The sequence below is a fragment of the Mixophyes fleayi genome, chromosome 1 (genome assembly GCF_038048845.1).
Source record: "Mixophyes fleayi isolate aMixFle1 chromosome 1, aMixFle1.hap1, whole genome shotgun sequence".
Taxonomy (NCBI): Eukaryota; Metazoa; Chordata; class Amphibia; order Anura; family Limnodynastidae; genus Mixophyes; species Mixophyes fleayi.
Window position 1 is genome coordinate 133,072,989 of NC_134402.1, and position 228,284 is coordinate 133,301,272.

General features: G+C 40.8%; 2 protein-coding genes across 9 annotated transcripts; both read left to right on the plus strand.

Annotated features, from left to right (window-relative positions):
* Positions 1 to 11,315: 11,315 nt before the first annotated feature.
* On the plus strand, positions 11,316 to 32,730 carry LRIT3 (leucine rich repeat, Ig-like and transmembrane domains 3). Its single transcript, XM_075200581.1, has 4 exons — positions 11,316 to 11,489; positions 13,435 to 13,907; positions 28,993 to 29,298; positions 31,540 to 32,730. Exons 1-4 carry the CDS (start codon positions 11,371 to 11,373, stop codon positions 32,616 to 32,618), a joined length of 1,977 nt encoding a protein of 658 aa, XP_075056682.1. The 5' UTR covers positions 11,316 to 11,370; the 3' UTR covers positions 32,619 to 32,730.
* A 23,206-nt stretch (positions 32,731 to 55,936) lies between these two features.
* EGF (epidermal growth factor) lies at positions 55,937 to 206,498 on the plus strand. Of its 8 annotated transcripts, XM_075200601.1 has the most exons (24): positions 55,940 to 56,366; positions 56,506 to 56,602; positions 65,446 to 66,059; positions 92,686 to 92,885; positions 95,698 to 95,879; positions 105,611 to 105,841; positions 111,571 to 111,782; positions 123,959 to 124,081; positions 127,932 to 128,054; positions 130,700 to 130,822; positions 136,303 to 136,428; positions 136,578 to 136,714; positions 140,738 to 140,886; positions 141,997 to 142,101; positions 149,546 to 149,769; positions 163,413 to 163,580; positions 174,013 to 174,180; positions 176,262 to 176,378; positions 179,411 to 179,536; positions 189,894 to 190,016; positions 192,418 to 192,568; positions 194,881 to 195,042; positions 199,266 to 199,342; positions 204,921 to 206,498. In XM_075200601.1, exons 3-23 carry the CDS (start codon positions 65,930 to 65,932, stop codon positions 199,318 to 199,320), a joined length of 3,135 nt encoding a protein of 1,044 aa, XP_075056702.1. In that variant the 5' UTR covers positions 55,940 to 56,366; positions 56,506 to 56,602; positions 65,446 to 65,929; the 3' UTR covers positions 199,321 to 199,342; positions 204,921 to 206,498. The 8 variants fall into 8 exon arrangements, with proteins under 8 accessions (XP_075056687.1, XP_075056693.1, XP_075056702.1 ...); XM_075200586.1 differs by lacking the exon at positions 199,266 to 199,342 and having other exon boundaries at positions 55,937 to 56,366; XM_075200592.1 differs by lacking the exon at positions 199,266 to 199,342 and having other exon boundaries at positions 55,937 to 56,366; positions 56,509 to 56,602.
* The last annotated feature ends 21,786 nt before the right edge of the window (positions 206,499 to 228,284 follow it).

A 228,284-nucleotide genomic window follows, 5' to 3' on the forward strand; every position in this document is an offset into this window, starting at 1 on the left:
CAAGCAATCTGCTCAATTCCTTTGTAGCACCCTCTGACACTCTCTCTTCATTTGATCCCACAAATGAAGAGGAAGTTTCTACTCTCTTCTCATCTTCCTACTCTACCTCCTGTCCTCTTGATCCCATTCCCTCACAAATGGGTATGTCCCTGTCTCCTGTGCTCATTCCCCCTCTAACTAAAATCTGTAATCTATCTCTTTCCACTGGTATTTTTCCATCTATGTTCAAGCATGCAGTGATTACTCCCATTTTAAAAAAACAGAATTCTGACCCTAACTCTCTCATAAATTACCGCCCCATCTCCCAGCTCCCATGCCCCTCCAAGCTTCTCGAGAGAATTGCCTACACACGCCTCACACACTTTCTTACAGCAAACAACCTATTGGATCCTCTTCAGTCAGGCTTTCGCTCTCAACACTCCACAGAGACTGCGCTGACCAAAGTTGTCAATGATTTGATCACAGCAAAAAATAATAACCAATACTCTCTTCTAATTCTCCTGGATCTCTCTGCTGCATTTGACACTGTTGACCACTCTCTCCTCATACAAACGCTGCAATCCCTAGGTCTTGAAGGCACTGTCCTATCCTGGTTCTCATCCTACCTATCTAATCGCTCTTTCAGTGTTAATTTCTCTGGATCCACCTCTGCTCCGCTTCCTTTATCAGTTGGAGTTCCACAAGGCTCAGTCCTAGGTCCTCTGCTATTCTCTATCTACACCACTTCTCTTGGAAAACTAATAAGCTCCTTTGGATTTCAGTATCATCTCTATGCGGATGATACACAAATTTATCTATCCTCTCCTGATCTTTCACCATCTGTGTTGTCTCGCGTTACTGACTGTCTTTCTGCCATTTCATCTTGGATGTCTTCTCGCCAACTCAAACTCAATCTTTCAAAAACTGAATTAATAATATTCCCACCCAAGAACAGAAGCTTCCTGCCTGACATTTCTATTTTTGTCGATAACATGACCATAAATCCCACCCCGCAAGCTTGTTGCCTAGGTGTTATCCTTGATTCACAACTGTCGTTTATTCCCCACATCAACTCTATATCTAAATCATGTTACATACACCTAAAGAACATTTCCAGAATACGCACATGTCTGACACAAGACACCGCAAAAACATTAATTCATGCACTCATCATCTCCCGCATCGACTATTGCAATTCCCTCCTTACTGGTCTTCCCAAAGTCAGACTTGAACCCCTACAATCTATTTTGCACGCAGCGGCTAGACTGATTTTCCTTACAAACCGTTATTCCTCTGCTGAGCCACTCTGTTAGTCTCTACATTGGCTGCCTGTATTTCAACGAATCCAATATAAAATTCTTCTACTAACATACAAGGCCATCAACAAAATTGCACCGACATATATTTCCTCACTTGTCTCGAAATATCTCCCTACTCTACACCTCAGTTCTGCACAAGATCTACGTCTCTCCTCCACTCTCATCACATCCTCCCATTCTCGGTTACAGGATTTTTGCTGCACCCACTTAGTGGAATTCCCTCCCACGCACAGTAAGACTTTCCTCTAGTCTTCAAACCTTCAAGCGTTCACTGAAAACCCACCTCTTCAGACAAGGTTATGATATTCCTCAACCATCATCTTAATTTCCCTACATTACCCTATTGCCATCCTCTACACTGCTAACGCAAGACAACAACCTTCTGACCAACATTACAACACACACAGCCCACTCAGTACTTTTACCTTTGCAGTCTGGCTGGTCCATTGTGCAATATGATGTAGCACATGCCCTTGTGTTTCTAACTCCCATTGTCCTATAGATTGTAAGCTTTCGAGCAGGGTTCTCTTACCTCTCTGTCTGTATGTATTACCCAGTATTGTCTTATTAATGTTTGTTCCCAATTGTAAAGCGCTACGGAATTTGCTGGCGCTATATAAATAAATGTTGTTGATGATGATGATGATGTGTAGTTAACATTTATTTTTTTTTGCATATTGTCGAGGTGTTATATAGATACATACACAGAAATAAAGTGGAAGTTTAAGCTTATAGTTAATATATTTTAGTAGATAGTTCAAGTTTATTGCATAGTGTATTGTTATTGGTGCATATAGTTTTTTTTATAAATTTAATTTAGATTATCTGTTCAGTAGTAGTGTAGATAGAGAGAATACTTTATTCAGAATATTTATATGTTCAAATTTCTATATTTTTTCAGTTAAAAAACTTTACCTAGTCAGGTTCCATTTTTTTCTGGTTATTTTATAATAGTAGATAGAGTAGGCATGTCTAGGGAGTATAGGAATTCACTTTTTTCACAGGAGACAGAAGGCATGTCATCATTTTCGGGGGTTTACAAATTTTTTGCTGGACAGAAGAGGTGCGAGATGAAACTGCCTTTTTGACAGTTTCCATCGCCGGGTTAACATACAATTAAATTGCTCAATTGTGCATTAGCCTATACATTTATATCAGGGTCCAACTCGTAGCGATACGCTTTGATGGACAATTGAATTGCGGGGAGCATTATCGTGCTCCGAAATAGTGTTGGAATTGTTTTACACGGTGATATGCTAACAATTGAATCGGCACCTTATAATGGAAATTTTGCAGTAAATTGCAATTATTACTTTTTTAATGGTCGTTTATATTTATATTTGAGTAATATGCTTTTAATACTTGACTGTTAATTACTATTAGAATGATTGTTATAAATTGCTGTGACAATCACTCAGTGAGGAAGATATTGTTAAACAAATTCTCACACATTCTCAAATGCTAAAATGAAAATTAGTGAGATTTAGTGCAAAGCTTAATGAAAATGTTAAAGACAAAAGGTGGCAAATCAACATTATTACAGAATTTTAATATTTATTTAGTGATGACTCATTGTTCTCTATAAATAAGCCTGACAGTTATGTTTCCAGATTGATGTTCCCATAGTAAACCAAATACAACATATTAGACTAGTGTTTAATATATTTTTCCCCTCCTCCCTTTCCTACATTCTTGGCCAGTAATGTTATAAGTGAAATTACTAGATCTGCTTTTGGGAGCCAGCTGAAGCTATGAAATATGATGTATAGCAGAGATGCTCAAGAGCTACCAACAGCTCATGTTTTCAGGATATATTTAATCATACACAGGTGAGTTAATCTATTTTTCTGGGTCAGTAATTTTCCCACCTGTTTCTACAGCCCGAAATCCTGAAACATGACCTCTGGTGGCACTTGAGGGTAGTGTTTGAGCACCTATGGTGTACAGAATGTATCTAATTTCCATTGTTGTCTGTGCTAGCGTGTATGTTTGTATAATTGTTAGCATGATGAACTTTAGTTAATGTATGTACATTTAATAAATCTGAATTATATTAGTAAGTAATGTTTTTTCTGTTTTGATTATTATTGTTTTATACTTTACTTCCAGCAATTAAAAGGAAATCTAGAATTTAAATAGCATACGGAACATGAATTATAATTAATAAACTCAGTGCAAAATTGTATATACATATTATGATGTAAAGAAGATAAACTATAATAATAAACTTTCAGTATGTCCAATTTCACCTTGTACAAAATTGTCTGTTCCTGTCTTTTTAATGTTTTTCATACTGCATTAACCACTGCTAATATAATATCATATTTCATTAACCCAGTGTTGTTCCAGCGGGGTTGTAAAGTAGTTTTACACATCAGGAAATTATCCGATTTTTCACATACATTGCTTTATCTTCCTGTTTTCATTCTTTGTTTTTTTTGTATTTGGTACAAGTTTCAGAAGGGCAAATCAACAAATTTATTGTTTTTGTCTCAAGGTGGAAAACCTGTAGAACTTGTTTACACTTGGCTTGGAAGCAGTCATTGAAGTTAAAATTTAGAAGTACTGGTATGGCCCCCTGAATGTTTAGGGGTTTTGATAGAGTGAACTTAATTTTAGATGCATTTTAACACTATATAGTATAATATAAAACATTAAATGATGCAAGGCTATCTACCCTGTGTCCCCCACCTCTCCTGTGTCCAATTACCTTTCCTCTGTGTCGCTTCACCTCTCCCTCATGTCTTCTTTGTGTCCTTACATTTTCACTTATGTCCATAATGTTATAATTCAATTTTCCAAAATATCTCCCTTATATCTTCCATGTTACCCTTTATTTTTCCCTTATTGGTTTCCTTTCTCTGTTTCTATGTGCCCCTATCTTCATTGCAGGTATCCCCCACTCTCCCTTCCTACCTGCTCTTCCCTGTGCCTCACATCCTGCTTCTCTCACTCCTCCCTTACGCATTGATCATTACTCCTGCTTCTCTCACTCCTCCCTTACTCATCTATGTATCCATGCTCCTGCTCTATTATTTCCCCTCACTTGTGAATTCACTCGTTTGCCCCTCCATTATCACACTGTGCCACCTCCGTCATCACACTGCTGCTCCTCAGTTCTTTACTTATCTTTCTATAACCTTCCTTTCTGTTGTTTTCTTCTCTTCCTTTCTTTGGTCTTCTGGCACCTGTCTGTGCTGCTCCTCACCGACAGTGTCATGCCCAACAGTCAGTGAAGAGGGTGCCACCACCAAGTTAGTATTTACAGGGCCGGTGGACAAGCAGCAAAAGCATGGAAACCCCTACACACCCTACCCTCACTTGCTCACCTTGTGTTCCACCGGCCCTGGCTGCCTGTAAAGATGTGGGGCAAAGAAGTGCTGCTATGTCATACTGGCACGTACTGTCCCACTTCGATCACTGTTTGGAAGTGCATTTTTTAAGTATTACAGTTACACAGTTACAGCAAATACATTTTGAAATGGGAACTTTGTTGTCTTTTAATGGTCATTTATACCTATAGCTACAATAAGTAAAATATATGGTTACTTAAAGGACAGCTCATTAGGCATGAGTATGCTGCCATGGACACATGTAATCATGTAACTAGATAAACAGACTTGGAAGTGTAAGTATGAATGAGTACCAGTATAGCTTAATGTTCTATGGATTTAGTTCACCATTAAAACAGCAAACAATTGCTTTTCATCTATTCTTTATTTTTTCTTGGATATATGTGGAACAATCTCTTTGCCGATTAACCTGTACAGTTCTTTTGAGTGCGTTACATACTACAGCGGAAGATTAAGGCTATCTGGGGTCCTGCACTGTATATACACCAAGGACCCCTGCTCTACACTCTATCCTTGCACATATGATTCCCACTCTCCATTTGTCACTTATGCCCCCCACATCCCCTTTGTCATTTATGTACACACTCCTCAAGTTAAATATGAACCTAATTGCTCCAAAGTATGCTGGTGTTAGATGAAAATATTATAAATAATACAGAAAATAAACTTGTTCATACATACTGTGACAGGATGGACTTCCTTTGCCAACCTGTCATGTTGCTGGGGACCAGCTGGGCTTGCCTTGCCACCGTCCCCTTTTTTTATCCCAATTGCTCCCCGCTATACTCAATAGTAGGGACTCTGCTGCCATCACTAGCTCCTTCACCGGCGCATAGAACCGCTTTCTTCTGAGTAACTCTCGCTGCTAGTGTACCTTCTTGCTGGTACCCCTGACCTCTTCCCTCCAGATCAGGATTGCTGTGCATGGTTCTCCCTGACCTATCACACTGGCCAGAGCTGCAGGGTAGAGCATTGCTATTAGATACTGGGTCCCAACCTCAGAAGAGCCGAATAATGCATTGGAGTGGTCTAATCTGTAGGTCACAGGAATTACAACAGGTAAGTAGGCGTCAAACCAGGATTTTGAAGCAGTGATGTTTTATTAGCTCAAGTAGTCCTTACAAGGACAGTTACACACTAGTTTGAGGTACTAGTGATCATACAAAACATTGTCAAACCGCTTTTTTTATACAGTTTTGGACACATAATCTGGCAGGAGGAAATCCAGCCTTCTGCCCCTTTAACAAATCCAGGCTGATTCATACAGCCCTGTATGCTGTAGTTAGTGGCAGGGAGAAGTGCATTGCTGTCTTAATGCATGGGCACTCTGAGCATTTACCTGGGGCCCCCTGAGCATAGGGGCCCCATAGGCTTGTCATCTTTTCAGTATATTATTATAAAAATTGCACTTAGGGGGCAGTTATTAACCAGAGCAAATCAAAAGAGAGAGAGTAACTTTGCACCTGGGCAATCATGTTGCAGTGGAGTGGGAGGTACATTTAAAATGTGGGGACATATTTATAGTTGGGATTGGGCATGTCATAGATCAACTTTAAATTTCAGTGTAAAATAAAGCTATGAAGTATTTGTGTGCTACTTGAAAACACAGCCAGTATTTTGCTTATGTGCTAAATAACTAATTTGCATCCCTTGCATTGTAACATAGTTTACTCCTTCATTTGCTTTGTTCTTCTTAGTGACTCAGGCCCAGGGTGTTCATGTGCATGACGGTGACCAACTGTGCAGGAGACCGTTCATTTTCAAGACTGAGGGGTATATTTACTAAACTGCGGGTTTGAAAAAGTGGAGATGTTGCCTATAGCAACCAACCAGATTTTAGCTGTCATTTATTTAGTGCATTCTGCAACATGAAACCTAGGATCTGATTGGTTGCTGTAGGCAACATCTCCACTTTTTCAAACCCGCCGTTTAGTAAATCTAGCCCTGAAACTGATAAAAAGTCAGCTTCACAGCACAATGGAGCAGTGTTTGAACTGGCTTTCACTCATGTGTTTGGAATATGACATCCTGAAGACCATTGACTTCAATTCACTTAGAAAACAATTCTATGCAGAGAAATTTCGCAAATGTTTGTGTTGCCCAAACGTCTCCTGCCTGGCCTTACACTAGCTCCCCTTCCCCTACAGAATTCTTTTCAAACTCCTCACCATCACTTACAAGGCCCTCTCCCACACAACTGTCCCTTATCTCTCAAACCTCCCCTCCATCCACACTCCGTCCCGTTCCTTGTGCTTGACCAATGACCGCCGCCTCTCTCCACCTTGATCATCTTATCCCATTCCGGAATAAAAGATATCTCACTGGAATTATCTCCTACGCTCCATCCGACTGTCCCTTAACTTGTGCTCCTTCAAACGGGTACTCCTTCAAACGGGTACTTAAAACTCACATCCTCTTCAAAGCCATCCAACTAATCCTCTATCCATGCTCTTTCTCTTCACCTCTCTATTACAGGCCTTTACTCGCTCCTCCTGCGCTTGATACCCTCTTCTGACTCCATTTGTGCCTGCTGTCTGTTTGCCCTATCCTTAGCATGTAAACTCTTACGAGCAGGGCCCTCTTTCCTCGTGTCTCTATACCATTCTTCTGCTCCAGCTTCTCTGTAATTGCTATGCCTAGAACTTCTGGAGCCTTGGGTAACTCAGTTTTTGTTCTGTTCTGTATGGACAACCGTTTGTATTGTGTACGATACCGGGGAAACCTTGTGGCGCCTTATAGATAAATGCTAATAATAATAATAATCTCTGCTGTACAGTGTTTTTTAATGTTTAAACACTGATTTTGTTGGAGGTACCAATAAATATAAGCTTAATTTTATTGATAGATTACATTTTTATTCACGTGAGTGGTTGTGCAGGTAGAGCCCCAGTGCACTGCTTTGCCAAGCGGCCTATAATGCTGTTAAGACGGCCATGGGTGGGTGTACTTCCCCCTCCTGTCCACGAGCTGCCAGGGAAAGAGGGGCTCAGACTCCTCTCCTGCCTGGTGCCAGAAAGAATACGGCGGGAGATTTGTCTTTTAAATATCCTGCCTAAATTGCTTCCAGGAACTCTGCATCGGAGTCTGGCTCTTTCCCCTGGCCGAAAATAGTACCAGAGGGAGAGTGACCAGATCCCAGGGCAGCAGTTCCTGGAACTCTTTCAGCTCCGGTATGCAGCGAAGGCTGCTGGGATCCCCAGCTGCTGTGTAATATTTATAATCATTAATTTATTTAAAAACATTTTCTATGCTCCCCGGAGACTAGCACCAGAGTTTAACCCCTTTATTGCTGCAGCGCCGGGTATTACTCTCCCGTCGCTGCAGTGCACATTTCAAAATACACTTCTACTTTTATTAAGTGCATAAAACATTAATTTTAACCTTACGGCGCTGGTAATTTAATCTCTCCGGTGCTGGGTATTATTAACGCCGGAGGATATTTAAAGATGAATATCGCACGTGTGCGGTGGCCAGACCTGGACCCGGCAGCACATAGATAGATACATACATAATTACATTATCTATAGATCACAAAGAAACATTGCCCCCCAGTGGCCAAATTGTCAAAAAAGTATAATAGTGTTTGCCTGCAATAATCAAGCAATATTGTTTTACAATGGAATCTTTCACACAGGAGTGCTGTCATGGTGAACCTTACAGACAGTAGTATTTCTTGTATTTGGTATGATGCTTTGGTAAACACTACCTCAATATGAATGTACAGCTTGAGAATGAAATAACAGTGCAGGAGAGGCTCCTTGAGCATTTTTCCCCACTTTTAAAATTTCAAGAGCACATTCAGGAATGGGAACAGCTAGTACAAATATTTGTGGTATGCTGTAGGTTAAGGGCAAGAATGAATTATAGCAACTACACAAACAGTGAGGATACAGCATGTGAAATGAGGTGTTTACTAAAACCTGGAGAATTGGCACTTCTATGCTAACCCATAGTACATGGTGACTGTCTGTGAAATTGATCAATCACAATGTGACCAGCCAGACTATTTCACATATTCAGGGGAAATCACCCTATAAATCAATGTATGTATCAAGGTAAAATGCAATGAACTCATAGAAAAAATGCTCTAAATGAATCAAGGTAAAATATTTTATGTAACTATTTTGTCTTTGGCAGACGAAGCAAACATTCGGTCAGTTCTTGCTTCGATGCCTACATATATTTAATTATTTCATATTTATACCACATCCACCTGCATACAAATGTGCCTCATCATCTCATTTCTAGAACTCTCACCACTGCCCCCTGCATACTGATATAACTCATCATCTCTGACTGTCAGCTCACATTTAGAAGCTACACCACTGCCACCTACATACTGAAATTACTGGGCATCTCATATCTAAAAATTACCCTAATGCCATCCACATACAAATGAGACTGGTTTACTGACACTAAAAGCTGTGCAACTGACAGCTGCATATCAATGTTACTGGTGAGCTCACATCTTGAAGACTTGAAAATTCAATTGTTTATTTCATATTTATAAGCTATGCCAAATCTGCCTTCATACCAATGTGCATGGTTTTCTTACATAATGAAGCTATACTAATACCAATGTGAATACCAATGTGCTTGGTCATGCCGAATCTAGAAGCTATATCACTGCAATGTACTACAAATGTAATTGGTGACCTCATGCCTTCTGCATGCAAATGTGTCTTGTTATCTCACTGCCATCCACATAAAAATGCAAATGGTCATCAAACATCTATAAGCAATGCTACTGCCATCTGTATACTTATATGGTTTGATATCTTACGCTTAGAAACTATGCAAATGGTTATCTCCTAAACTATCATCTGCATACAAATGTGTCTTGTCATCTTACATCTAAAAAGCTAAACCACTGCCGTACACATGTACATACACCTGTTTGTTTCCCATTTTTAGGCTATGCCACATACACCTGTATACCAATGTGACTGGTCATCTCACATTTAGAAATTTATGCCATTGCCATTCACATAATGCCATGTCTTATATATAGAAATGTCACCATCTACATACAAATGTGACTGGTCATCTCACATTGAAAGGCTATCCCACTGGCACTCCCATACCAATATGAATGAACATCTCTCATCTACAAACTGCAACTTGCATACCAATGTGACTGGTACAAGCTACACAACTGTACAAATGTAACATGTTGCTTCACAGCTAGAACATACATATGTGCACATTTCACCTTTGTAAGCAATGCACATGCACTTGCATATTAATGTGCCTGCTTAGTCATCTCACATGTAGACACTATGCCACTGATACCTGGATACCAATCTGACTGGTCACCTCTAATCTAAAAACTATTGAGCTGGACACTCCAAATTAGTGTGCATGCCGATTTCAGCCATGTAATCTCAATAGTCAAATATTAGCAGAAGAATGGGTAGCTCAGTGACTTTCAATGTGGCATTGTCATAGGATGCCCCCTTTCCAACAAGTCAGTTTGTCAAATTTCTGCCTTGCTACATCTGCCCTGGTCAACTGTCAGTGCTGCAATTGTGAAGTGGAAAGAGGAAACGTCTAGAAGCAACAAGCTCAGCGCACAGCGTTAGGCCACACAAGCTCACATAACAGGACCAGTGAGTGCTGAAAACTGTAATGCGTAAAAAATGTCTGTAATCGGTTGTAACACTCGCTACTGGGTTCCAAACTGCCTCTGGAACAAGCACTAGATTTCAAACCAAAACAGCAGCAATAAATAAACAAGTTTGAGCCATATAACTGTGGTTGTAAATTTATGTTCATTCAGTAATTGTCCTGTGTATGATTAGAAAGTAACGATATGAATGTTATATAGAATTCATATCAATCATGTATGCTAGGTTTTAAAATGTGTAAAACAGTTATAAGTGTAAGGCTGTATAATGATAACATTAAATACACTTATTTGCACAATAATTATCATCAAATAATTAATTGAAAGCACCAATAATAAATGTTCACTGATTATTTAGTCTTTGTCCAAAATATATGTTATTATAATACAAAGCTGGTAATAAATAGGTTGTACTGATATATGTTTAAACTCCAGTATATAATATCTGTATACAATGAGCTTTTTGGGGGCAATTTTTCAGTATTTGTTTGAAAAACTTGTGTATCATAAGGAATAATAAAGGACTGACTGTAAATTTTAAATATATTAGAAGTGATCTCAGAACTCTATGCTTTGTATAAATACACATTCTGGGGTCATGTGCCCACAGTCACAGAATCCATAGGAAACATCAATGAGCAGAAATCACAGCACAGGTTTAGGACCAATGATAATAGTTTGGTGCTGGAAAAAACTAGTAATAATATCAATACTGTCAATACTGTGTATGGGAAGATTGCAATTATATGTGTGGGTGGAGATACTCTTATAAGATTATCCACAGACACAAAGCTATTTAACAAGTCTATTCACAGAACTTAGTTTTAGTTAAACCAAGTATATTTAATAAAATAACACCAGATATTTCTGGGTGTTACGTATATGGTTATATGTGTGGAATACCAGCAGACTGTGACCCTGCAATCCTGTAAAGAACACATTTGAAGGTTAAGTAACTGTAGATCTCTGTTAATCTCATGTAATCTTCTATTACTAAATGAGTGTATACCACTCTAGTCTCAGAATGACACTCTCATGGCTTAAACGATGAAGTCTCAACATCAGTTGACTTCCTCCTAAGCGCCTAAAAACAATGTTTTTGTTTCTTCTTTACTTTTATCTGGTAGTACAGAAGTTTAGTAACATTGAAGCTTTTTGTCCGTCACAATGTACTTGTATTTTCCACGGGAGAAGTGACGGCACTGGGACAAGGTAGGTACTTTTTTGATACTTGAACACCACACATAATCCAGACATAGGTTACACATAAAGGTTTGCTATATGTATGTCATATGACGGTTATTTAGAATGAAAGATGTTCAGTATTATACTAGTTCTTAGGATCAAATTTGTTTTTTGTTAAAGGTCATAATATTTCTGTACAATGCACAAGAGATGCTAATATATATATATATATATATATATATATATATATATATATATATAGTTTTATATGGATTTGATATAGTATCTGTGAGTTCTGCTGTCACACACACACACACACACACACACGTAATAACGTGAATTATTAACTTTAGATGTCACCTTGGTTATCCATGACCTGTATAAAAACACTCTGGCAACTTATTATATGTTTATAAGTTCCAGTAATATACATTATATAAATGCACAGGACTGACATTATAGCAGTAAGGTAGCAATTGATGGAGCTGAAGAATACAGAACACCCCCATACAAAGTAACACACAAGCAAAGCATGAACAAAATAATATAAGTAGTCACATAGTTACCAACTAGGAATGAGTACAATTTTAAAACCTGTTCAGCAGAATATTCAACTTATTTCACAAACTTTGACCCCCAGTGCTCTGTACAGAATTCCCCCAATCTTTTTCCCCCCACTCTGAAATACTATATCATTATTGTTCTGTATGGTCTTTTCTTTTATTATACTCACACTACAGAGCAGAATGGATTGACATTGTCGTCATGTCAGCTCAGTTATAGATTATAAACTCTATGGGAATGTGGAATTTACAAATATATTGCAGAATGCCATTCCATGGTAAGGTGGAAAAAAAGAGAAACCTTTGTGAAATGCCTATTCCACAGCAAAATCCAATTCATGCAAAATTCTACAGCAACTTCGCTTATCTCTTTTGCCACAGTTTTAAAGTAAGCTCCAGGTCCTCTTTGTGGCTGGGGAGGTTCCTTTGAGAGCATCACTAGAGTGCAGCAAATGTTTTGTGACCAGCAAACCCACTTCTAAGGGTCATGCTATAAAAAGATTCTAAATTCGAAACAAAGTTGTGTTTTAAAATGTCATACGTGTTCAACACAATATATCACAAATGTTAAATAGCCCTCTTTGATTGATATTAATGTATTAATTCCAGAGAATAAGAACAATTGTATTCAACATACACAATGAGGAATTGTACTGTGCAATTATGGGAAAATTGGGAATTACCAGGGATGTACGTAGCTGTCAATTGTCCGGAACTTTTCTCTCTCAGCCAAATTTTGACCTGTTCTTCCATTCATAAGGAAAAAACATGACAACATATAAAATATTTTCTGCTTAAAAGAATATTTATGTATACAAAAATCATTATGGTGTGTCTACGAAAAAAAAAACAACCCCCCAAAAATACTATGACTAGAATTATTAGAATTGCTTTTAATAAATAGCAATACATGTTTCATAGCCCATGCTCTGTGGTAGAATCATTTTTCATAATAGAATGAGTGAAAACGAGCATGCAGTACATAAGAAAGCCTAGAAGTACAATGATATGAAATAAGCTATCAAACAAAAACACATACTCTGTTCCTAGCAAATATGGAGAATGACTGGATTCTTTATAGATTCCTAGGGGTAAATGTATCAAACTGATAGTTTTCCGACGGGTTTGAAAAACCAATCAGATTCTAGCTATTATTTATTTAGTACATTCTACAAACTGATAGCTAGAATCTGAATGGTTGCTATAGGCAACATCTCCACTTTTCAAACCCGCCGGAAAACTCTCAGCTTGATACATTTACCCCCTAGACTGCTTTCTAAGGAATACTGGTTCCACCCACAAAATGGCAGCCTCAACTGTGTTTAGGCAACAGGCGCAATATAGCCCCCTCTTCAGTTCTCTTTCAAATCTTATGTACCTAGCAATGATGTATTTGTCTATTACCTCAGGTCTGTTCTGTGCAATGATCCTGACATGTTTGACATTCCTGTCAATGTTCCTGTTGATACTGTGAAGCTTCGAGTAGAAAAGACAGTAACCCGCAGAATTCCCACTGAAGCCTTCTATTACCTGGTCGACCTTAAGTACCTATGGATCACCTACAACAGTATTACTAGCATTGACTCAAGCAGCTTTTATAATCTGAAACAATTACATGAATTACGCCTGGATGGAAACATGATATCGATTTTCCCATGGGAATCTTTGTTAGAGATGCCTCGATTGCGTACCTTGGACCTACATAACAACAAGATAGCAAGTATCCCAGCTGAGGCTGCACGTTACCTCAAAAACATTACATACCTAGATGTGTCCAGCAATAAGCTCACCACTCTGCCTTCAGACCTGTTGGATATCTGGCCTCCATTCTCAGAATCAGTATCCATGAGTACAGATTTACTTTCCCAGCGAGTTATACTAGGTAAGTTCTGCAATATCCCACATAGGTTGCATAAAGATTTTCTAATTTAAAGTTTAGGTTGTTTATTACTTGAAATACCAAGCTGTCAAATTGTATGTTGGCCAAACCGTTTGTGTTATTGTCCCCAATATCTGGACAATGACCAATAGGTATATAATTTTAGTATCAAAATTAATACTATCATTGTTAGGCATATTAGAAAATGTAGTTGGAAGAAGGCCACTATTATCTAGGCATGCAGACTTACGACCGTTGAAATGGGCACCAGTAATGTTGGAAGTGATCTGGCCAAGTTTGGCACAAGCACCAAATTGTCAGATCTTGCCCAATTTATCTAAATAGTTCTCATCTTATTGGCTCTTATTCTGAGGAGCAGGATCGCATGGTATAGCTTTAGACCTTTTTAGAACAGATTACGATAAGGAAATAATATTTATCTTCCTGAAAACACTTATTTGTACTGAACATGAAAGTGTTACCAAATAGATGATATTCCATGTATTAAGAAAGTAAACTTTCGAATGATCAATGAAATTCCATGAACTATGGCAATAAGCATACAAAGTCCTTGCTTAACCTTCTGAAATACTAGTCTATGACTTTCATTGTTTTTCTAAAACAGTAAGATGGATTTTAGTCAAATGCTTCTGCAAGTGTCCTGGTATGCGTTACGCTATAATTGTTAGCACATTATAGTGATATGGCGGGACGTTGGGTGGGTGGATGGTTTATGATTGGAGGTTAAGTCTCTTCTGAATTCAACCCTGACTCATTGACTCGCTGTTCATTATATATTCCACAAAGCAGCACTTTTTTAAGAGTCATCTTCACCTGACAAAATGCTTCAATTCAGTGCTCCAACATGAGTGTTGATTGGATATAATTTTTTTCTGATTTACAAATACAGAATTTTTCACAGGTGCCAGCTTACATGGCAATTCCAAAACAATTTCTTGGAACTTGTTGTCAACATATTAATGTACTTTCCAGAAACTTTTTTGGTAAAGAGCTAATGTGGATGGATCTACTTATAACTTATAAATGTACTTTTGTCTTTGGCACAGCGCGCCTGATGCATATAGTTGTAAATGCAAAAAGCGTTTGAAGCACTGTGTGCAGGGCCTGATTAAGGGTTCTGGCCGCCCTAGGCTAATACGGCCGCAGCGCCCCCCCCCCCTCCTCCTCCGAATATATAGGTGTATAGGAACACTCCTGAATATGAATGTTCAGGTGTATTCTCCAGCATTCAAATTTAGACAGATTGTGCCATTGTCTCTTACCTGTCCTTGCTCTTCTCTCTTGCAACTTTGTTATCCTCTCGCTGGCTTCTGGAAAGTTGGCGTCCTTTTTTGAAAATGCAAAAATGTATTATAATGCAAACCCTGAATGATTAGGCCCTTTAGTTAAAACAAAACACTCCATTATGGCCAGCTAAAAGTATCCCATTGGACAGGCATATATAAGCAATATCTGAATATTTATTGTCAATCAAATACAAACCTCTACCAGCCCCATCTCACTAATATTTAGTATTCTAGTGATTGCTGAGACCACCCATGTGACCACCACACAATCATGAGATTCTGCCCCCCAAAGCTGCTCTATTTTTTAAATACCCCCTGCAGCCATTTTCCTTAAACACAACCCCCCCCACAGCCATTTTACTTAACCCCTGCTGCAGCCATTTTCTTTACCTCCCACCCTGCATCCATCCCCCTTGCAGCTATTTTCCTTACCTCCACTCTGCTAGCTAGCTATCCCCCCCCCGTCACATCAAAACTCCCCCAGTCACATATATCAGCCCCCCTTCTCTGTCCTCCTTCATACATATCAACCTCTCTACCTCCCTATAGATTTTCATGGCAGCCCCCCCCCTCCCACCCTATAGATTTGTATGACAGTCCCCCTCCCCCTCCCTATACATATGCATGACAGTCCCCCCTCTCCCTCCTTATAGATATGCAGGGTAGTCCCCCCCTCCCTATAGATATGCAGGGTAGTTACCCCCCCTCTCTATAGATATGCAGTGTAGTTCCCCCCCTCCCTATAGATATGCAGGGTAGTTCCCCCCCTCCCTATAGATATGCAGGGTAGTTTCCCCCCCCTTCCTATAGATATGCAGGGCAGTTCCCCCTCCCTATAGATATGCAGGGCAGTTCTCCCCCTCCCTATAGATATGCAGGGCAGTTCCCCCCCTCCCTATAGATATGCAGGGCAGTTCCCCCCTCCCTATAGATATGCAGGGCAGTTCTTCCCCCCTCCCTATAGATATGCAGGGCAGTTCCCCCCCCCTCCCTATAGATATGAAGGGCAGTTCCCCCCCTCCCTATAGATATGCAGGGCAGTTCCCCCCCTCCCTATAGATATGCAGGGCAGATCCCCCCCCCTCCCTATAGATATGCAGGGCAGTTCCCCCCCCTCCCTATAGATATGCAGGGCAGTTCCCCCCCCTCCCTATAGATATGCAGGGCAGTTCCTCCCCCCCTCCCTATAGATATGAAGGGCAGTCCCCCCCCCTCCCTATAGATATGGAGGGCAGTTCCCCCCCCCCCTCCCTATAGATATGCAGGGCAGTTCCCCCCCCTCCCTATAGATATGCAGGGCAGTTCCCCCCCCCCTCCCTATAGATATGCAGGGCAGTTCCCCCCCCTCCCTATAGATATGCAGGGCAGTTCCCCCCCCTCCCTATAGATATGCAGGGCAGTTCCCCCCTTCACTTACCTGTAGTTGTGCCAGCATCGCTCCTCTCCTCAGATCAGCAGATAGGAAGTGAAGACGTCCTGCTTCCTGTCTGCTGCACAGCAACAGGCAGCCTGGCGATTGGCTGTGTGTTGCTAACCACTGACCACCAATGCTTTTGATCGTCGAGCCCTCCACCCCTCTGCGGCAACCCCCCCCCCTGCGGCGACCCCCCTCCCCCACCCCGAAAAAAAATATGAATGAAGAAAAAAAAAAATTAAAAATAAAAAAAATAAAAAAAAAATATTGAAAAATAAAATAAAAATACCCACAGTGCCGCGCCCCCAGGGACCCAGCACCCCAGGCTGCAGCCTGGTCAGCCTAGTGGTTGATCAGGCCCTGACTGTGTGACACTTAAACAGGATATCAAATGTAAATTAGCATCTCTCCTGGGCCAGGCTCAAGGCGGGTGGTATCACCTTGACAACCATATTCGTTTGCTAGCAGGGGGTCCTTACCAGGAGTGCATGTCTGTGTGTTAGATATTATTATTATTATTATTATTATTATTATTATTATTATCTTTAATTTATAAGGCGCCACAAAGGGTCCACAGCGCCGTACATGACATACAGAAAACAGTGAGCCATGACACAACATGACACAGAAAGAACAAAAAATTAACAAAAATATATACACAGACAGAGGTAACATGATAATAAAATTGTCCCTATGATGAAACATGCAGATTTGGGAATCACTGGTTACTGCAAATTGTGTTTAAATCTAATTTTAGATAATGCCTTGCTTCCTGTGGCAAGGGCTGCTCCCTGATGCTAATCATTAATATGTGATATATTATGTATTGTAAGCTAAACTGTCTGCAAGAGGAAGGTCTGCCCTCATGATTGATCAGGGGAGAAATGAACAAGGCATGATTGGTTGGCTCAGTGCTCTCTTGCCCCTCTTCCAGATTGGCCACCCTGCAGACTGGCTTTGGCTCTATATGAAGAGCACATTACTGTATTGTGTGTGTACATTCTTGTATTCCATCCGAGTGAATTATCCCTATCACATAGGGATGTGTAACAGCCCTTGTAAGGGCTATGAATGAGCAATAAACATTCTATGGGGAGACGTATGTGGGGTTAGACGTGTGTGATTTCTGCACTAAGTGGGATTTTCTCACAAAGTGGACGAAAATGCACAGTTAGACAACACAGTTGGACAAACATTGGACTACATTTGACTTGATTTAACTCCCAGCAATAAGCAGCATCTGCCACAGCCTATTTCTGCACTACTTGTCTATTTATATGGAAGACTGCTAAGAGGTAATTCTTAAAATACCCTTGCTTTTTGCTTTTACCCCCTTTTTTCACAATGTTTCACAAATTGCTTTTCGTAGTCTCATTTCATGGCATGATCTTTAGGACTGTGTCATCTTTCACCCCTCCACCAACACACAAATTTGTTCATATTGCACCTGCATTACTCCACTCACCTCTATTTAACACCCATGAACTGTTGTCCTATTTATTATCTCTAACAAGTACAGCCTCCACCTGTCGCCAGAAAATAAAAGGCCACACATCTTACAATCCCCTTGCCTATCTTTCGCTCACTCTGCTTCTATTAGCTGGTGATATATCACCTAATCCAGGTCCCCCACACTCCTCACACACACATACATCAGAACACTACCGTTCTATAGCAAACCTCAAACACATCACCTGTCTCCCCTCTCTTCCCAAGTCCTTTAAATGTGCCCTTTGGAATGCACGCTCTGTTTGTAACAAACTTACCTCCGTTCATGATCTCTTCCTCTCAAAAAACCTCAACCTTCTGGCAATAACAGAAACATGGCTTATGCAATCAGACACTGCCTCACCTGCAGCACTTTCACATGGTGGCCTCCATCTCACCCACACCTCCAGACCTGAAGGCAGACAAGGAGGTGGGGTTGGACTACTTCTCTCCCCACAGTGCACATACACAGTTCTACCAAATGTCCCATCACTCACGTTCACATCTTTTGAAGTACATGCTATTCGCATTTTTAATCCATTCTCCCTACGTGTTGCGGTGATCTATCGTCCCCCTGGAGCACACCAACAATTTATTGAGGATTTCTCTGCATGGCTCCCTCACTTCTTATCTTCAGACATCCCCACCATCATCATGGGTGACTTCAACATCCCCATTGATAACCCACCTTCCAAAGCTGCTTCCAAACTACTCTCTCTAACATCCTCACTTGACCTCTCCCAGTGGATTGAATCATCTACTCATAAGGATGGCCACTGCCTTGATCTTGTTTTCTCTAGACTATGCTCAGTTTCTAATTTTATTAATACACCCTTCCCCCTCTCGGATCATCACCTTATCAGCTACACTCTCACCCCCACTGCTCTAACCTCTCTACTGTCTGACTCAACCAAGCCTCCTCATACTCGTAGAAATCTTAATTCTATTAATCTTCAACAATTTTCCACCTCTCTCCAACACCTTCTCTCCCCTATCTCTACATTCTCATCCCCTGAGATGGCAGTACCTCATTTTCACCTAACCTTAGCAACGGCCCTTGATCAAGTGGCTCCAGCGACACTTCATACTACACGTCGACTTCGATGTCAACCGTGGCACACCAAAGCAACGCGAAATCTTCAAAAACTGTCCCGTAAAGCAGAACGTCACTGGCGTAAATCTCGAAGCTCTAATGACTTCTTCACATATACTTCTGTCTACCACTCCTATCGAAATGCTCTGGACACTGCAAAACAAACATACTTTCAATCTCTTATCTATGCTCAGGCTTCTAACCCCAAACGCCTTTTCAATACATTTAATCATCTTCTCAATCCTCCCACCCCGAACCCTCCATCTACTATCAGTGCTCAGGATCTTGCTTCCTACTTCAAGGACAAGATTGACAAGATCAGACTAGAAATGGTATCCTCTTCCTCAACAAGCCATCAGCTCATTTCCTTCCCACTACCCTCTGACACCCTTTCTTCATTTGACCCCACAAATGAAGAGGAAATTTCTACGCTCTTCTTATCTTTCTACTCTACCTCCTGTCCTCTTGATCCTATTCCCTCGCAAATTGGTAGATCCCTGTCTTCTGTGCTCATTTCACCTCTAACTCAAATCTGTAATCTCTCACTCTCTACTGGCATCTTTCCATCACTATACAAGCATGCAGTGATTACTCCTATTCTAAAAAAACAAAACTCCGACCCAAACTCTCTCTCAAATTACCGTCCCATCTCTCAGCTCCCTTGCCCCTCCAAGCTTCTAGAGAGACTTGCCTACACTCGCCTCACACGCTTTCTTTCCGCAAACAACCTGTTGGATCCTCTTCAGTCTGGCTTTCGTTCTCAACACTCCACAGAGACTGCGCTGACCAAGGTTGTTAATGATCTGATCACTGCTAAGACTGAACGCCATTACTCTCTCCTAATTCTCCTTGATCTCTCGGCTGCATTTGACACCGTTGACCACTCTCTTCTCATACAAACACTGCAATCCCTAGGTCTTCAAGACACAGTTCTATCCTGGTTCTCATCTTACCTCTCTAATCGCTCTTTCACTGTTAATTTCTCTGGAGCCACCTCTGCTCCGCTTCCCCTATCAGTTGGAGTACCACAAGGCTCGGTGCTAGGTCCTCTGCTGTTCTCTATCTATACCGCTTCTCTTGGAAATCTAATAAGTTCCTTTGGCTTTCAGTATCATCTCTATGCGGATGATACCCAAATCTATCTATCCTCTCCTGATATCTCGACATCTGTGTTGTCCCGTGTAACTGACTGTCTTTCTGCCATTTCATCTTGGATGGCCTCTCGTCAACTCAAACTTAATCTTTCTAAAACAGAGTTAATAATATTCCCACCCGCCAACAAGAGCATACCTGACATTTCTATCTCTGTTGATAACATGACCATAAATCCCACCCCACAAGCTCGCTGCCTAGGTGTAATCCTTGATTCACGCCTATCCTTTGTTCCCCACATTGACTCTATATCTAAATCATGTTACATACATCTAAAGAACATTTCCAGAATCCGCACATATCTCACACAAGACACTGCTAAAACCTTAATTCATGCACTAATCATCTCCCGCATTGACTATTGCAATTCCCTCCTTACTGGTCTTCCCAAAAACAGACTCAAACCCCTAAAATCTATTTTACATGCTTCGGCAAGACTGATTTTCCTTGCAAATAGCTATTCCTCTGTTGAATCACTCTGTATGTCTCTACACTGGCTGCCTGTCTTCTACCGAATCCAATATAAAATACTTTTACTAACCTACAAGGCCATCAACAAAGCTGCACCAACATACATCTCCTCTCTTGTCTCAAAATATCTCCCAACTCGGCAACTCCGTTCTGCAAAAGATCTGCGTCTCTCATCCACCCTCATTACATCCTCCCATTCCCGGTTACAGGACTTTTTTCGGGCTGCACCCACTCTATGGAACTCTCTCCCTCGCACAATAAGACTCTCCTCTGTTCTACAAACTTTCAAGCGTTCTCTGAAAACCTACCTATTCAGACAAGCTTATAATATTCCTCAACCACCATCTTAACCTCACTACCTTTAGCCTGTTACACAATTTCACACAAGACAACTACCCCCGGAATAACATTGTTGTGTGACAGGATCATTTAGCTTATGAGTCACCCTCCCTTTGCAGTCTGGCTGGGCCAAGATGCAAAATGTATACTTAACCTCATGTGTCAATCTCCCATTGTCCCATAGATGGTAAGCTTGCGAGCAGGGCCTTCTCACCTCTTTGTCTGTTTTACCCAGTTTGTTTATTAGTTTATTACGTTTGTCCCCAATTGTAAAGCGCTACGGAATATGTTGGCGCTATATAAATAAATGATGATGATGATGATGATGATGCTTACAAGATCTTCCATGATTCATATTACCTGCTGTATTCCTGTGACATACAGATAAGAGCTAACCCTCTAAACTGTTCCACAGCTGTCCTGTGTTGAACCCACCATCTTGAGTCTATGGTCTACCTCCAGTCCTGATCCAAAGAAAGTGGTCAGGAAGAACTAGCCATAGTCACCAGCAAAGAGGTGCTGCAGCAGCTATATACAAATACTAGAAGTAAGCAGTTCTAGGTGCCAGTGAAAAACCCTGGTGGTGACTGCAACTACTCTCCTACAGCTAGTGCGTAGTTGGAACAAAATGTGCTTTAACTGCAGACTTTCAGCTTTAATTTGAGGGTATTTACATCCAAATCAGGTGAACGGTGTAGGAATTACAACGGTTTCTATATGTGCCTCCCACTTTTTAAGGGACCGCACTGATTTTTAGACGGTACTTGCTTTTTATTACAGCAACAGCCAAAAACCCAGCTTCACACAGATATGTTGTCGCAAATGGAACGAGGATCCGCTGTGCTTTAGCACTTGGCATCAGATCCTTAAAGGATATCCAAAACTCTTCAATGCTGCTAAATTTTACTTTTAAAGTCCTGTCACTTCTTCTACAGAAAGAAATTCAGATGGAGCCTTAGTACTGAATCGGTCTTGGATTGGTACAAATTTCTCTACATTCTCTGGAAAATATTTTTCAAATCAGTCATTGAGCTTCGTTAGGTGCTGCTCAAAAACTGACTTTTCATGTGTCAAATAAACATCATTGGATGTAACACTGATGCATCTGGGAAAACAGTCATTGTAACTGTCTTCATTTCATTTTCTTTTCCATAGAAGCAGCTTTTTTCTAAGATCTTCAGCAATATATTGGATTCTGCGACTGGTAGCATTGTTGGATAAAGGTACCTTTGTAAGCAGTTTTCCTACTGATTCTCCAACCATAATGTTGAACATCAGTTCTTCTTCATGGTGTGTGGCTTTTTACACTTCACAACTCTATATGCCACCTTGTAGGATGCTAACAAAGCACTGCTTGGTATGGATGCTTGTTTGAAAAAAAATTACCTTTTTGTTCTTTCAATTTTGTCAACTTTCTGGTGAAATAATCGTTTGATTTATTAGGATGATGTCACTGAGTTCGGGTCAGAGGACTGTCCGTACAGCTGGCTCACGTCATATTACCTCCCGAGAGGCGCAGAGTCTACCAGTGAGGGAGGTGTTCCCCAGGGACTCCAGCAAGGTAGTTTGGAGTTAGCAGCTAACAGACCGCAGGTTGCGGCCCTCTTATGGGGTAATGAGCGAGGCTGTATTGAGAACCACGATAATAACTGAAGATGCCACGGATGCGAAGTAGCTCAATGACTGAGAGACTAAGAGGCAATTTCCCAGGGCAACGGTAGAGCCAATGTACTGAGAGTAAGGAACAGCAGGTGAGTATGCAGGTTATACTGGAGACTGGTAGCGATGATATGCGGATAGATGTGCTGGAGATTCAGAGAACAGGTAGCAATAATCTGCAGGTTTTACCTCAGGTTTGTGGTAAGATTGTACGCTCCTTTGAGCAGGGCCTTCTCTCCTCCTGTTTCACCACTTCTAACTCTGCTCTCCAGCTACTTAGCCCTCTTCCTCGAGGACCCTCCACCCCCCATCCCCTCTCGCTCCCTCCTCTCCCCTCTGTGGGTCTCCCTGTCATCCGCACCCTTCCTCTTGGGCTCCGTCGTATGCGGATCTTCCCTCCCCTCCCTCTCTAGCTGTGCTTTGAGCTTACTAAGTTACTGTGCTTACTGTTTACTGTACTGTGCTGTCTTACCTCGTATTGTAATTTGTTTGTCCCTGTACGGCGCTACGGACACCTAGTGGCGCCCTATAAATAAAAATTAATAATAATAATAATAATAAAAGGTTAGTGGAGTAGACACAGAAACTGTGATGATCTGTGGATAGATGTGCTGGAGACTCAAAGAACAGGTAGAAATAATCTGCAGAGCATTACCAAAGGATAGTGGAGTAGTCACATAGGCTGTGATGATCTGCGGATTGTTATGCTGCAGAACTCAGAGAACAGGCAGCAAACAGGAGCCAGAGAACAGTATATCTGAACAGGAGAGTAGACCTGAATATCTGGCAACTTGGTAAAGAAGCAGGTGCTTTAAATAGAAAGAGCTGACAGGTAATTAGGCAATCAAGAGGATGCAGGAAGTATTGAGCAAACCAGGTGTGCGCTAATGTACGCCAGCTTCAACTGGTGTGCATTAACATGTTTTGTTTTTTTTACTTTCGGCTATTCTTAAATACCATTACCGAACGGTCCCCATACACTTTTATGGGGACTGCTCAGTAAAACGAAGACATATGCAAAGCAGCAGATATCTATGGCATCTGCTGCGATGCAGTGATCATAAATCACAATTTTGCGGTTAATCCCCCAAATGTCAGTTTTCGGTGATTTTACAAAGGATTTATAATTTATAAATAGGCCCCTAAGACACATACAAGATACTCACAGTAACAGTCACAGTCGTAGCCACAGTAAAACAGGTACATGTACTATACACCTACAAGATGTTGAGTTTCCTTTTAGTTTAACTTTAATTTATGTAAACTGAACAATTTGTCTTGTAAGTTCTGATTTGTTTTATATCTCATGATAACATCAAATGCCCATTCTGGCTCTATAATCTGAGACATAATTGTAATGGATTACTGAAGGCAATATAGGGTTTCTCAAAGGCTTAATGCTTAAAACTAATGCAGGGATTTTCTAAGAAATGGCTCCACAGCATCATATAAGAATTTTAAGAAAGAAGAAAACCTTACGTTGATTATATAATGTTTACACCAAAAAAGTACAGATTTAAAAATATTTTTAACTACATATAAGCCATTCAGCTCTAGGAAATGTTTTTAGTATTATCAAATTACACGAGCTTCAGATGTTGAAAATGATTCTGCATAAATGATCATTCGTCTATGTGTAATTGTAAAAAATCATAAATTGTTAAACTGTTTCTTAACTTCATTTGCTGTCTAGGAAGAACTTTGTAATGATTTCTTCACTGTATGAAATAAAACATTATTGTTGTTCAGCCATGTGACAGGTGCCTAGTGAGCAAGCAGTCCAGTGTTGCAGAGTTAACTGTGTTATGAGAGGCAGGATTAGCAGGGATTTTCCAATTAGTGGGTTTGTACTCCAGAAATCATTTAATCTCAGTCATGTGTTTAAGGCAGACAGTCATTACTTCACCGCGGAACTTAACGTTCCATCCTTATTTCACCTTCTTTTAAAATCTTTTAATTAATGAATTGTTCCAAATCAACCATTACACAATCCTTCACGTGTACCTGAAAGAACAAATCTGCCAGCATCCCCAAGGTAGCACACTTATTGATATTAACTGTCACTTTGATTTGTTAAGCTGGGTACACACTACAGAATTTTCCACCAACTTTTTATGCCGATCGATTTTACATGCGATCGATGGTCCGACCGCTCGGTCCATGGACTGCATACACACTAGCCTTTTTTTTTAGAAGATAAAGGGAAGAGCGGACTTCCCTTTAGCGACTTTTTACAGCCATGTTGTCGTGAGCAATGATTGCAATTTTGTACACATTCGGAAGTTTATACACATTACACAACGGAAACGAGATTGTAACGAAAATATTAAACGGTACAACCAACCAAATGAGGCGACAATCGACCATTTGGGCAGACTTTCGACCATTGTGTCACTACACACACTGACCCAACTTTTGAACGAGTGGTCGTATGTCGGCTGATTGAGCCGATTATTGGACAAAAACCGTGCAGTGTGTACCCAGCTTAAGTCAGTGCTTATGGATACACATCTAGCATGCTTCTCAAATGGCATCTAAAACCAACATATTCATGTTCACACCTGTTAAAGTGTTCTCTAAACACTGTGGACAAATGACTCATGAGCCATAAAAGTGTTAGTGTGTATTGGAGCAGCCCATTTACTTTAATGATCCCTATTTTAATAACTGTTTAATATCAACAGAACTAAAGTGAAAAATACCAAACAAAAATCATGAGACTGTATAAATACATTGGAATACATTTGTAGAAGCTGAACAGGGTAAATAAATATGTACAGTTATATTTGAAATTATGCCCTAGGTCCTCCATTGTTCTTAACTGACACTTTTCTTTTTCTGACATTAAATTGCTGTAAGGCTCTTTAGGGGCAATTTTCAGAAGACTTTTTTTAAGAAGATAATGTAATAAATAAATAAACCAGTCTTCCCAGACCCACTTGTTGCTGTGTGGTACTAAGATTTAATGAGAGGAGAGTATGGCGCTCTTACTACCTGACCATGGTAGCTAATGCCACCCCAGGCTCATTCCCATTAGCCATGCCTTTAATTAGTAGCAAATTATGTTGGTTATATATTCTGATGTTAGGTATTCAGCAGTTACAACAGTTGCAGCAATCACGCAATACAGATATACAGTACACACTTGTATATATGCTGGTGTGATGCACTCTTATATATATATATATATATATATATAATTCAGGTAGGTTTTAATATATACTGCACAGCAGCGCAGCTTATGTTGAAAAAGACTCCTCTAATATATTAAAGTATACAGTGGGGAGCCTCCGGTCACCATATGAGGCCTTTTTAAGAACTTATATATTATGTGCCACACAGCTTCTATAGCTGCGACTGTCCCCTTCACTATGTGGATGTAAGTGCGTTGTGAAAAGCCGAGCTTGCGGTTTCGGAGGTCTGGACATGCGTAGTAGCGCAAATCAGACATTGGAGTCCTGCCTCACTTCCTATTTCATCCTAGACCACCGGGGAAAGCTACGGTTACCACGGAAACATGACAACACACAGGAGACGGCGCGAAAGTGCTCCTGCACACCAACAAATTATAATAGGGCCCTTGGTGCAGTAGCCCAGCTTTGTAAGGTGGTCCCAGACCTGCATGTATGACCTAGGGAAAAATGTAACAGTTATGTAACGTGTGTAACAATGCGGTAACGTAGGTAATAAAATATGGAGTACTTGCCTTACTGTAGATCAGCGCTGGCTGGCCGGCCGGTGGTGCGGAGTCTAACGAACCCCCTGGTGTTCACCAAGAACCGCCGCAAGGTGGGATGGGCTTCGCTGCGGAGGATCGCAGGTTGCGGTCCACTGGTCTGCCTCTAGACGTAAGGATGTGGGAGGTAGCTCACGATCACACTGTAACCGGAAGAATTCTATGAACCACTCCGTGGTCAGGATAGCCGGATCACAATATGGGAATGCAGAGCGAGACATAGTCAGGAATAGCAGAGGTCTGGTACACTGAAGCAGAGAGATAAACGTGGTCAGCAAGCCTGGGTCTGGTACACTGGAGCGGAGAGATATACGTGGTCAGCAAGCCTGGGTCTGGTACACTGGAGCAGAGAGATAAACGTGGTCAGCAAGCCTGGATCTGGTACACTGGAGCAGAGAGATATACGTGGTCAGCAAGCCTGGGTCTGGTACACTGAAGCAGAGAGATAAACGTGGTCAGCAAGCCTGGGTCTGGTACACTGGAGCAGAGAGATAAACGTGGTCAGCAAGCCTGGGTCTGGTACACTGGAGCAGAGAGTCTGGAAAGTCAGCAGGCAGGTCTGGTACACTGGAATCACACAGAAACGCCAAGTCAGGAACAGGAAAAAGTTGCTCTGACGCTGCCCAGGCGTCAGAGCAGGATTGGTTGCTATAGGCAACACCTCCACTTTTCAAACCCGCAGTTTAGTAAATCTAGCTCTGTTGGTAAAATACATTACAATGTAAGCCATACATTACAAAATAAACTATACATAACTGTGTATCTGTATAAAATGAAGTAATAACAATTGACTAACATGCTAAATATTTTACTGTCTATTTAAAGCAGCAAACCCATGACAACTTATTTTTAATATAAATCACTGTAGCAGGGTATAAGAAAAAGTTTTGGAATTTTCCAATAGTTTATATTTTCAGGCTGCTATTAATTATTTATAATTCTGTAGAGATTCCACAATATCAGGTGTCTACCATGGCAACTGCAGACACATGGCACATGATGTAGTGTACAGTTGGAATGCCTCTCTGAGCTCTGTCTGTTTTGTGCACTTTACAAATCTCCCCCTCCTTCTGCCTGTACATGACATGCTGAGAGCTGTGAGTCTGTGTGTATGTGACTGGTAGTCATACTGTTCTCCACCCCAGATTTTTTTTTAAAAAAAAAGGAGATATTGATTTGCAGAAGAACAGCTAAGAAAGAATAAATGATTAGAAACACTTTCCTGCATGTACGGTGGAGCTGTCCCAGGCTTTGCCCCTACTGGTCCGCTGTCATCTTCTTCATCTCTGCTGTTCTTGGAGTCCCCATTTCTTCTGACTAGAAGCATGTGCTTCTCCTTTTGCCTATCCGTGATCTCTCTTCTCACACCCACAGAGTATTATGAGTGCAGGAACCTGCCAGTTTGCAAGGTGTGGCAAATTTGCCAAATCATCATCATCATCATCATCATCATCATCATCATTTATTTATATAAATGGAACATAGTACTACATAGTAGGGCTCCTCAGTTTCCTTTCAAAAAGTTTGGGCCCCCTGAGCCTCTTACCATAGTCAACCACTGCTCTGGTACTAGAATGGCCTCTGTTCCAAGCACATGCCACCCTTTGCCCCTCTATCTCTTACTTCTCTTCACTCCTTGCGTGAACTTCCCCTTCCTTTTCTCTCTACCCTTCTCTACACTCTATCTTCCTCATGTCCCTCTTACTCACTTCCTATCTTTCCCACTTCCTTCTTTTTTTTTCCCTCCCTTTCTTTACCTTACACATATTAAACTGCGCATCGCTGCTTGAGGTCTCCGGAAAGTCCCTTTGATTTCATGTATGTGCATACCTCATAGTTGCCAACATTTAACGATTGGCCTCCGGGAGCCTCGGTGGTAGAGTTGGGTGTGAGGGGCCTGGGCTCTGTGAATCGTGTCATTTTGGTCCCGCCCCCTGTGACATAATGACGCGTCATTTTAGCATGGGGGACGGGCCAAAATGATACGATTCCCGGAGAATCGATTCATGGAGGCTTTAAATCTGCCCACTTCACTAGGAAGCGGGCAGATGCGGGAGAATTGTCAGTTCTCCCGGGAGTCCGGGAGACCTACCCAGAATTCAGGAGTCTCCCGGGCATTCCGGGAGACTTGGCTAGTATGGCATACCTAGGGCAAGACCGTTGCGGAATCTGTATGAAGTTTTGCATGAAATTACTTGCAATTTGTCTTTTTGCTTATAACCATTTCTGGTCTGTTTTATTATTTCTCTTGTGATGTTACTAATAAACAGTATTTAAAAAAAAAGTACTTAAAATGCTATTTAAATGAACGAACAGTCTATGTGGGATTGCTGGTTTAAAATACATGTGCAATTAAAAACGTTGGATATCATGTAGACAATTCTAATTGCAATAATTTGAATACTTCTTCTACTTTTCTTCCATGCAAGGTTTTCAAGATAACCCTTGGTTTTGTGACTGCCGCATTTCAAAGCTGATTGAGCTTTCAAAGATAGTGGATCCTCATGTGATATTCCTGGACCCTCTGGTGGTCTGCAATGGCCCAGAGTCTCTAACTGGCATTTTTTTCCAAAAAGCTGAACTAGAGCAATGTCTCAAACCCTCGGTGATGACATCAGCCACCAAAATTACATCACCATTGGGCAGCAATGTTCTACTACGATGTGACGCCACTGGTTATCCCACTCCACAGTTATTATGGAGCAGGATTAACAACACAGCTGCAAATTATACAGGTAAAATTCTATATATTTTTTATATCATCACTAAGAAAACAAAAAATTCAAAAGAAAGCGGAAAGAGGGACCTTGGTTATTCAGGATGCTGTTGATTAACTGCTCACAAGTCTATCCACCAATATTTCCTATACTTAGAATTTTACTCTTATCAGTGCTTTTCAGTTATTCAGATTCATTGACCTTAGCATGAGTACATATAATCAAGGTCCCACTTCTTTAAAAGTTATTGCCTGGTTAGGCAAAGCAAATTTGCTACCAATTTGGCCTCTAGTGATTCATCAGAGTTGATAGATGATTCCCTATGCCTTGTGTTATATGACAGTCTCAGCTCCTCCAATAAAGTATATTTACAGAGAGTTTAGATTCCCATATGCCGCTATATTTTTCTCAATATTTCTAAATAAAAAGAAAGAAAAAAGAAACCTTAATTGACACAGGAATATACATTAGCATAGGAATTAGCATAGATGTTTTCAATCATCTAGTCGCAATTAAATGTTTGCCCCAAAACGTGAAATAGGTAATTGCCAATGAAATAATTGATGATAAGAAGCAAACATTTACTCTGGCAGATGACACTTTGTGGAACGTTGTATGCACAAAGCAAAGAAATATGTAGGATTATGCCAAGCTTTTCGAGGAGCACTTTAAGTCTAGACAGAACTTAGTATTATACTGATAGTTTTGAAGAATGGTACGGCACTTTTTTGAAAACAATGATCAATATTTTTAATTAAAAAACAATTCCATTCAAAACTAAAAATGCAGTGTTGTGTGGAGTTGGAGGAGCTAAAATATAAAATGTTTGCATACTTGCTTTGTAGGCCCTATTGATTGATAAAAAAAAGTATGGTGTGGGACCATTACAGCCATTGTGAACCCCAGTGAGTCCATCAAAAGCAAGTATGCTTTCAGGTTTAGTGTTGGATAGAATTTTTTCTTTTAGGTGATTATGTTCAGTGTACAAGAATAAGGGGGGGACAACTTATACTTCATTCCATGGTAATAAAGAATTATGCTCCATAGTTTTTTTTGAAACATTATGTTACTGATTTTAACCACTATCTTCTCATCTGTCTAAAGCATTGGTGCTCAACCTGTAATTAGCTGGGACCGCAAGAGTCAGTGTGCCATTGTTCTAGGACCCAAGTGTCAGCGTGTCATTGTTCTGAGACTCAAAGTGTCAGTGTGCCAGTGTGCTAGGACCCAAATACTTGCCTATTTAGCATGATGTCCTATTTCAATATCCCTCTCGTTCTAAAGCTCTTACAGGAGACTCTTTCAAACTATAAACCTGATTTGTAAACACAGTGCTTATTAAAGTATATTAAACTACTTTCTTTTATCAACAAAAACAGTGGATATACTCTAGGCGGTTCTACCAAGATAAATTCTTTTTTTGAGATGAAAGTGGTTAATTGGGCTCTTGGTGCAATGTTTTTTTGTAGTACAAGAAAGACTCACAAAGTACGATATGACCAGGCAAAAGAGAGGTTTTGGGGGATCCTTAGCAGATAATCACCAGCCCCACAGTTATAGCAGATCCAGGGTTGTATTCCGTGTTCGCACAGTTATGAAATTCAGTATAAAACGGTCTTTTCATAATGTCTTCCTCTCAATGCGAACATCAATGCATGTGGAAGACCAACAAGGTGTTAAATGAAGTTCCTAATAAATGCAATCCAATGGTCACCTGTTCTTAAAGGAGTCTCGGAACAGTTGTATAGATGAAACAGTAAAGCTAATCTTTCAAGGATGTTATCAGTTTCATTAGTGTACAAGATACACATGTGGAAGGAAACCCACACATACATAAACCTGAGGAGACAGACAGCAAAGAGCAACAGAAAATCACCATAATGGAATTCTGGTTGTAATTTAAAGTTACACTTTTGGCATAAAGCTAAATGTTTAGTTTCCACTGTTCTAGCAGCAAGCTATATAACTCAGGACTGCTTTGAGATAACTTACTTTTCCATAACTGCAATATTATGAAGGAAAAGGGGTTGGCTGTTGTAATTGGGACCATTGATCTATCCTAGATTATTTCTGCTTATTAAAACCTATTTTAAAATGTCTCTGAAATAGCCTTATCATTAGAGCAAATTATTTTTTATTAAATTCATTAGTACTGAATATAAAGCATACAATATAATATAAGCAGAGATTAAGAAGCCAACATGTTAGTGAAATAATTTCACTTCCAAATGTGACTTGGTTTCTTTTCTTCATTTACAGTTATTCAGGAGTCTCCAACAGATGGTGTGAGATGGTCAATTCTAAGTATGAATGGCATCTCCTACAAAGATGCAGGAGAATACCGATGCAAGGCTAAAAATTTGGCAGGGATATCAGAAGCATCAATAACAGTCATAGTCGTCGGTGTTGTCACTACAACGGGATCCCCACAACGTTTTGGCCGGAGACCAGGAACAGACCAGATAAGCAATATGCTAACTGAAGAAAAGGAAGAAATAATAAAAATAAGCACAGTCTCATTTCCACTTCAAACAGTGACATCACTACCAACAGAAACAACAGCAGAACCCACTACAATTCCAACTAGTGCTACATCTACCACAGCGAGGGTCCCTGAGAGGAAACCACAGAAAGCCAACAAGGGGCAAACACAGGTTACAATCAAGAAAAACCCAGTAGGCAACAAGGAAGCAGATGTACTTAAAAATGTGGCAGCCAATACAGAACCAAGCTCTGTTGTACGTAACCTGAAAGTCATCAGTGAAACAGAGGATCGGGTCATGCTAACATGGAAAACACTAAATACCACAGACAGCTCATCTCTCACGGTTCTTTATTCAAAATATGGTGAAGAGGAGATGTTGAGGTTGAGCACAGACCCAAGTAAAAATAAAGTAACAATTGATGGCTTACAGCCCAGCACAAAGTACATGGCCTGCGTGTGCCCCAAATCAGCTCGGCCAAAGAAAGATCAATGTATTGTATTTTCCACAGATGCTCTACTTAAAAGCGAGGAGAGCAGCTCCCAGGTGTCTGTCTTAGTAGTGGCCAGCAGTGTTGCTTGTGTTGTCGTTTTGCCTGTCATCTTCTTTTTACTGTATAAAGTTGTGCAATTGCAACGTAAGCCACAGTCTCCTGGTGAAGAGGACCATTTAAAAGAGACTTACATCAAGTTTGAGACGCTGTCCCTTAGGCCACGATCCATAAACCCTGGAGGTGAGCTATGGACACGTAGAGACACAACAGAATCAGAAAGACTTCTTTTGTGCTCAAGGTCAAGTATGGACTCACAGGGGACCAATAAAAGTGAAGGATCAAGGCCTGAATACTACTGCTAATATTCATGCTATACTCTAAAGAGTTGTGTTCTACATTTGTTTTATTTATTTTTATTCTGTTTTTCAATAATAAAATGTAAAACATGTATAGCTTTTTCTTTTTTTTGCTGAAGGTCATGTAACTATTATTTTCAGGCACTACACTCATTTTTTGTTTTTCTGTTATAGTACATGTTTCATATTCTAGTTTGCAAACAGAGCCATAGGGGTAAATGTATCAAGCTGAGAGTTTTCCGGCGGGTTTGAAAAGTGGAGATGTTGCCTATAGCAACCAATCAGATTCTAGCTATCATTTTGTAGCATGTACTAAATAAATGATAGCTAGAATCTGAATGGTTTTTGAAACCCGCCGGAAAACTCTCAGCTTGATACATTTACCCCATAGTATGTATACATGAGTGAATGTAGTGGTAGCTAGTTTGGCAGCTCTATACTCTTGCAAGATAGAAGTGGTTACGGCTAGATACTCTCCTGAAGTTATGTATTGAAACATTGTATATTACGGATCATGTGGGCCAGTGGCATCCACTAAAGCTGCTGTTCTCACCTCTAAGAACACGTTTGGTGTTGGTGGAAGTGACTCTCTTGTCTTTATTATCAGCCCTGTTCTGACATGATGTGTAATTTAGCCTGATCTAATATTATTGTATTATAACGTCTTCATTGCTATTTTGGCACTTTTACACTCATCAACTTCTGACTTCAATATCGGTCATTTTTCTGTGCAGTATCAACGCATGTCATACCTTGTCAAAAGTAAGTATGCAAAAGTATACTACACTATGTGTGTCCACTATGAAAACACGGTGGCCTCCACCTAATAATACCAGAAAAAGTTATACTTATCTGTTAGAAGATGTAGAGTGCTATCGTTGGCCCCTTGTGGTGCTTTGGGAGGTATTGTATTGGAGATGTGCAGTGCCGTTGTTGATGATGAGTTGCCAGGCACAAAATAATCTAAAAGCTAGGAGGGAGAGGTGTAAGTGTGGGTGATGGAAGGATGGTGTGAGTAGTGGTAGGGGCTGGTGGAGTCAGAGTGGCAGCTATGGTGGGTCATAGGTGAAAAAGGCGAAGGTGTAAGGAGAGCAGGAAGAAAGAGGAGAGAGTGAGTGGGGTTTCAGAAGACTTCAGAAAATACTATTGGTTTCTTTATAACCCAAGACTACAATGTACAGTAGTTTGCTGAAAGTGGCGCAATAGTGGAAAATATTACATTTTCGTTTATTTACTAGAAATTTGAAAATAAGTTATTCTTGTATGATACGAAATAACTGCAAGTCTCTCGGTAACAATGATGCCCCTGTTATATGGGTTGACTTTGCAAATTTGTACTTCTGGCATCCTCTATAATAATGTAAGGAAGACATACTATTTAGGAAGCTAAGCAACCCACCACATGAAATGAAAGGTCAATCACCTTGCTATCCCAAGCTTGGAATACACAATTTTTTTGCAGGAGTTAGCACAAAAAAGGAGCATTTTTCGCTTATTTATTATATTACAGTTGGACAAAGTTAAGAAAGAGGATTGTCATTCTTCTCTTAATAGCTTCTATTCTCCCAAGAATGGTACTCCATATGTATTGGTTCACTTATTATAAAGGGGTGGCAGGAGTACACATATGCACCTAATACTTTTATTTACAAAAATAGGCGTTAGTTTGGTGATCACAAGTGATCAAAAGACAATAAATAATATGTGATTCCCTTGTTTAAAATAGGAGACTCCTCTCTTTCAAATGTGGCTGCAGACATGTTTCTAAATGTGCTACTCCTTGTATTCGCATAAGTATCATGTGTTTTTTTTGTTTTGTGACCATCATTGGTCACCAGATGAGAAATAAAAAAGGGCCAATAAAGAGGAGCATGATCATAGCACCCCCCCCCTCCCTCCACGCTTCTAGTTAAAAACATTTTTTTCATTTAACAATATTTAAGGAAACAAAAAAATTGAGGGGTAATCTAACTTAGTTATTGCCTGCTTACCAAACACGATCATCAGGCAATAATTAAACAGCGCCCTTATATGAAGAGAGGACTTTCCCCTTCTGAACAAGAGTGCCCCCAGAGATAGGGAGATTTATGTTCTGAAAGAGCACTTTCACTGCTAGTTCCCTAGAGTATCTCCACTTGCAGCACTACAAAAGAACAGACAAGTATTCCCTAAAATAAATGTTTTATTGTTACTAATAATAATTTACAAGTTTGAAAGAGAACAGATATAAGAATTGTATTTAGCAAGCAGAACAAGTGAAGTTGTACACTACAACTAACTGATCAATATAAAAAAATAGGTGCATTGACCGATGCCAATAAGAGATCAGTATGGCAAGGATAAGTGTTTGATACTGCTATGCATTAACACAGTACTTATACAAGTACAAATAGCAGCGCTATTCCTTAAACATCAGTTAGAGGTGACTTGTCCTTCCTTCACTTACTGTGCTACTGATGGTCTAGTCAGTAAACAAGCTGGTGCTAATGCATGTGTAAGGCAGCAACAGAATACTTCATCATCATCATCATCATCATCAGTTATTTATATAGCGCCACTAATTTCGCAGTGTTGTACAGAGAACTCATTCACATCAGTCCCTGCCCCAATGGAGCTTACAGTGTAAATTCACTAACATACACATGTAAGGATGTCCCCGGAGAAGAGTGCCCCCGCCATCGCTATGCCCCTGGAGGGGCTGAAGATGTGCCTGGTGCCCGTGAAGAGGCCGTTTCCAAAGATTGGCGCAGACGCGAGCCAATCAGCGCTCGCGCCGGCTGATGAGAGTCGGCGGTGGAGGGAGAAGGACGTCGTGGGACGTCCGGAGTTGGAGAAAAAAAGAAGCCGGCGGAGCGGAGATCGTCGACGGGGAGCCCTTGTAAGGGCTGAGAGCGCCCCCGCCTCAGCAGCAGCAGCAGACCCAGCGCCGAAGAGGAGAACAGGCGCCGCCGGCTGGAGGGTCTGGAAGACCCAGAGAAGGAAGGCAGAAGACGGCGTGGCAAGTTGAGATTCCTGCGCAGAGCATGTAAGTAGCCTCATCGTCAAATTTGGGCACTAGGCCCGTGGCCACGGTCGGGCACAATGCCCGTGGGACAGAGAAAATTAGGGGCACAAGGCCCAGGTACTTGGGCACTAGGCCCCTATGAGTTAGTGGGCCAGTAGGCCACAATACTTTTGATAAAGGGGACAAGCCCCTGTTAGTTAGTTAGTCAGGGGGCGTGAGAGCCCCAGGTGCAAGGGCACAAGGCTCTTAGGTAGTTAGTGGCTTAGAGGCCATAGGAAGGCCACAGGGCCTGAGTAGGGGCTGGTAGCCCGTAGGCTATAAAGGGCACAAGGCCCTAGTAGATAGTCAGGGAGGCCACAGGCTAGTGCCCCTAGGTAGCAGGGCACAAGGCCCTAGTTAGTGGGCTCAGAGCCCTGAGTTAGAGAGGGGGCTGAGGCCCATTAATCAGAGCACAAGGCTCTGTGTGCAACTGGGCAAGAGGGCCAGGAAGTGAAGGGCAGACGGCCCTGGTGGTGGTGTGATAGAGGCGTGAGAGCCTCGTGAGTTTAGGCGCGGTCCTGTGTGAGGTGAGCACACGGAGTTAGGAGGTACAGTAGAGCGGAGGCTCCTGTAGGTGCTGTAGCAACCGGCTGGTTGGCTAGCAGCGGTGTGCTCTGGGGAGTAGCGTGCAAAGTACTGTATACTGCATTTATTTTGTCTGTGCGGCGAGTATTGTTTGTATTACTGTATTTTGGGGTGTGCTACATAACTGTGTCCAGGGGCAAGACCTCAGGCCCCCATTAAAGGTAGGCTCTTGTTCCTGTGTTTTTTTCTGTGCTAACCCGTGCTGTGGGGACAAGTGTAGTAACCAGCGTACACATAGTCAGGAAAGAACACACGTAGTTTTCCCGTCCCTTAGGTCTCTGGGGTTGCACTGGTTTCCAGAGTGTCACGGGCACTAGGAGTCTTTACCCAGGTATCACCAGATGATAGACTTACCAGAGCAGTATAGTTGGTAATATGGTACTCTGGTAGCGGGGTGACCACGGAACAGGAGACAGCAGTTGGTAAGAGAATGCTCGAGGAAAGTCTATGACTAGCAGCACTGGTAATAGGTAGATAACTGTACACGAGGAACTGGATTGACAAGGAAACGTGAGGGTAGTCAGTGGTCTGCGTATAGCAAGTTGTACCACTGCTATAGTGAGGAGGAATGTCCAGGAGTAACGAGGAGATGGTGAGAGTCAGCGGTCTGCGTATAGCAAGTTGTACCGCTGTCTAGGTAAAGGAATGGAATCCAGGTGAAGGTATCAGGGGAGTCAGTGGTCTGCGTTAGCAAGTTGTACCACTGCTATGTGAGAGGATACTAGAAACTGGTGTCACAGGAAACAGGAGACAGTGGTCTGCATCTAGCAAGTTGTACCACTGAAATATATATGTGAGGAGGAGCACGAGGAGATGACTGCAATGCAGCGTATACACGGACACACAGAACTTGATCCCACGATGATATGCACAATATAATGATAACTGAGCAGCACTGCACAAATATACAAAGTCACAAGAACTATCCAGGCAAATAGGAAACACAGTCAAATGATAGCAATAGTCTCAGTGGATAGGGAACTCCGGAGGAGAACAACTCAGTCCAGCTAGATATGCAATACACAAGCACAGTCAATGAGAAGTATGCATACCGCGGTTCAGGAGAGCAGGCTGTCAGAGAGACGTGCAGGGATACCTGAACGGCTGGAGGCCGGCAGGAGGAGAGACCACTGGAAGGTGGAATCGGTAACCAAGTAAGTGCAGCGCACGGTAGGTAGACCAGCAAGGATTAGGCAATACTCAGGAAGCAGTAGTATATGGAACTGGACACCTGGAGAATACGGGAGAGATGAGGCGGTCTGATAACCAGTAGCTGAGATGAAAGCAGAGGAACGCTGACCCGATGCAGACAGGCGAGTTGACATAAGCAGGAACACTGTAGAAGCACAGAGACAGCGAACAGGAATCAGCTGGCTGCAGACACGATGAACACTGGAGAGTTGCGGTGAGCAGGACTCTGTAGAAGCACGGAGGCAGCGGATAGGAATCAGCTGGTGCAGTCACGATGAACACGGAAGAGTTGAAGTGAGCAGGATACTGTAGAAGCACGGAGGCAGCGGATAGGAATCAGCTGGTGTAGTCACGATGAACACGGAAGAGTTGAAGTGAGCAGGATACTGTAGAAGCACGGAGGCAGCGGATAGGAATCAGCTGGTGCAGTCACGATGAACACGGGAGAGTTGAAGTGAGCAGGATACTGTAGGAGCACGGAGGCAGCGGATAGGAATCAGCTGGTGCAGTCACGATGAACACGGGAGAGTTGAAGTGAGCAGGATACCGTAGAAGCACAGAGGCAGCGGATAGGAATCAGCTGGTGCAGTCACGATGAACACGGGAGAGTTGAAGTGGTTAGGAAACCACAAACGAACAACAGGAATCAGCAGGAGCTGAATACACGAGGAAACACAGGAACAACTTCAGAGGCTCATGGGGAATGAGACTCCAAGATCAGGCAACGAGGTATTGACCACAGGTGCTTTAAATAGGGAGTGTTGCCTGATCAGCCAATTAACTAAAAGGAACAGGTACTGAAGGTTTGAAAGGGCTGCACATGCGCAGACCCTCAGGATAGTGGACGGCCACGGTTCCTAAAAACACGAGAAGTAGCACTCACAGTCCGGTGAGTGACACAGAGGGGGTGACTGAGTGAGTCAGTGGCAGTACAGCACAGCTCAACGCAGTTCCAGGGGGGCGTCCCGTGGTTCTGGTTGAGAGTCCTAGTCCTCAGTTCCGTGCAGGTTACCTGGCGTTTCTGGAGTGGGACACGTGTTCGATACCTGGGTGCAGGCAGTCGGGCGGTTCAGTTTCGATCGGCTGTTCCGGGCGGCAGTCTGTACGCGGGTTAGCGTGCTGTTACAGTGAGCCTCAGTCGGGCCTCGTGCAGCCGGTCCTTAGGATCCGTGGGTGATCCCATAGCAAGAAGGCAGCTTCTTGGTACGACCTGGGTGAGGGGGTTAGGAATCGCCCTCCGGTTTAATCCGTGAACACCGGCTGGTGTTCCTCGTAGTGGTTAGTGAGCAGTTCCGTTAGTGCACCACACCTAGTTAGTCATAGTTGTTTGACTTAGTTGCGTTGCCGACCATTAGAGCGTTGTTAGGGTCGGGTCGCTGTTGTAGTCAGTTTAGTTTTGTGGGAGCCATCTTAGTCTCACTGAGAGTGCAGAGGGAGGCTGTGTGTTCTTGTCCTCCGCAGGTGTCGGGAAGGTGCAGGAGAACAGGATCGTAAGTGGGAGTGTCCCGGTGAGTATCACGCTCGATTCCCCTTTCGGTTCGGCCCTCACCGGCGGGTGTGCCAGGTACTTGACGCGGGACCAGTCCTGGTCTCAAGTGCCTGTAGTCCCCCGTGCCTTGGCAAGAGCAAAGTGAGGAGGCGGCAAGTGAGCTTGGACTGACCGTGTCCTCGTTCTTTGCCGTATTCTCGGACAGCCCTTACCTGGTAGGCACGGCCGTAATCTCTGTCTCTTTCTTAGAGGGACGTGGTTGGAGGTGACAAGGGTTGCGGCTGCGGATCTGCTGGGAACGGATCGCAGCTGGGATATCGGAGGCGGACTGGAGGTGACCATCGTTTATAAGGTAAGTTCTTTTGTGTTGCGTCTGTCTTGTTTCCCCGCAGGGGGCGCTACACACACACACAGGCAGAGAGACTGGGGTCAATTTTGTGATAGCAGCCAATTAACCTACTAGTATGTTTTTGGAGTGTGGGAGGAAATGGGAGCACCCATAGGAAACCCATGCAAACACAGGGAGAACATACAAACTCCACACAGATAAGGCCACGGTTGGGAATCAAACTCATGACCCCAGTGCTGTGAGGCAGAAGTGCTAACCACTAGGCCACTGCGCTGCCCATACTTGAAATGATGCAAACTTTGTAGGAAAACTGAAGGAGAAATAAGGTATATAGTAGAAATGTACTAAAATGGGGAGGGGGTGATTCGTCACAGACTCAGTGGGGTGGCTCCTATAATACGACAAGCTTCAATGGTCTGGTCCGTAACACATGTCCTCTTGGGAGATGAAGGGCTAGACCCGGATACTCCCCTGTGGTTTAATTCTGATTTCAGAGAGTTGGCAGAGCTAGAGGATACTGTACTGAGGGGAGGGGCAGCAGTAAATACCATTGGTCAAATATATATAGTCAGTTAGGATCATTTAAGCAACTAAAAGCTGCCTTCCAGATTCCTAACACCTGCTTCTTTCGGTATCTGCAGTTGAGACATGCCCTGAGCGCTCAGTTTCCTGGGAATCTACCTCAAATTCTAGATTCACCCAATAAAAATGGGCTGCAATCTGTGGGCTCCTGCAAGACTATATCTGTATTATATGCTTTCTTGTTACCTCAGGTGTCCCTGGGAGGATTTAACCCACTTAGAATTAACTGGGAGGTTGACCTTGGTGTTCTCTCAGACGAGGAGTGGAGCTTGGTGATAGGAGGTACTAGAGATGCCACTTCTTGTCTTAGGTTCCAGAAGGTTCATTTTTATATGGTACATAGTTTATTTAAACCCCAGTAGGCCGCAAAGGATGCGATGATGCACCTCCTCTGAGTGCTCCAGGTGTGGTGACGCCGCAGACACTTTTTGGCATTTATTAAGGACATGCCCAGTTGTTCAATCCTTTTGGGGTGCAATCTGGGGGTGCAATCTCCTCCATTTTGTCTCTCACTCCTCCTTTGTGCCCCAAGGTTTGTCTGTTTGGTATCACACTTGAAAGAAGAAGAGTCTAGATAAGCCACTCTTCAAGTATATATTTACTCTGGCCTCTCTGGCTAAGATTATTCTGGCCAGGGGGTGGATGGCGTCCGAACCACCCAGTGTTCTTCACTGGACCAATCTAGTCACTGAGGTCTGGAAGCATGAGCGGTTCATGTATGAAAGCAGAGAGGCCATGCACAAGTATCACAAGGTGTGGCACCATTGGTATGAGTCTCAATTTGTTGTTCACACTCATCATCATGATTTGGTGGGGATGGGGGGGGCCACCAGTTGGGAAGCCAGTGCTCAGTCCTGCGCAGCTTTATCTAGCTTTATTTTGATAGATCTGACTTGATGTGTAGATCCTTTAAAGCTTAACAGTTCGACACTATCTAGTAAGAAGTAGGTCATTTAGTTGAGTATATTGCTTGATTGATTGATTTCCTATGATCTCCTAATTTTACTGGGTTACATGACTCTCATGACTCTAATGTATGATGCTACTAGCGACAAGTAGTTTAGTTAGATAGGATGTTCTCTATGTTAATGTTATTTTTTGTGATATATGAAAAACCTCAATAAATACACTTTATTTTAAAAAAAAATGGGGGAGTGGGTACAACCTATAATTTCTAGGAAGACGCTTCAGCAAGATGGCCAGTCCAATTTGAGAGAAATTGCAAATTTCCTGGTCATTAATTGTCCCCACACACAACCATAGTGAATTCAGAGACAAAACAAGTAGAGTAGATAGGTAAGTCAGCAGGTTATGCAATATTTCCCAATCTGAAAAACCCAGCCCTACTTTCATCCAGGTTGCCCTGTTTTTGATTAAAATGTATTGATTTTTGACCCATCAATATCACTGCCTTGTTTAAGTTAATGTATTAGCGTTTTACGGTATTTGTTAATTAGTATAGTACACTGTTATAAATAGGATTACCATATTTTGGGAGAAAAAAAGAGGACACATTGCACTAAACAGAGTGTGTTACAGTACAAAATAGGCTATGACCCTTTTAGCTATGCTTATGGTTATGTCACACCACCAACACACTAGTAATTTTGTTATGAATGTAACATAGCTACATATGTATGAAGGCAGAAAAGTAAAAAAACCCCCACTATTAATCAATGTCAATGGAAAGTCATTGAAAATGACATGACATTAAACAGGGACACTATGTTCTCTTCTGTCCCACAATCAATCAATCATCATTCCTTCAATAATAAACATGACACCAAGCAGTGGAGAGAATATGGCTACAGTGCTTATTTAAAGTCTTTAAATAAAAGGTGAGGGGGACAAATTACCCCAAATGGGCCATGATTATCAAAAATCCAAGGGTCATGTTTACAGTGGCCAATCACCTGGCCACCTGACACTCTGTCTTGATGAAAATCCAAAACCAGAGTATAATAATCAAAAAACCATGGACTGAGAATCCCAACAGGGCCACCAAACGGGATTTCCACCAAATATAGCAGTCCCACTTTATCCAGTCATAACTAATATGCCCCTCCCCTTAATCACAACAGAGACTGTGACAAAACATCATCTCTCATACATTGCCATGTATTCCTTCTCTTCTCATTTCTTCTTTTTTTTTTCTCTTAATCTTCATTAGCATATGATCTCATTTTTTCTTTCTTTCTTTTAAGAAATAAATAAATATTTTAATTTGAATTGTGTATACTTATATATAACAGCACAAGTGCCTTGATAATAGGTGAATAGTTTTCTGACAATACTAATGACAGCAGGACTTGTGATAGGCTCCCTGCTGTGGTCATAACCTGCCCGTTGATTCCAAGCAGTCCTGGTGGCAACAAATTACTTGTTGAGAGACTGCACAAAGAAGGGCAACTAAAATGGTACATGGCCTACAGAACAAAACTTACCCGGAAAGACTAAAAGATCTTAATATGTATAGTTTGTAGCAGAGAAGAGAAAGGAGGGCATGAAAGACACTTTCAAATATATCAAGAGTTTTAACAAGTTAAAGGAGGGAAACATTGTTCAAAGGAAGATAAATGTTAGAGCACAAGGACATGCAGTGAAAGTGCAGGGAAGTAGGTTTAGAGGAAATTTGACGAAAAATTGCTTCACAGAAGGGGTACTGGATACTTGGAATAGGCTCCCGTCAGAGGTGGTAGAGGCTAATACAGTAGAGTAATTTAAACATGCTTGGGATCTACTTACAAAGATATACTTACAAAGAACAAAGGATTAAATAGGGGCCTAATGTTTATCTGCTGTCAAATTCTATGTTCCTATGTTTGTTACTGCCTTAATTGTGCAATTAACCATACTGTGGACATACCACTAAACTAAAGGCCACAGTCCCTACACCTGGTCCCTCTACTATAACTTAATTCCTCAACTTGATTTGAGCCCTTGTGTTCCTGCTTAAAAAGTCTATACTATTTATGTCATTTCATGTAGTGTAAGCAATGGGACCCTCAGAATGCACTCTGACTAAAAGTGTCTGATTCGTTGTTAAAACCGCCTCCCTCGTTTGCCCCTGAGCCTCTGCCTTATTTTCTGTCCCAGTTTGAGGTTCAACAACTGCAGGCAAATGTACCTCTGTCGGCTGCATTAATCTACCATCCCCTGTTGTGTAAGCAATGCCCACAGTGCACCTCTCAATGTGTCAGTGCTGCTACCTGATGTGACCCGCAGTCTCTCACCTGCACTGCTTACTATCCCAGCTGGAGGGACTATAGGTCAGTTGACACAGGGCTGCTGCTGTCCCTTCTCTACTTCATCTGTCTCCCAGCATGCTCACTTTATTCCCAGCAGGGTCTGCAGCAGACACTTCTTTTCAACTAGTGCTGGAGTACTAAAGAGAAAAGATAGCCAACAACAACGTGCACATACAACCCCTGTCTTTTTACTACCTCTCTTTTACAAACACACAAACTTACTACCCATGGTCTCTTCTCCAATCTTGAAGTCCACCTGTTAGCTACTGAAGCCTTAATAACCTCAGGGCTCCAATGTGCTGGTGGTCTAACCATTCTTGTCTGCCAGATCTGTAAACCCCTTTGACTTCAACTTTACTCCAGGCACACTCTTTACCTGCCTCCTAGCTAGCAGTTTTGGGCCTTCCGGCCCTTTCCAGTTTCTGGTCCAGATGTGTCACTTGAGCCAGGCACTTTACTTGGTATCGATCACACCCCACTTGCACTACAGGCCTCCTCCACTCTAACATCCCAGGGCTGGTTCATAAGTGCTGCACCCAGTATAGTGGTGTGACAGGCCAAGCAAAATGGTCGCTGAACTCCATTTTATTGTTCTTGTACTTTTATTGTGTGTATTATGAAATGCTGATGTCTATATACATATAACAGCTAGGCGTTGTCCCAGTGCTAACTGCGCATGTACTGGAAAGTCCTTCACTGCTATTGCACCTGCATAGAATAAGTGAAACTGTTTAATGCTCATAGCGGTACCAATAATAAGATTTTAATTATATTTATACTTTATATGTTAGTGATATCCGGTACCCTTAGTTTCCTTTCTAGAAAAACTGGTTTTTCTGCGACACAAGGTGCCTCATCCTGGACCGTCTGTGATGGGACCCTGGATAATTGCTGATTAAACATATTACTAAGTGAACTATTGAAGCTAAGCACCTTGGGCCTGATTCATTAAGGATCTTAACTTGAGAAACTTCTTATTTCAGTCTCCTGGACAAAACCATGTTACACTGCAAGGGGTGCAAATTAGTATTCTGTTTTGCACATAAGTTAAATACTGACTGTTTTTTCATGTATCATACTTGCCATACTTGCCAACTCTCCCGGAATGTTTGGGAGACTCCTGAAATTCGGGTCGGTCTCACGGATCCCGCAATTGTGGGGCTAAAATGATGAGATTCGCGGTGAATCGTGTCATTTGGCGGCACCCTGCCCCCTCCCGCCCTCTGGACACGCCCCTCTCCCGGATACAACTTGCCAAAAGTAGGCAAGTATGATATATGTATATATATATACATCTATATGTATGAATGTGTGTATATGTATATGTGTATATATTGCAATCAAACTCATGACCCTTACGGGCATTATATTACTATGAACAATAATTGTGTTTTGGGTTTTTTCAGCTATCAAATCATGGTATAATACTCATTATGTTTTAAACTGATGTGTGATTGTTTGGCGGACGCTTGCTGGGATCCTTATTGAAAATACAGTATACCTCCTAACACTCCAATTTTTCTGAAGGGGATGTGGATACCTTGTGATGGGGGTGCGGCCTTGACATGCTAGACCTCCTCCAAAGTCCTGGATGTCTGGACAGTGGAACAGTTCTCCAGAATCAGGACTGTCTCGTCTAAATTTGGACAGTTAGGAGGTATGGAGTACACTGCTAAAAAATAAATCTGCTCATACACTTACTACAATAAGTTTGTCATTCAATCTGATCATTGTCTTTTTTTAAAAAAAAATATTCTTCAACTTTCTTACATTGTGCATGCACTGTAATTGCCGTCTGCTCTGTCAGATGAGAACTGAAATGTGTGTGCAGCATTTATCTTTTTCACTTACAAAAACAAATGATTTTATTTAAAATTATTGCATTGTAACATGGTTGCCTTAATTGTATATTTCTGCAATTCTGTGATAAACAAATACAAAGGGTTGTTCAAAAAGAAAACAAATGTTTGCATGTGTGGCCAGCTCTCTGTCTGTTTGTTTTGTCGTTTAAATCAAATATGTGCTTGTTTTTACTTAATCGAAATCAGTTGCAATCACCTGACCTCCCTGCTGGGACTGACTAAGGGCTATGCTAGATGGGTATTTTAGAATGCTGTGATTTTCTGACCAGAAAAGGGTGGATATGCTTAGTCAGCTTAACATAAAAGTAAATGGGGAACTTGGTTCCTCTGCCAAACCAAAGCGATTTTGCTGTCAAAACACATGCAGCACTTTGTGGAATTGCCATGGTGTGAGAGTGGAACCATGTTCCCCTTTTGCTTTCTTGTTATTCTAACTGAGCATATTCTTGATTTAAAGTGTAGAAGTCTCATGGTCAAAAAAAATCACAACATTCTCCTCTGACACTGCCCTAAATAAATAGCACGACAGTAAATGTGCTAATATGTCTTACACATGCGTTACCTATAGAGAACAAAATCAACTCATGTAAGTTAGACACCTAAATGTCCTGTGAGTATGGTCTTTGATGTGGAGCACAGCTTATGAAAAGGTCAGAAGGAGGAATTCTAACCAGTTAAGAGAAATAAAGCTCTGCCCACTTTTTGAGGGAAAGCAAAATGATGGCAGCTACATCAGGAACAACTGCAAATTTCCCGCTTGGTAAAACGTGATACAGAATCACAATATCTTTACACTGCACAGATATATATTATCAGTGGTGGACCCACTACCACTGCAGGGGTTATGACCTTATGAGGCCCCTGCTCTGATGTTCTGACTATGTGTAGGGGGGTGTGTACCCCCACTGTATGTTGTATTACTGCTTGCCCCTGCCCGATCCAGCAATCTACTTCTGAACAGCTAGTCCGAGTCCTCAGGTCCCTGATGGTGCAAAGTTTTGATGTCAAGATATATAATATATGTGTATGTTAGAATAGGCATATGTTAATTATGCAGACACCATTGTAAAGATTCAACAGTGTCATTTCCACTTGTATGAGCTTCTCCCACTTATCTTGAACTATCTTTTCATGCTGATGACCAAGCACCCTTCCTCTCACTGCAGAGAGCCTTGGTGCTCCACTGTCTAACAGCCGTATAAGGACATTGTAGAGGTAGTGGGCAGCGTGTAGATAATGTTGGACCGAGTGAAATAATTAGGCAGTATCTTGGCAGTAATGGCAACAGCCACTCCTGGGATCGACTCCAGATTCCAGTACTCAGACAACTCATCCCTGCACTGTTCTTCCTTCTCCTTGTCAAGTGATGCCCATATAATTAACAAGTACCTTAGTTTATGTATATGTGTCTGGAGAGCATGGTACTATCTGATGGGCCACTGCTGAAGGTGTTTATCACTGCTCTTATTTTAGAATTAATGTTTCTGAGCATGGTTCAGCTATCTGCTCACTTCCTGTCCATAACAAATCCCCTGCATCCTGGAGGTATATAAATCTGGCAGTCCTTGCACAAACTGTCAGATTATTGTACCTATATTTTGTGGACTTGCCAGCTGACAACCTGTGCTCTGATTGCACTGGATAGTATGGAGACACGATTTGGTTTCAACTCATTGGCTACATCCAACCTACTCTCTGGTTACCTTTTACACTTCAGCTACTTGGGTTCATACCTGTCATTTACAGTGACAAAAACAAATTAATGATGTCTTTAATTATGACACTATTCCTGCCTGGCTCTCATCTAGCCTGAATAAGACCAATATTCTGTAGTGCAAAGATGATCAGCTTATTTATCAGCACAGATGTAGCTTGTTTTCTACTCTTTATTATTATTATTATTATTATTAATATTTATTTATAAGGCGCTACAAGGCATCCGCAGCGCCGCACAGAGACGAACAAAATCACAATACAATGGGAGACAGCACAGTACAGTAAACACAGCAACTCAGTACGCTCAATGCACAGCTAGAGAGGGCGGGGAAGGGGGAGGGAGGATCCGAAAACGACGGAGCCCAAGAAGGGGGGCGCGGAAGACAGGGAGACCCCCAGGGGGGAGGAGGGAGCGAAAGTGGACGTGGGGTGGAGGACCTTTGAGGAGGAGGGCTAAGTAGCTGGAGAGCAGAGTTAGAAGTGGTGGAAACAGGAGGAGAGATGGCACTGCTCAGAGGAGCGTACAATCTAAGGGGAGGGGTGGACAGACAGAGAGACGCAGGGGAGAGAGGGAGAGTAGGGGGACAGAGGCAGAAGATAAGGTAGGAAGTTAAGTGGGAGACAGAAAGGCTTTAAGAAAAAGGTGGGTTTTTAGGGCCCGTTTGAAGCTGGACAGATTAGGGGAAGTTCTGATGGAGGGAGCTTGTTCCAGTGGAGGGGGGCAGCGCGGGCGAAGTCTTGGATACGCGCGTGGGAGGAGGTTATAAGGGGGGAAGAAAGGCGACGGTCAGAGGCAGAACGGAGAGGGCGGGATGGAGCATGAATAGAGAGGAGGGTGGAGATGTAGGGCGCAGTGGAGTTGGCGAGGGCCTTGTAGGTGAGTGTGAGGAGCTTAAAGAGGATTCTGAAGGGGAATGGGAGCCAGTGAAGGGCTAGGTAGAGGGGGGAGACAAAAGAGGAGCGGCGAGAGAGGAAAATAAGCCTAGCTGCAGCGTTAAGGACGGATCGAAGGGGATCGAGATGAGAGTGGGGGAGGCCAGTGAGGAGGAGGTTGCAGTAGTCCAGGCGGGAGATGATCAGAGAGTGGATAAGGCATTTGGTGGCATCATGGGAGAGGAAGGGCCGGATGCGAGCGATGTTGCGCAGCTGGAAGCGGCAGGATTTAGCAAGAGAGAGGATGTGGGGGCCAAAGGAGAGAGAGGAGTCTAGGATGACACCAAGGCAGCGAAGTTGGGGGACAGGGGAGATAGATGTGTTGTCGACAGTGATGGAGAGGTCAGAAGGGGATGGGGTATGAGAGGGAGGAAAAACTATGAGCTCAGTTTTGGCAAGGTTAAGTTTGAGGAATCGAGAGGACATCCAGGAGGAGATGGCAGAGAGGCAGGCGGACACCCTAGAGAGGAGGGAGGGAGAGAGATCAGGAGAGGAGAGGTATAGTTGAGTGTCGTCAGCGTAAAGGTGGTAGCTGAAGCCGAAGGAGCTGATGAGTTCACCCAGGGAGGAGGTGTATAGAGAGAAGATTTTTCACTCTTTCCAACTATAGCTTACCATTCACTCTAAGGGGAGATGTATTGGGGTGTAGACATGTTGGGGTATTTCTAAACTGTGTTTTCATCACAAAGAGTTAGGAAATGCACAACTGAACGACACAGTTGAAGAAACTGACAACAAGCCAGTAACAAACTTCATCCGTTGCAGCCTGCCACTGTACTTCTTATTTCACTGTCTGGACTCATGGACATTGTTACTTGGTAATTTAATCTTTGTGCTCTCTCTTTATTTTCCTGAACCTCTCTCACTCCTACCCTTTCATTTGCTACTTCTGCTTTCCACAAACTTTCTCACCACTGCACTCCATCCTCTGTCTCTTCACTGCACTCCTGCCACTAATCCACCACTCCCCACACACACTCACATACTATTTTTCCATTGCCTTTGTATTTACTGCTCTTAACTCTTATCTCTGATATGTGTTGCAACTCATAGGTGAGTGATCAAGGAGAGAGGCCAGCCTCCAGGAAGTCCAGACCAGGGTTCTGGGTCCCCCACACCTCTGAATCTGAAGCCTCACTCAGACTGAGTGAAGGCCTCAGTGTGCAATTAAAAAAAAAAAAAAAAGAAGGTGGCGGCCCACTGGGACCTAGACAGGAGCCTGATCTGGCCTAATTTGCAGGTCAAATATCATCACAGACTACAGTTATGTGGAATTTCCTTTCCTAAATACACATTTCATTCAACGGGACTTCATCAAGGGTATATTCCGCTTCACTAGAAAAGTTTAAAACCCTTCTGGTCCTTAGCACGCATGTGGACATGGGCAATAAAGAACTAGGGGGTGTTTAACACAAAGTCTCTGGAGGACACAGGCGTGGTAAAGTGGTATAGTGCAAAGATATATAAACTAGGGATGAGCGGGCTCAGATTTTAGAAATCCGAACACCCCTGAACAGTGCCGATCCGAGCCTAATCCGAGCACTGTTCGGGTATTCCCACCGATCGCAAAACTCAAAACGAGGCAAAACGTCATAATCCCACCGTCGGATCTCGCGAGATCCGGATTCATATTAGTCCCTGCTTGCCGCCGCCATCTTCACTCAGGCATTGATCAGGGAAGAGGGAGGGTGTGTTAGTGGTGTCCTCTGTCCTGCTCATTCCAGTGGTGCTGTCCTGTGCTCTGTCCTGCTCAGTCCAGTGGTGGTGTCCTGTGCTCTGTCCTGCTCAGTCCAGTGGTGCTGTCCTGCTCAGTCCAGTGGTGCTGTCCTGTACTCTGTCCTGCTCAGTCCAGTGGTGGTGTCCTGTGCTCTGTCCTGCTCAGTCCAGTGGTGCTGTCCTGTGCTCTGTCCTGCTCAGTCCAGTGGTGGTGCTGCCATAATTCCAGTGGTGCTGTCCTGTGTCCAGTGGTACTGCTATATAAGTTCACTGATACTGTAGTATAAGTCCAGTGGTACTGCTATATAACTAAGTTCACTGATCCTGCAGTATAAGTCCAGTGGTACTGCCAGGGCCGGTGCTAGGGTCCTTGGCGCCCTAAGCACACTGTCAAAATCGGCGCCCCCCGCAGGCACACTTAAAAAAATATGCGCCCCCCCCTCCCCGCCACAGGCACACTTTAAAAACCGGCATTCCCCCCACCGTAGGCACACTTTAAAAATCAGCGCCCCCCCTGCCACAGGCACACTTTAAAAATCGGCACCCGGAACACTGTAAAAATCGGCGCCCTCCTCCCTCCTCCTTACCTTGCCTCCATAAAGTTGCTCCTCTCTGCTCCGTCTCCTCCCCTCCATTCACTGACACTGTCGGGCCGTGATGATGATGTCACGCCCAACAGTCAGTGAGTGGAGGGGAGGAGACGGAGCAGAGAGGCGGCTGTGTTGATCCATAGCCCCTTCCCCCCTCCCCCCCTCCCTGTGGATTTATCTGAACGCTACGTGGATGGTATGGTCAGCGGTCGCCGCACAGTTTTAAAGTAATTTTATTTCTGAGGCGCCCCCCAGAGCCCGGCGCCCTAGGCAACTGCCTAACCTTGCCTAATTGGAGCGGCCTGGGTACTGCTATATAACTAAGTTCACTGATCCTGCAGTATAAGTCTAGTGGTACTGCTATATAACTAAGTTCACTGATCCTGCAGTATAAGTCCAGTGGTACTGCTATATAACTAAGTTCACTGATCCTGCAGTATAAGTCCAGTGGTACTGCTATATAACTAAGTTCACTGATCCTGCAGTATAAGTCCAGTGGTACTGCTATATAACTAAGTTCACTGATCCTGCAGTATAAGTCCAGTGGTACTGCTATATAACTAAGTTCATTGATCCTGTAGTATAAGTCCAGTGGTAGTGCTGTCTAACTCCACTGATCCTGCCGTATAAGTCCAGTGGTAGTGCTGTATAACTCCACTGATCCTGCCGTATAATTCCAGTGGCAGTGCTGTCTAACTCCACTGATCCTGCAGTATAAGTCCAGTGGTACTGCTATATAACTCCAGTCCAGTGGTACTGTCCTGTGCCGCATATCATTTTTAAAGCCTTTGCCGAGTGTGTGCGGTTTAGGGGTACTCTCTCTTGTGCTGCATATAATGGAGTACAAAAAGTTGGAGAATAAAGTAGGGAAAGATCAAGAACCACTTCCTCCTAATGCTGAAGCTGCTGCCACTAGTCATGACATAGACGATGAAATGCCATCAACGTCGTCTGCCAAGGACGATGCCCAATGTCATAGTAGAGGGCATGTAAAATCCAAAAAGCCAAAGGTCACTAAAATGATGAAAAAAAAGAAATTAAAATCATCTGAGGAGAAACATAAACTTGCCAATATGCCATTTACGACACGGAGTGGCAAGGAACGTGTTCATGACTAGTGGTTCAGCTTCACACAATGATCTAAGCCCTCCTCCTCCCCCCCCTCTAAAAAATTTAAGAGAGTTAAGCTGTCATCAAAAACACAGCAAACAACTCTGCCTTCTAAAGACATGGCATCACAAATCCCCAAGGAGAGTCCAAGGGTGTTGGTGGTTGCGAAGCCTGACCTTCCCATCACTGTACGGGAAGAGGTGGCTCCTTCCACCATTTGCAGCACGCCCTCTGCATATGCTGGAAGGATCACCCACAGCGCAGATCCAGATTTGGATAATGAAGGTGTCAATGTTGTACACCAGGAGGAGGATATTGATGTAGCTGGCGCTGAGGAGGAACTTGACGAGGAGGATGCTGATGTGGTTTTCTTAAATGAGGCACAAGGGGGGGAAACAGTTGTTGTCCATGGGATGAAAAAGCCCATCGTCATGCCTGGGCAGAAGACCAAAAAATCCACCTCTTCGGTCTGGAATTATTTCTATCCCAATCCGGACAACAAATGTATTGCCATATGTACCTTATGTAAAGCTGCAATAAGCAGGGGTAAGGATCTTGGCCACCTAGGGACATCCTCCCTTATACATCACCTGAAGAACCTTCATAATTCAGTGTTTAGTTCAGGAACTGTGGCTAGGACCGTCAGCAGTCCAGGGACACCTAAATCCCTTGGTGCCGTTGTATCCACACCAGCCTCCTCGTCAATTTCCTCCTCGATCTGGATCGGAGATAGTCCTGCAGGCCATGTCACCGGCATGAGTCCTCTTCAATCCGGGATTCTTACGGAGGATCCTGCTGCGCTACGCCTACTACTGCCGCTGCTGCTGTTGCTGCTGGGAGTCGGTCATCTTCCCAGAGGGGAAGTCGTAAGACCGCTACGTCTTTCACTATACAATTGACCGTACAACAGTCGTTTGCCATGAGCACGAAGTACGACAACAGTCATCCTATAGCAAAGCGGATAACTGCAGCCTTGACAGCTATGTTGGTGTTAGACGTGCGTCCGGTGTCCGCCATCAGTGGAGTGGGATTTAGACGGTTGATGGAGGTATTGTGTCCCTGGTACCAAATGTCGTCTAGATTCCACTTCACTAGGCAGGCGATACCCGGGATGTACAGAGAAGTACGAAAAAGTGTCCTCAGTGCTCTGAAAAATGCGGTTGTACCCGTTGTCCACTTAACCACGGACATGTGGACAAGTGGTTCAGGGCAAACTAAGGACTATATGACTGTGACAGCCCACTGGGTAGATGCATCGCCTTCCGCAGCAACAGCAGCAGCAGCATCAGTAGCAGCATCTCCGAAACGCCTGCTCGTTCCAAGGCAGGCAACGTTGTGTATCACCGGTTTCAGTAAGAGGCACAACGCTGACAACCTCTTAGAGAAACTGAGGGAAATCATTTCGCATTGGCTTACCCCACTTACTCTCTCCTGGGGATTTGTGGTGTTGGACAACGCCAGTAACATTGTGCGGGCATTACATATGGGCAATTTCCAGCATGTGCCATGTTTTGCCCACACAATAAATTTGGTGGTGCAGCATTATCTTAAAAGTGACAGGGGTGTGCAGGATATGCTTGCGGTGGCCCGCAAAATTGCGGGACACTTTCGCCATTCTGCCACTGCCTACCGACGACTGGAGCACCATCAAAAACGCCTGAACCTGCCCTGCCATGAAGGAGCAGCAAAAGGCCATTCAAGCCTACACAGCCACCTATGACATAGGCAAAGGAGTGGGGATGCGCCTGAGTCAAGCGCAGTGGGGACTGATTTCCGTGTTGTGCAAGGTTCTCCAGCTGTTTGAACTTGCCACACGAGAAGTCAGTTCCGACACTGCCAGCTTCAGTCAGGTGATTCCCCTGATCAGGCTGTTGCAGAAGCAGCTGGAGAAAGTGAGGGAGGAGCTGGTAAAGCATTGCGATTCCACAAAGCATGTAGCTCTTGTGGATGAAGCCCTTCGTACGCTTTGCCAGGATCCGAGGGTGGTCAGTCTTTTAAAGTCAGAGGAATACATTCTGGCCACCGTGCTCGATCCTCGGTTTAAAGCGTATGTTGTGTCTCTGTTTCCGGCGGACACAAGTCTACAGTGGTGCAAAGACCTGCTTATCAGGAGATTGTCATCTGAAGAGGACCGTGACATGGCAACAGCTCCTCCTTCATTTTCTTCCACACCTGTGGCTGCGAGGAAACAGCTGAGATTTCCTAAATGACCCGCTGGCGGGGATGCAGAGAACATCTGGTCTGGACTGAAGGACCTGCCAACGATTGCTGACATGTCTACTGTCGCTGCATTGGATGCTGTCACCATTGAAAAAATGGTGGAGGATTACTTTGCTGACACCATCCAAGTAGACATGTCAGACAGTCCTTACTTGTACTGGCTGGAAAAAAGGCAGTTTGGAAGCCCCTGTACAAACTGGCTCTATTTTACCTGAGTTGTCCCCCCTCCAGTGTGTACTCCGAAAGAGTTTTTAGTGCAGCGGGGAACCTGGTCAGTGAGCGGCGAAGGAGGTTGCTTCCGCAAAATGTGGAGAAGATGATGTTCATCAAAATGAATTATCAATTCTTCAATGAAGACTAGCAATGGCCTCCAGAGACTACAGAGGGACCTGTGATTGTGAAGTCCAGCGGGGACAAATGATAATGTGTGAGGATGAGGAAGTACACACTGAAGGGGGCGAGGAATCAGAGGATGAGGATGAGGACGACATCTTGCCTCAGTAGAACCAGTTTACTTTGTACAGGGAGAGATGAATAGCTTTTTTTGTGTGGGGGCCCAAACAAACCAATCATTTCAGCCACAGTAGTTTGGTAGGCCCTGTCACTGAAATGATTGGTTTGTTAAAGTGTGCATGTCCTTTTTCCGCAACATAAGGGTGGGTGGGAGGGCCCAAGGACAATTCCACCTTGCACCTCTTTTTTTTCTTTGCCAGCTCGTTTTGTGGGGGTCCAAATGAACCAATCATTTCAGCCACAGTTTTGTAGGCCCTGTCGCTGAAATGATTGGTTTGTTAAAGTGCGCATGTCCTATTTAACCAACATAAGGGTGGGTGGGAGGGCCCAAGGACAATTCCATCTTGCACCTCTTTTTTTGGCATTATGTGCTCTTTGGGGCCTAGCTTTTGAAACTGCCATCATGTCTGCCACTGCAGTGCCACTCCTAGATGGGCCACGTGTTTGTGCCGCCCACTTGTGTCGCTTAGCTTAGTCATCCAGCTACCTCAGTGCAACCTTTTGGCCTAAAAACAATATTGTGAGGTGTGAGGTGTTCAGAATAGACTGGAAATGAGTGGAAATGAATGTTGAGGTTATTGAGGTTAATAATAGCGTAGGAGTGAAAAAGAAAACAAAAATCTGGATTTTAGCAGGTTTTTATGCTTTTTTAAAAAAAAAATCAGAACCCAAAACCCAAAACCTTGAGGGGGGTGTTTTGGCAAAACACATTAGAACCCAAAACCTGAAGGTAATCAGAACCCAAAACCCGAAAAGTGGCCGGTGCACATCCCTAATATAAACATCGGGCGCCAGACCATCTCTTGTGTAAAATAGAACAATTTTTAATTAGACATCTTCTCTTCCAGCACAAAATCTTAATGGTTGCAACGGAATCAAATGTACACAAATCTCCTTCTCCACGGTTACACTCATAGTTGACGATCTCCAAACTCCTCTAGCACAGTACTTAAGCAGATGTTACATGCTATATTATAATACAGACTCCTCACTCCATCTGCACAGTTTCTTGTTACAGCGTTGATAATGTTGTTCAGGTACATATCATTTGCTTGCTGAGATCAGTAGTTCCACAACTGCTCTCATATCACAGACTCTCCCTCCTATTCACATTTGTTTGCAGGCACACTGCGGGTTTGCTCACAGAGCTCCAGCATCAACCTCCCCCAATATCCAGGGACTCTCCAATGCTCCCCTTTAGTGGCATTAATATAGGCTGCTTCTTAATGCTATTCAATGTCCTGGGACTTTTCTTTCTTATAATAGCCAATAGCCTCACAAGAGAGCTTTCTCTCTCTCAGCTCCTCGGTATAGCCATGCTGCCCTAATGCAGAGACCAATCTCCCTCTGGTATGGGGGCACTTTTCAAGGGGATTCTCCTGATGGGGGTCTTTCTCCTCAGTAGTTTCCACAGTAGCCCCACACAGCGACCCCCCCCCCCCCCCCCACCCTTCCCTCACTATATGGGGCACTTTTGCTTTTTATAACATCAAATATCTATTAGGACATGAAAAGTTTGAACTATGTTAATGGTTAAGATTTAGGTATAGATTAGTACCTGGGTTGATGTTTGGTAAAGTGTGGGGGAGGGTAAGAGTTAAGGTTAAAATGAATGACTCAGGTGAAGAAGTCTGATAATCGACTTTTATAAAAGTGGTTAGTTGTCTTTCTAGGACTTCTGTGGAAGCCCTTCTATATAGGCTCCTTTTACTTTGAAATCTAATTCTGGACCACTGTTCTGGTTGGTTCAGGACAATTCCCATTTTGCCCAGTTACTAAAATGACCTGCTGTGTATTGCATATAGTTACTTTATGTTTCTTCAATTTTTTTTTTTATCTTAAAACATACAAAGTTTCCTCTGCGTCATTTCAAACAAACAGATATAATGAATGTGTTTAGAATGGGAACTGCTTATGAAGCACATACATGCTGACATTGTTCTACTGTACACAATGTGCCCAAGAGCAAGGAGCATCTTAGTTCCTTTTATGTGCTTTCAAGAATCTATGTGACAGTTCACATGATCAAATGCATTCTTGATACTTCACAGCTACTCATTGAGCACAGTTGTAGAACAGAGAAGAGAAGTTCACATTGTACATAACCTTTCCTTGTCCTTCCTTCCCTTTTTCAAGCAGTAGAATCTGCAGCTGTGCCCACTCACAAGGGTGTGTTTGGTAGCTAAGCCTGAATGCCAAACTCTTGGATGTCTGTTACTTCCCACAGTGGCATTTGGGTCACTGACCAGTTCCTTGGCTTACTCTTCAGGCAGCTGGTGATTTGTATGCTGTACTGCTTAGAGTCAGACAATGTGATCAGTCTTGAAAGAGTCACGCTAAACACCTTTTACTAGAAAATCTGTGCATCTTAAATTGGAGTGAGAGGGAACCTCCGTATCCAGCTCAGAATTCTATGGAGCACATGCTGGATTGTAGACACTAGAGAAGAAATGTTGACGATTGCAACACATTCCCCTACTGGTGTCATAATTTAAGCATGTCAGCTAGCTTAGAACTGCAAACACGCCCTAAAGTGTGATCCCTTGCCCAGCTGGCCGATTATGCCTTTCATGCAGGACTACTGTTTTATGGCTTCATACCGCATAGGTAAGCTAAACATTATCTCTCTCTTGAATGTTGGTAGTAATTTAATACAGAACTTTAATAAGTATACAATTACAGCCGCACACTCTGTTCAGTGCAGTGCTTCATAAGCAAGAGCCTGATGCCTTGTTTCTATCTCCAGCAGGATACATATACTTCATTATTTGCCTTTTGAAGATTTGAGTCACATAACAGACAAGGATCATCAAAATCTATTATTTACTAATCAAATGTCTTTGGTGAGTATTTTCCAAACTGCTTTAACGCAAGTATAAAATAAGTGTTGAAATATTATTTCAGGTATCCCATTTGACATACATAATAGCAGAACATTTCTGCTTGTCAAAATATGATTTATTTTCCAAAAAATACAAAATACTCAATATATATATATATATATATATATATTGATCAAGAGGTTAAAGGTACTGTAGCCCTAGACTTCAGTACACGGATTAATCACAGTGCTGACAAAATGTTTGTCCACATCTATATGAGGCGGATTGGCCATTTGTTCTGGCAAATGCAAAATAGGCCCTTGCTGCCATGGGCCATTGGAGGATGCACTGCTAGCTTGCACTACCTGGCACAGGTTGGAGCTGTCAAATAAACAGATTGTTGCTCACTGCTTCCACAATCATTTCTGCGATGCTCATTGAATTCCTCCTAATGGTCACACTAATACGCAAACATGAGAAACAGCACTCTCCATATTAGATTAGAAAAAAATGGTATTTTATTCTGACCTTTTATTCTGTCACTAGACCTTTTTTTCAAGGCCATACAAAGTGTAGCTGTAACAACAACCATTTTATACCCTTATTCCCCATAGGGCTAAAATAGGCAGTACCTGGTGCAAATTAATTACACACCATATAAAGACACAGGAAACATACAAAAGATATTAACATCTATAGTAAAACATGAAAATGGGTAGAGGAGTGAAAACGTATATCTATTATTGTATGTTGTATATATTAGTTAATAGCAAAAAATATCAGCTCCTTCTACAAGATGTATTAACACATTAGTGCAAGGTGTTATTTGATATGTGTTCAGAGATTCATGTATTTGAACTGCATTTGACATTTTGCACTGAAATGGGACAAGAAGAGTCCAAATTAATGATTTGCGATGCAATTTAAATGCATGTAAAACTGAAAATATTATATATATGTACGTTTAGTTGGTAGAATTAATTTTATTTTAACATACATTTGCATGCATTTAAAGTACATTAAAAATAATTTTTAAGTGCATAGTTTTAAACGATATGTAGCCTTAATGCGCAGCGCCTGTTTAATGCATCAATGCCCACTTTAACAGGATGTGTCAATGTTTATTTTAATGGACAGTATCAAAGCTTTTTTAATTAAAGATTTGTACAGAACAAATACACTTGGTCCGATGCTTCATATCATACTGCACCAGCAACGTCCCATCACTGTGCAATGATATTTAGCATGAAGTGTGTGGGCCTGTGTGTTTTCAATACCAAGACTGATAGTCAGTTCCAGTATGTTTCATCCATGGAACGTTTGTGGTTTGGAAGATGTGTCACTGTTTATGACTCTTCGCTGCATAGTACTAATTGTCCTATTCTGTATATGTAGATGTAATTCTTTGTTTCAGTTCTTATTTTTTTATACTTTATATACATTCTGATTTAATGACAGTGGCATTGTGTTATGATTTTCATACATTAGAAATGTCGGATGCTGCAGTATGCTCATAGAATATACAAACGCATTATGTTTATATATAAAACTGCTCAGTTGCAAAGAGTTCCTGGAATTTGTACATGTTGGGAAATATATAATATCATGAAAAACAAGCAAACAATCCAGACTGATAGATGTAGCTATAATTTGTATCTGTAAGAGCATGAATGAACAGGTGGGTTGTATGGAGGACCACAGCTCATTCTCCAAAACAAGCTGCCATTATGCTATAATTTCCTTTATTTTATTTGATCAGGGCTACCGCTCTATAATGATTATATCCTGGATACATGGCCAGACTAGAGCAGACAGGGATAATTATTAATTGCCTCCTATACCTCATGTGGGTCAAGACTGGCTTCTGGAGGAACGTTGGGAGTTAATGAATAATCCCTGGATTCTTATGTAATCAATTATTGACAGTCTTTTATTTGTGTAAAAGCATTAGAGTTGCCTTTTTATTTGAGATTACATATTAATTTGTGCTGATCAGTGTTAACTATTCCCAAAAAAATTAATTTTGAATCAATGATATAGAAGACTAAATTTTTTTTTTTTTTTTTTTTATAGCCGCTGTATATCCCACTTTGAAAGGCAGAAGTAGATGTATCTAAAGTATAATACTGATCCCATTTGGCTAACCAGGTAGGGGGATGTTCGGAGAGAGATTACCGGTAGAACATTGATTATTGATTATTTAGTGACCTTAGTAACATGTTGTCATGTAAAAAGGGAGATATTTTCCTATCTTGCATCACTCTAAAGCAGCATAGTATGAATGACAGGCTTGCTATCTTGCACTCCGTTCAAAGTGAATGCAATATGAAACTTCAATGTTGAAATAAAAAATGCTTCACTATTTACTACCATTGAAGCATCACCCAATACTTGCATTGAATGCTTGTGTGTATTTTCATAAGGTAAAATGATGCTTATATTGAGGTGCGTTTTAATATTTTTTGTTAGTTAAAAGCTTAATTTTTAGAGAAATCATCTGTATGACTGCACAATTTGATTGGATTGAAAACTGTTGAATAACCGGCAAAGTGATGATCGAACCAGTCGCAGATCAATCCCCGAACTGTTTCTATGAACCAATCCAAAAAATGTAAAATTCACAGGAATTTTTGATTAAAAAAATTAGGAATTCAAACAGGTTCGATCATGTTTGAGTCAGTTCCCACATGATGAAGCTGGTTCGCATATGATCAAGCTTAAAATTATAATATTTATTTTGTTTTGGTGGGAGACAGACCAGAACCGCAAACACTGAATGCGAATTTTGAACTCCAAACACAGTAATGTTCTCAGTTTGCATTAAAAATTGTTTAAATATTTCTTATTAATATTATTTAATATTATTAAAAATAATATTTGCATATTGTTTAACTTGAACAATGAACCTCAAACTTGAACCTGCGAACTTCAAACGTGAACAGTGAACCGAGAATGTGAGTTGCCAATTTTGAACTGCAAGTTCAAACTGGGGTCGATAGGTTGTACCACGAACATGTGCAGGAATTTTGAACTAGTAAAATTTGAAGCAGTTCAAAATTTTTGAGCTTGGCTAGCTAGGTTTTGTGAGGTTTTTTAGCCCTTCAGATGAGTATGCCTTCTCTGTTAGATTCATGGCTAGATAGGTTTATTGTATACACATACCACCCAACATGTCTGTCCCTGGCAGTGGGATGGGGGGTTGGCCACTCTGTGAAAGTGCTAGGTTGCCCATTACATTCCTCCCTTTCCCCAACATTCCCACCCACGGGACAAACATGCCCCCGGGCAGGACAGTGGAACAGAGCCCTAAAATCGAGACTGTCCCACTGATATCCGGACAGTTGTAACAAATTCCTGGAAAATAAAATTTAAAGAATCAGAATTTATTTAATAGGTGTTTGTTCATGCAGGCTTACAATGAGTGAGATAGTGATACTGTTTGTTGTATATTGGCTCGCTTGATAACCTTTGACCAAACTTACAGAGTAAGTGCCCATATGATATATTTCTAGACTTATATTTGGAGATTTAAACTTAATAAAACTTCATGAGCCAAGTGCTATTAATGGTACAGTGCATTCTGAAAGAATATTTTCAATTAGCACTGTACAAGTAATGCTGTGATTTACCAAAATAATTTAGCCGGTGTAGCTGAGCCATACTTGCTTGTCCTGGACAAAACGGTAAGAGTTAATTAACCGTTTCACTGGGCCAGTCTCTACAGATTTGGGCTTCCAATTCCACTAATATTTAAAAAGTAAAAAAAAAATAGATAAAATTTATTATAAAATATTTGAAAACCTTTACACATTAATGATATTAATCTGATAATCCTGAGATGCGACAGTCATCCAATCATACTGCGGGCGGGGGTTATTGCTGGCGGTAATCCTTTCATGTATTAAGCAAAATAAAAGATGAACCTTTACCATTGATAACATATGCAGAATTGATGTGAGGGAGCTTTTCTACAACCAGTTGAAGGAGATACTCATGCAATTGCTCCAGTGGCTTAGAATACAACTTGGAAAAAGTCATAGTAGACACAAAAATAGAACAACATAACTCCTAAGAGATCATACACACAGATGTTAGCCAAGGAATTTACAGAGCAGAGTGTTGAGCTGTATATTTGTGAACATAGCCTGCTCTTTCTTCACCTGTTTGAATTAACATTTTAATAAACATAAAGCAGACCCGGGTTCCATCCAAAACAAAGGTAGAAATGCATTGATTGAACATGTGTGCAGGATCCATTTAAGAGTGCTCTGTTTGAATGCCCATGTGCATGTACCATGGTCTTTATAAATGTAATGAAACTGCATATTTTCGTTCACAATCTTGTGAACATGCATAATAAATTGGCTTTACATAATAATTTTGCTTTCTCCAAATGATTCAACTGATTTATATTTGTTATACTAGTCACTTTAATATGGAGTTGGTCCCCCTTTTGCAGCGATAACAGCTTCCACTCTTCTTGGAAAGCTTTCCACAAGATGTTGGGGTGTTTCTGTGGGAATTTCTGCCCATTCATTCTGTAGAGCATTTATGAGGTCAGGCACTGATGTTGGACGAGAAGGCCTGGCTCGTAATCTGTTTCAGTTCATCCCAAAGGTGTTTGATGGGGTTGAGGTCAGGGCTCTATACGAGCCAGTCAAGTTCTTTCACACCAAACTCATCAAATCATGCCTTTGTAGTCCTTGCTTTGTACACTAGGGCACAGTCATGTTGGAATCGAAAAAGGGCGTTCCCCAAACTGTTGCAACAAAGGAAACATAGCATTGTCCAAAATGACTTGGTATGCTGAAGCATCATCATCACAGGAGATAAAGGGCCTAGTCCAAACCCTGAAAAACAGCCCCATACCTATTATCCCTCCTCCACCAAACTTCACAGTTGGCATAATGCAGTCAAGTAGGTAATGTGCTCCAGGCATCCACAAAACCCAGACTCACCCGACTGACTACCAAAGAGAAAAGCGCGATTTATCACTCCGCAAAACACGTTTCCACAGTCCAGTGTCGGTGTGCTTTACACCACTCCATTCAACGCTTAGTCTTGGTGATGTGAGGCTTGCATATAGCTGCTCGGTCATGGAAACCCATTCCACTAAGCTCCAGCCGTTCAATTTTTGTGCTTACATTAATGCCAGTGGAAGTGCGGAACTCTTCAGCTATGGAATCAGCAGAGCATTGGCGACTTTTACTCACAATGCACCGTAGCAGTCATTGACCCTGCTCTGTGATTTTACGTGGTCTTCCACTTTGTGGCTGAGTTGGTGTTATTCCTAAACGCTTCCATTTTCTAATAATATCACTTATAGTTGACCGTGGAATATCCACCAGGGATGAAATTTCATGAGCCGTCTTATTGCAAAGGTGACACCCTAACACAGTACTACGCTTGAAGTCACTGAGCTCTTCAGAACAACCAATTTTGTATCACAAATGTTTGCACATGGAGACTGCATGGCTAGGTGCTTGATTTTATACACCTCTGGGAACGGTTTCTCTGATTAAAACACCTCAACTCAATAATTAAAAGATGTGGCCAAATACTTTTGTCCATATAGTGTAGCTTTAATCCTATGCTAGGAATAAGAGGATTCTTCATCCAGTGCAATGCGCATAACCTCTCATTGTCAGCCAAATATTTCACATAGATGTCTCCCAGCCACACATCTTACAGTGTAACACCCCATAGCCATCCATGCATTGCACATTGATACCCTCATTACTAGTCATATATTGCACAGTAACATCTTAATTGCCATACATACATTGCAGTAGTGATAATCTCACTGCAGGTCATATAGTGCACAGATACCCCCTTTGCCAACCATACAGTGCATAGTAATGCCATCTTTGTCAGTCATATAATTCATACAAACGCCCCCAGCTCCCAACCATATATTGCACAGATACCCCTAACCCCATTCATAATTGCACAGAGACACCCCCCATTGCCAGCTATAAATTGCACAGGGAAACCACCCAACTGCCAGTCATAATTGCACATAGATAGCACCATTTTCTCAGACAGCACCACATTTGGCACGGCAGGGGTGAGGTTCTCACCCCTGCCATGTTCGCTCACCTTCCTTCCAATTCTTCTCTGTCTTCTTATGCTCCTGTCACTGTTCTCGCTCTGCAGTAACTGAAGAAGTGGGTGGCACAATTCACCTCCTCTCCTTTCTGCAATCAGTTTATTGGAGCCATGGTAACATAGCATTGTTAGTGGAGTAGACAGGATAGGGATAATACTTTTGTTCCTCTATTGCCACTACTTCATTCACACAGTTGGTCACTAGAGCCTAATTAAGACCACTGTATTGTTGAGGTCCAACACAGCTTTGGGGGAAACTATTAGTTCATTTGGTCTCCAGTACCACCTCTACACCGATAACACCTAAATCTACCTCTCCTCCCCTGACCTCTCCCCTTTATCATCATCATCATCATTTATTTGTATAGCGCCACTAATTCCACAGCACTGTACAGAGAACTCACCCACATCAGTCCCTGCCCCATTGGAGCTTCCAGTCTAAATTCCCTAACATACACACACACACACACACACACACACACACACACACAGAAACAGAGAAAGAGACTATGGTCATTTTTTTTTTTATAGCAGCCAATTAACCTAGCAGTATGTTTTTGGATTGTGGGAGGAAACCGGAGCACCCGGAGGAAACCCACGCAAACACGGCGAGAACATTCAAACTCCACACAGATAACGCCGTGGTCGGGAATCAAACTCATGACCCCAGTGATGTGAGGCAGAAGTGATAACCACTAAGCCACAGTGCTGCCCACGGAACTTTCTCGTGTGATTGACTATCTCACTGCTATCTCCACATGGCTGTCCCGCTGCTTCCTAAAGCTAAACATGTATAAGACAAAGTTTATCATCTTCCATCCTCTCAGAGTCACCACCTCCAATCAAATCTCCCTCACCACAAATAACACCACAATTTTCCTCAGTCTCCCAAGCCAGCCTCCTTGGTGCCACACTTGACTCTGCCTTCTGCTGCCTCCACCTTTGCCATATTGCCAGAATATGCTCTTTTCTTACGCAAGATGCCACCAAAATTCTTATCCATTTTCTCTTCTCCTGCCTTGACTATTGCAACCTCCTTCTGTCTGGCATTCCCCTCACTCATCTTTACCTGCTTCAGTCCATCCTAAATGCTGCAGCAAGACTGATCTTTCTCTCTTACCATTCTATATCTGCCACACCACTCTGCTTCCTGTGTCCTCCCAAATCCAATTCAAATCACTCACCTACAAAGACCTCCACACCACCACCCCTTCATAAATTTTAAATCTCATTTTGAAATACTCTATCTCTCGCCCTCTGAGATCTAACTCTGACCTGTGCCTCACCTTCTGGTAGCCACCTCTCACACCCACCTACAAAACTCCCCCAGTGGCTCTATCCACCCACTGATCAGACTGGCACCAAAATAACGGCACCTAACTAAACATACAATTGGGTGCAATACTCAATACACCCTTTATGTCCTAGCAGCCTGATTCTCTGATGTAGGTTCCATCTACTCTTCTCTGTCTGCTGTCACACTGGAGTAGGGCTCCTATGTGCCCCGGTTTTCCTAGGACAGTCCCTTTGCTCCCATCAGAAATCTTTAACTTGTAATTCTGGACTAGATTATATGGTCTAAGCAAACTTCAGTTCACATGGGCGTCACATAATTTAAATTGAAAATGATGGGAACCATACATTAGGGGCACCAATGGGGGCTGCTCACTAAAGTCTGACATAGGGGTGGTAAACTAACTAGAGAGGCAGAATTGTGTCATAGTTAGCAATTCAAATCAGATTAAAAGGTTTGTTATTTGTATTACTGGTATTTATTAGTAATTTTAGCATTCGTATTAATAAACAATATAATTGACATTATCTATATTGATATGCATTTCTGTTTCAATAGTATAATGTATTTCACTTATAATACTAATATAAATGACATTATCTATATTGGTATAAATTTCTGATCTTATATTATAACATATTTCACTGAGAACTGTTAAAATTATTGATATGCAATCTGCTAACCAAGTTCTGCTGTCTCATTCTAGTTCACTGCTTATCTAAAGATCCAGACATCTGTTCTATTTACAACTTTCTGAAGGGGGCAGTCTCTGATCTACAGTGTATGTCTTCACTTTTAACTTCAATAGTATTTTTATTATTTTTTTCAACATTTAAAGGGTACAGCAAATAGAGAGGGGAGCGGAGGGAAAGGACAAGAAAAGAAAAAAAAAAGGCAGGGAAAGGGGGGGGGGTACACAGTGGGGAGGAACACAGTACACAATACCATATATGTCTTCACTTTTAATCAACACTAAGGGGCATATTCAATTGTTGGCATTATAGCCAAAAATTTTGTGGCGTGCACACTATTACCGTCACTACGGTAATATTGCGCGTAAATACCAGTATTATGGTACTTTTCTCGCTGGATTTCAGCTCGCAGCTCCCTGAGCCGCAAGCTGAAATCCAGCTTACTATTACCGTTATACCGGTAATAGTTTTAACGCCGCGGGGAAACGAAACAATTGAGTATGCCTCTAATAGTTCATGTATTAAAAAAACTACTGTAAAATGAGTCACCTGTATGGTTTTAATGAATCCTTTATCAAAGAAAACTCAAGTGAATTTCAAACACTTCATTAACCACAATTGTACTCCATACGTAGTATCAAACTTGCTAAAGATTGCCACCTATATCAAATATAAATCCCACTCTACATACCATCCACACCGTATAAGAGAATATAAAAAGAATTGCAAGTAATTGTGTTTGTTCTTAGACTGGGTTTTCTCATTCTCAGCATTGAAAAAACCGAAGACGGGCTCCACTCTGCTGGCACTAGCAAGGAGGGAGGTGTGGCAAGGAAGAGTTTTAGAGGAGGCAGTAATTGGGGAAGACAGAACCTGGCATATAGTACTGTACAACACCAGAGGAGGGTTATCACCAAGCAATTTGCTCTGACACTGCTGAAGAAATTCTCCCAGACTGTAGTTGATGAACGTGTTACATTCGTCACCAGGGTGCCTGGCATTTCATACTTTGCTTCCAAAAGAAAAAAATCAAGAAGCATAACTAATTAGGAGGGTTGTATACAGAGAGAAGTCGTAGTATTGTTGGAGTGAATAAAAAGACAGGCGGAAAACAAAAATCCAGGATTACAAGAAAAAAAAAAAAATGTTGCTGGATATGAAAGACAAGCGACAGGACACCCTTCATTCACAGAGCTACACAGGATGAGACACAAGTGACATGTAGCCTATGGACAGCAATCACAAGAAGAGATTATGTTCCTTATATTAACTGTTTTCTGGACACTACCTTTTTTCACTGGTTTCTGCAGCGCCAGAGGAATAGAACAATGGGTTTGTCAAGAAGGCTATCATCATATAGGCAACAACCGATCTGCTTGTAACGGTGAGTAAACAATTACCAAATATATTTGGATAATAACATAAAAATTAATCCTGCACGTGCATTTCACTGCTTCTGAATAAAGAAAACATTTTGGACTCATTTTGTAATATTGTTATTTTGAGAGTTGACTTTCTTTACAAAGTTCTGCAAAGCATTTATAGTGTAGGCTATACATGGCCTTCAGAGCTTGCAATCTAAGTTCCTGCAGATGATGTGAATTCCCTGATGTCACATGTTGCTGACACATAATGAAACTGGGATCCACTGTTTTTCAATGGAATGACAGGGAATGAATTATATATGTTTGTCTGGGTTCTGAAATTTAAAATACCCCAGATGTATTTTACCTTATTAACACAACTGAATATAGACTAACCTGACTAACAGTTGGAAGATATGTGCTGTATACATTGTATGTGATCAATGATAAATGTATTACTCAATCAGAATATTGCGGTTTAGTAGAAAGTATCTGAAAACTTTTAAATTTGTAAGTGCAAAAAATGGGGGCTCAGCATATCAGTCAGGAGGCTTTGCAAAATATATAACACTCTGTTAAAAATCCAGTAAAGTAACTTGGAACTGAAGCTAACTATTATTAAATGTTTGCTTCCCATAAAAGTCCCTGACAGCAAACACACAATATTTGTTTATAGACCCCTTAGGGATGAGTACACATGGGTTGATAGAGGACACATTCTTTTTCAGGTTGTGAGACAGAAAGGACATGACACATGGCATTGAATGTTAAATTGAAAGGGGGTTAATCCCCTGTGGGCCAGTCCTTTGCCTGGTATTGCTGTGTCAGAGCTGTCTATAAGGAATCACTTAGGCCAGGGAAGGCATTGCTCAGGAAATTAAACTGACATTGTGAGACTCTGCATTGTTTGAATGACAATCTGTATGTGGAACAGTCAGAGTAGATTATTGCAGTGCTCAGGCAGTAGCTCATTTATATTTTCAAACTGATACTGGCAGATGATAATGATATATAAATGTGCACAGAGAAGGAGTACAGAAACATACTGTAATATTCCTTATGGTCTTGCATTGTATATAATAAATATGTGTGCTGGAATGTGCTTTATTTACAATCCACTACATGGAATCTGTGGCAGAAATACTTTATAATAGCGTGGTTTGGAACATAGGTAACAAATAGACTGACATATATCCTTTATTTAGGTATATAATAGAATTATATTGTATATTCTTTGTGTTTCCTGCTTGTTGAATACTGTAATGGCAATTTGTTTTCTAGCTTTCTTTTTAGAATGAAATAATGTGATTTAGTAATGTATCTGTTAAGTAATTTTTGTGCAAGATAGGAATTGGTCACCTTCCTATAACATTACTAATGTTACATTCAGAACTTAAGGTGGGTTCTGCATTTGCAGCATGCAAACAACCATACCTTTTGTGATAGGATGGCAGCTTTATGAACATCAATCACTGACATAGGTCAAGTAAACATTTTGTCTCCAGACGCCACAGATTAACAGGTTAGGAATTAATATTTCCTCTCATGTTGATGTGTGATAGAGGTTACTAGCTAGATGTGTACAGTACCTAGCTGTCTGCAGTCATAGAAAGTGGAACTGTCCAGCACCGATTAATTGTATGGTAGAGCAATGTAGACTAATAATACAATGTAGTCCAGTCAGAGTGTTCATGCTGACCCCTGAAAGCACCTACAATAGGCACGTGAGTGCCAGAACTATACCATGGAGAAATGGAAGAAGTTGGCCTGGTCTGATGAATCACGTTTTATTTTATATCATATGAACGGCTGGGTGCGTCATTTACCTGGGGAAGAGATGGCACCAGGCTCTGGGTGAACATTACCCAGAGCATCACACTGCCTCCGCCGACTTGCCTTCTTCCCATAGTGCATCCTGGTGCCATCTCTTCCCATATTGCATCCTGGTGCCATCTCTTCCCATAGTGGATCCTGATGCCATCTCTGCTGGGAAACTTTGGGTACTGGCATTTGTGTGGATGTTACTTTGACAGCTACCTCCTACCTAAACATTGTTGCAGACCAAGTACAGCCCTTCATGGCAACGGTATTCCCCGATGGCAGTGGTATCTTTCAGCAGGATAATGATCACTGCCACACTGCACAAATTGTTTAGGAATTGTTTGAGGAACATGACAAAGAGTTCAAGGTGTTGACTTGGTCTCCAAATTCCCCAGATCTCAATCTGAATGAGCATCTGTGAGATGTGCTGGAAAAACAAATCTGATCCATGAAGGCCCCACCTGGTAACGTACAGGACTTGCTGTTACTGTCTTGGTGCCAGATACCGCAGGACACCTTCAGAGGTCTTGTGGAGTCCATGCCTCAATGGGTCAGATCTGTATTGGAGGCACGATGGGGAGCTGCACAATATTAGGCAGGTGGTTTTAATGTTGTGGCTGACTGGTGTTTACTCTATACACCAGGGTTTCCCAAACCCAGTCCTCAGGGCTCCCCAACAGTGCAGGTTTTCCATATCTCCTTGCTGGAGCACAGGCGTATTTATTACTGACTGACACATTGTACCAGATCCACAGGTGGTCCTAATTATGTGACATGTGATCCGGAAAACCTGCACTGTTGGGGAGCCCTGAGGACTGGGTTTGGGAAACCCTGCACTACACTAAGGACATATGTACTTCAATTTAGGAAAAACTATTTTTAAATGCTCATTAAATTTAAAGTTGTACAGATGCTAAGAGCACCATCCAGCAAACTTAAATAAGAAAAGATGTACTGTGCACTGGTCCATAAATATATAATAATATATTACATAGTTGTCAACGTTTTACTGTTGCCTTCTGGGAGATTACAGAGGCGGAGTGTGAGGAGACGGGCGAACCGCATCATTTGGGCCACACGCCTGCGTCAAAACTGACATTTTGTTGCAGGGGGGTGGGGCCATAATGAAGCGATTCACAGAAAGTTGCACCATTTAGGCTCCCTATGGGCAGGTTGCAGGAGAATTACCTGCTCTCCCAGGAGTCCTGGAGACCTATCCAGAATTCGGGAGTCTCCTGGACATTTCGGGAGAGTGGGTAAGTATGATATGCTTATTGAGAATTGCATTAGCCATACAGGGGCAAATTTAGGATTTCTAGATGGGGCTTCCAAATGTTTGATTTTGGAACAAAACAATAACAAACTAAACAAACTTGCTGCAATAAACCGACAATAGACACTTTTTTTGTAGTTAAATTGTTTGATTGTAAATAAGAAGTTTGGTTCAGTCACAGAGCATAAGACATAATCTAATAGCAACTGGTGCAGAAGCAGCTACTGAAAGGCATTTGCTCCACTATTTCCACTTGCAGATTATTATTCTCAGTTTTCTGGAAATTTGACCCCGGTAACTCTAATTTATTTTAATATTTCAAGTTTAACTTTAATTTTTTTTAAAGAAACAAAAAAAACAAAAACACCACCAGGCTTCTGAGACTTTTGTCAGTACATAGGCGGAGGAGATTTTCCCAAATGTACAGCATGAAAATGACATAAAGAGAAGTGGTACTGTGCAGTGCCCATATGTATAGCATGAAAATGACATAGAGACGTGGTACTGTGCAGTGTCCATATATACAGCATGAAAATTACATAGAGAAGTGGTACTGTACAATGTCGATATGTAAACTATGAAAATGACATAGAGAAGTGGTACTGTGCAGTTTCCATATGTACAGCATGAAAATTACATTGAGAAGTGCTACTGTGCAGTGTCGATATGTACAGCAGAAGAATTGCATAAAGTGAAGTGGCAATGTGCAGTGTCCATATGTATAGCATAAAAATTGCATAAAGAGAAATTGTACTATGAGTGTCTATATGTACAGCATGAGCATTACATATATTTAAGTGGTACTGTGCAGTGTATATATGTATAGCATGGAAATGACATAAAGAGAAGTGGTACTTTGCAGTGTACATACACTATATGGACAAAAGTATTAGGACGCTTAACTATTAAACCAACAGGGACTGTAATGATATTGTATTCAAATACATATACATTAATATGGAGTTGGTCCCCATTTTGTAGCGATAACAGCTTCCACTCTTCTTGGAAGGCTTTCCACAAGATGTTGGAGTGTTTCTGTGGGAATTTGTGCCCATTCATTCTGTAGAGCATTTATGAGGTCAGGCACTGATGTTGGACGAGAAGGCCTGGCTCGTAATGGCCGTTCCAATTCATCCCAAAGTTGTTCCATGGGATTGACGACAGGGCTCTCTGCGGGCCAGTCAAGTTCTTCCACACCAAACTCATCAAACCCTGTCTTTCTAGTCCTTGCTTTGTGCACTGGGGCACAATCATGTTGGAATAGAAAAGGGTCCTCCCCAAACTGTTGCAACAAAGGAAGCATAGTATTGTCCAAAATGACTTGGTATGCTGAAGCATCATCATCACAGGAGATAAAGGGCCTAGCTAAAACCCTGAAAAACAGCCCAATACCATTATCCCTCCTCCACCAAACTTCACAGTTGGCATAATGCAGTCAAGTAGGTAATGTTCTCCAGGCATCCACAAAACCCAGACTCACCCGACTGACTGCTAAAGAGAGAAGAGCGATTTGTCACTCCATAGAACACGTTTTCACTGCTCCACAGTCCAGTGTCAGTATGCTTTACACCACTCCATCCGACGCTTGGCATTGGTCTTGGTGATGTGAAGCTTGCATGCAGCTGCTCAGACATGAAAACCCATTCCATTAAGCTCCTGCCGCACAGTTTTTGTGCTTACATTAATGCCAGTGGAAGTTTGGAACTCTTCAGCTATGGAATCAGCAGAGCGTTGGTGACTTTTACACATCATGCGCCTTAGCGGTAATTGACTTCACTCTGTGATTTTATGTGATCTTCTGCTTCATGGTTGATTTGTTGTTGTTCCTAAACGCTCCTACTGTCTAATAATATCACTTACAGTTGATGATGGAATATCCAGCAGGGATGAAATTTCTTGCAAAGGTGGCATCCTATCACGGTTCCAAGCTTGAAGTCACTGAGCTCTTCAGAACGACCCATTTTGTATCACAATTGTTTCAAATGGAGACTACATGGCCAGGTTCTTGATTTTATACACCTCTGGCAACGGGACTGATTGAAATACCTCAATTCAATAATTAACAGGTGTGGCCAAATGCTTTTGTCCATATAGTGTATGAATATCATGTAAATGACATAGAGAAATGGCACTGTGCAGTGTGCGTATGTACAGCATAGATATTGCTTAACGAGAAGTGGTAATATGTTCATATATACAGCATGAACATGACATATATAGAAGTGGTACTGTGCAGTATGTATATGTATAGCATGGAAATGACATAAAGAGAAGTGGCACTGTGTAATGTATATATGTATAGCATGGAAATGACATAAAGAGAAGTGGTACTGTGCAGTGTCTATACATTCAGCTTAGCAAAACAATTCAGAATTGCATATAATACAGAAATTAGGCAGTAGTGCTGTATGAAAACTAGAATTAGAACAGTAAATGTACACAAATATAATAAAATGCTACATAAAAAAAGAATGAGACATACAATTAATTAATGTAAACACTGATTTAAATAAATCTGACCATCTAACCAAATCAATATTACTCTACAAAGTAAGATTAAGCTTCTTTCACACCCAATTAAAATAAAAACTATTAAAATTAGTGTTATTGTTACTTACACAGTGCTGCACATCAGACTGCAGATGATAACATGTTTATTACTGTCTGCATTTTCTATGTCACACAAACACTAGAGCACTAGATAGAAAACTGTAAATATAATGCACTAGAGATAAAAGTGATAGCAGCCATTTTGTTGAGGACAATGTTCATGCAACATATGTAGATGCTCATGGAAATGTTTCTTAGAACGCAGACAATGAGTTACAGTTCATTTCATATACATACTAACTGGGAGCTTCCATGATTAGAGAAAGGGGGGTTTCTGGGTAACTGAAACTGTCCCTAAGTGCACCCCTGGCACGCAGGATATGTAGCGTTATGCAATTGGTAACATGCAAATTAATTAAACAGATAATGAAAAGTACACCCACCGTACTGAAAAAGAGAAGTTATGCATTTGCGCATACATGCAGAATAGGAACAAATTATTAACCACTTGTGCATCTGTCCTTATATACCATGCAATAATTTGTTTAGTTTTTTTGTTTGTCTCATTCATTTAAATGTCCGCTTCATATCTTTTAGTTCAATTCAATGTATCCACACAGAAATACTTCTTAAATGCATCTGCTAAATGACTCTCTCCATTTAATACAACAATTTTAATCATCTATATACCTGAACTTTTATTTTGCTCACTCTCTCTTGCTGGGATGTGGAGTGCATTTTAGGTTGCAAGCTCTGGATGGCTATTATATTCACCAGCAAGTGTAGATAGCCAATGGAAAGGAAGTCTCTGGTATTTCAACCAATGAAAATAAAAGACTTCACTCCCCTCAAATCAAACTTGTTTTTAAGTCAATGAACCCACCATAATTTCAAGGAGTAAAGCTGCTTGGTTTTATTTAGCTTCTCAAGCCCTTTACAACTGGGGGTAGTTTACACCTTATTAACCGGAGCAACGTCTACATTAAATACATTGCATCTGTAATAAAGAGAAAATACACAACCAATTTTGCTTAATAGGGTTGGGTAACAGTTATGTGGAAATACCTGACCAGGCCTGAGCAGAATGCTTAAGGCAGAGATAAGTGAAGATGCAACAGAATTTTATATGAACCGGCTGATACACAGAGTCTGGTAATACCACTTTGATTTCCACTTTTTCTTATCCCTTTTACAAAATAGCTGTTCTGCACTCTATTTGTATATTCCATACTTTGTAGAATTTGTCATCTATAAATTTAGCTGGGACGTCTAAATTTATTTTTCTCTGTGGTGTGGTTGGAGTAAAAATTCGGATGGGAATAGGACAGCAAAGCACTGCATAGCTTGAATGCCTAAAAATGATCTTAATTTAGAATACTAGAAGCATTACTTTATTTCTTATTCCTTATTGCCCACTGGCAAACACAGCTATTGATCACAGTGAGAGATTATCTGCCCTGCTGCTCTTGCAGATTGATTTTCACTGATTGTGTTCTAAGCACATAGTACTGACAATGAGTAAATGGTAAATATTAAAACAATTGATCTTATTTGGCATACCAGATGAATTACAGCTGGCTATTCATTTTGTCCATTAGCTAGTACTAACTAGTACTAACACCCAGGGCCTGATCAACCACTAGGCTGACCAGGCTGCAGCCTGGGGCGCTGGGTCCCGGGGGGCGCTGCACTGTGGGTATTTTATTATTTTTTTTTTAAATTTTTTTTTTTCTTCATTCATTTTTTTTTCGGGGTGGGGGAGGGGGGGGTCGCCACTAGGGATCGCCGCGGGGGGGGTGGAGGGCTCGACGATCAAAAGCATTGGTGGTCAGTGGTTAGCAACAGACAGCCAATCGCCAGGCTGCCTGTTGCTGTGCAGCAGACAGGAAGCAGGACGTCTTCACTTCCTATCTGCTGATCTGAGGAGAGGAGCGACGCTGGCACAACTACAGGTAAGTGAAGGGGGGAACTGCCCTGCATATCTATAGGGAGGGGGGGGAACTGCCCTGCATATCTATACGGAGGGGGGGGAACTGCCCTGCATATCTATAGGGAGGGGGGGGGAACTGCCCTGCATATCTATAGGGAGGGGGGGAACTGCCCTGCATATCTATAGGGAGGGGGGGAACTGCCCTGCATATCTATAGGGAGGGGGAACTGCCCTGCATATCTATAGGGAGGGGGGGGGGGAACTGCCCTGCATATCTATAGGGAGGGGGGGAACTGCCCTGCATATCTATAGGGAGGGGGGGAACTGCCCTGCATATCTATAGGGAGGGGGGGAACTGCCCTGCATATCTATAGGGAGGGGTGGGGGACTGCCCTGCATATCTATAGGGAGGGGGGGAACTGCCCTGCATATCTATAAGGAAGGGGGGGAACTGCCCTGCATATCTATAGGGAGGGGGGGGGACTGCCCTGCATATCTATAGGGAGGGGGGGGGGGAAACTGCCCTGCATATCTATAGGGAGGGGGGGGAACTGCCCTGCATATCTATAGGGAGGGGGGGAACTGCCCTGCATATCTTTAGGGAGGGGGGGGAACTGCCCTGCATATCTTTAGGGAGGGGGGGAACTGCCCTGCATATCTATAGGGAGGGGGGGAACTGCCCTGCATATCTATAAGGAGGGGGGGAACTGCCCTGCATATCTATAGGGAGGGGGAGAACTGCCCTGCATATCTATAGGGAGGGGGAACTGCCCTGCATATCTATAGGAAGGGGGGGGAACTACCCTGCATATCTATAGGGAGGGGGGGAACTACCCTGCATATCTATAGGGAGGGGGGGAACTACACTGCATATCTATAGAGAGGGGGGGGGGAACTACCCTGCATATCTATAGGGAGGAAGGGGGGACTACCCTGCATATCTATAGGGAGGGAGAGGGGGGACTGTCATGCATATGTATAGGAAGGGAGAGGGGGACTGTCATACAAATCTATAGGGTGGGGGGGGGCTGCCATGAAAATCTATAGGGAGGTAGAGAGGTTGATATGTATGAAGGAGGGCAGAGGAGGGGGGCTGATATATGTGACTGGGGGAGTTTTGATGTGACGGGGGGGGATAGCTAGCTAGCAGAGTGGAGGTAAGGAAAATAGCTGCAAGGGGGATGGATGCAGGGTGGGAGGTAAAGAAAATGGCTGCAGCAGGGGTTAAGGAAAATGGCTGTGGGGGGGGGGGTTGTGGTTAAGGAAAATGGCTGCAGGGGGTATTTAAAAAATAGAGCAGCTTTGGGGGGCAGAATCTCATGATTGTGTGGTGGTCACATGGGTGGTCTCAGCAATCACTAGAATACTAAATATTAGTGAGATGGGGCTGGTAGAGGTTTGTATTTGATTGACAACAAATATTCAGATATTGCTTATATATGCCTGTCCAATGGGGTACTTTTAGCTGGCCATAATGGAGTGTTTTGTATTAACTAAAGGGCCTAATCATTCAGGGTTTGCATTATAATACATTTTTGCATTTTCAAAAAAGGACGCCAACTTTCCAGAAGCCAGCGAGAGGATAACAAAGTTGCAAGAGAGAAGAGCAAGAACAGGTAAGAGACAATGGCACAATCTGTCTAAATTTGAATGCTGGAGAATACACCTGAACATTCATATTCAGGAGTGTTCCTATACACCTATATATTCGTAGGAGGGGGGGGCGCTGCGGCCGTGTTAGCCTAGGGCGGCCAGAACCCTTAATCAGGCCCTGGTTATTAGCACTGTTTTGTAATTATTGTGTGATTTTTATTGTTTACTGTTTCAGAAAGCTTTTTGTTCTAATAATAATAATAATAATAATAATGAGAAGAAGAAGCAATAAAAGGCATGAAGCTGCTCTATTTTGATTTTTTATTTCATAGAAGAAATATGTCCAGCAATGTTGAGGTAAATAAGTCATACATGTTTTGTGGAAGAAGTTGATGAGTTACGCACCAATGGCATTATAATTTTAAAGAGCAACCCCCTCTCCAATAGCAGCAGAAGAACCTGAAAATCAGTGTGATATAATGCCCTCATTTTGAGTCCCTGTTAACAGAAACTCAGAAGCACCAACACCAGCAGCATTTGGTCAAAAAACAAGAAAGCTCTCGTAGATAATCTACACTTCTCAGTGATTTAATTCACAACACAATTATCCAAGATAAAGATGAAGGGCGAATGCGAAGTTCTGATACTGACAATAATAATGATGTTGAGAAGGAATCAGAGCGAGAAGTGGCAGATATAGTTTACTGACATTTGGATAAAGATTAAGCTAGAGATGGTGAAAATGAGGGCGTTTATGATGATAATGGAGCAGGTACTTTATAGTTTTCTTGCCAGTCATTATCGCCAAGGTTGGCATCTTCCCCTAGCATACAGTGCTTCTGATGTGCAAGACATTTGTTTGCTGGCACACAAAATTTGTTTTCACTTTAATTAATCCTACACAGCCTGGAACATGATATACATACACTTCAGGTTAGGCACAAATTACCATCACATGAGTTGAAAATTTCAGTATGCTTGTACTGCTTTATGAGCAGCAAAAAGTCATCAACATCTATGGCATTGAGAATTCTAAGCTGCTGGATGGGGTCTGATTATATTTTACGGCAAATCATGCTGAATTTATGCTGGCTGTCCACACCTTTTGAGAAAATGCTGATCTCAGCCTTGTGTGCACTGAAAAATGTATGTACTGTGGTCATCAATCATGACCAAAACAGTGATCCATAGGCTTCAGCAATTTGCTCAGGTCAAATAAACCAACTTGTGAAATGAAGGACCCCCCATGACACCCTTTCATTGCTGGGATGTGCTGATCCAGCCTTGCCACAGTCCCCTTTCTTTATCCCAAACGTAACCCCTCTAAATGCTATAGGGGCACTCTGCTGCCACCTCCAGGCTTCTTCACTGGCACCTGGAACTGCTTCCTTCTGGATACACACTTGTTGCTAGTGCACCCCCTTGGTGCCCATGATCTATTCCTTTAGATCAGGGTTGCTGTGGATGGTTCCATCTGGCCTCTCACAATGGCCAGAGTTGCAGGGTAGTGGGGTGAGCGTTATTACTAGATACTGGGTCCAAAACCTCAGCACAGCTAGATATCAAATTAGAGTGGTCTAATCTGTAGTTACAGGAATTACAGCAGATGAATAGGCATCAGAGCAGGATCTTGAAGTAGTAATGTTTATTGCTCAGAAAGGGTCATTATAAGGACAGTTACATACTAATTAAAGGTACTAGTGATCAGCCAGAAGTACAGAGGGCATATATATTTACGTGGATAACAGAGCACTTTTTATACAGTTTAAAGCACATAACCTGGCAGGAGGTAATCCAGAGTCCGGCTCCTTTAACCAGTCCAGGTTGATTCATGCAGCCTACATGTGAATCAGTCAGTAAGGGTTTCACTCTTTTAACATCGTTGCTAATGGCAGGGGCAGTGTACTTCATCTCAGAGCTCCAGTGTGATTTTTGCATGCTGGGTTCCCCAGCATGCCTGGCATCTCATGGATTCATCCTTCATCCTGAGCTGTCGCTTCCTCTACAACAGAGCTACTTGATGCAGCAACTATTGCGAGTGGGGTTGAAGGAGGTAGACAGTTCTCTGCTACAATCCACTGCCATAAATCTTCCTAAACAGTTGGAGTGGCAACTAGGAACCTGGAGGCTACAGTGCTGTTCAAACCAACAGTTAGAACAGCTACTGGGACTGTCGCTGACACTATTCGCTCGGCACACATGCCAACAACATCTCTGCAGATGCCAAAGTCCCTTCTAATCACGCGGCCAGGACTGCCGGTGCATAAACCATAACAGAAAATAAGCTTCCCACTTATTGCCACAGATTGATAAATAGACCCCAATATCTCTAATTCCCATACCTTCCCACTGTAACATTTAGTGTGCTCTTCATGTTTCACCATTATATGACATCATGTGGAACAAAACCAATAAGTGAGGAGTCTAGGCAGATGAAAAAATGATATGGGAATTCTAGGTGGAACAAAAATGAAAGGGGGGGATTCCTCACAGAACACTAAGCATAAATTCTACCAGAGAAACGTGATAAATTCCACATTCAAATGCTAAATGAGGTGAATAGTCTGGAGCAGTTTTGAAAACAGTCCTTGAGACTTCTCCACCATGTCACAAAGATGTTGCAATGCAGACTGAGACTAGCAGACGAAGTTGCAGCAATGCAGCCAGCATGCTCCTTTATGTGTACAGTGATGGTGGGAAAATGAGTGATATCAGGTCACGCTGATCACTTAACTGACTTAACTGTCACTGTGGTGTGGGAGTGGCTCCTGTTACTTTTGTGGCCCAGATGTCTTTCCTCCGCCAGGCTGGTGGGTTTGATAGATGGGAACAGTAGTGCACTGCTACTACAGAAGAGTACTGAAGCTCACTGCTGCCATGATCATCGGCGGGCCCCATGGTGAGTCTGGGCCCCTTACTCCCCCCAGGTCCCCCTGATGGCAGCTGTGAAGATACAGAGTTTTCTGGCCCAATTCTACCCATTTCACTCTGGTTGGCCACCCACGGGTGTCTTCCTAGGCCAGGGAAGCCTACCCAGTACCTTCTAAGGTTCTTATTGGTCACTCAGGGAAATGCAGTTAGAAAAGTACAACAGTCATCTGGCTGCCCAGACTTGATGACTCATGGATCTGTTAATGCATTTCACTGTTAGAGCCACCAGCCACCCTGCAGCTTCCCGCCATCAATTCCCAGAATGAACATCACCTCCACCGTTGGAGTGGCTCCTTATATCTAGGGTCAAATTTCCACAGTGTTTTCCCCTCCCTGGGCCCTGGGTCTCTCCTTGTTAAACATTGTTGAGTCCTGGACTAGGGGGTTGGAGAGGGGAGTGGAGATGAGCTATACTTCCCCAGAAACTTCACTGCTACATTGTAGACCAGCTGACTGGAGTAGTTTTGTGAGAACAATGGATCAATGGATACTAATTAGCCTTCACCCTTACCAGTAATTTGCAACCTGATCCCTACCCATAACCCACCTGGCTTCACTTGAAGGACAATGACTAACAGCTTCTATGCAATATCAACAAGATACAATAAATAATATATATATTTATATTGAGCTACAATGTCCCCTTATCAACATATAATTAGACACTGTAGTTGTAATCTGGGGAGCAAAAGCAAGTAATATAAAAAGTACTTGCTATAATCCATATTATGTGAGAAATGAGGGACAGGCTGGTTAAAGTGTTTTTTGCAGAAAAGTGAATTGTAGATTTTACAGAATATTAGATATCCTCATCATAGTTTATTTGTAAGGTACCACCAAGTTCTGCACCACCGGACAGTAAGAATGACAAATCATAGGAAGCACAGATCACACATAATGCTACATAAGAGGCTGATGAAGGACGTGCACATGTGAGGCTGAGGGTAGAGGTGACCCTGCTTATGAAAGTTTACAGTCTACATATATGTAAGGTTTGCTGTACGCATGTACATAGAATATGAATGTATTAGTTAAAGGCAAAAGTGGAATCATCATTGTGATAAAAAGAAAATTGTGCTTGCCACTGCAAACTACAAGGTAGCCGTGGGGATGCCAGAGATGGGATTTCCTCACCTAACTAACCATTTCACAGGGGGATCTAGCTAGAGAGGTTGTCCATAGTACACCTGTTAGGCCCGGTATTTCAAATCATGGTGCTACCACCACCATGCTTCACACTAGGTATAGTGTTTTGGGGGTGAATAGCTTTGTTGTTTTTGTGCCAAATATATGTTTTAGAATTAAGGCCAAAAATTTCAACCTTGGTGTCGGCAGACCATGAGACATTTTCCTACATGGTTTGGGGCGATTGAATGTAACTTTTGCCAAATTTAGATGGGATTGGATGGTTTTTTTTGTGAGAAATAACTTCCATCTTGTCACCCTACCCCATAGCCCAGATATTTGCATATTATGGGAGATTGTTGTCATATTCAGGGAGTGACCAGTTCCTGCCATAAATTCCTGCAGCTCCTTTAATGTTGTTGTAGGCCTCTTAGTAGCCTACCTGATGAGTGTTCTCCTTGTCCTGTCATCAACATTGGAGGGATCTCATAAACATGTTAATGGGGTGTAGTACCTATTAACGCTACTGACTACCCCGACATGGAATAAGACGACATGAGGATACTTACATTACATGAATGACAGCCGGGTCCCTCCATCGGTGCTTTAAGTGGAGTCGCGTTTTCACATTACGTCATTTTCCACAGTCAGCAACAGATCGGGTCGTCACATGAAGCCATCTGGATCTTGGTAAGTAGTCTTTTTTTCAGGTCGGAGTAGTACTTCTTCGGAATCCTCATGTCGTCTTAGTCCGTGTTGGGGTAGTCAGTATCGTTAAACTGACTACCACCGTGGTAATATCCCTGTTGCCTCAACAATAAAGAAAATAAACTCCTAGGGTTACAGTGTTCAAGACCATGTGTTGAATCAATTCAAAGAATTGGATGACCAACCAAGATAAAAATTTATACACTTAAAAATTTACTTTTATTCCATACCCATAAAAATATATCATTATTCTAAAAAGGGAAATATAGATCCATGAAATACACTGGGGTTGACGTAGGGTAAATACCATCATGTTAGTTGTTAATGCTGATCATATTTTAAGGATCTTATGGGACTGGCAAAGATTCATTCCATCACATTGTATAACTCTTTTCTGGTGACAGTGGCGGATCCAGGGGGGGAGGCGATAAGAGGCTTGCTGCCGACAGCTGCACACTGTGCAGGTCCGTTCAACAGTGACAGTGTGCTGCCCGGCTGCTCTGATTGTGTTTTAAACACAATCAGAGCAGCGGGACAGTACACTGCCACTGCCGAGCGGACCTGCACATACTGTGCAGCCGCCGGCAGCCTTAGAAGTTGGAAAGGGGCGTGACCTAAATCCCCCCCCCCTAAAATCGCAGAACAATTGTTTAGATCCGCCCCTGTCTGGTGATGACTTAATAAGAGTAGCTTTAAATCTCCATTATACTGTAGGCAACATCATGCATAATTTGCATTACTTTGATACTAGAAGAATTCTTTATTTGGGGGTCTAGAAAGTGACGGCGCCGTCTCAACATTCAGTATATCTACAGTGTACCAGGAATTCCATCAATAATGTGTATCGCTATCTCCTACAATTAAAGTAAAATTTATTTCTACACAGATTTCATGTCAGAGTAATAACTCTTTAATATTAATCATGTATTCTTTAGTGATTTACTTTCAGGGTTTGTATACCTTTGCAGTACCCTTAAGTAATTTGACATGCTATTGTTTTCCACAATGGCCTCAAAAGTATAATCCTGTCATTTTGTAGTATTCACATGCACATTTTATTGCCAATATCTTTTTGCATCTGACACCGGTTGTATCTAGTTAAATTACATGTTCTCTTCTCTAAATTTTAGAACCATTGTTTGTGTAATTACCGTCTCCTCAGTACTTATAGTCGGTTACATAATCATATATACTCTATACTTGTATGTATGTACTGTTTACTGTTTTCAATAAATCTGTAAGCTTGTAACTCAATGTTTCCTTGTAGCATATTGCCAAAGGGTCTTATGTGTATGTGTTACTGGTATAACGATTTACCAGATAAATGACTAGGGGCCTGATTCATTAAGGATCTTAACTTAAGAAACTTCTTATTTCAGTCTCCTGGACAAAACCATGTTACAATGCAAGGGGTGCAAATTAGTATTCTGTTTTGCACATAAGTTAAATACTGCCTGTTTTTTCATGTAGCACACAAATACTTGATAGCTTAATTGTACACTGAAATTTAAAGTTGATATTTGTGTGCTACATGAAAAAACAGTCAGTATTTAACTTATGTGCAAAACAGAATACTAATTTGCACCCCTTGCATTGTAACATGGTTTTGTCCAGGAGACTGAAATAAGAAGTTTCTTAAGTTAAGATCCTTAATGAATCAGGCCCTAAGATACTATATGCATCTATGGCTTAAATGTTAAACAGTTTTCTGTCATACCACTTGTATATAACTGCTAATAAATCGCCCAGCTTTATTTAATGTCCGATATGTTGTTCGTGTAGACAGGGATTTCAATGACCACCTGCTGATGAGTAGGCTACTAAGGTAGCACCCAACAATATTAGGGCTAATTATTATCCAAATATGATTATATTGGGGTCCTTACAACACTACTAACATCGAGTGCAGAGGGTTTGTTTCTATATTCCTTTTGAATGTGCCTGTTGTTCCACATGTTCTCCACTTATTAATGATTGTCTTCACAGTGTTCAGTGCGCAGAGAGAGAGAGAGATATTTAGCTGAGGTTCAAGTGGTGGAGATGGCATATATGGGTGATTTACCTTGTTAGCAGGTTGCTGCAGAACCTGTTTCCCTCCCTCTCCTCAGTATGGGCCAGTCGTAAAGACAATCCTGATGTCTCCTAATTCTGATTGCTGAAAGACATACCTATGGCATAAGCAAGTAACATTATAGGTGAAAAATCCAAGTTTCTAAATTAATAGGTTGGTTCCAAACTCGTATAGGCAGGTCTTTGAAGTGACTTTTATCAACCCTTTCCATAATGCGAGTTTACAAGTCAACCTGCAATCCCCCTTAAATAGGGGGGATTCCATTTTTCCAGAGGCAGCTCACAAACGTGGAGCCTAGGAATACCTAACAGAACAAATAATAGAACCATTTGTCCATAAATAAATTCATTACCCATCTTCATTTTAACATTTTTGTAAAGACTTTAGTGAGTTAGTATCTGACCCAAAGGAAATAGACATTTATGTTACCACAATTTCTTCTTGCAAGATGGTAAAACATGGCAAGCCATGGAGACTGACTATAAATACTGCTTCTAAGGAAGATGTATTGCACCCAACTTAAAACTATTCTAAGGTCTTGTTGGCATGGACATTTCTCTCCTGCAGTGCTCCCAAACTAGCTGTGCCTAGAGATTGACAATTACTAAAGCAACACTACCCGCTTTAAACATAAAGAAAATGTCCTAAAAAAACAGAAACCACTGGAAACAGAACAGAGTTTTTACATACTATAGTACATGTTATTGTGCAAAAACATAAGTACAAATATTAGTAGTAATATCACAAAATATATTGGATTATATTAATTGCTTAAAACATGCTTTGCTTGTGTAAGCACATTTTTTCTGCATTAGTCTCTGTCCTTAAACTATAGCTTAACATTCATCTCCGTTCGTCTCTTCCTGCTTGGCATACTAATGTCCTGCTTAGCTTCATCAGGGCCTTTCTCATGCCTTCATATAAGTGCAAAATGTGTGTTTGTCTACAGTACCATTCAGAGCTGCCAAGGATTTGAGATTGTTCATTATCTTCACTTGTTCCTCTAACTTATTATGCGCTAAGGTGACATAAAGGGGCTTTTCATCCCTGTTTCGGGCAGCTCATTCTTCTATTCATAGCAGCCTGGCGCGATGCTGCAAAGTGTCTTTGTATTTTGTTAAGCCATTTTTTTTTCACGGCCTCTATAATACCAGAGTTGCTGGGATACGAGGGCACTAAAATGTCATTGTGCGTCATGCTTAATTTAATGCTACCAAGGGTTTACAGAGTAACTTTTACAATTCTGCTTGATGTTTGATGCCCATTATCCAAAAACTTTTATTTTACAGAAAGTAATCATTAAAATGTTAACATATAAAAAGTAAAAAGGTTTTATTTACTATTCATTTAATTTTTGCTGGTTGCAGTTCTTGATGCTGTATAAACCATCCCATTAGAGATGGTCAGTTTTTTTAATGAAAAGAAATTTAAAGCAGAAGAGAGAGGCACTATAAAGTATGTCTCAGTATCCCGAAATGGCCTGCACCCCAGATACTGCATTTTAGACACCATAGGATGCACTAAACCAAAAGACTTACCTGAATTTCTCAGGAAAAAATATTTCAATCCAAATACACTGGCAACAACACACTGCCATATATTGTTATCTATACCCCACACTGACACACATTAATATACATATAACTTCTGTTTATATGGATGCGTGGTAACATGTTCTCCCTGACAACTACATGGCGATGTCCTTAGGTCAACTGCCCTGCCGTAGCTCAGTGTCTCTCTCTCTTCCATCCAGGGCGTATGGGTCAGTGAGCACAAACGGAGGTTTCAGCACATGCTGGTATGAAACACAGGTGTGGCAGATGAAATGGTGAATAGATATTACTGATGAAAATAATGGTCGCCAGGTATCAATAAAGTTGAAGAGGAACAGTTTACAGTTACTATACACAGACATAGAAACATAGAATTTGACGGCAGATAAGAACCGCTTGGCATATCTAGTGTACCCATTTTTTTGTATTCACAATGCAGCATGAATCATTTATGTATTGCCTACTCTTCCGGAATGTTTGGGAGACTCCTGAATTCCCGGTAGAATAGACCACCCTCCCAGATCCTGCTTTTATTTACCCTCTATGTGATTCGAATCGTAGCCTTACTCCCACTGCGCAATGACGCTAGTTGGGTTGTTGCACAGCAGAGCCATGATGATACAAAGCACGCCAATCAGCCCCCCCACACACACACACTCACTTGTATATTTAATGTCCCTTCCTCTTCCCGTCAGGGCCAAAAAGTAGACTTTTGTATGAGTTTTTATTACATGAAACATATGACACATAATCATCCCAACTAGCACTCATTCATTGTGTGACTGTCACTCTCTAATTTGCTTCTCTCCTCCTGCACTGTAGATTTAATCAGTTAAAATATTAGAAACATTGTTATAATTTCTCAAATTGGTTACAAAGGGGGAATGGTGGGGATCATTTGTGACAAGGGAGTGTGTGGTGTGTTTTTCTTCCCTCTTCTGCTGCTCTACTTGGGAAGGAACTGTGTGCAGAGAGCCAGTGACCCCTACTGATGACATCACCAGGTGCTTTACAGCACCACACGTACCTGCTATTCTGCTCTGTGGACAATTGCTTTGTGAGGCAGATTCCTCCTTCTGCCTCTTTCACTGTCTCTGTACACATAGGAAGCTGGCACCAGCCTCATGTGTGTTAGAGCATGGAGGAGGCGCTAACCAAGTGGAGGGGAGGGAAAGGGGAGGGATGAGCTAAGGGGAAAGGCAAAACACGAGGAGAGGGGAAGGGAGGAAAGGTAAGTAACAGAGTAGAAGGGGAGGGTTGAACCAGCAGGAACATCACCCTGCCCTAACTGGTTGTCAGCCACGACATTGTAATATGGTGGCTGGCACCTGGGGTCTCTGGGTATTGGCCAACCAAAAGGAAGGACCCTAACCCCAGCCCCTTATATATTTTTTTAAAAGTCCAAAGTAATATGTGACGGGTCTCCTAAACTATGAGCCCTAACAGCTGCACTGTCTGCTACTGCACCACCTTTGCACAAATGCATGCACAATACTCTTAAAATAAAATGTGCTCAATAGATCTCTAATATATTACACATATGGAGTTTGTTATAATTAAATAGATGTACTTTTCAAGCAAAAATACACATGCCTTCCGTGGTTAAAGCTCATGCCCTTTTATTAGGTGAGCAGATTCTTGGGCTCATACAGGCAGCTTAGAGTTGTGTGTTGTATGAGCTGCATGAAGTGACCTATACCTGGCAATCAGTCCCTGGGCTTTTTGGCACCTCTGAGGGTTTCAGGAATTATGACCAAAATCACAGAATCACTTAGCTCAGAGACAGAAACAGCAGAAAGTCACCATTGCCCAATTTCATTTGGGCTGAGCAAAACACACTCAGACAGGTGGGCTCTTTGTGGCCCTACATTGCTCCAGATCAGCTTAGGAAGAACAACCTCCTCCATACATTATGTGTCTCTTCAACACACCAGAAGATGCAATAAATAAGGGCTGAATGAGTCTGTGAAACCCTTTGTCACTGGAGTTTAGCACCACTTTTAATCTCAATTTGGCTCCAACTTGTTGAGAACCAAATGATGGAAATGCTGGAAAAGCTCCCCAGCAGCATCAATAGCTGGGGCTTATTGAGCTCTGCTGTGATGGTTGGCTTCCTATGGCTCCAAGGAGACAACACTTCATCTAGGTTCATTAGAATCCTTCTGGAGTGGCTGAGAAGATATATCCCAATGTGTCCTCCTTGGATCACTTCATTGCCCCCCAATAGGCCACTCTGTAAGTACACACAATGGGAGATTATTAAGTTATGTATAGAAGGTGCATTGCTGTAATGAATACATAATTAAACAGAAAAGCTCTGACAAAGCTCTGGAATTAAGGTTGGACAGGACATCTAAAGATTAGATCAAATAGCCCAAACTGAGTGGTGCCAGTGCTGATGGCACAGATAGGCCACTGTAATTCATGTAAACTGTCTAGTCTGACCCACATGGAAAGGCAAGGGGGTTCAGCCTGGATTGCTTAAGGGGGCTGTTAAAAAACAGTATAAAAGGAGGGCTAGTAGTCAACTGTATATTCTATTGGTATGTGTATGAACTCAGAATAACTTTTATAAAAGCTAATTGAACCAATATAACCATTACTATAGAGATCTTACCTGTCGATATAATGCTGTGTTCTTGTGACCAACAGATTAAAGCTAAAACTTTAATCTATGTTCTGGCAGTCCTGCATTGGATTGAGCATCATAAGTCAGAGCTCTGATAGCTACCCTATACTCTTGATCCACCGTAAGCAGTCAGTGTCACACATCGGGGTCTTAGCTGCATTTACCTCATCTGCAGCAGTCATATCACGGCTACCTGGTTCCCTCCTGGTCGCCTGCAGCATTCCTGTCCACATCTCCATTTGTAAACAAACACATACTGTTTGTTCTGCTGCATGGGTGCGGCCATCTTGGATGCAGTCAGGTAATCATTCCAGACCAACCAGATTCAGCAGCTGTGATCACATGAGCTGTGCAGCCAATAGTTGTTTGGGACACCCTTTTTAAACCTGCTGCTGAGATCTGTTCATTGCGAGAACAACACACTTCACTCCTGATGATAGTTCTTGGCTCCAGGTTCCAGTTGTTCCTACACTGTTCCTGATTCCCTGTATTTACAAAGTGATCCTCTTCATTGTACATCCTGCTTTACCAACTACTTATCACTTTGCAAGTATCCTGCATTCTAAACAACATATCATCTTCCAAGTATCCTGCATTAGCTGATGTTCATCATTCTGCAAGTACTTTACACTTTCAAGCTGCTCATCTTCCTGCAATATTCTACATTCAGCAAGAGTGCTCACCTCAGTAAGAACTTTGCACCATCCAGTATCTATTCTGCAGTACCAGTGGGTTTACCGGTATCACCTATTCTGTTCCTACGGCTGGTTCTGAGCCTCTAGGGCTTATTTCCAGTTCCGTGTATCTGTGTGTGGGTTCCGGGTCTGGGCCTGAGTTCGCCATTACGTGTCACGGTTCTGAGTTCCTAGTCCGTGTCTCTAGTTCCAGTTAGCCCTGTTCTGAGTTTTCGTGTGTTTCCTATCTGAGTTCTTATTAGTGGGTTCCAGTCCCGTGTGCCTGGCAACAGGAGCCGGGATTGAGTTCCCACAAACAGTTCCAGTCAGGTATAACACTGGATTCCAGTCCAGTACTCTGGTACAGACCCCGTTCCTTATACTCCTATACTGCTTGTGCTACTCTGAGGACTTTACATGAGCAGAAAGATCATCCAGGCCGCTAGGTTCTGTTTTATTCCTGCTCCAGCTAGGCCCAAGGGTTCCGAATTGAATTGAGAAATACAGACAACAGTGACAGTCAGGAATGATTCAGTCGGAACAACCAGCAATAGAGGTGCTATAGCAGCTACTTCAGTGATGCGTCACTTTATATACTTCAAGGTCAAGGGCCACATGTTTGGCTCTCTACCCTTCAGATGAGCCTGATGGTGGCAGTAATTATCCTCCTACAACTGTAGACACTACGTTGGTGTGCAGGTGACACTCACAGTGGATGATTTGGCCACGTAGTGCCAATTTGAGTAGTCAGTGATGACTAGTTGCTGAAACCAATGAAACCCAAAATAGCACAGTGCGGTGGGGTGGCATAGTAAGCCCATTCTGGCACAAATACTTATAAGCCAAAAAGGAAATATTTGATCTATTTAATACAAGAATACTCTAAATTTTGATTTTACATCCATAGGTTGAAGAAAATAATGACTTTTCCCTCAGGATTTATTATTATTATTATTATTATTATTATTATTATTATTATTATTATTGTTTTATTACTATTGCATGTCTCCTATTATAAAGCATCTCAGAGTCTGTTTTAAAGTTATCAATCATGTAGAGGCTATACACATTACATATACATTTACTACTATGACTTCTTTATGTAACCAGGGCAATTTTGATAACTGCATTTGTCCAGGGGGGCTAGAATTACATTTTCTAGTAATGGAGCCTAGGTAATAAAGGAAGAGCTTCTATTCAGCCCTGTGGTGACCTAGTAGAAGAAGAAGGCACTCATTATTTTTTCAGGATGAGCCGAAGATCTCCTGGATATAACGATAGGTTAAATAAATTATTACCCATACATAGTTGCAGCATTAGCCCAAGGTCTAAATCTGAATTTACCAGCATATTTTAATCCCAGACGGAACATTAATTCAAGCCCTAATATAAATGGCATGGGTACCTGCTATTGTCATGTTTGCCCTTGGCCAACAAATGTCTTAAAGCATTCCTGTGTTTAACACTGTGTGTACCTAGCTTAAATGAGTTTATGGTATATTTAGGGGAATTTATTTAAAAAAATATTTGTTTAGCCTTTTCTGGCTAAAACATGTAATGAAACTGCTTCACTGCAAATTGGTTTCAGTACTTCCAGGATATGAATTTTGTCCTACAAAGTTACTGAACAAACAAACTTTTACACAACTGTGGCAATGGCTACTTTTGTTATACTAACAGGAAAATTCACATAAGAGCCTAATAAGTGTAGACAAGGAGCCATCTAAATTGTTGCCTTTAAATCAGCATCCTGCTAGCAAACATCAGTTTATGAAAGCAGTTTCTGTTCCACTAGTGAATATTTTAGTTCCAGAGTTAAATGTTTTCAAGATCGGCATATATTTGCAGTTTACGTAGACACAATCTGCATTTTTTAAATATTCTCACACTACATTGATCAAGGTAAACAATCCAAAGCAGAAATGCTATTGAATTAGGTAATCCCTCCGTCCACAGCAACTCTTGCATTTTACATGATGAATATACTTCATCTGATGTGTTGTGGAAAGCAAAATTTAACATAGTGATGTCGCTAACAGATATTTCACAAATAGCCTTCATGAAAGAAATATGCATGAAAACGTACTGTGGCACTGGCAAGAGCACACTTCTGGTGAAACAAACGCAAACAACTTTTTGCCTTATTACTTTGTTTTAATGTCAGGATGGTAAAGTACTCGACAACATAAATATTCCATACAGTTCCTTGTAAACCTAAACACTAAATAAACAGAGACCAGCTCTCTAGACATCGGCCAGCTTTTCTAGCATCAGTCACACTGACCAGTGAGACAAACAGGTTTTCATACCTGACACTCCTCCGACAGCCCTACCTTGATGGGCAGGTGACACTCCCACCCTCCATTTAAAAAAGAGTTCTCATCAGCTGCTCTGTCTGCTCTGACTAAAGACACACTCTGTCAGCCTGCTGTGGGAAAATACACTTTCAAACCATGTAAGTTAAATCAGACACTATACTATTATTTTGTCACACATATGTTCTCCACCTGTTTATCTTAACCTAGGTGTAACACTGTTTGCAACCTTTCTCGGCAGGTTGCCAGCTAAATACCTCTCTTTGTTACAGTACATTCAGTTTCGTAACCAAAAATGCTACATATTTTCTTTTAAATGGACATGTGTTATTATAAAAACATGTTGCAATTGTAGGCAGCAATTTTTTTTATTGTAGATTTAGAAAGCGACCCTACAATGAACAGAGTTTAATCACTGTGACTCTCATCAGAGAGGAGTTCTGAGAGATGAAGGTTGAAATGAAAACCATGGGGTGGACCATTTTACTAACTTTCTATGTATAGCTTCCTACTCCTAAAGCCCCAGCCTGGTCGGTTGGGGGGGGCAGGATAACTAAGTACCCTCTCACCAAGTGCTGAGGTGTGCTAGGCCCTATTGTTAGGGCCTCTAGCCCACCCCCACCCCAAAGAGACATGCTCCCAGGCTATTTCTGAGAGCCCTATCCAGACTCCTTGGAGTGCAGAGAGGGGATAAATAGACCAGCCAAGATCACTAATCCCCTCCCTGAAGTAATGGGGCTGGTACAAAAATATGTGTAAATGTTTGAAAAAGGAGGTGCTCCTCTTAAAGTAACCTTGTTACTCTAAATAACTAGCATTGTGTGGTGCAGTTTTTTGCTCATGTGAGCTGTTGCTTACTGCTTATGGGACTGTGTAGTCACAGACCGGTCAGAGTGCCCATGCCTGTCCACTACCGAAAGCATCAGAACTGGACCATGGAGCAATGGAAGAAGGTGGCCTAGTCTGATGAATCAGATGGCCGGGTGCGTGTGCATTGGTTATCTGGGGAAGAGATGGCACCAGGATGCACTATTAAAAGAAGGCATGCTGGCAGAGGTAATGTGATGCTCTGGGCAATGTTCTGCTGGGAAACCTTGGGTCCTGGCATTCATGTTTATTTTACTTTGACACGTACCAACTACCTAAACATTGTTGCAGACCAAGTACACCCCTTCATGCCAACGGTATTCCCTGATGGCTGTGGCCTCTTTCCGCAGGATAATGCGCCCTGCCACACTGCACAAATTGTTCAGGAATGATTTGAGGAACATGACAGACTTCAAGATGGTGAATTGACCTCCAAATTCCTCAGATTTCAAACCGATCGAGCATCTGTGGGATGTGTTGGAAATACAAGTCCATCTTTGCAACTTACAGGACTTAAAGGATATGCTGCTAACGTCTTAGTGCCAGATATCACAAGACACCTTCATAGGTCTTGTGGAGTCCACGCTTCGATGGTTCAGAGTTGCTTTGACGAAAGGAGGGAAACCTACACAATAATAGACAAGTGGTTTTAATGTTGTGACTTATCGGAGTAAGTTTTTCATTAAGATGCTCTCTGTATTCTATGTTGCTAATTAAGATGCTCTCTGTATTGTATGTTGGTTATTAGAATTCTCTATGTATTGTATAGAGATCACTAAAATGCTCTTCATATTGTATATAGGTCATTGGAAAGTTATATGCATTGTATACCGTTTATTAAGATGCTCTCTGCATTGTATATAGGTCACTAGGATGCAATCTGTATTGCAGTGATAGGCAACAGATGGGCCTTTGAGCCTTCACCTGCAGAGATTTGTTTGGCATCGCTTGTAACACTTGTTTAAAGTGCATACTGATATGTTATTACAGACAGGTGTCTCTTTGTTTAAATGTATTGTTTTAACTTATTACTGATATTAAGAGTAATGGGTAACTCTTTTGAACATCAGAGGGCCCCACATGCGGCCCCTGAAGCATATCAGGTTGCTATCAATGCTGTATTGTAAACAGGTCACTAGAATATTTTCTGTATTTTATGGATGTTATTAGAATGCTCTCTGTATTGCATACGTCATTAGAACTCTCCATGTATCGTATACATTCACTAGAATTTTCTTCATTTTGTATAGCGGTCACTACAATGCTCTCTATTGTATATATATCACTTAAATGCTATCTGTATTGCATGAAGGTCACTAGAATGCTTTCTGGATTGTATACAGGTCACAAGAATGTTCTGTGTATTGTATATCAATTACTACTATAGAATGCTGTGACTTTTGCATCATTTGGGTACATTTTTATAATGGAAATGTGTTAATATGTGCTATAAACTACTATAACCTAATTTACATAAAAATCTTAACTGTGCAGATTTAACACTTGCCATTAAGACAGCTTCAATGTCTGATGAGTTACTTGGATATATAATATAGAGGATTGAGGAACTTTCAGAAAAATCGCTGATAAGGATTGTCCAATTAAGACTTCTTATTCGTTTAGGATTTTATCAGATCCAATGTGCACTTATGATATTTTCTAATCAGAGACTACAACACATTAATGTTTGGACTACTAAGAACTTTGATTGGGTTTGTCAGTTATACCCATTTCTATATCTATATGAGTTATTATTCTTTGATTACTTTGATACATATATTTTCCTGCTACATGCAGAGTATATTCCACTACTGTTTATCAGTGCACTGATAATGATTGTTTCTGTTTTTAGATATTCTTTCTTGTGAATACATTTGTTGTCATTTATACTGATTTTTTTTTCTCAAGCTAGTAAACTTGTCATATTTACACAAACATTTTTTGGCACCTTGAGAATTCTTTTGGATTGTATAACAAATTGTAATACAGACTCTAATAAATGCGCCTGGTGGACAAAAAACAAATACAGCTATGACAATACAGAACTTAAATGATAACAGGGAACAATAGCTGTCATTCTTCTGCACAGCAAATGTAATGCTGAACACAAATGAGCCAATCTTGCAGTACAGAATGAGGGGACTGTTTTCAATTTGACCGCATACGTAAGCGTGTATGGACAGATCTGACTGTTCAAGGCTCAGGGCACGCTCAGGGTTACAAGAGTCATCTGCCAACTGGATTTTCAGGCAGCTCCAAAAATTATTTCAACTGCCAACTACAAGCAGGGTTCAAGGACTCCTATGTAAAATGTCACTGCTTGTAGGACATGAATGCAAGACAACAGAATACATGCAGGCTTAGTATGTATGCTTTATAGGGTTTAATGAGTTCAATGAGCCCTGTTTGCAGTATTAGTTAAGCTTAATGAACACAAGTAAGAGTGAGCCCATCTCAGATACAGGGAAATATGTTTATTGTATTTTGGCTGTTGAGCATTCATTGTACTGTTTATTGTTTTAACAGATAATCAGAGAAATTGCCATATAATGCAAGATGATGTATGTCTCAAATGTATAACTACATTGCATGTGTATCTTTTTCAGATCTAGTGCCATTTCTGCTGTTTAACCATGGAACTGACATTCTCAGCATTGACAGCGATGGGACAAATCTCAGGACAATAGTGGCTAGCTCAGGATCTTCAGTCTTGCTGGATTTTGATCATCAGGAACAAAGACTTTACTGGCTTGATCCTAACAGATTTTTTTTTCAAAGAATTTTCTTAAATGGAACTAAACGTGAGGTAAAGTGACTTATCATATCATTACCATAACCCAGCGCACAGGTGTTTGTTTGTGGGATCACATGTGTCATGTTTGACTGTATGAAAAAGTTGGTTTAAGATGATATGGAGCCAGCCCTAGGGTAGCAGTTTTTGTACCCTCTCCTCTGATCACCAGCCCTAATGTTAACCTTTCCATTCATAACATCCATTATTAGACCTTCAATGCCATTCATGATCGTGCCAGCAGTGCCCACTCATTATTATATGCCACCTATGATTATATACCACCCATGATTATATACATTTATACAGCACCTGCCTGCAGGATCCATCAATTACCAGCAGAAGTACCCACATATGGTTATACCTACAAGGCTCATACATGACTATTTACAAAATCAGGTGCAGTGCCCATAGATTATTATATATCATCATTTTGCATATGAATATGCCTCCATTGTTAGATATGATTATATGCAGAGGTATCCATCAGTATGCCCATATATGATTACAACCACAGAGTATTGGCCTTATGAATCAAACACTTTACTTCTGGAAAATTAATAGGGTCTTCTAAATCAGAACTCATCATGCCAGTGCTAACAGTCTGTCTAAACACTTGGATTCTGTACTGAGAAGCTCTAACAAGAATGAAACAGACTGTCTATAGGTGGGATATTGACTCAGACTTGGTCTGTGTCATGCTTTGAATGCCTAGTGGGCAAAATATTGATCAATAAGGCTGGCATGGAAATGGCAAACCCAGAATATGTTTTACGTTTACCAGAATGATGATGTTTTGAATGTGAACGCCCTTAATCATAGCTTGCTAGCATGTCGTACAAATGTAATTTATGAAATTTATAGTAACAGAATACTCAAACAGCAGTGCAGTCAGACACCACCCTTGGAAGGGATTGGCTACAACAATCCACAATTCCATATTGTGCATGTGTACCAAAATGCATCCGCATTTAAACTGAAGCGTATCCTAGACTTGAGGCTTCTTACGCCTTGATAGCAAGAGTGGGTGTAGACAAGCATAAGTTGTTAGACGGCTTGACTTTTGCAGGTACTGGAGACCTAAAGATACATGATTATGATGATTATGATGATGACACTGGCACCACTATCTAGCCGCTTCTAATTGGCTATCTGTGTATTATTCCCTCTATCCTTCATGTATTGTGGCTATATTATGACAAGTTGTGGCCGGCAATTAATACTAACATTGTTAAGCCACATCTTTATGCTATAGTTAGATGTAATTTCACATATGTGATATATGACTCTGTTTTGAGATAGACTTCAGTTTTTGTTACAGAATTCTTGCGCGTACATTTGGGATGCAAAATACGTCAATATGTCAAACTCTAAATCAGGCCCGAATGAACTGAAATGTTCACATTTAAATATGTCCACCATGCTCTGTTCCACCCCTCTGCAGCATGCCATGTTAGGAATTAGGCACTTCTTTACATGAGAGTGTCTGACAGGCTTGTAGACATGATGGGCCTGATCCACCTTCAGGGGCGGGCTGGCCCGGGGGGCTCAGTCAGACCGCTATTAGGGCCGGGGGGTAGGCCGGCCGGCCGCCCCTAGATGCAATGTACCACCTTTTCCCGTTTCATGGGATGCGGCCGCCTGTGTGCCCCCCGGGCTTCCCTCTCCCAGCCCGCGCCTGTCCATCTTCCAATGCAAGTCCATTTGCATGCCATATCTACTGTGATATAAGTCTGAGCACTGTCAGAAATGGACCTTATGCCATTGAACGTAATTGCAGGCAATTCATGTTGAACGCAAATTACACTTATGACTGCCTACAACTTGAAAGGGCAGAACAGGGAGAGGAAAGGGGCAAATGAATGTAAGCAATGTACATTAAGGCCGTGCCGAGATCATGCTAATGCTGATGCAGCCCATTCAAGTCTGGGTTTCTTTTTTTTACCTTTGTTTTTTACCTGTCTCATTAGCACTAGCAACAGGACAGGTGTAATTTCCGACTGATAGGGATGACTGTCACAGCATAGTCTTTTGTTTTCAAAACTACACGTATGTATGCCAGTAGCTAGCACAGAACATGTGTATGCATGGAAGATAGACATTATATTTACAGTAAGCATTAAGATCATCCTAATTTATGTATTTACTATTATACAAAATAAAACTTCTTTGACAGTTATTTTTATTAATAATTATAGTGTTAAGAGTTATTCATTTACTTAATAAAACATTTTTTGGTGCAAGCATTCTGATATGGCGTTATATTGCACATATACATGTCGGTATCATGCACTGTAGTCTCTCTATCTACATATGACAAGTAACATTTGACCAAAGAGTACTTATACCCAGATTGAAATGAAAATGTACTGTATATTGACATCCACTTGATTTGAACATGGTCAGCACTATGCTCAAGTTCCGTGCTGGTCTTTTACAATGCAAATTGTGTGCTGCTTGCATCCAAAGATAAATCAGGCCTACTATGCAGTTTGGTGAATTCAGAATTCATACACATGAGTGGGCCAGATGTCACCAAAGCTTAACTGACATGTTATGCTTTTAAATGACAGCTTTTTGCCTTTTAGTAGATCCATTCAGGACAATGTTCTAAAGATGTGGGTGTGACTTGAGCTTTGTGTAATGGACTAGGGAGGTTATACACTATTAACATTTTACTGATTTATGCTTCATGTATGAAATTTTAAATTTGAGGTTTTGCTGGTATTTTTAATGCTTCCTGTGGTAATGAATATATGATGCCATCTATTCGTTATGACTGTCAATTATATTTCTTACATAACATGCCCATAATATTTTTTTCCAGAGAATGCGTGCTGTAGTTAAAGGAGCAACGCGATTCACTGTGGACTGGAAAAACAAGAGAATTTTCTGGTCTAGGAAGCACAAGGGAACAATAGAGTGGACCGACCTGAGTGGAAAGAAATCTCGAACCCTTTTGAGAGGTTTAGTTCATCCCACCTTCATTTCTGTTGATCCAGTGGAGGGGTATATGCTACTTTAGAACTTAATTTTAATTACTAAAATTTGATATTTATTTTATATTTATGTAAGCAGGACCGAGGAAGTCAGTGATTAGTCTGTTTTATTTCTCTGAATAAAAACAGGCATTCCTTAAATTAATCTATCACAAAGCTATAATTACGTATTAACCTAAAAAAAAAAAAATCATTAATCATCCTAATAATTAAATGTATGTTACACCTTCATAAGCAGTCTATTTGTTAGAATTGTGTGATATGCTAGGTAGACTGAAAGTATACATATTTGTATTAGTCTTCCAAAAACAAGTTTTATATTATTTTTTTGAACTTGGGGGTAGGGAACATTTATGACACCTGTGCTAACATTTTGGAAAAAATATGATTTTATTTTAAGAACTTACCAGCAAAAATGGGGAAAATACACTTCAATGAATCTGCCCATTGATAGTTTTCTGCATTTAGTTAGAGATGCTCAGGCTTGGATCCCCGAGAACCGAACACACCTGAACTTGGCAGATCCGAGTACCAAGCCGAGCCAGCTCGGTACTTTCGCGCGCCCTCGGAATTGAAAACAAGGCAAGACATCATCGTTACGTCGTCGGATCTCGCGAGCTTTGAATTCTATGGGCCATAATCAATTACGATTCCGGTCCATAGGATCGCGCCGGAACGGGCCGCAAACTCAATCCACGGTACCGCAATAACGTGGATTTTCGTTCGCAGCCCATAGGGTTGCCTACGAAAATCAGCGTTATTGCAGTACCGTAATACCGACAATAGTGCGCACTTTCCACAGTAATGCGCGTTACCGCGGACTGGAATCCTAATTGAATATGCTCCTATAAGTATCGCACAGCACGGCGATCCAGCGCCATTTCACAGAGGGACACAGAAGGGGTAACACAGTTCTTGGCAGTCTCTAGTGCAGTTGGGCAGCGTTATAGGTAGAAAAGAAAGAGGAAGGATAGCAGTGTTCTTCAAAGCCTCCAGTGACATTCAGGAAAGCTCCATTGCTAATTGTCATTGCTGAATTTCAAATAATAGGTCTGGCAGGCTTGGTCTTCTAAATCTGCAGTCTTTGTTTGAAAGTGTATGAAAATAATATTGTGAACTGTGAGGTGGTCAAAATTGACTGCAAATTACTTGAAATTAGTGTTATTGAGGTTAATAATAATGTAGGGGGGGAAAAAGCAAGAATATGTGATTTTAGCAAAAAAAAAAAATAGGGATTTTAGAAAAAAAAATAGGGATTTTAGGAAAAAAAAAGGGATCCAAAACCAAAACACGCAAGGGCGGTTTTGCCAAAACCAAAACCAAAACACGAAGTTAATCAAGATCCAAAACCAAACCAGAACACGGGGGTCAGTGAACATCTCTACATTTAGTGCATGCCAAGAAATGTATCACATGTATAAGTGAGTAGGAGACTCACTTATAGGGCACACTCATAAATATATTTTTCACTTTTATTTTATTTTATTTATTTATTTATTGACAAAAAGTGCAAAACGCTTTTCCTTTGTACCTGTGTGGCTGACTGCTCTACTTTGTGCACATCAAGGTGGAAGTCTGCTCTCCACTCTGCAAAGTATGGGTGCTCTAAGTGTGCGCAGTGTTGGACAAATCAGAAGAGGCGTTTCATTAAATAAAACTTTTCAATTTTTTGCAATAAAATGCTGCATATTTACGCTCATTTATGGCTTAGATTATTCATGAGCACGAGGGGATATTGAGACTGTCTTTATTACATGTGTCACTTTTTTGTATTTGTAGCTTTGTTTTACATTGGACATAGTGCAAGTATAGGACGAGTCCCGATCACAGTCAGCTCAGAGCTAGTGCAAAAAAACAACTACTTTTGCAGACTGGAATTAGCCGTGGTCCCATCGCACCTTTCTCACTCCTTCTTCTCATTTCAATCATTCACTTAGTAAACTGATCTTGTTTTTGCACAACTTACAAAACTAAGCACATTGGTATGCCTATCCCAACTCCTCCATAGGCTGGTGCAAAAAATGTCCATATCATTGCTTTTCCTAACAAAGCTGTAAATATTTACTAACCACACATCTATAAATCCCTTTTCCATATGCTGTGCACATAGAAAGCAATGAAAGTCACTGCACAGTATATCTCTTAAGTTAGCCAATGTATCAGAAGGTTTGGAATGGGAAGGGGCGTTGCTACAGCCAGTAGGAACATCATCAGCAAAACAGTAGGTCATTTTGTAAGTAAATACTTTTCAGATATCAATTAAATTACATTTTATCAACATAATAAATAAAATGCTTAACGGCTGATATCTTTACTTCCTTTAACCTCTTAACCTTATTTTAACCATTCTTGAATAAATGACACAACACCTTAGTGTGGCAAAATTAACGGAGTTTATTTTGAAGGTATGGTGGTGGAGAAAAGAGCAGTCAGTTCAACATCCGCCAGGCAGACCAGGATGCCCCAGCATTAACCATGGGACACCCGCAGATGGGGGGACAACCAAATACACCCCGGGCACACATATCTACCTTACATGGGGCATTCACCCCGGTCACACATATCTACCTTATATGGGGCATTCACCCTGGGCACACATATCGACCTTACATGGGGCATTCACCCCGGACACACATATCTACCTTATATGGGGCATTCACCCCGGACACACATATCTACCTTATATGGGGCATTCACCCCGGGCACACATATCTACCTTATATGGGTCATTCACCCCGGGCACACATATCTACCTTATATGGGGCATTCACCCCGGGCACACATATCTACCTTATATGGGGCATTCACCCAGGGCACACATATCTACCTTATATGGGGCATTCACCCCGGGCACACATATCTACCTTACATGGGGCATTCACCCCGGACACACATATCTACCTTATATGGGGCATTCACCCTGGGCACACATATCGACCTTACATGGGGCATTCACCCCGGACACACATATCTACCTTATATGGGGCATTCACCCCGGGCACACATATCTACCTTATATGGGTCATTCACCCCGGGCACACATATCTACCTTATATGGGGCATTCACCCCGGGCACACATATCTACCTTATATGGGTCATTCACCCCGGGCACACATATCTACCTTATATGGGGCATTCACCCCGGGCACACATATCTACCTTATATGGGGCATTCACCCAGGGCACACATATCTACCTTATATGGGGCATTCACCCCGGGCACACATATCTACCTTACATGGGGCATTCACCCCGGGCACTACAGAACCTGCAACCCTTCTAGGCTAACGGAATGTAACCACAAACCAACCCGCATGGGCGGTACTTGGACCAAGACTATAGCCAACTCCATTGAAGAGAGGCGGGTTAAGGGTGCCCGCTACCGTAATGTGCACCCTAAACACTGGCCGTCGACTACACTGCGTTTTCTGGCCATGCCCGGATCCATAGGACCCAAGGCCCGCCACCAACCTACCTTATCGATGCTAAACTCCTGAAAACATTCCCTATACACCAAACCATGCCTTCATCAGACTACTACAGAATTACCTTTCTTTCGGCCTTTGACCTATCCAATTAACCACTACTGACCCCAAAATGAAGATGTGACACTTGCTGCCAAATGCAACGCAGCCCAATGAACGAGCGAGTGACCTAGCACCCAAATATGTCACGGGGTCCATTGGTCTGTAAAGGCAAGAAAGTACAACAAAACATTAGCATAGATAAGCAACGGTAGTCAACTTTGCTAGTACTTGGAAATGGAAAGGAAAAAGAATAAGAGCAATAAAAGGAAGCATTAAGACTCGTTGAGAACAAACATACTCCGCACCCGCAGCAGTACATCCTACCAGAGGCGCACATGGTCACAAAAGCTAAAGAGGGAAACAAAGAGGGGAGCAGAAACACAAGTAAAGGTAAAACCATAAAACCTTGTGGTGCCAAGTGCCAATCAGGCCCACTTTTTAGAGGAAAAAATGGACAAATCCCTTCGCAAAGCAGCGAAAACCCTGTCACCGCATCAGAGAGTCACCGCATCAGAGAGAGTAAGTCAAGGAAGAAGAGAAGGCTGTACATAATGCCCAGCCGCACCATCAACCGTTGCAGATGTGGTGGCCCCGATTCAGAAGGAATGGTTGCCGCAATGCGCACTGTCCAGGCCTAGTGCGACCACAGTATGCCTGTACACCACCAAAATGATTCTTGCTGCTGAGGGAAGAACCATCCCATGCCCCAGTCAAGGGACCGCAGATTCAAGCCTTAGGCAAGTGAATTCCCTCATTATTGCCATCGGCCAACAGTGAAACCATCCTTTGTAACCTTTGTAACCCAGCATCCTCTACCGAGCTGGATCTCCACACTTCACAGCATACAGAAGCAGAGGACAGCACCACATGCTGTGCAGGCATACCTGACAAAGGATCAGAGAAAAGACAATTACCTCGCTCACACGGAAGTACCAAAATGGAACAAGACAACAGCAGCGTCCAATAATGTAATATCATGCACGTCACCTTTGAAAAAGCTTCCATTACTTGTGACAAGAGAGAAATCACTAATGTGCCTCTAATCAGGGGTCCCGGGCGCTCCCCCGCTCAACCCCTCAAAATCCTGGAAATAGCAAAACTTTTGGCTTAATCGGCCTCCCGGTGCAGCCTATCAAAGAATGATATTCCCACCAAAGACCCTGCCATAGTTGCTCAGGACTTACAGGACTAACACTCCGCCACAACAAATACTAGCATGCGCTCGTGCCCACCTTCCCCAGTGTCATGGCCACGACTCTGGAAAAGTGCATCACTCCTGCCAAGTCACACCATGCTTCTTCCGTGTTGCAGGCTCAAGGGATGATTCGGCGCAGATCGTAAATGCTGTTAGCACATTTTGTAGCTATCCAATAACAATTGTCGAATCTCGATTTGTGCTTCCAACGCACAAATATTTATTCTCAAAAAGTAGCAGAATAATTAAAGCAAAATAATAATAAGTACAGCCGTTACTTATCGCAGGCGCTCTGGATCCAGTGAACAGTCATTCAAGTCTGAAGTCTGTGGTCAAGATGACTGAACACTAGATGAAAAGCTCCTGCTTATATGCAGACAGAAATACAGTAAAACAATGCAGATGGTGTGGCTTGCTTCTATTGGTCCAGGCTTCAGGAAGGTCCAGGGGGTTGCAGATCATAGGCTAGTTCAAACTAAAGAATCCAAAGATGGGGGTCATCTCTCCAGGGGATGTGCTCCGATCTTCCCGCCAAGAGTCCAGTTTCAACTAGTCCATTAACAATTTATAGTTAGTATCACATTAAAGGTTTTTTCCCTAACATCAATAACTCGAGTATGCAATGTGCGATCTCTTCGCCGAATGAACCGGACAGCTGCTGATGAATAGGGGATTAAAATAATACCAGACATGACAACTTTCCTTTAACCTGAACCATATGTTTTACTAGCATGCATATAACTTATAATATTACACATAAATACTACTATATTTCGACATAAATAACGATGTGTTGCAACTACAATTAATGTGTACTAATTACAAATGTACGTGTTTGTGCGAATGTATATAAAAAGTGTAAAAACTGTTATTGCCACGTGTTGCGGCCGGATACGCCCTTCTAATCTGTAGCCTGCTCTACGCATATTTTCAGACAAAGACAACCAAGTTTGCTAGATATTAATTGAAATTACTTTATCCAATTTGCGGACTTCGACAATGCACTCCGTTAAAATCTAGTAGGGACAGATCCCAAACTGGGAAATCCTCTCGGATTCACAGTATAAAGTTGGATACCACAGTGAGGAAACTTGCTCCTGGCCATCGCCCGCTTGAACCTTCAACCTTGAAAAGCACCAGTATGGATTGGGTCTGCTTTGAAGGTACTCACTAGCACTCAATCACCACAGCTATCAGAGTCCGCAGCTTCCTCAACTTGCCTAAGGGGAGCTTACAAAGGTCCAAGACCGTGTCTATCTCGAAGCCCATGTACGACCGCCATATTGTCTAACCTTCTGTCTGCTGGCACGTGACTGAGATACCTCATAAATGGAAACAAACCCCAACCTAAAACAAAATTTCTTTGCATACTGGGCCCATACCGGGCCCCTTGCCCAGAAAATCGTTCAAGCAATGTGCAATGCCATGAAAGCCTGTGCCCACACAGCCGCACTGGTGTAGTAAAGGATCTGACACACTCAAAGAAACGCGCAGGAGACTGCATATCCCATAGGTAAGCATTAGTCCCCATAATACCCATTGCCTATCCCCTCCCAACGTAGCGCAGCTTCAATGATTGGTTCACCACACTGCTGAACTACTCAGGGATAGCAACATTTAATGTTGCACCATGTGCCATAACGGGTGCTGTATCCCCCCGAACTTTCCAGCCGCCTGCTTAGGAACTTCCCCTACCATGAAAAACACCAAGCCCCGGTAAATTAGGGATTTGAAAAGGGGCCGCACATATGCACCAACGCAATCTCCCTGCGAAATTTGTCCGCTAAAACCTTGGGAAATAAACTAGCAGATTTCAGGTTTACTACCGCAACCGTCTTGACCAGACCCCTCTGCTACACACTGGAGTGGGCAGCAATCGAGGCATCGTCTCTATCTAACCACATTAACCAGTGATCCTGCCTTCTGCAGGGTCATAGGAGGCCTAAGTACCTGCCCCCCACCTCTGACTGCCTTATCACGAGACTTTGCGGGGCATCCTCCTACCCATATGAGGCAAGTGGGGAAAAACCTGCACGCCACTCCATGTGGGCAACTAGGTCTGATGAAAGGAGAACAACAGCCCACCTTGAGAAAGGAACACCAACCCTAACTCGTCCTGGCTGACGGCGCCACCTTGTGTCCGGGGCACCAACACCCCAGCCAATAATGGGACACCCTCAACCATGCCACCCGGTCCCGATAACCCAGCAGGAGGCTTGCGAAGCCATCGTATTTTTACCCTGAATGCCTCGTCAAACGCTAGCCACGCCGCAGGTGTGATGAAGTGTGCATTTTGTGCACTGGGTGCAAGTATGTCCACATGTCCCACCCCTCCTGCGGACTGGACTCCCAGTAACCGTCGGCAAATAAATACGCATCCGTAAAGCAGTGTATAGGATTTATAGCTAGTTTTGCCCCCCGCCACCTCCAGAAAGTGCCACGAACACCCTCACACTTGTGAAGCTGCCGGCTGCTGCTCCTCTATGTTTATAACCCGCTAGGTTTGTGGCCTTGGGCTGTGATGTAACAGCCTATGCTAGATATAGTCATCCATGAAGTTTATGGTTAGGTGGGCTATATGTAACCAAAATCCTTTGATTAGCCACAACATTAAAACCACCTTGTGTAGGTCCATCTTGTGCCATCAAAACAGCTCTGACCTATCGGGGCATGGACTCCACAAGACCTCTGAAGGTGTCCTGTGGTATCTGGCACCAAGATGTTGGCAGAAGATTCTTTAAGCCCTGTAAATTGCTAAATTGGACTTGTTTTTCCAGCACATCCCACAGATGCTCGATCGGTTTGAAATCTGGGGAATTTGGAGGCCAATTCAACACCTTGAACTCTGTTATGTTCTTCAAACCATTTCTGAACATGTTTTGCAGTGTGACATGGTGCATTATCCTGCTGAAAGAGGCCACTGCCATCAGGGAATACTGTTGCCATGAAGGGGTGTACTTGGTCTGCAACAATGTTTAGGTAGGTGGTACGTGTTGTAACATCCACATGAATGTCAGGACCCAAGGTTTCCCAGCAGAACATTTTCCAAAGCATCACATTGTCCTTGCCTTCTTCCCATAGTGCATCCTGGTTCCATCTCTTCCCCAGGTAAATGACTCACACGCTCCCGGCCATCCACATGATGTAAAAGAAAATGTGATTCATTAGATCAGACCACCTTCTTCCATTGATTCATGGTCCAGTTGTGGCACTCACGTGCCCATTGTAGGTGCTTCCACGGTCAACTTGGGACAGCTTGGGCACTATGTCCTGTCTGCGGTTACGCAACCCCATATGCAGCAAGTTGCGATGCACTGTGTTCTGAAACCTTTTTGTCATAGCCAGCTTTCACTTTTTCAGTAATTTGTGCTACACGCCCATCAATGAGACTTGGGCGCCCATGACCCTGTCGGTAGTTGTCCTTCCTTGGATCACTTTTGGTAGATACTAACCACTGCATACTGGGAACACCCATACGACCTGCCATTTTGGAGATGCTCTGACCCAGTCGTCTAGCCATCACAATTTGGCCCTTGACAAAGTTGCTCAGATCCTTAAGCTTGCCCATTCTTCCTTTGAAGCTGCTGACAGCCCTTTTGCATTTCACATGACTGGCAGCAGAACTTTCAAGCTGAGCACTATTTGACATCTTTGTACGGAAGTACAAGCCCTGCAGAGCTGAGTAGGAAGGAATAGGGAGCATGAGTAGGCAGATATTTGCAAGTTATTGATTGAAAAATGGAATTCCATAGTTGAGGTGTTTAAAAATGAAAGTAAAAGTTTGATCACTAGAGGGGGTCTATTCAATTGGAGTCTATGGAATCTTGGTTGATGAAACGGAATGATCTCCACTGATGTTAATACAGAGCAAAATGTTTCCCTATGTAGAATTATTAATGTCTTTTATGCTTTGTTATTTGTTTTTTCCATTTGTTATATATTAACAGTTAACATAAATGTATATTCATATTTCCCCATAATAAAAAACAATAAGTGTCCCCTTAATATAATGAAAAATAAAATTTGCCTCTATAAGTTAATTATATCAATGAATAAGGATTACCCCCATAATTTATATGTCAATGGTGTTTCCTCTTATGTTGTATGTAAATGGCAATATAGCTCAATCCGCAGACAGTTTGAGTAATCTCGCCTCTCACTACCACCGCTTTTTCCTGGCTGTTTTTCTGGCGGTTTGTCAAACAGCAACTTAGTAAATCTGACTGTTTGTATTTGATCAAATTTAAAATTGGAATGACGATTTGTAAATTGGTGGTTTGTAAAACTGTGGATTTCAGGCTTTTAACTGGTGGTGTGCCTTTAGCAAATCCGGCGGTTTGAAACAAGCGAAAACTGGTGGTTTCATCAAAACGCCTTTTAGTAAATCTAGCCCCAAGAGTCAGATTGTACAGAAATGGGTCTTCCAAGTCCAAGACTCAGACCACAAAATGAAGTTGGATGCTGGAATGCCTCCCACAACCTCCAGATTGACCAATGGCACACACCGACCAGAGTTTGCTGTCATACTGCATCACATCTGACTGGACCAGGCTTTGGTAATTTAGCATGGGTCCACAAAATACTCAATGGTTGGTCAGTTTGTTCAAGAGAGGCAACTGGCCAACCATATCCGCATGTTTGTGATCATCATTTGCGTTACTTTTTTAATCATGTTAATTAGCTATAGAGAATTATAAAGACAAAATAATTGCTGACAGAGCGCAAAGTAGAACCTATAAGGTGTTGCCGGAAAAAAACCGATTTTGTTTGTTCCTTTCGATTTTACTAAGAGCGCTGTGACTCTTTGATAAATGTATCCACTAGTTTGCTTGCTTATTATGGAATACTGAATTTGAAATACAATACAGTTTTAAGCCAATAAGGATTTTAATCTGGCACTGATCAGTGGAACACAACCCAAAAGAGTAATTTAAGACAAATTTCACTGTCTTTAGAGCTTCGAAACTGACACTTCTCATGATATAGTAAGAATAACATGATGTGTTTCTGATTTTCAGATTTCTGTTCTGGACATCTGGCAGTTCAGTGTCTGTTATTCAGAGATCCAGTCTGAATGGGAGCAATGTGATGTCTGTTACTGAAGTAAATGGGGAGCTAAAGACCCTGGTGCTGGATACAACAGACAAAAAGATATATTGGGTCATGTCTAAACAAGAGGATGCAGAATCCAGTATTGGCACATGCACTTACCATGGGGATTCTGCAAGAGTAATCAAGCATCTAGGACAGTAAGTGTTTATACATTATGTATACTGTTTATGTAACAACTGGGGTGTGTGTTACAGGCTTCAGATAAGCGTCTGAAGAATCCATTCACTGTAATAAGTATAATAAGATAACATACAGAAATGAAGATTATCCTTTTGCATCTAGCATATTCTGAATGTTTAACATTCCCATTAGTCAGATACTCATTAACACCATGTAGCTCATTATTTGCAAAGTGCTTATAACAGTCAATAATCACGAATAACAATATGTTAGGTTTAACTCCTAGTTTCCACATTTCAAGTTTTGTACATGTACAATATTTTGCAATGCCGAGAACAAATTGCAGGTAAGCACACCTTCCAACCGTTCCGATTCAGGTAGGGCAGCCCCGATTTGAGGGCTTTGTCCCGCCATCCTGTTCGGGACAGTTTTGACTGACAAAGATTTTCTAGGACAATCTGATTGTCCTGCAGCGTCCTCTACCAAACACTCCACAAACAACAAGTATAAATGTAATATATTGGCATCAACAAAAAAAATAATATAAGAGGTGACTTATTCATTAAAGTATTTTTTGGGATTTTGCTTGCTATTTTCTAGCTGTTACATATGGGCTTATCCAGTTATAAACGCCCATTGTAGATCTGGAAATAATATATTTAACATACAATACAGATCATGAATTAAACATGTTACAAGAGACCATTGAGGGTTTGGAACTGTGCTTTTCTTTCACTGTCAGTCTGAACCTGCCTATTATTACACATCTTCAACTACATATCATGCTAAGTAAAACCACTAATGCAGCGATTAACCCACTCCCCCAGTTGACAGAATCCTCTTCTGAGAAAGTGCCAGAACGCACATACTCAGAAAAGCCTCCATACTGGAGGTAGTTTGGTGTAGGTGGAGTGGTATGGCCTGGCCCTTCCCCAAATTTAGTTTTTGAGTGGTCCATTCCGCAGGGCTTAACACACTGGAGTGTGTTAATAATGTTAGACGACTGCCCCTAAGCCACAGCAGCCATCCAGTCAGTGTTATGAAAACAATGCATTAAGCATTGTACACTGTACATTTAAAATTGGTGTCAACTCCTGTGTTAATCACATGGCCATTATCAGTACTGGCAGGGCTGAGTTTCTCTGGAAACCTGGTACTCCCAGGATTCTGTCACTTGAGGGTATGGGAGTTCATAAATACAATCATTTTAACTGTAGTTCTTTAATTTGTACGCTATTATCCTTTATGACTAGAGCAGTGTTTCCCAAACTCAGTCCTCATGGACCCCTAACAGTGCATGTTTTCTATATCTCCTTGCTGGAGCACAGGTGTACCCATTAATGACTGACACATTTTAATTATACCACCTGTGGATCTGTTACAATGTGTCAGTCAGTAATGATCACACCTGTGCTCCAGCAAAGAGCTATGGAAAACATGCACTGTTAGGGGTCCCTAAGGACTGAGTTTGGGAAACACTGGACTAGAGAGTATTTCAGTAAATATAAATAATGTGGAATAACTTGTTTTTAAAAGCATTTAACAAATTCAGGTCTATGTGTTTTCATTAACATTGTCCAAATGAGAACTATGAACCCATCTGTAACAAAATGAAATGCACAATCCTAGCAGTGTTAAGCTATTGCCACTAGTATTTTTGAATGGTGCATATTCCCATATACCAAAACAGAAGCTGTTGTCAGGTCCTGATTAGTGGAAAGGCCACATAGGCCCAAGCCTAGGAACAGCGTAGGCGCAAGCACAGATCTATGGTAACTTTGCTAGCCTTTATTGGTTTTCTATTTTGTACAAATGTAATACTTGCCTATTTTTGCATTTTAACTTAAGTAGAATTAGTTTTCAATTACTTGCATTAATTTAATATTTATTTATTTATTGTTAAAGATGGGATACTGTAGGGGCTTGAACCATGGTGCACTAAAAAATAGCCAAGGACAGTGGAAAATATAAATCCAGGCCTAGCTGTCACCACCTTGTTTAGTGACACATAGCACTCCATAAGAAATGTTGTTTTCTGTGGCACATGAGAAGTTCAGAGTGCTTCAGCTATGAGAATACTTCAGGCATTACTGCTGAAGCACTCTAAGGGGTATATTTACTAAACTACGGGATTGAAAAAGTGGAGATATTGCCTATAGCAAACAATCAGATTCTAGCTATCATTTTGTAGAATGCACTAAAAGTGGAGATATTGCCTATAGCAACCAATCAGATTCTAGTTATCATTTTGTAGAACGCACTAAATAAATGATAACTAGAATCTGATTGGCTGCTATAGGCAACATCTCCACTTTCTTAAACCCGCAATTTAGTAAATATACCCATAAATCAATCAGCTATGAAAAGGAAAAAGTGTTCACCATTTTACAATTTTATGCTACTTTTTTATATTTTCTAACCCTGTTGGATATGTTCCCATATTTACCTATATTTATTGAGAACTTCTCTTGGGAAAACACCATCTTCTCCTGGTTAGAGTGAGCCAATTTTCAAGGGTTTGCATGGCAGACTGTGTGAAATACCTGGTACACTCCTATTTATTAAATCAGACAGGAGATGCGGAAAACACTTCTGCAGTGCTCTTGGGCTCTTCTGTTGGCACCTGGGAGTGATATAATAACAACTCCCACCATCCATAGGAAGCTGAACATAATAGTTCAATTTAGGAGGAGATATCCATTCAACCTTATTCTGCCTATACAAACACAAACTGTTTGTGATTGGCTGCTGGCAAAGTGGACACCCCAATCCTGCATTGATTTACTAACAGGCAGCGCCAGTGAGGGGATGCTGTTTCTCCATTTGGAATGCGATGGATAAAGACAGAAGAATAGAAGATTTGAATTACCATTTGGACTACACTGTGGACGTTTATTTATTTTTACTGTTTTGCTATTTGGTAGTATAAGAACCAGTGTCCACTGTATTGGGAACATGGTGATGACAAAGTTGCAACTTCAGGTGTCTAAGTCTTGTTCATTACTCCAGTCCTCATAGTCCAGTGAGGCCGAGATGAGAGATCCAGTACTTTTCAGAGCAGAAGTAGTAGTCTCTAAATTGTGGATGGGGCATGCTGTGTTTTGCAACCTGCCCATAGAGGCACCAGCCCAACACTTTTATGCTAGTATAAGCATGGAAACAGGGATAGGTGTGACCCCATACCCACTTCCTACTGCCAGTCGGGAGTGAAGTAAATGTAATTTGATTGCTGCCTGACCTATTCACTTACGTTAACTGTAAATTAACACAAGTGAGTAAATGAAATGTGACCCCCCCCCTCCGTTCTCGAGTGTATGTGATGGTTGAACACAGCATGTCAAACAAGAACATGTTCTGTCGATCATCAATATATTGAAGAATTTTGTGTTCATTACACAGGATAGTGAAGCAGACAGTAATGAGTAGAACATCATTTTAGACCTTTCCCTACATTTTTGGGGGGTGTTTGCCTTTGAAAAAATAACTATTAAAACTTGAAAATTTAGCAGAACCATACTAATGAAAAATGTAAAAAAATTGATTGGAATCACTTTGTCCCAATTGCATACTCTCTAAAGCTGCGATTTTTAGTAGTTTCCATTGAATTAAAAAGGGTGACGTCACCAGTGATGTTCATAGTTTCATTCATTTCAATGGGCCCATTCATTTCAATGTAGTTACTACATGTAGAAACTCCATTAAAAAGATTGGGCTCACTGAAATGCATGTGAAAAGCTCTATCTATGAAGTATTTTCATTACTAGCCAAATGGGCTAGCTATAGAAAAGTCTGACATTTAAACACCATGCTGCAGGCATCAAGGCTATTCCAAAAAGTTCCTGCTTTTTATAGGGGGTGGGTCGTGGTTGGTTTCAATGTTCCTTAATTCCATAGTAGTAGATGTCACGGTAGGACTGCAGGAGGTGTTACCGACGGGTATTGACACAACTAAGGAGGCATGGAGTCTAATGTACCCCGGTACTCACCAGGAAGGAGGTATGGACTTGGCTGCATGAGGTGCGCAGGTCGCGGTTCTCCAAGTTAGTTACCAGTGCGGTAGTGTGGAACAGGAATAGTCGAACAGTCCGGGTCAGAATCAGAACAGGAACAAAGTACCCAAGGATAATGCAAAGAATAGTCAGAGGGAAGCCAGAGGTCAGAAACAAACAGACGAGTACGGTACCAGGGATAACACCTAGTAGTCCGGAGATCAAGCCAAAGGTCAGAGTCAAAACACAATGCTGGAATAGGAACAAAAGGATGGAGCTAGTGAACCAATTCTCTAGCGCTAGATACAGCCAGAAGAAGGTTTAAAAAGAGGGAAGTACACCTTGACTGGCGCTGCGGTTTTCGGCGGTCAGAACGCAACCAACCACTAAGCAGGTAAAGAGAGTCTCTAGTCGCTATGTGATGGAATGCGATGCTCTGCGGATACATGCACAGGATAAGTACGCGGAACCAGGAAGTGTGTCCCGTTGCTAGGCAGCGGGGCGCCATCAGTGAGAACATGTAGGCGTCCATCCCTGACACCTAGGAGAAGTGCGGGGACGGTGCCTGACAGTAGATCTTTAACTGAGTGGTTAATTCAAGTGTTAACAAATTATGCTGAATTTTGAAAGTTCCTACTGTAATTATATGATTTAAATTGTAGCAAGTGTTCACTATTAAGCATAATCAAATTGCTAACAAATCAATTAATCACTGTGGGACATGGCAATGGAAAAAATGCAGGATCATATGGAACTGACCTGAGATCTCCATAAGGGTGTCCAAATATCAGACTAATTCCATAAACAGTTTTCCACTTTCATTTTAATGCGCCCATTCTTTTTAATGGAGTTATTAACACACCTGTGCAAATCTTGAAATTAATGAGCCCATTCATTTCAATGCTTGTACATACATAAAAGGCTGTTTTTTCTATCGACTCGGTTTTGAACTTTTCTCAAGTATCTGAAATAGATGAAAAAAATGTTTCATGATATCCAAGATCGATTCACTAAATTGATCTTTCACAGATTCATCTGCTCTATACACGTCACTGAGAAAGCAGTGACTTCAGTTATTATGTGACATTGGGACATTTTATTACCAAGGTTTGGAAAACTGGTAATTTATAGTTTATCTAGTTTAATGTATTGATTTGCCTTTAATAGATATGGAATTTGACCTGTATATCACAAAAAAAACTGATTTTCCTCACTGTTTCTATAAATTGACCTTTAGGAGATGACCTAGAAAATATGACATTTTGGTTGACAGCATAATATATTTAAATAGTCTCACAATCAATTCTTTGAGTCCTCCATAAACTGCTGCACTACTGCCATTCAGAGTACATTGCAGTTGAACCCCTTTACCTGTATTCCACACTGTACATGGTACTGTACATGGTACTGTACATGGTATAATGGTCCTTGTGCGGGTTATTAGACCAGGCCAGCGATGGATGTCCACCTGTTGGATAACTATGATTCCAAGTTTGCCCTGTCTAACCCTTTCTCCCACTTTGCATAAAGTTAATAAATGATTGGACAGTCAACTTGGTCACAAGTGGGACTGGTCCATTGTGGATTTACCCAGCCACCTGTTGGACCCATCATTGGATTAAGCATACTTTCCATAATCCTGCCATGCACAACTTTACTAGTACAGCAGCCATGTACCCAAGAAAGCAGATATTTGATTAAAGTTTTTATAACATTTAGAATTGATTAATTATACATCTTTTCTCTCAATTTCTTAGTTCTTCAAGAGAAAGCATTTTGGGTCTTTCCCTGTTCTCTGATCATATCTACTATTCAGAAAGGAAATCTGCTTCTATCCGAGGCATAAATAAATACACTGGGAAGGATTCTGTTAAAATTACCTTAAAACCAACCATTGTAGACATCACTGATATAAAAGTAGTCCCTCAAGTGATATACTTCAGTGCATCTAATCACTCTTACAGGTCTGGTAAGTTGACATGCTATGAATTTGAGAAATGTATTTTATTTATTACCGTTGCAACTTGGTGAAGGAGACGGTACCAACTAAATCCCATTTACTAAAAACAGGTGCACAGATAACAACCCAAATGGTACTGTAACCCATAGCAACCAATTAGATATTTGCTTTCTTTTTGACCTTTAATATAAGATCGGTAGCAAAATGATATTTTGCACCTATTTTAAGTTCTTCCAGTGTCAGTGGTCCATGTTACCTTACTATTGGTCTAGTTCGCTAATAGTAATGATTACAAATATCATACTTCACTGCTGAAAAATGTTTATGCTTTGTCGTTTTATAGCCTAGAATTTAATGGATAGAATGCACTAAAGTTTCCGGTATTTCTATCTTCATTTTATCATATATGCACATCCAACCCCCCCAAAAAATGAAAATGTATCCTAGATAAGTATAGAATATGAATTAGAATATGAATTGATTGCAAATTCCTAGCAGCTTGGTTTGAGATAAACACATTAAGATTTAAGAAAGTGCAAAACTGAGATCCCGTAGTGTAAGTAACGCTTACTGACCTCATGCAAACGCACCCAGTTTTATGTGACGAGAACGTAGTGTGCACATTAAAATAGCACTGCCTGCAGGGTACAACATTTTGCCTGGTTTAACAGCAAAAGATAGTAGACATATCAGAGACATTAATAACCAAATGGGGGCTATCTGCTTACAAGAAAATTAGATTTTGTCTTCTGGGACAAGATGTTTAAATGAGATTATAGGGATAAAGGTGGTGCAATTAAAGGGGCATGCCGTGGTTTGTTGCAGAATAACTTCTTCACATTTCCTTTGAGGTGGTGGAATCAAAGCCTCATTTTACCCCATTTGCATTTGATTTCTACATGTAATTCTACCAATGCATTTCTATAATTACTACCTATAGATACAAGTAATCAATATAATACCAAACCCCCATCAATCTAATTGTTAATTTAAGACATATATGATGCTAAACTAAACAGTATTTAATTAGCAGTATAATTCTGGGGTCAGAGACGAACACATTGAACTAGTCTAATAATTGTATAATTCTGGGGTCAGAGGCGAGCACGTTGAACTAGTCTTATGAATTGTATAAATCTGGTGTCAGAAGCGAGCACATTGAACTAGTCTTATGACATGTATAATTCTGGGGTCAGAGGCGAGCACATTGAACTAGTCTTATGAATTGTATAATTCTGGGGTCAGAGGCGAGCACATTGAACTAGTCTTATGAATTGTATAATTCTGGGGTCAGAAGCAAGCACATTGAACTAGTCTTATGAATAGTATATTTCTGGGGTCAGAAACGAGCACATTGAACTAGTCTAATAATTGTATAATTCTGGGGTCAGAGGCGAGCACATTGAACTAGTCTAATAATTGTATAATTCTGGGGTCAGAAGCGAGCACATTGAACTAGTCTAATAATTGTATAATTCTGGGGTCAGAAGCGAGCACATTGAACTAGTCTAATAATTGTATAATTCTGGGGTCAGAGGCAAGCACATTGAACTAGTCTTATGAATTGTATAATTCTGGGGTCAGAGGCGAGCACATTGAACTAGTCTTATGAATAGTATATTTCTGGGGTCAGAAACGAGCACATTGAACTAGTCTAATAATTGTATAATTCTGGGGTCAGAGGCGAGCACATTGAACTAGTCTTATAAATTGTATAATTCTGGGGTCAGAAGCGAGCACATTGAACTAGTCTAATAATTTTATAATTCTGGGGTCAGAGGCGAGCACATTGAACTAGTCTAATAATTGTATAGTTCTGGGGTCAGAAGCGAGCACATTGAACTAGTCTAATAATTGTATAATTCTGGGGTCAGAGGCAAGCACATTGAACTAGTCTTATGAATTGTATAATTCTCGGGTCAGAGGCGAGCACATTAAACTAGTCTTATAAATTGTATAATTCTGGGGTCAGAGGTGAGCACATTGAACTAGTCTTACGAATTGTATAATTCTGGGGTCAGAGGCGAGCACATTGAACTAGTCTTATAAATTGTATAATTCTGGGGTCAGAGGCGAGCACATTGAACTAGTCTAATAATTGTATAATTCTGGGGTCAGAGACGAGCACATTAAACTAGTCTTATAAATTGTATAATTCTGGGGTCAGAGGCGAGCACATTGAACTAGTCTTATAAATTGTATAATTCTGGGGTCAGAGGCGAGCACATTGAACTAGTCTAATAATTGTATAATTCTCGGGTCAGAGGCGAGCACATTAAACTAGTCTTATAAATTGTATAATTCTGGGGTCAGAGGTGAGCACATTGAACTAGTCTTACGAATTGTATAATTCTGGGGTCAGAGGCGAGCACATTGAACTAGTCTTATAAATTGTATAATTCTGGGGTCAGAGGCGAGCACATTGAACTAGTCTAATAATTGTATAATTCTGGGGTCAGAGGCGAGCACATTGAACTAGTCTTATGAATTGTATAATTCTGGGGTCAGAAGCGAGCACATTGAACTAATCTTATGAATTGTATAATTCTGGGGTCAGAAGCGAGCACATTGAACTAGTCTTATGAATTGTATAATTCTGGGGTCAGAAACGAGCACATTGAACTAGTCTTATGAATAGTATATTTCTGGAGTCAGAAACGAGCACATTGAACTAGTCTAATAATTGTATAATTCTGGGGCCAGAGGCGAGCACATTGAACTAGTCTTATAAATTGAATAATTTCGGGGTCAGAGGCGAGCACATTGAACTAGTCTTATAAATTGTATAATTCTGGGGTCAGAGGCGAGCACATTGAACTAGTCTTATAAATTGTATAATTCTGGGGTCAGAGGCGAGCACATTGAACTAGTCTAATAATTGTATAATTCTGGGGTCAGAGGCGAGCACATTGAACTAGTCTAATAATTGTATAATTCTGGGGTCAGAGGGGAGCACATTGAACTAGTCTTATAAATTGTATAATTCTGGGGTCAGAGGCGAGCACATTGAACTAGTCTAATAATTGTATAATTCTGGGGTCAGAAGCGAGCACATTGAACTAGTCTAATAATTGTATAATTCTGGGGTCAGAGGCGAGCACATTGAACTAGTCTTATGAATTGTATAATTCTCGGGTCAGAGGCGAGCACATTGAACTAGTCTTATAAATTGTATAATTCTGGGGTCAGAGGCGAGCACATTGAACTAGTCTAATAATTGTATAATTCTGGGGTCAGAGGCGAGCACATTGAACTAGTCTTATGAATTGCATAATTCTGGGGTCAGAGGCGAGCACATTGAACTAGTCTTATAAATTGTATAATTCTGGGGTCAGAGGTGAGCACATTGAACTAGTCTTACGAATTGTATAATTCTGGGGTCAGAGGCGAGCACATTGAACTAGTCTTATAAATTGTATAATTCTGGGGTCAGAGGCGAGCACATTGAACTAGTCTTATGAATTGTATAATTCTGGGGTCAGAAGCAAGCACATTGAACTAGTCTTATGAATAGTATATTTCTGGGGTCAGAAACGAGCACATTGAACTAGTCTAATAATTGTATAATTCTGGGGTCAGAGGCGAGCACATTGAACTAGTCTAATAATTGTATAATTCTGGGGTCAGAAGCGAGCACATTGAACTAGTCTAATAATTGTATAATTCTGGGGTCAGAAGCGAGCACATTGAACTAGTCTAATAATTGTATAATTCTGGGGTCAGAGGCAAGCACATTGAACTAGTCTTATGAATTGTATAATTCTGGGGTCAGAGGCGAGCACATTGAACTAGTCTTATGAATAGTATATTTCTGGGGTCAGAAACGAGCACATTGAACTAGTCTAATAATTGTATAATTCTGGGGTCAGAGGCGAGCACATTGAACTAGTCTTATAAATTGTATAATTCTGGGGTCAGAAGCGAGCACATTGAACTAGTCTAATAATTTTATAATTCTGGGGTCAGAGGCGAGCACATTGAACTAGTCTAATAATTGTATAGTTCTGGGGTCAGAAGCGAGCACATTGAACTAGTCTAATAATTGTATAATTCTGGGGTCAGAGGCAAGCACATTGAACTAGTCTTATGAATTGTATAATTCTCGGGTCAGAGGCGAGCACATTAAACTAGTCTTATAAATTGTATAATTCTGGGGTCAGAGGTGAGCACATTGAACTAGTCTTACGAATTGTATAATTCTGGGGTCAGAGGCGAGCACATTGAACTAGTCTTATAAATTGTATAATTCTGGGGTCAGAGGCGAGCACATTGAACTAGTCTAATAATTGTATAATTCTGGGGTCAGAGACGAGCACATTAAACTAGTCTTATAAATTGTATAATTCTGGGGTCAGAGGCGAGCACATTGAACTAGTCTTATAAATTGTATAATTCTGGGGTCAGAGGCGAGCACATTGAACTAGTCTAATAATTGTATAATTCTCGGGTCAGAGGCGAGCACATTAAACTAGTCTTATAAATTGTATAATTCTGGGGTCAGAGGTGAGCACATTGAACTAGTCTTACGAATTGTATAATTCTGGGGTCAGAGGCGAGCACATTGAACTAGTCTTATAAATTGTATAATTCTGGGGTCAGAGGCGAGCACATTGAACTAGTCTAATAATTGTATAATTCTGGGGTCAGAGGCGAGCACATTGAACTAGTCTTATGAATTGTATAATTCTGGGGTCAGAAGCGAGCACATTGAACTAATCTTATGAATTGTATAATTCTGGGGTCAGAAGCGAGCACATTGAACTAGTCTTATGAATTGTATAATTCTGGGGTCAGAAACGAGCACATTGAACTAGTCTTATGAATAGTATATTTCTGGAGTCAGAAACGAGCACATTGAACTAGTCTAATAATTGTATAATTCTGGGGCCAGAGGCGAGCACATTGAACTAGTCTTATAAATTGAATAATTTCGGGGTCAGAGGCGAGCACATTGAACTAGTCTTATAAATTGTATAATTCTGGGGTCAGAGGCGAGCACATTGAACTAGTCTTATAAATTGTATAATTCTGGGGTCAGAGGCGAGCACATTGAACTAGTCTAATAATTGTATAATTCTGGGGTCAGAGGCGAGCACATTGAACTAGTCTAATAATTGTATAATTCTGGGGTCAGAGGGGAGCACATTGAACTAGTCTTATAAATTGTATAATTCTGGGGTCAGAGGCGAGCACATTGAACTAGTCTAATAATTGTATAATTCTGGGGTCAGAAGCGAGCACATTGAACTAGTCTAATAATTGTATAATTCTGGGGTCAGAGGCGAGCACATTGAACTAGTCTTATGAATTGTATAATTCTCGGGTCAGAGGCGAGCACATTGAACTAGTCTTATAAATTGTATAATTCTGGGGTCAGAGGCGAGCACATTGAACTAGTCTAATAATTGTATAATTCTGGGGTCAGAGGCGAGCACATTGAACTAGTCTTATGAATTGCATAATTCTGGGGTCAGAGGCGAGCACATTGAACTAGTCTTATAAATTGTATAATTCTGGGGTCAGAGGTGAGCACATTGAACTAGTCTTACGAATTGTATAATTCTGGGGTCAGAGGCGAGCACATTGAACTAGTCTTATAAATTGTATAATTCTGGGGTCAGAGGCGAGCACATTGAACTAGTCTAATAATTGTATAATTCTGGGGTCAGAAGCGAGCACATTGAACTAGTCTTATGAATTGTATAATTCTGGTGTCAGAGGCGAGCACATTGAACTAGTCTTATAAATTGTATAATTCTGGGGTCAGAGGCGAGCACATTGAACTAGTCTAATAATTGTATAATTCTGGGGTCAGAGGCGAGCACATTGAACTAGTCTTATGAATTGTATAATTCTGGGGTTAGAAGTGAGCACATTGAACTAGTCTTATGAATTGTATAATTCTGGGGTCAGAGGCGAGCACATTGAACTAGTCTTATGAATTGTATAATTCTGGGGTCAGAAGCAAGCACATTGAACTAGTCTTATGAATAGTATATTTCTGGGGTCAGAAACGAGCACATTGAACTAGTCTAATAATTGTATAATTCTGGGGTCAGAGGCGAGCACATTGAACTAGTCTTATAAATTGTATAATTCTGGGGTCAGAAGCGAGCACATTGAACTAGTCTAATAATTGTATAATTCTGGGGTCAGAGGCGAGCACATTGAACTAGTCTAATAATTGTATAATTCTGGGGTCAGAAGCGAGCACATTGAACTAGTCTAATAATTGTATAATTCTGGGGTCAGAGGTAAGCACATTGAACTAGTCTTATGAATTGTATAATTCTCGGGTCAGAGGCGAGCACATTGAACTAGTCTTATGAATAGTATATTTCTGGGGTCAGAAACGAGCACATTGAACTAGTCTAATAATTGTATAATTCTGGGGTCAGAGGCGAGCACATTGAACTAGTCTAATAATTGTATAATTCTGGGGTCAGAAGCGAGCACATTGAACTAGTCTAATAATTGTATAATTCTGGGGTCAGAGGCAAGCACATTGAACTAGTCTTATGAATTGTATAATTCTCGGGTCAGAGGCGAGCACATTGAACTAGTCTTATAAATTGTATAATTCTGGGGTCAGAGGTGAGCACATTGAACTAGTCTTACGAATTGTATAATTCTGGGGTCAGAGGCGAGCACATTGAACTAGTCTTATAAATTGTATAATTCTGGGGTCAGAGGCGAGCACATTGAACTAGTCTAATAATTGTATAATTCTGTGGTCAGAGGCGAGCACATTGAACTAGTCTTATAAATTGTATAATTCTGGGGTCAGAGGCGAGCACATTGAACTAGTCTTATAAATTGTATAATTCTGGGGTCAGAGGCGAGCACATTGAACTAGTCTAATAATTGTATAATTCTGGGGTCAGAGGCGAGCACATTGAACTAGTCTAATAATTGTATAATTCTGGGGTCAGAGGGGAGCACATTGAACTAGTCTTATAAATTGTATAATTCTGGGGTCAGAGGCGAGCACATTGAACTAGTCTAATAATTGTATAATTCTGGGGTCAGAGGGGAGCACATTGAACTAGTCTAATAATTGTATAATTCTGGGGTCAGAAGCGAGCACATTGAACTAGTCTAATAATTGTATAATTCTGGGGTCAGAAGCGAGCACATTGAACTAGTCTAATAATTGTATAATTCTGGGGTCAGAGGCGAGCACATTGAACTAGTCTTATGAATTGTATAATTCTCGGGTCAGAGGCGAGCACATTGAACTAGTCTTATAAATTGTATAATTCTGGGGTCAGAGGCGAGCACATTGAACTAGTCTAATAATTGTATAATTCTGGGGTCAGAGGCGAGCACATTGAACTAGTCTTATGAATTGCATAATTCTGGGGTCAGAGGCGAGCACATTGAACTAGTCTTATAAATTGTATAATTCTGGGGTCAGAGGTGAGCACATTGAACTAGTCTTACGAATTGTATAATTCTGGGGTCAGAGGCGAGCACATTGAACTAGTCTTATAAATTGTATAATTCTGGGGTCAGAGGCGAGCACATTGAACTAGTCTAATAATTGTATAATTCTGGGGTCAGAAGCGAGCACATTGAACTAGTCTTATGAATTGTATAATTCTGGGGTCAGAGGTGAGCACATTGAACTAGTCTTACGAATTGTATAATTCTGGTGTCAGAGGCGAGCACATTGAACTAGTCTTATAAATTGTATAATTCTGGGGTCAGAGGCGAGCACATTAAACTAGTCTAATAATTGTATAATTCTGGGGTCAGAGGCGAGCACATTGAACTAGTCTTATGAATTGTATAATTCTGGGGTCAGAAGTGAGCACATTGAACTAGTCTTATGAATTGTATAATTCTGGGGTCAGAAGCGAGCACATTGAACTAGTCTTATGAATTGTATATTTCTGGGGTCAGAAACGAGCACATTGAACTAGTCTAATAATTGTATAATTCTGGGTTTAGAGGCGAGCACATTGAACTAGTCTTATAAATTGAATAATTCCGGGGTCAGAGGCGAGCACATTGAACTAGTCTTATAAATTGTATAATTCTGGGGTCAGAGGCGAGCACATTGAAATAGTCTTATGAATTGTATAATTCTGGGGTCAGAAGCGAGCACATTGAACTAATCTTATGAATTGTATAATTCTGGGGTCAGAAGCGAGCACATTGAACTAGTCTTATGAATTGTATAATTCTGGGGTCAGAAACGAGCACATTGAAGTAGTCTTATGAATAGTATATTTCTGGAGTCAGAAACGAGCACATTGAACTAGTCTAATAATTGTATAATTCTGGGGCCAGAGGCGAGCACATTGAACTAGTCTTATAAATTGAATAATTTCGGGGTCAGAGGCGAGCACATTGGACTAGTCTTATGAATTGTATAATTCTGGGGTCAGAAGCGAGCACATTGAACTAGTCTTATGAATTATATAATTCTGGGGTCAAAAGCGAGCACATTGAACTAGTCTTATGAATTGTATAATTCTGGGGTCAGAAGCGAGCACATTGAACTAGTCTTATGAATTGTATAACTCTGGGGTCAGAAGCGAGCACATTGAACTAGTCTTATGAATTGTGTAATTCTGGGGTCAGAAGCGAGCACATTGAACTAGTCTTATGAATTGTATAATTATGGGGTCAGAAGCGAGCATATTGAACTAGTCTTATGAATTGTATAATTCTGGGGTCAGAAGCGAGCACATTGAACTAGTCTTATGAATTGTATAATTCTGGGGTCAGAAGCGAGCACATTGAACTAGTCTTATGAATTGTATAATTCTGGGGTCAGAAACGAGCACATTGAACTAGTCTTATGAATAGTATATTTCTGGAGTCAGAAACGAGCACATTGAACTAGTCTAATAATTGTATAATTCTGGGGCCAGAGGCGAGCACATTGAACTAGTCTTATAAATTGAATAATTTCGGGGTCAGAGGCGAGCACATTGAACTAGTCTTATAAATTGTATAATTCTGGGGTCAGAGGCGAGCACATTGAACTAGTCTTATAAATTGTATAATTCTGGGGTCAGAGGCGAGCACATTGAACTAGTCTAATAATTGTATAATTCTGGGGTCAGAGGCGAGCACATTGAACTAGTCTAATAATTGTATAATTCTGGGGTCAGAGGGGAGCACATTGAACTAGTCTTATAAATTGTATAATTCTGGGGTCAGAGGCGAGCACATTGAACTAGTCTAATAATTGTATAATTCTGGGGTCAGAAGCGAGCACATTGAACTAGTCTAATAATTGTATAATTCTGGGGTCAGAAGCGAGCACATAGAACTAGTCTAATAATTGTATAATTCTGGGGTCAGAAGCGAGCACATTTAACTAGTCTAATAATTGTATAATTCTGGGGTCAGAGGCGAGCACATTGAACTAGTCTTATGAATTGTATAATTCTCGGGTCAGAGGCGAGCACATTGAACTAGTCTTATAAATTGTATAATTGTGGGGTCAGAGGCGAGCACATTGAACTAGTCTAATAATTGTATAATTCTGGGGTCAGAGGCGAGCACATTGAACTAGTCTTATGAATTGCATAATTCTGGGGTCAGAGGCGAGCACATTGAACTAGTCTTATAAATTGTATAATTCTGGGGTCAGAGGTGAGCACATTGAACTAGTCTTACGAATTGTATAATTCTGGGGTCAGAGGCGAGCACATTGAACTAGTCTTATAAATTGTATAATTCTGGGGTCAGAGGCGAGCACATTGAACTAGTCTAATAATTGTATAATTCTGGGGTCAGAAGCGAGCACATTGAACTAGTCTTATGAATTGTGTAATTCTGGGGTCAGAGGTGAGCACATTGAACTAGTCTTACGAATTGTATAATTCTGGTGTCAGAGGCGAGCACATTGAACTAGTCTTATAAATTGTATAATTCTGGGGTCAGAGGCGAGCACATTGAACTAGTCTTATGAATTGTATAATTCTGGGGTCAGAAGTGAGCACATTGAACTAGTCTTTTGAATTGTATAATTCTGGGGTCAGAAGCGAGCACATTGAACTAGTCTTATGAATTGTTTAATTCTGGGGTCAGAAGCGAGCACATTGAACTAGTCTTATGAATTGTATAATTCTGGGGTCAGAAGCGAGCACATTGAACTAGTCTTATGAATAGTATATTTCTGGGGTCAGAAACGAGCACATTGAACTAGTCTAATAATTGTATAATTCTGGGTTTAGAGGCGAGCACATTGAACTAGTCTTATAAATTGAATAATTCCGGGGTCAGAGGCGAGCACATTGAACTAGTCTTATAAATTGTATAATTCTGGGGTCAGAGGCGAGCACATTGAACTAGTCTTATAAATTGTATAATTCTGGGGTCAGAGGCGAGCACATTGAACTAGTCTAATAATTGTATAATTCTGGGGTCAGAGGCGAGCACATTGAACTAGTCTAATAATTGTATAATTCTGGGGTCAGAGGGGAGCACATTGAACTAGTCTTATAAATTGTATAATTCTGGGGTCAGAGGCGAGCACATTGAACTAGTCTAATAATTGTATAATTCTGGGGTCAGAAGCGAGCACATTGAACTAGTCTAATAATTGTATAATTCTGGGGTCAGAGGCAAGCACATTGAACTAGTCTTATGAATTGTATAATTCTCGGGTCAGAGGCGAGCACATTGAACTAGTCTTATAAATTGTATAATTCTGGGGTCAGAGGCGAGCACATTGAACTAGTCTAATAATTGTATAATTCTGGGGTCAGAGGCGAGCACATTGAACTAGTCTTATGAATTGCATAATTCTGGGGTCAGAGGCGAGCACATTGAACTAGTCTTATAAATTGTATAATTCTGGGGTCAGAGGCGAGCACATTGAACTAGTCTAATAATTGTATAATTCTGGGGTCAGAGGCAAGCACATTGAACTAGTCTAATAATTGTATAATTCTGGGGTCAGAAGCGAGCACATTCAACTAGTCTAATAATTGTATAATTCTGGGGTCAGAAGCGAGCACATTGAACTAGTCTAATAATTGTATAATTCTGGGGTCAGAAGCGAGCACATTGAACTAGTCTAATAATTGTATAATTCTGGGGTCAGAAGCGAGCACATTGAACTAGTCTAATAATTGTATAATTCTGGGGTCAGAAGCGAGCACATTGAACTAGTCTAATAATTGTATAATTCTGGGGTCAGAAGCGAGCACATTGAACTAGTCTAATAATTGTATAATTCTGGGGTCAGAGGCGAGCACATTGAACTAGTCTTATGAATTGTATAATTCTCGGGTCAGAGGCGAGCACATTGAACTAGTCTTATAAATTGTATAATTCTGGGGTCAGAGGCGAGCACATTGAACTAGTCTAATAATTGTATAATTCTGGGGTCAGAGGCGAGCACATTGAACTAGTCTTATGAATTGCATAATTCTGGGGTCAGAGGCGAGCACATTGAACTAGTCTTATAAATTGTATAATTCTGGGGTCAGAGGTGAGCACATTGAACTAGTCTTACGAATTGTATAATTCTGGGGTCAGAGGCGAGCACATTGAACTAGTCTTATGAATTGTATAATTCTAGGGTCAGAAGCGAGCACATTGAACTAGTCTTATGAATTGTATAATTCTCGGGTCAGAAGCGAGCACATTGGACTAGTCTTATGAATTGTATAATTCTGGGGTCAGAAGCGAGCACATTGAACTAGTCTTATGAATTATATAATTCTGGGGTGAAAAGCGAGCACATTGAACTAGTCTTATGAATTGTATAATTCTGGGGTCAGAAGCGAGCACATTGAACTAGTCTTATGAATTGTATAACTCTGGGGTCAGAAGCGAGCACATTGAACTAGTCTTATGAATTGTATAATTCTGGGGTCAGAAGCGAGCACATTGAACTAGTCTTATGAATTGTATAATTATGGGGTCAGAAGCGAGCACATTGAACTAGTCTTATGAATTGTATAATTCTGGGGTCAGAAGCGAGCACATTGAACTAGTCTTATGAATTGTATAATTCTGGGGTCAGAAGCGAGCACATTGAACTAGTCTTATGAATTGTATAATTCTGGGGTCAGAAGCGAGCACATTGAACTAGTCTTTTGAATTGTACAATTCTGGGGTCAGAGGCATGCACATTGAAATCCTGCTATACATTGTCTACTTCCAGGATCAGAGGCTTGGCCATTGAACTACTCCTATGCCTTATATTATTCCAGGGTCAGAGTCGTGTACAGTTGGCAATGACTATTGCACAGGAATGTGTCAGACTGATGCAGTGAGTCAGCAGTGCAGATGTATGGAAGGTTTTCAACTTACTGCTGATGGAAAACACTGTGAAGGTGAGATAGACCTTGTTGATATTAAACATACAGTAGTGTGAGTGCTAAGGCATAATTAATTACATTATATAGAAGGTTCCAAATATTTTGAATGCTTGACGGACTGTGTATATGAGTCTTCACATTGGTGCACGGACATTACATATATTATCAGAATCATAGAGGAAAGACGGGTACAGACATAAGAACAGGCACATTTATATATATATATATATATATATATATATATATATATATATATATAAATATATATTCAGTGGGATGGCTTTAATATGGTCACATTTATCCTTGGTGACTTCTAATATCCCCATAATTAACAGTAGATAGTTATTTAAGTAGGGTACAGTGAACTCTCTACTGTAAATTATAGGGATATTAGAAGTTACAAAGGATTTCTGTGAAAATATAAATGCCTTTATACAGATCACAGAATAATGTGATGAGGTCTAAGATCTGTAATAATTTACAGTAGAAGGTACATTTTTCCATATACTACACAATTTTTTTAGAACGACCTAAATTCATGGCATGAATCAACAAGGTGCTATAAACATTCCTTAGAGTTTCTGTTCCATTGACCTAATAGCATCATGCAGTTAGTGCAGATTTGTCGGCTACACATTACTGCTGCGAATCTCCCTTTCCACCACATCCTAAATGTTCTCTATTGAAGTGAGATCTGGTGACTGTGAATGACATTGGAGTGCACTGAACTCATTGTCATGTTCATGGAACCAGCTTGGGATAATATGTGATTTGTGATATGGCACGTTAGCCTGCTAGAAGTATCTATTAGACGATGGACAGATTGTGGCCATAAAGGAGGGCAGCAATAGTACTCAGGCTATGGCATCTAAACAATGATCAATTGGTATTAAGGGGCCTAATGTGTGCCAAGAAAACATTCCCCACAGCATTACACCACCAGCAGCAGCAGCCTGCACCGTTGACACAAGGCAGGATGGATCCATGGACACATGTTGTTTACGCCACATTCTGACCCATCTGTCTACAGCAAATATCGAGATTCATCTGACCCGGCAACATTTTTCTAATGTTCAACTGGCCAGTTTTGTTGAGCTTCTGCTCACTGTAGCATCAGTTTCCAGGAGTTGAACCAAGTATAGTCTCCTGCTGCTGTAACCCATCCACTTCAAGGTTCGACACGCTTTGCATTCAGAGATGCTCATCTGCATACCACTGTAGTAACATATAGTTATTTGAGCTACAGTCGCCATCCTGTCAACTTGATCCAGTCTGGCCAGTCTCCTATGACCTCTCTCATTAAGGCATTTTCACCTATAGAACTGCTGCTCTCCAAAAATCCTTCTACAGTCAGTCACTTAGATCACATTTCATTCCCAATCTGGTGTTTGGTATAAACAACAGAACCTGTTGACCATGTCTGCATGCTTGTATTCCTTGAGTTGTTGTCACATGATTGTCTGAGTTGACTAGATAATTGCTTTAACAAGTAGGTGTACAGATGTACCTAATACAGTGGCAACTGAGTGTGTGTATATATATATATATATATATATATATATATATATTTATTTGTCAAGGGACCCGCTATACCACTACCAATTGCCGAAAGCTAACATGTGTGGTGGACTCCTCAGGAAGGGAAGCGATGAGTCACAGCCCCAAGCTAGTTTCGATAAACTGTTGCTGACACATGGTAGAAAAGTCAGATATAGGCCGAGATGGGCAGCTCAAGTAGAGGATTTGAATACTGATCTGATATCAGTGGCAGCACAAGTTCATAAATGGATAACCAACCCAAGAATCAGCCAACATGGTTAAAACAAGCCCCGTTGGTACATAGCAGAGAACCGAGGCTCAGATGATTATATATACAAATTATTTTGCTTGGGAAATTTGCAAAGGTGATTTAAATAGAATTCGATTGACGTCATGGGCATGTCCCCAAAATGTACACACATGCAGCTTGCCTAATCAGGAGCAATAATAAAGCAAGTTCCTATTCAGATGCATGTGTCTAAAGAAGATAACTTGCACCCGGGAGCACATAAGCAGCAAGGTTAACGGAGAAGAGTGCCTGAGGTGGCGTGATCATAAAGTGTGGGAAGGTTCTCGAAGTTCTAGAATTAGTTGTAAAATCATTATTATCATTATCTGAAGAAGTCATTCAATATTTCTGGCCTGATGGAAGAGATCCAGATGCCTGTTAACACCTACCCCATTTTTGTTTGTCTTTGTGGCATCATTATTTGCATGGTGTGGGTGAGGTCACTCATTTATTCCACATAATCTATAAATTTACCTTCGGAATGAAGACCAGACTTCATATTGTTGCAGAGATATAAATACAACAAAGGTTAATAAAGCATTACAAGCTCCAACTTGTTTATTTAGTTTGATTTTCCTTTAAATATTTGTGATTAAGCTACAAAAAGATGGCTACAACACAGACATGTAAATGTTGCCACAGTGTACTGTATATACAGGTTTGACTGGAGAGATAGCAGGTCCTATGTCAGCCTTTTAAACATCAAAAGGAAAGAAAATAAGACAAACCACACACAAAGTAAATATATTCAAGATTTACTTTTTGGACATGTTCAACCACTAAGCAGTAAGTAGCATAAAGACTTCTCCCGCGCTGCCCCCCTTCAACGGAATGACCTGCCACACTCCATCCGTCTCTCTCCCACTCTTAGCTCCTTCAAATGGTCACTAAAAACCCACCTTTTCCTCAAAGCCTACCCACCTTCCACCTAACCCTGCCTTCCCTCCTTTATACGCCAACTCACTCCCTCTGTACTTGTGTTTTGTTCACCCTCCCTTAGGATGTCTTGTGTCCTTACCAGCTCTTCTGTTCCATCTCTACCGCATTAGCCTGCTTAGAGCTCCTGAAGTGTCAGTATTTTTTGTATACTGTTCAGTAATGTAATACCCTGTACTGTCTACTGTTTGTGCATTGTACGGCGCTGCGGAACTCTTGTGGCGCCTAACAAATAAAGGATAATAATAATAATAATAATAGGAGTCAACGTTCCAAAATAACTTTGGGTGCTCAAGTTAATACAACCACCCCATACCTCATAGTGATACAACCACAGGCTTTTCTTATTTCATCTCAACAGTTGCAAATCATCCCCATTCAAAAATGAAAAATGAAGCAAAATACCTCAAAAAAAAAAACAAAGCCCAAAAATTTCACATAAAAAAGACCTACCACCAACAGACAGCCAATCACAAGTGTTTTATTATGCTGGACCCTATTGATTGGCTGGCCATGAAGGGGAATCTGATAATTATGTGGCAGTCAGCGCCACCTATAGTCAGGGGGTTCTGGTGGTGGTTTTGAACCTACAGAGCTGGTGCTTATGGCATAAGTACAAACACACAGCATCACATTTGCTTTCTTTAGTCTACAGTACACTAGACCAATTAAATTAATTAAAGCAAACTACAAATGTGTTGCTATTGACTACTGTGCATTTGACCTTTTTTCACCTGTAATAGTGAATGACCTCTGAGTATCATAACTTCAACATTCCAGGAATAAGTGTCTTGGTTCTATAAAGATTGCAATTGAGGTATGTGCAATATTTACAAAAAAGCAAACAATTCCAGCTGTTGAAGTATAAATGTTTACTGAATAAGGTTAAAGGTTGTCCTTTCAACTTTGTAGACTTTCTGATTCAGGTGAACTTAAACAAATTTAGAAGGAAAGAAAAATAGCCAAGACAGATTGTATTGCTTATCTATCCTGAAAGATTCATATGTTCTGTATAATAAAAGTATTCAGTGAACATTCAAACCACTTACACGTACATGTATGTAATCAAAGTTACACAAGTTTAATTTTCCCTGTCATTAGATATTAATGAATGTGCATTGTGGACCCACGGCTGCACTCTTGGCTGTGAAAATACCCCGGGATCTTATTATTGTACCTGCCCCAGAGGTTACGTCCTCCTTCCAGACAACAAGTCATGTCATGGTGAGTAGTGTGCCATGGCTTCAGTGTACACAACCTGCTGTATCCATGTTATGGGTTATGTCTAGGTCAAGGTCTTATGTCTAGGTCATGATCTCTTCTCTGTTTTGGTTTTGTGGCAAATAATAAAATATTGGAAAAAAACAAGAAAAAGAAAAGAGAATATCCTGAAATATTTTGTACTTCTAATGTAATTTACATACCAGACATCTAGAAAGTACAATCTATACAGTAGACATGAGCAAATCTCCCACAGTTCAACAGACCACGGAACAATTTGTGGTACTAACCCATAAATTTCTGGTAAATCGGTTATAAAAACTTTTACCGGTTCAAACAAAACAAATCTTAAAAATAACATTTTAAGGGTGCGAACAATCTTTTATAATGTAAATTTGATTCATTTATTGATGTATTTCAAAACGTCTGAAAAAAAATGTTTTGCTCACAAACAGAATTTTTTAAGTTCCAAAAATAGATTTTTTTTCAGCACAAATGTCACTGATTTATTAAAAATTAGGGGATTTCAAACAAAGAATTGAATTTATTTCTATTGTAAACTATTTAATTGTTATTATTTACACAGCACAACAAATGTTTGATTCTGACATTGTAAAAAAGAGTCTTATTGTAGCTCAGAATATCTGAAGTATTAAATTAGCGAATTATAATAAGTATTGTGTAGTTTTCTCAGTGCTCTAGTTAGCCTACACTTATTACTGTAATTAATTAAACCAGGCCTGTCCAACCTGCGGCCCTCCAGGTGTTGTGAAACTACAAGCCCCAGCATGCTTTGCTGGTAGACAACCAGTTGATTGCTGGAAGGGCATGCTGGGACTTGTAGTTTCACAACATCTGGAGGGCCGCAGGTTGGACAAGCCTGAATTAAACTGTTGATTGCTATCAGCCACCACATAGGAAACTGTCAGTCATGTTACTTTATGAGCACTTTCACTGCAATAAAGCAACTCCTAGCAGCAACATGAATTACATGTTATGCATGTATGACGTGCATTATTCTGGCTTCTAGTTATTTGCTTCCTAAAATAATGAGGACATTAAAAAATATCAACCTAATGTGTAAGATTACAAAATTCCAATAAATGCTGTGTTTATTGTTAGCTAAATCTTCTGGAGTCTATGAATTGCATCTTATTATATGGGCTACTTTTCTGTCTGACTCGGTTTTACAGGCACATTCAGACATCTATAATATGTCTATTACAATGATAATGCTAATTGCAGGAAACATGCAAAGTGGAATTAGCTTGAAGACACATCTAAATATTCATTGCTTTAAAGATGGGTTGTACGGCTATTACATTAACAAACTTGTCATCAATAAATCCAGGACAAAAGGTTAATGACTAAGGAAGCGGCTTCAGTATTATATTAACAGCTGTTTTACAAAGGTGTGCTGCAGTTGTCTCTTCACTTCACAGCTGTAAAATAGTGTAAAAAGCCTTCATCAGCAATTGCCTATACGTGGTCAGACATACCACAGACATCCCTCAGATATGGCATGTTAAATATATCCTACGTACTAATAGGGATTTCTTATTATAATGGTCAATATACAGTAATAATGTGTCTAGATCATGGTATATGGATACATCCACAAACATATTATTGTTTAAAAGTGTCCCCAATAACTAGATGTAATTTACAAAAGTGTAAAATGTAAACGCTAAATGTATGGGCAAAATTATTATCCTTGTGCATGCAAAAGTGGTAATTTGCAAGGTGGGAAGAGATAAAACCATCACTTCAAAGAGGTCCTACTTCATTAAATTAAACTTTAGAATTTTCGAACAGAATACTGCTCATTGCAGGCTCATTTATGTCTTAATGTAATCAGGAGAGTGAGAGGACTGTATTATTGTGTTTCTTATTTGTCACTCTCGTGTGTTTGAATATTTATATCATACTTGCCTACTCTCTCGGAATTTCCGTGAGGTTCCCAGACTACCGGAATAGTAGGCACTCTCCTGGATCACGCCATTAAACCCTGCCCCCTGCTATGCAATGCCGTGGAGTTTTGGAATGTCAGAGCAGGGGGTGGTCCCCTCCTGCAGTGGTCACATTACTTTGCTCCGGGATCTCCCAGAGGAGAGAATTTAAAAGTAGGCAAGTACGATTTATATTACACGGGTAGTGTTTTGCACATTTGTAAAGCACCCTTGTTGTGTTTTGGCTCTTTTGTTCTCCAATAATCCATTCCAATATGTAGAGAAGTGGATAGAGAGAATAGCACATATGTTACCCGAACATGCTGCAAACCAAAGAAAATGCATGCTCAGGGTGTGGAGTCAGGGTCTCTGGAGGGATGAGCAGACCCCCTGCCCATGTGTGCAAAACATTTTTACAATAGGGCCTGGTAACTGCTAGTTACCTTGTAGCAGACCTAAAGGAGAGAGAAGAAAAAAATATGCCATCTTTTTGGATCTGGCTGAAGCATTCAAAAAATGTGAATTAAAAATCCTCACCAGGTGTAATGCTAGTATTAAAGTAATTATATATATATATATATATATATATATATATATATATATATATATATATATGTATATATTACATAAACATCAATTATAACAAGAAAAAAGCAAGAAATGTCTATCTTATCTGATACCTGTATTTCAATCCGCTAGATGTGACCCCCTGCTTGCATCAAAGCAGAAACTGCAGTTATGGCTGTGTACAGACAGTGGGAGGACCTGTCTGCTTCTGTCCTGAAGGATCTGTACTTGCAAGTGATGGGAAAACATGCAGAGGTAAGTTCTATGATATAGACAATCTTAACATCAATCAGGTTTGCCGTAGTTGCTTTTCATTTCTGTGGCTGTATTCTTTGTATACCAATCTTATATAATAATGTGTCATTTGAGATGTTTGCTCATCATCATTTAATTATATGGTTCCAGCAAGTTCTGTAGCGCTTTAAAATTAAGAACAAACATGTTAATAAAACAATACTGGGTAATTCAGACAGACAGAGAGATAAGAGGGCCCTGCTCGCAAGCTTACAGTCTATGGGAATCCCTCCTATCTTCAATGCTGTCAATTCTATTTATCTTCTGTGTCCTCGTCACCATCAATTCACAATTTCTGATCCAATAAGATCTAAAAGTTTCTCTGCTTTTAAAAAAATTTGTCTCCAGCATTTGCAGTTGGCATTTCCTTTATATTGCTAGTGACTTCAGTATGCAAATGAGGTATGAGACAGATTCAGCAGCACTCTGGTAATATAAAAACATAGCTAACCTATGCCACTGGGTTTTTTAGAGTACTTTAACCCGTTAAGGGTTATTTACGAGCTCCCTGAGCTGCGAGCTGAAATCCAGTGAGTAAATTACCGTATTAACGGTAATATTTTTCGAGCTCGGGTATTTCACCCGTCTCGCTAACAATTGACTACCCCCCTTAGAATCCAATCCCAAGCTTTCAAGTTTATTTAACAGTCTGCAAATTGGGACAGTGTCAAAAGCCTTACTGAAATCTAGATAAGCTATATCTACAGCTCCTCCTTCATCTATTACTTTAGTCACCCAGTCAAAAAAATCTCTCACTTGTGCAGCGGGACTATATTTGCTCTTTTCCAGTCCTCTGGAATTACTCCTGTAGTTAGTGACTGATTGAATAATACTGTTAATGGTGTTACCAGCACCCTTTTAAACTATTTTATCCCATTTGGCCCCACTGATTTATCCACTTTCAATTTTGAGAGCTCTGTTAGGACCTTCTCCTCTGGAAATGTACTTGTATCTACCTTATTTTTATGAGTATACTTGCAATTCAACTGTGCGCCCTTCACCGCTCTTTCTGTAGTGAACACTGAGCAAAAATAATTATTAAGATAATCTGCTATTACCTTGTCTCTCTCAACAAGACCCTCACTCTTTGTCTTTAGTCTTTATTATTCCTCCTTTTGATTTTCTCCTTTCAGTTATATACCGAAAAAAAAGTTTTGCCCCCTTTACCTACTGACTGGGCCATATTCTCTTCAGCTTGTGCCTTTGCACATCTGATTACCTCCTTAGCCGCCTCCTGTCTAGCAAGATACACCTATTTGTCTTCATTATTCTGAGTCTGTGTCACTCACCGGACTGTGAGTGCTACTTCTCGTGTGTTTAGGAACCGTGGCCGTCCACCATCCTGAGGGTCTGCGCATGTGCAGCCCTTTCAAACCTTCAGTACCTGTTGCTTTTAGTTAATTGGCTGATCAGGCAACACTCCTTATTTAAAGCACCTGTGGTCAATACCTCGTTGCCTGATCTTGGAGTCTCATTCCCCATGAGCCTCTGAAGGTGTCCCTGTGTTTCCTCGTGTATTCAGCTCCTGCTGATTCCTGTTGTTCGTTTGTGGTTTCCAAACCACTTCAACTTTCCTGTGTTCGTCGTGACTGCACCAGCTGATTCCTATCCGCTGTCTCTGTGCTTCTACGGTATCCTGCTCACTTCAACTCTCCCGTGTTCATCGTGACTGCACCAGCTGATTCCTATCCGCCGCCTCCGTGCTTCTACAGAGTCCTGCTCACTTCAACTCTCCAGTGTTCATCGTGTCTGCAGCCAGCTGATTCCTATCCGCTGCCTCCGTGCTTCTACAGTATCCTGCTCACTTCAACTCTCCCGTGTTCATCGTGACTGCACCAGCTGATTCCTATCCGCCGCCTCCGTGCTTCTACAGTATCCTGCTCACTTCAACTCTCCCGTGTTCATCGTGACTGCACCAGCTGATTCCTATCCGCCGCCTCCGTGCTTCTACAGTATCCTGCTCACTTCAACTCTCCCGTGTTCATCGTGACTGCACCAGCTGATTCCTATCCGCTGCCTCCGTGCTTCTACAGTATCCTGCTCACTTCAACTCTCCCGTGTTCATCGTGACTGCACCAGCTGATTCCTATCCGCTGCCTCCGTGCTTCTACAGTGTTCCTGCTCACCGCAACTCTCCAGTGTTCATCGTGTCTGCAGCCAGCTGATTCCTATCTGCTGTCTCCGTGCTTCTACAGTGTTCCTGCTCATTTCAACTCGCCTGTCTTCATCGGGTCAGCGCTCCGCTGCTTTCATCTCAGCTACTGGTTATCAGACCGCCTCAACTCTCCCGTGTTCTCCAGGTGTCCAGTTCCATATACTACTGCTTCCTGAGTATTGCCTAGTCCTTGCTGGTCTAACTACCGTGCGCTGCACCTACTTGGTTACTGCTTCCACCTTCCAGTGGTCTCTCCTCCTGCCGGCCTCCAGCCGTTCAGGTATCCCTGCACGTCTCTCTGACAGCCTGCTCTCCTGAACCGCGGTATGCATACTTCTCATTGACTGTGCTTGTGTATTGCATATCTAGCTGGACTGAGTTTGTTCTCCTCCGGAGTTCCCTATCCACTGAGACTATTGCTATCATTTGACTGTGTTTCCTATTTGCCTGGATAGTTATTGTGACTTCGTATATTTGTGCAGTGCTGCTCAGTTATCATTATATTGTGCATGTCATCGTGGGATCAAGTTCTATGTGCCCGTGTATACTCTGCATTGCATTCATCTCCTCGTGCTCCTCCTCACATATATATTTCAGTGGTACAACTTGCTAGATGCAGACCACTGTCTCCTGTTTCCTGTGACATCAGTTTCAAGTATCCTCTCACATAGCAGTGGTACAACTTGCTAACGCAGACCACTGACTTCCCGGATACCTTCACCTGGATTCCATTCCTTCACCTAGACAGCGGTACAACTTGCTATACGCAGACCGCTGACTCTCACCACCTCCTCGTTACTCCTGGACATTCCTCCTCACTATAGCAGTGGTAGAACTTGCTATACGCAGACCACTGACTACCCTCACGTTTCCTTGTCCATCCAGCTCCTCGTGTATAGTTATCTACCTATTACCAGTGCTGCTAGTCATAGACTTTTCCCGAGCATTCTCTTACCATCTGCTGTCTCCTGTTCCGTGGTCACCCCGCTACCAGAGTACCATATTACCAACTATACTGCTCTGGTAAGTCCATCATCTGGTGATACCTGGGTAAAGACTCCTAGTGCCCGTGACAGTCTGCTTATATTTCCTAAAGACCATGTTTTTTTTCTTTCACAATACTTGCTACTTCTTTTGCAAACCACACTGGCTTCCTTTTCCTTGTACTTTTCTTAACCTTTTAGATACAAAGGTCTGTTGCTCTAAGTATTGCACTTTTTAATCTTTCCCACCTCTCCTACACTGCTTTCAAGTTTTTCCACTCTGCCAAAGAGTCTCTTACACATTTTTCCATCTCTACAAAGTCAGCCTTCCTAAAATCTAACACCTTTGTTTTTGTTTGGTATGAGTCTGTTTCTGTTTTTCTACTAAACCATACTGCTTGATGGTCACTGGATCCTAGGTTCTCACCCACATTTACATCAGATATTCTGTCACCATTTCTACGTCTTTTGCTTAGTGGGCTCCCTCACCATTTGCTTGAGGGATGCTCCCTGCAAAGAGTTCAGAATGTCCCTACTTCTAGTGGAACTTGCAGAAGACTCCTCCCAGTTTACATCAAGTAAAGTCTCCCATGATTATTACCTCTCCTTTTAATGCCATTTTATTGAGGGTCAATAGATCACCCCAGTACGATGAATAGCCTTGTCCCCCATTTCTATGGTCAGCCAAAGGGCCTCAGCTTTTTCTTCAATACTTTGTATTAAAGTATTATTTATGCTTTTTTTCAAATACATTGCAACCCCTCCTCCGATTCTTCCCGCTCTGTACTTCCTAAATAAACTAGAAATAAACGGTATAGCTATGTCCCAGTCATGATTTTCATTGCACCATGACTTCATAAAAGCCACAATATCCAGATCATCCCTTGTCATGAAAGCAATTAGTTCTGGAATTTTATTTCCTAAGCTTCTAGCATTAGCACACATAGCTCTAACAGTTTTATTTGTGCATTTTCTGTTCCTATCTTCTATGTTTATCTCTCTATCTATGTTTATTTTGTTTTGATCTGCATTGTCTTCTGTTGCTGTGGATATGTTTGCTGTTCTAGTAGCCTGCAGAACCAATACCTCTTGGTTGGGGGAGCAGATTGTTTTATTCCTGTTTAGTTCACTACCCCCCTCTGCTAGTTTAAATAGTTCCTGATGAAGCTTCCAAACTGCTCACTTAGTATTCTGGTTCCCCTTGAAGATGGGTGCAAGCCGTCCCTTTCATATAGATCCCTATCTTGCCAGCTGTCATGACTGTGGTCTATGAATCCAAATCTCTCCTCATAACAACACTACTTTAGCCACACACTGAAGTTTCTGATGCAATGAGTTCTGTCCTCACCCCTATGTACTGGCAATACTGCTGAAAAAGTTGCAGTGGTTGCCACCTTCTTTAGAGCAGTCCCTAACTTTCTAAATTCATCTTTTACTGCCATGACTTGATCATTAGCCAGGTCGTTTGTCCTTAGGTGGACAATGACATCCACCTCCCCATGTTTTCTTGCTGCTTTCACAATTCTTAACATGCGTTCTTATCCCTTGGAGCTGTGGCTCCAGGTAAGCACCTTACTTGTTTCTCTACTTCAGTAGCTCTTCCCAGATGTATGTCTCTTATGATGGAATCCCCCAAGAGAAGTGTAGTCCTTTTTGGAGATTTTATTTTCCTGTTCCTATAGCTAGTAGAAGTCTCCATATCCTCATGTTCCGTGTTACCTATATTATCTGTACATTCCAGCCCTGCAAGAGCAGCATATGAGTTTTGCAATGTCACAGCTTGTGGAATGTTTCTGTGTCCCTCTGGATATTTCCCCCTTTCAGAGCTCACAGTAGTCCAGACAGAATGTCTTCTGGGGGCTTTCTGAGGCAGCGGTGGTCTCAAGGATACATATGTGCTGTAATTGTCTTGCTTTATTTCCTTTTTTCTTGGTGGCTGTGTTGAAAAATACAAATGATTCTGAAATGGGTGGGGGACCTGTCATAAATCCTTTACCAAAGGTGTACGTTGTGTGGCTCTCCTCTCAGTATGATTAATGTATGTGTGCCACCAGTGATAAGAACCACAATACATGCGTTCTTCTGAGGCCCAAGAACAGCTTTGAAACCCTCTGCTCTATATCTGTTCAGATGTCAATCATGGTAATAACTGTTAATAGAACTAGACTACGGTTCTTCTTTAAGAGTTGACCAGTCAATAGAAATAACATTACCATAGTTACTGGTGAAACTATCAAGACATGTGAATGCAGTAAGTGTTGTGGCCACACTAACAGAAGTGCTATACAAATGTTGTTTTCAAGGTTGCTCCACTCCAGACAATGGTGGATGTAGCCAGCTGTGCAGGAAATCCAGTGGGCAAAGCTGGGAATGTGACTGTTATCCTGGGTACACTCTCCAGTCGGATAAGAAACGTTGCCTTGCTTCAGGTCAGTAAAACGTTATAGATTGGTTCATTAATTACATGAGTTGCATGGTGTATATTTTATAATGGTCTATTTCAAAATGATAGACACTTACTGACATGTTTTTCTGTGCAATATTCAACTTTAAAAATGTGTTTGTGCCTCAAGTACAGGTCCTCGGCCATTCTTACTGTTTGCAAATGTACATGACATACGGAGAATAAACTTTGATGGGACACGTTATGAAAGCCTACTTGACTCACAGATGGGGAGAGTCTTTGCACTGGACTATGACCCTGTGGATAATAGGGTAGTGTATACTGTACATAAATTACTGTTTGTTATTCTATAACCTTATTGCGTTAAAGGTGTTTACCCACTTTGTATACTATCAGTTAGAGCAGTGCCTCTACACAGTGTTGCACGTGGCCAGGAAGCTTCACACCTGGAAACCCCAAGGTTACCTGAGCAGAGCCTTTGGATTGCTCTGTTTCAGAGAAATATTACTGGATGCGCAATTCAAGCCAGCAATGGCACTGTCCTCCCAGAATTCCTAAGCGCTATCCAGCTGTTGTTCTCAGGCAGAGATGGAGATCCCAGGAGAGGAACTTTCACTAAAATGCTACAGTGTATGGGGTAGTTATTAGAACTGAGACATTGTTCCAAAGTGTATACATCCTTTAATACACTAAACCTATGGTAAAGCAATGTGGCATGAGTATGTCCTAAATCAAATTGCAAGATGGTAAAACTGTATTATAACCTTGACTTTTCAACTCCCCAGTTCTAATTTTTTATATTATTATTTAGTGATTAGAAAAATATATGACTGTATAACAGTGAGTGAAGTTAATACAAACACCCAGGTATGAGGATCACACAATACAAACAACTTTAATTTGAAATTTGAAACAGTGATCATATAAGTCAGTGATGGGCAGCATGCCAGCCTCTCTAACCTTCAGAAGGACGCACATTACCCATAATCTCAGAAATAAACTGTCCTAAATTTACCTCAACACACCCACATCACTCATCCCAAGATGAAGCCACATGCCCCTCAAACCTTCCACTTGCCAGACCAAGCCCCCACTTGCTACAAAATGCCACCACATTCCCTGAGACCCCATCTTCTCACAAAATGCCCCTACTTACCCTAAAATACCCCACATGCTCTCAGATCCCACATATGGTATTACTATTATTATTACTATCCTTTATTTCATTAAGAATGCCCTCTTGCCTAAAGCCTAAAGACTATTGTTTAGTTCAGTTCAGCCATTTTCGGCAGAGGAAGGAGGGAGACCACCGCTGTGCTGACTGCGTTACACTCCCGCCTCCTCTTTCTCTGATGTGACGAGTGACCTCCCAGCAGGGCTGCCACCAGAAATTGCAGGGCCCAGTATAAATATAACAGGCAGGGCCCCTTATCTTCCTCCCTTGACCCACCCACATTTTTAATATATCCTCTACCTAACATCTGCCATCCCCCTTTTCTCTACAGTAAACTCCTTTCTTTCGTACCCCTGCAGTAGTTCACTTACCTCTCTGCTTCTTCTTTCAGCTCCTCTCCATTGACAGCATTGTGACGTTATTAATTACATGCTGTCATAGATGCAAGGAGCCCCAATGCCTTGTCGTGGCTCTCTGTTTAGGAGCCAGGAAGCTGGGAGGCTGGGACTGGAACAAATAGCGGCAGCCATGGGGCCCTAACCCCTGACATCTTAGGAAACCCACCTTCAAGGGGGCGTGCTGCTGCTGCATCCTTAATCCAATATGAAGGCCTCTCCCTGCCTCTCACATCTCAGGTGCATCTGCTGCCTGGAAATGAAGTCTGTTACCGTCCTTAATTCATTGCAGAGACCCCCTTCCATAATAATTATTTTTTTGCCTCTGGGCTCGTGGGGCCCCATACTGCTGTACTCTCTGTAATGCTGCTGTACTCCCTGTGATGGTGGTCCTGCCTCCCAGTGTTCTACAGGCAAGACCATGTGATGCAGAATTCGGCTACTTCAGTCATGTTAAATCTTAATCTCTGATTTATAATATTAAGCAGAGAATCAGCCAAAGAGGGGACCTAGAGCTGTGAATGAGTCTGGGGCTGCCTGTTACCCGCCACTAATATAAAGACATCTACTGTCACAATAATTTAGATAAGGTAGTACATTTAGAAATGGCATTAGTACTTAATACTGTGTACATATATTTTTATTACATATAAGCAGTGTATGTTTTGAAATTATAAAGAAAGCTATGTTGGAAAATTTTTTTACAGAAATAAAGGGGTAGTAAATGCCTCAGTACATGAACTACAGACAATTCTGTCAGCAATAACATTAAACTCAAAAGACTACGAAATAACTGATTAGTTTGTTATTAGTTTGTTATTTAATCACGTACATGTTTACAGTCTTTACCATCAGTCTGGAATGAATATTATTGTAATATCTACAATACACCACAAGATGGCTCTCTTATCTGCTTTCAAGCTAGCTTCCAGTCAAGCACAAACTGTAGTGACAACAGTAACAGCATCAATTTATTTTAGATGTTATTAATTGTAAACTCAGTGAGCATTTGAGCAATTATCCAGTTAAATTTGCAGAACGCTAAAATAATCCAATATTGATAAGAGGAGTTATAACAAAATATACCAGAGCTAGTTATTGAAGGGCTGTCACGTGTCTAATTTTTCCCAGGACAGTCACAGTTTTGCTACTGGAAATCTGTATCTCAGAAGGCTTATACAAAGATTAACTGTATTAAATGTATTATGATTCTCTAACTCTTTTACTGTATTTGGAAAAGCATGATGTGTTTTGTTTACAAAGCAAATTTACCATTTCTAAAAACAAGGATGTATTTAAATATTATTATACAAAATATCTGTAGTCCTGCATTGATTTCACCTAAATGTTCTTATGGTCAATATAAAGAATGTGATTAATCCCTTAGTGCTAAATGGCATTTAGAACTGTCATGTTAGACCATACTTGCCAACTCTCCCGGAATGTCCGGGAGACTCCCGCATTTTGTGAGAGTCTCCCGGACTCCCGGGCGAGTGTGGCAATCTCCCGAATTCTGCCCACTTCACTAGGAAGTGCCCCACTTCCTAGTGAAGTGGGCAGAATTAGATCCCAAACGCCGCGATTCCCGGTGAATCGCGGCGTTTGGCCCCGCCCCCGCTGTCAAATGACGCAATTTGCGTCATGACGTCACAGGGGGCGGGGCCGAAATGACGCGATTTCGGCCACCCCGCCCCTTCACGCCCCCCTCCACTGGCTGGCTCCCGGAAGGGAGCTGAAGAAAGTAGGTAAGTATGTGTTAGACTGTGCCATAACACAGATTGAGTCTTTTAAAATTTATAATCAATGACATCCGCCTGGTTCAGCAGTGATGTAGCCAGGTACTCTTTAGTGATCATTACCCAATCTACTGGGATGTCTAGGACAGTGTTGGCTAACCTGTGACACTCCAGGTGTTGTGAAACTACAAGTCCCAGCATACCCTTCCAGCAATAAGCTGCTATATCTTGGCAAAGCATGATGGGGCTTGTAGTTTCACAACACCTGGAGTGTTACAGGTTAGCCAACGCTGGTCTAAGACGCTCCTGGTCTTTGAATCACATAACTGTTTAATTATATCAAATTATTTGCTATAAATCCGCAAAGTAGTAAAAAAAAATATTAATTGTCTATTAAGTACATACTTACCAGCTTTTTAAGCCTCCCCTACAGGAGATCCTGGAAGGGAGGAGGGGTATGAGGACGGAAGGGGACGGGGAGGAGAAAATTGCATCATTTTGGCCCTGCCCCTGTGATGTAATGATGCGAAAGCTCCATTTTGATGTGGGGGGTGGGGCGGGGGAACAAAAATGACACGATTCATGGAGGCTCCCATCCTGGTCAGGATGCGGGAGAATGGCCTACTCTCCCGGGAGTCCGGGAGACCTACCCAGAATTCAGGTGTCTCCCGGACATTCTGGGAGATTGGGCAAGTATGCAAAATGTCCTGGGCCTGAATCCCTGATGCCATGTATCTGACTTAGCCCCTTAATAGAGCTGACTATTCGGCATATATATTTTTCTAAAAAAATACTAAATGTAAAATGATTGTGTTGAATAAAATGTTCTTGATACACTATATCATTAGGACATAGATGACAAAGAGATCTCGTGTTAGGTCAAATTAATGTAGCAATACAGGTATTTCTGAGGAATACATTATTATTTTTATACCGATGTGTACATTTTTTAATTCCATTTGTGTAGCTTGCAATAAATTGTGAAACTCCAGTATCATGTTTTATGTATCTACACAATTTTATTCTCAGATTTACTTTGCACACACAGCTCTGAAGTGTATAGAAAGTGCAAAGATGGACGGCAGTGGTCGTGAAAAGGTGATTTCAGAAGCCTTGGACACACCAGAGGGTGTAACTATTGATGCCGTTAACAGAAAACTATACTGGACCGACAGAGGGTACGGATTTTGCAGCACTACAAATACTTAGAGTTACGCTGTAGGTTTCATGTTACAGTGTGGCCTGTCAGGCTATGAGTGCTTGTGGTAGGATCACTTTCTTTCTTTAGTTTTTTTGGGGGACGGGGGGAGGTGAATAATTATTATTATTTTTTTTTTTTTATTTATATATATATATATATATATATATATATATATATATATATATTTATATATATATATATATAAGTTACCCCGTGCATGATACTCATGCATTCTAGTCAAATCAAGCTACTTAAGGTGTTAAAAAGGTTCTTGTCATGCATTTGGGCCATAGCCCAGGCCTCAACCACCAACCACTCCCCACTGTCACCCCCGGCAACCACCAACCACTCCCAACTGTCACTTCTCCTTCAAGAAATATATATATTTTTTTAAAATCTTTATAAACACTTTTAACAATTAACAAATTAAATTAACAAATTAAAAACATCTTAGTATACCAAATTTCAGCCCTTTCTGAATTTTTTTTCCACACACACTAAGAATTTAGTAGGTCAGTGTATAACTCCACCCAGCAGGTGGCGCTGCAGCTTGGTTTTATTTTTTCCACACACACACACAAACAGACAGACTAACACACGCCACTAGACACTTATATTATAGATATATATATATATATATATATATATATATATATATATATATATATAAATATGCCAGTCATCATCATCAAATTGATGAAGTTGCATCTCTACTATGCAGCCAAATCAAAATACTGTAAAAGTGCATTTAAAACCCTATGCTAATTTGCCCGTATAGACATGTACAATGTAAATGTAATTTGACATTTACGTGCACCCGATTCTACATGAGGCTGGTAATGTGTATATTCACATTTTGCAGAATTTATAGTCCATGCACAGGACTGGTTAGATGACAAATCATTTTGCTGTGTGATGTGGCTGCAATAAGACAAATTCTGACAGCTAACGTAAAATTTTAAGGCAAAATGAGAAACAAAGCAAAAATTTCAAGGAACTGTTTTAAAAATGTATTCATTTGTGCTAAACAATAAATTGACATAGATTGCTAATTTTACTTTCATTTTTTTTTTAAAAAACCCCCCAGAAAATCTTGTATCGAAAGAAGTGATTTGAATGGGGGAAACAGGAAAACAATTATCCAGGAAAATGTACATCAGCCAAGAGGAATTTGTGTTCACCCAATGGCAAGGTAATAAGTAATGATGAACATTAACTGTAAAATCAAGGGACATTTATGATTCATTATTGTGTTAATTAGTGTTATCTGGAGAAATGATTCACTTATACAGTTAATAAAAGTATCAGTTTATATTTGCTCATGTTTCATTTTTAGAATAAACTTCTGTTGGGCCATTGACATGTTTAGGGAGGTTTACATTGCAATAATTATGAGTACCAGATAGGAAGTACTTTCATTCAAATTGTGTATTTATTGTATAATGTAGTTTGTAGACTACACTAGTACAGGATTCATATATACCATATACCATCCCTATGTGTATATTATAGGGCTCACTCATTTAGAGATGGAAAAATGGAAAAAAAGACAACCCCAACCTTGTTTTTAGTTCTTCAATTCTGGAACTGAAAGCCCAAACAGGGTGTCAGTACACATATGTCAGAAGAGCAGATTGTGGGCCTGCATAACAGCTGGACTAGCATCCTGGGGAGAGCTGGCAAATTTTAGCCCTGGGGACAAAACCTGTCTTAGCAGCCTATTAGGAACATTTTAAAGGAAGAAAAATGCAGGTGGCCCAGTGACCCAGCTCAAGGGACCGGCATGGGGGCAGGGGGGTTAGATGCCCCCCTGACCCCCCAGCCCAGTCTGCCCCTGCCAGCATCGCCCAGGCCACTTCACCGCCAGACCCCTTAGCCGCTCGGGCTGCTCCATTGATAGTTCCCCCACTGCTAACACACCAATGTCTGAGCACCTGTATTAACTCTGTTCCTCCTGATCTGCCACTCAATTCTCTTCTTCTGGTTGCCGCTCTCACTTCTGCTGCAGGGTTAGCTCTAAGAAACTGCTGGCATATTACTGGTCATTACTGTTACTGCTGGCATGTTACTGGTCATTACTGTTACTGCTGGCATGTTACTGGTCATTACTGTTACTGCTGGCATGTTACTGGTCATTACTGTCACTGCTGGCATGTTACTGGTCATTACTGTTACTGCTGGCATGTTACTGGTCATTACTGTTACTGCTGGCATGTTACTGGTCATTACTGTCACTGCTGGCATGTTACTGGTCATTACTGTCACTGCTGGCATGTTACTGGTCATTACTGTCACTGCTGGCATGTTACTGGTCATTACTGTTACTGCTGGCATGTTACTGGTCATTACTGTTACTGCTGGCATGTTACTGGTCATTACTGTTATTGGTGGTGTATTATTTGGCATTATCACTACAGTTAATATTTTATTGGGTATTAGTTATTAATGAACTTTGGTACAATATCACACAGTGTGTGGCCCCAAGATTACCCAGATGACCAACAATAATTTTATTGAGAGATGACCTTTAGCTGACTGTGTGTGCTGTGAGAAAACCACCCTTAGCTGGGACAGTGATTACCCTCCGTGGGATTCAACTCACTTGGGCAGACCAGAATGTATCCAGAATAAGGCTTTATTATGACAGCACAACACCATAAGACATTCTATGAAAGCACAACACCATAAGACATTCACAAGATACAGGGTAAATGGTAGTAATCAGCACTTCAAAGTAGAGATGGGCGGACTCGGTTCCCCGAGAACCGAATCCTACCAAATTTAGCCTATCCGAGTACCGAGCCGAGCAGGCTCGGTACTCTCCCGCCTATTCGGAATCGAAATCGAGGCAAAACATCATCGTGACGTATTCGTATTTCTGAGCTCGGGTCTCGCGAGATTTGAAAAGCATAAATACCAGCCTCCCCAGCAATCCATCGCCATTTGGCAGAGGGTGAGAGCAGGGTTAGGTCACAGGCTATATTAGCGCAGGGACAGAGCAATAAGTGTATACATACCTGTTTCTATCCTAATCTCTACAATTACAATATTAATAGCATTTGCAATTATTAGAGCAGTAATAGAGAAGGATAGAGGAGGTTTTTTTTTTTCTTTTGTGGGCACTCCAAGTACTTTTGGGGTGTCTCATATTCTGCAGTGTTTTACACTAAATTGTTCTGGCTGTCACCAAAAAATCATTTTTGTCAGCAATATCTATCTAATACATTAGTTTGCACTGCAATTCATTTGGGGTGTGCAATACTCCGTAGTGTTTTAAAACTACTTTTCTGGCTGTCAAAAAAAGTCATCTTTGTCAGCAATATCTATCTAATACATTATTTTGCACTGCAATTCATTTGGGCTCATTAAAATGGATTCAAAGCAGTCCACATATGAGCAGAATCCGCAACCAGGTTCTGTCACCAGTCCTGATGGTAGTGTTCCCAGTACGTCATCTGGGAAAGGCGATGCAAAAGTAGTCTTTTTAAATCTGGTAAAAAACACACACCAAAAAGGAATTTACCATGTTGAAGCAAAAAAGAAGTGTAACTGAGGAAAAGTTAACTGCCGATAAAAAAAAAATTGCCAACATGCCATTCTACACACGCAGTGGCAAAGAAAGAATGAGGTCTTCGCCTTTCTCTATTAGTGGCAGATCCAAAAATGTTACCGAGCCTTCTTCTTGTACTGTCACTCATCGTGACCAAGCAAGACCAAGTAAGATCTGCGTCCAATATCCACAATAAACGCAGCTGGTTTTTCACAGTTAATTGAGGTTTTGTGTCCCCGTTACAGAATTCCATCGCGACACCATTTTTCCCGTAGAGCAATTCCACAACTATACCAAAAAGTGTGTACAAATGTAGAGATTGCGCTGAAAAATGCCATTCTGTCCACTATACACTTAACCACAGATATGTGGACAAGTGGAAGTGGCCAAACCAAAGACTATATGACTGTGACAGCCCACTGGGTTGGTCATTCACCTTCACCAGCAGGAACAGCAGCAGCATGTACACCACTACGTAACATTTGTCACAGGCAGGCAACTCTTTGTATCACCAGCTTCACTAACAGGCATACAGCTGACAATTTGTTACGCAAACTAAGAAATGTGATTGATACATGGCTTATACCACTTGGACTCTCCCCAGGATATGTCATTTCTGATGACGCCAACAATATAGTGCGAGCATTACAGCTGGGTGATTTCCAGCACATTCCCTGTTTTGCTCACACCATCAACTTGGTGGTGCAGAGCTTCCTACGAAATAACCCTGAGGTGCAGGAGATGCTTTTGGTGGCCCGTAAAATTTCAGGCCATTTCAGGCATTCTGCCACAGCATGTAGGAGATTGCCACAGCTCCAAGAGCAGTTTAACTTGACCTGCCACCAACTTAAGCAAGAGGTGGTAACTAGGTGGAATTCCACCCTGTACATGCTTCAGAGGATGGAGGAGCAGCGCAAGCCATCCAAGCGTATTGCACAAGCCATGACATTGGGAAAGGAGGGGGGATGTATTTCAGACTTAAACAGTGGGGAATCCTTTCAGTGCTGTGCAAGGTGCTGAAATCATTTGAAGTTGTGACGTGTGAAGTGAGTGCAGACTCTGCTAGTTTTGAGCCAAGTCATTCCTTTAATTAGACTATTGGAAAAGCAGCTTGAGATACTGAAGGAGGGGATGAAAGCAAGCAATTCAGCAAAGTATGTTGGCCTTGTCGATCAAGTACTTCATTCGTTCACAATGATCCTCGAGTTATTAAGATCTTGAACTCGGATCAGTACGTTTTGGCCACTGTGCTTGATCCAAGGTTTAAGACCTACATTGAGTCTTTACTTGTAAATGAGCGAGATGTGAACTTTTGCAAGGAGCTATGCTTAGCAAGTTGGCCGCTGAACTGGGCCTCGGCTTGACGACGTGTCCTCCATCACTTTCTCAAGCTGCTGCTGCTCGTAAAAAATTTAATTTCCCAAAAAGAAGCAGGGAAGACGCAGGGGGCAGACCAGAACAATTTAACATCTGGGCTGGTTTGAAGGATTTTTCAAAAAAATGTGTCACCTTGCCCATAACTCAATCCAATACGAGTATAAACATGCAAAGGATGGTGGAGGATTATTTTCAAGAGGTAATTGATATGGAAATGTCAGACAGTCCCTTTCCTTACTGGGAGGAAAAGCAGGCCATTTGGAAACCCATGTACAAGCTGCCCACCCTCCAGTGTGATAATGATGTTTATAAAAATGAACTACATGTTCCATGAGGAAGGCCTTCACCGTCAAAGACATCCAAGCACTGATTGTTCTCTAATGGCGGATTCAAGCGGCGATGAATTGATAGTCTGTGATGATGACGTACACACTGATGAGGGTGAGGATGAAACTCCAGATGGTGACGATAACATCTTTTTAAAACTTTCTATTTAAGTCTAGGGTGTAATCTACCCCCAAAAGAGGAGGAAAGAGACTTGGGGCATTTCCATATCACGTACCGTCTTGAAAGGCTGCTGTTTTGGCAATTTCTTATTATGGGTAGGGTGTCATACACAGACTGACCCCAAACTGCCTTTGTCCATTTCAATTAATATTGTACAGTCTATAATGGCTGTTTTTTTTTGTATTTTCTACAAGTGGAGGGGGGCCTATAGAGACAGAAACCAAACTGTCTTTGTCCATTTCTTTACATATTTAAGTATAAGTGTAGGGTGTAATATACACCCAAAGACGATGGCTGCATTGCCAATATGCATAGATGGAGAGGAAAACAATCTCGTTTGTGTGTAGAATTAATGAAGGCCTACCTACCAGGAATTAAATTGTTTTTTTTATAATTTATTAACTTTACAATTACATTACTTATCCAAGAAACAGGTTGAGCACTAAATTTTGTTATTTTATGCCCAAAAACATTGATTTTCCAACAAAATAGCAAAACAAAACCAAACAAAACCAAAACCAAAACCAAAACACGCAATGGCGGTTTTGGAAAACCAAAACACGACGGTAATCCAGATCCAAAAACAAAACCAAAACACGGGGGTCAGTGAGCATCTCTACTTCAAAGTAACAATTTCCGTATGCTTCAGATTCTTATCCTCCTGCAGTATTATCGCTACCATTTAACTAGACAATTTCTATGTCGCCCAGCCTGGGATTATGGTTAACACAGAGCCTGTCCTGGTAGGGTTTCCTTTAGCGGCACCATGATGTCTGGCCCAGAGTCCTCTGTGCTGGTGTTATATACACCAGGATTCTCCAAGATAGAATGGTTCCATTGACATACTGCTCTCCTTATATTCCTGGCTGTTTACACAGGGAGTAGGGTCAAAATGTCTCAATCCTCCCCCTTTCAGCAAGGGCCTATCAGTGGACACTAACATTATTTAACTGTTAGGACTACTGTCTCTGTTACCTTGATTATACAATGGAATGGCTTGACTGAATTGACTATTTGGCTAGATACACTTAGCAAAGTGTTACATATTACATCAGGGAATGACACTTTACCCTTGCGTGAAGCATTAAGACATTTGTCACATTGTATCTGCAGCGTTACACAATCTGAGTCTGTGATACATTTATATTGATACATATTAATCCATTTTCCAATGCTTGTCAGCCAGTATAGTACTGTGGAGACACATTGCACATAATCTGGACGTTCTAATCCAATTACCTCCTAGATTACCTGTTGACCTAGATAACTAACTTGGGTTGCTAGCTAGCTATATTAAGAGTCACTCAGACATTGTTCTGATTACGTAAAGCCTTGATCTAGGTCACATCACATAACAATGGAAATTTGAGACAAATGATAATTACCTTAGCTAACTCAAATACTTCAGCTAACACAACTTTCCATCATGTCATGCAATATGGCTTCTGCTGTCCTGCTATTGCCACACCATATGGAAACAGTCTTTATATTTCTAATACATACAATATTGCAGGTAAAAGCAAGGGAAAAGTGTACCTAATAACAAGAAATAACAATACACATAGTACACCGATGCTCTGCTGTATACTTAGACTGGTCAAATGTTTAAAGAGTACAATAAATTGTGAGAAACGGGCGATGAGTTCATCTTTTAGCCACAGTAACAAGTCCCAACACACAGGTGTTTGGCTAGTGCACTGGATGGCTGGATCGCGTGCAATTTAACTACCTACACGTGTACAGGCTACGTTGGACACTAATCCTACAGTGAGGACCTTGTGCTTAACCTTGACCCATTATCATTGCATAGAACGGAGTTGACGGATTATTGAGTTGTGATCCAACAAGCCATCTTAAAGAAACTTGCTCCACCTGTATAGTTGACAATAAACAATAGGATGGACTTTTTTTAATTGCTTTACATCGTTCCCTGAAGTGAGTGTTTTCACCAGAGAACTGGAGATTAAAACTTTTAGTTTGGTTAAATACTAAAATGTATGTTTTTGTTTTATTATGCTGATATATTTAGTGTCCGTTTCAATATAAATTTTTAATGACAAATAGGGGATATTGGAACTGTTATTACATGTGTTTGAATTTTCTTTTTACATAGATACCTCCAAAATTTAGAATCCCAAAATCAGGACAAATAATCCCCTCCCCGTTCTACCCAAACTCCACCCACAAATTCTAAAATTTTGGTAAAACTCCTCCTACTTTTGTTTAAGCCCCAACCCCTTTACAGGCTGCGAATTGGGATGTCCCGACAAAATGGGGACAGTTGGGAGGTATGCATTGTGATTTGTGTACATAAAATGTGCTTTCTTGCATCCAATGCTACTAAACATGCAAAAGGCATTCAACTGAGAGTTGAGGCCAGGTCCAGCACCTCCAGGGATGTGTAAAAATGGGTAAAGTCTTTTTTGTTGGGAAAAGACACCGTAGCTCCTTGAAGCTCATTTAAATCTGTCACTCGGTCAATCCGAAATCTCATTTTTTGAATATGGACGGAATATGTGGCAAGAGTGCACTTAATTCGCATTCAGCAGAGAAAACAGTTTTAACCAGCATTTCCTCTAAAACTATGTTACCTTTTGCCCTCCCCCCTCCCCTTGATTAGCTGCTATCTTGATGTATCAGTTTATACACTACCAATAATAACAGGCACATGACATCACAAACTAGATTTGCTACGGGAGCTTCAATTTTGCACTTTTGTAAATTACTTTTAGTTTATAGTAAAATACAGCTTTTGTAAAGGACCTAGATATTTACATTTAAGATGAGATATTTTTGCATGATATATAAAATAAAATGTTATTTATCCACATATTATATAATATTATACAACATTCATAGCCGGTTGTGCCCCACCTGATGCCCGCACACAGTTGTGACTTTTGCAAGCAGCAAAGGATATAGAAGTGAGACATACTGTAGGTCAGAGAGCTCAATTAGAGGCAGCTTTAAACTGAAGCCGATACTGCTAAATTCTCAATCTGCTTTTTTTATTATTTTTAACTTTTGTGAGATTTGTGACTGCCTTACGTACTCTCTGGTAAGCATGCTGACAGTTATGTCTTGTCTGTTAAGGCTTTCATTGCAAAGTTAGGAGCTCAGATAAAGCCAAATATCATGTGTTCACAAAGTCATGTTGTTTCAAAGGATTATACTGTTTGACTTGTTCTCTTTCTGTTTTAAGGAGATTATTTTGGACAGATATAGGATCCAGTCCTCAAATCGGAAGCTCCAGCCTAGAGGGAAGTGAAAGGATAGTTGTGGTCAGCACCAACTTGGTGTGGCCAAGTGGTATTACTGTGGATACCGTCACTAATAAGCTGTATTGGTGTGATGCCAAGAGATCTGTCGTTGAATCTTCTGACCTGGATGGCTCGAATCGACACATCATTTCCCAGAATGAAGTAGGTGAGGTTTTGGGGTTATATATTTTTCAACCTTTTTAATATAAAATGTGTCAATTTAGCATTGTACAATTTACAGGACACCAATCAGAAGGTTTGGGAAACAATATAGCTTGACAAACATGGCCCCTTCTACCATTCTCCTCATTCTGGTGGCAGAAAGCAGAGCACATACTGGTGGCAATTGTACAATGCAGAGGCCATTATGATGGCTAGTGTGCAATCCAGATCAGATCTAATCTAATAGCAAATAAAGCAGACGTCCAATCGGCTATCTAGTGTTCAAATTAGACATCTACTTGGTGACTACTGGTTAAAGCATTTATATAAGCAATATTTTGCCTAGTCATTAAATTAGACTTCCAATCTGGTGGCTAGTGGTTAAAGCAGGACTCCACTGTGGTGGCTAGTGTTTAATGCAGGCCGTTAATCTGGTAAAGAGTAGTTAAAGCAGACCTCAAATCTGGTGTCAATGCTTAAGGCATACTTCCTATAGGATGGCTAGTGGTCACAGTAGGTCTCCAAATTGGTGACTGTTTAGAGCAGGCTTGGTGCTTTTTAGAGCAGGACTGCAGAGCTGCAGTTATTGCTATTGTAATTAATAATAATTATAATAGTAATAATAATTATTTATTTATATATCACCTTTGTCTCGGTAGAACTCAAAACACCTTAGACATTTTTTTAATCATCAACATCAGTCTCTGTCCAAGAGGAGCTGACAATATTAATTTTCCATCACATGACACTAGGGTCAACCTAGCCTAACCTACCAGTATATTATGTGGTTTTTGCAACCTGTGTGGGAGAGGCAAAGTGAACTGTAACTGAATACCTGAGATGGAGTGATCTCAAAGACAGGTTAGTTACACCTGCAAACAACAGGAAATGTCATTGGCATTACTACTGTTGAGATCACCCAATAACTGTTCATTGCCATTAAAAAAAATAATTAAAATTAAAGCCTGAACTTTTACTTAACTTCTATAATTCAGAAGGTCCCATGACGGTCTGCACAATAACCCTTGCTGCTCAGCCTGATAGAAACAAGCAGTGTGAACTTCCTACTTAGGGGAATGAGAAGTTCATCAGAAAGGGGAATCGACACTCTCATGGGTTGTTTTTTAAACTGTGGGGTGGATAGTGAGTACAGCGTGGAGCCATTAGACCTATCTGGGACCATTTGGATACAGAGAATGGAGTATACCATATAAGTAAAAGTTACAACACTTTTAAACCACAGAAATGTTTTCTTTTAAGGATACCCTGATTAGTCAGGAAGCTGTCTTATGGACAGAAGTTAAACTCTGTTAGCACAGTTTTCAGATGAACCAGTAACTCAGAAATATGGAATAGAGTGCAGTGCTCCTAGTGTGGATAGAGCTGTCAGAGGAAGGTAGGGAAACCCCTATCCCTAAAGACAATTGTATAGATAAAGGATTCCTCGGCGCTGTGATAATATGGTGTAAAGATGTTTAAGTTTTATTATGTACAATAAACACAGATGGTTCTGGCCAGAACATAAATACAAATACCAATCAGACATAAATCTCAATTATAGGTATATCATATATTAAAAATCTCAAAGTCTGTGACAGCAGGAAAGGTTCCCAATCATGTTCACTGCCACTGTGCTGTCGGCAGCACAGTGGCCTAGTGGTTAGCACGTCTACCTCACAGCACTGGGGTCATGAGTTTGATTCCCGACCATGGCCTTATCTGTGTGGAGTTTGTATGTTCTCCCTGTGTTTGCGTGGGTTTCCTCTGGGTGCTCCGGTTTCCTCCCACACTCCAAAAACATACTTGTAGATTAATTGGCTGCAATAAAAAATTGACCCTAGTCTCTCCCTCTCTGTCTGTCTATGTGTGAGTGTGTGTATATAGTAGGGAATTTAGACTGTGAGCTCCAATGGGGCAGGGACTGATGTGAATGAGTTCTCTGTACAGCGCTGCGGAATTAGTGGCGCTATATAAATAAATGATGATGATGATGATGATGATGATGATGATGATGATGTTCAAGCAAAGTCCTTATAGAAACAACGCAAGTGAGACAAGGACTGTCACAGCTAGACTGTTACAGTTTAATGTTCCAGAAATGTCCAGCAAATCTCAAGGTGGCTAATAGCCTGAAAGGAGTCTATTGGATACTGTGAGTCTGTGAGTTCTCCACTTCTGACATGAGAGTTTGTGCTCGCAGTAAGTTCCATACAACAGTGACCCCTGATCCAGAGAGGGGGTGGGGTAAGGAACCGGACTGTGACCCACTCCTCACAAACATATGACCACCTTCTACCATACATTGTTGGCTGTCTGGACTTCATTAACTTCCCGCTGCCTCAAGCACAAACTCTCATGTCAGAAGTGGAGAACTCACAGACTCACAGCATCCGATAGACTCCTTTCAGGCTATTAGCCACCTTGCTGGACATTTCTGGAACATTAAACTGGCTGTAACAGTCCTTGTCCCACTTTGTCCCGCATTGTTTCTATAAGGACTTTGCTTGAACATGATTGGGAATCTTTCTCGCTGCCACATTGAGATTTATTTCTGATTGGTATTTGTATTTATGTTCTGTTTTTTTTGTTAATAATAAAACGTAAACATAATTATCACAAATGTACCATATTATCACAGCGCCGAGGAAGCCTTTATCTATAGTAAGTAACTCAGAACCTAGTCCTCTGATAATGGCACATCGAAACATTTCTAGTTCCAGTAAATTGGAATAAATTACTTGAGCCTTACTGTACCTGGTGGACTGTAATTCAAGGAACTGATGTGGTGGCAACATACTGTATCTATTGGAGTGGGGATGGGGGCCCAACTCCAATTATCTCTTACTATACCTATATTAGCAGTGGCTACTAGAGAAGGGTGTTTTAGCAAGAGAGACTAGTACTGTAATGTGATAGTTATCCTCAAGGGATGATGAGGTTGAACATTTACTCACATGACAATACTCAAGAGTGATTAGACCAGGACAAAAATTTGCAGAGTGATAAGATTAAGTCAGACACACACAAAATGGGGTATATGTGCACAGACAACCCACATTTCTAAATACATTCTTTAAGAAAAGAAGCAATGCTAGTGCCAGTGGTAATGAAGCAGAGAAAAGAAGTGCTGATGCATTCTCATCCAACTCATTCGATGTAATTGTGTTATAAGCATTTTCAGTGCAATGCAAAGCAATCTGTATTTCATATTCTGGTTACAGAACCTTATAAAATTAAATTTATAATGTAACTGAACATGAAGTCTCTATAATCATCTCATCATCTCACCTATAACCTGTCCCCTCGACCCTATTCCCTCCCAACTTCTCCGCTCTCTCTCCTCAACTGCATGCTCACTTCTTCAACCAGTTTCTCTCCACCAGCACATTTCCATTCTCCTTTAAACATGATAAACTAAAACAATCAGCGCTGAGTGTGATTCGGCAATTCCTCACCAGTAACACATGGATTAATATATAAAAAAATGACATTTAATAAGCATGTAAAAAAAACGGATAACACATTTATCCTAAAATGACCAGCTGCTACAAAAATAACAGTGCTCTAATGAGTCAATAATCGATGATGGTCCAACACAGAGTATTATGAAATTATATATTGGCCAATATATCACTCCTAGAAAGACTCTATATCAAGAGTGTCTCAAATAATCGGACTCGAGCTGATAATGTTCATCAATGGAGCTCTCCTGAAGTCTATGTAGCAAGTGTGCCTGGTAGACCGATAGTGATTCTTTATAAACGGATCAACCAAAAATGTAGACTAGCCAGTGTAATAGTTGGTCTATACAGCTGGCTGAAATAACTCACCAAGATGAAAGTTGGTGATATATGACACACATAGATGTTACTGCAAATTATCCGATGTATAAACTATTAGGATCAGTAGAGTCTCCACTGCATCAAACCCAAACAAAGGGTTCCTGGATAAGCGAATCAGTCGCTATAGATAAAATAGGTTTAACAACTTTATCCGGTATTTAGCAAATAAGCAGTACGATACCGTGTTATAGTGGATCCCCGTAATAGTTCCTATGGGATATGTAAATGCTTCACCATCGGACCATTGGAATTCAGATGTCTCAGTCCAAAACCTCCTTTAAACATGAGCTTATCTCACCAATTCTAAAGAAACCATTTCTCAATTCAGCCTCTTTCTCTAACTATTTGCATGCGGGCGGCAGTTGGAGAAGGCTGCACGTTAGATCAGCTCTGTGTCTTTCCTCCCACACAATTATCTGTCCACAATTATAAAACATCTAAAAACTTGTGAAGACAGTGGGAAATTATTGTGGGGGTACAAAGGAGTGTCATCATCACTCCAAAGACAAGGCCATACCATCTATCCCTGGCTTATCTGCATCAACTGATCTACTGTGTACCGACCCGGCTTGTCAATTAACCCTTCTCCTGCTGAATCCCTGGCTTATCTGCATCAACTGATCTACTGTGTACCGACCCGGCTTGTCAGTTAACCCTTCTCCTGCTGAATCCCTGGCTTATCTGCATCAACTGATCTACTGTGTACCGACCCGGCTTGTCAGTTAACCCTTCTCCTGCTGAATCCCTGGCTTATCTGCATCAACTGATCTACTGTGTACCGACCCGGCTTTTCAGTTAACCCTTCTCCTGCTGAATCCCTGGCTTATCTACATCAACTGATCTACTGTGTACCGACCCGGCTTGTCAATTAACCCTTCTCCTGCTGAGTCCCTGGCTTATCTGTATCAACTGATCTACTGTGTACCGACCCGGCTTGTCAATTAACCCTTCTCCTGCTGAATCCCTGGCTTATCTGCATCAACTGATCTACTGTGTACCGACCCGGCTTGTCAAATAACCCTTCTCCTGCTGAATCCCTGGCTTATCTGCACCAACTGATCTACTGTGTACCGACCCGGCTTGTCAATTAACCCTTCTCCTGCTGAGTCCCTGGCTTATCTGTATCAACTGATCTACTGTGTACCGACCCGGCTTGTCAATTAACCCTTCTCCTGCTGAATCCCTGGCTTATCTGCACCAACTGATCTACTGTGTACCGACCCGGCTTGTCAGTTAACCCTTCTCCTGCTGAATCCCTGGCTTATCTGCATCAACTGATCTACTGTATACCGACCCGGCTTGTCAGTTAACCCTTCTCCTGCTGAATCCCTGGCTTATCTGCATCAACTGATCTACTGTGTACCGACCCGGCTTGTCAATTAACCCTTCTCCTGCTGAATCCCTGGCTTATCTGCATCAACTGATCTACTGTGTACCTACCCGGCTTGTCAATTAACCCTTCTCCTGCTGAATCCCTGGCTTATCTGCATCAACTGATCTACTGTGTACCGACCCGGCTTGTCAGTTAACCCTTCTCCTGCTGAATCCCTGGCTTATCTGCATCAACTGATCTACTGTCTACCGACCCGGCTTGTCAATTAACCCTTCTCCTGCTGAATCCCTGGCTTATCTGCAGCAACTGATCTACTGTGTACCGACCCGGCTTGTCAGTTAACCCTTCTCCTGCTGAATCCCTGGCTTATCTGCATCAACTGATCTACTGTATACCGACCCGGCTTGTCAGTTAACCCTTCTCCTGCTGAATCCCTGGCTTATCTGCATCAACTGATCTACTGTGTACCGACCCGGCTTGTCAATTAACCCTTCTCCTGCTGAATCCCTGGCTTATCTGCATCAACTGATCTACTGTGTACCTACCCGGCTTGTCAATTAACCCTTCTCCTGCTGAATCCCTGGCTTATCTGCATCAACTGATCTACTGTGTACCGACCCGGCTTGTCAGTTAACCCTTCTCCTGCTGAATCCCTGGCTTATCTGCATCAACTGATCTACTGTCTACCGACCCGGCTTGTCAATTAACCCTTCTCCTGCTGAATCCCTGGCTTATCTGCAGCAACTGATCTACTGTGTACCGACCCGGCTTGTCAGTTAACCCTTCTCCTGCTGAATCCCTGGCTTAACTGCATCAACTGCATATAAAACATTATTTTATATGCCATTATTTTGTTTTTCCTAATTGTACATTTACAAGTTTCTACTTTTTACCTGTTAATATTCTACTATTTATATGCCTTTATCTTGTTTTTCCTGATTTTATATTTACCAGCAACTAGTTTTACCTGTTATTATTCTTGCCTATTTCCATTGTCCTTATTACCTCTCCTTCTATTATTCTTTGCCTTCCACGCCCTAATTGGTTATTGTCCTCCATCTTGCTATTGTCTCCCTGCTTATTCTTACCTGTTATCCGCTGTCCTTATTATCTTACTGTTCTGCTATCATTCTTACCTGTCTTCATTGTCCTTATTATCTCACTGTACTGTTGTTCCATGCCCTCCACGCCCTAATTCGTTATTATCTTCCACCTTTTCATTGTCTTCCTGCCTTTGTTCTTACCTGTTTTTCACTGTCCCCACTATCTCACTGTTCTGTTACTCTCTCTCCCTACTATGCCTCCCCGCTCTCACTCCATACCCATACTCTCCCCCCGCCCTACCTCTCCCGTTCCTCCCCGCCATCCCCCGCGCGCTGCTCATCTTGCTAACCTCATCCCCATTTCCCCCCTCTCCTCTCCCCCTTTCTTCTGTGCCCTCTGGAATGCCAGATCCGTCCGCAACAAGCTGACTGCTATCCACGACCTCTTTCTATCCAACTCCTTTAACCTTCTTGCCGTTACTGAAACCTGGCTCTCCGATTCTGATACTACTTCCCCCGCTGCTCTCTCCTATGGTGGCCTCTCCTTCACCCACTCCGCTAGGCCTGGTGCCCGCCCTGGCGGTGGAGTTGGCCTCCTCCTCTCCTCCACCTGTACTTTTCGTGTCATTCCCCCTGAACCCTCCCTCTCCTTCTCCTCTTTTGAAGCTCACTCCATCCGCCTCTTCTACCCCATCCATCTCCGCGTCACTGTCATCTACCGCCCCCCTGGCCCCACCTCCCTCTTCCTTGACAACTTTGCTAGCTGGCTTCCTCACTACCTCTCCTCCGATCTCCCCTCGATCATTCTCAGTGACTTTAATATCCCCATCGACAACCCCACCTACCCTGCTTCCAGCAAACTGCTCACTCTCTCTTCCTCCCTTGGTCTCACCCAATGGACCTCCTCCTCTACCCACTGCCTTGGTCACTCCCTTGATCTTGTCTTCTCCTACCTATGTAATCTCTCCGACTTCTCCATCTCTCCCTTTCCTCTATCCGACTACCATCTCCTCTCCTTCTCTCTCTCCTCTTCTCCTGCTCCCCTCCCCCTGCCCAAACCTACTCTGTCCATACGCAACCTCGATGCTCTTGACCCTGCCTCTCTGTCCTCCTCTCTCGATACCCTCCTTTCTCCCCTTTCCTCCCAGGCCTGCCCCAACCAGGCGGTCTCCCTCTACAATCACACCCTCACCTCCGCTCTGGACGCGGTCGCCCCTGCCCACTCCGTCCACCCCCGCTGCTCCAAACCCCAACCCTGGCACTCCAAATTTACCCGCTTCCTCCAAAAATGCTCCCGTTCCGCCGAACGTCACTGGAGAAAATCCCGCTCCCTGGCTGACTTCCTCCACTTTAAATTCATCCTTTCATCCTACAGCTCTGCCCTCTCACTCGCTAAACAATCTTTCTTTAAATCCCTCATCTCTTCCCAGTCCTCTAACCCCCGCCGCCTCTTTGCCACCTTCAGCACTCTCCTGGCCCCCTCCCCTCCCCCCCACCCCCTCCTCCCTGACTGCCTCTGATTTCGCCTCCTTCTTCTACTCTAAAATCGAGGCCATCCGACTTGAAATCTCCTCCTCCACTCTTTCTTCCACCCATCCCACTCTTCTGTCCTCCCCCCCCAACCACCTTCCCCTCCACTCCTTCCGTCCCACCACCGGCGAGGAAGTCCACTCTCTCATTTTATCCTCCCCCCCCACTACCTGCCCCCTGGATCCCATCCCCTCCCACCTTCTTTGCTCACTTTCCCCCACCACCTGCTCCCACCTCGCTCACCTCTTTAATCTCTCCCTCTCCACTGGCATCTTCCCCTCCTCCTTCAAACATGCTCTCGTATCCCCCATTCTTAAGAAACCTAATCTCGACCCCACTTCTCTCTCGAACTATCGCCCCATATCTCTTCTCCCTTTTGCCTCCAAAATTCTCGAGAGGCTCGTCTGCAGCCGTCTCACCTCCTACCTTTCTGAATACTCCCTCCTTGATCCTCTCCAGTCTGGTTTCCGCCCCCTCCACTCCACTGAAACTGCCCTGGCTAAAGTCACCAATGACCTCCTCTCTGCAAAAGCCAGGGGCCACTTCTCCCTTCTCATCCTCCTTGACCTCTCTGCAGCCTTTGACACCGTTGACCACCCCCTCCTCCTTTACACCCTCCAGTCTTTCGGCCTCTCCGGCCCAGTCCTGTCCTGGTTCACCTCTTACCTTACTCACCGTTCCTTCTCTGTCACCACCTCTGGGTCTCTCTCCCCCCCATCCACCCTTCCAGTCGGGGTCCCTCAGGGCTCTGTTCTGGGACCCTTACTCTTCTCTCTATACACCTCCTCCCTGGGTGAACTCATCAGCTCCTTCGGCTTCAGCTACCACCTTTACGCTGACGACACCCAACTATACCTCTCCTCTCCTGATCTCTCTCCCTCCCTCCTCTCTAGGGTGTCCGCCTGCCTCTCTGCCATCTCCTCCTGGATGTCCTCTCGATTCCTCAAACTTAACCTTGCCAAAACTGAGCTCATAGTTTTTCCTCCCTCTCATACCCCATCCCCTTCTGACCTCTCCATCACTGTCGACAACACCTCTATCTCCCCTGTCCCCCAACTTCGCTGCCTTGGTGTCATCCTCGACTCCTCTCTCTCCTTTGGCCCCCACATCCTCTCTCTTGCTAAATCCTGCCGCTTCCAGCTGCGCAACATCGCTCGCATCCGGCCCTTCCTCTCCCAAGATGCCACCAAATGCCTTATCCACTCTCTGATCATCTCCCGCCTGGACTACTGCAACCTCCTCCTCACTGGCCTCCCCCACTCTCATCTCGATCCCCTTCGATCCGTCCTTAACGCTGCAGCTAGGCTTATTTTCCTCTCTCGCCGCTCCTCTTTTGTCTCCCCCCTCTACCTAGCCCTTCACTGGCTCCCATTCCCCTTCAGAATCCTCTTTAAGCTCCTCACACTCACCTACAAGGCCCTCGCCAACTCCACTGCGCCCTACATCTCCACCCTCCTCTCTATTAATGCTCCATCCCGCCCTCTCCGTTCTGCCTCTGACCGTCGCCTCTCTTCCCCCCTTATAACCTCCTCCCACGCGCGTATCCAAGACTTCGCCCGCGCTGCCCCCCTCCACTGGAACAAGCTCCCTCCCTCCATCAGAACTTCCCCTAATCTGTCCAGCTTCAAACGGGCCCTAAAAACCCACCTTTTTCTTAAAGCCTTTCTGTCTCCCACTTAACTTCCTACCTTATCTTCTGCCTCTGTCCCCCTACTCTCACTCTCTCCCCTGCGTCTCTCTGTCTGTCCACCCCTCCCCTTAGATTGTACGCTCCTCTGAGCAGGGCCATCTCTCCTCCTGTTTCCACCACTTCTAACTCTGCTCTCCAGCTACTTAGCCCTCCTCCTCGAGGGTCCTCCACCCCACGTCCACTCTCGCTCCCTCCTCCCCCCTGGGGGTCTCCCTGTCTTCCGCGCCCTCCTCCCCCTTCCCCGCCCTCTCTAGCTGTGCATTGAGCGTACTGAGTTGCTGTGTTTACTGTACTGTGCTGTCTCCCATTGTATTGTGATTTTGTTTGTCTCTGTACGGCGCTGTGGATGCCTTGTGGCGCCTTATAAATAAATATTAATAATAATAATAATAATAATAATAACTACCGCCTTATTCCTGTAGACTAATCACTCAAGTAGTTTAAAGGCAAATGTCTCTCTCACTTTCTCTCCTCTCAATCCATTCTCAACAGTTTTTCGTCCCCAACATTCCACTGAAACTGCTCTGACAAAAATGATTGATGACCTACTTACTGCAAAGTCTAAGGGTCATTTTTCTATACTCATTCTCCTGGACCTCTCTGCTGCATTTGACACTGTTGAGCACCTTCTTCTCCTATACACCCTTCACTCCATTTGCCTTTCCTGGTTCACTTTCTACCTGTCGCACCGCTTCTTTAGTGTTTCTACCTCTCGAACATCCTCCGCTCCACTCTCACTATCTGTTGGGGTCTCACAAGGCTCTGCTCTTGGCCCTTTACTTTTTTCATTGTACACCTCTTCTCTTGGATCACTAATTCGCTCAGTAAGCCTCCAGTACCACCTCTACGGAGATAACACCCAAATTGATATCTCTCCCCCTGTCCTCTCCCCTTCTGTACTATCTCGTGTAACCAACTGTCTTTCAGCTATCTCCACATGGAGGTCCCAATGCTACCTAAAGCTCAACATATCCAAAACAGAAATTTTTATCTTCCCTGTTGCCAGAGTCACCACCTCCCACCAAATCTCCCTCACTGTCAATAATACCACCATTTCCTCAGTCCCCCAAGCCCGTTGTCTTGATGTCCCACTTGACTCCACCCTCTGCTTTATTCCTCACATCCAGACTCTCACAATCGTGTCATTTCCACCTTAAAAACATTGCCAGAATACACCTATTTCTTACTCAACATGCTACCAAAACTCTTATCCATTCTCTCATCATCTCCTGTCTTGACTACTACAACCTCCTGCTATCTGGCATTTCTGACACCCATATATCCACACTTCAATCCATCCTAAATGGTGCTGTAAGACTGCTCTTCCTCTCTCATCGCCCCACATCTGCTGCACTGCTTTGCAAATCCCTACACTGGCTCCCAGTGTCCTCTAGAATCCAATTCAAATTACTCTCCCTTACCTACAAAGATCTCAACAACACCACCCCTTCATACATCTCAAATGTCATATCAAAATAATCTCCGTCCCGCCCTCTTAGATCCACTTCTGACCTGCGCCTTGTCTCGTCTTTGGTAGCCACCTCTCACTAGCGCCTACAAGACTTCTCCTGTGCTGCTCCCCACTTATGGAACTGCCCATCACGCCCAATCTGACGCCCACAGCCTTCAAATCTTTAGATGTTCTGTAAAAACCCATATATTCCTGATAATACTATTCACACTAATACACCCTCACAGTTGTCCCAATCTCCACTCTGTCACCTCTTGTTTCAGTTGTGCTCTCTGCATTTAGAATGTAAGCTCTCTGATGAGCAGAGTCCTTTGTTTTCATACCTGCATTTATTTTTTCTGCCTTGTATGTCCTTGTTTTATGTATGTACTGTTTTCCTTACTGTATGGCACTGTGTAGCATTGTGGCACATTATGATAATAATAATAATAATAATAATAATAATAATAATAATAATAATAATAATAAACATTTTCAGTACAAAGCAATCTGTATTTTCAATTTCTGGTAAGAGCCGTATAAAATTAAATTATATTACACAACCGACTTTAAGAAACTGCTTGCAAAGCTGTAGCAATCAATGATGATGAAGAGAAAACTCACAATACTAAATGCAGACACATTATAAGTGTTAAAAGAAATGGCTTTCATCAACTACAACCTTATGAACAAGTGGCAAGAAGGTTCCCAATTCAATAAATAAAAGTAATATATTATGCAAAAGGCCAGTTTCTATGGTGAGCTAAATATTGTAGGATTGCAACTTTTTCTTCAGAGTGACAAGGATAACATGGAAATTGTCAAAAGGGTCAATTGAGGTCACCAACAAAACTCAGAATATCATCCCTGATCCAACATATGGAAAGGTGTCATATACCTGACAAACTAGATGGCAGTTCCAAAAATAGAAATGAAGATGGTATTGTACATCTAGGGCTAGATTTACTAAGCTGCGGGTTTGAAAAAGTGGGGATGTTGCCTATAGCAACCAATCAGATTCTAGCTGTCATTTATTTAGTACCTTCTACAAAATGAAAGCTAGAATCTGATTGGTTGCTATAGGCAACATCCCCACTTTTTCAATCCCGCAGCTTAGTAAATCTAGTCCCTAGTGTTGTCCTAGCTGATAATGGTGACAGTGATGTACATGTTAACTATTCTGGGTCTGATCCTTGGCTAAAATGTTTTGCAGCATCAGATTATCTCATTATATGGCAATATAGGACTATATAGAGGACCACATTTGAGTTTTCTATCTCTGAATAGAAAACACACAGCACAGCATTAAGCCCCAACAATAATGTTTAAGTATATTAAGTATATTAATCATGTTTAAGTATATATTATATAAAAAGTTATTTCGAATAGAAATGTTAAAATGAGGCTATTCAATGAAACTATAGTGATGCTTTTATTTGTTCATTTTGTTGATAAAACCTCACAGCAAACGTGCAGATTCTACAGTACCATCAAAATCAACTTAATGATTTTAAAGTATAAGTATTGGATCACAGGGGATGTTATTCATGCAGCGCACTCGATGTGCAGTGCAACATACTTCAGCTTTGCAGATGTACAATTATATGCTCCACTCTCGGGAAACTAGAAGTGCTCCTAGGTGTGCAGAAGGGAGGTGTGCACTGTCCAAAAGAGCAAAAGTCCCACCTCCTACAACTGGAGAAACACCCCATTTATTACATTAAACTTTAATATTAGGCACAGGGCTGTCTTTCCCATTGGCCACAATGGGCAGGTGCCCGGGGGCCCTGCAGCCCAGGGGGCCCGTCGGAGGCAGCAAAAAAAAAAAAAAACCTGAAAAAAAAAAAAAAAGACAATACTTACCTTGCTGTCAGCTGGCGATCCAGCTCCCTCCATGGTCTCCTCCTCCATGCGGCGCTGGCAGTGCATGTCGGGCGTGAGGTCATCATGCCCGCCCGACATCCATTGCGGAGCGCGACGGAGGAGGAGACCAGGGAGGGAGCCGGATCGCCAGCTGACAGCAAGGTTAGTATTGTCTTCTTCTTTTTTTTTCAGGTTTTTTTTTTGTGCTGCCTCCGACGGGCCCCCCTGGGCTGCAGGGTATATATATATATATATATATATATATATATATATATATATATAGCCACTTTTTTTTTTATGTGTATATATAGGGGCCCCGGTGCACTGCTTTGCCCGGGGGCCCAAAAGGTTGTTAAGAGGGCCCTGATTAGGCACTGCCTTTATTATATGTGAAACATTTGTTTGAAGCTTTGTTTCAGACAGGGCAAAGTGCACTTTGAAATGCTTTTTGCCTCTAAAATCCTACTGGGAGGGTCAAACTCTCTCTGCACTCCTTCATCTCTTTTCAGCGACATCGATTAACAAAATGATAGCTCTGTTTTAGCATGGCTCTGCAAAACTAGATGCACCGGAGTGCCTCCTCAGCACCTTGTAAGCAATGCCCCGCCTCCCTCCCGTTGACAGGTGCAAACTTCCACCGTTTGCTCAGGAAACCTTTTTGGCTTTGGGAGAAGTCTAGGCGCACATGGGCAAATCAAAGCAAACGGCATTACCAAATATGAATGTGCCCTATATTTTTGTCATTTTGCTGTCTGTAAATGATACCCATGCTAATTATACTGGACCCAAGATAAATTTCAGTCCCGCAAGGGCTGTAGATATGTATTTTCATTTATATAATTCTATACATTTACTAGTGTATGTGATAAATGACTATAACTGTACATATTTTACAGGCCATCCCTTTGGTATAGCAGTATTTGAAGACCACATATGGTTGTCCGACTGGCTGCAGCCATCAATTATAAGAATGCACAAGAGGAACACACGCAGCTGGGTACGTCTCCGGGGCAGTATGCAGAGGCCTTCAGCACTTGTGGTCGTGCAGCCTTTGGCCAAGTTAGGTAATTTTTATCTATGACTGTACATACAAATAGTTTCATTCTTTCTGTCTATAATTTTCTTTTGTTCACTTGCAATTTTAACTTATTTTAGTGATCTTAGGAAATAAATAAAAGTAAAACATTGAGAACCTTTCTAATATCATTCAATGTTTCCAAAAAAATAATCCCAAAGTATGTGGTTGTAAATTAATCTGTGGTACTGGGCCTTGTCCTGTGTTTACCATTAAACTGCCCCTGAAAGTAGCTCTCTATTGTACTGACTGCAGTCTGGACAATGGACCAGACACAGAATAAGATGCATCTAAGGTCCATCTATTGTTTGCAAGTGCAGTAAGAATAGACAAAATGTTCCTGATAGTGATGAATAGAGTAAACAGTGGGTTTGAGGGTAATTGACTGAACATTTTAAAGTTGCCACCACCCTCTTTGGACCACCCTTACTTTAAAGTCTGATTTGGATTGGGCCCCAAATACAGCCCAATGTCAGCTCCATCCCTCATCCCATTTCTAAAGTCACAGATATTCATCAGTGATCAGGAGGCAGGGCCAACAGAGGGCTCTTTATCCAGCCATCCTTTGTGGGGGTCCCAGAGGAGAGGAGATACCTTTGCCATTTTCTCTCTTTCTATCTCTATCTATTTCCACTTGTGTCTGCCCATCTTTCCTCTGCTCTTTCCCTTCAGGGTGTAGTCGCTAAAGGTGGTAAATGTGTTGGTAAGATGGAGATAAAGGTGGTGTTATTTATTTCTTTACTATCTTTTAAAGAACAATTTTCCTGAAATTTCTGAATTTTACGTGTTTAGAGGATGTTTTTTTATTTCTCCTTATTCTCCTTTTGTCTCCAGACTTACCTGTTATCTCCTTAGGTTTAGGGTTGGGTACGATTTTCCGACGGGGAATCTGCCATCACTTATCCTGTCAACACCAAACTGGTGACGGGGTAAATGTCGGCAGATTCATTTTACCACATGTACAAAATGTAGACACTGTGATAATGCCGACATTAAACGAGCATCGCAGGAGGACCCACCGGCACAAAACAGTTATAGAAAACAATTAAAAACACTAATAATGCTTCAACCCCCCCTCCAACACATGAAAACTTGTGCTGGCAGTTGGGGAATCACAAGTGCCAGAATGCCCTGCCACCCAGCGCCCGCTGCGACCTGTAGTGTCCCAACATACAATTTAAGTTAAACTTTCCCACGTTGTCAGAGGTGGGTCGTGGGATATAAAAGTCCCAGGTTATACACAGGCCTAGTGGCTGTCATGCTGTTTCCTACTGTAGGAGCTGGTATTCCTTGCCTGTAATGGACTCTTTATTTTAACAAGCATGTTCCGTGTACTCTAGAGTCACTATCCCTTAGTTACTGTCTCCATCTGCTTTTGCACAACAGGTGCATTGTCTATCCCTTAACCAGTAAACATCTAGTTCCGATATAGTTATTCGGTCCAACCACAATTATTGTCACCTTTACAAGGACAGGGATTACTTTTTATTTACAGACTAAGACAATGAGCGCATGAATATCTGCTTTGTATTTGGTTGCAGTCAAGGAGGTATACCTTGAATTTCATGCAGCTCTTGCAACCCAGATAGTAACAGAGGATTCTCTTTCTTTTCACTATATTACTATTACTATAGTACCTGCCATTTTCATTCTTGGATGTACAAGAGATGAGGTAGTTTAAATCAGTTTTAAAATACGAGCAGCAATACAGAGTATTTCAGCTTAGCTGACCGCTGCTTGTTTTATGTAAGTTTGAAAGGTGAAGTGCGAGGCCAGCATGTAGACAATCCAAACAAGTTAAGATTAGCAACAGATTAGTAATGTCAGACTTGTGTTACACTGTTGCAGGAACAATGCACCTAGTTGCAGGTAGCCAAGGTGGGAGAAGTGCTGCGGCCATATTGGATCAGTGAGTGTTGCTACGTTCACTCACAGACAGAAAGCTGCTCATATAGTGCTCCCAGCACAGTGATGTTTGGGCATAGTCTTTGTGTACCGTAGAGTAGATGACTCTTCCTGTCCATCCTCTCTGGATCTAACACACTAGAAATACAGCATTCTACACGGGATTCCAATGCACAATTAAACACTTGTAGCTTTCATTAAGATTCCTTTGCCAAAGAACAACAGCTTAGACTAATGCATAATGTGCTATGTCATTCTATTTTTAAACTAGGTTTCAATGTGTGTATGCCATTAACGCTACTTAATGTGAATGTCATTTCTTAAAAACAAAACAAAAACATATAACCTACAAAGGCATTTCAGCTTAACACAACATGCTGTTAACTTGATTATGCTCTCATAGAGGAATTTTAAACCAACCCGAAAAGTGACATTTATGGTCAGATTTGACTCCTGTCTAATGCACTTGAGTGACCAACATCCCAAAAATGCAGTAAATATGAGTACAGTAACAGCTCCACGGGACAGGACAAACAACAGATATAATAGAAGAAAGGAGGGTGACGCAGAAAACTAGTCAGGATGGTGGGAACTGATCATGTGCAACAGACATTAGAAAATGCTAAGTAAACGAAGCAGCAGATAGTGGTTTACACTTTGGGTACACACAAATGTAGTTGTCAATGGAAGATAAACTGCTCTATAAAATTATACGTCTTTTTCATGTTGTGCTAAATAGAATTGACGTTTTCGATGCATTGCATTGCTTGACTATTGTTATAGTGACATCCCTGTTCATTATGTTTTGAGTAATAGTGGATGTCTGTTAATACTCTGTGTTTATGGATTGAGTGCTATTAATGCGTTAATGCATCAAATAGGAGGACATATATGGAAACTGGTGAATAGGATAATGGATTATAATTTATAACAATCGAAGCGATCATTTCTTTTATGCAGTGTATACAATGAAAGCAAACCTCAGGTTGCCAGGGGTTACAGCATTTCTTTCTCTGCACCAGATTTCATATAGGTCCCATATATGTATGTAGCTCTCCTCAATATGAGATGTAAGGTGTATCATCATCATCATCATCAACATTTATTTATATAGCGCCAGCAGATTCCGTAGCGCTTTACAATTGGGAACAAACATTAATAAGACAATACTGGGTAATACATACAGACAGAGAGGTAAGAGAACCCTGCTCGCAAGCTTACAATCTATGGGACAATGGGAGTTTGAAACACAAGGGCATGTGCTACATCATATTGCACAATGGACCAGCATGTCAATTTCTTTATCATTGGATATTAGACAATATGTTCAGGATTTTTTTCTTTACAATAAATCAATGCTTAGCATTTATTACATTTTCTGTATATGGACCCAAGAGACATTAAACCATAAAAAACTTTCCACAATAAGGTGCCAAAGGTCCAAATGCAAAAGAACATCCCTGATGAGTGCATTATTACTTTGTCCTATTGCAAATAATCCCACGAATGGCAGTTTTCTTTAGTAAATTTTTCGGTCTCGGGTTTCTGCATTCCAGACTGCTGTCCTCAACGTTAGACTGTTGTCCTTTACTAACTGTGGAATTACACTCAGACTCTAAGAACAGCTGGGGGAGAGGACGGCACGGCAGAAGCCTCTGTAATCCTCATTGTCATCATGTCATTCATGTTCCCTATTTAAGTAGTAACTAGAGGCAAGAGTGATAACAAAGACAGAAGGCATTATTACAACTAGCCACTAACTTTTTCAGGCCTTTTGGAAAACATGTTGACCCCATAAACATGACATATGACAACATAATTATGCTAGGAGGTTATAACACAGCTTACTATGTCATGACACTGTGTCCTCTTAAATAGTAACTTTAACTAATATAAGTCTACAATACTTGTAAGACTGGTAACACTAAACAAATCAGTGTATTAATAAAAATGAATGCCAGACCAATGTCTATTTTCATAGTGTAGAGTCAGTCTATAAACACTGTGGACAAACCTATTGTGACTGAGCCATGGTGATATATGACCTAAGAGAGCTAGAAATCCCCATTGTGATTATCTATGACATATTTTGGTTGCCTCTGGCAAATCTTTCCTTTCTTCTTTCTGCTAAAAGAAAATATTGAATTTGAAAAGTAGCCAAATTCTATCAGCATTTCACAAGCTCCTTTGAAAACTTCACAAAATAGACCTTATCAAATGCATACTGTGCGAGCTTAGTTGTGTGCCCATGATTAAACTGATATTTGATGTATTAAAGATTTCTGGAAGAAATTACAGGTAAAGTAAGGCAAATGGATGCTTTGTCCTGGGGCCATATAAATAAGTAGCATATGAAATAATGAGTTTGCAGAATAAGACAGATGTTGCTCAGTCTAAACATGATTTATAGGACCAGCAACAGCTCCTTCACTCACACAGTGCCTGTCAGTGCCTTATTTTATCCTTTCTCACATAATATGTTAGCAGGAAATATTTGGCAGCTTTTTGGCTCTTTTTTTGGGTGATGGTTTGTGGGAAAGTTCTTCCATCCCTAGACGGAGACCACTATAAATTTGTATTCCAGACGAAAGTAGGATTTTTGAGCCGTAATATGCGTGGAACTGCAATGCTTTATGTGTGCGAATTTTTTTGCTTGTTCTACTAACGCATTTCATCGGTTCACTCCTACTACACAGGCTTTAGAATAAAACCTGTACACTGGGTGGGTGATAAACCTGAAAAGGCACAGAGTAGGAACAGTACAGACTTTACATAAAGTACAACCTACTCCCACTTTAGGGTTACAACCTCTTTCATTTTAAGTTTTACATTTTTATCCTTAAACATTGTGTGGTTTAGCTTCATTTGTGGCTTAATTATGGGTTGTGGGAGGGCATTGGGACTGTTTACATCATATATCGTACTTGTGTCTCTTTGAATATTTTTATTACACAGGTCAAAATGCATTTGACTTTCCTGCTGAAGTACAAATGAAAGGTGCAAAGTATTTCCCATTATAAATATAATGGCGAGATCTGATCTCCTTTTGCAGCAGAAAAAGGCGGTATGCCCTTCTTCAAAGCTGCAAATGGGCTCCAGCTGCTTTATTTTATTGAAATAATCATGCCCTGTAAAGAGAGAGCTCATTTGTGCTATTCAGTGTCAAAGTAGGTGTCCTAATGTGACTAGTTCACCCTAAGCAAGGAATGGTTCCATCCAGCTCCTCCTTTCAACTGGTGCACACCCTGTATATGCCACCATCTTGGCCTGCAGCTCTATCACCAGCAAAAGTAGGAGCTTAACTTAAAAAAAGAATATTTATCCTGCAGTTTTATAATTTTGCACTTTGTAAATTGCCTTTTTATTTGTAACCTGGAAAGTTTATCAGGGATGGACTCACTAACCCTGATGGATGGCATTAAGTCTACCAATATCTGGATTTGTGTAAGATGGATGCAGCACTGTCCTTCTACGGCAAAGTCCCTTAACTGATGCCTGGTATATATATATATATATATATATATATATATATATATATATATATATAGCTCCAGAATATCCCATAAATATGAAATTGGGTTTAGACCTGGTGACTGAGAAGGCCATGGCATTTGGATACCATTGGGTGACCACATGTGGATAGTGGCATTGTCATCAACAGGAGGTAAAGATAATCAGTACCATTAAGTAATGATTAGCGGTTAGGACTTTTCCTTCTAAGGAAATAACTGCACCCAAATTATGCCAGAGAAATGTGCCCATTACAAGACCTTCCTTGTTGGAAACCAGCACTCGTGGTTGCAGAGTTCTTTTTGTTGGTGTAACATATACACTTGTCTGTTTGTTGGCCGCATGATGATGGTTGATTTATTAGACCAGAACACTTTCAGCTGCTGCTCAGTCATCCACTGTCTGTGCTCTTTACACCACTGAAATTGCAAACATGTATTGCCAGATCTGATGAGCAGTTTCTGAACTGCAACCCAATAATCATATCCTGCTCTATGGAGTTCTCTTCAGAACTGTTCTTGATGGGACTGGTCATGCGTGCTACAGATTGAACATTTTAGTCTATAACCCCTCAGTTAGTCACCTGTTTTTCCTTGCATGTCGAATTGATCAACAGATATCACAATCCTGGAGTATGTGCTTCCTCCCACTGTTGGTGTTTGTTGGTGATGTTATTTTTCTCATGCTAACAATATTAGCAATTTGAGTTGTTTTGATCACCGAAGCTCCTGCCAAACATGCCCCAACTTTCATAGTCACTGAGGTCTTCACTTGCAGCCATGCTAGCCATAATTATATGCAACCAGGGCAGCCCAGTGTTTTCAGACATGACCCTAACGATTTTGGGATATTATTTGTTTAATAATGCATGCGCCAGATCTGTGTGGAAGTTCTTGCTTTCAGTATGCTTGGTGACCCTCATTTACCCAGGTGTTTCCATTTTTGTCCACTACCTGTGTATGTCATAACACCAGATAGATAGGGGACTATTAATACATGTTAAGTTTTGACTTGTAGAATAATAAAGTAGATTCTAAAGCAGCATTAATATGATGAATTTAAAGGAACAGAAATCTGGCCTCAAGTCCAAGGGCCCTGGTCAGCTCATTGAGAAGTATTGTTCCTTGATACTGGGCTGTGAGGTGCTTCATGAGATACCTGTTAATGTGTTTAGAATCTGGAAACATAAGAAGTCCCCACATGGAAGCCTGGTCATCACAAACCATTGCATACACAGTACATTGCAGAAGGCAAGCTGGTGCACTCAAGCCAAGTACCTAAGGCTATCTTTGTACTGTTTATTATACATACTAACATGTACTTTAACTGTCATTTTATAGATTTTTTTTCCTAACAATTTTGAATATTGAATTATCTACAGATGACTTAAGTGCCATAACCCAACCGTAAAAATCTCATTATGACAGTTTAAGACAGGTCTTTTTGTGACTGGGCACTTTATTGTGCTACGTAATGAAAATTAGACTGGATTATTTGAAAATACTCAGGAATTAAGCCCTGTTGTCATGCTATCATCACCTGAACTGACATGGTGTCACAGGAAAGTTAAATTATACTTAATAATTATGATGCATATGTTCTAAATACCACAAATACCATGCACTTGTTATAAATACCTGCCTGGGAGCAAGATCCTGTTAAAAAATGTACTTCAATATTCTGTTGATAGATTCAGGATTTAAAGCAGCTCTTATTTAAAGCGTCCTATAATCAAGGTAACATTTTCTTCTATATATTATTGATTTGTAATCTTTGTGTGGCAGGTCCACTGTGTATCAACAAGAGCCTTGCACAGCTCTCAGGACTCGCTTAGAATGCTGTATTTATTCACTGAGCCTGCAAGATACTTTCTGATCTGTACACTATCAGCTATATCATGATAACAAAGCTACCTGATAATAAAGCTATCAGTTACATCATGATAATAAATCAATTATATTGCAGCAGTATGAAATGTAAAGAAGATATTACAACTGTACCGCTTAAGGTAATTTATTCTAAATAAATTACCTTAAGCGGTACAGTTGTAATTTCTTCTAAAAGATCTTCAATTTAGCAAATATCCCAGCTGTCCTAATTTAGGAGGGACAGTCCTGATTTGAGGGATCTGTCCTGCCATCCCAATCAGGAGAGTTTTAACAGAAAGTTGGGAGGTATGTTCCGTGGAGCTATGTCCTCTGGAGGTATGTATGTGTGCATTAGAAGGGGGCAAGGTCACGTATCACAGGGCTTAGCCACATTCCCCCAAGAGCATGCCCAGCGCTTCTGACCCACTGGGCTACCACCAGTCCCCATTCCTTCCCCTATAAACAACCCTTGAATGCCGCATGTAGCAGTTGCAGTGCCTCAGAAGTGCTGGACACTCTGGCTCTGTGATTTTACGTGGTCTTCAGTTTCGTGACTGAGTTGTTGTTGTTCCTAAACGCTTCTACTTTCTAATAATATCACTTACAGTTGACCGTAGAATATTCAGCAGTGATGAAATATCACAAACCGTCTTATTGCAAAGGTGGCATCCTATCACAGTACCACGCTTGAAGTCACTGAACTCTTTTTTTATTTTGTATCACAACTGATTAAAAAACACCTCAATTCAATAATTAAAAGGTGTGGCCAAATACTTTTGTCCATATAGTGCATGTCTGTTGATGAATACGACCGCTCTGCTCTAACAGACAATACACTGCAGGATACATCCAATGTGGAATATAAAGTTCCAAAAGAACAGGAAAAAAAGCTATTCAATTAATGTCACCTGTTAATAATATAGGGCCTGATTCATTAAGGATCTTAACTTGAGAAACTTCTTATTTCAGTCTCCTGGACAAAACCATGTTATGATACAAGGGGTGCAAATTAGTATTCTGTTTTGCACATAAGTTAAATACTGACTGTTTTTTTCATGTAGCACACAAATATCAACTTTAAATTTCATTGTATCAAGTATTTGTGTGCTACATGAAAAAACAGTCAGTATTTAACTTATGTGCAAAACAGAATGCTAATTTGCACCCCTTGTATTGCAACATGGTTTTGTCCAGGAGACTGAAATAAGAAGTTTCTCAAGTTAAGATCCTTAATGAATCAGGCCCATAGTTATTAATGACAAAACATTAAAAAATGAAAAAAGGAGTTCCTGTCCTGGCTCTCTCCCCCAGTTAGTACCACCCTATTTGTGTCTCCCCTTTCCCTTAGGGATGTAAACTCTCATGAGCAGGGCCCTCTTTCCTTGTGTGCTCCTTCTACTGTTCCTTCGCCCTCTGTACCTTCTTCTCGCTGATTTCTACCATCCCTTTCACTATCTGTCAGATATAATCTGATTTGCTTTACCCTGTCACCTGTGTTTGTATATATTTTTGTATCATGTTGTGTCTTGGTTCTGTTTTCTGTATATGTAATGTACGGCGCTGCGGACCCTTTGTGGTGCCTTTTAAGGCAAAGATAATAATAATAATAATAATAATAATAATAATAATAATTAGGATGCTATGGATGTCTGTTGTACATAAAATGCATTTTTACAGTTGCTCCTGATTGCAAACACATGTTCTAGCATGTATACACGACTGTCATCACTAGCAATCAGCACTTACACCAGACCTGTGCAAGTGATACAACTGAAAATCACATACCTTGGAGATGCCCAATGCTTGAATCAGATGCCGCTGCGCGCGCTTGAGCATGGCATGCCCTTATTTTACATTGACTATGTGCATACACCCCTTCCCCTCTCCGTTCTGTCCATGACATCATAGGCTGTAGTAAGGGTCCTCTGCGCTCATAGAAGAATTGGATATTTCTGTCTTCTCTGGTGTATGGTTTGTTTCTGGCTATGCGCAGAGTGATTTTACGCGAAATACGGCATGTATCAGCATTTACGCACCTTAATGAATCAGGCCCGGGATGTTTACATTTAGAAAGAGAAAACTGGAGCATTTATGAATAGTTTACATGATCCAATAGAGAACTAACACTGCACTATCAATATGTCCTCCCTGAGTATATGTGGAAAACTTCAACCTGACAGCTGACACTGATGAGCTCATTATGGAAGAATACTTTTCCATTCATAAAAAGGTGTTAGAGTGCTGATTTGTGAGAGCAGACTGCAGGCTTATCATTTGCTCAATAAAGTCTTTATGAAACAGAGCCGTGGAAAAACTGCTAATGCCTCTGAAACAACAGCAGGTAGTACGGGATTAACATAATCTTCTCCCAAATATGTTTTTATTTACAGTGTATTTTAAGCACACTCAGGTATATCATTTATGAGAGTTTTGTTTTGTGAGCTTATCATTCATTACACTGTAGGTCCTGTGCACGTTCTCCCTAAATAGACAATAAAGCAGAAGTGAGTCATTGTTTTTCTACAGGCTTGTAACGACATTGCAATCATTATCTTGTATAGTGTTAGGAGGATGGAATTAGAAGAGCCACTTTGTTTTGATACCCTTCATGGATTGAATTGTATTTCTGGCTGAGACATAAAGAATGGAAAAGGGGAAGAGAACTGCTTTAGATGCCTTGATGTAGCATAATGGAAGCTTTACTGTGCTGACTATCTAATCTGAGAATACTTGTGATGTGTCCAGATATCCTGGCTTGGCACCACTGTGTTCTGAGGGAGTGTCCCCGTTCATCTTCTTTAAAGGCACAGGCTTAAGCCCTGGCTGGTGTTCAAAGTGAAATGCGTTTGCTTGTTAGAAGTGTAACACTTTTATTCAGTCTTTAGTTTAAACTTAGTCTGTGCTTATTACAAAACATGCATCAAATTATGGAACAGTCAGCTAAACACCTGACTATAATAAAGCATAATTCTACTTACTGGCTGTCTATATTTACTTACTGATCCCATTATGCTCCTAATTCCCCTTATAATACTCACAATAATAAAGTAGAGAGCCAAGTTGTGCAGCTTAGTAATGTCTGATACAATGAATATGTAATTAGTTTAAGATGAAGTTTGACAGTTTTCTCTGTTGCAGCCATTCCAGACAACACCCCCGAACCTAGAAAAGAGATAGCTGTAAGCAATGAGACAACGAGTTATCAGCCCTTTCTTCATGGCCCGCTAACTGCCAACTTCTATGGGACTAGGGCAAGAGAAGATGCTCATGGCAGTAGTGATTTGGTTGCCGAAATATTGGTGTCAGGTAGGATAAATCCTAAACTACTAGCATACATATATTATAGACCTCTACTATAGTCACATATTGTCTTCATGAATTAGTATCTTTCTAAGATTTTTCATTTTTATATGTTTTGACAGTAGAAATAGTTTTTTTCCCTTTTTACTATATTTTCTCTATATCTTTATTTTTAAATATATTTATGACAAGACTTATTGTAGGTCGCCTTTCTGCCCATTGTCACCTTGTCACCATGTTTGTGTAGGTCTTTGCAACTTCTAGTTGAGGTATCATAAAGTAAAAAAAATATTATGACAGCATCATTTTCCATATATTGTGTGAATGTTGAATATGATATTAATTAAAATGTTTTTCTTTCTAATAATTAAATCCACCTATATGTTATTTTGTATGATGTATTTTGAGGAATTAAACACTTATCCTGATGTAAAATACATTTAATCTCCAAGTGATTGTTATCATGGAATGTAAATTCTGTATGTTCAGTATAGAAGGCAGCTCAGTAGGAGCCTCACCTGCAGTGTAAATAAACCTTGGTTTTATAAAACTAATGAAGTCATTCTTATCATAGACCCCAGGATCCACTTGCTTGAGAAGTATTAAATGCTATAATTGATGCTTTTACACATTTCAGAAGGGAGCGAATGTAAAGGAAATCTTAGATGAGTATTATGTGCTGGTTTCATGGGTGGCACCTTAATGGGCATTTTTACAGATGTTGGAAATATCGAGGGTACCCCACTCCATCAGCATGACTCTTACGGCTCTAAGGTGTGTCCCAATGTATGGAAAGCACAGCTTGGCTGTGTCTAAGACTTGGGATCAATACTGTATGGAGATTATTCCCACAATACACACAAGTATTCCCTCCAACCTAAGCGGACTTATTATTATTATTCAGAGTGGCGTTTCCTTTGAATTAATCGCTTAAGTATACCCTTTGTGGATTGCTCAGCTGAAAGGGAATATTGGTCAAAGAGAACTCTGGATAAACTATGGATGCTGCCTGTGTGCATTATTTTCTTGCATCCATGTCTGTTCAGCAGTTTCTATGGATACATGTGTATATACTGTGTTCTTCATAGGGATCAATGATCCATATTCTTAAGTGCATCTAAGCTCCATATTCCATGCATTGGGGCACGTCTTAGGATCATCTAAAAGGGAGAAATATGACACCAGGACAGGTCATTGGAATATAATATTTTTTACAGCATTTAAATTCCAATATACTGTATTTGAATGGCTGCATAAATAACATTACTTTTTTTTTATAAATATTATCAGGACAGTATAATCAGGATTGTTGTACTGAGTACATTATTTTTGCAACAATGTTAACTTTTTAAATAACTGTTTTGATGGCTAATACATCTTTTAATGTAACATAATGCTAAAACAAACATAAATTTGCAGATGTTAATTGGGGTATTAATGAATTTTGTATTTGTGCATATGCTGTAAAATGGTTAATGGCGATAAAAAGCAGTGCTTTTGATAAATATAATTAACTATATTACCATGTATATTCATTTTCCAGGCTTTTTAGTCAGGCCACAAAAGATGATTCTACATTATAAGCTGTTACGTATGACTTAATATCAGATTGTTTTCAATATTTGTTTTCTTTTTCCAAGAAATATTTATCAGCTATATATAATATTATTACTATCAGTTACATAAATATACAAGCTCCCAATTTTGCTTGTCCTCTTTGACTAATTGTCAGTGAATGACAAGAACTGCACATTACAGAAATGCCCTTCAGATGTGTTTCTGATAGCAGTGGTACCCCTTCAACTTAAGCATATAGAAAGTGCAGTACAGACCTGTCTTGCCTGTTTTATGTACAATGCAGAACTGATCTAGGGATTCATGCTGCTAATCTAGTCAAAGTTTCCCTCGTAGGAAACTATAGACAATAATGTAGTGCAATAACTAGTTGCTATGATTGTATTTTAAGAATTAATCCATATTGAACTAAAAAAAGTCATTTAAAAAGGTCACATAGTGGGTGCACCTGTTATAACGGTAATTCTTTCTTTGGCAGAAATGTGAGGTTGTAAACTTTGTTCTCTAAACAGATGAGAGTGGCTGTATGTACAGGCAGTGCGATATCAATGCCCACTGCGTGCCATCAGTAGATGGACCGAGATGCCAGTGCTTGGAAGGCTATACCGGGAATGGAGAGTCCTGTAATGGTAATGACATTTGGCAAATCCTTACTTATTGCTTTCACTGGTGTATTAAGTGATATAAAGGCACGACAAGCTCTCTTTTTCAGTGCCAAACCACTGTTGTAAAACTCACTGAAATACAGTGTGCATCAGTGAGATATAATTAATGGCATCACTTTCCTTGGCACTGAGAAGTATAGGAAATAACTGAGTGCATACCAGTGGAATCTGCATGAAAGAGCACGGTGCACTTAGATTGATATGTTACACAATTAAGTATTTCATTTGCTTCTACCAAATCACTGGGGCAAGACTTTCCTTTATGTTTTTCGTAATCTTTTGCCCACTGTTGTTATTTATTTTAATAAAGAGTTGTAATATTTTTGCTCATATGAGCAAAATCCACTTCCAGCATATCTACACCCACCAAACCATGCATATGGTATTGCTAATGTTAAGAAGCCAGCTAAAATCTATAGCTGTATAATGTTAAGTTTAGCCAGAACACCAACTAATACTTTCTTCATTAGCATTTTTGTTGTTTGTTTTTTACTTTTACATGCCATACTCTTAATAAAAATATTACTAAATATATAAAAGCAAACATCTTAACAGGAGCTGTAGAAATATATAATGGGGCTATATATATATGGAATAAAAGAAATGTGTGTAGAAAAATGGCCCGGGCTGCTGTCTAAAAGAGACTGCCCAATGTGTCTCTTAAATACCTAAAAAGCCCCCACAAAAAATTAATACCAAATATATGTTGTTTTCTTAATGATTTTATTCAGAATGTTGTAAAAAAAAAATAGATTCAATAGATTTTAGATAACCTAGGGCCTGATTAATTAAGGATCTTAACTTAAGAAACTTCTTATTTCAGTCTCCTGGACAAAACCATGTTACAATGCAAGGGGTGCAAATTAGTATTCTGTTTTACACATAAGTTAAATACTGACTGTTTTTTCATGTAGCACACAAATATCAACTTTAAATTTCAGTGTACAAATAAGCTATCAAGTATTTGTGTGCTACATGAAAAAACAGTCAGTATTTAACTTATGTGCAAAACAGAATACTAATTTGCACCCCTTGCATTGTAACATAGTTTTGTCCAGGAGACTGAAAAAGAAGTTGCTTAAGTTAAGATCCTTAATGAATCAGGCCCCTAGTGTTTATGTAAAGTTGCATACTACTAATAAATTTCAAAAATGTGTCACCTGAAGCGACTATATTATATTATATTTTATTATATTTTATATTTTGACATTTATAACATGGAGAAAGTATGATGTAAAATAAAATATATATGATATTATTTTTAGTGAAAAAATATTTTTTTCCTAGTAAAATTTCTTTTTTTAATTGCAGTTATTTATTTGCAGATTCCACATATGATAACACTAAATTTGATAGCTTAAACAAAGTTATTCAATTGTTAATATTTATATTGTTTATGTGGTTGTTTGTTGTCTTGGTTTTTTAAGTTTCTGGATGCATGTCTTTATGGTTATATTGGTAACTGTTTTCATAATCCAGCACAATTACCACTTAAACCTTGTACACATGGATGTTGAAAATCAACACTAGTTAAAGTGTTAAATAAAAAGTTTTAATTTGTCCTTGCTTTAAAAGAACAGTAGAAGTTGATTTCTTAATGTGTTTTAAAGCCTCCGTGCTGCATAATATACTATGTGCTTAATGAGTGCTCCTGTAGAACACCATTATATTGTACAAGACAGTAGCACACTGGTTAGCATTGCTGTCTCAGCAATGCTGGTGTCATTGGTTGGAACAGGGCCCTATCTGTGTGAAGCTTGTATGTTCTCCCCGTGTTTTACTGGGTTTCCGCTGGGTGCTCCGGTTTCCTCCCACACTCCAAAAGCATACTTCTTGTCAAAAATGGATCTTAGCATATATGTAGGTATTATTACATACAAATATACTGTAGATTGGTATGTATTCTAGGGAGGGAGGGTGAGGTGAATGACTACATACTCTCTATATAGTGCTGCGTAATATGAGTGGCTCTATATAAATAATACTAATATCGGACTGAGTGTAAATACTTCTGAACGATGCAGGGAACATGGAAATTGTCAGACAGTGTGTGTGTTCAGGACCTTTCACTTATATTATTTGTTGGACTATCAGTCAGATTGTGTTAAATAAGCTTTCAGAACATGCATGATAATTGTCTATAAAATACCTCCAGAATGATTGTTTACTGTCCAATAGTCATAATAGTACAGAATAGTCTTAATATTAAATTCCATTTTGGCTTTAATTATAACCTATGTATGTCTTAATATATGCTGAGAAGACATGTTCTATGGCCATATTTTAAATAGTCCATATAAGTTAATATACTACCACATATACATTATTAAATGTGCATATTTAAAATGAGAAAAATACCATATAAAAAAATAAAAAAACACTATTTTTTTTATATATGTTTATTATTCATCAACAATTATTTTCCACATATAAAAGTTCCTATTTGCTAAAAAATAGTTGCATTCTTTACAGTACTACTTCTAAGATCATTGATGTTGTGTGAATATTTGTAAGAAAAAAAATGTTCTTTCCCAATTTTATATCATGCAATACATTAGTGACATTTCTTTTCAAATACAGATCGGATCTCCCATTAATTAAACATACTTTGACTGTGGAATGTAAACACGGAGTAACTTTATTTGTTCCATACATATATTCTTGGCACATGTGAATTTATTGTACATCATGTACCGTTCTGTGCTTACGAATTTAAACGTCAACCCACTCAACCAACTCCCCCCTGAACACCAGCTGCCACACAAACCCTAACACTACTAATATTAAACCAGAAACAAGAGGATGAAAAAGTTGGGACCACATTCCACAACCTTAATTTATATACTTCTGAGCAGTCAGAGGGATTTTAAAGGCATTTGCTAGTGGTGTAGATAAAACAATTTAGTATTTTGAAGGGATTGTGAAAGTAATGCTTCATTCTTTTCTGTAGAATATAAATGTTATAAATTCCTTTTCACTTCATATTTTTCCTTCAGATATTGATGAATGCTTTATACACATTGCTGCCTGTGACCCACACAAAGCAGAATGCATCAATATGGACGGTGGTTATATATGCAAGTGCAGAGATGGTTTTCTGGGAAATGGACTGTTGTGCACTGGTAAGTACAGACTGGAAAGGTCATTGAGTTGACAAAATCCAGGTCCACAGGGCAAATGGCTGTACTGTGATGTCACACCCCTATGTGCCCCGTTATATGGATTAGCATCTGTGTGGGTACAAATATTTTACATTTTTTGATGGGAGAAGCTGGGCAGGTTCAGTTGAGCCTTACTGAATGCATTCATTTTATACTCGCATTCTATAATAAGATTTCCTTTTGTCAGACACAAGGTATTAAAATGAGAGGGATCATATACATGAGTGTGTCCCCCAGAGTCTGCACTTTTGATGGAACATATTTTGCACCTCCCAGATACACTTTTTATATGGGAAGGTCATTTATAGATGCACTGTAATAAAGACATTCCACTTTACAATACTAAGGGGTATATTTACTAAACTGCAGGTTTGAAAAAGTAGAGATGTTGCCTATAGCAACCAATCAGATTCTAGTTATCATATTGTAGGCAACATCTCTACTTTTTCAAACCTGCAGTTTAGTAAATATACCCCATCTTCAGGTATGTTCATCCATGCTGCTACTACTACTACTCTGATCATTATTCTGTGAATTTCATCCCTGCAATCTGTGTTTAAGTATGTTCATCCATGCTGCTACTACTACTACTCTGATCATTATTCTGTGAATTTCATCCCTGCAATCTGTGTTTAAGTATGTTCATCCATGCTGCTACTACTACTACTCTGATCATTATTCTGTGAATTTCATCCCTGCAATCTGTGTTTAAGTATGTTCATCCATGCTGCTACTACTACTACTCTGATCATTATTCTGTGAATTTCATCCCTGCAATCTGTGTTTAAGTATGTTATAGGAAACTGTTATCTGTCTATCTTATAAAGTAGCAGTTCTAGGGCTGTCATTATAGAAATCCATCCAACAGCGCCTATACTGCTACACATATAGACCTAGTTCAAGACATAGTCATCAGCAGTAATCAAGGTTATAAATGAGACTGCACAGACTAAGACAATAATATTAAACCTGCTGCTGAGACTATACATGACCGTGTCTATTATCAGCAACCCTTGATAACATTGAGGATTACTGAATGTTAATTAATATTAAGTTATTTAATAACTAACAAAAATAACTACATAAACAAGATAACATTAACCTACAGGAAGACAAAAGTTATCTAACATCGTATCACTTAAGTATCAAGAAATTAACACAGGAGTCTAATAGACTCATAAGTAGTGACCTATCTGTATATATAAGGATAGATCATTGGAATATTTTATGGTCTACTATATATAAAGTATGACCATTCCTATCTAGGAAAAGGGACACAATAATAGGTCCCTACCCACTAATATATAGCCATCTACCAAGTCAGATTTTAATATTGTTCTCTATCAGCCTTCAACAATTCCCCTAAGACAGCAAGCCAGCGTGGTAGTATATCTACCTCTTAACAGCACAAACACTTTGTTTACAACACATTATATCATTTTTTAATATTTCGCTTTGACTATTTTAATACATACCAATAAAAATTATTGATTTTATATTATAGATGTACATTACAATTTAATTATCTGGTCAAAAGAGTGCTCCGTTAGTACCATTTTCTTTTTCTCTCTTCTTGACAGTTACTATATTACTACTACTCTGATCATTATTCTGTGAATTTCATCCCTGCAATCTGTGTTTAAGTATGTTCATCCATGCTGCTACTACTACTACTCTGATCATTATTCTGTGAATTTCATCCCTGCAATCTGTGTTTAAGTATGTTCATCCATGCTGCTACTACTACTACTCTGATCATTATTCTGTGAATTTCATCCCTGCAATCTGTGTTTAAGTATGTTCATCCATGCTGCTACTACTACTACTCTGATCATTATTCTGTGAATTTCATCCCTGCAATCTGTGTTTAAGTATGTTCATCCATGCTGCTACTACTACTACTCTGATCATTATTCTGTGAATTTCATCCCTGCAATCTGTGTTTAAGTATGTTCATCCATGCTGCTACTACTACTACTCTGATCATTATTCTGTGAATTTCATCCCTGCAATCTGTGTTTAAGTATGTTCATCCATGCTGCTACTACTACTACTCTGATCATTATTCTGTGAATTTCATCCCTGCAATCTGTGTTTAAGTATGTTCATCCATGCTGCTACTACTACTACTCTGATCATTATTCTGTGAATTTCATCCCTGCAATCTGTGTTTAAGTATGTTCATCCATGCTGCTACTACTACTACTCTGATCATTATTCTGTGAATTTCATCCCTGCAATCTGTGTTTAAGTATGTTATAGGAAACTGTTATCTGTTTAAACTTAGGTTGGCACAGTCTTTTATTGCTGCCTAATTTATGATAGGTATCTGGCCTCTATCCTTTCCCACAAATGTTTTCTTTTCCTTTGATTAGCTGACCAATTAGCACATCTGTAGTGTATTCCTAAATTAGACTGACTACATCTTAGCTTCATTCTATGGGGAGACGTATGTGGGGTTAGACGTGTGTGATTTCTACACCAAGTGGGATTTTCTCACAAAGTGGACGAAAATGCACAGTTAGACAAACATTGGACTACATTTGACTTGCTTTTACTCCCAGCAATAAGCAACATCTGCCACAGCCTATTTCTGCACTACTTGTCTATTTATATGGACTACTGCTAAGAGGTAATTCTTAAAATACCCTTGCTTTTTGCTTTTACCCCTTTTATCACAATGATTCACAAATTGCTTTTCTTAGTCTCATTTCATGGCATGATCTTTAGGACTGTGTCATCTTTCACCCCTCCACCAACACACAAATTTGTTCATATTGCACCTGCATTACTCCACTCACCTCTATTTAACACCCATGAACTGTTGTCCTATTTATTATCTCTAACAAGTACAGCCTCCACCTGTCGCCAGAAAATAAAAGGCCACACATCTTACAATCCCCTTGCCTATCTTTCGCTCACTCTGCTTCTATTAGCTGGTGATATATCACCTAATCCAGGTCCCCCACACTCCTCACACACACATACATCAGAACACTACCGTTCTATAGCAAACCTCAAACACATCACCTGTCTACCCTCTCTTCCCAAGTCCTTTAAATGTGCCCTTTGGAATGCACGCTCTGTTTGTAACAAACTTACCTCCGTTCATGATCTCTTCCTCTCAAAAAACCTCAACCTTCTGGCAATAACAGAAACATGGCTCATGCAATCAGACACTGCCTCACCTGCAGCACTTTCACATGGTGGCCTCCATCTCACCCACACCTCCAGACCTGAAGGCAGACAAGGAGGTGGGGTTGGACTACTTCTCTCCCCACAGTGCACATACACAGTTCTACCAAATGTCCCATCACTCACGTTCACATCTTTTGAAGTACATGCTATTCGCATTTTTAATCCATTCTCCCTACGTGTTGCGGTGATCTATCGTCCCCCTGGAGCACACCAACAATTTATTGAGGATTTCTCTGCATGGCTCCCTCACTTCTTATCTTCAGACATCCCCACCATCATCATGGGTGACTTCAACATCCCCATTGATAACCCACCTTCCAAAGCTGCTTCCAAACTACTCTCTCTAACATCCTCACTTGACCTCTCCCAGTGGATTGAATCATCTACTCATAAGGATGGCCACTGCCTTGATCTTGTTTTCTCTAGACTATGCTCAGTTTCTAATTTTATTAATACACCCTTCCCCCTCTCGGATCATCACCTTATCAGCTACACTCTCACCCCCACTGCTCTAACCTCTCTACTGTCTAACTCTACCAAGCCTCCTCATACTCGTAGAAATCTTAATTCTATTAATCTTCAACAATTTTCCACCTCTCTCCAACACCTTCTCTCCCCTATCTCTACATTCTCATCCCCTGAGATGGCAGTACCTCATTTTCACCTAACCTTAGCAACGGCCCTTGATCAAGTGGCTCCAGCGACACTTCATACTACACGTCGACTTCGATGTCAACCGTGGCACACCAAAGCAACACGAAATCTTCAAAAACTGTCCCGTAAAGCAGAACGTCACTGGCGTAAATCTCGAAGCTCTAATGACTTCTTCACATATACTTCTGTCTACCACTCCTATCGAAATGCTCTGGACACTGCAAAACAAACATACTTTCAATCTCTTATCTATGCTCAGGCTTCTAACCCCAAACGCCTTTTCAATACATTTAATCATCTTCTCAATCCTCCCACCCCGAACCCTCCATCTACTATCAGTGCTCAGGATCTTGCTTCCTACTTCAAGGACAAGATTGACAAGATCAGACTAGAAATGGTATCCTCCTCCTCAACAAGCCATCAGCTCATTTCCTTCCCACTACCCTCTGACACCCTTTCTTCATTTGACCCCACAAATGAAGAGGAAATTTCTACGCTCTTCTTATCTTCCTACTCTACCTCCTGTCCTCTTGATCCTATTCCCTCGCAAATTGGTAGATCCCTGTCTTCTGTGCTCATTTCACCTCTAACTCAAATCTGTAATCTCTCACTCTCTACTGGCATCTTTCCATCACTATACAAGCATGCAGTGATTACTCCTATTCTAAAAAAACAAAACTCCGACCCAAACTCTCTCTCAAATTACCGTCCCATCTCTCAGCTCCCTTGCCCCTCCAAGCTTCTAGAGAGACTTGCCTACACTCGCCTCACACGCTTTCTTTCCGCAAACAACCTGTCGGATCCTCTTCAGTCTGGCTTTCGTTCTCAACACTCCACAGAGACTGCGCTGACCAAGGTTGTTAATGATCTGATCACTGCTAAGACTGAACGCCATTACTCTCTCCTAATTCTCCTTGATCTCTCGGCTGCATTTGACACCGTTGACCACTCTCTTCTCATACAAACGCTGCAATCCCTAGGTCTTCAAGACACAGTTCTATCCTGGTTCTCATCTTACCTCTCTAATCGCTCTTTCACTGTTAATTTCTCTGAAGCCACATCTGCTCCGCTTCCCCTATCAGTTGGAGTACCACAAGGCTCGGTGCTAGGTCCTCTGCTGTTCTCTATCTATACCGCTTCTCTTGGAAATCTAATAAGTTCCTTTGGCTTTCAGTATCATCTCTATGCGGATGATACCCAAATCTATCTATCCTCTCCTGATATCTCGACATCTGTGTTGTCCCGTGTAACTGACTGTCTTTCTGCCATTTCATCTTGGATGTCCTCTCGTCAACTCAAACTTAATCTTTCTAAAACAGAGTTAATAATATTCCCACCCGCCAACAAGAGCATACCTGACATTTCTATCTCTGTTGATAACATGACCATAAATCCCACCCCACAAGCTCGCTGCCTAGGTGTAATCCTTGATTCACGCCTATCCTTTGTTCCCCACATTGACTCTATATCTAAATCATGTTACATACATCTAAAGAACATTTCCAGAATCCGCACATATCTCACACAAGACACTGCTAAAACCTTAATTCATGCACTAATCATCTCCCGCATTGACTATTGCAATTCCCTCCTTACTGGTCTTCCCAAAAACAGACTCAAACCCCTAAAATCTATTTTGCATGCTTCGGCAAGACTGATTTTCCTTGCAAATAGCTATTCCTCTGTTGAATCACTCTGTATGTCTCTACACTGGCTGCCTGTCTTCTACCGAATCCAATATAAAATACTTTTACTAACCTACAAGGCCATCAACAAAGCTGCACCAACATACATCTCCTCTCTTGTCTCAAAATATCTCCCAACTCGGCAACTCCGTTCTGCAAAAGATCTGCGTCTCTCATCCACCCTCATTACATCCTCCCATTCCCGGTTACAGGACTTTTTTCGGGCTGCACCCACTCTATGGAACTCTCTCCCTCGCACAATAAGACTCTCCTCTGTTCTACAAACTTTCAAGCGTTCTCTGAAAACCTACCTATTCAGACAAGCTTATAATATTCCTCAACCACCATCTTAACCTCACTACCTTTAGCCTGTTACACAATTTCACACAAGACAACTACCCCCGGACCAACATTGTTGTGTGACGGGATCATTTAGCTTATGAGTCACCCTACCTTTGCAGTCTGGCTGGGCCAAGATGCAAAATGTATACTTAACCTCATGTGTCAATCTCCCATTGTCCCATAGATTGTAAGCTTGCGAGCAGGGCCTTCTCACCTCTTTGTCTGTTTTACCCAGTTTGTTTATTAGTTTATTACGTTTGTCCCCAATTGTAAAGCGCTACGGAATATGTTGGCGCTATATAAATAAATGATGATGATGATGATATTGTAGAATGCACTAATAAATGACAGCTAGAATCTGATTGGTTGCTATAGGCAACACCTCCACTTTTTCAAACCTGCAGTTTAGTAAATATACCCCTAAGACTGTGCCTGTGTTCTTACACTCTCAGAGCAGTATTTTAGGAGAACATTTAAAATTAAAGAACAGGGTTTGTCCTAAAGTGATAGTAGGCAGGAATTTTAAGTGACCAGTTTACTCTTTTCACCAAGTGCTTTTCCATTTGCATTTGCACAGCGATTTTACTGGGGACAGAATGTGAGTGTGCACCTATGTATGAGCTAGGTGGGCAAATGGGTGCATTTGTGCAAAATCAAATATACAGAGTGGCCCCTGATTGAAAACACAGTGAGCCCTGTCTTCACATGTCACTTTCTGTTGCAGTCATCACTTCAATAGTTACTGGGGCCCTTACCACTTCCATGTGTTCATGCATTCATTCTATAAGCAACATCTAATAGTCCCTTCAATCCATCAAGCTAAATATATTCACAACCCAGGTTATTGAAGGCTGCAGTGACTTCACATGTACATGTACAACAGCTGGGCGAGTTCTTATAGCTACATAGATTTAAAAAAATGAATGATGATGTCCATGATGTCCTACCTATTCAAACATGCAGTTTGATTGCCTCCCAAACAGACTTTCTATCACCATTCATCATCAAAGTGAAAAGCTGCTAAGCCAAATTTGCATGGTTGCCCATGATTGGCTGCTTCCTCATCCAGCAATGAGCCAATCATATTTATCATGTTGCTTCATTTGCATGAATGCATCTGGGGACTTTTATGTCTACATCCTTGTGTGAATGTTGATATCGGACACGGTCGCTTTCCTTCTGCTGCGATGTCTGGTGGTGTCATCAATGTCTGGACCTGCCCCAGATCAATGACAAAAGCCTAAGATCTTCAATGCTTATATTTACATTTTTTTCTCCATTTCCTTTACCATCTCTTTAGGAAAAGGACACAAATGGAACAAGTGCATGGATTTATTGGAAATCATTATTATGAATGCAAAGCTCAAATCAACAATGACCTAGTTGTTAAACTCATGAAATAGCTGATTCTGTTGAATAGTCATGAGGGTCATGGAGTTGGCACTTTAAGTCTCACAAACTTAACGCCACTCAGCAAGCAGTAAAATATATATTTTATAAAACAACACAATTCTACAATACAGTGCATTTTGAAGAATACATAATTTACGCTCAAAACCTTCTTGAAAATAGTTGTCATAATACAGAAAAAAAATATTGAAAATGATCAGCTGTCATAGAAAAGGGTTCTAAAATACTTATATATAGATATATAAATATGACTTGTTCTAAACTTTAAGCTTCGTAATGCAGTTTTCCCTTAATATCATATTAGGACTATTTCTAGTTCCTGCAACATATCCTGCCTTAATAAACACATGTTTTACAGCATACTTTTATATATGTATGTTGTTGTGAGCAAATCTTATTTTTCCATTATAATTAACCGACATTATCAGCATAGCAAAGTGCCCCTTCTATAAACTAAGACTATTAAGAAGAAATAGTTTTGTGCAACATTTGTGCTAAACACATTTTATTACCTGATAAAGTGCTATTAATACTTTTTCACCAGTAGTAAATTTTACCTATAAACAGTACATTTCTGAAATAGTAGTATGATAGCTATGGAAATTACAAGATTTCGGTTAAGTGTGTATTTATTTCCCCATATTTGCAGTTTCCCAGCAGAATGTATGCTAAAAAAATTCTATTAAATAAATGAACAACTATTACTACCATAATCAGTAATAAAAATACATGTTAAAATTATAATTATTTTTAAAATGAAATACATAAATCAGGATGTTCTTAATGCGAACTCTACATACAATGCATTTTTATAGGTTTTCTTACTTGCATACACATGTTCTGACAGACATATGTGTCAGGCTTCACTATCAGTCGGCACTTATACCTGCCCTGTAGCTGGTGCAAGTGATACATCTAAAAAACACATACCTTAGAGATGCCCAGAACTTGGTTTGGACAAATGTGCATGCCCTCAACCTCAGCACGTCCTTACTGTACATTACATACATAGGCATTCGGAGGTGTCATTTGCGTTTGGACATGAATTGGATGGAATTGCATTCACTGGCATCGAGTCTGTTTCTGAGCATGAGCTGAGCAATTTCACGCAAGATACAGCACGTAATGGGATTTAGGTCCGATGATGAATCAGGCCCAAAATGTCATTCCTGGTTTAAATGTAGGAGGGGGGCCCTGCCTGTTACATTTGTACTGGGCCCCGTAATTTCTGGTGGCAGCCCTGCTGAAATGTATGGATTCATAACTGTGTCTGTGCAAGCTATATTTGCTCGCTCATGACCATCCATCATCATCATCATAATCACCATTTATTTATATAGCGCCACTAATTCCGTAGCGCTGTACAGAGAACACATTCACATCAGTCCCTGCCCCATTGGGGCTTACAGTTTAAATTCCCTAACACACACACACAGACTAGGGTCAATTTTGTTAGCAGCTAATTAACCTACCAGTATGTTTTTGGAGTGTGGGAGGAAACCGGAGCACCCAGAGGAAACCCATGCAAACACGAGGAGAACATACAAACTCCTCACAGATAAGGCCACATGGTCAGGAGTTGAACTCATGATCCCAGTGCTGTAAGGCAGAAGTGCTAACCACTTAGTCACTGTGCTGTTATTATTAGAGATGCTCAGGCTCGGTTCCCCAATAACCGAACACACCCAAACTTAGCAGATCCGAGCACCGAGCCGAGACAGCTTGGAACTTTCGCGCATCCTCGGAATTGAAAATGAGGCAAAACATCATTGTTACATCGGCGGATCTCGCGAGATTTAAATTCTATAAGTACCGCCCTCCATGGCGACCAGCGCCATTTCACAGAGGGACACAGAAGGGGTAGCACGGTTCTTGGCAGTCTCTAGTGCAGTTGGGCAGCATCATAGGTAGAAAAGAAGGAGGAGGGGGGGCAGTGTTCTTAAAAGCCTCCAGTGACATTAAGGTGAACTCCATTGCTAATTGTCATTGCTGAAATACAAATAATAGGGCTGGCAGGCTTGGTCTTCTAAATCTGCAGTCACATTGTACTTTGTTATATAGGTAAAAGAGGAGAGCTGCATTGCTCCATTGCTAATTGCACCACTTTTCTTTACTGACACTGCTGTGTGGCAATGTTTCCTAGATGTGGTGGGAACGGCCATGTGTTTGAGTCATTGCTCTGTCGCTTAGCATCCAGCCAGGTCGCTGCAGTCTTTGATTGAAGTGTATGAAAATAATGTTGTTACCTGTGAGGTGGTCAAAATTGACTGCAAATGACTTGAAATTAGTGTTATTGAGGTTATGAGGTTAATAATAATGTAGGGAGAACAAAAAAGCAAAAATATGTGATTTTAGCAAAAAAAAAAGGGATTTTATAAAAAATCGGGATCCAAAACCAAAACACGCAAGGGCGGTTTTGCCAAAACTAAAACCAAAACACAAAGTAAATCTAGATCCAAAACCAAATCCAAAACCAGAACACGGGGGTCAGTGAACATCTCTAGTAATTATGCTCAATTGTATTCCTGTTTTTGTTATTATGTATATCTGTTATTAGACTTATTGTATTTGTGCATGTCATATCTGTAAGTTGATTGTCTGGCGCTACAGAATCAATGGCGCGCTAAAAATAAATGTTGATGATGATGATTATTTTCATTTTCAGATAAAAATTCCCACTGATTTCTGCCTGCACACATATTCCATGTGCATGTCTAATTTCCTGGTACCTCTGCCCTATGTACCCTGTGCTATACCCACCTGAGGCTGTCATTAGGATACTGGCTGTAGCTCATTCTGACATAGCTATGAGCTAATACCTTTCCAATGGGGACTCACAATGTAATCTATAAAGTTCCTAACTAAACCCTAGCTAGTACTTTACTATATAACAGGGATTTATTTTTACTGTTTAACCCCCATATTTGTTTTTGCTATGCTGACTGCACATTACTTCTCATTGGTTTGCAATAATATGTGTTCTGGAATCAGATACTATATTCTATTAACTGTAAACCTTTGTCTGGCAGATATCGATGAATGTGCACTAGGAATTCATGGATGTGGAGACCAGTTTCAGTGTACAAATACCCCAGGGAATTTCACCTGTGTGTGCGCTAATGGGCTTCCTGGAACTGCAGCTAACTGTTTAGGTCAGTCGTTTCAGTCAGCATAGACATCTTGGTTAACCAAACAAGGCTCACACTGGAGCCAAAGAATCATTGCATATTTAATAAGCTTTTCATATGTCTCCTGCTGTTATTTTGAAGTTATCCTCCACAGTCTCTCCAGTCATACCTATTTCTTTTGTCTCTTTATTACTGATATAGTTGAGATTTAAGTGTTTAACTCTTCTAAATATTTTGCTACAGTCTAGAATTATATTATTCCTTTTAGTGTTCTATCATCATGTGTGTTATATAACCCTCTTTGCGGCTGTACTTTCACTGTCTCTGACATTGAAAAAGTAGTTTTTTTACCAACTAATTCCTTATACTTTACCGCAACTACTTGTCAATATCGTGCTAACTGGTTTCCAATTTGCAATGCATCCTGTATGTGCTAAGTGCATTTCTATTGGTATTAATTATGTATGTGTTCTTATGTGTTTCCAGTTGCCTAAATGTTTATAAATTTCCCATGAGTGTGTGTAATGCTGTAGTCATCACACACAACGTAGCTTGCCGTATCTTTTCCATTATCAGACTATATGATTTTTTTGTTTTTAAAAAGAGAACCGGGATACCCACGTGACATGGAATTTTAAGTCTTTAATTTAATTATCACACATTGCTTTTTTGTTGCCTGAAAAAGGAAAATAAAAGGGAGATTTTCGGTACCTACAACCAGGACATCCTGGAAAAATCAGAACACTTAGGATCCCTAGATAGGTATTGCTCCAAATCTACTTAAAGAGGTTTTCTACATTGGTGGGTAAGGTGGTAGTCACACAGTCCCGTTTTTCCCAGACTATTACTGTGATCAAGATCTTCCCTGGGAACGTCTGTTACTTGCCAAATTCTTCTGTGCCCTGACTATACTATATCATGTGCAGATTGGATGAACTGTGGGGACAGTTTTGGGTTCCGACTGAAGTTTGAAGGACTATTTCTAACAGTTGAGTGGATCTCAGAGATTCCAGACATATTGATCCCCAACAGGTCCTGAAATGTGATTAATTAAATGGGAAAACAAGAGATTTCTTGTTTCAAAAGAGTTGCCTGGCCAAGATGACCCTAAGGGCTATTAAAGAAAAATAAATTAATTTAACCTATTGTATTACTGTTTCTCCTAATCGTATAGAAGCCTACCTTCAGCCTAAGTCCTATATATGAACTTAAGCCAAGCTTTATGCATATACATACAATTATCCTAATCTAAATAAACAAATACAATAAAATGAATATGTAATAAACCCTTACACAGCATAATTTGTACCAAGGACAATGTAACAAAATCATGTTTCTTTGAGTGTTGACTTTGTGTCACTTGAAACAACTAGATAGACTCTTGTTTACATGGAAAAGTGTTTGTGTTGATTCTCTGGCAGATCAGTCCTGCTGTCTGCTGGCAATCTGCTGTGGATCAACCTCTAATGCACTTCAATGGACATTTAAAAATTTGCATTTAGACAATGATATATTTATCTGCTGTGGTCCAGTGAAATAAAATGATACTTTCACTAGTCACCACTACATGTTTCACATTAAAAAATTAACTCATTTGTAACAAAAATACTCATAGGTAGCTGATGGAGTAAGCAAATGACATTACTTTTTAGTATCTGGAAAGATTGAACATATTGTATGGCAGGAAAAGACGAGCCATTTTGTGAGTTGTGCACATTCAAATTTTTACATTGAATTATGATTTTACAGGTTGATTTTACATTTAATTCTGGGCAAAGCCACCAAGGGACATTTTGTGCCCCGGTACCATAACTTCTCGGGGCCCTTTCCATAGTTGCTGAAGGAGGCTCAGCCACAACAGGTTGGTGGCTCCTCACAGGAAGGCCCAGGCCAGGTACTTTATACCTGCTCTCCACCCCTCTCAGCACTGCTGACTGTGGGTACACTCTAGTGTTATGGGAAAAAATGTCTTAGTTACACTGCAAACTTCTGATGCTAAAATCACTTGAAAAAAAATGCTCCAATCCACTGGTAACCACAAAAGAACATCCATATGAAAGACCCTTATTGTCCACCAATGAGGCCTTTGGTGTAGGCCCACTAGTGTCTCTAAGTGATCCTATGGGCTCTCATCCACCTTTAATGGCTCTGTTGCTCCTGCTTTATATCATGTGCTATACTGAGAGCAAATATACAGTTATATATAAAATGTAGTATGTTGGATTAGGAATGTTTCCCTATAAGTTTAGTACAGATCTGGCTATGCTATTTATGTTATGATAAATGGACATTTAAAACAATTCTTAACATGTTCTAGTAGTAAGCTATATTTGCATTTGTAGAGATTGCTCCACATACTGTATTGCTATTTCCTATCATTATTGAATTTCCGTGGCCAGTAAATATATGGATGTTCATCTTGCAGAGTTGTCCACAATCACCAGCACTTTCAGTACAAGTGTAAATGACTCTTCAGGAAATAAGCATGCACAGGAATGTCCAGCATCCTATGAAGACTTCTGCTTCAATGGAGGTGTGTGCACGTACTTTCCAGATCTGGAAGAATATGGATGCATGTAAGTAGTGCGACATGTTAGGCTTGTATGGAGCTTATATATATATATATATATATATATATATATATATATATATATATATATATATATATATATATACATATATATATACACATATATATATATACATATATATATATATATATATATATATATATATATATATATATATAATATCACACTGCACTCCGACTGCAACGCTCAGCACCATCTTTCACTCAACAGGGGTATGTTCATTTATTTTTTTAAGTAATTCAAAACTCAGCCCTCCGTTCACCGCTGCATGGCAGAGCAGTGGCGAATGGGTACCACAGGGCAATAAAGTGGTTTGGAGGGGAAAAGAAAACTGGGCAGCTAGCTCTTCAAAAGTGCTGGGCACGTCCCTTGGGTGTGACCATGCCCCCTTTGAGGTGTGTTCACACCCCCATCATGGCGTGGCCACACCCCAGCCCCGCTGCTGCCTACCCAAATGTAGGGAGGTATGCCACGAGAGTGTATAGATAGCATAGATGTGTCTGGACAGGGGTAAGTTGTAAATGTTAACATTGCGTTACCCTTTAAAATATATATTTAATATAGCTGCAATGTTAATGATTTAGCCCAGGGGTCGGCACCCCTGGCATGCATGCCAGACGCGGCACAAGGACCAGTGTTGTCTGTCATGCAGGAGCTTCGCAGCTGCTTCACTAAATCAGTCGCAGATGGCTGAAACGGGGCTGTTGTTATGCGCATAATATGAACTGGTGGCATAACTATGAGGCATGATATGAACTGGGGGCACAACTATATGGCATGTTATGAACTGGTGGCATAATATGAACTAGTGGTATAACTATGGGGCATAATATAACATGGGTGCATATGAGGCATAACATGAATGTTTATTTGTTGGTCTCATTACTATTAACATTATCATGATATTAGCAGTAGAGATGTTCACTGACCCCGGTCCTTTGGTTTTGGTTTTGGATCTGGATTAATTTTGTGTTTTGGTTTTGGTTTTGGCAAAACCGCCCTTGTGTGTTTTGGATCCCTATTTTTTACTAAAATCACATAATTTGGCTCTTTTTTTGTTCCTACATTATTATTAACCTCAATAACATTAATTTCCAGTCAATTTTGTCAAGTGACAAGAACACTGCTACCCCTCCTGTTTCTGTATGAGCAATGGCACTGAGCAATGTCACTGGAGACTGGGGAGTGAAAAGAACATTGTTACCCCTGTTTTTGTGTGAGCAATGGCACTGGAGAATGGAGAGTGACAAGAACACTATGACTGCTTGCCCATTCCTTCCTTGCCCCACTTAGCCTTTCTAAGTGTAAGGAGGTGCAATTCAGTGATACACAAAAATATATAAGGACATATGCGTATGCATTTTTTTGTGCGCATGCACAATTATGCATGTCAAACTCTAAATGAGCCCCTTTATGTGTATTTTACGATTTTTCTCTAGTTGGGCCATTTAATTGCATGCTAAATCTAAGTATAGTCAGTAGGTGGCACTGCTGCTCCACTATACAACATATATTGAGCAAGATATAACAGAAGACAATTGTTCAGAGTGTACCTTGGTAAGGAGATGAGGATGACAAGAGATCTATTGTCCAATGCCGCATGGTTCTAGTATTATAGCATAATTGATTTAGGCATTTCTTTAATATTATGATATTGTTCTTTATCATTAACACGCATTTACATGCCTTTAGTTAGAGAGTCAAGTAATGGAAGTCAGCAGAAGATGCAATGTGTAGGCATTTGAAATAAATGACTCACACAAACATTAGGTTCTCTCTAATATCTTAAATAATGTACAATATTGCTACAAGAATGTATAGAAGTAGTATTTCATACATCTAAAATCCGAGACCAAGTGATATGTTGTTTTGCTGTTCGGTGCCTGGCAAAGTTTAATAAAAACCTCACCATTGTGGGCACTATTCTATAGGAGTCTGTGACTGATATTGAGACATTTGTAAAACTGTATTCATTTTATTCCACATGTGGCTGTGAAATTCCACCCTTCGCTGGCGAATTTGGCCGTAAGTGTTCCTAGTCTATTATGCCACGAAACTCGGTTCACGTGAAAATTTTGCACCAACTTTGCTGATCTATAGAGACTAATAAATCAACATGGCACCGTGTACATGTTAAAACATACAAACATGAAAATGAATAATGCTCCCACACAGAATGCCCATGTGTTTATATACTTTACTGGAACATTTGGTATATTTCCTTTAGGAGTTATATATTGCTAATAAATTATGTTTGAAAATGTGCATAGTAAAATAGATGATGCCCTGTATTACAGATGTGTCGCGGGATACATGGGAGAGCGCTGCCAGTTTGATGACCTACAGTGGTGGGAACCACAGACAACGCAGACAAAGATTCGCAATGTTACCATAGGTGTTTCAGTGGTTGTCCTCCTTGTTGCCCTGGGTCTAGGGTCATTTGCATTATATTATTACAGGTAACTGCACTTGAAATTTACGCAACATATGTTGTTGTGTCCAGCTATGATTGTAGTCAGTTAAATACTACTGTATACATGATTTCTTTTCTGTTCTTTACTTTCCCATTTTTACTGTCAGGTGGGCTACGTGGTACTGGTAGTAATCACTATCATCTTGTTCTACACAGCAAAAATGTTTTTCTGGTATTCCATGGGCTTCTGTACACACTAGTTAGTAGCTATTAACTAAGTAGCTATGAAAAAGAGGCTGCAATGCTTATGAGGAAATCTAGAAAAAAAATATTTTTTTTGCCTGAAGTATAAAATCGCCATAATAAGAGTGAAGTCATTGCCCAAATTCTCTTATCTAGTAAATGTGGAATTTATTCTGGCAACTAAGAGAAAAGTGGTGATTTTGAGGGTTTTTTTAATTGGTGATTTTAAAAACTGAGATTTACCACTGTATTAGTGTAGGTATATATGTGTATATTACATACTTGCCAACATTTAATATTTTTGTTCCGGGAGCTGCCAGTAGGAGGTGGGCGTGTACAGGGCGTGGCCACGAAAATTGCGTCATTTTAGCCCCGTGACGTAATGCCGCAAATCACACCATTTTGCAGTGGGGGCGGGGCCAAACGCCGCGATTCCCGGTGAATTCCCGGTGAATTGCGGCGTTTGGACTGTATTCAGGGAGATTGCCACACTCTCCCGGGAGTCCGGGAGACTCTCGCGAAATGCGGGAGTCTCCCGGACGTTCCAGGAGAGTTGGCAAGTATGGTATATTATGTATCATGTATATATTTATATGCCGACCAATATAATGGACCGAGTGCGTAAAACAACATGTACTTTTAATTAAGCTAAAACCTAAACACAAGGTCCTTGATATTATATTGAATTCTGGACCCACATTAATGCCTTTAAGAGTCACTGCTTATTTGTTGACTTTTATACATCAATCTTATTATAGGGGATAATGTATAAAGGAAGAGAGATTAGGAGGTATATTTACTAAGTTGCGGGTTTGAACAAAGTGGAGATGTTGCCTATGCGTGGGTTTCCTCTGGGTCCTCCTGTTTCCTCCCACACTCCAAAAAACATACTAGTAGGTTAATTGGCTGCTATCAAATTGTCCCTATTCTCTCTTAGTCTGTCTGTCTGTGTGCTGTGTATGTTAAAAAATTTAGACTGTAAGCTCCTATGGGGCAGGGACTGATGTGAGTGAGTTCTCTGTACAGTGCTGCGGAATTAGTAGCGCAATGTAAATAGCTGTTGCTGATGATGATGATGATGATAGCAACCAATCAGATTCTAGCTGTCATTTTGTAGAATGTACTAAAAAAAATTATAGCTAGAATCTGATTGGTTGCTATAGGCAACACCTCCATTTTTTTAAACCCGCAGTTTAGTACATTTACCCCTAGGAGTCTCATGGGAAAGGGCACTCAAGCTAGGTTTCTGTACAGGACAGTTTTAGAAGCTCTTAAAGGATCTTGGAAAACTTATTTAAAAGATCTACTAGTAACATGAACATATATTTGTACAAAAGTTTAATGAATTTATCAGATCTGAAGATATCTAAGTTAAGCGCGAGTCCATGGGAAAGTGTTTTTACCTATACAGAGCAGTATTCTGTTTGTAAGCCTATTGAAGGGTACTCTAAAATGGCTGATAAACATGGACACAAGCTTGCACTCTGCATGCTACACAACAAGGGCAGACACAGTTTCACGGTCTGGTCATGGTATGGAAACTTGTACATATTCATTTATAAATTGTAAACACAAAGTAACAGTAGTCTTTATTTCACAGTCTTTGCTATATTGTCATTGATCTTACACCATTATTTATTATGTCAAGCTGATTTACACTATTATACACAAGGCTTGAATAATATTATACTCTCCTTACAAATATTCACTTAAAAATGCTTTGAATAAAATCCTTTGTGGCAATAAGCATACACTATTGGAAGAAAATGGTCACTGATTCCTGCTGACATGTTTTGAGAAAATGTTAAAAATAAACCATCATGATAATCCCTACCTTCCTCCAAACACAAGCTGTCATATGTTAGTAATTTAGCCATCATATCACATTTATCTGAGCTATCTAGAACTGGATGACTGTTGCTGCGGCTTTGCTGAAGGTTTAGCTCAGCCATGAAAACATTACATCTGTATCATATGTAAAAACATCTGGTGAGGAGACCACGACAGCATCACATGTTACAGCACCAACATACCAGTCCAGACTGACATGTTGATTCACTTGATGACATAATACATGTAGTAGTGCTATAAACTGTGTATCTAGGTTTTTAGGTTTAGAAAAATATGTATGTGCGTCCAATGCAGATCTTGTGGTGAAGGTCACCGGCATGGCAGCTTGACTGACACTTTTCATTACCGATCATTTTCTTTTATGGCACTGGAAGCCACAGCTGGTATTCTATGCTGATACAAACCAAGCTGTAGAAGGAGTAATTTATCATCATCATCACCATTTATTTATATAGCGCCACTAATTCCGCAGCACTGTACAGAGAACTCATTCACATCAGTCCCTGCCCCATTGGAGCTTACAGTCTAAATTCCCTAACACACACACACACACCCACAGACACAGACAGGGTCAATTTGTTAGCAGCCAATTAACCTACCAGTATGTTTTTGGAGTGTGGAAGGAAACCGGAGCACCCGGAGGAAACCCGCGCAAACACGGGGAGAACATACAAACTCCTCACAGATAAGGTCATGGTCAGGAATTTAACTCATGACCCCAGTGCTGTGAGGCAGAAGTGCTAACCACTACGCCACTGTGTAGATGTAAATGTATTTATTGCTGTGACTTGATTTTTTGTGCATTAGGGAAGTACACATAATACAGTGGGTGCAACAAACTTTGTGGGAATTAGGGAAAGTTTATGCCAGTTGGGGTGAACAGCAGTGTTTTATGGGCACAAGAGCAGGTACAACCACACTGACAGAGGTGCTTCATCATAAATGTACTCGGTTAGTTGTGCCCTGGAGAGCCCCACACCAATCACCATGTTGGTATACTTACCAACATTTTAAAAATTTAAACAAAAAAAAAAACTCTTTTCAATGACCCTCCCAATCCACGCTCAGTCTGCCCAAGACATGCCAAGATTACCATGGTGCCACACACTCTTTCTGAATCTGAGAATTGGGACAGTCCCATTAAATCACGGCTTTTGCAGGTCTGTGTTGTCGTCTTTATAATTTCTCCTCAAAAACGTAAAGATAAATTTCTCCTTTACTAATATTCCAGTGCAGAAAAGATTTCATTTTCTATTTTACAGTATATTCAGGGTTCTGTGGTTACAGTGTTTCGGGATATCATATGTCACACATGGTTGATCAGCTGTAAAGCTGGGTACACACTACAGGTTTTTCACTCTACTATTGTGCCAATCATACGATAAATGACCATTAGGTTTGATATCACATTAGTGTGTACGGTCCAACGAATTTGTTTCATTATACCAAAGCACATCGTATCGTTTGATTTGATTTTATAACCGGACTAAAAGTCTCTATAGAGGATGGAATGATGTTGGGGCAAATTCTACAGTGTGTATGTACTCACACTCACAACCAGCAGTGTAGGCAGATCTCCATAGAGTTTACAGAGTCGCGATCTTTTCAGCAGATGGTTATGACAGATGAGGAGCACAGATCTGAAGGTAAATCGTGTAGGTGTGTACACATAAATCAGCAAACTGATCGGGACTTTCAGTTGTTTGTAAAATCGTTAAAGATATCACATCGGGAGAAATTTACTGTAGCTTAAGGCTACATAGTAGCTTCAGTACAATATTTTTACTATATTACTTTTCAAAATGCTGCCACAACCACCTTATTTTTTCATTATATGTAATGATATATTTTTTAACAGAATTAGTTTTTATTAGGCTATTTAAATGGTTAGGGAAAAGTGGTACAGAAAAATGGAGGGGAATGGGGAGGGGTACATAGTGGGGAGCAGACATAACATAAAATACAACAAAATATGAAATGACATTAGTGCATGAACTATAATTATTTATTAGGCTATCTGTTTGTATGTTAGGGAATTTAGACTGTAAGCTCCAATGGGGCAGGGACAGATGTGAGTGAGTTCTCTGTACAGCGCTGCAGAATCAGTGGCGCTATATAAATTAATGGTGATGATGATGATGATGATTATCAATCCATTTTTGTCTCCTCTACAAGGCACCAGCTTGTGAAAAGCAGAAACACTGGTGGGCGCCACGTAGAGCCGCATTAGTAGCAAGTGGAAGCCGCCTGAGGTACAGTAACTCTTTATTAATAATGTTGCAGCAAAGGATCAAAGAGCAGTAGGGATAGACTTGAGATTAGCCATGAAATAATTCACATCTTCTATACATTAAGTAGCTGCCAGAGTCCTCTTGTGCTTTGCACTGAACTCCAGTTCATCTTACTTCATTGTTATCCCTCAAAGTTCACAGCTGCCTGGATGTTCTGTAGCTATGAGCCGGTGTTATTGTTAGCCTCGGCACACAACAGTTGGAAAGCTGAATCTAAATTAAGGAAATGACAAAGTGATGACATGGCATATTGGTGTGAGCCACTATCAAATTAGTGTAGGCCCATGTGTTTTCAGAAGCCGACAAGCTTTGTGTACAATGCACACAGATTTTTCTTTTTAGAGTATATTAAGCTAACTTAAATGTGTACATACTTTACTCTGCTTCTCCTTCATACTGTGTCACATGTCCCCCTTCTGCTGGAGATGTTGGATTCATTGTGAAGGATACGTTAGCGTTTTATTGCATGCACATGCCATGGGGACAGCGGAAAGAACATGCCAATTGTCATTTGTATTGTCACCTCTGATATCTAAATTGTAGAAAAAACAGTATTATACTTGGCAATCCTGTGGATTTGTATCTCTCATCCCCCCTGGACTGGCCAAGGACACCAGAGTGTTATACACCTGCATGGTCAAGGTAGATGTATACACTTTTATAAGAAGAATGAATAAAGCAATGTTAACACAGTCATATCCATTCCAGTTCTCCACACCACTGGGATTTATTATCATTATGTATTTGTATAGCACAATCACGTTACGCAGCGCTATACAAATAATATGCTATAATTCACATCAGTAACACACACACACACACACACCCCGGCTTCTGTTATATCATTATGTATTTGTATAGCACAATCACATTGTGTGTGTGTGTGTGTGTGTTATAATTCACATCAGTAACACACACACACACACACACACACACACACACACACACACCCCGGCTTCTGTTACATCATTATGTATTTGTAAAGCACAATCACATTGTGTGTGTGTTATAATTCACATCATTAACACACACACACACACACACACACACACACCCCGGCTTCTGTTACATGGCTAATAAAACTGGTGATATAATATGATAAAGAGGGAACAAAGTAATTTTTCATTCTCTCTATTTGAATAATATATTCCATAATGTATATATAAATAACATGACCTTAAATATAATGGAGCTGCCACATAGTCATCACTAGATAAACATATCTGCATAATTTCTCTACAAACTATACAAGGCAGGAATGTAAATGTCAGCTGGAGAGTATGTTATTCACAGTAGACTGGTGTATGTATTCATTGCTTGACCACTCGTGTCTGTTCCAGAGAGCCAGTCCCTATATTCATTTTATTTACCACACCTTGCTTAATTTGTATTTTGCTTTGGTGCCACATGTATATTTTCTTACCATTAATAAAAACTGCACACAATAGGCATTTTAATCATAATGACATTTAGGGAGGTGTCTCCATGAAATCTATTAATGTAGCTCAAGTTAGTTTTGCTAATGCTTTTAAATTGTGCCAACTTAAGTTTTCTCGGTAAGTTATCACTGCAGCTCTCACTGACTACAACCCACATTGTGACAGTATAAAGTACATTTTTGCAGTAATTTTTTTAATATATAACCATAAGTGTAATTGGCACCCTATAGATATATTGCATATAAGGTAATATCATACTTGCCAACTTTGGCAAGGACTGCTCCGGGAGATCAGGGGTAGGTGGGCATGTTGGGGGCGGGGCCTGCCGGATTGCATAATATCACACCGCCCCCTAAACGGTAATCACATTTTTTGACCAATTGCAGCAGAGAGTCATTACGGGAGAGTAGGCAACTATGGGTAATATTTGTCATACAGCATGGTCCATACTGATAGTAAAACAAAGAAATATAAAACTTCAAAAGCTTATATTAAAGGTGACTTTATTGCTTTACTAATAAAGAGACTGATAGAGTTATAATTATTATTGTTTACTTGCACAGCGCCACCGTATTACTCAGTGCTTTGCAGAGAATATTTAATAATTCACATCGGTCTCTGTTCCATTGGAGCTTACAATCTAACATCTCTACCACACACACACTAAGGTTAATTTTGTCAGCAGCCAATTAACCTACTGGTATGTTTTAGGACATCTACTTACTATGCAAATATAGTAATATGGTTTCAGCATCTGTGCTTCCCTGTGAAAGGGCCAAATGTACATCACTAAGATGCCATAGCAGAAGTGTTTGGTTTCTTGTAAATCATTTTATAAAACCTTATACATGGGTGATTTTTAGAGAGGTCATCCAAGGTTGACAAGCCAACACCAGTTTATAAATCTGATCATCGGAAGTCATGTTTTATACGTAATTAATTAGGATGAGACCCAATTTCATATTGTAAACGAAATTCACCATAATATAATGCTGTTTTATTTGCTGTCCCTTAGCACTAACTTATAATAAACATTTTAATATGTAAACTGCTAAACACATCCGAGGTCTGCAAACATTCTTTTATATTTTACTGCACTTTTTAAATTATTGAGAACATACAGATATATCAAAATAATAACATGAACTGAATAGCCTACTCTCAAAGCACCTGCAGCAGGAGAATCTAGCATCTACTGACTAATATACTAAACCTCCCTACATTTGCTTTATTAGGGTTTATTTAACTAGGTACAGAGCACATTTTTGTTATCATTCTTCATCCCCTGTTTCTTGGTGTTTCCCCAGTGAATGAGATAGAACAACCTCTAGCCAATCAGATTTCTGGAGTGCTCACAGCAGCACATGTTATTTCAGGAGATGCATATGATGATCTATAGGAGGTAGTTCTTTAGTGTGTGAAGCTATTGGTAAATGCAGTCAGAAGGTGACAAATGGCCTGTACTTGTGCTGAGTGCTAGGATCACCCCGTTTGTATCCAGAGTATGTAAGGTCAGGACTGCATGGCATAGGGGTAGGGTTGTGCTTAAAAACTATATCAACAAGGTAAATACAACTAATTTCTACTATTGCATCAAGACAGGTTGCCTCTATATAGCCACAGTCTAGGACAAGGGCAGTGTCACGATGTGGGGAGGGAAGCTATAAGCTACAACACAATTACATAGATAAAAGGTACAGGGTGCTCCAGCAGCACAGAATAGTAATGTGAGGCTCCTATCAAATTGAGTAAGACGATTGTATGATCACTATATGAAACAAAGTTCAGACATCCAGCTTGTTAGCAATTTTCATCTTCTGCTCGTCCATATGTATCCAATTTTGAAGTGTATGGTGATAAACCATGTAGCCAATCAAATCAATACATTGCTCATGGCAACACATAATATTTAAACAGATGAGTGCAATGATTTTCTGGGAGGCAGTGACCTATCCGCTTCTGTGATTATGTAAAACAGAATAGTGCTGGGCAGGTGATAGTAGCAGTATAATGATGTGTAGAGGTAAATTTACCCAAGTGGGAAGACTGAGAACTAAAATGCTATTGTCCACTATATAGGGCAGTTGTGAGGCCCCAGAATGAGCCCAATGCCTGATAATCTGATCAAAACTGATTTGATCATTATTGGTGCTGTTGGTAAAAGCAGTCAATCAAAACCATCATTTATCATCAAATTAACTGCCTAGATGTGGCAAAACTTGAGACTGTTCCTGTTGCTGGGCTTGCAAGGCAGCAACATATTCCGCCCATGTGCATCCAGAGTTAAATAGTGGAAGGAGCAGGATCCCCCAACAGCACAGTATAGTGATATAAGGATCCTGTTACCCAATGATAATTATGGTTATGATGATTGAGTATGTCCTTACCACTAATACAGTCATGGCCAAAAGTTTTGAGAATGACACAAGTATTGGTTTTCACAAAGTTTGCTGCTTCAGTGTTTTTAGACCTTTTTGTCAGATGTTGCTATGGTATACTGAAGTAAAATTACAAGCATTTCATATGTGTCAAAGGCTTTTATTGACAATTACATTAAGTTTATGCAACGAGTCAATATTTACAGAAGACCTCTGCAATTCGCCCTGGCATGCTGTCAATCAACTTCTGGGCCACATACTGACTGATGTCCGCCCGTTCTTGCCTAATCAATGCTTGGAGTTTGTCAGAATGCGTGGGCTCTTGTTTGTCTACCCGCCTCTTGAGGATTAACCACTAGTTGTCAATAGGATTAAGGTCTGGAGAGTTTCCTGGCCATGGACCCAAAATTTCGATGTTTTGATCCCCAATCCACTTAGTTATCACTTTTGCCTTATGGCAAGGTGCTCCATCATGCTGGAAAAGGTATTGTTCATCACCAATCTGTTCTTGGGTGGTTGGGAGAAGTTGCTCTTGGATGATGTTTTGGTACCATTCTTTATTCATGGCTGTTTTCTGAGCCCACTCCCTTGGCTGTGAAGCAACCACACATATGAATGGTCTCAGGATGCTTTACTGTTGGCATGACACAGGACTAGCGGTAGCGCTCACCTTTCCTTCTCCAGACAAGCGTTTTTCCAGATGCCCCAAACTATCTGAAAGGTGATTCATCAGAGAAAATGACTTTACCTCAGTCCTCAGCATTCCAATCCCTGTACCTTTTGCAGAATATCATTTTGTCCCTTTTTTTTTCCTGGAGAGAAGTGGCTTCTTTGCTGGCCTTCTTAACACTAGGCCATCCTCCAAATGTCGTTGCCTCACTGTGGATGCAGACGCACTCACACCTGCTTGCTGCCATTCCTGAGCAAGCTCGGCACTGGTAGTGCCCCGATCCCGCAGCTGAAGCAACTTTAGGAGACGGCGCTTGCTGCACATTCTTGGGCGCCCTGAATCCTTCTTCACAACTATTGAACCTCTCACCTTGAAGTTCTTAATGATCCGATAAATAGTTGATTTAGGTGCAATCTTACTAGCAGCAATGTACTTGCCTTTGAAGACTTTTTTGTGCAAAGCAATGATGACTGCACGTGTTTCCTTGCAGGTAACTATGGTTAACAGAGGAAGAACAATGATTTGAAGCACCACCTTCCTTTTAAAGCTTCCAGTCTGTTATTCTAACTCAATCAGCATGACAGAGTGATCTCCAGCCTTGTTCTCATCAACACTCTCATCTGTGTTAACAAGAGAATTACTGACCTGATGTCAGCTGGTCCTTTTGTGGCAGGGTTGAAATGCAGTGGAAATGTTGTTTTTGGGATAGAGTTCATTGTCATGGCAAAGAGAGACTTTGAAATTAATTTCAATTCATCTGATCGCTCTTCATGACATTCTGGAGTATATGCAAATTGCCATCATAAAAACTGAGGCAGCAGACTTTGTGAAAAATAATATTTGTGTCATTCTCAAAACTTTTGGCCATGCCTGTATATGTTTTCTCCTAAATTTGGTGATTAATGGATTTCTAGGTAATTGTGTAGTAAAACTGGTGTTTCATGTCAGGATCAGCCAACCTCTGTGTGAAAATGTTTCTGCATAAGTGAAATCTTACTAATATTAATTATATATGCTATTGACTTACCTGCATTGTTTTTTTTTTTGTGCAGTGCCCAGCAAGACTGTGAAACTGGAAAATGGACAAGTAATTGTCCTTTGAGGCACGAACCAAGACTTCTATATGTATAAACTGACTGTGAATTGGCTGAGCCTGAAAAAGTTCCAGAGTTTGAAGTGACTACAAAACACAAGAAACGGCTACATAAGCAGCAATGTCTGCAGAAGACCATTGAAACTTTTCTGAACATTAAGATAATATGTAACAAAATACCAATGGAAAATATTTAGATGGGTTTATGAACGATGTTATACTACCAAAGTAAAGAATCCTCCATTATGAAGGGTGACTGTAGTTGGACATTGTCTTTCTAATAAATGGTTTAGAGCAGTCTGTTTTACTAGTGGTTTAGGGTGACTTCCAAGATTACTACTTTATACAGAGAAAAACATTTTGTTTTATTGAATCATTGAGTTATATGCTTGTAACATATGCAGATCACACCCATTGTTCTGCTCTTCATCTTGGACATTTGGTCCCTTGAGCCATACCTTGTTTCTGTGCCTTTATGATGCAATGCTGTGGAAATCAGATGTGTTTGCACCAAGTAGTGTGCATAGAGCTTAGTACAACATTGGGCATAATCTGTATGCTGGTGTCCTTGCGCAATACATAGACTAGAGTGATATTGAGAAAAAACACAAAATGTCAAATACGTTCACAAGAGAGCCTCAATCGCGCGGACATGTAAAGTTGGACAAATCACAAGATGCGTGTAGTTCTGCACCAGTATCATTTACTACATGTTTACATCAGGCATATATTACATATACTTACACCCTATTTTTTAAACATTTTTTAGGTTTTGATAGCTAAATACTCATGCGCTACTAGTTTGAAATAAAATAAAAAACCTTCTTGAATACAACAGCTATGACTACTTTTCCTGTACAAATAAGAAAAAAATATTGTTAAAATATGTTCACAAAATCATATATGTATGATCAATGAAGAAAGCAGCAATTGGCTTCAGAGGTGAATCCGCGATCAGCCAATCAGAGGTGGCTAGCTAGTGCTGGCAGCTGTCATCATCATCCGCGGGTATTTGCACTTGCAATTGGTACGGCTGCTGACAGGCATCTATCTATGCGTCTGTGTGCCGGGATGCATCTATTCGCAACTACACAAACATGTCCTTACTATAGTAGGCTCACATTAAACGTACCCTCCCCCGTCCCGTCTCTCCAGTTACAAGCAGGCGCAAGTCTACGTATGCGCAAGGCTTGTTTTCTGGGCATGCACAGTACAAATGTGAAGATTTCCAAATAAGCATCAGGCGCATAGTGTATATATTACTGTAGTTTATGGTTAAAATTCATAAATATAAATACAATTATGGAAATAGCCTCATTAAAAAAAAGGTTATACAAGGGAAGATTTCTACATATTAAGATGTCTGTTCATTGTACATATAACATGTGACATTTTCCATAGTGCTGGGGTTGCACCAACAATACTTAAACTTCCATATTAAAACAAATGATTGGAAATAGCTATTGTATTTTCATTCTTGAAATGTTACTGTTTATATAAAGCAATTGGCCCTTATTAAAATGATTGTACTTTTATATTGGTAATAAAAATTTAAAGCAATTGCAGAAAAAATATTCTCCTTAAAATCTGCTTATATAATAAAAGGAAGGATATTAAAATGCAGGAACATTTTAGGCTAGTGTCCGATCAGAGCTTTTCAGCTAGAAAATAACTGAATATGAGGTTCAGTGTACAGTATTTGAAAATTTCTAAGCATTTGTCAGCTCTGATCCTAATCCACAAGGTTAAATGTTCGTTCACTTGTTCATTAACTGTCTGTAAAAGCTATTGCAAAGCTATGTGTGACACATAGAGGGAATTCAACTGGGCACATTCCTCTAAATGTAACGCGGCCTTTGCACGATTACCGCCATCACGGTAATAGTGCGCGCGATTACCGCCATCACGGTAATAGTGCGCGCGATTACCGCCATCACGGTAATAGTGCGCGCGATTACCGTCATCACGGTAATAGTGCGCATGATTACCGTCATTACGGTAATTTCAACTTTGGCTTTTGCTCAAGAGCAGAAATCGGTGTTAAAATTACCATATTAATGGTAATAGATTTACCACGGCGGTATACTGGGGGGTATTGAAATCTCCCAATCAAAAGGCATGTACGTGAATTTTAATGTAACAGTACTTATTGACAGTGTTTCCTGTGCTAGCCCCAAATATACTTTTGCGGCACATGGTTTTCATATTACATTACTTTGTATTATTGGTTCATTTAGTGTTTAATTACCAGTGAAGAAAGTGTCTCTCAGTACACCAGCCTGACATGACCCTAAGGTATGAATATCATACAATAATCTTAGCTGCATGTGCAGACAAAGGGCTCAGTGCACAGTTATACACATGGTTCAGCATTGACACATTGGCACGTTGTCTCACACGTTTCCATGAGTTGTAATAACAATATAAAATTTTCAGTCATTTGGGAAAGTATGTGGGGGGGAGGGTCAGTTTACTATAGGAACACAGCCAATATACAAACATGATGTGGCACATGATGGCATGGATCTGGCACATGAAGTAGGCACAAAGGAACTACATGGCAGAAAACTCCAGGAACCTGCTCGGCCCACAGTTCATCAAATGAAGAGATGTGCCGTGCCACACTCAGGGGATAGCTAGTCATTTGTGGCCCTTGTAGTAAAAAATGTTAAGGGACCCCATGTGCCCTCCAACGATGAATAAACGCACATACACATGGGGTGCCTAGGTGTGGGCCACACAGGACTGGTCAGCAGTGGCTATCTTATCACAATTCTGCTATTATAAAAACCCCTCATACATATTCCTGTATATAAAGTCCCTCAGATTTAACAAACTACCCTTTGATTACCAGAGTACTGCAATATTTTTACACAGGTTGTCCACCTATAAATGACTACTTTATTCAATTGTCCATTACCTCTTGTAACTTTTACTAAATAGACAAGAAGAGAAGTATTGGAAAATGAGGACATGCACTGAAACTGGAGGGAAGTAGGTTCAGAGGAAATTTGAGGAAAAAGGACTTCACAGAAGAGTAGTGGGTAAGTGAAATAGCCTCCCATCAGAGGTGGTAGATGCTAATACAGTAGAGCAACTTAAACATGCTTGGGATAGACATAAGGATATCCTTATAAAGAATAAAGGATCAAATAAGGTTTGAGGTTACCATAGGTTAATAAAACAATGGGCAGACTAGATGGGCCAAACGGCTCTTATCTCCCAACAAAATCCTATGTTTCTATGTTTTTTACACTGATTGGTCCTGCTGAAGTTTTTTTGTGTTTTTCAGCTAGAGAATTTTTATATGAGCAGGCACAATTTCTTTTTGTTTCCCTATGGCAAAATAGAGCTCTTCTATAGTTCTCTGAGTCAGTTATAGGAGTAGACAATACATCGCCGGGTCCCTTAGCAGGATGTAAGGACCCAATGAAGTTGTTCTCACCTCTAGGGCTCCCCTCTCTGCTCTCAGTTGAGCAGAGTGGGGCCTCTTCTAAGCATGTGCCAATAGAAGAGACCTCCACTTTGATCTTTTGAGAGCAGAGAGGGGGCCTCCGGGGGGAGCTGGGGCCTGGGCGGGAGGAGGCGACCAAGCAGTGCCAGGTTCCCCTCACCTCCGGCCCACGGGGTAGTCACATCCCCCGCCACACTATAATTCCACCCTTGGTTGTATCCAGATATAAGCTTTGTGACATGTTATGAAAAGTTAATACATAATTTTCTTAGAGAGAATATAATTACTGAGGGCCTATATTCAATCTGTGCTAGTCTGTTAAAATAAAATAATCCAACTACTTTTCTAAATCCACTCGGTTCACTTGTGTTACAAAAGAAAAATACAAACAAAATAATAATCCTGTGTTGACAAATTTTTATTAAACTTCACGATACAAAGAACATAAATATTTTATCATCTGTAGCAAAAGAATCTTACTTTAGTCTAACTTGTTCTATACTTTACTAGTCAAACATAACATCTAATTGATTTTTAAGACCTACTTAAGGTACTAATGATGCTTAAGAATAGATTTTATATGGCAAAACTATCTCTACTGTAAATTTTAAACTTGATGGATCATTTGAGTTATCTTGTAGATTTTGCCACTTGCTAAAAAAGATCGTGTCCTGTAGGAGATTTGTCTAAGTGTTATATTCATTAAAACTTTATGTATTTAACCATACAGTTTTATGTTCAAATTGTTGGTGCATTACATTTGTAGAAGACATGGACTTTCTCTGGCTTATACATTTTCTCATTTCTAGTAATATAAAAGAAATAGTTGCGTTTATGACACTTCCATACTTAAAATATTTGAAGCACCCAGCACAACATTGTTCTCTCTGTTGACCGGCCGGCGTTTGATGAAGTCGTGAAAGGCATGTGCGCATATACACAACGAGTCATATGGGGTTTCTGCCCCTCTGTTCTTACTAAATTCTACTTGTTTATTTAGATTACAGCTGTTTTAAAAGGAACGCTAAGCATGCAAATGTGGTAGGTCTTGTGCAGTGAACGTCATGGATTAGATTGCAAGGTAAATACCTAAACTTTTAGCAGCTGTGATCGAAACTCAGAATAATCTACTGTTAAAACCTAAAGCATATGCTTCCTAAGGATTTTTCATGTACTGTATGTATAATGATATGATCACAGCATGTTCCTCCAGACACGCTAGTACTGTCAGATGGAGCCTTCCTGTACACTGATGTCTCTTACAATGTCCACAGAAATCTTCTGGTGGAAATGGACAATAGCTGAATATATTCCTTATTGTGTGTTACATATTATTGAAGTTTTACAATAAAATAATAAATAAGACATTGCAGAAGTAAAGCAGAGCAGTAATAATATACAATTAAATTAAAATTAAATAAAAGTATAAATTGACATAGGAACAGGCTTGAATTTGTGAGACGACCACATATGCCAGAACCCAGGGAGCTTGAACTGTAGGGGTGTCAGCGTTATCTTACCAACTCTTTGTTTCTTGTTTTTTTTTTAATGTTATGTAGGCTATGGTTGTCAGCAGAAAATTTTAAATAATCATTTTTGGGAGACGACTAGTGTCAAGGCATTTTTTGGTGTCATTCTGCTAAACGGGCAACATGGATGAGCAGGAGATGACGTGGGTGTAGTTAGAACAACATGTAGCCAATCAGAGCATTAGAATATTAACATCAGCTAACTTCTGCTTGCCAGTGTAGCTAGGCCGACATCTGAGCATCTAAATGGTAACACCAGCACAGATAATGTATGGAAATTGTGATGTTAAACATATCTCTATATATAATAAATGTAATACATCCAACCCACTAATTATTGGTAGGATACATGTATTATACAGAGAAGCAAAGGTGCCCCATTCTGCAATTCTTTTATTGCATTTTTATTATAAGGGTAATAAATATACTTTGTTTATCTGGAAAGAAAATGTAGTTCTTTATAAAAACAAACATATTGAAATATTTTTTCCTAAATGAGATTGCATCCCCCACAATAGCAGTTAAAATTGGCCTATCTGAAACACATTTAAGAATAAAATCTATTTTCTGAATGGTTACTATGGCTCACAGTACATTTGCACCTGACATGATGTTATGATTCGGTCAAAATAGTGGATTTAAAAACAAAAAGTGTCACTGTGTTTGGAAGGAAATAACCCCATCACTTTTTACTTTTCTTTTATCCATATGAGCTGTGTTTTAATGTTTGGCTATAACCCTTTAATGTGGAGTTTGTTGTTTGGTTTAGAGGTTGTAAAAAAACTTTACTCCACACTGTATCATTTTTAGAAAGAAAGAGCAAAATCCAAGACATTGATGAATAAAAGCTTTGTGATATTACAGATTTATACTTATGGCACTTCTGATATTGATATTATTTTATAATTCAGTCAGATTATTCTGTCCCTGAACGTTACAACACTGTATTAAGCATACTCCACAGCTTATGGGATGGCTGTACTATATACAGCTAGTAAATATTACCATCTTCCTGACTTCTAGCTGCTGCTCCCACTACTTTTTTGTTAATTTGCATACATCCCGACATACTAGAATAAAAATTGCTACAAAAACTTATGATGCCTTCAGTCTGCTGGACCACACTCTGATACAGCCAACACCTGTCAGAATTTGTCTCTGGTAGATACAATTGGCAAACATGTCCTGTCTGTGGGCTTCTATAATCATAGCATTTAGGTGCAAAATATCACAGCAACCAATCAGTTTTGTCTCTGCAAGTTAGACCATAAAAGCAAGTAGCTAATTGGTGACTTTAACAGGGTCTTTGATCAATTAGAGTGGTTGGTGGGCAAAATGTGGCCTGCGGTCTGCCAACAGCACGCTGAGACTTCACTTGCGGCCTCCCCAATAGGCTGCTCCTATTCTTATTCTCTGCTTAATAAGTAGAGAATAAGCCAGTTCATGAATGTCCAGATGGACCCTGCACTGGCCTGGGGAGTGGTGAGACTCTTCTTACTGCTTTAACCCAGTGTCGCTGTGTGAGAATCGCACAGCTGTCTCTGTGATATTTTTTTGTTAAATTGGGTGGTAGAATATTTTCCATTCCTACCATATCATATCATATCATCCAATATTATTATTATTATTATCACCATTTGTTTATATAGCGCCACTAATTCCGCAGCGCTGTACAGAGAACTCATTCACATCAGTCCCTGCCCCATTGGGGCTTTCAGTCTAAATTCCCTAAAAACAGAGACAGACAGACACACACACACACACACACACACACACACACACACACACACACACACAGACACACAGACTAGGGTCAATTTGTTAGCAGCCAATTAACCTACCAGAATGTTTTTGGAGTGTGGGAGGAAACCGGAGCACCTGGAGGAAACCCACGCAAACACAGGGAGAACATACAAACTCCACATAGATAAGGCCATGGTCGGGAATTTAACTCATGATCCAGTGCTGTAAGGCAGAAGTGCTAACCACTATGTCACCATGCTGCCCAATATTAATAAATAGACCTCTTAGTTTTGTTCCTAAATTTTATATTGTAAATTTTGTTAAAACTTAACTGTACATCTGTACCTGAATCTTTCAGATGAGCAAAGAGCAACTGACATATCTATAGTATTTTAATAAATTGTTACAGTAAACAGTAACAGATTTTGATATGGTGACAGCCTCTTGGACAAATTAGTTATTTTTTTGCTTTGGCTCCACTTTTTTTCTCTTTTTTTTTAATATAATAGTTTACTTATAGACTGGACACCCTGTTAAAGGGTATTTCATCTATGTCCACTTGGCACCTGTGTTAGCTACAGTGCAATTCTGTGGCAGGAAATATATTCTACTGAACTTCCAGCGCTGGAGAATATCTGGTGCCAGATGCTAAAGCTTAGAACAATCTGAGGCCAACAATCTGTACTTAATATACCATGTAATAAAATGAAAAGAAAATAACATAATCGTATAATTAAATAAATATAAAAACTAGCAAAGGCAATCAGTTCTCTAGTGAAGGTAATATGCAAACACATGTCGCTAGCCATCAGCAAAAAATCAGGAAAATGTTAGCATATATTTCTTTCCTTTACTCTGTCTCTCCTTATCGTCTAGTACAATATGTGTCATCTAACACCAGGGTCATGAGCTATTTTACTTGTGACACATATAATATGGCACAGAAGGCCTAGATGCTGGATATAACACACAACACAGATGTGTCTGTCTCCCAGAAATATTAGAATTTTTATTTAAAAAGGACTGACCCCTGCCGCTGTGCGCAATAAACATGCTGGTTTTCAATGCAAGCTTTCTTGGAAGTATAAAAAAGTACAAGTCCATTTGTAATAATGTGAGCTATGAGCTTAATGTCAATATAGAGTGGAAGAAGTGGTGTTACACTACCACATGTACATCTATGAGAGGAACTGAATAACTGCACTGGCACCAGCAGAAAATGTCAACTAAAGTGAATGAAAACTTCTACTAGCTATTTAGTCTATCACAACTAAAATTACAACACATATTGACTTCTGGCAAAATGTGTATTTAAGGCAACCAAGCAAACAGTGCAATAAACATTGATCTTTAGCTGTGATATCGTGCGTTATACAGCTAAAAAAAGACTGGTCTGTGGAAAATATTCTGCTAGCTAGATTCCCTCTCACTCCCACTCTGATACATTCGATACTAGTAATTAACCAGTGGCCTTCCAATCTGGCACGTTGACATTAGCCTGCGGGACATAACACCTAGACAACTTTTTTTTTACAGTGAAATACCATTGCTGTTTTATCTCCCTCTCCTTGCCCTTGTACTTTATTAATAATATATTCAGATTATATCACCTGCTGCACAGTGGCACCATTTTCATCATTATCATATTTTATTTGTATTATATTTTTATTCCCAGTCCTTCCACTTATTTAAACATGGTCTTTGAAACTTTACTTGTCAACTTGATTTTTTGTGTATAATGAGTACAGACCGCATACGGCCAGTTACCACCAGGTATTCAAAGGTTTTTTGGGTGCTGCTTCCATTTCATTGCGTTCAAAGCATTTTACCACTCTTAGAAAAGCCCTTTAATCTCTATTGGAGCAGTGTGTACATACCCGCTAAGCAGAGTCATAGCAATGGGAAGGTAGACAGTGGCATTTTGCCCAGGCGATGGCATGGAAGGGCCACCAAGGGTGCCAACCACAACTTGAGAGAGAGTGGTCTCAATAGTTATTTGATGATGTCACAGTGGCTGCTGTCTGGGTGTTGCAGACTCAGTTAGTCACTATGAAATGTGCAACAGTCGAACAATGCCATGTTGGGTCCAGGTAGTGGCACAGCAATAACAGCAACCTGTTGTAATTGGTACATGAGAGTGCTAATCTGTTTGTCAGTCATAGAGATGAAGTAAGTACTTAAAGTTTCAATATATTTCTAAATTAATCTCACTGGAGACCTAATGTGATTACACTGTCTGAGCACAGTAAGAGCATTACTGCCACTACCACTTTGTATGTGGCATTAAATGATGTGATTTCACAGTCCAGGCTAGCGGGTACACTGACTGCGAGCTTGCCATCACCCACAAGGACCAGACCACCTCCAACTTTGCAGTAGCCACTTGTGAAGGCCTATAGTGCACCTGATGCCGGCCCTCCATCCTTACAGTCACCTGAACACCCCTCTAGAAGACATCCCCATGGTGTGGTGTGCACTCACAGTGATGACCTGCTCTCACTGCTGTTGTTTCTGGTTGCAGAAAATTTTGCAGTGGACAAGAACACTTAATTCTATTGACAAGTGGTACTTCTGCCCTCCTCTGTGAACCATATGGGGCTACAGAGTTGCTCCGAGCCAAGCTATAAAAAAAACCTGACTTGTCCATTGTCCAACCAATCTATGAGCGCTGTATTAGATTTTAGAATATTGTCAGTAGGTCTAAAGTGATGCTGCTAACTTACTAAAACCTTACCCAAGATCTAGGCTATGTTTGGAGAAAATTGACTTATCCTAGTCAGAGGAGACTAGGGGGTTAATGTATCAAGCCGAGAGTTTTCCGGCAGGTTTGAAAAACCAATCAGATTCTATCTATCATTTATTTAGTACATTCTACAAAATAAAAGCTAGAATCTGATTGGTTGCTATAGACAACATCTCCACTTTTCAAACCCGCCGAAAAACTCTCAGCTTGATACATTTACCCCTAAGGCTTATAATCTTTCAGGAATATCTCTCCACAGCTGGTGAATTATATGGCGTACCTTTTCAAATGATGGCTGATAATAACCTCCTGACTTGCCTACATTACTATTGTCCCCCATATAGAAGAGGGAAGAATTAGAGCCCAGAAGAATGATCTTGTGGTTGGAAAGATGACTAGGTGTATCTATACGAAAGACTTTCTCCTTGAGGACTGTTCATGCACTCACATCAAGATTAAAATCGTTTAAATTTGATATCATGTGAGAGCATCTAGAAACATCTTTTTATTGGTTCTCTACACTTCAATATATGCATATGTTTTTCTCCTCATTTAGAGGGATTTTCATACAAGTATTGATCCTCTGGAGTTGAATTCATTTGAAGATTGTTTTTCATTTGATTGACACTAACTGACACTTATTATTGTTCTTATTGTTTGTTCACTTTTAATGTGGTATACTTATTTATATGTTTTTTAAATGTTGCAAATTGAAGATATATCAACAATTGATCCACATTTTCATTTTTGCACTTAGCGCCTGGCAAAATACTTTTGGGGGCATATTCAACTACACGCGATGTTTCCCTGAACCTCGCGCCTGCACACATTTTCAACATGGCGGATTTCTCCTCACACCCCAAGGGGGGGGCGAAGAGAAGTCATTGATGTTACATCACTGCGGAGTGCCTTCATGACCGTTCCTCTGTTTGACTATTTGAATATGCCCCTTGATTTTTAATTTGTGATGTCAAATAAAAAAAATAATCTAAAGCTTTAACTACAAAGTGTTTTGCGTTGATCAGTATTAAGAATTCCTGAAAAAATCTATTTTAGTTACGTCATGTAAGAAAATAAAATGTGAAATTGCCAAAGGAAATTAATACTTTTTATAGCCTCTTTAAGTTTAACCAAAGTTTATTTGCAATTGTTGTGTACATTTTATATACAGTATTCTATAAGTGTACGTGAACAAGGGCCATTAAAAAGCATAGCCCCTAAAATACTTGGATATATATGATTTCAGTATTCTAAAAGTGGGCATCTGGAATACATTAAAATGAGTCAAAGTAGGATTGAATGACAAGGAATTGATGATTGACCATGATTACCCAGAACAATAGAGTGTTGGTGGTCTGCTCAGCAATCTCTTTAATTGGTTTTCGTAGTGCATTTAATTTTAGCAGAGTAGAAGTACCCACCTAACCAGACTGCTTAACTCCTAACACATCATCCAATACAACCACTGCCGGATTAGCTGGCCATAGTTCAAACTGTGCCCTGTCACCAGACAATAGGCACAGCAATTCCACCAGAATCAGACTAGCGGCAGAATTCCAATATCTTTTTTGGTGATGGGAGATTTCATACTCAAGGAGAAAGGGAGACAAATTAAATAAACTTGTTTGTCAAGGAGAATGGACATTGGCAGAAAAAACAAACAAATGATCTGTACCCATGGTAGAGGTGGGTGGTGATTTCCATACAGTATATTTAGAGGAATGGCAACTCAATACCATGCTCATGTTAACTGCTAGAAACTTAGATAAAGTTCAATTATTAAATTGCTTACATCAATAAGGAAATGACACAATAGCAGTGGAATCCACCCAGAGGAAACTGGCCCATCATAAGTAGAAGAAATGGTAGACTTGTACCTTAAGGTCATTTTAACCAGATTCTGTATTTGGCTGATGGATTGGACATGCCCATTACAGAGACCCTCTTTTGTCCAGGAATCAGTTGCTCAATATCTTCAGTATGAAGATGTGAGGTAGCCTTCATTCATTCATATGAACGCAATATTCCCTTTGTCACTATATGTAAGATGTTGCTGTGTGGTGAGGATATGTGTACTCCTAAGTATATATGGTGACTTTTATTGCCTGTACACCAGGCGGTCGTGATATTATAGTCACCAACCCATCATTTATGTTGAGAGTGTCAGATTTGTTGCATGGTTTTGGTGTCTAACCAATTTCAATTTTCTTCTTTAATGAAATTGTCACATCTGTTCTAGGGAGACATAAGTGGCATGATAGTAGGCTAGTATTTTATCTGTATATGTGTCATTGTTGAGAAAGAAGACATTTTCCTGAAAAAGAATATAGGGAAGGTTCTTACTTTCTACTCTTCTAGTTCCTCTAGATCCTTTTTGCTATGTTTATTTTAGGGATGTGCACCGGCGACTTTTGAGGTCTCGTGTTTTGTGTTTTGGATCCAGATTTTCATTATTTTTGGGGTTCGGATTTGTCTCGCAAAACACTTGACGAAAGGTCTCGGTTCGGATTTAAGGTTTTGGATTCGGATTTTTTTTGGAAAAAACATAAAAAGTTTAAAAATCAAGTTTTTGGGCTTATTTTCACTCCTATGCTATTAGTAACCTCAATAACATTCAATAACAAGCATTTCCACTAATTTACAGTGTATTCTGAACACCTCACAATATAGTTATTAGTCCAAAACGTTGCAACGAGGTATCTTTCTGGACTGCGTAGAGGAGTGGGTCACCACAATATATATTAAAAACCCTGAACTTTTATGAATCGCACCAATAAATGTACCTGGACTGCGTAGAGGAGTGGGTCACCACAATATATATTAAAAACCCTGAACTTTTATGAATCGCACCAATAAATGTACCTGGACTGCGTAGAGGAGTGGGTCACCACAATATATATTAAAAACCCTGAACTTTTATGAATCGCACCAATAAATGTACCTGGACTGCGTAGAGGAGTGGGTCACCACAATATATTAAAAACCCTGAACTTTTATGAATCGCACCAATAAATGTACCTGGACTGCGTAGAGGAGTGGGTCACCACAATATATATTAAAAACCCTGAACTTTTATGAATCGCACCAATAAATGTACCTGGACTGCGTAGAGGAGTGGGTCACCACAATATATTAAAAACCCTGAACTTTTATGAATCGCACCAATAAATGTACCTGGACTGCGTAGAGGAGTGGGTCACCACAATATATATTAAAAACCCTGAACTTTTATGATTCGCACCAATAAATGTATCTGGACTGCGTAGAGGAGTGGGTCACCACAATATATATAATAAGAAAACCATCAACTTGTATGATTCGCACCAATAAATGTAACTGGACTGCGTAGAGGAGTGGGTCACCACAATATATATTAAAAACCCTGAACTTTTATGATTCGCACCAATAAATGTACCTGGACTGCGTAGAGGAGTGGGTCACCACAATATATTAAAAACCCTGAACTTTTATGAATCGCACCAATAAATGTACCTGGACTGCGTAGAGGAGTGGGTCACCACAATATATTAAAAACCCTGAACTTTTATGAATCGCACCAATAAATGTACCTGGACTGCGTAGAGGAGTGGGTCACCACAATATATATTAAAAACCCTGAACTTTTATGATTCGCACCAATAAATGTATCTGGACTGCGTAGAGGAGTGGGTCACCACAATATATATAATAAGAAAACCATCAACTTGTATGATTCGCACCAATAAATGTACCTGGACTGCGTAGAGGAGTGGGTCACCACAATATATATTAAAAACCCTGAACTTTTATGAATCGCACCAATAAATGTACCTGGACTGCGTAGAGGAGTGGGTCACCACAATATATATTAAAAACCCTGAACTTTTATGAATCGCACCAATAAATGTACCTGGCCTGCGTAGAGGAGTGGGTCACCACAATATATATTAAAAACCCTGAACTTTTATGAATCGCACCAATAAATGTACCTGGACTGCGTAGAGGAGTGGGTCACCACAATATATTAAAAACCCTGAACTTTTATGAATCGCACCAATAAATGTACCTGGACTGCGTAGAGGAGTGGGTCACCACAATATATATTAAAAACCCTGAACTTTTATGATTCGCACCAATAAATGTACCTGGACTGCGTAGAGGAGTGGGCACTGGGCACCACAATAAAATATATAAAAAACCTTCAACAGGTCTGCATTACACTACACATACGGCTGCTCCTCCATCCTCTCCATCATATACATGTTGGAGTTTTAGCGTGTGACAACCTCTTGCTTTTGATAATGTCAGTGCATTTTGAATATTTTTCAATTTGCCCCACACCACTGAATGTACTTTATCTATGATACGCATCTATCTATCTTGACTGCGTAGTGTGGTGGCCCCGGTACACAATTTGGTACCGAGGCCACAATATAATTAAAAAACCCTCCACGTGTCAGAATTCCACCAAAAAAGGGTATGGACTGCGTAGTGTGGTGGCCCCGGTACACAATTTGGTACCGAGGCCACAATATAATTAAAAAATTGGGCATCAACTGTCACCGTTGTTTAATATCTGATACACCTAAATATGGACTGCACAGTGGAGTGGCCCCGGTAGTAAATTTGGTGCCGGGGCCACAATAAAATAAATACACCCTCAACTGGTCTGAATTCCACCAAACAAGTATCTGGACTGCGTAGTGGGGTGGCCCCGGTACCCAATTTGATACCGGGGCCACAATACCTCCTCCAAACATGGTACAGACAATTCGTCATTGAGATCCCATCAAGTATGTTAAAAACAGACAGGGTCGAAGTGTTATTGGTTGACTTTGTAAACCAAAAAACTGTCCCTGTTGCACATAGTCGTGCAATGAAGACTGACTTTTTCATTTAAAGGCACCATCTTTCAAGTGTAGTGTTTGTAAGTCTAAGTCATATTATACTTTTGGTAAAATTGGTTTATTTTGTTCCTCTTTATGGTAACTACTAATAGAATTAAAGTATTAAATAGAAGCGGCAGTTCCTCTTTATGGTAGTTAGTAATAGAATTAAAGTATTAAATAGAATTAAAGTATTAAATAGAATTAAAGTATTAAATAGAGTGGTATAGAGTTGTAGTGTGGTATAGATAGAGTGGTCCCCACAATATAATAATAAAACCCTCAACTGGTCTGAATTCCACCAAACAAGTATCTGGACTGCGTAGTGGGGTGGCCCCGGTACCCATTTTGATACCGGGGCCACAATAAAATAAATACACCCTCAACTGGTCTGAATTCCACCAAACAAGTATCTGGACTGCGTAGTGGGGTGGCCCCGGTAACCAATTTGATACCGGGGCCACATTACCTCCTCCAATTTCCAAGTGTAGTGTTTATAACATCTTAACACTACACTAATTCTAGCACGTCAAAACCTCTTGTTTTAAATAATGACAGGGCATTTAACTTTTGATTTAATTTATTGAATTTGTTGGCATTTTCTTTTACTTTTTGAACATGGCAAACGACTGTTGAATGGTCACATAATGCCAAAAAAAAAGTTGCAAGATGGAATTGTCCTTGGGCCCTCCCACCCACCCTTATGTTGTTGAAATAGGACATGCACACTTTAACAAACCAATCATTTCAGCGACAGGGCCTACCAAACAACTGTGGCTGAAATGATTGGTTTGTTTGGGCCCCCACACCAATAAAACAATTCATCTCTCCCTGTACAAACTAAACAGGCTCTACTGAGGAAAGATGTCGTCCTCATCCTCAACCTCTGATTCCTCTCCCCCTACAGTGTGTACTTCCTCCTCCTCACACATTATCAATTCGTCCCCGCTGGACTCCACAACCACAGTCCCTCTGTACTGTCTGTGGGGCAGTGCTGTACTTCATTGAGGAATTGATTATTCATTTTTATAAACATCATTTGTTCAACGTTGTGAGGAAGCAACCTCCTTCGCCGCTCACTGACCAGGTTCCCCGCTGCACTAAAAACTCTTTCCAAGTACACACTGGAGGGGGGACAACTCAGTTAAAAAATAGAGCCAGTTTGTACAGGGGCTTCCAAACTGCCTTTTGGAGTTCTACCACGTCACTACCTCTAGTTAATTTAGATTGCAAGGCTTGTAAATATAAATACTTTGAAGATAAAAAAGCAGGCTGCACAGACTGAGGAGCAAGAAAGTGAAATTAAATGGACCACGTTACTTTGGTGGCTATCTATGCCCCCCCCCCCCCCCCGCCCTACACTTGTAGTTGAATATAAATAAAGCAGCCTGCATAGACTGTAGAACTAGAAATTCAAATATACAAAGAAATGGACAAAGGCAGTTTGGTATCTGTCTGCATCAGATCCCCTCTCCACTAGGAGTAAAACAGAAAACTTTTCAGCCGTTATATAATCTAGAATATAAATAGAAATTGAGAAAGGCAATTTGGTATCTGTCTGCATCATAATCATCAACATCCTCCTCAGCGCCAGCTACATCAATATCCTCCTCCCAGTGTACAACATTCACACCTTCATTAGCCAAATCTGTAACTGGACTGTGGGTGATCCTTCCAGCATATGCAGAGGGCGTGCTGCAAATGCTGGATGGAGTCACCTCTTCCCGTACAGTGATGGGAAGGTCAGGGTTCACAACCAACAACACCCTTGGACTCGCCTTGGGGATTTGTGATGTCATCTGTTTAGAAGGCAGAGTTCTTTGCTGTTTTGTTGTTGCTGCTGACAGCATAACTCTCTTAAATTTTTTGTAGGGGGGGGGAGGAGGGCTTAGATCCTTGGGTGAAGCTGGACCACTAGTCATGAACACGGGCCAGGGCCTAAGCCGTTCCTTGCCACTATGTGTCGTAATTGGCATATTGCCAACTTTACGTTTCTCCTCAGATGATTTTAAGTTTCTTTTTTTGCTGTTTTTTGAGAACTTGGGCTTTTTGGATTTTACATGCCCTGTACTAGGAGATTGGGCATCGTGCTTGCCAGACGACGTTGATGGCATTTCATCGTCTATGTCATGACTAGTGGCAGCAGCTTCAGCATTAGGAGGAAGTGGGTCTTGATCTTTCCCTACTTTATCCTCCAAATTTTTGGTCTCCATTATATGTAGCACAAGATACTGCAGAATGTGTGAACTTGGTAATATTGCAGTACCAATGGACTTATACTGCTGGATTGGTTTTGCAAATTTGGTTATAATTATATATATTTTTTTTAATTTTTAATTTTTTATTTTTTTTTACTTTTTTTTTATTTTTTAAAAACTTGGGAATAATGGGGAAATAACTATGCCCTTAGAAGCACAGAGCACAGGACACAGTACCACTGGACTGAACAGGACACGGCACAGGACCCAGCAGCACTACGGAACTCAGCAGGACAGAGCACAGGACACAGCACCAATGGACTGATACTGCAGAATGTGTGAACTTTGTAATATTGCAGTACCAATGGACTTATACTGCTGGATTGGTTTTGCAAATTTGGTTATAATTATATATTTTTTTTTTTATTTTTTTTTTTTTTTTACTTTTTTTTTATTTTTTAAAAACTTGGGAATAATGGGGAAATAACTATGCCCTTAGAAGCACAGAGCACAGGACACAGCACCACTGGACTGAACAGGACACGGCACAGGACCCAGCAGCACTACGGAACTCAGCAGGACAGAGCACAGGACAAAGCACCAATGGACTGATACTGCAGAATGTGTGAATTTTGTAATATTGCAGTACCACTGGACTTTTACTGCTGAATGTGTGAACTTGGTAATATTGCAGTACCAATGGGCTTATACTGCAGGATTGGTTGTGCAAATTTTGTGGTAATTAAAAAAAATTAAATTAGTTTTTGGTATTTTTTTAAATAACTTTTTTTTATTTTTTTAAACACAGGGGAATATTGGGGAAATAACTATGCCCTTAGAAGCACAGAGCACAGGACACAGCACCACTGGACTGAACAGGACACAGCACAGGACCCAGCAGCACCACTGACCTCAGAAGGACAGAGCACAGCACACAGCACCACTGGACTGATACTGCAGAACACAGCACAGCACAGCACAGCACAGAACTAAACAGCACAGCACAGAACTAAACAGCACAGCACGAGATCTACCAGGACAGAGGACCACCTAACACACCCTCCCTCTACCCTGATCAATGCCCGAGTGAAGATGGCGGCGACTAGCGGGGAATTTATAGGATCCGAGTATCGCGAGATCCGACAACGGGATTATGAGTCAGAGCCTCAGTTTCAGATTTGAATTTGGCGCCAATACCCGGATCTGTCTCGGATCCGACTCGGATCGGCAACGTTCGGGTGGGCTCGGATTTCAGAAATCCGAGTGCGCTCATCCCTAGTTTATTTGTTTTATTTCTTTTTAGATAGTATATATTTAATAATTATTTTAGCAGCTTTATGATTTGGTTTTATCATTCTTTTGTGAAAGTAACTGATAGGGAGTGGCTTACTATTAAGTTTCCTCTTGAATATTGGGATGCATAGTGGTTTTTTGAGCCTGTGGTAAACTGTAGGCTTTAAGACAATCTACAAATTAAAATAGCTATGTGCCAGAATTCAAGATATGACCGATGAGATCCTCAGAACACTCTGAAAGAACAGCTAGTCAACATTCCTGATGTTACCAAAAGTTATTCTCTCTGTGACTGTTGGGCCTATTTATCAAAAGGAGAAAAACCCATCTGCAATGAAAATAAGTCACCCCCTCCAGAGAAAAAAATTGCATACATTATAATAAAACATTACATTTATCAGACCCTCCCAATTCACATTACACCACCCCCCCCAGATACATTATGACACCCCCAGCCCACTGTACTTATCTATGCTTCTAATGCTGCTGACATTCCTGTAGAGTGAGCAGGGAAGCTCTTAGTCTCATGAGATTAATAAATCTCGTGAGACTTAGAGCTCCTCGGCTTGCTCTGCAGGCTGTGCCCTGTCCGGGACAGAGCGCAGATCCTCCTGCTGACCAACTGGATTAAGGCTCGGGGGGCCCGGACACTTAAGTCAGGGGGGCTCCTATGATGTAATTTGGCTATTAGACAAATTTTTGACAAATACAAAGGCAACACTGTGTGCACTACTGTTAGGTGCATGCAGTTCTGCCTTAACAAGCAGTACAGTGTGAAGCAGAACATATCTCCCAACTGTCCTTGTAGTCAGACCAAATCCTGACTAAGTGGGAGAGTCACCCACCAAATTCAGAACAGTTGGCAGACTGTACTGGTCTCTCCTACCTGTCTTGTCATGGTCACCACTTGTGGCTGCTGGTGTCTTTAGATCAGTTGCTGCTTGTCTGGATCCTGGAATGTTGGATGCCCTATTTGGAGAAAAAAAATGAGCAGATCAAATTTAGCCCTGGTGTTAAATCAATATACCATCCATGTTTTAAAATTAGGCCTCACTGCAGCCACAACATTAAAATACTAGTATTCACATTTAATAAATACATCTATTTCCCTCCAACTAGCCCTGACATTAAATAGTATTCCCATTTAATAAATAAAACTATTTCCCTCTCTCCAAAGCACCCCAAGATTAAATTAAAAATCCAATCACCCCATCTGAAATTGATAGGCCCCACTATTAAATTGCCCCCCCACCATCACCCCACAAATAGAATAGCACCCAATAATTAGCCCCCACCTGCAATTCCCTATTAGATTAATAGTGTACCTCCCACATTATATTAAGAGCTACTCATACACACATTATTGTCATACACCGGCCCTCACACACACACATTATGGTCATACGCTGGCCCTCACACACATACTATAGTTATACTGTTACACACATACACACTATAATCATACCCTGTCACACACATACTATAGTTATTCTGTCACACACATACACACTAATATCATACCCTGTCACACACACACACTATAGTTATACTGTTACACACATACACACTATAATCATACCCTGTCACACACATACTATAGTTATACTGTTACACACATACACACTATATTCATACCCTGTCACACACACACTGTCACACAAACTACCCCCCCCTTACCTTGTGCGCTCCGCGGCGCTGTGTACAGTCTCTCCTATCACATTGGACGGCACCTATCACATGGTGCACGTCCCATGTGCCATCTCCAGAGCCATTCATAGGAGCGGAGGGAAGGAGGAGGGGACGCGCGGCCACCAGGAAGTAAGTGTAGTGCCGACCCCACCGTTCAGCGCACAGACTGTCATGCCGAATTCTGGCATGACAGTCTGTGTGCTGAGCGATGGGGCCGGCCAGCTGGCAACCGGCCCATCTGGCCATCGGCCCTTCTGGCATTTGCCAGAAGTGCCAGATGCCAGATTGTCACTGACAATGCTTCACTAGTCACTGGATGAAGATAATGGCAAATATTTTGGGTTAAAGCCTAATTGCTGAAATTTGCCTGCCTCTAAAGAGAGGGAAGGAATTTGCCTTCACTCAGTTTACCCTATACTTTTACATTGGTCAGATGTATAGCATTAATAAAGAACCCCACCCAAAATTGTAAAACTTACAATCTAGCATTGAATGTAGTGTACGTACTTCTGATGAGCTGTTCAGATCTGCTGATGCCTCCAATGGTTCTCTTTCCTTCCCATTGCTGTTTGCACTGTAGATGCCCCTTCCTTGTGTATTGCCCATTAGCGTTCCCTGAGATGTACAAAAGGGAGACGGTCCAACCAAAAATATTGCTGACAATGAATATTGACACTGGTCCTCACATGTGTAGATATATAAATCTTTATAACTAGTTTAATCATAATAGCAGATTCAATCCATAGTATGTCATACTTGCCAACTTTTGAAAATTCATTTCAGGGAGAAAATAAAAACCAAGGTGGGCGTGACCAGCTCCGCCCACTGGGCGCAGCCATCTACGCCCACTGGGCGTGGCCAGCTCTGGCCACGTACCGCCCACATACCATATAGTTGTGCCTCATGTTCATATTATTCCACAGTAATGCCCCCAGTTCCTATACAACACAAAATGTGCAGCAGTTCAGTGTTGTGGAGATGTGCTGCATTGAGAGCCGCTCAATGTGCCACAGTGCAGGGCGCTGCACGCCGAGGGTTGCCGACCCCTGAACTAAAGTGTCTTCCACCATTGGAACAGCTTACAAAGCAAATTGTGTATGTGCAAAATAAAAATGTTAACTCTTACCTTCTCCTGGTTGGCTGGTAAGGCCCAGATGTACTGATATCTGACGCAGAATGCTGTCCAAGAGCAAATGCAGAATATCTAAAGGAGTGGCACAAATATTAGATTTAAGAACAGAGCAATAAATGATACATCACTCACCTGTTACACACTGACATGGGGTGCAGCGGTAATCTCACAGGGGTGCCACAGTCAGGGTAAGTGGTATGCAGGGCGGAGGACTACTTAGTAATTATTTAGGCTTAGGGATGTTTTGAAAAAATAGATATGACTGGGGAAGGGGGTTATACATCCAAAAAGGTTGTGTCTCCATATCACCCACGGCTCTACATATATATATTAAATTTAATTATCCCTAGTGAGGTTTGATTAAATAAAAAAAAATCTGCAGCCTGTTCTACTGCAACCTGCCCACGGAATCGCGTCATATTGTGCCCACTAACCCAAAACTAAATGAGGCAACTGCGCTATTTCACAACAGGGGCCATAATAGAAATATAAAGATGGCAAGTATGCACTTCCTGTTGAAACATACACAAACTTTGTAATACTGAATGAGTATTTACTTTCTCTCCAGGTTTTCATTGACACCACACTTTACTAACAGCCTCAAAAATGAAAATATTTGTGACCACATACTGCGAAGTTGATGCAGAATTATTTACATACTATATATTATACAATGCTTTCACATCAGGCCCAGTTTACAGTCTATATTCCCTATTATATGGATAGAATCAACCAATGTTCAAAAGAAATAAAACATATCAGCATTTCCTGCCCATTAAAAAGTAACTTTCATTAATTCAGTTAAAATAAAATGTATTTAATAAATCATCCAACCAGGCAGCTTTTTATTAATATTAATGTTTTATACTTATAGTGCTTGAAACTTACAGCTGAGTTACTTGCCACCTCCGTATAGCACAATTAGATGCTAATTGCCTCTTTGTATTGTTATATAATATAGTATGGGCAAGCTCACACATACAAGATGCCTCCTCACTTACTGGTCTAGGACTCCAGGCTGTATATATCCAGAGGGCAGTGTGGGCGTGGGAGCTCCGTGCTCCGCAATGGCCGAGGGTCTTCTGGGAAAATAGCAGCGCCGCGTCATCACGCCGATGACGTCACCGGCGCATGCGCACTTTGGCCACAATGAAATCGGCAGCAAAAATTCGGCAACCATGTAGTATGTACCATATCCATATGCCTGATTTACATTGTTCTATTTTATAGTTTTGTTCATGAGGTTTTCCAGATTGGAGATAAATAGGCTGCTAATCACTCTATTTTGCATACAGAAATGTATTTTTCCCACATTAATAGCATAAGTGTTTTGTTCATCACACACTGCAGGCCTGCAAGCAAATATTTGCTGTAACAATACTAATAAGGATGACTTTGCTTAAAGAATTGTTTGCGAATAAGTGGGTGAGAAGAATGTGACTTTTCCTGCAAATAACTCCCATGACTCACTATAGGAGGTAATTGAAATGATTTACTATGTATTCCAGCAAGGTGCGTATGAAAGTTAAGCAAGTATTAATCGTGCAAAATATCCCAATAAAAACAAATATATTTTCTTAAACTTACAGTGCATGTTGCTAAAATTAGAGACGGAGCAAGGTCTCAGAATACAGGCCTAACTCCTACCTGTGCCAGGCCTAATGCCAATCTGCTCTCTAGAAGCCTAGTACCTGAGTTATGTGTCCACAGGCTAATACTGTCATTTAAATGATGCCACAGGCTAATCCTGTCATTTAAATGAATACGTCCCAAAGAAAAAAATACAATGAGCCTCCAACACCTAAATGCCCCTGGCCTTATGCCCACTACTGAAGCATGGGACTATTGTCCGAATGTAGGCAAGGGCGTCGAGCCCAAAGTGTGCAGAAAAAACAGAGTTCAGACGTGGGCCTGGGAGAGGGCTGCTTAAGGGCCCTACCTTACTCTGGCACCTGTCTTTGGCAGCAGGGGAGAATCGTGATACTGCTTTGCCATCCCCCTGCTGCTTCTTCGTGATGGAGTCTTCAGCGGTCTTCTGGCTTGATCCCGCAGTTCTCCAGCTCTGCGCTATCTATCACCGTCTTTTCTTTTTCTCTCCACAAGTTATGTTTCTTGACCACGGGGTCTTCTCGTTTTCTCCCAACATCTTCGTTCTTGATCGCAGTGTTGTCTCTTCGGGGGCTCTGTGGTTGCAGATCGATGATGTGACGTGCACTGACTGTCTTGCCGTGGCACCAAAAATTCCAATAGCAGGAGGTAAGCCTTGATTAGCTCAACGTCCTGGCCACTGATTGGCTGACAGCGAGTGATTTCCGACCCAACTGCATGCTAACACAGATGTATCCAATCCAAGTCCTTGGTTTTTTGTAAGTATGCTTGGTGTCAGCTATATCATTTGCATCAGCTACAGGGCAGGTGTAAGAGCCAGCTGATAGTGATGACTGACACGGCATAGTCTTTTCTTTAAAAACTACACGTATTCGTGCCACTACGTGCAACAGAACATGTTTATGCAAGTAAGATAGACTACGAAAACACATTTTATGTACAGTATACATTGAAAGCATCCTTATTTATGTATTTAATGTTAAAAACAGACATAATTGAAAAATGGATATTTTTATTAACGATTATACTGTTAAGAGTTGTTCGTTTATTTTATAATAAAACTTTTTTA

Coding starts and splice junctions, on each gene's coding strand:
- LRIT3 (XM_075200581.1), top strand. CDS start 11,371: ATGTTTTTGTTTCTTCTTTACTTTTATCTGGTAGTACAGAAGTTTAGT. Junction 11,490..13,434: donor AGTGACGGCACTGGGACAAG/GTAGGTACTTTT, acceptor CTATTACCTCAG/GTCTGTTCTGTGCAATGATC. Junction 29,299..31,539: donor CACAGCTGCAAATTATACAG/GTAAAATTCTAT, acceptor CTTCATTTACAG/TTATTCAGGAGTCTCCAACA.
- EGF (XM_075200586.1), top strand. CDS start 65,930: ATGTTCCTTATATTAACTGTTTTCTGGACACTACCTTTTTTCACTGGT. Junction 92,886..95,697: donor TAAATGGAACTAAACGTGAG/GTAAAGTGACTT, acceptor ATTTTTTTCCAG/AGAATGCGTGCTGTAGTTAA. Junction 163,581..174,012: donor GCAGCCTTTGGCCAAGTTAG/GTAATTTTTATC, acceptor TCTCTGTTGCAG/CCATTCCAGACAACACCCCC.